General features: G+C 50.3%; 2 protein-coding genes across 2 annotated transcripts; both read left to right on the top strand.

Annotated features, from left to right (window-relative positions):
- Positions 1–5,723: 5,723 nt before the first annotated feature.
- On the top strand, positions 5,724–220,657 carry LOC125357773 (adhesion G protein-coupled receptor B3-like). Its single transcript, XM_048354692.1, has 15 exons — positions 5,724–5,925; positions 16,010–16,053; positions 112,255–112,381; positions 113,812–113,915; positions 116,502–116,604; positions 189,658–189,808; positions 192,530–192,599; positions 195,358–195,424; positions 197,817–197,902; positions 202,788–202,886; positions 203,176–203,347; positions 214,728–214,823; positions 216,234–216,273; positions 220,238–220,561; positions 220,638–220,657. Exons 4-15 carry the CDS (start codon positions 113,815–113,817, stop codon positions 220,655–220,657), a joined length of 1,329 nt encoding a protein of 442 aa, XP_048210649.1. The 5' UTR covers positions 5,724–5,925; positions 16,010–16,053; positions 112,255–112,381; positions 113,812–113,814.
- Positions 220,645–246,606, top strand: LOC125357794 (adhesion G protein-coupled receptor B3-like). Its single transcript, XM_048354716.1, has 4 exons — positions 220,645–220,884; positions 232,145–232,180; positions 241,937–242,041; positions 245,847–246,606. Exons 1-4 carry the CDS (start codon positions 220,672–220,674, stop codon positions 246,033–246,035), a joined length of 543 nt encoding a protein of 180 aa, XP_048210673.1. The 5' UTR covers positions 220,645–220,671; the 3' UTR covers positions 246,036–246,606.
- The last annotated feature ends 2,175 nt before the right edge of the window (positions 246,607–248,781 follow it).

Below are 248,781 nucleotides of genomic sequence, written 5' to 3'. Positions count from 1 at the left end.
AATTTCAATTTAACGAGACTAAAATTTCATAATATCTTGTCACTTGGCAATTTAGTTGAACTCTCTTCAATTCAATTTTAAGGTAGAAGCAACTTTATCAGCTACATTTGCATTATTTGCTCATGAGAATTTTGTACATGTAAACAAAATATTCAATGTATAATATTTCAGGTGATTGGTTTACCTCCTAGATATCTAATTGAGTTGTATGTTTCATCTTGTTCTGTAAAATAGGCCAGAACAAGCTCATCTATCCAGTTAGGGTATTTCAAGATTCATAAATCCATGTAGTCAAGGAAATTGGAAATTTATCTAGGGATACCAGCCTATTAAAAAAGAAAAAAGAAAAGACATCTAATTAGTGGTTCAGCTTTTAATCATCGAAGAGATGCTTATCATTACAGTGCACTAATAGATTAATGGGCCCCTCGTGGGCTACTTAATGAGCTCAAGGAGGAATAGCCTGGTGCACAAGTCCCCTCCCCCACCCGAGCGCACACCGGTTCAGACGTGCCCCCAGACAAATCACCAAGTTTGTCTACACGAAAGTGGGGGGATTTGACTGACACATTACTTCCAACTTCAGAAATTCTAACCGTACTACAGAGAGTTTCTACGCACTCTAGACTCAACCCCTCCGTAACGTTGGCTCTAGAATTAGCAAGCTAGCCCTGACACCCTGGTATGCTCATCATCCGAGCCACTGGGGACGCTGAGGTCTGAGGACCCCAGCCAGCCTGGGCCGACACTCCAGAGCGACTCCCAGCTCTGATGAGACAGAAGAAACCTCACGCGGTAGAGCACCAGCCCAGAGCCAAACAGCTCAAGGACAGCGCTCAAACCCTGACTTCAAAACCAGAGATGAATTTTTAAGATCAGCGTTAATATCATAAAAATATCTAGGACTAAAATTAAAGAATAAGTTGAGTTTTCTCCACCCTTTGAATAGTGCTACTTAGTTTTCAGTGTTCCAGATAGCAGCCGTCGCCAGTGTCAAGGACGGGCGAGAACTTAATCACGTCAGTCATGAAATCCATTTGGCTGTAGGATCTGCTGGCCTCGCAGGAAATCCCAGGGCACAGCCAGAGCCAGAAATGACAACTCGGGAGCCAACTGTTCACTTAGGGGAATTATAATAAATGGACGGCGTAAAGTGAAGGGACTTTTGCATAGCACACACTTTTTTTTTTTAAAGTGTCATTGCGCAGTAAGTTTGCTTATTTTTCCCTTATTAAGCGTTTAATACTCGATACACTTCTAAAGGAACTGGGTGGAAGTTGGATGTTCAGGGTGTGTTTGCTCAACACACATGTCTTGCGCACTAAAATATGCCAAGTACGATGGAGACGAGCCTACATGAATGAGCACACCGTTCTGGCCTTCGCTGGTCTTAGAACCTTCTAGAAAGAGGCGTGTGCGGACATGACGGATGCCGTGATGAAATGGTGCTCGCCGCTCCGGTGTGGCTCAAGACCAGGGCTGGCGCGCGGGCGAGGCGAGCCCACGGCTAGCGATGGTGAACGGACGCGCGCGCGTTCTCCTGGCGACATTCGGCGCGCGCTGCACTGTGGACGCGGCGGTCCCGGGCCTGTCCCCGGGCCCCAGCCGTGGCTCCCCCAGCCGTGGCTCCCCCCGCCGTGGCTCCCCCCGCCGTGGCTCCCCCCGCCGCCCTGTGGTGGGCAGGCCGTGCCCCCGGCGCACTTGCTCAGCCCGCGCAGCTCACCCACCTCCACGCTTAGGGGATTAGAACAAACGGACAGAAACGCCTGTCTACACGCTCCCCGCGGTGGCGGCCCTGCTGGCTTCATTTCTCGCAGGGACGAGGGTGTGGCAGACCTGGAGTGGAGGAGAGAGGGAATAACACGCAGCACACCTGACTTCACCTGCACAGCCTCACGGGGAACCGCCCCTGCCCGCCGCGGCCAGCGCCCCCTTGCCCCCTTGCCCCGGCTGCGTGTTTCTGGTGGTGCCAGACCTCCGTCTGCAAGTCCCCGGCGGGCAGATGCCTTTCCACGCACAGGGAGGCCCGCGGACGGCCGCGGTGACGGCGGCCCCGCGTGGCCCAACAGCCTTCCCGTTTCCTAGACGCCCTCTGATCCCTGACCCCTCTCACGCGGAGAGGGGCGCACGGGCAAGGCGCCCGAGCTCAGATCCCGGCCGAGTCCTGCGGGACCCAGCACCCACCGGGTCGGCCGGGCGGGCGGCCCGCTCACGCTTCCTGCAGCCGCGTCCCCAAGGACACACGAGCGCCGTGTCCTCCTGCCGGCCGCCTCCTGTGGTGAAGTGTGCCTCCTGGCACCACCAAGTACTTGAGGCATGGGTTTACAGTGAGTCCTGGAACGTGCAATTCCAACGCCATCGCTGCTCGGTGCTCTAGAACCCCAGGACAGCGTGATTCAGCACCATCGCTGCTCGGTGCTCTAGAACCCCAGGAAAGTGTGATTCCAGCGCCATCGCTGCTCGGTGCTCTAGAACCCAGGACAGCGTGATTCCAGCGCCATCGCTGCTCGGTGCTCTAGAACCCCAGGAAAAGTGTGATTCCAGCGCCATCGCTGCTCGGTGCTCTAGAACCCCAGGAAAGTGTGATTCCAGCGCCATCGCTGCTCGGTGCTCTAGAACCCCAGGAAAGTGTGATTCCAGCGCCATCGTCACTGGGTGGTCTAGACCCCAGGACAGTGTGATTCAGCACCATCGTCACTGGGTGGTCTAGAACCCTAGGAAAGTGTGATTCCAGCGCCAACAGTGCTCGGTGCTCTAGAACCCTAGGAAAGTGTGATTCCAGCGCCAACAGTGCTGGGTGCTCTAGAACCCCAGGACAATGTGATTCCAGCACCATCAGTGCTCGGTGCTCTAGAACCCCAGGACAGCGTGATTCCAGCGCCATCAGTGCTCGGTGCTCTAGAACCCCAGGACAGCGTGATTCCAGTGCCACCATCACTTGGTGATCTAGACCCCAGGACAGTGTGATTCCAGTGCCACCATCACTTGGTGCTCTAGAACCCCAGGAAAGTGTGATCCCAGTGCCATCAGTGCTCGGTGCTCTAGAACCCCAGGACAGCGTGATTCCAGCGCCATCGCTGCTCGGTGCTCTAGAACCCCAGGACAGTGTGATTCCAGCACCATCGCTGCTCGGTGCTCTAGAACCCCAGGACAGTGTGATTCCAGCACCATCGTCACTGGGTGGTCTAGACCCCAGGAAAGTGTGATTCCAGCACCATCAGTGCTCAGTGCTCTAGAACCCTAGGAAAGTGTGATTCCAGCGCCAACAGTGCTCGGTGCTCTAGAACCCTAGGAACGTGTGATCCAGCGCCAACAGTGCTCGGTGCTCTAGAACCCCAGGACAGCATGATTCCAGCGCCATCGCTGCTCGGTGCTCTAGAACCCCAGGAAAGTGTGATTCCAGTGCCATCAGTGCTCGGTGCTCTAGAACCCCAGGACAGCGTGATTCCAGCGCCATCGCTGCTCGGTGCTCTAGAACCCCAGGACAGTGTGATTCCAGCACCATCGCTGCTCGGTGCTCTAGAACCCCAGGAAAGTGTGATTCCAGCGCCATCGTCACTGGTGGTCTAGACCCCAGGACAGTGTGATTCCAGCACCATCGTCACTGGGTGGTCTAGACCCCAGGACAGTGTGATTCCAGCACCATCAGTGCTCAGTACTCTAGAACCCTAGGAAAGTGTGATTCCAGCGCCAACAGTGCTCGGTGCTCTAGAACCCTAGGAAAGTGTGATTCCAGCGCCAACAGTGCTGGGTGCTCTAGAACCCCAGGACAATGTGATTCCAGCACCATCAGTGCTCGGTGCTCTAGAACCCCAGGACAGCGTGATTCCAGCGCCATCAGTGCTCGGTGCTCTAGAACCCCAGGACAGCGTGATTCCAGTGCCACCATCACTTGGTGATCTAGACCCCAGGACAGTGTGATTCCAGCGCCATCGCTGCTCGGTGCTCTAGAACCCTAGGAAAGTGTGATCCAGCGCCATCGTGCTCGGTGCTCTAGAACCCCAGGACAGTGTGATTCCAGCACCATCGCTGCTTGGTAATCTAGACCCCAGGAAAGTGCAAGTCCAGTGCCATCGTCACGTGGTGCTCTAGAGCCCCCCAATTGAAGAACAGCTCAGCATTCTCTTCTCTGTGCCAAATACTATCCAAACTGCAAGAAACGTTATCATAGCATACGGGGATGCAGCCGGTGGCTCGCTGCTCTGAGAACTGAGGTTTGAAGTCAGCAGGGCAGGAAATTCATGAGATTCTTATCTCCAGCTAACCAGCAAAAAGCTAGACGTAGACCAAGGAATAAAGAACCACCTTTGAGAGAAAAACACTAAGGGACGGTGCCAATGCCCTGAGAGATGTACCATGAACCTACCACATCAGACGTGTCAGACGTGCAGTCGACAGCGTGGCGGGCACGCACGTGTGAGCGTGCCCTTCCCACACGCAGTTCCAGGCACGCGCCTGAGACCCGGAGCTCCAGTCCACACGGGAGCTGCGAGCGGCAGTTACCCCACTGTCCACGAACGCTGATCTCAGGGTCAGCCCACGCCTGCTGAACTGGAGCATAGTAAATAACTCTCTGGTGTTCCTATCATGCAGGCGTGCCTGGTTTAAAATGAAACAAAACGTATGATTCAAAACCATATCCCGAGGGAAGCCAGACGCGGGTGTCATTGCAAACAGAGTTGAGGGGTTCAGCAGGTTCCTGGAGGGGGACAGGCCGGCCCACAGCCCCAGACGGGGAGCAGTAAACTGCTTCTCATTGCGGCAGCAGCCACTGACCAGAGCAGGAAGCTATAATCGTTCACTATTTGTAAATGATGCCTTGCCAAAAAAACCAGAGTCCGAATCGTAACTGACTCTGCCTTTGGGGTCGGATCCGAATCCCCCGCACTAGCAAAGAAGGAAGAGCACACTTATCTCCTCAAGAGTGTAGGACTCTGGCCAAACCTCCTCCTTGCTAATTACTCGCATTTCAGACACGGGGGGCGGAAATCTGCCCGTGCTGGAGAAGCGGGCGTGCACGCACAGGTGTGCGTCTGCAGGTGGTCGGCCAGCATGCGGTGTGCTCGCCTTGCGGCAGGCGGCCCCGCGGTCACTGCCGCACACAGAGAGCGCGCCGAGAGGCGGCAGGGGCCGGGCCGTCTCCGCCGTGGGCAGAACCACGGCCGTCGTCCCAACTCGGCTCAGTGCCGAGTTACCTCACGTGGCTCTTTTCCCTGCCTGCGTTGCGGGATGGTAGGAGCAACTGTGTGCTCTCCGTGAGGTCCTCCTGGGCCAGATGGGCTCTGTTCACTCCACGGCTGCCTACAGGTTCAAGCGCACCATGCAGCACGCGCTTTCTGTGTATGTGCCGGTGCTGAGGCTTGAACTCAGAGCCTTGCACTCTTGCTTGGACTTTTCTGCTCAAGACCAGTGTGCTCCGTGTGAGCGACAGCTCCACGTCTGGCTTTGGGCCGGTGAAGTGGAAATAAGAGTCTCTCGGATTTCTCTGCCCTGGGGTGGCAGGCGTGAGCCACACTGCCTGGCTAGAACCCAATTACTCTTGTAGCTTCAGTAATCAGAAGCTTGTCAGAGTGCTTGCTTTTAGAAGGTTTTTCTGCACCTAGCATGGCAAAACACATGCCTTTCTTTGTCTCAAACGTTCCCGCTCTGGGTGCTTTGGTGACGGTGGCGAATGAGATGTGCGTCTGAGTGCGAGCGAGCGAGCGAGGCGGCTGCGCTTGGAGGATCTGTGCGCGTGCGGTCACCCCAGCAGGGCCTGAGCACTGTGCACGGAGTCCTCTCCGCACGGCTGCCCTCTTCTGACCGGTGTCCTCCTGTTTCAGAAACTTCACCGTCGTCAACTCCAAAGTCATCGTGGTCACCATCAGGCCGGAACCCAGAGCCACGGATTCGTTTCTGGAGATAGAGCTGGCTCACCTGGCGAACGTAAGTGCCCCCCCTCCCCGTGGCCCTCGGCCGCCCGGACAGCCACGCTAACCCGGAGGCCGGGAACGCGGGCTCTGGGCGTCCCTCCTTGGGAACGAAGTCGGCTCCGAGGAACGTGTGCGTTCCAGAGGAGCCCGCCCCCGTGCGAGAGGGCTGACCTCGGTTGACCAGGGACGGTACTGAGTGTGGGGTTCCTTTATCTGTGTGCTTGTCTTCACCAGGTGGTGTGTTTGACCCTGGTGGTTGGATAGGGTGAGAAGCCACCTTGCCCGCTGGCAGGAAGTCCGGGGAGGGGCATGCAGTCGTACAGATTATAATCGTAGTTCAAAAGGGACTCACTCGGCCCGTGCCGTCGCGCACACCTGTAATCCCAGCCATGAGGAGGCCGAGGCCTGAGGAGCCCGGCTGGAAGCCAGCCCAGGAAGACCGGTCCCTGAGGCTCACCGGCTGCTCAAGCCTGGAGCGCCACAGTTAAGGGACAGCACCCAGGCCCAGAGTTGAAGCCCCAGGACCTGTACGTGCACGTGCGTGTGCGCACAGGCACACACACACACGCCAATCATGCTTCACATGCAACTGTGTTGTGCCATTCCTTGCAAGATCTCTACCAAGTTATTTTCCCCATCGTAGCATCCAATAGTGGTTGAGTCATTTTCAGAAGAACTTAAATGCACATCCTTGGGCCTCCGGGGCGCGTCTGACTTCTGCTCTTGTAGGTTTTCTGATTTCTGAGAGAAACCAGCCTTGGTTTTTCAAGAAAATGAGCACCATCTTCCCTGGGAACCCTTCTTGCTAAGGGGCCCCAGGCTTTCGGGATGGACGCCTGTGGGCCTGTGGCTCCTTCCCGGCCTTCCTTCCCTCGCCCCGCCCAGCCGCCCAGCCTCCCAGCGGCATGCCCTCCCCTGCTGCAGAGCAGAGCCCCGCGGCGGGGGGGGGGGGGGGGTTCGCTTTAGATTTGGAATTCAGGCATGCGCCCACTATTTATGAACATATTTCTTTTGCTGCTTTCCATTGATACTCTTGAGAACGTCTGCATAGTTACCAGCATTAATGTAAAGGAGGAAGAGGTGTTAATTCCTCAGATCCAAATAGGTGCCTTTATAATTAGGCCTTTGACCCATAAGGATAGAACACATTTTGTAATATTTTAGCTGAAAATGAACTGTAACTCTTATACAGGAAATATTCCTGTAAACAAACATTTGAAAACTTTCCCAAATAAGGATGAAAACATTATTTATGATTTTAAGGACATATTACTTAGGGGGCATTGTTTGATAGGTTATAGAAGGGTAACCTCAAAAATCACAACGAAGCAAGCTTAGAGCTTTAATTCCACAATACTATTGAAAGTGAACATTTTTAGGCTTTGAGTCTAACTTTCCTCTTCTGGGAATAAATATTGCTACATGATTTTTTTTTTGTATAAAATGTTAAACCATACATGAGAAAATTACTTTCTGTAGAAGGGGAATAGAATACGTAGTCAACAAACTTCACAAAGAGACACAAGGATGCATGTAAGAACGTTGAGACAGCTGGTACTGCTGTCCTGCCTAGTCAGAGGCTGAGATCTGAGGATCAGGGTTCTAAACAGCCCAGACAGGGACTGTTTTAGATACAACATATCGTTAATACCGTATCTGCCTGCTTTGGCTATTTTCTCACATGAAAAGCATCTACTTTGCTTTCTCGAGCTCTGGATAGCAACCTGCAAATCCCGTCTTTTATTTGTCATGCGAGGGAAACAGAAGGATAGGGATTAAAAGTTAGAGGGACTCTAGGGAAAAGCCCATTAACATTTCCTAAATGAAATGTGTTCTTTCTAAAAGCTTTTAATAAACAGCATTTACAGTATGTTCAATATAATAAGGCCCTTGGGAGATCGTGGGAATGGGAAATAGAACAGCAACTCCAAACGGTATTTAGGAAGCCAAATGAAGTAAGTTTTCAGCAGCCAGGCAGTTAATGAGCACGGCAGCATTCTTGCTCGGTTTCCTTGGCACGCGGCTTCGTTTCCATGACGCGGATATCATTAGTGCTTAGGCCTAGCAGTCATTGGATTCTAAGCGATATCAAATTTGCTTTCTCCAGATAAAGAATTTTGTGTTTCATATTTGCAATGTTTTCTTTTCTTATTTGTGTGACATTTATACTTACAGCTTGTTATAGTCTACAATGTATAAACGTAATCATTTTATTGAAAATAATTACTGAAGCCTAAGTGAAACAGAGCACACATGCACGCACACGCATGTGCCCACACATACACGCACGTGCTGACGATCCCTTAGGAGACCGTTTGGGCCTACCGGGACATTTTAAGAGGATAACGTCCTCCTATTTAAAGCCAAGTTAAAAGAACAGACAGTGACTGTTTCCTCGACTTTGCAGATATATTATTTCTCTAAGTAAAATGTCATGATGTAGTCCTTCCGTTTTGAGTGGAGAGAGCGTGCACTTTGCTGGCCTGTAGTCTAACCTCGCCCTTAAAAGAAAACAGTTGTGCTTGGGCAGAGCTCTACGGCCCTATGGCAGGCCGCTGCTTCTACACTGCAAAGTCGGGCTCAGACTTGCGGACGGCTCTCAAAATGCTCATAGGCACCAAAATGTCACGAGTCTGGCCCATATATATGTATATATATACATATATATATATATTTTTTTTTACATATTACCGGGGTTAAGCTAACAAAGTAGTCAATTTGACACGTGTGTGTGTGTGTTTGTGATAAGCGAGAACAGTGGGTGTGTGTGGGGTTGGTTAGCTTTATGCCAGCAGCCCGGGCGCCCACACCCATGGGCGTTTCCATGACCATGGAAGGATTGAACAAGCCCAGCTGCGCAGCTATCATTCCCCCCAAAGGCCATTTGCATCCCTTTACGTTATCATTTTTATTTTGTTTTACTTTTAAATTTTATGTATTATTTTTTGGTGCAAGTGCTGGGGCTGGGACTGAACGCCTGCTGCTGTCTCCTGAGCCGACCTGCACTTCTGCTGTCTCGCTGGCTCACTGGAGCAGAGTCCCAGGGGCTCTTCCCCTCCAGCTGGCTTGGGACTCAGACCTCAGACGCCCGAGTCGCTGACATGACAGGCAGGTGCGAGCCTCCTGCGCGGAGCCTTTCACCCCTAAAATCTCCCCGGTCGTGGCCCGTGTGGAGGCCGTCTGTGCCCTGGTCGTTGCCCGTGTGGGGCTCCCTGTCGCCCTGGTCGTTGCCCGTGTGGAGGCCGTCTGTCGCCCTGGTCGTGGCCCGTGTGGGGCTCCCTGTCGCCCTGGTCGTGGCCCGTGTGGGGCTCCCTGTCGCCCCGGTCGTGGCCCGTGTGGGGCTCCCTGTCGCCCTGGTCGTGGCCCGTGTGGGGCTCCCTGTCGCCCTGGTCGTGGCCCGTGTGGGGCTCCCTGTCGTGCACCTGCGGACGCGTGCAGCCCCTGCAGAGCCGTGATTCGGCCACGGGGCCTCGGGAGCGGCCGCTCTGCAGCCGTGGAGACGAGGCAGGGCTGCGGGCTCCCTGCGTCTTGTTCCGTGCGGCCCTGCACTCCCAGGCCTGGGTGAGGACCCGCCTCGCGTTGCAAATTCACGCGAGCTTTTCCCATACTACATGACGGAGAGTTTCCAGAGGAGGCTTCTGAGTGATTGCCTTTTACCAGAGCAGACGCTGGCAAGTCTTCTGGCAGAGGGGGAGTAAGTGTTTTAGCTGTGGGAGCCTCGTGATCGCCACCCCAGGCCCTCCGCCCGGCTTCCTCCCCGTCAAAGCGGTGACGGACAGGTGAAGGTGTGTGTCCCGGTAAAACTGTGTTCGTGAAGGATGGCTGGCAGGCCAGGCCTTGCCACCAGCCCCGGCAGTCCCTCCGCTGTGGCAGGCAGGAGAGTAGCCATGCGGCTGCCCCCGTGTTTGTCCCTCAGAACCAGCAAACGCGTGCCGCACGTTCAAGGGGGACTCTCGTGGGACTGTCTATCAAAACCACATGCCACATATATGTGACAAGTGTGCTATGTGTTAAAAGGAAATGTGCACTGCTACTGTAGTCAAGGACTCTGATTTCAGGAAATGGTTTATCTGAATGGGCACATGATCACATGATCACATGAGCAGTTAAAATGTGGGATCCAGCCAGGCGCCCGTGGCTCACACCAGGAATCCCAGCTACTGAGGGGGCTGAGACCTGAGGGAGACCAGCCGAAGCCAAGCAGGCGTCCGAGTCCACGAGCCCCCGGCTCCCCTTCCCTGGACGGATCCCACAAATCACGAGCCCCCGGCTCCCCTTCCCTGGACGGGATCCCACAAATCACGAGCCCCGGCTCCCCTTCCCTGGACGGGATCCCACAAATCACGAGCCCCGGCTCCCCTTCCCTGGAAGGGATCCCACGAGAGCGCGCAGTCTCTGGCGTGACGGCTGCAGGGGCGGCAGGGTGAAGGGCTGGGCCGCCAAGGCACTGGCGAGGGAGGCCGGGCTGCGAGCCGGAGCTGGGGCTCGGCTCCTGTGCTAGCCAGCGGCTGCCGGCGCAGTTATCCCGGCCCCAGAGGCAGTGCAAGCTGGCCAGCCCTTCGTTCCCAGCCTGGTGAGACCCCTCGCTGCACCCGGGCCGAGCTCTCCGGGCCTTCACCCCCCGGACAGTGTCAGAGTCACATCAGCAGGAGACGGAGATCATCTACACTGAGCACCAATTATGTCTCTTAGTATCACATGTATGACAACCCTCGATTACGCTCGTCAGTGCGAGTCCATTAGAAAACGGATACCGCGCCTCCGATACAAGGACAACAGTCCTTGGGGATGTGGTGAACGGGCCCCGCGAGGAGGCATGGCCTCTCAGGGGAACGAGGGGGCCACGTTCTAGCCTTGCGAGGAGCGAGCGCGGGGGCCCGGCCTGCGGCCCGCACCATGGGACGCTGCTCCTCTGCAGACAGACGAGTCGGTGGGAATGTCCCTGGCCCGGCCTGCTCTGCTCCGCGTCAGCATAATGACCAGCAGGAGCAAGAGGAAAAGGCCTACCCCCCGTGCTGTGTGGGGTCCAGTCAGCAAGCCTCTGGGCGTGGACGTCGGAGGAGGAGAGGCCTGGCCGGGCTCTGACGTCAGAAGGCCCCTCGAGAGCCGCGGGCGCCCGGCCCTGTCAGTCCACGTCAGGAACCTACGTCAGGAAGGTGGACGTGGAGGCCGGGGCCTTCTCGAGGGACACACAGGCTTTAAAAAATCACTGCTTCTCCTGTGACAGGTACTCCTCATTATGAAGAATAAACAGTCACGCTCGCAGAGCATCCCAGGAGTTAGCAAAGCAAGCAGTGAGCACACAAGCAGCCTGGTCTGATCACGGTGGGCCTCTCTGCCCCGCCCCCCCCCCCCCCCCCCCCGCACCGCAGCAGACGCTGCAGTAAATACACACTCTCTACCCGTGTCCGCTCAAACCGCCACGGACTCCTTGAGGAGGATTTGGTGTGGACACCGTCATCTTGATAAAGCAGGGCTCTACGTTTCCTGCTTGGGAGCCTTGGCTAGCTCTGTCTTTGCCAGCTCCGTGGCTTCACTGGTTGTGAACTGATGGCAACCGCGTCCCGCACGCGTGCCCGTGTGACACACGAATGTGCCCTCAGCCCCTCTCCTCCCGCTCCAGTCCTGACCACACCGCCCCCAGAGCCGCCGCGCACCTCTCCCCGTGGACCGCGCAAGTGCGCAAGGACGGAACCGTAGGCCCTGGAACGCTGAGACTGCTCAGCCAACTTTCCAGTCAGTAGGTTTGTAGAACATCCTGGCGGAGGATGTGTTACACTTTCAGCGACTGCTTAGCCGGAAGACACAATCTGGAGAGGATTTCCTCTCTTGGAGGAAGGAGGGGCACTGGACTTGAACTCAGAGCCCTTGTGCTTGCCAGGGAGGTGCTCTGCTGTTGAGCCATGCCTCCGGCACTAGTTTTGGAATGAGGTCTTCTCCCCTGGGCTCCAGCCTCAGCCCTGGCCCTCCTCCTGCAGGTGTCTGCAGCTGAGCCCTGGCCCTCCTCCTGCAGGTGTCTGCAGCTGAGCCCTGGCCCTCCTCCTGCAGGTGTCTGCAGCTGAGCCCTGGCCCTCCTCCTGTAGGTGTCTGCAGCTTCGGGGACGAGTAGAGGCCTGAGGGCCCAGCGTGGAGTTTCCCCCTGTGGGTTCTCTGCCCAGGCTGGCCTCGGGCTGCGATCCTCCAGACCTCAGCCTTCCAAGCAGCCAGGACTGGAGGGGCGAGCCACCGTGCCCAGCAAGGGCCCCTCCTCTGACCGCCTCATGCCGTGGGTTTGCCGGGGGAATTTTACATCTCCTGGTATCTTCTTGCTCTCGCGCGCATGCCTGAGGTGTTTTTAAAATGTGTTCTTTCTCAGGTAACGCTGAAATTTTATAAACTGGATCGAACCAGTCTTTCTGCAGGCCATTCGTATTAGAAATGTTCTAGAATCTCCAGAATCAATTTGCACACTGTCATTATATGGGACAAATAACAATTTACTTTCCATAGGGGAAATAACGAAGAATAAGCTCAGCCAACTCTCATCTTGAGTGTTGGATTTTTGCATTGTTTGTCAATCTGTTTGTGGTCTTCTGGAGTGTGAAGGGAGGGGCTGAGGTTAACATACTGACTGTGCACCTGCTTATCTAAGACTTTACATAGAGGTACATGGTTTCCACCACCCAGTCCCTCCCACATCACTCTGAGAGAGAGAGAGAGGGAGGGAGAGAGAGAGAGAGAGGGAGGGAGGGAGGGAGGGAGGGAGGGAGATTCTGGAATGTTCAGTTGGAGCTGGAGAAATGTTAGTTAAGGTGAAGTCACTGCCTTTATTTGTGTCCTTAGAGTCTGATCTGCTTGTTCTGCTTGCTTTTATTTTAAGAGGACCATGCGAGTGGTAAGAAAGTTATGGTCTTTCTAGATAATAATTTATTATGCCTGGTGCTGGTGGCTCACTCCTGTAAACCCTTTAATCCTGCCTATTCTGGAGGCTGAGACCTGAGATGGAGTGAAGTAAAATCATAATAATAACATATAATAGACCACATGTAAACCTGAGTTCAAGCTCCAGTACCTGCACAAAATATTAATAATTTATTATGATATATGAGGACTAACCATCTGAACGTTTAAATAAAACCAGAAGAATGTTTTCTCCTTTTATATCTTTTGTTGTTGTTGTTTAGTTTTGCTGATCCTGGGGCTTGAATTCGAGGCCTGAACACTGTCCCTGAGCTCTTGTGCTCAAGGCTAGTATTCCACCAATTGAACCACAACGTCATTTCTTGCTTTTTAGGGGTTAGTTGGAGATAAGAGTCTCAAGATCATTCCTGCCTGGGTTCAAACTACAATCCTCAGACCTCAGCCTTCTGAGTACATAGGATTACAGGCATGAGCCACCAGTGCCCAGCTAATATTTTCATTTTAATTGACACATAATAATTATGAATATTTAAAGGATACAGAGTGATAACAATCATGGAATGATCAACTAAGATTAATTAATATGTCCATCTCCTCACATGGCTTTAGACAGGAATGAGCTTTAATGATCAATTGCATGGAATAATGACTATAGTAAAAAAAAATCATGCACTAGTGAATTACCACATTATTTCTGCCGCCTTAAGCAATAATTCTTCAAATGTGGTGTGGGAAAACATTATGACGTCTGAAATTAGCTACTGAAATGCACTTTCCCATGTGTGATGAATCTTCGCAGTCTCCCCTTTAATGGGCTTGCCAGTTGAGCAGGTCCAGAGTAAAGACCTCAAACGTCATGAAGTTGGCGAGTCTGTGGTTAAGCTAGCATGTGAATCGAACTTACTGAGAGCCAATAAACACCTCGTCAGTGTTGAGAGAGTTGGCCACCTTCACTGTAGTGGCAGTGACTTCATTATTGTGTCTTCTACTGTGATCAAATTCACTCAGATCTTTGTTCAGATTTAGCCTTTTTGGAGAATCCTTCCCATTGTACAAAACTTTCCACCATCTATTCCTCCAGCCATTAGAGTCACTGTGACGGACTTTTCCACGAGCCGGGGACTGTCTAGGGTGTAGGGTCTTTGCTTTAGGATGATTTTTCTTTATCTCTGCCCCTTCAGTGCAATGAGAATACACATTGGCGACAGGTTGGCTTCGTACTGCAGTGTCTGGAAGGGAACCTGCATGTAACAGGAGTTCCATACATCATTGTTTCCTATGCTCGGAAACTAGGGCTTGACCTCAGGCCTGGGTGCTGTCCCTTCGCTTTGTCCACTCAAGGCTAGTGTTCTCCCATTTGAGCCATGGCTCCGTGCCTGGATTTTTGGTGTCTCATTGGAGATAAAAGTCTCATGGTCTTTCCTGCCTTGGCTGGCTTTCAATTTCAGTCCTCAGCTCTCAGCCTCCTGAGTAGCTGGGATTACACGCGTGAGCCACCAGTGCCTGGTGCGATGTTCACTATATACTTTTTGCTTTAATAAAGTAGATTCCTAGATGAGGTATTTTGATTGTCTCCCTAGATCTCTCTTCTGACTTCTGTGCCCTTAGTATTTTGTCATAGTGCTTTGTATTTCAAGTATACCATGGGGAAAAGTACTTGGGAAATAATTGTGAAGGAACGCAGTAAATTCAATTGTGAATGCCATTTGGTGCTAGGAAGGATGTCCACAATACTTATTACCAGTAAGAAGGCAGAAATTTTACACAAACCAAAGGAAAAGAGAAACTCAACCTTAGAAATATACTGACCAAGTGGATGATACATCCTCTTATTAAATAAATACCCTGGATTGGTTGATGTGAAAAGAGAAGAAGTAAAATAAAATAGAAAATATACTTTGAAAATGTGAGTCAGTGAATTTTCAAAATATTTGAAATTGTCTCATTAAGAACACTTATCTCGGGTTGAGTGTTGCTATTTTGGGTAGACTCAAGACAGGTGGATTGGTTCTTTGCTTTTTTGTTTGTTTTGTCAAAAACATGTTTGGCAAGATATCTTTCCCCAAAATTTTTAAATACGTGCAGTTTTAATATTTTAAGTGCTGACTGTATTGGAATTTCCTAAATTAATCATTCTTAGCCAATCTGGCTTGTTAAGTCAGCCAGCAGCTTGCTTATAATCTGCTTGCCACTACATCTTTCTTTAGTTGTATTTTGTTGTGCTGCGGCTGGGCTTGAACTCAGTTTAGATTATTAGTAATAGCTTTTCTTTCTTTTTTTTTTTTGCAAGTTGGATGATTTCTCTATTTTTTTCCAGGAAATAAATAATATGGAGAATGTGAGAACTTGAAACTCACTGGATACCTTCAGTGGATAAGACTTTGGAAGTACAATAGAATTTGTAGATTTGTAAAGCTTTTGCATTTAAAAGCAACATCGAGTTTGTTTCAAATGACAATATGAGGCTAATGTGGTAAAATACTAGTGGCTCATGTCTGGAACCCTCACTGTTCACATCTGAGGATCACAGTTCAAAGCTAGCCTGGGCAGGAAGGGATATGAGACATTTATTTACATCCTATTAACCACCAAAAAGCCAGAAATGGAGCTGTCGCTCAAGTAGCATAGCACCAGCCTGGAGTAAAATAGCTAAGAGACAGTGCCCAGGCCCTGAGTTCAAGTCCTACTTCCAGCATACCAAAAGAAAGTCTTGCAAGTCTACCAGCTCTAGAAATGAACAGTTAAAACCAACATCTCATTCTTCTAGAAAACACTAAATATTATGTAAACCAAGGGCTCGATACAGTATGCTTCACTCTGATTTAAATACCATGGATTTTTGGTCCTCTTAAATGAAATAAGACAGCAACCCAAGTGTTAAGGAAATGCAAATTACTTGAAAATCCATCCAAATCGAGACTGAAGAGCACATGGAAGGTTCACGCCCAGTTTTCAGGGAGATGTCGGTACAGGTCATGATACTGGAAGACACGCATTGTTTTCACAGGGTTCCTGAACATGGATCAGTAAATATGACAAAGAAAATGGAAATTTGTTTTTATTTAAAAGATCAAGGTAGGATCTTCATCGCTGCTTGCGGCAAGATGGCTGCCATGGTCTACGCTTGGCGTCATCGTGGAGCTTTGGATGTGAGCAGTCAGTCGGGTGACGTCTAATCTTTCTCTGCTTCCTTCCAGGGTACCTTGAACCCCTACTGCGTGTTGTGGGACGACTCTAAAACGTAAGTGATGCGCCTTTCCTGATTTTACTTTGGACTAAGTATCCAAAGCATGCCAGGTTCTGTTGGCCTTTGCCAATGGGCAGGCGGATGATGAGAGGGCGGGGTGGGCGCTGGCCTGGGCCTCCTCTTCCTCCTCCTCCTCCTCCTCCTCCTCCTCCCCCTCCCCCTCCCCTCCTCCTCCTCCCCCTCCCCTTCCTCCTCCTCCTCCTCCTCCTCCTCCTCCCCCTCCTCTTCCTCCTCCTCCTCCTCCTCCCCCTCCTCTTCCTCCTCCTCCTCCCCCTCCTCTTCCTCCTCCTCCTCCTCCTCCTCCTCCCCCTCCTCCTCCCCCTCCCCCTCCTCCTCCCCCTCCCCCTCCTCCTCCTCCTCCTTGCAAGGGCAGCTGGGCCAGCGGGATGGGTGCATCCGTGCGTCCTGGCGCTGTGGGGCTACTCCTGGGATAGGACGGAAGTACCTGGTGTGGATTCCACCAGGATGCTGGAAACGCTCTGAATTACCCACGCCCAGCCCACCTCCACCTGTCGTCCTGGAGTGCTTGAGCTTGGCTTTGTGAATAAAACAGCAGTCTCGACCATCACTCGGCAGAAATATTTCTTGCCATGACCTTGAATCTATTGCTTTTATGGCCCTTCCAAATTGTATTGTTGTAAAAATTGGGGGATACTTACTTTTTATTCATGTATTTGATGTATTTATGTGGACAGAAGAAAATACTTCCCAGGTGCTGGCGGATCAGGCTTGTAATTCTAGCTACTCGGGGGCCCGAGATCTGAGGATTGCAGTTCAAAGCCAGTTCAGACAGGAAAGTTGACAAAATGCTTGTCTCCAGTTAACGAAACTAAACCTGCATTGAGATGAGGTTGGTGTAACATCACCCCAGAGGGAAAAAGCTAAGGAAAGTTGACCTGAGTTCAAGCCCCAGTACTGGCATGAGGAAAGAAAGGAGGAAAGAAGAAACAAAGGAAAGGAGGAAGGATCAGAGGGACAGAGGGAGGGAGGAAGGAAGAGCATTAAAAACACGAGTAATTCTTTCATGATTTTTATTGTTGTTAGTATAATTAATTGTGGTATATCTGACCAAGTTCAACTTCCTCTCCTTGGTAATTATGAGATTTTAATGCTGGAAAGGTAGAAAAAAATCCATAGGTAAGGCTTAGACATAAAATGCTATAACACTTTCTGCATGGATGGGTCGTAAACAATTAATTGAGTCAACTTTGGAAGCAATGCCACAATATTTGTGCGGCAGGAATACCGTGTTCTTGGAGATGTATATTTTCCAAGAATTTTCCCAGTGTTATTCGCTGCAGAAATGATCTGCACTTGAAGTTGATGGTGTTATTTCCCTCCTCTCAGCAAATCTAGAAGAGGGAACTTAGGGTTTATAGGAAACAAAGATCCCAGCCGTTTGCAGGGTCCTGGGGTATTGAATTACATTATTTTTTGTTCCAGAACTGGGCTATGAACTCCGGGCATGGGTGCTGTCCCTTAGCTTTTTTCCTTCAAGGCTGGTGCTCTGCCACTTGAGCCGCAGTTCCACTGACAGCTTTCTGACGGTTGATTGGAGATGAGAATCTCCTACACTTCCCAGACTCGGCTTGACTCGATCCCCGATCTTGAGATCTCAGCCGGAGTTGCTGGGTGCCTGGCTAGCTGATGCTTGCTTTGATCCATAAGCGCTTAGTGCTGCTGTCTCCTTTGTGGCTAGATGTGCTTCTGTGTTGGTCCTGGAGGGGAGGAGTCCTTGAGGTCCTTTAGGGATGCCCTTAGGTGGTATTCTACTTCCTCGGTGACCCATCGGTGCAGTGTGGGAAGCGGGACTTGACGGTGTGCAGCTCGGGGACGTGGACAGTGGGGCTGTGCTGGTATTTGGTGTGGGGCCACGAGAAGCAGGAATATAGGTGGCCCATGGTTTGAGACCCGTTAGAACGCCCTTAGACCCCTGTTTCTAGAATTTTCTGTGTATTCAATTAACTGCAGACCGAATTTAAAATGTACTTTTTGTTGCATGGTCTATGACAAATATGTAAAGATGTAAGTGAAGGTGTGGCCGTTGTTCTTAGGACAGAAACCCTGACTTGGCCTCAGACTGCCGTGCACCCCGTTTGTGCCCAGCCCCCCGGAGGAGGTAGCTCCTAAGGGAATAGCTGCTGGTTTCTTTTTATGTTGGAAGTTTAGGACATGGCTACTTTGGCTGGCACTTTGTAGACTCTTGGCAGCGCACGTGTCGGTGTAACCACAGAAGCGTAGCTGGCATCCGAGCCACCGAGACTCCACAGACCTTTTCCCTGCCCATTTTTGCCCATTGACTTCTCTAGTTAAATAAAATGATCTTGTGCTTTTTTACCCCTTAACTATATTCACAATGACAATAATAAAATTAGCAGACTTCATTAAAACATTAGTACACACGTGTGAGAACACAAGTGGGAACTTTGGTGGGAGGGGGAGGGTGGGGGGAGGAGGGGGAGGGCAGAGGGGGTGGAGGTGAAGTGCAGGGACACCGGCAGGGCCATGTCCAATTGTGGAACCCTGTGTGGATTTAAATCGTAATTGGAGGGCTGGGGATATAGCCTAGTGGCAAGAGTGCCTGCCTCGGATACACGAGGCCCTAGGTTCGAGTCCCCAGCACCACATATACAGAAAATGGCCAGAAGTGGCGCTGTGGCTCAGGTGGCAGAGTGCTAGCCTTGAGCGGGAAGACGCCAGGGACAGTGCTCAGGCCCTGAGTCCAAGGCCCAGGACTGGCCAAAAAAAAATAATAATAATAATAAATAAATAAATAAATCGTAATTGGAAAACACAGTCCACATAAACAAAAGCAAAACTCACCAACAGAATTAAATATATCCTTGTCAAAAGCCACATTACCCACATTTAAAACAGTTACTGGGTTTTCAGACTTATTGTTCATAAAAACTTTTGGTACTGTTGGTAAAACAACAATGCCATTTTAAAAGTACTCTTAAAAGTCATACAAAAGTATTTGTTACCTGTTTTATAAAAATCTGTAGACTGAAGGATTCATCAAAGCCTTGTGTTTTTTTTCTTTATTTTTCTGCCTTACAGTACATATTATTTTTTTCCCCCTACAAAACCGTGACCTTTCTTTCTTAGCTATCTTTCTTTGGGGGAAATTTTCTTCAATTGCTTAGAATACTAACAAAACTTTTTAGAATGTTTGATTTGCATTTTTACTTTTTATGGTATCAAATCTTAAGGGCTTAGTTTCCTGAAGAAATATTCTTGACTTTGTTAGCGGAGTAATGACCCCTTTTTAACAAATAGCTTACCCAAGTGCTTCTAATATTATCAACAGCCCACCAGGCCCATTAGTGAGCTGTGATTTCTGGGAACGCTGAGTAATTCCCGCAGCGTGAGCCTAGAGGACCAGCCCGGGAGGGAAGTGGTCTCCTGTGGTCTCATTGTGGCCCTGGCCTTGACCTGGCAACTCGGGTTTGGAATCCACAGCTCTGGCACTGCTCCACGCTTGATCTTCTGTTCTGGAAAATACAGTTTTAACAGAACAGCCGTGTCCTATCCTACCACTGTGAAAAGAATCACAACAAAAAAATGCAAGGCCTTCAAGTCTCCACCAAGTCCTGGTAGGCCCCCCCACCGCCCCCCGAGCCCGTGCCAGCACTGGGGCTGGACGCAGAGTCTGGGCCCCATTCTTTAGCTTTTTCCCTCGAGTCTGGTGCACTACCGCCGAAGCCACACCTCTGCTTCAGCTCTTTGCTAGTTCACTGGAGAGACGAGTCTCGAGGACAGGCGTGCCTTGGCTGGTTGTGAACCTCCTACCTCAGCCTCCTGAGAAGCTGGGGTTCCAGGTGCGGGCCGCGGTACCTGGTTACGTTTGCAGCACCTGTTGTGTGTCGCTCTGCTGGGGTCTGGGACTGCCATTGCCACCCAGCGCTCGGGAGCTGACCTGCCTTCTCCCCCGTAACGGATTAAGAGGAGGGGCAGCTACTCTGACTCCGATACTTGGAGGGGGGCCTTCGAAGGTGGTTAGGGTCCGGGAAGACCATCAGGAGGGCGCCCTATGAAAGGACACCCAGAGAGGGCGTTATAAGGAGAGGGAGAACCACCAGAGGAGCGCCGTGTCTCTGCCTCGGGAGGCCTGTGCCCCCCTCCAGACTAACCGGGGTGCCACCAGATAATGTCCACTCCACCTCGCCCTCGTCCCCACCCCCCATAAGAAGCATGGCTGCCATTGATTCCCACAGTTCCCACACGCAGACATGACACGATCGCCCACTAATTCGATCCTCAGCGGCACCTTCCCTGCTATTTAATTACCCTTCATTTCTAGACGTTCTATGTGATATATTTATGCAGGTTTATTTATTGATGTAGATCCAGTTGTGTTTATGTGCTACTTCTTTTAGCCTAGTAAACAAAGTGTTTTTCTCATCTGTGGCTGATATCTGTATTTCAGACGGCCAAGGGTCCACGTCTGTCCTTATTTTCCTTCATTCTCACTCAAAATCCTCTCCTTCCTAGTGCACTAGGTTGATGAGGCCAGGGTAAAGGCACATTTCTCCACAATGACTTACAACTTCCTTGGCTTAATGCGTGGTGATGCCGCTATAACGTGGGACCCTCGGGGCTGAACCAATTCTAGACGCTCTCTGGAGCTTTTGCCCATAGGCTACAGGTTCCTGGGACGGATGGATTACGGTCCTAAGTTTTCACGTGCGTTCCTGAAGTTCTCGTGGTACTTCAGTGGGAAAGTGGGCCTATAGGAAACTGTATTACTGAAAAGTGGAAGGCTACAATCGCACTTCACCACCGTCTCACAGAAGAGCGTGGCACAAAACGCGACTGGCTGCTCGCATCTCTCCCGGATGGGCTTCTTACTATCCTTGTGTTTCCTGCTATTGCTGTTTGATATTCCCACCTATTGTTGATGCCTAGTGTTCTTAACCAGCTTCAGATGGGTGCTCTGTCAGTCTCTCAATTCACTGACAGTGTTTCTTGAAGATCTATGATTTGTTCTGCTGCTCAAGTTCTTGGCACCTATGTCAGTGAACAGACCAAACAAGCTGCCTTGTAAGGCTTAGATAAAAGAGGTTCATGGAAAGACAGTAACAACATAGATATAATGAAATAAATTACCTAGCATGGTAAGGCATGAAATTTTAAACAGTGAACAGATCAAGATGTCAAGATTAGGAAGTGCCATCTAATTCGATTGTTTACATTCGTCCAGTCTACTTATTCCAAAATTGTATCATGCATTCCTAAAATCAGTGTTCACTTAGCATGTGTCCTACATGAGCAAATGATTACTCCAGGATTCCCCCCACGCCCCCCTCCCCCCCCCCCGCACCTTTTCTGGCCGTTGCACTAGCTGTTCCACTTGGTTCTAGAATTTTCTTCCATTCACACCTTCCTCAAAGGGTTGGGAATTCCAACCCTTTTGCTACCAAAATGTTTGCTACCAAAATGTCTTTCCTAGAGACCTTCGTTATTATCCACATTGTTCAAATGAATGGTGTCATTCTGAAAAGTGATGCATGCAAATTGAGAAACAAAAGCCAGGAGTTTTTCTAAATGAAGATAGCTAAACTCCGACCTGAACACAACACATCCTTATGTGTAAGAGGATGTTTTTAAATCAAAAAGCTATGTATGTTAAAACAAATGCTAAGGCATGAGTCTATTTTTTATTTATTGTTATTTTTTATTGTCAAAGTAATGTACAGGGGGGTTATAGTTACATAAGGCAGTGAGTACATTTCTTATCAAACTTGTTACCTCCTCCTTCGTTTTTCTCCCACCTTCCCCCCTCCCGGGTTCCCTCCCCACCCTCATCTGAGATGTTCAGTTGATGACAATACGTACAGCATATTGTCTTGTATTGCTGTTGCATTGGTTCACCTTTTTCCCTTCATCTCTCCATTTTGGCGTTCCCTTTCCCTACTTCCGATAAATGCACATCCATTGTGTATAGGTACCACATTTTCTTGATCTCATCTACTGAGGGGCATCTGGGTTGGTTCCATATTTTAGCTATGGTAAACTGTGCTGTGATAAACATAGTTGTGCTGGTAGCTTTATTGTGGTCTTGCTTTAATATTAATTTTCTATAATGATATTAAAATTAATATATTAAAACTACTTGGCTATATTCAAAGGTATTTCTAAGTCCAAAAACATAACTAAATAAGTCTTTTTTAGAGAATTCCCAATAGCAACTACTTACCATATGAATTATGATCTGAAAAGTTCCCAGTGTTTGAAATTAACACTAGTACAAGTCCTTTTTTGTTACTTAGCTGAAATATTATAAGTGGAGCTTAGCTTTCTAGTTCACTTTTGTAGTTAAAATTATGCAGCTGAAAATCAACTTCAGTTTTTAATCGGCACCATGTTTTTAAAAAGCTCCCTGTGTGATTTCTTTCAGTTCACGACTACTGTGGTAGATTCAAGGGAGATCTCAAATAGTGTAATTCCTCAGAAAGGCAAAAGTCAAAGTTCAACAAAACAAAACAGCAGGATAAGGGTGCTGGAAAGGGTTGGGATGGGGTCAAGAGGAAAGGCATGGAGGAATGAAGAGGCAAAGAGGGAAAACGCATTCAAGGACTCAGTGCATATCCTGCAAGCTTAGGAAGAGTGAGGAAGGGAAGGGCTGAGGAGGGGAGGAAGAGGATGCTGAACGGGGCAATGGATCAAGATGCATGTACTCATGACCTGCTTTGTTAAATGGCACCTCCTCGTACACCTGCTTGGAGAAGATGGAAAACAGAAGCATTGTGTGTGGCACGGGGTGGCAAGCACTACCCCAGAAAGGGTGGGTGTGGAATCCTGACGGTGTTCTCAGCAAGGAAGCTTGGGGCGTGCTCAGTGGCTCAGGGACCGGGCCAGTCCTGTACTCAGGGGAGACTCCGACAGAGAAGGGTGGCAGCTAATATCCTCGCACTCGGGTTTGAAGTCAGCACAACTCCCTTGTTCAGCTTACTTCTTGTCTGGTGCTCTACCACTTGAACCATTCCCCCAGCCAAGCCTTTGCTGGTTATTTTGGAGATGGAGTCTCATGAATTCAAAATGTGATTCTCTGGAGTCCAGCCTCCACGGTAGCTGGGATTACAGGTGTGATGATCCACTAGTGCCCTTTATTTAGGTGTCATAGCCTCAGAAGAATTTTCCAGAGTGGGAAGGATAAAACAACACAGACAAAGTAAAGGTCAGAGGTGCCGGCTGGCAGATTCCTTTCTACTAATATCAATATTCTCCTTTAAATTATTTAAAATGTAGATATGAAAAAGTAATGTTCATATGAATAATGAGATGTGAGTATAAAATTTCTTTCATAAAATTTGTTAATGCATTACTTGTAGATCCAACTTTGTGGGCTAATAAAGAGAAGCAGTAGAATAATATGCTTCATGAGTTAGGTCAAAATTGAAACCTCAGTTTGAACATTTTCCTGTGCTGATACAGTGGAGATATGTATTATCCTTAACGATTATAAATTAAGAAACAATATTTTGCAAACAATATTTGGAGTCAAGCTGATTCCTGATGGCAGATGACATTTTCTTCAAAGACTGGAATCAAAAGATGGCATGTATATGTGTGTGTGTGTGTGTGTGTGCGTGTGTGTGTGTGTATAGGGCTTTATATATATACACACATATATTTTTAATATATATATCAGCATCATCAATAAAATGGAAGTACTTTGGATATCTGCACTTAGTAAGGCATTAATGTTTTGAACATAATGGGACACCCATGATGTAAGAGAGCCTGTGTGTTTGTTTCTTGCAGACACGTCCTTAGTGTGATCTGGGGTGTGCACTGCTGATTTCTGACACTGTGTTTGGCAGGCCCTGAGCTCTCGCTGGCCTGGGACAGAGCTTTCTAAGCGAGGCTTCACTGCCAAGTCAAGGCCAAGGCACTGCTTGTAACCACACCGTCCCCCTCTGCTAAGGAGACCTGTGCTTGCTGGGTTTGTGACTCTGTAGCTGATGGTGACATCAGGGGCCTGAAATTGCTGATTTGCTTTCTTGATGGGTGACCCCATTTCCGTTCTTTCTCACAGTTATCACAGTATGTGGAACTGGGGATATATTCAGTAGTAATTGCCGAATGGAAACTGAGCGTATTAGTCAATTTTGTAACCATTTTTCATAATTGTTTTTGTCTATATTGATAAGTAGATTATATAAAGAAGAGTTATGTTTTATGCAGACATTCAAGAAGTGAAATACCATTTCAGTATGTACTTAGCACTTTTCTACCTTTGCAAAACTTAAAATTGACTTGTTCTGTTCTTTTTTTGTTATTATTTCAAAAGAGAAATAAGTTCTCTTTTTTCCACGGTAAAAGCACACAGTGATTCAGCCTTCATGGGAGGAATCTGTAATCCAGATCTTATTTTCACATTGCCTTTAAATAACACCTACACCACCCAGAGTAATTATGTGCCAGGCTGAATTTTAGCAAAGTATTCCAATAAAAGGAGGAAATTCTTTTCATAATTACTGACAAGTTCTTAATTCTTAATCACCACAGTTGGTGAAAGAAATGATTCTTAGGCACTACTATTGCAGTGTAGGGAATGAGGCTTGCTTTTGTCCTGAAATACTAGCAATGATCATTTCCTTCTAAGGACCAAAGGGTTAGTTAGTGAACATTCTTTCACACTCTAAAGAGAAATATCATGCCCTGGTATTTAAATTGCTCAGTAAATACATTTGTGGATTGATACAACTATTGGAAGGGAACAATAGTGCATTTCCCCTCTTTTTGCCTTTCTTGTGGTGCTGGGATTCGGCTCCGGGCCCTAGGTTACCAAGCCGGAGCTCTGCCTCTGACCTCTACCTCCAGTGAAGGATGCGCTGCAAGAGCATACGTAGCATGACGGCGATAAGCTTGCAGTATAATTAAATTGGTCAAAAAATAGCATGGTATATGATACTGGTTGGTTCAGCATAACATTTCACATTTCATATGCACCAAGTTGGTGTTTGGTCCTTGTATATTTAGAAGGATAAGTGTGTGTGATTGTGTGTGATGATTGTGTTTGTGTGTGTGTGTGTGTGTGTGCTAATGGTTCTGCTGGAATCAAATCTAGAACCTCATGCACACTAGACACACACTCTACCACTGAGGTGAATAAAATGAACAATGGCGTCCTCTTTGTCTGAGCTATTTCTCCCTTACTGATAATTTTCAAATGCACCATAGTCTTCTGAAGCTCCATTGTTTAGCAAAGTATTCATCAATAACCCTATCTGTCATCACAAGAGAATAAGCTCCTGCTAGTGAAAGAAATGCCAGGAAAGGCAGACTGTCTTCCTTAGGCCATTTACAGCATGTTTACTTGCTGCCCATCTTTCTTGGCCCCCACCCACCCAATCTGCACCCCGAGCAGGTGCACACGGGCTGCCCTCCCTGCACGCTCCGACTCTTCTGCACCCTGAGCAGGTGCATGCGGGCTGCCGCTCCCTGCACACTCTGACTCTTCTGCACCCCGAGCAGGTGCACGCAGGCTCCCTGCACGCTCTGACTCTTCTGCACCCCAAGCAGGTGCATGCGGGCTGCCCTCCCTGCACACTCTGACTCTTCTGCACCCCGAGCAGGTACACGCAGGCTCCCTGCACGCTCTGACTCTTCTGCACCCTGAGCAGGTGCATGCGGGCTGCCCTCCCTGCACACTCTGACTCTTCTGCACCCCGAGCAGGTACACGCAGGCTCCCTGCACGCTCTGACTCTTCTGCACCCTGAGCAGGTGCATGCGGGCTGCCCTCCCTGCACGCTCTGACTCTTCTGCACCCCGAGCAGGTACACGCAGGCTCCCTGCACGCTCTGACTCTTCTGCACCCTGAGCAGGTGCATGCGGGCTGCCGCTCCCTGCACGCTCTGACTCTTCTGCACCCTGAGCAGGTGCATGCGGGCTGCCGCTCCCTGCACGCTGTGACTCTTCTGCACCCCGAGCAGGTGCATGTGGGCTGCCCTCCCTGCACGCTCTGACTCTTCTTCATCCTGAGCAGGTGCACGCAGGCTCCCTGCACGCTCTGACTCTTCTGCATCTCGAGCAGGTGCACGCGGGCTCCCTGCATGCTCTGACTCTTCTGCACCCTGAGCAGGTGCATGCGGGCTGCCGATCCTTGCACACTCTGACTCTTCTGCACCCCGAGCAGGTGCATGCGGGCTCCCTGCACGCTCTGACTCTTCTTCATCCTGAGCAGGTGCACGCAGGCTCCCTGCACGCTCTGACTCTTCTGCATCTCGAGCAGGTGCACGCGGGCTCCCTGCATGCTCTGACTCTTCTGCACCCTGAGCAGGTGCACGCAGGCTCCCTGCACGCTCTGACTCTTCTGCACCCCAAGCAGGTGCATGCGGGCTGCCCTCCCTGCACGCTCTGACTCCTCTGCACCCCGAGCAGGTGCACGCAGGCTCCCTGCACGCTCTGACTCTTCTGCATCTCGAGCAGGTGCACGCGGGCTGCCCCTCCCTGTACGCTCTGACTCTTCTGCATCTCGAGCAGGTGCATGCGGGCTGCCGCTCCCTGCACACTCTGACTCTTCTGCACCCCGAGCAGGTGCATGCGGGCTGCCCCTCCCTGCACACTCTGACTCCTCTGCACCCCGAGCAGGTGCACGCGGGCTGCCCTCCCTGCACGCTCTGACTCTTCTGCACCCCGAGCAGGTGCACGCGGGCTGCCCTCCCTGCACACTCTGACTCTTCTGCACCCCGAGCAGGTGCATGCGGGCTGCCCCTCCCTGCACGCTCTGACTCCTCTGCACCCCGAGCAGGTGCACGCAGGCTCCCTGCACGCTCTGACTCTTCTGCACCCCGAGCAGGTGCATGCGGGCTGCCCTCCCTGCACGCTCTGACTCTTCTGCACCCTGAGCAGGTGCATGCGGGCTGCCCTCCCTGTACGCTGTGACTCTTCTGCATCTCGAGCAGGTGCACGCGGGCTCCCTGCATGCTCTGACTCTTCTGCACCCCAAGCAGGTGCATGCGGGCTGCCCCTCCCTGCACACTCTAGCTCCCTCCACACTTGGCAGTGTCTCTCAAGCTTGCTAGTGCAAGGCCTTTAACAGCACCTCCACCTTCTGCCCACAAGATACTGGTAGCAATGCCTACCCTTCAGCTGTGATGAGCAAGAGTGACTCCCAGCATTGGCAAATGTCCCCAAGGACAGAGACAAATTCAGCCCTTAGTGAGTGTAATGATTTAGGGGAACGCCTGGAAGAATGTCGGCTTCTGCCCAGCGTGGGTCTACTGTATGAAACCTCTGGGTATGTGACTACGGTGTGCTTGTTAAAATTCATCCACCAAGCTCACATTTCCAACTGGATCCAATGGACACGATGTTTGGGAAGTGTTATTCAGGTAGCCTTTCCTTGCTTTTTTTTATTTCTTCACTGCTGTTACCTGGATACAGCGTCACCAGCAAGGCAGCGTTTATGACCTTAGCTCTACCTACATTCTAAGCTCTGACTCAACATAGGGTTCTTCTCCTGTGTTTTGTGCACACAGGCACCTGTGCTTTCACAGTGTAAAATCACAGAGTTCCTCTACAGTCTGGGGCCGTGAGTGTTCCTGGGCCTCAGGGAAAGCTGCTGCGGTGGCCAGGAGCAGGTGTAGAGAGATGTCGGCGGGCAGCCATCCCTGGCCTGGATGTACCCAGTCCTTTCCCTCTTTGCCCGTGCAGAACAAGGGGTGCACGGCCCTGCGGCTGTGCCTGCACAGACCCGGTCATCTGGGCGTGGTTATGTAATGTGCTCATGCGCTCACTGACTCGGGAACATTGAGTCCCCGCAGGGTCTGGGCCCTTGGCTGGGTGTGGGGAAGCCGGGGAGGAAGGCCCTGCCAGAGTCCGTGCTCTGTTAGCAAGGGGCGAAGACCTGACCCGACAGCCAGGGAAGGCCAATCCCAAAGGGGACAGTCCTCGGCTGTCTGGAGGACATGACTCAGTACCCGCTCTTGGCACTGCTCACAGCTGCTACCACAGGGAGGTTAGTGTCACAGTGCTATGAACACAGAGCACGTATTCTTGTTACTAGCGAGATGGTACTTTCCCCTGAATTGTAACGACAGCATGGAGTTGAAGTTAGCCGTGAGTGACGTTACACGTAGCCTTCCGTGTCTTGTCCAGGGTTTAGTTTCTGCGTGCCCGTGTCCTTATTTTGGCAATGCTGGGGTTCGCGCGGCGTCTCCCCTAAGCTCTCCACCGCTTGAGCCGCTCTTCCATCCCCTCTTTGTGCTCCTGACTTTTCAGGTCGGGGCTCATGTGCTGGGCCCAGGCTTGCGTGGCCTGGCTCGTGGCTCCCGCACAAAGGGGAAGACCACCAGGCCATTCTCCTGAGCGGGGTCTCACGGACCTCGCGACGACCGTCCTGTGCCCCACCTGTGTCGCCGAGATTGCGGGCACGCGCCGTGGCTCTCGGCTCTTACTCATCGTAAATGAAAATGGTGATGGTGAAAGTCTGGGATTTGTGGAACAAAACGGGGGAAATCCCAAAAGAGAAGGTGTCTAATCGTGGAGCTGAAAATGTGTTTTGAGTGATGATCTAGAGCTTCTCCCAGCTGTCTTGGGGGGTGGCCCCACGATCTGGGCCCAGCACCCCTGTGTCTGCAGTTTTGTGGGTGACTTTGACGACTGCACTCGTCTTTCTTGTTTCTTCAGCCTTGCCCTCATTACAATCTCGTCCTCGTTGCTGGAAAAGATCCTCAATACTCTCTTAAGAATGAATGAGCTCCTCAAGCCCATGTAATGTCGTGACCACCTCTGCAGGCCCAGGGCCTCCGTCCGACTCTCACCCCTCGGGGTCCGGGGTTCCCCTTAGCCAGCCCCAGCAGCACACGGCGCTTCCCGTCACGCACACCGTGTGCTCTGGGGAGAGGGGGCCAAAGGGCTGCGGGCTTCTCCCAGGATCCGTGGCCACCAGAAGCCACAGGTCTGTGCTCCGGCCACACCGAGACTGCAGACCCCCTAGACACGGACTCGAGTTTCCCAACTGCCCCCACCTCGCATGCTCCGCACACCGCGAAGGACGCAAACAGCTCGGAAACGAGACTGGTGGATTGTGACCTACGTACGCGTACCCAGCATGCATGTGCTCAACCTGTGTGTACACGTGCAGCGCGCATGTAATCAGTACGTACGTAGCCCACAGGTGTGTGGCCACCACACACGGAGACTGCTGCATGAGGCAGCGCCTGTGCCGGGCACCGCACACACAGACGCCGATGCACAGCCCTCCCCGCCCGCCTGGGGGGGGACACAGAGGATGTCACAGCCCACGCTGGCATGGGGCGGGGGGGGTGGAGAGCAGCGCCGCCTCACCAGGGAGGTGGTGGTGGATGACCTTAAAGAGAACGAAACTCAGCCAGGTGCGGGTGGCCAGGGAGCCGAGATCTGAGGATCGTGGTTGAGAGCCAGCCTTGGCAAAACGAAGTCTGTGAGACCTTTAACCAACAAAAAAACCGGACGTGGAGGTGTGACTCAGGTGGTAGAGCACCAGCCTTGAGCAGGAAAAGCCAAGCACGGGCACACAGTTCAAGCCCCAGAATAAGTGAAGGGAGAGATAGATACAGGCGTGGATGATGGACCGATGGACGGATGGATGGACGGATGGATGGATGGATGGATGGATGGGTAGGTAGATAGATAGATACTGATGTTTTCCCAAGCCAAGAAAGTAATATCTTGCTTAAAACCATAATTTTGCCTTCTGGTTTGTGCCAAGCATTTTTCGTTATCAAACTCTTGCCTCTAGTTCTTTCTCCTCCTGTATCCTGCTTCCTCCGATGTTCATGACTGTGAGAAGTCAGTAGCAACCCCGCCAAGGGCGGTGACCCACAGAGGCTTCCAGAGGGGCCTCATGTGCCCTTTGGGGGTGACGCGGGCACCCGGAGGCTCCGTCCTCTTGCATTGTAACCGCCTCACACCTCCCCACACCACACACGTCACATTTCCAATGCAGCGTGGAAGAAAACCTCACCATGCCACACCACGTGTGCACACATACACACACACATCACATTTCCAATGCAGCGTGGAAGAAAACCTCACCATGCCACACCACACATACACACACACACACACGTCACATTTCCAATGCAGCGTGGAAGAAAACCTCACCATGCCACACCACACATACACACACACACACACGTCACATTTCCAGTGCAGCATGGAAGAAAACCTCACCATGCCACACCACACATACACACACACACACGTCACATTTCCAATGCAGCGTGGAAGAAAACCTCACCATGCCACACCATGCACACACACACGTACACACACACACATACACACAAAAGTGCACCTTGGAATGCCACTCCCCCCTACATCACATTTCCAGTGCAGTGTGGAAGTGAACTTTACTACACCATACCACACACACATAAACATACACATCATATTTCCAGTGCAGCATGGAAGATCACCTCACCATGCACACACACACACACACACACACGTACATACATACACACACACATACACACAAAAGTGAACCTGGGCATGCCACTCCCCCCTACATCACATTTCCAGTGCAGTGTGGAAGTGAACTGTACTACACCATACCACACACACATAAACATACACATCATATTTCCAGTGCAGCATGGAAGATCACCTCAGCATGCCACACCACATCACACACACACACACACCACTCACATTATACACACACATCATATACGCACCACACACACCACATATACACACCACACACATACTACACTCATCACACACGCACACACACACACACCATACATATTCTATACACACACAAGAGCTGGAATAAATTGAGAATTGAACTTCTCTGAGTTTTACTCTGAAGATGACTTCAGTGAAACAAACTCCTTGTTCAAGTATTAATTTAGGACTATGTGGAAACACACAAAAAAAGTATTCTGTGAGTGCTGAAGCCACACTATGAAATGATATACAGATTGACACTTACTATGGAGTCACAAATGGCTATCAAATTCTTACTTTGCCAAATAATAATAACACTGCATTTCCCATTCAGCCATGAAAGAGAAGTTATGTTCTATATAGAATAACTTTCAAATACACACAAAAAACGATAATATAAATGTCATAAAGCCATGGTTAAAGACACACAACACTCTTATTTTTCCCATTTTGTACCTTTTCAGTCAATTTTTTGTGAGATCCAGTTACCTTTCTGAGAAGTGTTTTGTGGCTCTCTTGGTGAACTAGAACGGCACGTGTGTGAGGGATGGTGTGTGCACTTTGGATATGGACATCCATTCTCCCCTGACATCACAGCTGGGGAATGTTTGCCCCGCGGGGCTCCGCCAGGCCTCTGGAGGTGCTTTGTGGTGAGGACAGGGCGCAGCGTCGTAGATGGGGAGATTGGGTAGAGGCGAGTAACAGGTTTGTGGGAGTGACCTGAATTCTGCTTTCCCGGTACACGGAGTCTGCTACAGCTGACCTACATCCTATGCCGGCTTCCTTCCTTGTGTCCTGACTTTGTGGTGGGGAGACAGCCACTAAGTTGTTATCAGTTAAGTCATTTCTTCCCCTCCTTCATTAGTGCAAAGTTCCTCTAAATGAAATCCCTCTAGCAGTTTCAGTAGGCAGCCTTTTATTGTACAGAATGATGACTGTTGTACCATGGCACTCTTCTTCTCTTTGTTATTATTGTAAAGGTGATATAGAGAGGAGTTACAGTTATCAAAGTCAGGAAAAGAATATATTTCTTTTTGAACAGTGTCACCTCTTTCCTCATTTTCTCCCAGTTTTTCCCTCCCCAACTCCTCTCAACCCCCCACCCCCCCTGCAAGTTGTATAGTTCATTTCTAATTTAGCGTCTGGTGAATATTGCTGCTGAATTAGTCTACCCTTTGTCCCATCATTTCTGTGCCTCTTACTCCCCCAAATCAGATAAACTTACATACAAGACAAAAGGCACAGAAATCAAAACAGTGGCATAGTAGAGCGAAAAAAAAAGCAAAACAACAAAAAAACCTCTTGTCATTTCTTGGAGTTCATTTTGATAAACATCATTTTGTGTGATCATATGCACATAGCTTTTGCTCCATTGTGATCCTCTCCTAAGAATATCCTCATTGTGTTCTCACTGTGTAAATTCATCATGTCCAAGTGCATTTCTTGTCTCTTAGCATCCAATGTACTCGTAGATTTATAGTTACATTCTAGTTACGACAAATAAGGGAAACCATGAAACTTATATTTCTTGGGGTCTGGCTTGATATAATTTTTTTCCAAGTCTTTCCATTCCATTATGAATGGGGCAATGTCATTCTTTGTGATGGAAGCATAGAATTCCATTGTGCATACGTACCACATTTTTTTTTTCTTTTTGTTTGTCATGGGGCTTGAACTCTGGGCCTGGGTGCTGTCCTGAGCTCTTCACCTCAAGGCTAGTGCAGCACCACTTCCAGTTTTCTGGTGATAAATTGGAATTAAGAATCTCACAGACTTTCCTGCCAGGTCTGGCTTTGAACTGAGATCCTCAGAGCTCAGCCTCCTAAATAGCTAGGATTACAGGTGTGAGCCACAGGCACCCATTATTTTGCTTGACCCATTTGTCCATTGAGGGTCATTTGGGTTGATTCCATATCTTGGCTATGGTAAATAATGCTGCAACGAACATGGTTGTGCTGGTAGCTTTAGTATGGCCCGGTTTGTGATGTATTGGATAAATGCCTAGGAAGGGGATTGCTGGATCATAGGGAAGCTCTGTTTAGTCTTCTGAAGAACCTCCATACTGCTTTCCAGAGTGAATGAACAAGTTTACAATCCACCAGCTGTGTAGTAGCATTTCCTTTTTCCCGCCAATTCCTGTTATTGTTGGTTTTCTTGATAATGGCAGGGCACCATTCTTGTTACTTCTAGGTGTCTATTGACTGATTTCCAGAATACACACACAGCATTTGTGTTTACAAAATGGGGACCTGATGTGGAAATAACTTTGTGCGTTTCCAGGGACAGAATTTTGGTCTTCATCACGCAGTGACATGCTCTGTGCAGGCTCAGCGCCATCTGCATTACCTCCCCCCACCCAGCCTAGTGGAAGGCAAATAGAATGCTTTCTCTTCGGGGCTTATGTCACTTTTTCAATCTTTCTATGTCAGTATTCGGGGTTCTTGTCTATTAAAAAAGGAGGCGAAGGAGAGTAATTATAAGTGTAATTAATCTCAGTGTGTAGCCCAGGCTGGCCTTCAACTCTCTATCCTCCTGCCTCTGCTTCCTGAATGCTGATATTCCAGGCTGCCTCCACACTCAGCCTTCCTTACTTTCTTGTTTTGAGAGCTTTGTTTGTTTTCACTTTATATTATGAGAAATACGCATACTATTCATTATTCACCTAGAGAATGACTTATTCAGTAATTGGATACTGAATGAAAAATCAAACCTAAAGAACATTTGTTCCAATCCATAAAATGTTCAGCAGGAAAATGGCTTCTTGAAAATGAATCTCAAAAAGTTATTTGTATTCTGAGACACAGATAACCACCAACAAATGCCATGCATTTTATGCTTCTGTTTCTTCTTTTGTACAATTGAGAAGTGTATCCGATCTAATTCAGTTGGTATCGGGCTCTTGATACTCAGAATCATAGCCAAAGAGATGGAAGTCTTCGCATCTGTGAATCCCAGCATCCAGCATGGGCGATGGAGTGTACACAGACCTATAGACTCACTTTTTTGTTTTTCACTGACTTTTTCGTAGCTTTTGGGTTTTGGGGCAGGGCGGACAGATGGAAGGGGAGTACAAGCCACGTTCTCCTTTTCACGCTTTCCTCGTACTGAGATCGCAAAGGCGCTGAGCCATCTCGGTGCCAGCCCTCGGCCTCTGAGCCGCACTCCCAGCCAGCACCCCGCCCTGTACCCAGTAGTGGGGAGGACTCTCCCCGGTGGAACAGCTGACTGTCTTCTGTATTAAACCATCTTCCTCTGGGTATGTCAGAGGGAAGACAAGCAGTCCAACTGCCTCTTGTACCACGACCTCCTTCCGTTTATTTGTTAATTTGGCATTGTTGGGTTTCCGTGTTTTGACTCAAGGTCTCCCACTCACTTGGCTGGTGCTGCACCACTTGAGACCTGCTTCCAGTCTGGCTTTCTGCGGGTGAGTGGTGGTGTCTTGTGGACTTTTCTCCCTGGGTGGCCTTGCCCTCAGATCTCTCCGTCCTGAGCAGCAAGGGGTGTGAATGTGGGCCGTGGATGTCTGACTTCCACGTGGGCGTCTCATTTCAAAGACAGTGTGCCCTGATACGGCCCCAAGAAAATCACTGCTCAGTTCCTGCCCTTGGAAGCCTGGGAATTCCATGCTCTTAAGAAAAAGTGTTGACTTAACGAGGAAGAGAGTGGGAAGTTAGAAGGCAAGGTGGGGAAGGAAAGAGGGAGGGGGAAAGAGAGACAGAGGAATGGAAGGGAGGCACGTTCTAAATACGCAAATGGTGTTTTATTCCCTGAATTGCTTCTCAGAAACAAAAGCACATAATCTGATCAGCTTTGAGTAACAACTTCTCCATGTAATCAAACATCCTTCTCTTGTAGAAAACTGCTCAAATGAATAGAATGTTAGGGTTGAGTCAAGGCAAATGTTTGTGAGTGAATATTTATTACTAGTCTTGAAAGCTTTGTCATACAATAAAATGAAATGTTGTCCAAAATTTTTCCTAAACACAATTTTATTTCATTCTTTTTCCTTCAAAATGTTATTTGGGAGAGTTGGACTACACTCAGGGCTATAAATACCATCACTAAGTCCAATAAATATCAAGCACTTGAGCACAATAGCGGGAAAAAGAGAAAGAAATCTGCAGGAGTCTCAGCAGAACTGAGAAGTTCTAATAAAACTGCTTTTACTGTCTTTTTACTTGTCATTTGTGTTCCTTGTAAATGTTAACTTCCATTTGTTTGAATTTTAGGGTGTGGTTTTGTGTGTGAATGTGTGTGCGTGAGAGAGAGAGAGAGAGAGCGAGCATGGTGCTACTTTTTAAGCTCAAGGCTGGTGCTCTACCTCGTGAGCCACGCCTCCGCGTCCAGCGTTGTGGTGGCTGAATTGGAGGCGAGTCTCCTGGGTTTGTCTGCTGGCACCTCCCTGCATCCTTAGATCTCGACTTCCTGAGCAGGCGGGATTACAGGGGGGAGCCGCCAGCCCCGGGCCCCTCGCTTGTTGGTGGGATTCATTTTTGCTTGGACCATGCTAGCTAAAGCACATTTATGTCCTGCCTTCTGTGCATAGGGCACTGCTCTGAAATGTGTTCTGTGGTAGATCATGGAGCACAGAGCCCTCCCTCACTGAATTAGTGAGAACAGGATGGCCAGGAACTCACGATGCACGGTCTCCATCAGGAAAGCATTTCGAGCCTGCCGCAGGCGACGCATCCCCGACATCTGCCGGAGTCCAAGGTGCCGAGGCTGGAGAGGCAGGGAGCCGGGGCTGGTTTCAGGGGTGCAGACTGACCAAACACAGATGCACTCCTTCACAGGCCTTGGATGGCGGAAGCGATTTAATTGTTTGGAGGCAGGAGTCTCCTGTGATGGTTTAGGCAGCAGAATAAGCAATTGTAGCCAAGCGATGGAAAATGCAAGCACTCCCAACAAAGAAGACTCCTTTTCTCTTCCCGCAGCCATGGGAAGGCAGAGAGGCGCGACCCCGCAGGGGGTGTGTCTGGTGGGCCTGCCGGTCACCCTCTCCCGGTGGTCGGCAGCCACCCACTCTCTCGTCATGGCTTCCAGTGCTGGATCCCAGGTAGCGGGAAAAACAAAAGTTTCCCGGCACCAGTGGCTCACACCTACAGTCCTAGCTACTCACGAGACTGAGCTCTGAGGACTGCAGCTCAAAGCTAGCTCGGGCAGGAGAGGCTGTGAGACCCTTTCCTCCAGTTAACACCAGGAGAGCTAGAAGTGGAGCTGTGGCTCAACTGGTAGAAGCCAGCCCTGAGCAGAAAACGCTAAGAGGCCGCGCCCAGGCTGTGCGTTCGCGTCCCAGTGCAGCACACGCAGAAAGGAAACGCGGAGGATAAGCAGTTTTCCTTACAAAATTTGAACGCACACTGACCATTTTCACTCCCAATTTAACGAATTAAAATCTTAGGACTCACCCGGTTGTAATGAAGCCTGGGCAAAGGACCCTCTGCCAAAGACTGCAGCATCCGGATGTCACGGAGGCGAGACGCTGAGTGCGTGCACCTCTGCCTCGCCAGCCTGGTCCTGCAGGCTCGCGCCGTAGGAGTACACGGGAAGATGTGCGCAGTCTGGAGCTGTGTACACACGTGCGTGCACACGCATGCCCTTCTGCAGCATCTCACAGAAATAAGACACACTAACGGAAAAACCAGGTCTGAAAAAAATGGCAACACAATTAGAATGAGTGACTCTAGTAGGGCGTATACACGTCCTTTCTCATTCTCGATCAATTCAGAAATTGTTTTCATTTAATGGACTGTACGTATTTATACAAATAACTGCATTTGTTCGTAGGCTACCTAATTTGTTACATTTTCTAGCATCAAAATGTAAGAAGTCTAAATTTATATGATGGAGGGGATTTGTCAGTTATTTCATCTCTAGGAAATTATTTATCCAAAGCCCTTTCTGAGTAGCAATGGGGGTAGTTTTTCTCATCCTGACTTTTTCTAGTAAGGTTTTATAATATCAAGTAACTGAATAACCACTACGTTAGGACTGATTTAGGCAGACATTCGGCAGGGTGCTAGGCAAGCTAGCACGGGAAGTGTCTTTTACCTGTGTGTTGAAGCACAGGTTTGCACTACCAGCTTCCTTGGGTTTTCAGAGCATATGTTCACCAAGCAAGGCAAGTCAGGTGGACACCAGGTCTGGAGTATGAACATATATGACAACACACACAGGGTTGTGTGCACACGTATACAGACATGTTAACTGAACTGTGGTGTGTGCACGGGAGGACTTCAACGCTGTGACTCTTTGGAACAACTAACTTGAAGTTAGGAAATGACTATCAGAAAGCTGCAGCTGTGCTGCTGGGGACGATGAGGCCAAGGGAAGGGAGAGGAGGAGGGAGGGAGAAAGGAGGGGAGGGAGAGGAAGAGGGTGGGGAGAGGAGGGGAGGGAGAGGATGGAGAGAGGAGGGGAGGAAGAGGAAGATGAATGGAGAGAGGAGGGGAGGGAGAGGAAGAGGATGGAGAGAAGAGGGGAGGGAGAGGAAGAGGATGGAGAGAGGAGGGGAGGGAGAGGAAGAGGATGGAGAGAGGAGGGGAGGGAGAGGAAGAGGATGGAGAGAAGAGGGGAGGGAGAGGAAGAGGATGGAGAGAGGAGGGGAGGAAGAGGAAGATGAATGGAGAGAGGAGGGGAAGGAGAATGCCGTCCTGATGCCCAGTGCACCCCTGTGCCAGTGGACCAGGGACCTTGGGCTAGCAGCGTGGGGAGGTGGGGAAAGTGATGGAGAAGGTTACATCCAGGTGTGTGGCAGTCACACGCTGAGGTGCAAGTACTTAAAGGTGACAGAAAGAGAGAAAGTGAAATGAAATGGTTCCGTAAACTGTCGGCACGTGACTCGGGGCACGCGACTGGCAAGGCCGCGGCCTGGCGTGGGGTGGACTCCTCCACCGTCCACCTGGGCCCCAGAGCAGCACGCCGCCTGTCTGTCTCTCCTCCCACGGAGCCGAGCCGACTCAGTATATGGCTGTATAAAAGTTTCAAGTAAGTGTTAATAATTAATTACGAAATTTATATTTGCTCTATCTGTAATAGAATTGCTTTTGGGGAACAATATTTTCCCCTGGAAGAGAGTATGGATACAGATCCCTGCAGGAATCTGAGATGAGCTAAGCTTTCATTTTCTTCCTATTTTATTCTATTCAGAAAGAACCAGAGCTGTCATTAAAATGAACAAATACTAGAGTTTAACATTATAGATTTCTCAAAGCTGAAATTTATTATTGATAGGGTTTGAGTCCACTGGGAACAGATAAATAGTACTCTGTTAGCTAATAACTGCCATAGGAAATTTTTGATTTACATAGAAGTTGGAAATTATTTATACTTGTACTTTATATGTTTAGCTAGGCTAAAAAGTTATTTCTGAGATAATATTGACCTACTAGGTTCTAGCAGTGATTATTAGCATGGAATTTATACATTATAAGTTATATGAAACATTAGCTAAACAGGAAAATGTTTCTTCTAGTAAATATTTATTTGGGCTTACTGTGTAAAACATATATTAGGAAACTGGAATACTCTACTGAGAAAAACAGACAATATATATTTTTTTTTTTTGGTCGGTCATGGGGCTAGGACTCTGGGCCTGGGCGCTGTCGCTGAGCTCTTCAGCTCACAGCTAGCGCTCTGCCACGTGAGCCACAGCGCCACTTCCTGTTTTCTGGTGGTTAAGTAGAGACAGGAGTCTCCCAGACTTTCCTGCCGGGCTGGCTTTGAACCCCAATCCTCAGACTCCTGAGTAGCTGGGATTACGGGTGTGAGCCACCAGCGCCCACCTTAAAACAATCTGTTGGATCCACTTTAACACAGGAGACAAAACCCATAACAAATAGGCAGGTTATGTTGAGGTAATAAGTACTTTCCAAAAACAGGAAAGAGCTGTACACTGGTGACCATGGCTGTAATCAAGCCTAGCTACTCTGGAGGCTGAGAACTAAGGGTCATGGTTCACAGCCAGCTCAGGCAGAAAATTCCGTGAGGCTCTCATCTCCAAGTAAGAGCTCTATGGCTCAAGCGGGAGAGCACCTGCCTGGAGCAAAGACGGTGCCTGAGAGCATGAGGCCCTGAGTTCCAGCCCCAGTATGGACACACACACGCACACACATATGCACGCACACACCCACATAACGGATTAGTGCTAACAGCCCTGCCAATCAGGTGTGTGCATCCAATGGGAAACGAGACAGGGCGTGGGAGGGATGCCGAGTTTGCCTCTATTTCTCATTAATAGCCTTGCAATTTCAAGAAGAAGTAATAGCTGTTACATTAAAAAATCAGTTTGTATTTGAGTTTTTCTAGGTCTTTAAAAAAGATACCAAAGATGACTGCCTATCTGATTTCAGCCCCATGGTGCTGCCTGAAAGAGTCAGCGGAAGGACTGGTTATTTGAATTTAGCGTTTTCTTCTCTTCCGTGTAAAGAGTGTGTTTTGTTGGTGAATGGAAGGTTACCTGTTTCTCTATGAATTATTTCTTCAAGTGTACACATTATGTTTCACAGCTGTTGGATCTGAGTTGTGATCACCAGGTGCGTTTGTCTTCACAAAGCAGCATGTGAGTTTTGCGCAAGTTCTCAGAGAGGTTAAAGATAATGGAGATGTGATTTGGGAGCCTCTTCCGCGGGAAAAGCCACCGTTCTTTAATTTTATAATAAGAAAAGAGATTCCAGCCACTTAAGGCAAGTCTACACAGTGGGCCAGCAGTGGCTCAGGGCTTCCAGGACAGGTGAAAAGCAACAAGGCTTCAAATTTAAGGTCACTAATGAAGCCACTGCCCAGTGTTCCAGCAATGCATATGTTTGAGGCCACTTTCAGGAGAAAGTGAGAAAGCAAAGCAGCCCTGCTGATCTTCATGATTCTGCGGTTCTGATTAAGAGACTATTACAGTCTGCATATATTAATAATTTTCCAAAATACGGGCTAATATCACTGGGCTGAGAAATTCCTAATTACCGCTTTGTACTTCTATGCTTCACCAGAGAATGAAGGAGACTGTGGAGAGAGAGAGATTAAATAGCAGGCTTAAAAATGAGTCTGCTTCCTCTTAGCTCACTTCTGTTTCACTGTTTTGGAACATTTTGTCCGCTGCCTCTGAGACTCTTTAGAAATGTTCCTCGTGTTGTTTGCCATTCCTTCCTCCGGCAAGTGTCTGCTGAGGACTTCCTGTGCGCCGGTGCCGCTGGGGTTCCGGGCGCTGGGGACTGTGAAGGCGAGAAACACAGGCTCCCGGCACAGGGCTGCGGACGCACGCTCGGCGAGGTCAGGGCAGGCAGCATGTGACCTGACCGTGGTTGGCGGTGGAGAGGGCAGGACTCTGAGAGCACAGACGGGGCGGGGGGGGTGCCATGCCACGGAGGGCAGCCAGTGGAGGAGCCGACCCGGAGGGATGTGGGGATGCAGACCTCTGCAGACAGCTCTGCGGCCCCGGGGCTCGGGGCCTGGTCTGGAGCAGCCGGGGGCGGGGGGGGGGGGGCTGCTGTCTTGCACGGCCGCTATGCTGAGAGCCCAGGGTGGAGATGTCAGGGAGGAGAGCCACGTGGAGGGCTGGGCCGGCGCTCGGAGGCTCTGGCCTTGGTCACCTGCAGCATCCCGAAGGTCTCCCTCCACTTCCCATTCGCTCAGGCGCTTCCCAGGGAACACGGCGCCCTTCCCCTACCCGGCCGGCATCGTCACCCCAGCCCTGCACCCGGCCGTGGTCCTGAGCTGGGTGCTGCCCTAGGCAGGGCTTTAACGGTCCCCAAGGCGTGACGTTTCTCATCCGCCTCCCATCTTCCACAGACGGCAGTGTGGGTGAAATGACCTCCTATAAACGGAGGTTCTCCACATGTGGCTATGAACTCTCATCTTCCTTCAGCCCAGTGGAAATTCCTCCTGTTACTTATTTTCTTTAAAAAAATTATTCATTATCTCACACATGCTAATATTTCTTTGAAGTGAACGGATGGGCTTTCTCACCCTGGCTTTTCCTATGTAATGTCCATGCATCTGTCATTTCCTACACTATATCCCGCCAGAGTTACAATTCTGTTCCTTGACTTTGGGCTACGTAGTTCATCTCAGCGTGCTTTGATTCTTCATTGCGAACATAACAGCAATACCACCCACATTGTAGGACTGTTGGGCGTTTTAAATAGAACCATGGGAAGTGGCAGATGAAGGTCTTTACCTTCAGATCACCGAGTCCATGTTTAGTTGTCATGCTGCTATTACTGGTTTTAAAAGTCAAGGAGGTCATTATTTCCTCAACAGGGAGATGTCCAAAATGAGACAGAAATGGGGAGAGGGTTGGAGGGAATGGATAAATGGCAAGGGAACAGGGGACGGTTACAGCAGAACACCCAGTGTCCACCGTGATCCAGGCAGCGGGAAGCTGAATGAGTCTGCAGAGGGGCCGGGCCGGGTGGGGGGCACTGGCAGGGAGACTCCGATCAAGGAGCCCTGGGCGCTCAGAGGGACGGATTCAATTGCAGCCCCTTCGTGCAACCTTTTCAAGTTTAGAAATAGTTAACTTAAAAAAAATGGCAAAGTTAAGGCAATTAGAGTTTCAATTTTCAAAAGTATATTCTCATTTTTAGATTTCTTTCTACTCTACAGCCTATTTTTCATCTTTGCAAAATATTATCAAATCTCCTGAGGTCACCAAAGTATCTTTGTTCCCCCCAAACGGATTCTTTCTGTTTCCTCTAGAGCCAACCATGCTATATCTATTTCCAGGCATTTTTATCTTTACTTCTGCAATAACTCATTTTTAAAAAAAATGCTTTGGATGCTCAGCTGATAACTGAGTGCACTCATGAATGAAGGATGTGGGTATTCAGCACGTAGATTGCTGTCCCTGGGGCCCTGGTGGTCCGGCCCTCCCACAGGATCTGCCCAGCCCCCATGGGTAGGAAAACTGTCCGAAGGCCTCCTTCACCTGGCAGAGGTGTCATCCAGCAGGTGTCCTCTTAGATAGGCAGGGCAGATGGTTGACAAGCTAGTCAACCTCCTTCCCTGTTTGTGCCTTTCTTTGATATCGTTTGTGGATGTCCAGGTGTCACTTAGTCTTGGACTCTGCCCAGTCCCTAAACTCACACTGGGTGTCCACTCCAGAAAGGGAAGGGCTGTTGCTGGGGGGACTGTAGCCCAGTTTCTTTTTTATACATCTGCTCTGGTCTGATTTGTGCCCACAAAACCCAACCAATAGCTGATATGCCAGAGATGGATACATGAGAAAACCCTAGCCCCTCTGCCACGTGAAAATACAGGTAAAAGGTAGGATCTGTGGACCAGACACCTAGTCCTGGTTTGTGTCTGCCTCTGAAACCGGGAGACACACATTTCTGTCCTTTGCTGTCTGGGCTGTGGTGTTTTGTTACAGAGCCTCAACCTGAGAAGACAGTCTCTAAAGCAGAGCCTGATGGCCCAGTGGCCCTCCTGAGTTTATTCCATCACCATGGAAGTTCTCCAGAGCTTCTGTGAAAACAATAACATTTACCTCCTGCTTTGAAGCCGTTTAAGCTTCCCTGGTTCCTTTTTAAGTCCATTTCTTTTTCATCCAACAGATGGTGAAAAATCCAGTTTTGGAATTACAAATCTCTTCTGCATTTGAAATTGTACTTTGTCATGATAATTTCTGAGCTGTGTTCTGTCTTTTTATGTCTAGTTTTGATCTCTGACTCCTGTTAAAATCAATCCTGTGCAGGTCAATATGACCCATAAATTATATAAAATGGTTCTTGACATACGGAGCCTTCATCGCAGATACTGTTCTTGTCAGCCATGAAAAATTTGCCTGGTGCTTTCTGCTTCACAGAAATTATCTCCTTCAGCGTCGTACTCAGGGTCTTGGCAGCTGTGTTGCTTTAAAAAGACTAAGAGGAAAATAGTCTTTTGTTAGCTACATGGTGGGATTTTTCAGAAATGAAGTTCTGAGTACCTACTGTTCTGCGAGCCTTGTTCTGCAGTTTTCATTTTCTGTGTGAACCCTGCAGAGTCCGGGCACCGTGGCGCTGTCAGGCCTCTCAAGTGCAGCGTGAACTCGGTGTTCTTGGACAACAGTAGGGCTGGTCACCGTGGACCACTCTTCCCATGGCCTTGGGATGCAGGCACTTTGTCAAAACAGACCCTTGCTTTTACTACCAAATGAGGATATGCTAGGCGACTTCTCTAACTCCCAAAGTACACATTTGGCTTCTAATCTTATTTCCCTTCCATAACTTTGGAAGTGTCACTTGAATTTTCTATGTCTTACCTTTCCTGTGACAAAAATGAACATAGGATACATTCAGTTCTGTGCATGACAGAAATGAACACCCAGCTGAATCGTGCTTCGTATTAAAACAGACAGCAGACAGCCAGGTGCCAGGGGCTCACATCTGAAATCCCAGCGACTCAGGGGGTTGAGAGCTGAGGATCACATTCAAAACCAGCCCAGGCAGATACATGTGTGATACTCTCAGATCCAATTAAGTAGCGAAAATAAAAGAGAGAGCAGGAGAGAGAAGTCAAGACGTGGCTCAAATGACACGGGCCAGCCTAGAGTAAAAAAGCTAAGAAAGAATGAGAGGCCCCGAGTTCAAGTTTCACTACCAGCATAAAAAGCCAACAACAACAAAAGCCACTAGCCTTCTTTCCTGTCTTCCTTTACTTGCAGAATATACTTTTATTTAAGTGTGATTTCATTTTTCTCAAAACTTCTCGATATTGAGAAAACCTTACTATGAAGACAGGAAAGCAGGTCCTCCACCTGCACACGTTAGCCTTTTGGCCGCCTGAGCCGGGGGCCCGGGGCCAAAACGGGGCCTGCCCTCCGCGGGAAGCCCCCGTGGAGAGCTGCCGCCTCTAGTGTGGCCTCTCCACACCCGTGTCCTCGAAGGCCTCCTCCATTCCCCACAGAAAGCGGGATTAGAACACGACGGAAAAGAAGCAAGGCGAGAAGATGAGCACACGGGCTCCCATATGGACAGAGTATGCACTCGTAGAAAACATGCGCACTCCCTTTCCAGTGAGAATGTGGGAAAGCTATTCTGAGTCCTGAAAGACGGGAGCTGGCTGGGAACTGGACTGACTGTGCCTATGTTCCACACCTAGGAGGCCCTCCTCCTCCTTCCCCCCCTCCTCCTCCTTCCCCTCCTCCTCCTTCCCCTCCTCCTCCTTCCCCCCTCCTCCTTTCTCCCCTCCTCCTTCCCCTCCTCCTCCTTCCCCCCTCCTCCTTCCTCCCCTCCTCCTTCCCCTCCTCCTCCTTCCCCTCCTCCTCCTTCCCCTCCTCCTCTTTCCCCTCCTCCTCCTTCCCCCCTCCTCCTTCCCCTCCTCCTCCTTCCCCCCCTCCTCCTTCCCCTCCTCCTCCTTCCCCCCTCCTCCTTCCCCCTCCTCCTTCCCCTCCTCCTCCTTCCCCTCCTCCTCCTTCCCCCCCTCCTCCTTCCCCCCCTCCTCCTTCCCCTCCTCCTCCTTCCCCCCCTCCTCCTTCCCCTCCTCCTCCTTCCCCCCTCCTCCTTCCCCTCCTCCTCCTTCCCCTCCTCCTCCTTCCCCCCTCCTCCTCCCCCTCCTTCTCCTTCCCCTCCTCCTCCTTCCCCCCTCCTCCTCCCCCTCCTCTTCCTCCTCCTCTTCCTCCTCCTTCAGGTCCCCCGCCTCCCAAGTCCCAGGAGTACAGGCTCGAGGCACCTCAGCTGGCAAGACCGGCTCCTTCCTGACAGCTTTCGCCCGCCTATTCATCAGAATAAGTATTGAAGGACTACCCCTGTCTTTGAAAGCTGAGTGTATTTCTGTGTCCTTGCCACATCAGTTTAATTAAAGACTCAGTTCACCAAGGCCAGAATTACAAATTTACAGCTTAAGGGTCATTTACTAAAATGCTTGGGTTTCAATGAAGAGGGTTGTTAGCTGGCCCCAGGCTCCGTGATTTGGCAAGTGTTACTCCTTATTGATCATCTAATAGGTTGCTTCTCTAACTTTAGTGTACAGGAGTTGCACACGTGTGATTCCTGGAGGTCTTTCCTTGCTTGCCCTCAGGAGGAACGTGCAGTGGATATAAGCCCCCCTCCCCCAGCCCCAGCTCTCGGGGTGGAACCCCAGCATCTCAGGGCCCGGCGCAGAGCCGAGCCATCTGTGTCTAGCCCTCTCAAACATGCCACACATAAAATCGGACGTGGACTGCTGCCATCTTCTTTTGGATCATCTTTTTCCAAAGTGTAAGTTTGGCACTGCTTAAGATCGTTTTCTCAGTGTCTTCAATGAACTTAAAGGGTCTGAGTCTCCCTTTCCTTCCAGGGATAGGAGCCCTGGCCTTGATTACAACCAGAGCCTCCCGGTGTGGGATCCCCAGGGCTGGGCCTCCCCAGGGCTGGGCCTCCCCGTGTGGGATCCCCAGGGCTGGGTCTCCCCGTGCAGGGCCTCCCCGTGCAGGGCCTCCCCGTGCAGGACCCCCAGAGCCGCAGCTCGGCCCTGTTGGAGGGCTCGTTCCCTGGCCGAGGTCTGGTTTCCCCCGCCGTCTTGCCATGTTGAGCCATCTCCTGTCCGTGGTGGCCTCCAAGCTTGATTTGGCGCAGTCTGCAGTGGAGCCCGCCGGCCTTTCCTGCCCACCGTGGGGTTCGGGGCTCCCCCGTGCGTGGTGCGTGCGCCCCTTCACACCCTGCCCGCCCTGCTGCTCCCGGGCTGGGGCACCCCCAGCCCGCCGTCCACGTTGGGGTTCCACCAGGAGCCCCCACCCCCTCCCCGCGCCTCCCGCTGGGCAGGCCGCGGCCTGGGCGAGGTGTGGGGAAGGGGCTGGGCTGCGCCCGCCGTCCGCGGGCCCAGGCCTCGTGCGCACTGCACGGAGTTGAGGGACTTTCTTGAGGAGCTGGAGTCCCCAGATGACGGGGAGAGCCGCCCAAACACGGTGGGGTGCGGAGGTGCCTCCGCGGGGCCGCTAACTCAACATCAAAATGCAACGCGCGTTCACGCCAAGCGAGGGGGCGCCGCTGCCTCGCGCTTTCTCGTTGCCGTGTGTGATCAGGGGTCGTGGGGGTCGCGCGGCCAAGCGCGGACACCGAATGGTGGACGTGAACGCAAGGGGGCGCGGGGAGAGCAGGGGGCGCGGGGAGAGCAGGGGGCCGGGGCGGGGGTGCGGCCGGGTGCGTGTCGGGGGGGTGCGGCCGGGTACGTGTCCGGGGGTGCGGCCGGGTGCGTGTCCTGGGGTGCGGCCGGGTGCGTGTCCGGGGGAGCGGCCGGGTGCGTGTCCGGGGGTGCGGCCGGGCACGTGTCCGGGGGGTGCGGCCGGGTGCGTGTCCTGGGGTGCGGCCGGGTGCGTGTCCGGGAGGGTGCGTGCGCGGAGGCCGGGATCGCGCGGGGAGCTCCGCCGGGTCCAGGAGGCCGCGCTCCCCTCCCCAGGTGACCATGACGCACGGGGCCCCGGCTCCCAGCTCCCCCTTGGCGGGCAGCTCCCCGAGGAGCGCGGCCAAGCCCTGACCCCCCGGGGGCCGGGGACGCCTGAGACTGGACAGTGCTCCCCACGATCGCGCGCGCCGCCCGCCCCCGTGCGCCCTGATGTGCGCCCAGGGCCCACGCCCGTTCCCCCGCTGCCCGGCGACCCCTGCGCATTTCCGAAGTTCCCTCCGCCCGCGCCCCCTCGCCAGCGGGGAGCCTCGGTTTCCCTCTCCCGGATTTGGGGACGGCCCTTCGGAAGGGGGGCCGCGCTGGAGACCACCCCCAAGCCCCCCGAGGTGAGGCGGCCGGGGCCAGGGAGGGGAGCCGGGGCCAGCGGCTCGCACCCGAACCCGCGGGTGCGCGGGAGGGTGGAGGCGGGAGGCCGGCAGGCGCCACCTCTCCTTCACCGGATGGAGCCGTGGCCCAGGCGGTGCAGCGCCCCGGAGCCCCGAGTCCAAACGCAAAGGAAGAAAAAGAGGGGGAGGGCAGCTAGCAAGCTGCTTCAGAAGAAGCCCAGCAGCCCTGTCCCCATAGACCAGAGCGCAGGAAAGCAGTTCCAGTGCCACTTTGGGCCTGCAACGCATCATGCCGTTATTTTGTATTCTGGAAAGATCGTATGTTCCCTCTGTGTTCTCCCAGTGGTGTGAATTTCAGTCCATTGAGCACCTCAGCTTAAACGTGACCCCATACACTCCGGCGACACACAAAGAAACAACTGCCCCAAATAATGTTTTGAAAATGCCAAATGAGGAGCGGGGTCTGGTTGTGCTAATCAGTGACCTCCTTGTTCTCCCTCGTGTTTTCTTCTGGAAGTAGCACAAGAATAAGTACTCAAAGAAAAGAAATATAGCATGCATTCTTTACTGGGTGAGAACTTTGATGCATTATACCAAGCTGCTTTATAGAAAGTGGTTTTAGATTACAATACAGCGCATAAGAAGGACCTGTAGAAACTGCTTTTTTCTAGTACTGGGTCTTTTAATTCAGCACTTCATGCTGTTCAGCTTTGCTTTCTCACAACTGGTGCTCTGCCTCTCAGCCGTACCTCCAAACTCAGCTTTTCTGAAGGGTTCAACAATCTTGAACACTTTTCTGCCAGGCTGGCTTCAAACCTCTGTCCTCAGATGGCAGCTTCTTGAGTAAATACAATTATGGGTGTGCTCCATCAATACCTGGCTATAAACTAATCCAGCATATTAGAATACTTAGGTGTCTTTAAAAACACAGTTCTCTTAATTCAGCAGAACACATGTATTGTCATACTATACAGGACAAAAGACTGTGCATGAATTAACTTCTATATGTTCTTTTACGTGCAAACAACATGACATTTAGACTTTCTATGTCATTATTTTAAAAACTCTTGTCTCGGCTCAAAAGGATCCAGCAAGGTGAGGCATATTAATTGTAAGAAATGTGTAGTCTTGCTACCTAAATGATGCCAAAGGACCAATGTCAACTTTAACTTGGAAACTTCAGCAACTTAGGTGTTTTGACTTATGGTTATCAAGCCTGCCTGAGGACTGAAGGAAGATAATATCCAGAAAAACGGGCGGTGGGGACAGTGAGGAGAACAGGACATGGGCCAGGTGTTGAGTGTGGAAAATCACGGCAGATTAGCCCCGGCAGTAACAGAGTGAGTACTACAGAGAGTAGTACTCCATGTTGGACCCCAAGCGTGCGGGCCCCCTCCCCCACCACCTCGACTCAGTCTTCACCGGGAAAGGCAGAAAACCACACAGTAAGTGGTAACTCTCGCTTTTCTCTAGCATTCTTTTCCTAATAAAAAATAGTCTCAGAAATATTTACTCTTACGTGGGTATACCTGTCACGTATGCGTATGATAGTGTGCTTATAGATGGATATAAATAAGTATGTCGGGGGGGGGGGGAGTAGGTGGGCAGATGCCAGTCATCACTGCCAACTTCCTTCTTGACAAACAAGGACACCTTTTCTTCTACACATGTGACTGGTAGCGTAGTACTTCCTTTTTCTCTTCCTTTGTAAGGTCTTTTTGAGCATCAACTGTGAACATAAATGGACACTCAGTGCGGCCCGCGTTGGGGATTGATGTGGAATGAAAGCAGTTCTCCTTGTCTCCATTCAGCCTTGTTTCACTTCAATGGTGTTTCTCTCTGGCCAGTGGATTACACTTTGGGGTATTTTTGGTGACTTTTTCCTTTGCTAAACACTCCATCAGGGCATCAAAGGAAAAAGTGATCCACGTTTCCTCTGGGTGGTTGGGTGACTAGATGGACTAGCGTACTCTGTGTAAATTTTAACAAATGCAAACAAATATGCCTAGTGACCTAAGGCAATTTCTCTCACCACAGTACTGACCCCGCTAGTTACAGGATGCTACTTGAAGTAAGAAATCACCCTTTCAGATAAAATGGTTCTAATGGAATAAATAGCTTCCTCTTCCTCCTGTGAGCGGAAAAGGAGTGAGGGAGTCTGTCAGGGTGCTCTGCCTCTAACTGTGATTCCGCAGCTCAGCCGCTGCGCCCCTCCAAGTCCTGAGCGGGTCTTCAGAAAGTGGCACCGCCCACGAGAGCCGGCGTGGCATGGCCTGAGGCAGCCCTGGGCTTCCACCCGCATTCCGTCGCCTAGGAACCTGCGATCACATGACCACAGGAAGTGGAGCAAGGGTCACCTGCCGGGGGGGGGGGGGGGGGGTGAATGAGCATTCTTTTGGGGCAGTAGCCAACCTCCGTCACCTCCACCTTACACAGCAGCGTTGTCCCCAAGACAGGAAGATGTCATGAGGGACCCTAACCATAGGCCCTTTGTGGTCAACTAGCTCGAGGTCTCCATGGTGCCCTACGTGAATTTTGCTGCCAATTTTCAGAGTTGTTGAGGCTCAGCCTCGCTGGGAATACCACCATTAAACTATACTGGTTATAGGTAAACTCAGGTACAGCCAACATCCAATTATTTACCTTAGAAATGTGCCAAAACCCGGATGAAACTGAAAACACCCCAATAAGCCCTGGCTGGTATCAGTTATCCGATGGAAGAATTCTTTTTCAGAAGAGGGAGCTGTCTCTGTGTTGGGTTTCTCAATGGCTAAAATGATTTAGCAAATACATTGAGTGCTTTTTCATTGGAGGTGCTATTTTTATTCATCTCAGAATTCAAAATTAGTGAGCTTTATAACATTAAGTTTATAAAATGCTAACCTTATGAATTATAATGAGGAATAAGAATATATCATTGCAAAGCTGCCATTAATATTGGAAGGTAGGGCTAAATGAAGAAATTCACATCATAACTTAAATGACTAAGAAAAACAAAGGTTATAAGAAGGAAAATGTTGATGTGAGAAAAATTGTTTTCTGTTCATCAAAAGACTCTAGAGGAAAATGTTGTTTGACTTTAAAGTTAACTAGTGCATGGCAGGATGCAGAGAAAGCAGTTCTTACTTTCTGAGTTTTCTCTAAGCTCAAGAATTTCTTTGATGTGTTCATTATCTTTGTTTTTACTTTGGCCAGTCCTGGGACTTGAACTCGGGACCTGAGCACTGTCCCTGTCTTCTTTGTGCTCAAGGCTAACACTCTGCCACTTGGGCCACAGCACCACTTCTGGCCTTTTCTATATATGTGGTGCTGAGGAATGGAACCCAGGGCTTCATGCATACGAGGCGAGCACTCTACCTCTAAGCCATATTCCCAGCCTCATTTATTATCTTTAAATAGTTAAAGGGGTTTCAATTCAACCTGTGAGTTTATGAATACAATGCATCTTGGTCCATGTTACCCCTTCCATCGTCCCCCCCATCTCTCCCAACCCCCCATCCCCTCCAGGAACCTGCTTGCGTGTTCACCCGTGTTCACTGAGTGTCCTGACTGTACTCACCCCCTTTCCAATCTTCATTTGCCTGCACCCCCAGCCGTGACCTTGACATGACACCTATCAGCTTCCTGGTATTCATTTGCTGAAACCGGAAGTAAGTTGTTTAAATGAGTTACAGGACTGGAATCCTCCCCTGAATAAACCATGCTGTAGTCAGTTTGTGTAGGTAGCGATAAGGTGCTGTATACAGTTTCATGTGTGGGTATAATTTAGATCTGACGCCTCCATTGTCGGGGTCTTAACCCCCCCTCCCCCCGCGCTCCCCCGACCCGCGGGAGAGATGGGGAAGGCACGCCCCGACCGGATGAGCCAAGCGAGGAGAAGGGCCGGCAGGCCGCCCGCACCCAGCCCTCCCTCACCGGAGGACAATCAGACGGCCAGGGAGTCAAGTCGCCGCAAGATCTCGTTTATTGGGGAAGTACGTGCCACTCATATAAGGCACAGGAGCCAGTGGGGCCTAAGATCGGCAGGAAGGGGAGGGGTGAGCTGTCCATCAAGGGCGGAGCCGGGGCGTCACCTCCCACAAAACCGCCTCCAGGTTAAAACCAAAGACACTGGTAGCAGCTGCGCGTTGTTGTGAGGCACCGCCATCCTAGCCACACGTGGCCCCAAGACTGAGACACAGGGCGGGGCAGCTAGTGGACGTCCAGGTGTGCCCCACACGCCATGTGAGAGAGAACATGCACCTTTTGTCTCTCTAAGCCTGACTAACTCACCCCAGTTATTTCCAGGTCCGTCCGTAATACTGTCCTTCTTTAGGAATCAAAAGAGTTGCAGAGAGAGAGAGAGAGAGAGAGAGAGAGAGGATGTCACATTTTCTGGATCCGCTCCCGATGCCGTGTAGGGTTCTCAGCTGTTCCCCTCATTTGGCTCTGGCGACTAGTACAGCAGTAGGCTTGGTGTGGGCCTCCACCATGTCCCGACTCGCCCCTTCCGGATAAATGCCCAGTGTAGAATCCGTGGACCCTCGAGGACTTCTGTGGTGAGCTCCCTTCCCTCGGGAAGCCCAGGAATTCCTATGCGCCACCTGACCGACACTGAGAAGTCACTCCTCGTGAGCTCAGGCCTCCCGGTGAGCTGCCTCTTCCTGAGCTGAGTCCTCCGTGTGCTCACGCAGGGACAGGATGGCACGGATCTTGCACGTGCCATTGCTGGGTGCACAAGGAACCCAGTGTCCTTGGGCTTAGTCAGGTCTCTCTGCCTGCTCGCCTCACCTCTCCACATCAGATTCCCGGTTACACCTGCCAGCCCAGAGCCTCCCCAGTCCGGGCGGGCCGGGCCCGGCCTCTACTGCTTCTCTCAGCTCACTACTGACCAACACACAAACGCCAGTACAGCCCACGGAAGTGGACGGTGCTCGAACCCGATCTTCAGAGCCCTGTGAGGAAGCAGCCATTAATAAAGTAAGTCTCTGGCATTCTGTACCAAGGGAGAGAGTTCATTATGAGAGATTCTTCATTGTCCTCCATATTAGATCCTTCTCTCTATTGGAGAAGACTGGATTTTGGTGCAGAAGCATTTTTATTTTTACATTATTAGTGTAATTGGGGTATTTATATATAGAAATGTGTGTACAAGGATATAATAATAACTCCTCCCTTTGAGTGCAATGTGTTGCTCACCTCTCTAAGTGCTTTACATTACTGAATTAATCCCCCTACAAACTATTCACAGATGTTCACCTTACTCCACAACTGAGAAGACAGGCATGTGGGGTTGTATGAACCACACAGACATACCCACTTAATAGGCAGGAGGCAGACTTGGGGCACGGGTCTGCTTCCAGCCTCCTCAATCTCAACTATAACTTGTTTAGTTGGAATTCAAATATGCCTTTGCTAGGACTCTCAATATTAGCTGAACAGATTGGGCTTTTTTATGTGTTGAAGGAAATTCTGGGATCCCCCTCCCTAGTGCAGCCTTGAGTTCTTTCTGCAGCTTTAGAAAAACAAATGCTCTTGCCTCCGTGCTCTTAGCCTGCGTGCTAAGGGCAGGTCACGGCCCAGAAGGGAGGCCTGGCTGAAGCATCGGCTCCAGGAACCTATCCTGAAGGGTTCTCCAAGCATCACGCCAGAAACCAGCCCTCTCCTTCAGATCTCTGCTTTTACACGTTAGCATCTGAGACGCGTGCATAGCACCCTTGAAAATGTGAAAAGACTCTAAACTTAGCAATACCATACTGATTGAGAATGTTAACATCCTTAAGCGTATATTCTGATTTCAGGAGTCTCTAATGCCTGAAATGCAGGCATAGAGCAAATGGCTCAAGTCAGCCTGGAGGTCAGAGACATGGTGTGTCTCATGCCCCCCTAGACTGGGATATAAGCTCACCCTCACACAGACATGCACAGAGAGGCCCCCGCTACGTCGGAGACCTTCACCCCACAAACTGCCTTTGCCGTCCTGAGAAGCTTCCAGCTCCCCAGCCCAATACCAGTCATGTGACCTAGGACTGTCAGATTGATCGCTGTCCATGCGGTATACCGTCTTTCCTTCCTTAGCAATGATTGCCTGTGTGGCCCTGTGCTTTGTAGGACTCAGCGCGTGACTTTTCAGGATGGTGGAGTTTGGGGTGCATTCTTCAGTAGTGCTGGGGCCACAGTACAAGCCCCCCTCGGGGAGATCTTGCCGGGATAGATTCACCTCCCCTGGTGCGGGGATGCTAAGCTTACTCCCTTATCAGTGCTCCCCTTTTCACCCTCTCCCCTGGGCGCCTGACCCGCGGGCGGCCAAGGTGGAGCGAAGGGACACGGGCAAGCCTAAGGTGCACACGGCCGAACAAGATCCCCTTTTCCTCCCTCCTTACCCACCAAGGAAGCCAGGCACAGACGGATCTCGGAGACGCTTCGGAGAGCAATCTCATTTAATCAGGAGGGGCTCACAGTAATATAGTAGTGATGAGGAGGATTGAGCATGAGCTGCGATAGGCTGGTGAGCTTGTCCATTCAAGAGCAGATCCCAAGGACCTCCCTCATGGGCTAACGTCACTTCCCATAGCACCGAGGGGAGCACACGGTGATCGCTGGCGCCAGGTGGGGGATGGTCTCAAAGCTACCCCTTCTGGTTCCGGACCCAGAAGGAGATAGGTGTGACTCACTCCCACACTGCCCCAGGGCCGGGGGAAGGGCGGCGTCTCGGGAGCGCTCTCCTCGCCCTTCCCCCTCAAGGCCAAGATGAATCCCCAACAAGATCTCATGCTCCCGCCTAAGTAGCTCAGTGACCCCGGCCCTCCCCACGAAGCACCGCGGCCGACAGCAGACGATGACACAGGTCCCAAAGGGCCATGGCAGGCCCTGACGCCAGTTCTGGAAACCGTCCTGAACGGAACCGCACAGGGAGAATGTCGGGACCCATCAGCCGAAACCACTTGGAAGTAATGGCATCCAACACGTGGAACACTTGCCAGAGTCCGCAGCAACACACATGGCAGAAAATCCTATTTCTCCCCAGCATTTGTTTTTTTTTATGGCTGGCCACAGCTCTTCGGTGTGCCCGGAGGCCGTCCGGAGGTCGGGCTTCGCCTCCCCGTCCAGGCCCACGCCCCAGTCCTGGTCTCGTCAGCGTGCCTGTAGGCCAGGTGCCCTCCGGAGGTCGGGCTTCGCCTCCCCGCCCAGGCCCACGCCCCAGTCCCGCCAGCTGCTCCTCAGCAGACCCCACCCGCTTCCTCTCTGGAAATGGAACGCTAGACCTTGGCTCTGCTTTCCAAATTTTACACTTTCCGAACTTTTGTAATCTAGGATTTTTTCTCTCAAAATAATTATCTAGAGTAACCCCCAGAAACTCACTGTGACCTTCAGGGTCCTACAAGCCCTGTCACACCTCCGTTTCCTCTCCCACCGCCACGCCGTCACCCCTGACCCTTGACCCCTGACTCCCCACTCCTGCCCCCCGTCCCTGCTGCTCTTCTCACTTGGGCAGCCTCACCTTTCCTCACCCACACCACGCACCACTGGAAATATTGGAACACTGTCTTTTTCACTAGCACTAGTGAGTTGTACAAGGAAGGTTCGCTGTGGCATGTCCATTTCTGCACACTGCAGCGAGCCTCGGTGTTCCATTTTTATGGACATACATTAAGTGTTTTGACCCGATTTATCTCCTACACCCTCTCCATTGGCTCCCCCCCGCCATTAACACTACATTCCAGATGGCAGATTTCATTTTGTTAAAATACATGTAAATTACTGAAAAGGGTCTCACTGTGGTATCTGCTACATGCACATGCCATACTTCAGTCGGGCTGCTTAAGCAGATTTGAGGTTTACACGTATGGTTGTCTGGCATCCACACAGGAGAGGAAACATACATCCTTTGTCATTCTGAGCCTGACTCACTTTACCTAGCATGATGGTTTCCAGGTCTGTACCCTTTCCTGAAAACATAATTCCACTCTTTCTTATGGCTGAATAATACACTACCGGAGATTAAGGATAAAACTAGATGTGTATGTGTCTAGATCTATGTCTACACCTGGATACCTCTATCCAAGCACTTAACTATCATTATATAGATGTAGAGGTACACAGAGCACGTTTTCTTAACTCACTTATTCATCCTAGGGCATCCGGGCTGCTTCCGAAACACTGTTGTAACAGTGTTTCGGTGCACATTGGGGGTGCGGGTGCCTCGTTCGTACCCTCACTTACATTCCTTCAGATGGGCGCCAGGAGCGTGCAGTGGACCGAAGTTCTCCGCTTAGTTTCCTGAGGCGCTGCCACCCTGACTTCCAGTGGCTGTGCGGGTTTACATCCCTTCCCCCCAACACTGGATGAGGCTTTCTGTGTCCACATCCGCCCCGGCAGCCACTCTGTGGGGTAGGATGGAATCTCAGGGTCGTCTTTTATTTGCATTTTCTTTACGGCCAGCGTGGTTGAGCGAGACTCTTAGGATTTCATTGGCCGCAGGTACTCCTTCTTTGAGAGGTATCTGTTGAGGATATTTGCCCATTTACTAATTGGATTGTTTATTCTTTCAGAGTTTGGGTTTGTAAAAAGAGGTTAGGGTTCCCTCAGTCAGGTTACCAGTACAAAGCCTGGTGATCAATGTCACCTTTTCCTTCACTCGCCCCCGCTTTCCTCCTCCCAGCGCCCCCTCAGTTTTACGCAACGCACATGGAATATAATGCGGGCAGGTGCTTCTCCTCCTGCCTCCATTTGTGGTCCACCTCTCTCCCTCCCCTCCCCGCCCATACATGTTTCACTTCCTGGTCTTCATTTTGTGGAACATTTTATGAGCTGTTCAAAAGAGTTCCCCCTATTTTTGTTGGTTGTGGGGCTTGAACTCAGGGCATGGGTGCTCTCACTGACCTTGTTTGCCACTTGGGGCCACAGCCTCCCTCTGGGTCTTAGGTGGCTAATGGACATAAATGTCTCCTGGACTTTCCTGGCTTCCCACCACAATCCTCAGATCACAGCCTCCCGAGTAGCCGGGACTCCAGGCGGAAGCCCTGGCATCCAACAAGAATTACACTTCTGGACTCCTCTCTTAAAGTACACCTCCTAGTCAGTCAGTCTGGGTCTGAAATCTTGTATAAGTTATCATGTATGTATTTTAGATCCAGCTTCCACATGTAAGAGGAAACATTTACAGCTTCTCTCTTGATAAAAAAAAAATCATTGTAAAGGTGATGTATAGAGGGTTACAGTTACGGAAGTCAGGTTATGAGAACATTTTTTAAGTGACATCCCCTCCCTTATTTTCTCTCAGTTTTCCCCTCCTTCCACTCCTCCCCGCCAGGTTGTATAGTTCACTTCCAACATAGTGTCTAGTATCACTGCTGAATTAGTTCACCATTTCTGTGCTTCCCCTTCCCCAAATCAGATAAACTTACATAGAAGACAAGGGGTACAGAAATAAAAAAAAATGATATAAGGGGGAAAAAGAACCACAAACAGTACAATTTTAAAAACCCTCTTGTTTCCACTTCTTGAAGTTCATTTCAATGAGCATCATTTTGTATGGTCATATGCACATGGCTATTGAGCCCTTGTGATCCTCTTCTAAGAATTCTCTGGTGGTCTAGTGATTAGGACTCGGTGCTCTTACTGTTTCTCTTTCTGAGCCTGACTTAATTCACTAACCTATTTTTTTCTAGGTCCATCCATTTCCCTGCAAATGACATAATATCATCCTTTCTAATAGATGAGTAAAATTCCATGATGTATAGGTATCGCACTTTCTTGATCCTCTCAGCCTGTGTAGGGCACCAGGGCTATTTCTATAACTTGGCTATTGTGAAATCATCAAAGAGCACATAGGAAATGGAAACATATTCCATGTTCACGGATAGGTAGAACAAATATTGTGAAAATGGCCATACTGACAAAAATTATCTACAAATTCCTTGTGATCATCGTCAAAATCCAATGACGTTCTTTACCAAGATATAGAAAACAAACCAAAAATTCATACGAAACAACCTAAGACCAAGAATAGCCAGAATTCTAGGCAAAAAAAGCACTGTGGGTGGTATCACAATGCCAGACCTCAAGCTCTACTACAAAGCCATAATAACAAAAAGGTTGGTATTGGCACAAAAACATACCCAAAGAGCAATGGAATACATTAGAAGATTCAGAAATAAAACTATACACTTACCGTTATCTGATATTTCATAAGGGAGCCAAAGACATACAATGGTGAAAAAATTGCCTCTTCAATAGTTGGTGCTGGGAAAACTGGGCAGCCCCATATGTCGACAACTGAAAGTGGATCCCTGCTTGTCACCGTGCACCAACATCAACTCACAGTAGATCACAGAGTTCAGCATCAGACCCCAAATATTGAAATCACTGTAAGAGAGCGTAGGAGAAACATTGGAACTTACAGATATAGGTAGAAACTTTTTGGAAAGAGTCTCGGGTGCACAAAAGATAGAATAGAGACTTGAAAATGGAATTACAGCAAAATAAAAAGTTTCTGCGCAGCTCAGGACATAGTTTCTAAACTAGAAAGACAGTCAACCAACTGGGAGAAAATCTTTTTTTTAATCATTTATTATTACTTTATTTTTTTTCTAATTTTTATTATCAAACTGATGTACAGAGAGGTTACAGTTTCATACGTTAGGCATTGGCTACATTTCTTGTACTGTTTGTTACCTTGTCCCTCATACCCCCTCCCCCTCCCCCTTTCCCTTTCCCCCCCTGAGGTGTTCAGTTCAGTTACACCAAACAGTTTTGCAAGTATTGCTTTTGTAGTTGTTTGTCTTTTTTTACCCTGTGTCTCTCAATTTTGGTATTCCCTTTCAATTTCCTACTTTTAATACCAGTATACACGATTTCCAATATACTCAGATAATATTACAGTCATAGTGTAGGTACAACCACAGGAAGGTGATACAAGAACATCATCAATAATAGAAGCTACAGATACACATGGGACGTTGAAAGTAGTTACAACTGTGATATAACAATTGTCTCCATAACATGGAGTTCATTTCACTTAGCATCATCTTATGGTTCATAAGGGTATAGCTATTGGGCCTTGTGATGCTCTGCTATGACTTGCCTAAACCTGTACTAATTATTCCCAATAAGGGAGACCATAGAGTCCATGTTTCTTTGGGTCTGGCTCACTTCACTTAGTATAATTTTTTCCAAGTCCTTCCATTTCCTTACAAATAGGACAATGTCATTCTTTCTGATAGAGGCATAAAATTCCATTGTGTATATGTACCACATTTTCCTGATCCATTCATCTACTGAGGGGCATCTGGGTTGGTTCCAGATTCTCACTATGACAAATTGTGCTGCGATGAACATTGTTGTGCTGGTGGCATTACTGTGATTTTGTTTGTGGTCTTTTGGATAGATACCCAAAAGTGGAGCTGCTGGGTCATAGGGGAGTTCTATATTTAGCTTTCTGAGGAATCTCCCTACTGCTTGCCAGAGTGGCTGAACCAGTTTACATTCCCACCAACAATGAAGTAGGGTTCTGGGAGAAAATCTTTACCAGCAATGCATCAGACAAAGGCCTGATACCCATGGAGCTCAAGAAACTAACTGCTCCCAAACCTAATAACCCAATCACTAAATGGGCAAGGTAGCTTAGGAGAGACTTCTCAGAGGAAGAGGTTAAAAATGGCAGAGAAACACATGATGAAATGCTCATCATCCCTGACAATTAAGGTAATGCAAATCAAAACAACTGAGATTCCATCTCACCCTTGTTAGATTGGCCAACATTGTGAATTCAAACAACAACAGATGATGGTGGGGATGTGGGAAAAAAGGAACCCTACTGCACTGGTGGTGGGACTATAAACTGTTACAACCACTCTGGACAGCAAACTGGAGGTTCCTCAAAAAAAAATAAAAGTTAAACATAGATTTTCCCTACCACACAGCCTTGGCGTCACTTCTGGGCATCTACCTTGAACATTGTAAGCCAGGATATGATAAAGACGCTTGCACATCCATGTTCATTGCTGCACTATTTACAACAACCAAGATGTAGAAACAGCTCAGATGCTCTACAAGAGATGAGTGAATCCAAAAAATGTGGTTACTATACAAGATGTAATTTTACACAGCCATTAGAAATAATAAACTTATATCATTTGCAGGGAAATGGTAGAACTAGAACAAATCATGCTAAGTGAGGCAAGCCAAGCTCAGAAAGACAAATGGCATATGTTGTCTCTGATATGTGGAAATTAGATCTAACCCAGTGTAGTACTGGGTTGACGAAAGAGGATACTCTTAGAAGAGAAACACAAAGAAGCAATGCCCACATGCCTCTTCATATTTATATAAATATAGATGTAATATATATGTGAAACCCAAGATATGGAAACAAGAGATCTCTCTCTTTTTTTTTAAGGTTGCTATTTTTCGGCCAGTGTCCTTCCTTTATGCATAGTGAATCTGTGTGCATATCCTCAGGAGGGTGGGGGAGGGCATAGAACTCAAGGGGAAAAGTGCAGCAGTGGAGCTCACTGGACACTGATGAAGGTGAACTATACAATTCTGGGGTGGACACTGAAGGGAAGGACGGGGAACAAAAAAAAGGAAAGGAAATATACAAATTACCTGACGTATATCATTGTAATCCCTCTGTATGTCACTTTCATAATAACAATAAAATAAAATTCTAAGAATACTTGAACAAATCTAATGCCCAGGAGAAAACCCAAAGCTGAAAAATGCAGAAAAGAATAAAACTACTAGATAAATAGAGTCCCAAAGAAGAAACAAGAAAAAATAACTAAGTATCAAAGCAACAACGAAATGACAGGAAATATGATATACCTTGATACTTTGAACTCATAAAAAAAGAGAGAAAAACCAAGAAATTCAGTATAAAAAGTGGATTTTCAATGTTCGAGTCTATTAAGAATTAAGAAGTATTCATATCAGAGAGCAACACAGTGTGGGTAAGTTAGACAAGTTAGTCAAGTTCAGTGTTACTTCCATATAGCAATGTGAGGAGTTTCAAATGAGACCCATCAGACAAAGAGCATCTGACTTCTCTCTGAAACCTTCTTCCTCTCAACATGCTCAGTATTGGAATTTGGGAGTAACTTAAATTACTTTAGAGACAGAAGAGTGAAAAGTGGGTCTTGCATAATTTTAATAAAACAAAATGAGCTCTGCTGGTGTAATAATGAAACTGACTTCTAGAGTCACACATCAAATGGCCCATTCCACACTTACTGGTCATTTATTATATATGCTTTTCCCCGTAGCTCTCTGCTTGGCCATTGTCTCTGTAATACATCAACATCTAGGTTGAGGCTCCTGATTTTCGTGTGGGTGATGACAGACCTGCGATGATAATCAATTGCAGTTGAAGATGTTAGCGGACCCCAGGTCTCTTCCTCTGAAATCCGTCTTCTATTTTTCTTCCAGAACATTTTATCTTTTGATGGTCTCTTACTACCTCATTAGACTAAGTGCGGGCTTGTGAGCGTGACTGATGAAGCCCTCCACGATCATGGCCACCTTCTTCCTTCCCCCTTCTTCCTCTCTCTGCTTTTTCATTGTGGCTCACTCTTTGTAGTTTCCCCAACACAGAACATGGAGTCACACCTTTCTTCAAGCTGCTCCACTTGCCTAGAATAGCTTTCTCCATACACACACTCTCTCTGTCTGGCAAATGTAGGTCACAGCTCCAGTTCCTAACTTTGTTTTCCCAGAGTGCTCACCATCCCCTGTACATAGCACATGATAATGAGTTCCTTTGTTATAGGCAGTCTCTCACTAGACTTCAGGACTTATAGTCCAAGACTTAGACTTGATTTCCCCAGGCCCGCCATCATGCGGGCCCTGTTCATAGCAGACACTCCTCAGGTGTGGAGCTAAGCTGCACAGCATACCTCCAGGTACACAATATCTGTCCATCCATCCACCCACCCACCCATCCATTCCTTTAAACATGTACTCCGTTCCAAATTTTTTACAGGGTTCTTGCTACTTTCTAAGGTCACAAACTCTTATAAGCAAACTGATGGGCTTGAAAGTTTTAAAATCACTCTAGCCATATCAGTTTTAAAGTCATAAACTAAACAGAGAACACTGAAAATGAATCTTGCCCACATCTGGTTATTTAAGTAGTAGTGAAATGCTTAAGAGGATTTACAACTATTCTAAAATGCAAGACCTGGTTTATTACGTTCCATTTGAGAGCTAATTCGCATACTGCCGATGACCAGATGTGAGAAATCACCTCATCTGGAAGGAGCTATCCAATCTATATAATAAGATAGAAGAAAGGAGTAAACTGAACACTTACCACGCTGGCGGAGCTTACCCTCTGGGTCCACCTCTCTGGGACATTTCCTGTTTTGTTTATGTGCTTGTTTTCATCTTACAAAATAGAAAATGACGGCAAACCTCACATGTTTTATTTGCATCTCAGAAAACCAAGGAATTTGACCTTGTATTTCCATGGATCTCAGTGAATAAGTTTTGTTCTGCACCATATATCATAAGCTCTTGATTATTACAAATGGAAGCCAGTAGTATTTTGCAGGGATTACTGGATGAAGGATTACACCAAAGCATCACACAAAGGGAATCAGCAGCAGCCAGCCCTCCCTTCTTCACAGCCAGATAGCCGACCGCTTTCTTTTGGCTCTGGGCTGACCCAGAGGCTGAGGACAAAGAGCCTCTGTCATCACGACCATGCTCAGGGGCTAGCTGGCTCTGCAAACTCGGGCATTTCACCGGCTTCCCAGGAGAGGAAGAGCACAGCTCTGTAACATAGAAATGCCTTTTATTCTTCTTGAGAGGCCTTGAGTGCATCTTCCAATGTGAAACCAACTGTGTGAGTGCTAATGGTGACATAAAATCCTTAGAAAAATTGAATCTTCTTATTGATGTGCCAATATGATGGTGTCTATAGCTATTATGTTGCATGTATTGAATGAAAGTCTAAAATAACAAAAATTAGAAAGAATTAACTTTGTTTAATATATGCTTATTCATTTAATTTAAAATTATCTCATAGCTGGGAGCAGTGGCTCAACCTCGTAAACCTAATTACTCAGGAGGCTGACATCCGAGGATTTGCGTTTCAAATTCATTCCAGACCGCAAAGCCTATGAGATTCTTTTCTCCAGCTATCCACTGAAAAGCCAGATGTGCACCCAGTTAGATTGGACAATGTCAGGAATTTGAGCAACAACTGCTATCTAGGATTCTTGGACTGTCAGTGGAAATATAAACCAGTACAGCTACCCCAGAAGATGGTTTGCAGGTTCTTCAAAAAATCAATCATAGAACTTCCCTACAACCCAGCCATACCACTCCTGGGCATCTACCCAGATCATCATAGGTCAGGATATTGTAAAGACCACGTGCACATCCATGTTCATTGTTGCACCATTCACAACGTCCAAGTTCTAGAAACAGCCCTGATGCCCTATAATAGATGAGTGGATCAATAAAATGTGGCACAGATAAACAACGGAGTTTTACACGGCCATTAGAAACAATATCATGCCATTTGCAGGGAAATGTATGGACTTAGAACAAATCATGCTAAAAGAGGTAAGCCAAGCTCAGAGAGACAAATGGTGCATGTTTTCTCTCCTATGCAGAAGCTAAACCTAACACAACTGGATATGATAACCTGTGCAGGATTCTAGACATTCACAGAGGGGATGGAGGGGGGAGTAGGGAGAGGGAGAGGAAGATAGTCAGACTAAAAAAGGATACCCTTAGGGGAGGAACTCAAAGATGAAACTCCAGAACATTTAAAATGCTATTTATTGACATGAATTTCAGGAAATGGAAAACTGGTTTTTGTTGTTGTTGTAGTTGCTGGTGGTAGTGGTGTTTATTTTTGCTTTTGTTTTTTTCTTTGTTTTCATGGGAGCAAAGAAGGGCACAGAGAGGGAAGGGGCAGGGATGAGTACTTGCAGTCATGCTATTTAGTAGACATGATATGGAAAATAAACTCTGTAACTTGTGGGCAGCAATGGAAGGGGGAAACTAGGGAAAACAGAAACGTACTCACTACTGACTTATGAAATGGTAACCCTTCTCTACAACACTTTAATAACAACAATGAAATGTCAGTTTCCTAAAAAATAGCTGAGTTGAAGATGTGGCTCGAGTGGTAGAGTACCAGCCCTATGTATAAAAGCTCAGAAACAACTCCCAGACCCGGAGTTCAAGCCCCAGGCTGGCACAAATAAATCAATTAATTGATATCATTATTTCGTTGATGAGATGGATATGCAGTCCATTCATACTGTGCCTGCTTAGTATGTATGAAATCTTGGGTTAACAACTCGGTATCACACAAAAGAAATTAATGATAATGATTGAGAGCCGATCCTCAATTAATGAAGCTCTAAAATGTAATAATTATCTTTCACAGAAATGAAAAGCTATTTTTAATAAGTTATCTTTGTTTTAGGTGTAGGCTGTATAGTGGTTTTAAAATGGACATTTTTCCCTCGTCTCAAAGTAATAAGCAAGCTCATTTCAGAGAGTAAAACTGTACCAAGAAAACAAAGCAGGACAGCGAGATAATGAGTGATGTTATCAGCGAGGCCACGTTAGTGTTTCCTGCAGAAAGCCTTTCCAGGGGCCAGGCGTGCCGTGGGCCCCAGAGGCGAGGGGAGCCTGGGAGGAGGCAGGCAGAGTGCGTGGGCTAGGGTGCGGGATGGGCCGGGGGTGCTGGGCTGGGGGTACTGGGTATCAGCTGGGGGTATTGGGCTGGGGCTATCAACTGGGGGTGCTGGACTGAGGGTATCAGCTGCGGATTCTGGGCTGGGGCTACTGGGCTGCGGGTGTCAGCCGGGGCGGGGGGTGGGGGGGAGGTTGGGCCGGGGCTATCGGGCCGGGAAGCGAGTCAGCGTGCGTCATCCTTGGGCCTCCCCGAGGAAGGTGCGGTTAGCTGGTTTGCTATCGGAACCGCTCTCATGCTGGCGGGGGACGGCAGCAGGAGGCCGGCGGGGCGGCTCCGGATCCCATGGAGGGGGCCCAGCGGGGCGCACGGGGCGGCTCCGGATCCCATGGAGGGGGCCCAGCGGGGCGCACGGGGCGGGCTCAGGATCCATGGTGGAGGCCCAGCGGGGCGCACGGGGCGGGCTCAGGATCCATGGTGGAGGCCCAGCGGGGCGCACGGGGCGGCTCCAGATCCCATGGTGGAGGCCCAGCGGGGCGCACGGGGCGGCTCCGGATCCCATGGTGGAGGCCCAGCGGGGCGCACGGGGCGGGCTCAGGATCCATGGTGGGGGCCCAGCGGGGCGCACAGGGCGGGCTCAGGATCCATGGTGGAGGCCCAGCGGGGCGCACGGGGCGGCTCCGGATCCATGGTGGAGGCCCAGCGGGGCGCACGGGGCGGCTCCGGATCCATGGTGGAGGCCCAGCGGGGCGCACGGGGCGGCTCCGGATCCATGGTGGAGGCCCAGAGGGTCGCACGGGGCGGGCTCCAGACCCCATGGAGAGGGCTAAGTGGGGCGCACAGGCCCAGCTCTGGATCACAATTTGAAGCCAGCTCAGGAAGGAAAGTCCATGAGATACTTATCTCAAATTAACCACTAAAAAGCCAAAAGTGCAGCTGTGGTGCAAAGGGTAGAACCCTAACCTTGAGCTGGAAAGCTCAGGAACAGCACCCGGGCCCTGAGTTCAAGTCCTAGTGCGAACACACACACACACACACGCAATTGAACATATAGCTCGAGCTCTCTCAGAATCAATGTATTGATCTAATTGAAGGATACTGGTGGCAATGAATTATTCTTGACTCAAATTAAGTAGGGCCTCATAAAAATAGGAATTTATTTAGAATCTGCATTATTGATAAACCTCTCATGTTGATATAAGTGTCATGAGAGGATTTCGAGGGATGAGGCGTCCTAATAGCTCACAGCATCCAGCACTGACTCAAGTTCTAACCGCGTTCTGCAGGAAGCCTTGAGGTAGCATTATTTGTGTCTTTTGATCACTCAGATCTTTCTCATACACTTCAAAGTGAACATAAGAGCCCTTTGCAGAGTGAGCTTGTCTTATCCCAACTCCACAGTGAAAAAGACAGTAATGCATTCGATAATGTCATTTGATTATAACAATTTTTCAATCTTTTTGAAGATCTAAATAAGGCAAGATTGAACCTCTAACTTTAGTTTTCTTATAGCATTATTCATCTTCTTGTCTTTCTCCCGGGTTCCAAACTCCTTCTCTCTGCTATGTCATATGAGATGAGTTTCAGGTTTCTTCAGAACACTGAGAAAGTATGGCTTTAGTCTAATGTGGAAAGTTTCAAATGTCTTTGTTTTTCCTGGACAGAACTTGAAATGCAGAACTCATAAGTACCTACGCATCAGTTCTCACTAACTCATTTCCTTGAAATTCTTTCCAGACAGTTCCTAACTTACTTGAATCCTCCTAGAGGTCTGATTAAGTAGCATTCAGAGCTCCCAAGCAAATTGAATGACCTTCCTTTTCACTCCCACTGCATTGTAACAGTGGGTTTCCTGTAGTGTAGATTAGAATTGGTTTAATACCTTATTATTAGTCGTAACGTTGATCATTTAAAAAACTGATTAAAAGCATATAATATACCAGTTACCTAGAATGTAAAAGTGAGAATCACTGAGTTTTAGCTCAATGATTCTTCTACTTAAATGACCAAGCAGGCAAACCAGGACTCATTGGTTGCGGGACATAGAAATTACAACATACTTGAACATACACATTTGTTCATTGAGTCCCAAGGACTGTGTGTGTATGTGCGCGTGCGCCCACGCGTGTGCGTATACTTGCGCCAATACTGGGGCTTTAACTCAAGAACTCACACACTGGCTTGAGATCTCTGTTCTCTGTAAATGCTATGTCACTTGGGCCATACTTCTAGTCCAGAATTTTGCTGGTTAGTTGGAAATAGGGTCTCTCAGATTTTTATGTCCAAGCTGGCTTCAAATGGCAGTCCTCCGAGTCTCAGAGTATCTAGTATTACAGGCCTGAGTCACAATGCCTGTCCATATGTATCCTCAACTGATCTCCTTGTGTTAACTATTGTGTGCACACTAGTGACTCCTGGGTTTCTATCCCTATCAATAGCTGCTTGTTTGACCTGGTTTCCGTATGGACATCTCCACCTAGGTATCTACAATCAGGCTATTAGACACCTAATAATAGACATTTAACATTCAGAACTCAAATTCCAGAAGGGCGTCTGTGAAGAAAAACCCATGAGACTCCATATATAACCACCAAAGGGGAAAAAACAGAAGCAGAGAGGTAGCTCAAGTGTTCAAGCCCAGCCTAGGGTGAACAGGCTAAGCAGAAGCACAATTCCCTGAGTTCAATCCCCATTACAGGCACCAAAAAAAAAGTAAGAATTGTATTTGTAGTTTTATCCGTTGTTGTTCCTTCCTGGCATCATCAGGCTCCTGTTCCCAGCTCCGAGGTCCCGGAAGGGAGTGTGTGCGTGTGTCAGCTGACCTCCTTCTCCATGTCACTCAGTGTGGTCCCGGCTTCCAGGGGAGCTCAGCGGGTCAGCTCCCCCCTCGGGGGTTAGGCCCCGGCTGACCGCTCACACCACGCAGGCCGCGCAGGTCATTGCTTCCATCATCGCTCAGAATCTTCACACTTACACCCAAGCATGTGGTTCTCCGTGCCAAGCCACGGATCTGCTTTCAGTGTGGGCCTTCCCAACCGGCGCGTGGCCTCAGCCCAGACCTCCTCCTCCTTCCTCAGAGTCATTTCTGAGTACCATAGGAAGCACTATTTGTGCTTTTCAGGTAGTTCCTTTTTAGGCTGTCTCGTAGCCCACTTTGTTCCGGGGTAACAGAGTTTCAAAGGCTAGGCAATGTACAAGAGCAAAGCGCTGGGCTAATGGAAGGAGCAGGAGCAATCTGGCCACTGCACCTGCTGCTCGTCGTCGCGGGGGGTGGGGGGGCTGGGGGGGAGGGGAAGGGGTGTGAGGGGAGGAAGGCGCCGCACTCACTCACAGAACAAAACCCTTCCTCCAACACTAGCGCCCCCAGCACGGGGAGGGAGGGCTCCCTCCCACCGGGGCTGTTTGGGGATCACACTTCCCGTGTGGCGTCCACCGGCTCCAGCCGTGAGAAATGCGTGGCAGCGACGCTTGCTTTGCTTTGCTCGTCTTTCCTCTGGTGCTCCGTCTGAGATACCTGAGAAGTTCCCAGTGGGCACAGCACACGTTCCTGGGCGGAACGAAGGAACGTGGACGCACCTCTGCTGAGCGAGGCTAGCGCACGGACCTGAAGTCAGCCGTTTCTGAGCCTTCTCCATGGGAACTGGCTGTGATGAGAGGGCTCGAGAGCCCCATGTGCTGGGGCCCCGGCTCCTTCGCTCCAGGTGGCAGGGCCCGCAGTCGGGCTCACGCAGGGCATGTGGTCTCGGGCAAGCTGCTTTACCTCACCGAAAGTTCCTTTCCCTGATGGTCACATGGAGAGTAACGATGTGATAGCAGGGTTGGTTAGGAAACTCTTGAAGCCACTACATAGAGAATCATTGTAATCAAGCTTGATAGGTAGTATATATTAATCAAATAGTACCTACTGCTCTCATAAGGATTATTACTAATAAATGGAATGATATGTGTAATTACCTAGCAGTTTAGGCCGCCGATACAGTGAGTGGTAGCTACCACCCCTCAGCTATGGACACAGCCGCTGAGGTGGGTGGATGGGAATTCTTAGGGATGAGCTACACAGAATGAAAGAACCAAGGTGTCTGTTTTACGAAAGAGTAGGACAAAGGTGAACTAATGTAGCAGTGATACGCACTAGACACCATGTTGGAAGTGAACTCGAGGCGGAGAGGGGTTAGAGGAAAAAAACTGGGAGAAAATGAGGGAGAGTAACACTGTTCAAAAAGAAACATACTCATTACTTAACTTACATAACTGTAACCCCTCTGCCTATCACCTTTACAATAAAAAGTACAATAAAGCGAATGTCGCCACTGGGAGGAACCTGCGGCCTTCTCCAGTGGTTTTAAGCCTTTTCCTGTGGCGTACCCAGCCTCAAGCCTGAGGTACATCCGAATTGCTTCAATGACTGGTGAAAAGCCCCGATTCCTGCATGGCCGCCCCCACCAGCTCCAGAGCTTAGGATTCCATCCTCAGGAGGTGTTCATCCAAAATATTCCAGTTACAAAGGAGTCGTCTCAACACTCACTAGCTCCAGAGGGCAGTGATTGCTAATGTGGACTCTGTGGGTGCAGTTTAGGGGCCACTTGAAGTCAGGGGGCGGGGGGGGGCCGTGTCTGAAGTCAGGGGGTGGGGGGGCCGTGTCTGACGTCGGGGGTTGGGGGGGGCCGTGTCTAACGTCGGGGGGCGGGGGGCCGTGTCTGACGTCGGGGGGTGGGGGGGCCGTGTCTGACGTCGGGGGTTGGGGGGGGCCGTGTCTGATGGCGGGGGGGCAGGGGGCCGTGTCTGACGTCGGGGGGTGGGGGGCCGTGTCTGACGTCGGGGGTGGGGGGGCCGTGTCTGATGGCGGGGGGGCAGGGGGCCGTGTCTGACGTCGGGGGGTGGGGGGCCGTGTCTGACGTCGGGGGGTGGGGGGCCGTGTCTGACGTCGGGGGGTGGGGGGGCCGTGTCTGACGTCGGGGGGTGGGGGGGCCGTGTCTGACGTTGGGGGGTGGGGGGCCGTGTCTGACGTCGGGGGGTGGGGGGCCGTGTCTGACGTCAGGGGGTGTTGTTGAGGTTGTAGCTGCAGTCGGGGTGGGGGGGCCGTGTCTGACGTGGGGGGGTGGGGGGCCGTGTCTGACGTGGGGGGGGTGGGGGGCCGTGTCTGACGTCGGGGGGTGGGGGGCCGTGTCTGACGTCGGGGGGTGGGGGGCCGTGTCTGACGTCGGGGGGTGGGGGGCCGTGTCTGACGTCGGGGGGTGGGGGGCCGTGTCTGACGTCGGGGGGTGGGGGGCCGTGTCTGACGTGGGGGGGTGGGGGGCCGTGTCTGACGTCGGGGGGTGGGGGGGGCCGTGTCTGACGTCGGGGGGTGGGGGGGCCGTGTCTGACGTCGGGGGGTGGGGGGCCGTGTCTGACGTCGGGGGGTGGGGGGGCCGTGTCTGACGTGGGGGGGTGGGGGGCCGTGTCTGACGTCGTCGGGGGGTGTTGTTGAGGTTGTAGCTGCAGTCAGGGGGTGGCGGCGGGGACTGTAGGAAACCCTTATCCCGATTCAGCCATTCAAAACCCGGAAGTGGAGATGTGGGCTCAGTTGGTAGAGAGCAAGAGAAGCCAAGCGGGAGCTTGAAGACCTGAGTTCAAGCCCCAGCATCAGCGCACACACAATTAAAAGTAACTAGGTGGCAGAAAGAGATCTAGCGTGCAGAAGCATCAAAACATGCAACTTTTGTATTAAGTAATTGATATTTTATATTTAGGAAAATCGGTATTTTTTAATAAACATTTTTAACAACACTTGAAAATGAAAGATCTGAAAACAACCTTGAAGTGACAAGGACCGTATGGAAGAGAGTTTCCTGAAGTTCAGTGCAGCCCTGTAGGTTGATCCCTAAGCACACATCTAAACGCAGAGCTTGGCTGCCCGCCCTGTGGGAAGAGATAGTGTACCTGTGCACGCACGCACGCTCACACGCCTCGCTCCCTGGTCTTCAGACTTACCCCAAATCAATAACATGGTCAGAACACACTAACTTCTAACGTGTTAGGAGAACCAACAGGAAAAGTAAGACAGAATTTTAAAAAATAAAAAATAAACAAAGGGGAAATTGTTTCAGCTGGATAAATGAGACTAACTGGATCTGATGAGTGGCGTCTGCAAGCCCGAGTCCTCAGGAGTCTGACTTGTGGGGATCCTAGTTCCAAGCCAGCCCTGGCAGACAAATCTGAGAGATTCTTATTCCCAATTAACCAGCAAAGAGCCAGAAGTAAAGCTGTGGCTCAAGCAGCAGAGCTCCAGCCTTGAGCAAAAAGAAAAAAGCCCTATTACTGGCACACACACACACGCACACCTGTGCACCTGTGCACACACACACTCAAGATAAAATTACTTTTGCAGAGTGAGCTACATGGGCACTATGTTAAGCTCTCAGGTTTGGGTGGGAATCTATGCTGTGTTTTCAGTCCACTGGAGATTCTTCCAGAAAGCTGGTGTCCAGCCCACAGAGGCCGGGAGTCTGCTTGGCCCCCTGCCCGCCCCAGTGGACGGGCTGGGGCCTCCCCCTCTGCAGCAGGTCTCAGAATGCTCGGCTATTTTGGCAGTTCGGCTTTTCCAGCTGGGATTCTGCTCCCGGGGCCTGCTTATTTGCCTGCTCTTCCCTCCCAGTTATTGATTTGGGCTGACATTTAGTCCAACATGTTATCAATTCTCTTAATCGCTGCAGAGAGGGAGCAGGGGCAGAGACGCCCCAGGCGTCACCTCTCCCGGAGACAGGTCCTCCTCCCCGGCCGCAGCTCAGGGGGAGATCATTCTTCAGCGAGGACAAATGTGAAGAAAAGGGGAGCTGGGCAGGGCACGGGAGGCTCATGCCTGCCATTCCAGGTACTGGGAAGGCGGAGCCCAGGCAGACAAATCTGTGAGACTTCAACTAACAAGCCCGCAGCCGGAAGTGGGGCTGTGACTCAAGCAGTAGAGCACCAGCCTTGACTTGAAAGCTGAGGGAGAGTGCCGTGGCCCTGAGTCCAGCCCCCAGATCAGCATGTGTGCGTGTGTGTGTGCACACACACGCACATGCACACACACCCCCGCAGGAGTGAAATGCAGTTTTAGAAATAGAAATATCAGTAAACTACTGAGACCTTCACTGTGCTAGCAGCTATGCTTGCTGAGCACCCAGAGCTTTGCGACGTGAGCACGTTATTGCTGGGCGACAAGGAAGCGGCATCGCCTTCCACCCTCCGCCGGAGAGGAAGGAGAGGAAACCCTCTCCCTGTCCTTGTGAGACGTGACGCGTGAGGAGAGGGCCTCGGAAAGGGGCCGGCCTCGGCACGCCAGGGTGCAGGCAAGACTTTCAGCAGAGCTGAAGCATGAAGGACGCGCCCAGGGTGGAGGCGCCGGGCTACCCAGGGGAGCCCCTCGGCCTTGAAGAGTGACTCCGTGACGGGAGTCTGGGTGCCGTGACACCGGCCCCCTCCCAACGCAGAGCCTCGCGGCAAATTCCTGTGCTGGTTCTCCCAGGGGTCATCAGTTCCCAGAAGATGGATGCCACTTGAATAAATTCATGAGCAACCGACGTGTAAAAACTTACAATACTTTTTAAATTTATAATCCATTCACTGAGAAGTACGTTCACACCTTGTTGTCAAATCTGTCTGAAAAGCTGCATGGTAATTACAAGATTGCCAGGAGCACACAAGATTAAAAGTTAATTTGCCAGCAAATTCCGAGTGTTTCTGAATGCCACCCACTCTTCTGGGCACTGAGGAGTATACACAACAGAATGATGGCACTGTCACAGACATTAAAGATGACCGTTGTTATGCCCTCCTCATTCCCCCATTCCACTCATTCCACTCATTCTCTCCTCATTCCACTCATTCCACTCATTCCACTCATTCTCTCCTCGTTCCACTCATTCCCCCCTCATTCCACTCATTCCCCCTTCATTCCACTCATTCCACGCATTCCCCCCTCATTCCACGCATTCCCCCCTCATTCCACTCATTCCCCCCTCATTCCACGCATTCCACTCATTCCACGCATTCCACTCATTCCACTCATTCCATGCATCCCCCCTCATTCCACGCATTCCCCCCTCATTCCACTCATTCTCCCCTCACTCCACTCATTCCCCCCTCATTCCACGCATTCCACTCATTCCACGCATTCCACTCATTCCACTCATTCCATGCATCCCCCCTCATTCCACGCATTCCCCCCTCATTCCACGCATTCCCTCCTCATTCCACACATTCCCCCCTCATTCCACACATTCCCTCCTCATTCCACGCATTCCCCCCTCATTCCACGCATTCCCCCCTCATTCCACGCATTCCCCCCTCATTCCACGCATTCCCCCTCATTCCACTCATTCCACTCATTCCCCCCTCATTCCACTCATTCCACGCATTCCCCCCTCATTCCACTCATTCCCCCCTCATTCCACTCATTCCACGCATTCCCCCCTCATTCCACGCATTCCCTCCTCATTCCACTCATTCCCCCCTCATTCCACTCATTCCCCCCTCATTCCACGCATTCCACTCATTCCACTCATTCCCCCCTCATTCCATGCATTCCCCCCTCATTCCACTCATTTTTCCTCATTCCACGCATTCTACGCATCCCTCCTCATTCCATTCATTCCCTCCTCCATACTCTCAGTGCTCTCCTTCTTCCTCTCCATTTTCAAACAGCATTTCGTGGGTTACCCACAGAATATTAAACCGAACATCTTTCTGTCTTTTCTGCTCTCTGAGTCTGTCCTTGCCTCCTTCCCCTTCCTCTCCTCAACTCTTGGTCTCCAGTTACAAGGCCAGTTATCATGTGTTCTCATCCATTTGTGGCGTGTGGAGGGGGCCAGGAGGAGGAGGTACTGGTATGTTACGGTAATGACTTAACAGTGGAATCCCAAACAGTGTTTATTCCATCTCTTTTTCTCCTATTGATGCCCTACCTTTGATTTTTTAAATCTGCCTGAAATTTGAGAATCTTTAAAAGCCAGTTTCTGGTGGCTTGCATCTGTTATTTTAGCTACTGAGGAAGCTCCGAGCTGAGGACCATGGTCCAAAACCAGGCCATACAGGAAATCTGACAGATTCTTTTCTCCAATTAACCAGCAAAAAGCCGGAATTGCAGGTGTGATAGAGTGACACCCTTGGGCAAAAAATGTTCAAGAGATAGCACCCAAGCCTTGAGTTCAAACCCCAGTATGGGAGAAAAGGAAAGGAAAGAAGAAGGGAGGAAGGGAGGGAGGGAGGGAGGGAGGAAGGACTTTTTCTTTAGTATCCTGCATTCCACGCATTCATTCTTCCGTTTGAAGAAATAATGAAAATTTTCTTTTGAAATGATTTAAAACTTTTGAAATAACTAAAAACTATTAAAGAGCAGCAAGAACAGGCTGAAGAGTTTGCTTAGTGTCGAGCCATTGGAGCAAGATGTTGGTAGGAATCTCCATAACTCCAGATACTGTAGTGGTTATTTTTAGTCACGTTAGGATTATTTTTATACCCACAGTAACATCACTGAAGCCACTACTACTTTCTAAATCAATTATCCTTAAGTTTTTGATGAATAGTCCCAATAATGCCCCTTATAAAAGAATTTAACCCAAGATCACATTTTACAGTCAGCTTTCAGTGTCTAGTGTCTGCTTTAATCGGGAAAATTTCCTCTCTTTTCTTATTTCTGTGACATTGATGGTTATATCACATTAGCTTATAAAATGTCCCTGATCAAATGTTTCCTTATGATTATATTCATATGCTGTGCTTCTTCTAGCACTGACCACCTTAAAATGATTTCATGTTCTTATTGCATCCAATTAGATAATGCATGCTTAGAATTCATACCATGATTATTGTGTTTTTCTCAGCAACTTTTAAAGAGTTTAACTGGTACATAAAAACCTAAGAATTGTACAGATATAGGGGATACCCTTTGATGTTTCAACATATGTACAAATTGCATCATTTTAACTTAGGCCAAACAAGTCTCCTCAAACATCTGTTTCTTCATGGTGAAAGCATTTGATTAACAATCTTTCTTGTAGCTTTTTTTTTTTTTTTTTTTTTTTTTTTTGCCAGTCCTGGGCCTTGGACTCAGGGCCTGAGCACCGTCCCTGGCTTCTTTTTGCTCAAGGCTAGCACTCTGCCACTTGAGCCACAGCGCCACTTCTGGCCGTTTTCTGTATATGTGGTGCTGGGGAATCGAACCCATGGCTTCATGTATGCGAGTCAAGCACTCTTGCCACTAGGCCATATCCCCAGCCCCTTTCTTGTAGCTTTCTAAGATATAAAGTGCATAGTTGTTTTCCTTCCTTTCATCTTTCCTTCTTTTTTTGTGCTGGTACTGGGGCTTGAACTCAGGGCCTCTGTCCTTTCACCTGGTCTTTTCTTTCAGTTCACTTTTCCTCTCAAGGCCGGTGTCCTACCACTTGAGCCACAAACTCCACTTCTGGCTGTTTGCCAATTAATTGGAAATAAGAATCTCACAGATTTTCCTCCCCAGGTTGGCTTTGGACCACAATCCTCAGATCTGGGCCTTTGGGGTAGCTAGGATCCTAGGCACGAGCCCCTGGGAGCAAGCTGTGTAATTGCTTTCTGTAGTCACCCTACTGGACAACGGCACCAGGAGTTCTGGTCCCTGTCTGTGATTTTGCACTCTCCCACCCCGCCCCCCGAGAGTCTCCACAGCTGTTGTAACCACTGTTCTATCCCCATCTTCCATGATGTCACATTCACTCTCGAGGTAAATGCAGCCAGGATACCTGCCTTTCTGTGTCTGACTTATTCCACTTAGCACAATGATCTCCAATTCCATCCATGTTGTTGCAAATGACCGGAACTCCATGCTTCTCCTGGCTGCGTAGCATTCAACTGCGTGTGCAAATCATGTTTTCCTCATTCACTCACTAGCAGTGGATGAGGAAAACATGTTCAGCAGGCAGAACACTTGTGTTCTTCTCATCACTCCGAAAGTATTGTGAATCATCTTGTGCAAACACCGCAGCCCTGTCTGCCCAGTACCACAACACCATTGTCCTATTTTTATTCTGAAGATTCTCTCTGCCGTTTTCTGAACAGGCTCTGCTAACTTGCCTCCAGTGGGCAGTGTGTGCGCTTTCCTTTCCTCCACACCCACGCTAGCAGGTGCCGTCCTTGGGTCAGTCTTCACAGCGTGGAGAGAGATCCCACTGAGCTCTTTCTTTGCATTTCCCCTTATGACATAGACTTTCAGCTCTCTGTATGTCTCCTTCCAAGAAATGTCTGTTTGGATCCACTGCTATGTAGCAAGCACGTAGCATTTAGGATGCACCTGCCGTGCTCAGTGCAGCTCCATACTGGTGTTGATTTGCCTCTCTTTTTCTTCGTCTACTTCTGTTACTTAACATTTATTTCCTATCTCAGTACTGTATGCTATCTCACCATGCTTCAGTTACACACTGTGGCTTCAGTTAGATGAATCAAAACCTTTAAGATTTGACCATAAAGGTAAGTGTAAATGTCTCTATAAGGACTCAGAAAGGATACTTTGTTATGGCCCTTGGTTTCCGAAGTGAGCATGTGGAGAGATTCCAGCGTGTCGAGCAAAGCGGTGCGTGGGCTTTACTCTGCAGCCTGTAAACGGAGTGGTGCGTGAGCTTTACTCTGCAGCCTGTCGTCGGGTGGGTCACAGTGTGCAGCTCGCCCTTGGACGGAGCACGGAGGGGAAGCCCCCCTTCAGGCCTCTCCTTCGGCTGTCGGCAGCGAAGTGAAGAGAAGCTGGGAGCTGGAGCTGGCAGGCGGGCCTCGGGTACACGCTGGAGTCACATTCTTCCGGGAAGTTAAGGCCTTAGGACGTGTCATCTAGTTCTGATCACCAGTCTCGAGGGGAGGCTGACAGGCAGGGAAAGCTCCGGATGTATTTCCTCTACTCCAGCCCTCGGAAGACTCCGGAATGCTGAAATGGCATGGCAATTTCACTAATACTTTACACTCCGTTGCATTGAGACACTCAGGAGTAATTTTCCAAATTTTTATAATAAGGCCAGGTATGAGACAGCTTGTCTCCTGAACCATTTCAGTTCAAGTGTGTATTGAAAATAAAGCATTTGCTAAGAAAAAGCTATACTCCGAATGGTATGGATTCTCAACAGCATATTTTTAGCATTTGTAGGAAAGTTCTTTTCCTCTGTGTCACACCAATTGTATTTCATCACCTTCAAGTGTCCTCTGGGTCCGTGCTCTTCCTCCAGCCCTGCACATTCTGTCTTTTAGTGTAAATAGACCTATCTGTCTCTGGTTTCTAACAGAAGCACTCTGCATTCTCATAGCCCCAGATACTTATTTAAACTTCTATCATAGCCTAGAGATTATTATTCAGATGGATAGCCTTTGCCCGGGAAAGAAAACATGTAGTCTGTGGAGGTATTAAGCATAAGTAATTCTCTGTCGCATAGAGGATGTTTTCTGTCGTAAAAGGCCTGGGTAAGCATGCAGATGTCGGAGAAGGGGAAACACGACTTGCAGCTGGGAAGGACTCAGGGTGAGACATTGGAGCAGGAGCCTGAGAACGGAGAGCAGGTGCGGGACTCGTCTCCGCGGCAGCACGCCAGCGCTCGCCGTGCAGGCCTCCCTCCAGGCGGCAGAATCCCAGGAGGAGAACGTGGGGAGGGCGCTACATGACGGTGACCCTTCTACGCGGTTCACAGGATACAGGAAGGGTCCCCGCCCCGGAAGGGCTGCTTCACCGTGTCCTGCCCCCCCCCCCCCCGCTGTCGCCCTCGGGGCCGGGAAATGCTTCCCAGGGGCCACAAGAAGAGTCCACCGGTGTCACTGAAGCCTCACCTCTGCCTGGCAGGGCGTGCTTATCGTGGGGACACTTGGACTTCTGCGTGCTTGGGGAAGCAGGGAGCAGACGGTGAGCTCCCAGACGCCAAGTGGCCGCCTTCTGTGAGACTCTCACGTCCAGTGCACTTTGAATTATGTTTCTAATAAAATAGCTGCGGACTAAACCTCTTTTCGCTGATAGCGCCACGTCAGGATCCGTTAGACTTACTGAAGACGGATGCCCTCAGAGAAGGGAGTGAATCCTGCGCAGAGGTGGGGGACACTGGGACAGTCCCAGGGGGGCGCAAGTCCCCTTCAGCTGGGACCCCAGGTGAAGGGGCACAAAGCAAAGCAGTTAACTGACCAGACAGAACTCAGCTTCAGATTTTAATTTGTTTTCCTCGGGCCCAACCACATGGCCAGGTGCCGCGCTTCTTTCTTAGTTTAAGATTTAAACACATGCTTATTTTTAATAGGAGCAACACTAGAAGGCAGCATAGACTTGTTAAGTGTTGTGAAGACCAGGCTGGAATGGTTTCAACTAAACATCCTTTCCCTGTCAGCACCACTCCCCTCATTCCCTGCGGTGGTAGAGCAAGTCTACAGGGCCCAGACAAGCACATCTGTGTTCTCATTAGGTTCTAAAATGCAAAGGAAAGGGGAGAGCCTTTCCATACCGAGAGCCTGCTCAATAATTCGGAAATACAGGTATAGATATGTAAATATAAACCAAGTGAATCGGAACCTCCAAGGTATTATATCAACCTTGAATCAACACTATATACTAAAATCTGCCTTTTAAGTTGATACCAGATCAAATTTAATTTCGGTCTCAAAAAATTGAGACCTGTGTTCAACATTCGTTTGAACATGTCGGTGACTTGAAAGACTCTTGTGTATAGTCAGTGTATGGAAGAACCAGTTGTTCAATATCTAGGGCACAGTATGAGATGATAGTAATAATTAAAATAGCCATTGTAGCATTTGAAATGTGGTTATTTCTTTGTTGATTTCCCTCAGTATTTTTGAAGTATCTCAGAAGCAATATAATGTGTACACTAGTACCGTGTGTTTTACAATGTGTGTGTTTGTGTGTATATGCATATATATATATACATATATATGTTTTTGTGTGTACACATATACATGTATACATATATAGGAGTGAGACTGAGGGACCATACAATCCATTTTGCTCTTAAAAGCCAGCTGCCAGTGGTTCATGCTTGTAATCCTAGCTACTCAGGAGGCTGAGATCTGAGGATCATGGTTTGAAGCCGGCCCAGGCAGGAAAGTCTAAGAGACTCATATCTCCAATTAACCACCAGAAAACCAGAAGTGGAGCTGTAGCTAGTGGTAGATCACTAGGCTGAGGGAAAAAGCTCACGGACAGCATCCAGGCCCAAGACCAGCAACAAACACGTTTGTGTGTGTGTGTGTGTGTGTGTGTGTGTGTGAGAGAGAGAGAGAGAGAGAGAGAGAGAGAGAGAGAGAGAGAGAGAGAATGGGGTGCTGGTAGCTCTTTTCTATAATCTTAGCTACTGAGGAGGCTGAGATCTGATTATGGTGGTTGAAAGCCAGCTCATTCAGGAAAGTCTCTGTGACTCTTATCTCCAGTTAGCCAGTAAAAGGCTAAAAGTAGAGGTATGACTCAAGTAGTAGAACATCAGCCTTTAGTGTAAAAAGCTGAGAAGCATGAGTGTGAGAACCTGAGTTTATTCTCCAGTTCTGGCACACACACACACACACACACACACACACACACACACGCTTTAACTGATTAAACAACAGTTTTTAAAATTAAGCTATTTACCCATAATGCTAAGTGTGCAGCCCTAATAGCAAGAGATAAGAAGTTTTCCAGCTCTGAGGCCTAGGGCAATGCCGCATCTGTTTGCATGAGTCTGTCTGTTCTGAAATCATAGCGGAACATCTGTAGGATGATAGTATCTGACAGGGCTAGCGGGCAATAACCTAAATTCGATTAGATGGTCACCGAGTGATGTTTTCTTCTTCAAAAATGAAATGCCAGGCCTCATTTATGATTGAGGTTCGAGTGGCAATGTTCCGTGTGCTGCTCTCGTTGGGTCGCTGGGGCTCCCTAGACCTCAGCCAGCGTGAAAGTGGAGGGAAGACCAGCTACACACATCCAAGGACAGTTTCTAAGGCATCGTCCAGTAAACACTAATTGTCCAGACTCTACTTTTCCATGGCATTTCCCCCCTCTACACAAGTCTGCAGGAAAGATTTGGGAGGATGGGTGGGTGTGCGGGGAAGCCTCCAGTGGGACCGGCGGCTCCGCCCTGCACAGGCCGCGTCACCGCGGGGAGCCCAGGACTTGATGCCACCCCGCACAGGCGCGGGCCTCTTTCACGGGCTTGGTTGGGGTGCTACGGCCGACAGTGTGACCACAGTCACAGCCCACGCCCATGAGCTTCACCTGCATTTCTGCCTCCTGACAAGGCCCTCGAAGGCCACGGAGTCCGGGTAGGCAGTGTCCCGGGAGCACGAGCCGGCACGTCCGCTGCCGTGGAGACCGATTTCTTCTGGAGGGAGCCAGCAGTGGGCCTTCGTGGCCATCCATGACATGCTGGGCTCTCGGCTTTCTTCGGGGCTGCACACAGCAGGCTCACCTGTGGGACCCCAGCTCTGCAGACGGCAGCCCTGACACTCCCTTCTGTCTGTGAATGCTTTCCCATCCTTAGCCCCCTCTGGGCCCCTCCACGAGGTTTCCTGTCCTTTAGAAGTGACGTTGGAACCCGTAGCATTGTGAATTTTTATCAGCGATGACACGGTCGTTGGTAGCATCAAACCGAGCCGGGAGCCCAGCCCTTCTCACTCTCACTGTACTTCCTCCTCACCACCGTCCTGTGTCTCCCTGTCACCAAGCTCAGTGACTCACACTTTCAATACCTTGCGCTTTTCCAGCCACAAAGGAATTAATTGCAAATGCCTTTTGATCTTTTCATACAAAAGGATGGTTAGGAAATTATAACCTTTATCTGAAACCTGTGAAAATTACAAACTAATATATCTTCTCTTGGCAAACACCAGAATTTTATTGGCCCTTTAATTGACATGAGCATGAAATAATAAATTTAATTTGGCGTAGTGAAATAAGAAAATGGCTCGACAACGTTAGCTTTATAAGATTCATAGTATGAGAAGTGATGCTATACCTTTGGGTTATATAACAAATGCTTTAATTTGTTATCTGTAATGTTTATTTCACGACTCTTAGCTTATCAAAAATACATACCTAATGGAGAAAACTTTGGGGTTTACAAAGTCTGAGAATAGAAGTGCATTGGAAATAAATCTTAATTCCCTGGGAAGATATTTGCTGACATCTTACTGTATATATATCAGTTAGCTTGCTATGTCTACAGATACAGTTCAGTCCCTGGCTGAGACAAATTTAGATTAAGAGAAGATAATGGGAAGACAATTAACCAAGTTAAGAAGTCATTCCAGAACAGTGAATGTGAAGGTTGGACAGCCTGGATTGGAGGAGTGAGAAGAAGGACAGGGCACTTCTAGGACAGCGTGAGTGGTGTTGCCCCACCCTCTTCTCTTCGACAGATGGGAGCTAAGAAGGAGGTGGAGAGGAGGGGGAGGATGCGGGGATAGGCAAGGTCTTGGGGATTCAGTAATCCTTAGTCTAAGTCTGTTTCCTTGTGGATTTTAGCCTATGAGTTCTCTCCATGATACATATAAAATGGTAAAATGGTTCCAAACAGAGTTTATTTTTCTATTTCAAAGTAGACAAAGTTGAGGTGTATTGGTTTCTACATGCACATAGTTTAGGTGTCTTCTAAGCTGACATCCTGCTTACACTCTTTGTCCTCCTCTTCTTTCTTCTCAACTCCTCTTCTCCCTTCTCCTCTTCTTCTCTTCATAGTCCTCTCCTTCTCTCCCTCCTCTCCCTTCTTCTCTTCCCGCTTTTTGTTCCTCCTCCCTATCTTCTGCCTCCTCCTTCTCTCTTCTTTCCTCTCTTCCTGTCCCCATCTTCCTTCCCATTTTCCTTCTCCTCTGTTTCCTCCTTCTCCTCCTTTTCTTTCCCCTCCTCTTCCCTTTCTTCCTCCTCTTCTTTTCTCCTTCTCCCGCCTCCTCCTCCTCCACCTCTTCCTCCCTTCCTCCTTCTTCCTTCTTCCCATGTGCTTGGATTGAACCCAGGGCCTTGAACCTGCCAGGTGAGCTCCCTACTACTCCACTCCATCCCCAGCTCCATTGTTTATATCTTAAGCAGTATAAAATTAATACTCTACATTGGAACACATACTCCTCCATGGGTGAAAAGAGTTTGAGAGTGGACACTGGTCCCCAGCACACTTGAGCTTTCCCTCTGCATATTTATCATGGTTTTCCATGGCAAAAGCAACATTGTCTTCCACATTCAGTCCATCGGGGGAGAGGGGAATGAAGGGAGGAGGAGAATCAAATTGACCCAGTTAATAATTCCCTAGATCCTGCTTGCATATCAGGGTCATGGTATTGATGGATATTCTCTTGCTTGCTTTTCAATATCATAAGTCCTAAATCATCAACATGAGTGACCTTAAACTTGACTTCTTTTTGCTTTTAAGTCAGGCTTACATTTCCTGTATGAGATTGGTGTGAGGGATGAGTCAATTTCTCACATGGAATGTCTTTCCACCTTTGTCCGGGCCTCTTCCATCCCCATGCCAACATCACCTCCGGGACCAGGCATGTCACTGTCTAAGTCAGCATTCCATCTTCTGCCAGCTCCCATCCTCTCCCACATCAGGACAGTGTGCCAGGAGGCAATGTCTGAGCAGATTACATAATTACACATCCCTCTCCACAAGAGCAAAGAACTGAAAATGCACAGCACAAAGTAAGAGAAACTTATTTTAGGACTTGAACTGTGAGAAACTCAGTCTGATAGGAAAAAGAAAATAGAGACAGAGCCAAGAGTTATAGCCCTAATTACTTTGTCCCTTGGCTTTGGGAGTTATTTCTCTTCCTCCTGCTGCCATTTTGTCTGTGTCCCTCATCGGAATCCACACATTCGCTTTTGGAGAGTTTCCTTTACTCACATCACAGATCTTTGTAAATAGTCGAACTAGTGAACTCCATTTTGGGGTCTTTTTTCTCCTTCTCCCTCTCTCTTCTTAATCTCTGAGGTTGCTGTAAACTCCTAAAGCAAACTAAATTTGGATGTGTTTTTTAATGTAAGTCATAGAAGAGAAATGACAAGGAATTTGGCTCAAAACCAAAGCAATAGCACATCTGGGCACAATGGCTCATACCTGTAGTAGGAGCTGCTCAGGAGGCTGAGCTCTAAGAAGAAAGATTCAAAGCCAACCTGAGCAGGAAAAGCTGAGACTCTTATCTCTAATTAACCACCCCAAATTCACAAGTTGATCTGTGGCTCAAGCAGTAGAGCACCAGACATGAGTGGAAAAACTGAGGAACAGTGTCCAGGTCTTGAGTTCAGGACTCAGCATCAGTACCACAGTCATGGAACGTTGGGTCTCCAGATAGACCAGAGCTAGGAGTGCCCAGGAAATGCCCCACATCCCTCCCCTTGGCTGGGTGCCGTGCAGCAGCTGGATGCTCTGACCTGAGCTCTGCAGGTTTCCCAGAAGACCTACAGGCTTCCGTAATGTCTCTCTCGTTCTGTCTTGATAGAGGCACAATTTAGCAACTTAACACAAAGAAAATACTCGAGTCTCTTCTCTGTCATCTTTTGCTTTTGACTGCAGGGAATGAACCTAGAAGTGAGTGGAATTGGTTTTGAGGGGCTCCTCTATTTACATTACAGATGCAAATGTAATCAAACCACATCTTGACCTTGGCAAAGGTCTTGCATTGCTCAAAAGAGAGCTCTGTTGGGATGAGGCCCTACAGTGCTTGGGTTTGAGATCATCTCTGTGAGTTCATTGATAATGTGGACCTCAGTACTTCATACCTCTCTCTCAATAGAACAAAGTTTGATAATAATAGAAGAATACAGCATTTTGTTTGGATTTTTAATTTTTTTATTAGAGTTTGAACTCAGAACCGTGCCCCTGTTAGGTAGATGTTCCCACTACTTCACTGCAGCCCTTTTTGCTCTGGTTATTTTTTAGTTGGACCCTTGCTTTTTGCCTTTGCCAGGCTGGACCTTGATCTTCCTACTTTTGCTTTCCACAGTATCCTGGATGATAGGCAAGCACCACAATTCCCATATTTTCTCTGGGAGACAGGAGTCTCACTAACTTTTATGCCTGGGCTGTCCTGGAACCATGGTCCTCCCAATCTCAGACACCTGATTATCTAGGATTACAGATGCGAGCTACCGCACTCTACACTAAGAACAAGGCTCAACTATTAGCTGCCAATATTTCTTACCTGCAGTGTGGACAAATGATTAAAGAAGTGTGCATGTGCATGTGTGTGTGTGTGTGTGTGTGTCTGTGTCTGTGTCTGTGTTTCTAGACAAACGGGAGACAGAACCATTGGCTCCACTATTTTTAATCAGGAGATGAAGAGAAAGAGTTCCTGGATGACTTAGGAATTCAAGGATGAACCACTTTACTCTTCACTGAGTTTTTGTTGAAACCATTTCAGTACTCCACATTTCCATCATGGAAATCATTGTCAAGGCTGGGAAAACTGAAATTACTACTACCAAGATTTATAACACTGGCTCATAGAGCCAGAAACAATGGAAAGCTTCCGTTTTCCAGTTAGTCTCTCACTCTTCTTCTCCAATTTTCATCTTAGCATCCTCTGAAGGAGATCATTGCTACAGAAAGAGTACACTAAGAGGATTCATATATATATATGTACATGTACGTATAGACATATATATACCTACATTATATATATATATATATATGTATACATATATATGTACAAGGCCAAACTGGAGCCCAAGAATACTGGAGTCCCTGACCTTCTCTCTGGCTTGAACCACCTCTCTAAACACCACTAAGCAAAACATCTCACTCATCACCTGCCATTTGTCTTACTGATAAAAGTTGTGAATTGCCTAGAGAATGTCAACAGACTCCTGAGAAGAAGTTGCCATTCATCTTTCGATGTTGGCAACGCACAGGTGCATAAAATCATGATAAGCTTTTGCATAAGAATCTTCCTTCCTAATTTCATGTGAATTGCAGATTTAATGAGAGGTCTGCATAATAATAACAACTCTGTCATGTCAGTCTTCATAAAATGTCTATCAGGTCACCCTTACTGTGTTGTTATTTGTCTTAGATTCTCACAACCAAGTACCACTCACGTCAGCTCCAACAACAAGTTTGTTTTCCCATTGTGCTAGAAGCCCAGGGTCCAAGTGATGGCAGGTTTGTTGTTCTGAGCGTCCTTTGTTTGCAGAGACCTCCCTTCTTGCTCAAGTGGTAGAGTGCCTGCTGGTATTGAGCACAAAAGCCAAGTAAGAACGTGATGCCCTGAACGAACACACACACACACACACACACACACACACAGATCACCACCAGTCTTTACCAGTCCGTATTTCCCGAGGGCCCCACCTTATGGCCCTAAGACTTTCATCCTCCAAAGAGAGCTACAATCTGATGCCCTGGGGGCGGGGGCTTCAGCAGGTGAGCTCAGGCAAACATATTTCCGTCGCAGTCCAGGGTCACGCATAGCTCACAGTCTCCTCGAATTGGGAGACGTGGTTGGTTGTGTAGCCATGAGGAGGCTGGATAAGTTAGTCTTTGGCAGGCTTTGTGGAGAAGGGACCTGTATCTCACCAGACTCTGAAGGTGAAGGCTTGGCCCAGAGGATTGAGGGCTGTGGAGAAGGGGAATTGCAAAAATTGTCATTGGCTAGCACGTGTATCTAATGATGAGGGTCCCTCCTTCCATGCACAGGGGACCGTGGCACAGCAGGTCAAGGAGGGCTGGGACTTCCGGGGAAACTCTGGTTCTAGGACAGGCAACCCACAAAGGGTTTGTGAAGAGGGCTAGTAAGCAGCATCAGACGCATTCTTCCCAACTAGGTGAATCGGGTTCATATCCCCTGGACTCAGAAAGCGACCTCCTCTTAATTACGAAGGTATCCAAGTTCAAATGAGATCAGTACAATGGCCCTCATCATAGAATTAGCATGCTCTTGGAATGGGGAGAGAGAGAGAGACGGGGCGAAGCCCCAGTATTTCATCTGAGCACAGAGATGACACTACTCTCCTAGATATTGGGAGAATTAGAAATAATTGTACAACATTCTGCCACAGTGTCTGTATGTGAGGTGTGTGTGTGTGTGTGTGTGTGTGTGTAAAATATGTCTTTTCCTATCTTTAATATTAACATGACACACATTGAATGTCCTGAGAGCAAGAAAAGATACAGGACAAAAGTCCTGTCAGAATATTCTACTCCAAATTGAACTTTCCCAGTCCTAGTGCCACTGGAAGGAAAGGAGGGATGGATGGCAGGAAGGAAGGAAGGAAGGAAGGAAAAGAGGGAGGGAGGAAGGAGGGATAAGGAAAGCAGCTTTTCTATCAAAGTGGTTTGCTTCCTTTCTGTTAATCTTGAGAGAATTGTTTCCTTGAAGGAACTGCTTTGGCAAGGCAGCTTGGCCCTTGTTAATTACATTTTAGTTACTTTTATTCTTTTCCTACTGTATTTTAATTAAGACATCTTGTTAGAAGCTCCTTAAATTTTAATTGCAGATGAACCTGAGCTCAAACATCTGAGCAGAGAGGTGGAGCCTACTGGGTTAGGCATAAACAAGGAGTAGCCAGCCTGCTCTGTGTGCTTGCTTGCCAGATTTTTGGTAAATGGTGCACCCTTCTGCAGAAGTACACTTTGCCTTGCTGAATTCCTTTCAAGCTGGTATCCTTATTCCTACATGACACCCCAACATCCCTAGCTATTACTAACAGAAGTAAGCAGGGAAGGAGGGAAGATGGAAGGGAGGGAAGATGGAAGGGAGGGAGGGAGGGAGGGAGGGAGGGAGGGAGGAAGGAAGGAAGGAAGGAAGGAAGGAAGGAAGGAAGGAAGGAAGGAAGGAAGGAAGGAAGGAAGGAAGGCAGGCAGGCCAGTCTCTGGGATAAATGACATGTGAGCAGAAATGCAAATGAAGTAAGTACGTGAGAACTGGGAAGTCGAGTCATTATGACAAAGGTAACTCCTGGGCCAAGGCAGGAATAAAGTCAAATAAGGAATCCAAGGAAAGGTGTGAGAGCCAAGGCCAGAGACTGGAAGGCTTTAGAGGCACGGGGAAAGAATTAGAGTTTGTTCTGAGTTCACTGGGAATCCACCAAATGAACATACCTGAGTGGAGGAAGCCCACTCATTAATTGCTCTTATATCACATTCCACAGCCCGGTCACTCTGTCTATCAAAACCAAAAAGAAGTCTGGCTAGTGCATCGAGCTCGAGGGCTGGGTCACGGGACCCAGTGACGAGAAGAGCCAAGTGGCCAAACGAGGTTTGCCTGCTGGTGCGGTGCTGGTGCTGGTGCGGTGGACGCCCCAGTGGTGCGGGCGTCAACCGCACCAGCCCGGTGAACGTGAAGCTGAAATGAGCTCCGTGGCCATGCTCAGCCACAGGACATGGTCCAGTGGGTCAGCCTGTTTGGACTGGCTAGTCACTCTGAAAACGGTTGTCATCATGTTTCCTCCCTCCTTCCCTCCCTCCCTCCCTTCTTTCCTTTCTTCCTCCCTCCCTCTCCCACTTACTGTTTCTTTCTTTCTGTCTCCCTTTCTTTTTTGGTGCTGGTACTTAGTGCTTCTTTCACTTGCTTGGTTTTTCATTCAAGCCGGCACTCTGCTATTAGAACAACAGCCCCACTTCTGGCCTTTTAGTAAGTAAGCGGAGATGAGAATCTCATGGGTTTTCCTGCCTGGGCTGGCTTTAAACCAGCCTCCTGCATAGCTACGATGACAGCCATTAGCCCCCAGGCCCAGCCTCAACTTTTCTGCATTGTTCAGAACATCCCTGCTAACGTGTCCCCGGTCAGGACCTTACATTTATGGAGGAAAAGCTTGCTTAGTGGCCAGCTGCAGGCCTTGATCAGGATACAGATGGGCTCCCTGTGGGCGACACAGTGATGATTGTAAGGACCTTCATGAGGCTGCTGTGAACGTTAAGTGAGATGACCCGTTTAAAGCGCTTCGTAGAGTGCCTAGCGTGTGGCAATGATTCAGGAAATGGGAACCAGGAACGGATAGAATTTGCTAGAATTTCCCTGGCGTCGGGCCTCCAAAGAGTGACTGCCATGGGCCTCTTTGTCAGAGCTCAGTCTGGGCTAGGCAGTGAGCGGAACACTTCCTGCTGTTCTCACTCACCCCAGGCGCTCAGGACAAAGCCTTCCTGGGAGCCACGGGAACGTTCTCAGAAACCTCACCGTGTTGCTTGGAGGACTCTTAGAATTAGAGGAAGAACTTGAGGCCGGAGCCCATGGGGAGACTTAGCCAGGGCTCCGTTTAGCGAGGGGCTCTGTGGTTCCTGGCCCTGGCTACAAAAGTGGAGAAATAAGAGCAACCCTCCTGCAAGGGTTTTTGCACGAATTCAAAGCGCTCCTGTACGTAATCTCCTTTGAAACCTGTGGGCTCTATTTAAATGTTTACTATTAAGTTTCATAGCAAGGGACCTCCTGGGAAGAAAAGAAACATAGTTTTGCCATTTGCTCTCAGAAGTAGAAATAAAATGCTTTTCCCATAAGATTGCTAGAACTTGAAGTCATTAATTTTTTTGTTTATATACACTTTTTACCAGAAATAAAGTTTAGTTTAAAAATTAGGGGAAAATCACTGAGTTGAGTTTTCTCACTTAAAATTACTAGTTCATAATTTGAAGTTGAATAAACTACAAGGGACTAGAGGTCTGGTGGCTCACATCTGTGATCCCAGCTACTCAGGAGGCTGAGATCTGAGAATCCTTGTTCAAAGCCAGCCTGGGCCGAAAAGCCCAGGAGACGATCGCCAGTTAACCATCAAACAGACAGAATTAGAAGTGGTAGAGCGCCAGCCTTGAGTGAAGAAAGCCAGGTAAGAGCCAGGCTTCAAGTTCAAACTCCAGGACTGGCATAGAAAGGAAAAGAAAGGGAAACCAAGAAGGAGAAGAACAAAGGCCTAGCGTGTGGCCTGCATTTTATAAGCACAGCTATTTTGGTGGTGGTAACTTGAAGAAAATCTCTAGATACCCTGTGCTTGACATTCGTTTGGCAAGCAGGGAGCACAGATGTGGCAGCGAGAACATTAGGGCTAATTTTATCCCATCAATCTGTTGTCATCAGCGCACAGAGAAGTGAGGCCACAGTGACAGATAGATCGCCAAAGGGACAGCCTGGCTCGGGAGAGGGGAGGCCTGCAGGCAGAAACCCTGACGAAACCCAGACAGGGTCTGTGTACCCGTCTCCATCCGTGTACCCGTCTCCGTCCGTGTACCCGTCTCCGTCCGTGTACCCGTCTCCGTCCGTGTACCTGTCTCCGTGCGTGTACCTGTCTCCATCCGTGTACCCATCTCCATCCGTGTACCCGTCTCCTTCTGTGTACCTGTCTCCATCCATGTACTTGTCTCCTTCTGTATACTTATCTCAATCAAAAAAGGAAGTTCCTACATAGAACTTTCTGCCCACGCCAGGAATGTTAGCATCTACAGAAGCATGGCCCCTGTGGCCTCACGGGAGCCACTAGGGAGTCACGGTGTAGCCCAGGGTGGTTGTCATGGTGGCTAACTGTAGATAAAACATTTCATGGACTTTCCTGCCCAGGCTGACTTCAAACCATAATCCTCAAATCTCAGCCTCCTGAATAGCTAGGATCACAGGCGCGAACCCCTAAGGCCTAGAGAAATCGCTCTTCTTTTTCAGTTCTGTAGCCATTTTAGCTCTTGAAGCCATGCCCCGTAAGCTATTGTGTGCTTTCTCTAGTTCTTCAAATGGGTCTAGGTTTCTGGGAGTGTGTGTGTGTGTGTGTGTGTGTGTGTGTGTGTGTGTGTGTGTGTACTGTGGCTTGAACTTGCCTCGTGCCCTCACTTAGCTTTGTTGCACAAGGCTGGCAGTCTACCACTTGAGCCACAGCTCCACTTTCAGATTTTTGCTGATTAGTTGGAGATAAAAAAATCTCTTGGGTTTTCCTGACTGGACTAGCTTGAAAACCAGGATCCTCAGGTCTCAGCCTCCTGAGCAGCGAGGATTACAGGTGTGAGTCACTGTGTCCTAGGGGACTTGGCTTGTGCTTCATTCTCTTATGTATATTCATTCTTTATTGACTTAAATGATCCAACGTGGGCACTCTTGCCTTCCTTCAGACCTGGGTTCTAGCCTCAGTAGCAGTCCATGGGCCATTCATTATGATCCATTCTTCAATTTTAACACTGCCTGTCCTATTGTGTCCCTCTCCTCACAATGCTTGCTGCACACAGCCTGAGCGCTACCCTTTCCATGGACAGGCTTTCCCAGCCACCTGCACAGGTATTCCTCCTTCAGTCCTACTCACAACCCTGCAGCCTAAAATTGCACACGTCAGGAATCCATCGATAGGGCCTTGCCATTAGGCTGCCACATCAAGGAAGGAGACGGAGCTCCGAGTGCTATGAACCGCACGCCGCCCCTGGGGCGATTCGCACACACTTTATCCTCCCCCCCCCGACTCTTGTTGTGATTTGCACACACTTTCTCTCTCATGCACACCTTCCAGTGCAATTCACAGCTGCTCACATTTGTTCTGCAGCATCTGTGGTTGACCTTAGCCTAGCTTGAGGACGTGTTGTCCTTGTGAATATTTATTCTAGTGAGGCTACATTTTAGTTATGAATATTGAACTATTGACAAGCAAGTTGTCCTATAAAATTGGTGTTTTAAGCTGATACTTTTGTTTCAGTATTAAGATACTAAGATTGAGCCATTTGACAAGTTGTCTATAGTATCTATGATTTGCTAAGCCTCCATCTAGCTGCCAGATAAGTGCCATATTGTCCCAAATGTCTTCTGTGTGTGTGTGTGTGTGTGTGTGTGTGTGTGTGTGTGTGTGTGTGTACCAGTGCTAGGGCTTGAACTTATGGATCCATGCTTTTGCTTAGCTTTTAAAATTTGTATTCTTTTTTTTCTGCTCAAGACTGGTATTCCACCACTTGAGCCTCATCTCTAATTGAAGCTTTTTGGTGATTAACTGAAGAGAAGAGTTTCATGGACTTTCCTGCCCAGCCTCGCTTCAAACAATGATCATTAGATCTCAGCCCCCTAAGTAGCTAGGATTACAGGTGTGAGTCACTGGCCCCTGTCAGGTCTCATAGGTTTCAATTCTACAGCATTCCAACCTACATTTCCCCTTGTATTTATTATACAGGTGAATTATAGGTGGTAGGTAGATGATAGATATAGAGATGATGGAGAAATAGATGATAGAGATATTGAGAGATAGATGATGGAGATGGTAAAGAGGTAGATGATGGATGAGTAGATAGATGATAGCTAGATAGTAGGATAGTCGATGAACATATAGAACAGATAGTATCATATAGTTAGATAGATGATAGATAGATAGATAGATAGATAGATAGATAGATAGATAGATAGATAGATTTCCAATGCTTTCCTCAGAATCATCCCACAATTTGCAGCAGCAGTATTAATAGACTTTGTCATGGGTAGAATGAACATATTCTCCTCCATACCTAAAATAACTCGGTGAAGTGCCCTAGTTGCGAAAGCACATAATATTTAGTACTAAGTTAGTCTCTTGCTGATCTCTGAAGGTTGAGTGTGTAGGTAGATGAATTTTCAGGAACACTCTCTTACAATTACTGAATTAAGAAAGATTGGCTATGGGATCCGAGGGCGTTTGAGAATCCAGGTACTTTATTGGCAGGTACTAGACGTCAAGACCTGGCTTCGACTTCCCGGGCTGAAAGGTGATAGGGTCCCCAGAGCCTGGGACCGGACGGGAGGAAGTGCGGCTTGCACCCGGGCGCCCTCAGATAAATGCTTTAGCAGGACGCCAGCCCCGCGACCTTCAGCAGCCACAGCCCGGGAATGAATGAGTCTCCCGCTGCAGGCCCGCAGCTGTGACGGCAGAAATGGCCTGACAGTTAGCACGGGACGGAGCGTCCCACGGCCACGCCGCCGGAGCTGCGCGGGGGGCCTGGTGAAGTGTGCACAGAAGGGAGGAGCGGCTCCGTGCCAGCTTGGCACACACCGTTTACAAAGGATTCTGAAGCATGTTCGAGTCACACCGGAACAACGGGTGGCTGTCATTGGATTGTTACTATCTGTAAATGGTTTTTAGCAACTCCATCCTCTTGTCAGCCATGGCCGGGCCGGCCTGGAGCGCCTGGGTGTGGGGACAGGGCCGCATGCCCTCCCCCGCCCCCCCTTCCGGGACCCCTTCCCATCTGGACTCACATTCCTGATGCTGGCACAGGCCTCGTGCTTGCTCCAACCCTTCCATGCGCGCCTTCCTCCACCAGAACCCGGGCCAGGGGAGGAGCGGCGCGGCCTCCGCCCGGCCCTCCACCCGGGACTGCGCGCCTCTGCGGTTCAGGCTCATCAGAGCCCTCCCTCTCCACTCGCGCCTCCAGCCCTGCAGCGCCGGCCTCTCTCTCCCTCTCTCTCTCTCTCTCTCACGCACCGCATATGTACCCTTGTGTAAAGCCAGCATGGCCTGGCGTGGCGCGGCCTGGTGTGGCGCGGCCTGGCGTGGCGCGGCCTGGTGTGGCACAGCCTGGCGTGGAAGGGCCTGGCGTGGAAGGGCCTGGCGTGGAAGGGCCTGGCCTGGTGCGGCCTGGCGTGGCGTGGCCTGGCATGGAAGGGCCTGGCCTGGCGTGGTGCAGCCTGGCATGGAAGGGCCTGGCGTGGCGCAGCCTGGCGTGGAAGGGCCTGGTGTGGAAGGGCCTGGCGTGGAAGGGCCTGGCATGGAAGGGCCTGGCGTGGTGCAGCCTGGCGTGGCGCAGCCTGGCGTGAAAGGGCCTGGCATGGCGCAGCCTGGCGTGGCGTGGCCTGGCATGGAAGGGCCTGGCGTGGCGCAGCCTGGCATGGAAGCGCCTGGCCTGGTGCGGCCTAGCGTGGCGTGGCCTGGCCTGGTGCGGCCTGGCGTGGAAGGGCCTGGCGTGGCGCGGCCTGGTGTGGCACGGCCTGGTGTGGTGCAGCCTGGCGTGGCTGGGCCTGGCGTGGTGTGGCCTGGCATGGAAGGGCCTGGCGTGGAAGGGCCTGGCCTGGCGTGGCCTGGCGTGGCTGGGCCTGGCGTGGCGTGGCCTGGCATGGAAGGGCCTGGCGTGGAAGGGCCTGGCCTGGTGCGGCCTGGCGTGGCTGGGCCTGGCGTGGCCGGGCCTAGTGTGGCACACACAAACTAGGACTCAAGTCATCTCAAAGACGTGGAAATCTCTCCCGTGGAACACAGCGTCTGCGTTTCAATGGCTTCACCTCCTCTCATGTATCATCGAGATATGACCCGTGGGTAAAGCTGCAATGATCCCACTCTCATTATTATTTGTTTTCTGAGTCAGCCCCGGGGCTTGAACTCAGGGCCTCAGCCTCCCAGTTCGCTTTTTCATGGAAGGCCGGCGCGCGACCACTGGAGCCATCCCTCTGCTGCTGGCATTCTGCTGGATAATTGGAGATAAGAGACTCACAGACATTCCTGCCAGGCTGGCTTTGAAAGGCGGGCCTCAGCCCTCAGCCTCTGGGGCAGCTGGGATTACAGGTGTGAGCACTGGTGCCCGGACCTTACGGCTGGTTTTAAATCCTCTTCCAGTAGCTCACATTTCTTTGGTTTCTTAGAGGGCAGTGTCTGCCTCTTCTACGGAGAAAGAAATCTCTCAGGCCCTAACAGTCTTCAAATGAAATGCAGCTAACCACTTCATTCTTTCCCACAGCGGACCTGGACTGTTAGAATGAATTCAGGTCTATAGATTTCTCTGCTTCTACTACCTTCTAGAAGGCAGTGATCATTTTCAAAACCTTCATGTGGCCTGGGAGATGATAATCTAAATCAATGCCTATTTTCCTGGTAGCTGGTGCTACTAACTTCTGACTTATTTTAATTGTTGCAATAGTCTCATTTGTTTTATCTCCCCCAAAGCCTAGGGCATACCCAACAATAGTGGGTGCCATATTTATTAAATAGGTAGGTAGTGGGATAAAAGGTCCTAGGCTAAACAATTTACTTGATTAAGAAACCGTAATGGGGCTAAATGGAGCTACTTCCTATCTCTGAAGACCACTGGCTAGGGCCATTTACATCCGAATGCCCGAATTATTGAGAAGCTTTACCTCAGGGGAGTCATCTGGAGGAGTTTAACACCTCCTGCAGGAAAGCCAACCTCAGGGTCTACTTGGGGCTCCCTCAGGGTTCCCCAGCTGCCTAGAGCCCAGAGAAAGCAAAGTACGTAAGGAAGCAAGTGCTGGGCGCGTGGCAAAACTAGACAGGAAAATGTCCAAAGCTGGAGATGGCGTGGGGAGCAGAGGAGAGGGGGTGGAAGCCCCTCCGTCCCCTGGCTTTCCTAGGGGGGGGTCTAAGAGTGAGACTTGAAGGGGCAGAATGAAGAATTTCATGGTCGGACTCTTTAAGAGTTATGTGGCTCTATGCTTTTCTCACTCTGTTCTCTTCCTCCCTCCTTCCCTCTCTTCTTTCCTTCCTTCTTTCTTTCCTTCCTCCCTCCTTCCCTCTCTTCTTTCCTTCCTTCTTTCTTTCCTTCCTTCCTCCCTCCCTCCTTCCCGTCCTCCTTTTCTCCCTCCCTCCCTTCTTCCCTTCCTCCTTTTCTCCCTCCCTCCTTTCCTCCCTCCCTCCCATCCTCCTTCCCTCCCGTCCTCTCTTCCTTCCTTCCTTCTTTTTTTTCCTGTTATTGGAGATTGAATTTACTTGGCTATTTCACTCCTGGTTGGTGCTCTGCCGCTTGAACCACAGCTCCGCCTCCAGCTGTTTTGCTGGATAATTGGAGATAATAATCTCATGAATTTTTTTCTGCCCAGGCTGGCATCAAACTACAATCCACAGATCTCAGCCTCCTGAGTAGCTATTAACCTTCTTGATAGTTATTGCTTTCGTTGTTGTTGTTTTGTTTTGTTTTGTTTTGTTTTTAAATAGGTGTGATACAGGCTGTGCAGTTTGGATCAGCATAGCTTGTGGGATATAAGACCTTCGGATACACGAGAGAAGGCCTACAGCAAATACTTCTTTGTATAGCATACTGACATCTTTGAATGAATATAACCAAACCTTATCTGACTTTGAAATAAAAGGAATAAGTGCTTTCAAACTTCACATTGCAAAACAAAAAAAAAAAAGCAGTTAGTGTTACTTTAATATAAACCTTTTACTCCATCTGGGGCGTGTGTGTAATGTATGTGTGTGTGTGTGTGTGTGTAGTGTGTGTGTGAGGGAGAGAATATGTAGGAATTATTAGTCACAGAGTTTATTCTGCCACAGAAGATGCTCACATTTTAAATAAAAGTCAAATCTTAGAGTCCACTGGTAAACATTTTCTGTTTGCAAGTTCGCATTCACAGCAGAATGTCATGCAAACTATGCAGGCGGGCAGCTTCTGTCTGGGTTTATGTACATTGATAGAACTCTCCTTCATGTGGACCCGGCCGCTCTGTAAAGAGGGAAGAGAGAAAACGCTGAATAGCGGTGGAGTCCTTTCGAACTTGTCAGGTACGACGTGAAAGGAACACTAGTTCTCAAGTGCACGAGTAAATTACTTGAAGAATGTCTGCACCCACAATCTTAAAAGAAATCATATTGAGCCAGAGATGGCAGTGCACGTATAGGGTCCCAGCCACTGAAGTGGAAGAGGCAGAAGAACCAGGAGCTTGAGCCCATCCCGGCAAAGCCAGTGAGCCCTGACACCTTCCTTATCTCAGAAGGAAAGAGAAACAGAAGGGCTGGGGCTGTTGCTCAATTGGTCTTCATGCCAGGCCAGGCCAGAGTTCACTTCTCAGTAGCCAAGTCTGAACTGCTGGTAGACAGACGGAAGACCCCAACATCAAATTCTTCCTTTTGTTGCTATTCTTCTCTGTGCTTGACTTTCCGTAGAGAGCCGGCAGGCTCCTAGAGGAGGCTTTGCTCTGTACGTGTGGTAACGAGAGGAAGGTGACTGGGTAAGGTAGCACTCCGGGGCAGGGGTGGGGGGGTGGGGGGGGGCCTGGCGGTTGCAGCCTCTAGGAAATGTGGAGCTAGTGCAGATCTGTGAGGTCATGCCAGTGGGCCAGCTGTGATGTGCTTAGCTCCTGGGTCTTCAAAGCTTCACGTAGTCACAGGATAAGGCCACTGCTGAGGGAGATGCAGTTTTCTCATATGTTAAGAGATACAGGCAGCCCGGCGCCAGCGCTCACGTCTGTAATCCTAGCCACTCAGAAGGCTGAGATCTGATGACCACTGTGTGAAGCCCGGGCAAGCAGAGAAATTCAAGAGGCTCTTACCTCTAATTAGCCAGCCAAAATTCGAAAGTGGAAGTACGACTCAAGTGACAGAGAGCCAGCCTTGAGTAAAAAAGCTAAGTAAGAGCACAAGGCCCAGAGTTCAAGCCCCAGGACTGGCAAACACACACAAAATGAAGGATGGGGGTGTAGCTCAAGTAGTAGGGTGTTTGTTTAGCATTCACAAGACCTGTATTCATTCCCCAGCACTGGGTAAAGATAGATAGTAGACAGACAGACAGACAGATGCATACATGCATACATGCATACACAGAAGCATAGATAAATAAATGATGATACATACATGTAGATGATAAATACATACACAGATATATACATATATTCAGAGATATGTAGATAATGTGTATAAATAAATGATACATAGGCATAGATAGATGGAAGATTATAGATAGATGATAGATGGCAGATAGATGATAGATAGAGATAGAGATAGATAGATAGATAGATAGATAGATAGATAGATAGATAGATAGATAGATAGATAGATAGATAATAGCCACACCTAGTAGTTCATGCCTCTATTCCCACTTAGTTGGGAGACAGAATCTGGAAGAAGACTGTACAAGGCTACCTGACAAACTAAATTTAGCAAGATCCCCCCTTCAGCAATCAAGCTAGGTGTGGCAGTGCCTTTCTGTGATCCAAATGCTTAGACAGGTAGAAGAAGCACGATTGCAGTATGAGGTGGCCCAGGCAAGAACTTGAGACCCTATCTGTAAAATAAGTAAATGCCAAAATAAAAAGGATGGGGTTATGGCTGGAGTGGTACAGCACTTGATCTCCAGGCTGAAGATCCTATATTCAAATTGAAGTACTATCAAAAAAAAATTGAATGGAGTTATGGCTCAAATGGTAGAATACTAGCCTTGGGCAAAAAGGCTGAAGGACAGCATACAGCCCCTGTGTTCAAGCTCCAGGACTGATACACACCACATCTGCACAGATACACACACATGCACACACAGTTATGGAAGCCACTTTAACTGTGACCTTATTGCTGATGATAGGAAATAGTGACAGGTGGCATTTTCTTCCCAGGGCTGTTTTCCTGGCTGAGTCCCTTTCTGTCTGTGGTCACAGTTAAACTCTTGAGACACTAGCAATACATTTAGAGACCAGGCAGGATAACACAGGCCTGTAATCCCAGCGTTTCAGAAGGCAGAGACTGGAGGAGCACTGTCTAAGGCTAGTCAAGAGGCCCTATACCAGTCACCATGCCAAAAGCAAAAGAGACTTGGGTGTGGCTCAAACACAGCCCTGGGCCCTGAGGTCAATCCTCAGTACTTCAAAAAAGAAAAAGAAAATCCATTTAATGACTTAATTGAGAGCGATTTAAACATAGATAATTTGCTTCTTTGAACACTGCAAAGTAGAAATTTGCTATCAGCAAAGTAAATTTTCTGTGCCCTTGTGAGGATAAGCAAACTTCTTAACAGTCATCGGGAAGACCCGACAGAAAACCTTCTGAGTCCTTGAAGCTGTCCTTGAGTCCTAGATCAGTAGCTACAAGGCAGAATGTCTTCATTCTAGAACATCTCAGTGTCTGGTTTTCCCTGGGGAACTGGGAAGCTTTTCTACCGACAGTTTGCGCCAGTGACAGGCACCATCTGATAACTTGTCTCCATAACATTAGTCCACCAATATGGCAGGCCAGCCTTTTGTTGTTGTTTTCGTTTTTGGTAGTATCGGGGTTTGAACTCCAGGCCTTGTGTTTGTTAGGTACTGTACAAATAAACCAAGTTCTAAACCCTTTTAGTTATTTTTCAGAGTCTTGTCTATTTTTCCATGGCCAGTCTGGCTCATTTTACCTGTTGCCCTCCAGTGGCTGGATAGAGTTGTGTGGCCAGGCCCAGCTCGCTGGCTCAAAGGGGCCTCTTCAAGCTTTTGCCCACCTCCATCTTTACCTCCAGAATAGGTGGAGTTACATGAGCCAGCTCACCTGCACAGTGGGATGGAAATTCTGCACATGAAGGTTAGGGATCATCCTTGACTGAGGTTCAGAGGGAAAGGGAACTGAAGGACAGCATGAGCACAACTGGAGGCCACAGCCATGCAGAAAATCACCTAACTCTCAGGAGGCTGAGCCTTCATTTTATGACTGAGTCAGGAACCCAGATTTGAAGTAGTAGTTGAAGCAATTCAGTATCTGAGTGTATAGATTAATGTTCTCATCTGCTTTAGAGGAAGCTTACATTTCTTGCCATAGGAAACGTGTCAGAATCACTTAAGATTATACAGTCTTTATTTATTTGTTTATTTGTGCCAGTACTGGGGCTTGAAATCAGAGCTTGGGCTCTGTCCCTTAGCTTTTCCCTTCAAGGCTAACACTCTACATGTGGAGCCATGACTCCACTTCAACCTTTTTGGGGTGATTCATTAGAGACAAGAGTCTTACACTGTCCTGCCCAGGCTAACTTTGAACCTCAGTCCTCAGATCTCTACCTCTTCAGTAGCTGTAATTACAGATGTAAGACCTCATGCCCTATTTATACGGTTTTATGAGCAGAACATTCTGTAGGATGAGTAGAACATTCCAGGCTCTGGTTGTGTGTAAGGGAAAGACACTGAGTCATAGGTCAGGTCACTTCCATGGGTTACATCCCCTGGGAGGTCTCCTGTCCTTAGCCCATGAGGTGGGCTTTTAACTAGAAGGTAAAAGCCAGCATTTTGTTCAGTGTGCCCAGCACTGATGGTGAACACCTGTGAACACAGCTACTCAGGACACTGCAATCTGAGGATCAAAATTCAAAGCCAATCCTATCAGGAAAAACTGGCACTCTAATCTCCAAATAATCAGAAAACATCAAGGCTGGCTTTACTATATCCTGGTTTATAATCTTTTTGATAAATGCAAGGAGTGGAATTTTTGGATCACAGGGTAGTTCTGTGTTTAGTTTTTTAAGGAATCACCAAACCAGGATACAGTAAAGCCACCAGTACAACCATATTCATTGCAGCACTCTATACCATAGCAAAGGTATGGAATCAGCCCAGATGCTCCTCAATGGACAAATGAGTCAAGAAAATGTGGTATATATACACAATGAAATTTTACCCAATCATTAGAAAGATATCGTACCATTTGTAAAGAAATGGAAAGACCTGGAAAAATTATGTTAAGTGAAACAAGCCAGGCCCAGAGAGTCAAAGGATACATGTTTTCTTCCTATGTGGAAGTAACAATCAGCTTATAAAAATACAGGTAAATACATTGGGGGGGGTGTACAAGTAAATACAAATCTTTAAACTGTAATATGGTAGATTCAAGGGTGATCTCAGACAGTGTAATTCCTTAGAAAGGCAAAGTCAAAGTTCAGCAAAATGAAACACCAGGAAGCTGGTGCTCGAAAGGGTTGGGGTTGGATCAGGAGGAAAAGGATAAATGAATGAAGAAGATAAGAGGGGGGAGAATGTAGTCAAGAATCTAATGTATATCCTACCAAATTAAGAAACCTGAGGTAAAGGATGGTTGAGAGTGATGGATGAGAATGTCGAAAGGGGTGACATTGACATAGTGTGTTCAAAAGCTGCTTTGCTAAATGACAACTCCTTTGTACAACTAAACGCTAATGATAAAAACAAAAATAAACCAAATGTTGGGGAGGGGGCAAGCCAGAAGCGGAGCTGTGGTTCCAGTGATATTGCATGAGCCTTGACCCAAAAAGCGAAGGGGCTTTACAGTGCCGGGGCCCTGAGTTCAAGCCCCACCACTGGCGTACACACACAAAAATCTTCAGTATTTTGATTCGGGAGTTGAACTTACCTCTAGCTTTGACTTGGTACAAACGATTTGCAGCATGGCTTTTACAGAGTGAGCTTTTACACCTTGAAATTGTAGCATTGAGATATTTGATGGGCCTTTTCAAGAATTCAAGCTGGGCAGCACAGGCTCATGCCTGTAATCCTAGCTAGTCAGGAAACTGAGATTGGAGGATCACAGTTTGAAGTCAGCCTGGGCAGCAAAGTCCATGAGACTCTTATCTGTAATTAACTAGAAAAAAAAAGTCAAGCTTTAAAAACAAAGCAAACAAACAAACAAAAAAAAACACTTGAGCTACAATTTAAGTGAGTGCTAGCCTTGAGCAAAACAGATCAGGGACAGTGCCAAGGTCCTGAGTTCAAACACCAGGATTGGCGCGTGCGAACGCACGCACGCACACACACACAAATTAGTCACATTCAGATGGACACAAAATTAATATGTGAGCTAAAAAATACATGATTTTGAAGCACTTGGCTGAAGGTGACAGATGAGTCTGTTCATATTTTAATGGAGTCCAGGTTTTCACGTGGAAACCACTTGACCTGTTTTCTACATCTTTGGTTTTTTTTTTGTTTTTTTTTTTTTTTTGGCCAGTCCTGGGCCTTGGACTCAGGGCCTGAGCACTGTCCCTGGCTTCTTCCCGCTCAAGGCTAGCACTCTGCCACTTGAGCCACAGCGCCACTTCTGGCCGTTTTCTGTATATGTGGTGCTGGGGAACCGAACCTAGGACCTCGTGTATCCGAGGCAGGCACTCTTGCCACTAGGCTATATCCCCAGCCCTCTACATCTTTGTATGTCATCACATTTTATTCAGTTGCTATAGTCACCTCCATTTCCTCTCCCCTGGTACCCAGGCCCCCAAATCACACATAATGTCTAAATGAACAAGGAAACACCCCTCTAGTCCTCAGAATTCCCGTCTGCCCTGCTCGAGGGCTGTTATTTCCTTCCAGTAGTCATTTAAACAAAGTAAATTTCCTCTGTACGCAACCATGAATGAATTCTAGTTTTGAAGTATGATTCTCAAGATTTTAAATTTCTATTTCGTGAAACTAATACTAATATCAAAACCACAGATGTGTGGCCCATCAGATTTTTAGCAAGTTAACTAAGTTTTCATCCTTAGTGATTCAGTGTCTCGTCCCAACAGAACATTATTGAGACCTCTTTTTCCAATTTGGAGTAGGAGAATAGGCGTATGCTCACGCTGTTTAACTCAGCGAAGAGTGAACTCGTAGGTAGCTGCCCAAGTGTGGCTGGGTGCGTTTACAGCTAAGCCCTCCTCTATTGATCCTCTAAAAACAAATGAGAGGGTGCAAAATATAATGGCTACAATTAGCCCAAATGCTGACGCAGTGATTATATCCCTGGTTGTTGGGATTTTTATTTTTTTTTACTATGAAATCTTAGCAATAGAAGGGCGTTGGACCTCAAAGATGGAAGTTTTACAATGATGTTAAAATGCTTTAGAAATACACCTCATAGGAATTGCTTCAACCATTTAGATTTGATTTAGAGGCATTAGGAATTGGAAAATTTCTCAAGTCTTATTATCGCTTTTCAAGATACTTAGCATAAAGTTTCAGGAGAAACTTTCATTTCATCAACCTTCGTTTGTGTGCTTAGGACTACATATTAGCTCTTTTGAATGTCTTCAACTTAATGGTTGTAGCTCAAGATGTCAGTTATAAGCCAGGTGGCAGTGGCTCTTGCCTGTCATCCTGAACCACATGGGAGGCTGAGATTGGGAGGCTCCTGCCCTGTCCAGGCAGAAGAGTCAGTGGGGCTTGGTCTGCACAGAGTGGGCCTGGGCAAGTCAGGGCATGTCCATCCCTCCAGGTGTACAACCTTCCCTCAGAAGTGACCAGCACAACAGGACCAGCTGCACGGGAAGTGTGTCTGCCCGAGGGTGCCCGGCCCTGAGCTCAAATGCTGCTCTGCACCCCAAAGTATATACCTCTATATTTGTCTGTCTATCTATCCGTCTATCTGTATATTAAGAGAGAAAAATGGTAGGTGAACGGTAGATAGACAAGAGGAAATAGATTATAGATAGATTATACATATATGGTAGATAAAAAATAGATGATAGATAGATAGGGATAAACAGGTGTTACATATCAGCTACCCTATCATTGTAACTCAGAAAAGATCATGTGTATAAATTTAGAATGAGATTACATAATACTATAGTTTCTTTTCTTTTTTTTTTTTTTGGCCAGTCCCAGGGCTTGGACTCAGGGCCTGAGCACTGTCCCTGGCTTCTTTTTGCTCAAGGCTAGCACTCTGCCACTTGAGCCACAGCACCACTTCCGGCCGTTTTCTGTATATGTGGTGCTGGGGCATTGAGCCCAGGGCTTCATGTATACGAGGCAGGCCCCCTTGCCACTAGGCCATATTCCCAGCCCCTATAGTTTCTTAATAATTAGTGAGTGATAATAAAAATGGATGTCTCGGGAAATGAAACCATTGTTAATCCACTTCAGTGCACTGTGATACCTTAAGGTATGAAGAAAAGACCTCACACAAGACAAAGCAATGTGACCACCCAAAGTCTTGGAAGTCAAGTGAACTTGAAATGTGAGTAGTCCTAAATCATATACAAATGCAGATATTCCTAGATCACATAGACATTTCTGGATCACATACAAATGCGGATGTTCCTAAATCACACATAAAGACACATGCATGTTGAAAAATATATGTAGATTTTCTTTCTTTCCTTTTTAGTTGTTGGTCATGGGGCTTGGACTCTGTCTAGGCCTGTGCACTGTCGCTGAGCTCTTCAGCTCAGGCCAGTGCACTATCACTTTGAGCCACAGCACCGCTTCTGGTTTTCTGGTGGTTAATTGGACGTAAGAGTCTCACGGACTTTCCTACCCAGGCTGGCTTTGAACCTCAATCCTCAGATCTCAGCCTCCTGAAGTAGCTAGAATTACAGGCGTGAGCCACTGGCTCCTGCCTTGTAGAGTTTCTTTTAAGACAACTATTTTCATTTGCTGGTGAGAGAAATACTTGGTTCAAGTCATGAAAGTTATCTAAGGAGAAGTATTCCTTTACTGTGAATACAAACTATAATGATCTTCTTTTATTTTCTGAATCTCAAAAATAAATCTTTTCTGGTCCTAAAGGTAATATAGTTACTTGGGATAACTAGAAAAATATAAAAACTTATAAAGGAATGACTAAAACCATATCTTTAACTCAGTACCCAAGACATTATTATTTTCAATTACATTTATACAATTAGTTATTTTTAAATATATTTCCAGTCACTTTTCTCTCTATATTTTTCTGTATGTATACACTTGAGATTGATCCTCTATAAAAATCGACTTGAGCCTTAGCCATTAGAAGCAGAAGATGAGCAAGTTGATGTGACATTAGCAAGGCCTCGTATGCACTGTGTTAGCAACTTTACAAGGGTCTAGACATATCCCAGGACTGGCAGGTAGTGTGGAAAGTGACATGCTTACATTTGCTCAGTGTTTTTTCAATAATTCTGCTTTCTGGGCTCATGCGTCTCAGCTGTTGCACATTATACCAGAGTAAAAATTGGTTAACAGCCAGATAAAAGGGGAAAAAATCTAACTAGAATGAATTACCTTGTGATTTGGGGGGTAATTGACATCCAGTGTTAAAGATAATTTAAAGTCTTTGGGGAAAAACAATAGATAAAAATGATAATAATTTAGGACCTGCCCCTGACAATACTAAAGAACAATCTAGTTATAAACAGAGGTTAAATATATTTTGTTGTTTTATTAAGCATGTCATATCTAGTAACTAATGTCTCCAAATCCATTTAAAATCTTATTTCCATATACCCATATTTTACATTGCCTCTCCTTTTTCTTCCCAATGATTTTTGTTTTGTTTAAGGGTTTAAATATTTTGAAATTTATGAGAACCAAAGTTTTTGAGTGGTATAAATGAAACTTTGTACTGAATATTCTTCTAGCCTATTGAAAGCAATCATGCCTTTCTCCTTCTCAAAAGACCTACCTTCCTTCTGCCCTTCTTTCCTTCCTTTGCTCCCTCCTTCTCTCCCTCCCCCCCTCCTTCCTTTCTCTTTTTTTTCCTTCCTTTCTTTTTTCTTTTTGGTGCTAGTTCTCGGGCTTGAACTCAGGGCCTGAGTACTGTCCTTTAGCTTTTCTGCTCAAAGCTGGTGCTTTACCACTGGAGCCACAGCTCCACCTCTGGCTTTTTTGCTGGCGATGAGAGACTGGCAGACTTTTCCGTGCACACTTGGAGGTCTCAGGCTCTCGGTTTTCATGAAAACATCTCGCCACTCTGGATCCAGTTGAAGGGCCTCCCTCTGGGCCATTCCACCTCCTGTGAGCTCCCCAGTGTTTAGCCCCTGGTGGTGCTCTAGAAGGCCGACTCCCTCTCAGTTTTCTCAAGGACTGTTCTCCAGCTACATCTTCTCACTCTCATGTTGGCTTTTGGCCAGTCACATGGGCATGAGGCCCTCCCCATCATCTTCCGGTAGAACTCCAGTCCTCCATGCTCCTTCCTTCCGGATGCCTTCTTGTACTTCACTATTTTGGCCGAGCTGTCTTCCCTGTGTGCCCCACGTTGATGGGCAGGGTGAGCAGGAGGGTGATGTGCTCCCAATTCTGCCGCCTCAGCTCCTGGCAGAGCTTTCTGTTCAGCTGACTGTCCTTTGGAAAGTCTCTATCTCTTGGCTCCATTTAGGTTTGTCAACCCCAAATAATAGCACCAAAGATAGATTGCCTGGGTTTGCATGAGCATATTTGGTGGATGGAGATGTTCAGACAACTGTCAACTCTAAGCTTTCTAGCATCCTAATGGTCCTTCATGGACACAGCTACTCTGCTTATCTCAGTCTCCCTCTAGGAAACACAGCAGCAATGTCCACCTTGGCATTTAACCGAAAGATGTACAAATACATTTCTTTTAAACAAGGTCCCACTATCTTGTCTGGGCTGGTCTTGAACTCTTGGGCTCAAATGATTCTCCCAACATAGGCTCCCAAGTAGCCGGGACTACAGGCATGTGCCCCGTATCCTACTTTAAGGTTTGTTTTTTAAGTTTTTATCTTATGTATCCACTACAGCACCTAACAGTGAGTAGACACTCGATAAATGTTAGCTGCTATTTTCATTAGTCTGATTATTACTATTTGCCTATTGAGTAATTGATGATGGCAGCTAGCATATTTTAACCTTTAATTATTAATAAATCATAGTGAAAATACTTATACATATTTATAACCCAGTAGACTGGCTTCCTTAATGTAATTCCTTCCCATATTCCTTCCGCCCTCTTAGTTCTACTGTTTAAAAAAAAAAACAAAAAAAAGATGTTACTGACAATAAACTGTTGCTACTGTTTTTGTAAGCGATGTTCAATGACCCCAAGAGTGACGTACTCTTGGTTTCAGTGTGCATTTCATGACAACAAAACAGATGCAATGCACCTGCAAGCTGAGTTCTACTGGTACCCTCAGGCTCTGAACGGCACAGCAGAAATCCCTCGTGTCCACAACAAAATCTACCACAGAGCCCGTGTCATTCGTAGTAGATGGTGGCAAAAATATTCATAAATGAGTGAGAGCATGGATGAATGAATGGGATGTGAAAATCCAGTTATCCCTATTGGGTATACATTCAACAGATATTTGTGAGACAGCCCTATACACATCAAATAGTGCTTTATACTCGGAATATGGAATGGATTTAATCATATCCACATCCTAATCATACCTACATTCTGGTAATCTAAAGACAAACAAAACACGAACTTAAGCGCATATAGAAGTATCCCTTGTATATGATACTTCAGATCTGGTTCCAGATGACAGCGACAGAGCACATGTTGCCATAAGATGAGCCACATAGTTCATTGTTCCCTTGTCTATTTAAAAGTGATGCTCACATTATATGACAGCCCATTAACTGTTCAATCATAGTATGTCTAAGGAAATGCACAACCCAAGAGCAAGTGGTTCCTACCTGTAATCCTTGCTAATCAGAAGGCTGACATCTGAGGACCATGGTTCAGAGACAGCCCAGTCAGGAGAGGGAATGAGACTCTTATCTCCAGTTCATGAGAAGTAAGACAGAAATGGACCCATGTGCCAGTGCTAGAAGACCAGCCCTTAGCCAAAAACATACAGGGCAGTGCCCGTGCTCTGAGTTCAGGACTGCGACCAGCAGAAAAATAAAATGAATGGGCCCGTCGTTACACGTGTTCATTTTAATTCCTTTTTCACTAAAAAAATTCTAAGGATACATGAGTTGCTAGAAAAATGGTGTCAATAGACTTGCTAGGTTCAGGGTTTAGTCACATGAGCAGTGCAGTGTGGAGGGTAAAGTGGAGGCCTGTCTGTGTGAGGTGTTCACGCGAGGTGTTCACGCGAGCTGTCCATGCGAGCCGTCCACGCGAGCTGTCCACGTGAGGTGTTCACGCGAGGCATCCACGTGAGCCGTCCACGTGAGCCGTCCACGCGAGGTGTCCACGCGAGGTGTTCACGCGAGCCGTCCACGTGAGCCGTCCACGCGAGCTGTCCATGCGAGCCGCCCACGCGAGGCGTCCACGTGAGGTGTTCACGCGAGCCGTCCACGTGAGCCGTCCACGCGAGCTGTCCATGCGAGCCGCCCACGCGAGCCGTCCACGTGAGCCGTCCACGCGAGCTGTCCATGCGAGCCGCCCACGCGAGGTGTCCACGTGAGGCGTCCACGCGAGCTGTCCACGCGAGCTGTCCATGCGAGCCGCCCACGCGAGGTGTCCACGTGAGGTGTCCACGCGAGCCGTCCACGCGAGTCGTCCACGCGAGGTGTCCACGCGAGCCATCCACGTGAGCCGTCCACGTGAGCTGTCCACGCGAGGTGTTCACGCGAGGTGTCCACGCGAGCCGTCCACGCGAGCCGTCCACGCGAGGTGTCCACGCGAGCCGTCCGCGCGAGGTGTCCACGTGAGGCGTCCACGTGAGGCGTCCACGTGAGGTGTCCACGTGAGGTGTCCACGTGAGGTGTCCACGCGAGGTGTCCACGCGAGGTGTTCACGCGAGGTGTTCACGTGAGGTGTCCACGCGAGCCGTCCGCGCGAGGTGTCCACGTGAGGCGTCCACGTGAGGCGTCCACGTGAGGTGTCCACGCGAGGTGTCCACGCGAGGTGTCCACGCGAGCCGTCCACGCGAGCTGTCCACGTGAGGTGTCCACATCAGGCGTCCACGCGAGGCGTCTGTGTAGAGCAAGGTCGCGGGGTGCAGGGAGTGCGAGGGTTTACCACGTGTTGTAGAAGAAGCTCTCCGGTGCCAGTGGTTTAAAGCAGCCCTCACTGGCTCGCCATTCTGTGGCTCAGCCGTTGGGCTAGTTCTGCGCGTGTGGCGTCCACCCTGGGACTGGGATTGGGCGTGGCCTGGCTCATGGCCTGGTGGTTGGAGCCAGTCGGCGTCCTCCGAGTGCCTGGCCTGGCGACTGAACATGGCGGGAGCGCATCACTGATGCACGTGGAAACCGAGACCACTTAGACCTCCTAAGAAGCCGGCACCATGTCCACCGTCCAGTGGCACCTTCCTGTCCAGCCACGGGCCTCCCCCGCAGCAGAGCAGAGACGGGGCTTCTCCGGCGTGCGTGCCTGTTGTGACCCCGACTCTGCAGGCCTCGCTCGTGTGAGAGGGACAAGCAACGGGAACAGCTTTGAAGAGCACGCGCTGCACCAATGAAATAGACCGGAAGCGAGCCATCAGGGCAGACTAACAAGGAGCTCATCCTCGTTTACAAATGAAGAATGGAAGGAAACAGAAGACCACTAAGTGAAAACGAGGGATCAACAACACTGGCACACATACAACATCTCAGGCACGTGTACAACAGCACGGGCCTGCAGAGAGCAACACGGGCATGCGTAGAAGAACATCGTACGGGCTTTGTCTTTTTCGGGGAGTTAGACCAGAAGAAAAACTGACAAATGGAACTGGAGAGTAGGGGGCCGGAATGGAAATAGTCAACCTTGGGTGGACTGGCATGGAGGGTAGAACTGACAGCATTTTCCAGATTGACTTGCAGAATCAAGACATAAAACATATGCTTAGATTCTTTGTAATCTTCCCAACCAAGTTTTCAGTTTCTCTAAAGTTTAATTTTCTGTGACCTGTTCCTCAGCTGTCGTTGAAAAGCACTTGATAAACACGTATCGACTCAGACCTCACTGCTGGAGCAGAACTAGCAGAGGGACGGACGTGCTGTCTTTCAGAGTTCATCATCAAACGAGGTTTGGACACAAAGAGCAAATAGATGCACCTATTTAGAGCGTTGACACTTTGGATTCTGTGCTTCAGGCCGAGAGAGAGGAAGTGAATTAGAACCAAGATGAAAAGGCCTGCCATTGAAATGCAAAAGGAAAAATGTCCAGTTATGTGGATATTTGTCAAGAAGACACAGTTCCCAAAAGCTCAGAGTCCCTGTGTGGCATGGAGAATGTTCCTTGTGTGAGACGTGAGATGGACTCATCCGCTAGTGCTGCGGTGTCGGTAGAAAGAGGAATCGATTGGCAGGGGCGCGTGGGGATGGGGGAGGGACAGCGCTCCTCCAGGCACAGCCACTGGTGGGGGGAGGGGGTCGCTGGACTCCACGCCCAGCACGGTGGATGGGAGAGAGGCATGCTGGGACTTCTGAGTCCCGTCCTCGCCGGTGACGTGGCTTCGCACCTTCCTAATAAGAACCGACTTCAGCTGCTGTTTACATCCTTAGGTCTGAACTTCGTAGCGCATGCTCATATCGTTTCAAAACAGTGAAAATGAGCATTGAAAGACACCCCAGGTTTGGGAATGAGAAACCTAGCTGTGCTTCTCACTCTGGCTTGCCGCGGGTCTCCAGAGCTGGCTGCACGGCACTGTCCTTTCCCGTGAGGCTTGGTGGGGACAGACCCGCAGTTCTGAACCCTGGCCACGTGTCCAGCCGCCCAGAGAACACTAGACAGCAGGGCAGTCCTGGTCAAGACCCACCCCAGGTTAATTTTTAAAGCTCCCTTGGTAATTGTAATGTATAGCAAATATCCAAAACCAATGCCCAGATCTGAAGCTACATCCCGCAAAATTGTCTAATTCTGTGATTGATTTCTTCTAACAGAGTAGTCATTGCTATGTGTAGCAATGTGGTTAGGATTTGAAGTGCAGATTTCACTCAAAGACGTTCTTCTCAAAAGTGGGACTATTTCCTCATCTGTACTTCCCAAATTTCTGTAATTTACAAGAACCAGATATACACCATTACTTGGATGTATTATATGCTTTAAAATAATATAGATTCGGGGCTGGGAATGTGGCTTCGTGGTAGAGTGCTTACCTACCAGGCATGAAGCCCTGGGTTCGATTCCTCAGCACCACATTAACAGAAAAAGCCAGAAGTGGTGCTGTGGCTCAAGTGGCAGAGTGCTAGCCTTGAGCAAAATGAAGCCAGGGACAGTGCTCAGGCCCTGCAAGTTCCAGGACTGACCAAAAAAAAAAAAAAAAGTATAGATTCACTAAATTCCTACAAATTAACCATTGCTATAATTAGGAAGTATTGTTTACATTTAGAACATATGTGAGGAAGTGTAATAGGAAACTGTAACTGAAATTTGAATAAGTGGAATCAATCTAGTAAGAGTTAATGTGAGTCTCAAAGTTTACAACTCATAGTAAATAACTTACTTATTATTAATTACAGAGAAAGGTAGCCAGTTTTATAAAAAGCATGATTGAAGTGATGTATCTACATGTATTGATTTTCCAAAAGATTAAAAGTATGGTTTCTTGGAATGGTTTTGAAATGTGTTACTATATTTGCTATAAGTTTCTTTTTATTAAACAGCTTTTATCAGAGTAAGCAAATAACTTCAATTTAGTTGTATTGTTTAAGTTTAAATGCCAGCTAGAGGATATAGATTAATGCCATATTATTTAAAGCTACAAGAAATAAGAACAACCAATACACAGACAAAAAAGAAACCACACAACTGACTAGAAAATTGGGTAAAGACTTCAAATAAAAGAGTCAACTGGAAATTACCAGATCTTATGCTCTACATTTTTACAGACTATTTGTGATATACACTTTTGGAAGCTTGGGGTAGAAAAGCTCTACTACATTCCTCCTTTGATTGTGAGCGGGAGATGGTCAGATGACTGCTAATAACCCACAAAGAATGTTCTGAACGTATGGAACTCTTACAGGCCCAGCTGTGTGAAACTTATTTTGGAAAAAGGACCATGTGTAATGCCCAGAAAGACATTATGAACAGAAAGATTTGACTTTTAGCATAATGCATGTTCCTACACAATCGTTCTGTCTGCTTCTGACACTTCCGTCTATTATTCTTGTTATATCTTTAATTTTCATACATATTTCATTGCATCTGTTTGCCTTGTTGTCAGCACCCTAGACTTACTAGTAAGAACAATTTACAGATACACTATTTATTGCAGCACTCAGAACCCTGACGCGGGAAGAGTAATGCGACTGCTGGAACAGTCCAGTGCCCCACTCCGTGGGGTGGGCGGTGAGAAGTGGGAAGCACGGCACGGGCCGCGTGTACTCCAGGGGTTGTGACAGCAGCGTTATTCATGCTAGTGATTGAAACACAAATTCACGAGAGCTCCATGTCATCACGAGGTATCAAGAGACTTGTGTGAAACAGCATAAACTGTAGCCTCAAAATGACATCATACTTCTTCAACTATTAAAGTTAACCCGTGCAAAGCTTCGGTCGTCACCCTGGTCCTCAGATCTCAGCCTCCTGAGTAGCTAGGATTACACGGGAGAGCCACTAGGGCCGGACTAGGCTGGGGAGAGGCGGGAAGGAGGCATAGTGCGAGCTCACAGAGGCTAGCCTCCTGGTTTTGTCTGGGGCAGAACTGCAGAGCAAGAGGACCTTCTTCTCTAAAGCTATCACGTAAAAGAGATGTGCATGATCTTTAGACTCAGCAACATTACACTGAGTACAGACTTCATATCAAAAGCTTAGTGCCAACCACAGTAACTTTTCTGTGGGGTATATTTACAGTGCTTTTTTGTTGTTGTTGTTAAGATCTTGAGTTGGTTTAGGGGGCGTAACTGCAGACTTGGAAAGCGCAAGTCCTGGATTCCATCCTGCAGTTACAGACAGTGCACGGGGTTGGTGAATGCCAGGCAGAAGGGATAAGGTGGATGCTGTACTTGGAAGCCTGTCAGGGTCTCTTCTGTGCATGTTCCTGCCCTGGCCTCTGATCATCTGAGATAAATGTTTGGCCTTAGCCGTTTGTCAGGAGAACATGAAAGCATGGGGTGAATGTGAGTCCTGTAATGGTGAAGCGGAACTGCAGTGGAATGCCCTGCATTTAATGGCGTCACTGATGTCAGCTTCGAAAAGAGCCGGGCACTGGTGGCTCACTGCTGTAATCCAAGATATTCAGGCGGCTGCCCTCTGAGAATCCTACTTTGAAGCCAGCCCAGGCAGGTAAATGCATGAGACTCTTATCTCCAGCTAACCAGTACAGAGCTGAAAATGGAGATGTGTCTCAAGTGATAGGGCACTAGCTTTTAGTAACAAAGGTTAGGAACAGCTCCCAGGCCCTGAGTTCTAGCCCCAGTACTGGCACAAAAGAGGAAAAGAAAGAGAAAGGTGATAGGTAGGCAGATAGGTTATGATTACCTGGTATTAAGAGAAAGAAAAGGAGCTTAAGCAATTTTGATGTGGTTACGACTTACAAGTATTTATGTAAAATTAGGTATAATTTTATGTAACTGTCCAAATATAGTGCTTTCTTTTAAAAATAAATTACAACTAAGAGTGTACTGAGTTACAAACTTTGATAGCAGCTAATCACAAGTGTTTAAAAATATCAGTAATCGCTACCAAATGGTGATAGTGTTCATTATCCTGGATGGATAATCATCAATATGACCAATGTTATCATTTGCTGGACGCTGGGGGTTCAAGCCTGTAATCCTAGCTATTCAGGAAACTTAGGTCTGAGGATCACAGTTCAAAGCCAGCCCAGGCAGGACAGCCCAGGCAGGACAGTCCCGGGGACTCCTATTCGCAGCCAAAGGCCAGAAGTGGAGCTGTGTGTGGCTCCAAGTGGAAGAGCACCCACCTTGAGTGCAGAGCAGCCGCGCTCAAGCCCCGGCACGGGCACAGGGTGGCATAGAGGCGCTCCGTGAGCTAAAGCCGAGGCTCACCCCGCGCGCCACGGAGAAGCCCCTCGCCGGAGCTCGATCCCCGCAGCTCCGGCACTCAGAGCCCTGGAAGGCAACCTGGGAACTGTCCTAACAAAGGGGTGCTTTCCGCCTGGAGCCCTGGAGTCCTCCTGAGCGGAGGGAGGCGGCGCGTGGGGGCGCCCGGCGCCCACCCCACCCGCTCCCCGTGTGCCCCCGCGCCCCCCTCCCACTCCGCGTCCCCCGCGCGCCCCCCGCACCCACCCCGCGCGCCCCCACGCGCTCCCCGTGCGCCCCCAACCCCACCCCGCGTCCCCCGCGAGCCCCCCGCACCCACCCCCGCGCGCCCCCACGCGCTCCCCGTGTGCCCCCGCGCGGCCCCCCGTGCGCCCCCAATCCCATCCCGCGTCCCCCGCGAGCCCCCCCGCACCCACCCCGCGCGCCCCCACGCGCTCCCCGTGCGCTCCCCAGTCCCACCCCGCGTCGCCTGCGAGCCCTCCGCACCCACCCCGCGCGTCCCCACGCGCTCCCCGAGCCCATCGCGCGCCCCCACGTGTCCCCTGTGCGCCCCCTCACCACCCCGCGCGCCCCCACGCGCTCCCCGTGTGCCCCTGCGCGGACCCCGTGCGCCCCCAATCCCATCCCGCGTCCCCCGCGAGCCCCCCGCACCCACCCCGCGCATCCCCACGCGCTCCCCGAGCCCATAGCGCGCCCCCACGTGTCCCCTGTGCGCCCCCCGCACCCACCCCGCGCGCCCCCACGTGTTCCCCCGTGTGCCCACGTGCGCCCCCCGTGCGCCCCCCCACTCCCACCCCGCGCGCCCCCACGTGTCCCCCGCGCGCCCCCCACGCGCCCCTACGCGCCCCCTGCAATCCCCCCCAGTGGCCCCCAAGCCCCCACGTGTCCCCCGTGCGCCCCCCGCAATCCCCCCCAGCGCCCCCCCCGCACCCCCACGTGTCCCCCACGCGCCCCCCGCGCGCCCCTACGCGCCCCCTGCAATCCCCCCCAGTGGCCCCCAAGCCCCCACGTGTCCCCCGTGCGCCCCCCGCAATCCCCCCCAGCGCCCCCCCGCACCCCCACGTGTCCCCCGCGCACCCCCCGCGCGCCCCCCGCAATCCCCCCGCGCGCCCCCACGTGTCTCCCGCGCGCCCCCGCAGTCACCCCCCGAGCGCCCCCCGCAATCCCCCGCAGCGCCCCCCCGCGCGCCCCCCGCGCGCCCCTCGCGCAGGTTGGCCGGCTGGAGAGTTTCCACGCCTGCGGGGAGGGAGGCGGCAGTTGGTGCGGTCCACCCCGAGCACGTGTGAGGAGCGCGGCGCCGATTGGTCGCGGCCCGCCGCTCTTCTCGCCTCCTCCCCTCCTGTGGAGTAGTTCGGCCGGGGGTGGCAGGTCCCCCCTCCTCCAAAAGAGACCTTGGCGGATACCATTTTTATTGTTCCGCTGGGGTGGCAGCGGCGCCGTATGTTCTAGCATTTTGCATGGCTGCGCCGGGGAGGCCGCGCCAGGCCCGCCGCCCGGCCGGTCCCGCCGCGCTGGGCCCGGGCGCTTTGTTCCGGACGCGCTCGCTGCCGGGGTTCGCGTGAGCTCGGCCCGGGGAGGCCGCGGGGCGGCGATGCCGGGGCTGCGCGGGGCGCGGCGCGGCGCGGGGACCCACCCTCCCCCGGCGCGGGCTCAGCCGTGAGGCCGGGCGCCAGCGGAGGCCGCCGCGGCCCCCCGTGTCCCGGCGAAAACCCCACCGCGGCGGATCCCGGCGGGCGCGGAGCCGCCCGGGCCTCCGAGCCCCGGTAACCTTCCAGGCGGGGAGGGAGCCGGGTGCGGGGCCGGCCGGGGCGCGGGGCGCCGAGCCGGCCCGCGCCGCGAGCGCCCGCGGGGGGCCGGGGAGCCGGCCGGGGGCCCAGGCCCCGCGCGCCCCGGCTTCAGCACCGCGGGCGCTGGACAGCTCCCCCGCCCCGCCGCGCCCGGCCCCGCCGCGCCCCGCGCCGCCGCGCCGGCTCCGCCGGGCCCGCGCGGCTTCCCGATCGCGCCCCGCGCCCCGAGCCGCGGATCCCCCCGGGCGGGCAGGGCCGCGGGCGCCGGGGCCGAGCCGCGTCCCCCTCGGGCCGGGCCCGGCCGCCCGGCGCGCTCACCGCCCGCCCCCCTCGCCCCTCTCGCCCCTCTCGCAGGAACCACTCGCCGGGAGCGTGGTCCACGCGGGGATGCAGAACCGTGCTCACGGATGCATCCCACACGAAATGCTTGTGTGATCGTCTCTCCACCTTCGCCATTTTGGCTCAGCAACCTAGAGAAATAGTGAGTAACAAAGGGAAGCCGGGCTCGCACCGGCCCGGCCCGGCCCGGCCCGGGGGCGATGGGCAGGGCTTGCGGGGCGGCCTCGCCGCGGGCCCCGCGCCTCCGCGGCGGCCGGAGCTCCGGGGTGGTGGGCGGGGGGGGGGGTACGTGTTCCACTCCCCCTCCCCCCCAATCCCCCTCGATTCTACGCCTTCCAACTTGGCATTTCTGCAGTCTGGGTGTTCAGACGTGCTCCCGTCACGTTACCGAAAGGCTGCGAAGTTTCGGATACAAAATACTGGCCAGCTTCACCTCGATTTCCAGCCGGGAAGGCTGCTGGGGGAATGGGGAGAACAGTGTCAGTGCGGAAGGAGGACCCCGGACCCGGCCCGCGCGTCCGCGCTGGCTCTCCGCACTGGGTATCCTTGGAGACAGAGGCATATTTTTAAATCAATTGAAGTTTGCATGGAAGCACGGCTGTCTGGAGTATGTAGGTTTTGCAGCAGGAGTTTCTGCAAGAGACAGCTGTCTCAAAGAGATGATGGTTTGCCACATGCATTGTGAGAAAATATTACAAGAACTGAAATGCTGAAGAGAGGATTTTTCCCACAAATGTGACTTTCTGCCTCCATTTGGCCCAAACGAGCTCCTTATTCTTTCTTGTTTTGATGGCAAAATACCTATTTTGATATCCCTATCTAAGCCTTTTAGGACATATTTAATCTTAAAGCCTATCCCTTCAAAATTCCAGTATAAGAACTGGAAAAACACAAATTTCACTAGTACATGTCATGTGAGTGTCTAAGAAAAGGAACTTTGGGGTTGGTTTAAGTGCTTTTAAAGATGTTAGACTTAGTTTTCAAGGTCATGTTTTGAGAGACTGATATTGGCATTGTGGAAGTTACCTCCACAAATAATAAATTAAATATGAAAGTCTTAATTTATGCCATTGTATTTCCTACAGAATCTTTTGAGGCCAAGTAAGCAAAATGTATTGTGAGAATGTTGGGCTTAGAACAAACTTGTCAAAAGTCAGAAAGTTTGAGAATTTTTTAACATCCACATACAAGGTTTGGATAATATATGCCTTGTTAAATGAACACATCAAGATAAATTTTTGCCAAGAATCAAATTGTGAAACATCTTTACTTAGCTGAAGAGAAATAAATGTTGCTTTGGATTTCAGCTAAAAGAAAAGCAGAGGAATGCTGACCAAGTTGGAGTGTTTATTTTAGAGAGCTCTCCCCAAGCCGTGAATCATAAACCAAGGGCTGTAGACTCAGAAGGGGGCGTGAGAGGAGAGAGCTCCAGGATGGTGAATGGGTTTGTCCATGGATTAGTATCTGCTCACTTATAACAACTACTGAGGCCATTTCGAATGAGACCTAAAAGTCATTTAAATTCAATTCAAAACATGGTGTTCTTCCTTTTTTGTTCTGTTTAATTCACAGATCATGGAATCCTCTGGCACACCCTCAGTGACCCTCATAGTGGGCAGTGGCCTTTCCTGCTTGGCCCTGATCACCCTGGCCGTGGTCTACGCAGCGTTATGGAGGTAGGTGACTGAGGTGGACCTCGTGCACAGCTGCTCATGGAACACCTGGAATGTGATGACCTCACAGGTTTTTCCAAAACCTGTAACACAGTTGCTGTGGTCTTACTCTTCCCTATGTATTTGTTTATGGTAAACGTAAATAAACACACAGCATTCACACACACTTGTATTCCGAGCTCACATGACAGAACGGTAGCCTTCAACAAGTTGCTTTTACCTGTAGGCGTGGGGTATGTCTTTGGCTTCTGTTAATCTCAGTGGCCATTGAGTCTAAGAGTACAATTAGTCTCTCCCTCATAGAAACATGGCCTCCAGTCCTAAATTCTCAAATTCTGCATTACAGCACTGACAGTTGACACTGAGCTAGGCAAGCTCTCTTGGTTGTTTACAGTAAATTAGATTTCACAGATTTGTTAAAAAGAAGCCACAGAGCACACAAAACTGATGAAAACTATTAGATTGTTTTGTGGTTCTACATTATTTGGAATAGCATCCTTTCTAGAGCATGTGAAAATACAATAGTTTTCCAAGTGATTTCTTTATACTTAGGTCTCTGAGGTTTATAATGTCTAGGCTACTCATATATTGGTAATGAAGGTATAACTGTTAGGTCCAAACTTTCCAATATATCTTACATATTAAATGTTAAGCATTTTATATCCATGTTGATTATTTAAAGTGGTCTAACAATGCAGGTATTATTTTAGTACATGGATAATTGATTTTATTCCGAATGTTTTCATTATTAATTTTCCAAAAGTTGATGTTCCTATCTGAACAATCTGCCAGTCTGTGTCTTATTTAATAATGTTAAATTCAGTTAAGAATTTCTAAATGAGTTATTAATTTTTAATATTAAAAAATAATTGTTCTTTATTATGAGATTTTCCTCTTTGGGGGGCAGGAATTATCAATGATGTTTAAAATGTCCAAGTTATTAAGAGTTTCCATGTCTTATACCAAAGAACCCAAGACCCCAGTGCTGTGTGCGCACATTTTGGCTCATTTGCACAGGAGTGTCTCAGAAGTCTGGCATTCCCGGGCAGTGTTTGGTAGGGTCACACTGACCCGAGAGCTGGCCAAAGCTAGTCCTCCTTGGGTTTCTTTTGTGAAGAGAGAAAATTTTATTTTATATTTATAAAATCTTTTCAGGGGCTGGGGATATGGCCTAGTGGCAAGAGTGCTTGCCTTGTATACATGAGGCCCTGGGTTCGATTCCCCAGCACCACATATACAGAAAATGGCCAGAAGTGGCGCTGTGGCTCAAGTGGCAGAGTGCTAGCCTTGAGCAAAAAGAAGCCAGGGATGGTGCTCAGGCCCTGAGTCCAAGGCCCAGGACTGGCCAAAAAAAAAAATAAATAAAGTAAATAAATAAATTAAATTAAATCTTTTCAGTATTTTGACATCATATATGTTTTAAAAAATCTCTTTTTTTGGGGGGGAGAGTGCTTTCATCTCTGGACTTTCTGATGGAATGGAAAACTTCTGCCTAGATACTTTTCAATGACAGCATGGAATAGAGAAAGAATGGGAGAAAAAGATGGAGAGAGAGAGAGAGAGAGAGAGAGAGAGAGAGAGAGAGAGAGAGAGAGAAGCTTTGATTCACTGATTTTTCCAAAAGTAACTCCAGACCCTTGACTCGACCATCCAGCATTATCCAGGAAGCCCACATCTGTGGTGGGATGTGATTCAGTGTTCTAATACAAACTGAACGGCTGAACACAGCAAGTACAAGGTTTTCTTTTAGTTACTGTCACTTAGTGATTTACTACAAGGGGACTCAAGCATCACTCTGCCAGGGTAAACAGCTGGTAGAGTGTTGGATTCTGAAGTTTTCTCTATCAATGTACAGCTTGCCCTGGTGCACTTGAAAATTGTACAGTAGAGTGCTGAGGTACTTGTTCATTAGAGTAAAATGTGGAGGACGCCAACAAGGTGTCAACTTCTCTCTCTCTCTCTCTCTCTCTCTCTCTCTCTCTCTCTCTCTCTCTCTGTGTGTGTGTGTGTGTGTGTGTGTGTGTGTGTTTCTGAGTTTCTCTTTGTGTTAACAGGTTTTCAGTCATTTCCTGGCCTCATGAAAATTCTTGAGTAGTTTATAATGTTTACAGTACCACAAAAGTAATGACATTCTCCTCATGCACAAAAGTGTGAGACCTCAGAATCTGTGTGGAGTTTTACTTTCTGGTTCTCAGAGTTCTATTGGTCAATGCATATGATAATCGTAAATCTCATTTATACATGAATTTATATGTGTGTGCATATATATATGCATGTATATAATCACACTCATTGATATATTTCCAAAAAGTGTTATATTTCTAATAAAAAGAACTTATCATGATCAGGTGTTTAATAGGCTCTGTCAGAAATGAAATGCCATATTACAATCTAGTCTAATTGCTACGTACAATTTAGCTTAAAAACCTCTTGTCATGCACTAGAAAACTGGGTACCTAAGAAATATATTTATGAAAACGGAATTTTCCCTAGTCTTACTCCTGTAAACTCTTGTTCAGATAACCTCCACCAGTTACACAGCGCAGAGTTTTTCAACTGAAATGAGACTCTCTTCCTCTTTCTGGCTAGGTATATACGCTCTGAGAGGTCCATAATTCTGATTAACTTCTGCCTGTCTATCATCTCATCTAACATCCTCATACTGGTTGGACAGACTCAGACACATAATAAGGTAGGACTGGAAATGACTCTCGTTCTTTGCGCATTTATCTTTTGGCATGCATTTGACTATTGGTAACATTAATTTTTATGCTAGATAACTTCTGATGAGATTATTTTTAATTCCTTCATCAATTTCTGAACAAAGGTATTGTCTACTCTAGTCCAGAGGTGATCTTTCTTTGGCTTAATATCTTGTACATTAGAGATGCAAAAATACATGTCACACGTTTGCTGAAAGCTCTATGAGTTCAAAGCTGCGAGGCTACAAAAGCATGTGTTTTGATTTGTTAGCCTGATTGAAATAGGAGTCGATTGTAATCAGATGCAGTGTTTGAGTTTTGGTCCAATGTGTTAACAATCTGATTCCTAACTGATAGCTGTATGGACTTATATCATTGCTTTGGAACTCTACCTCCTTATAAATACAAGCGGTGATCAAAAGAAGGGTCACCTGGAAGCTACCTTAGATTTAATAAGTACTGCTTATAACTTTTCCTTAACTAAAAATATTTTGATACTTAGCCAACATTAAGTTATTGAACCACGATGTCACTTTTTAGCCGAATATAAAACTGTTTTTCTTGTTTATATGTGTGGACAATTACATGTGAGTTGAATGGACATGGTTGTTTTTCTTTCGTTTTTTGCCAGAAATGACTCTCTACTGAACTATTTTTGGAAATGCATTCCAAGAAACCCTTAGTAAAATGTCAGAACCACTGAAAGGGGTTCTGTTAAAACCACTTGGAAACGTGCTTTTCATTAGTCATGCCTTCTCGTTCTTCGGCTCTTCCTTTTTTTCAGACGTTAAAGGCAACAATTAAACATTTTCTTCATTACCTTTTATTTAAGAAAACAAACACACTGTTTGGTAGGTCCGTGGGTATAAGAGGATCTGAAGGACGTGTGTAGGTCCAGGACCACAGACAGGCCCCTCAGTTGCTGTCAGAACTCAGGATCCAGGGCAGCTTAGGTGCCTCTCTGAGTGACTGGATGAATGTTGCTCTGTTTGAATCTCATGGCCTAGACCAGGGAAGGGCCCAAGGGGAAGGCCTCTAACTCTGAAAGACAAAACGAGACCAACAACCCAATCAAGAATCTTGGAGAAGCAAAAAAGCACTTCCATTTTCTTGAATGCTTAAAAAAAAAAAAAGAATCCTTCTTGCATCTTTTGTTTATAAAGAAGTAAGAACTATACTGAGTCATTAAAACATAATACAAGTCCACTTCATGAACATTTGATATAACTTTTTAAAGGAAATACACAGCAAAACGAACAACAGAAGAGAAAGAAAAACCAAATGTGCCAGAGATGCCAGTTGTTTTGGGGAGGAGCTGTGGTAGGAAGTACCCAGCAACTGGCAAGTGAGAAGGAGAAGGAAAGGGAAGGAGGAGGAAGTGAGGGAGAAGAGAGGCAGTGGAGAGGAGAGGCTCAGTCCTGAGGGAGATCTTGCCACCTCCTCCTTCCATTGTTCGGATCACACTGTGGCTTGTTTGGTTAGTGCATGGCCTCCGTGTTTAGTGGATTTTCCTGTAACTTAAGAATTACATGCATGAACCAGAGAACAAACGGAACCAGAGTCAGCTTGAGTTCTTGCTTTAAGAGTTTCTCCTGCAAAATCCTTCCCAGTTATACCTCTCATTGCTGTGGAGGTTTCAAGATATCCAGTAGGAAATACATTTGAAAATTGTCTTATGCGGTATAATATAGTTTGGTTTTGGGTTTTTTTTTTTTTGCCATTTCTGAGTCAACTAGTGTAGTGGACTTCTCTACATGCTGTACTGCACATTAGAATATCTAAATAGCTGTCCCAAAGAAATACAATGAAAGACACAAATATAATCTTGTGTGTAATTTACATTGTTAGTGGCTACGTTGAAGAAAATAAGGGAAATGTTTTTTTACTGTATTAAATTCAATATGTCTGTTATATTGCCACTTCAACATATAATTAACATGAACATTACTAATATTTTACCATCTTAGTTAAATTTGGCACATATTTTGTACAAATCATACAGTTTGTTTGGACTGGCCACACTTCAAGTAGGTGGTGGCTGCCTGTGGCTAGTGCCTATGTACGTAGTATGTGTGCCTATGGGGTAGCAAGTTTTAGAGACTGGACGTTTCTCAGAGAATCACATTCTACTTAGCCACTTCAGCCTTTGTAGGTTGTCTTCTTTTTCATGAGAATTTTTTTTTGATGCCTTCAAATAGTATGAATATCAAAAGCAAAGACAAGATTAGATGAGTGTTATTTGCTTGTACTTTCTGGTTTTAAGAGATGGCTGGTACCTGCTTACGAGAGAGAGATGGGGTGGGGGGCAGGTAGGGGGGCCTGGCTTGGCTTCTCTGGTCACAGAACAGTCTCCCTGCACTTGAGAATGCAGCAGATCTGCTCCAGGGGGACTAGGCTGGGTTTTGCTGGTGATTGATGCTTTGGGCTGGGTGGGGAGGCAGGAGGTGGTGGTGATTATGCAGTTTCCTTGTATCCTGAATTAGTTTCGTATTATTAGTTCTGCATGGATGTTTCTGAAATCTTAGGGCCATTCACATTAGAGTGACTAAGAGATAAAAATAGAAAAATAACCCTGGAATTTTATTTAATTCACTCTCAGCAGTATCAAGTTTTCTAGAGGGAATAATTTTATTCTTTTCTTGCATGTTTTGGATTGAATTGAACTTGATTTTAAATGGTTTGGCTTATGAAAATCGATACCTGCTTTACAATATTTTGAATTAATAATTTTCAAATAAAGGAAAAATGTATACCATCCATGTGAAAATGATCGGTGTAAACTCCAAGAACGTCCTTTTTGAAAGGTGAAACTGATGGCCCGGAGGTGGCAGTGTGGACAGGATTGTGTGGGGGACTCGCTGGCTCTCCTGGGGCTGCGGCACGTTTCGAGTGGGGCTTTGGGGCTCCCCGTCGGGAGCGCGGAGAGACTTGAGAGAGGCTCTTGATGAACCAATGGCTTGGGGCTGCGTCTGAGAGTTGTACACGTGCCAGTGAGTCCTGCGTGTGTGCGGGGAGCCCCTCCTGCCCCCCTGCCGTCTTTCCTGAATGACTTGTGGAAATGTAGCTCAGACGACTGTCTCTCGGCTGAGGACGCCACTCGCTTTCCAACGGAGACAGAAACAAGCCACAAAAGCCCATTATTCAAATTAAAGGTGCGCAGGTCACCGGACTAGAGATTCACTCACGATCCCTTTTCTTAGCCTTCCCACGTCCCTTCCCCTCTTTCAAAAATAATTGTTAACAAATTCCATTATTTTGTTTTCACGCATGCCTACAGAATGCTTTTGCCACCTTTACCCCCTACCCTGCCACCTTCCTCTCTCACACTGGTCTACACACCCAACAGCACCTGTTTCACATTCGTGTGTGTGCGTGCTCGTGCATGCTGGGACTCAGGGCCTGGGCACTATTCTTTAGCTTCTTTGCACAAGGCTGGAACTCTATCACTTGAATCCAAACTCCACTTCCTACAATTGGGTGGTTAATTGGAAATAAGAATCTCATGGATTTTCCTACCCAGCTGACTTTGAACCAGGACCAGGACCGTTAGGTCCCAGTATCCTGATTGGCTAGAATAACAAGTGTGAGCCACCAGACCTAGACTCCACATAGGAGAAAGAACATGTGATATTTTTCTTTCTCAATCTAGCTTACTTTACTGCACATAATTGTCTTCCTAGTTACATCCATTTTCATTATAGCTCAGTAATACCCCCATGGTGTCTGTACACCATGCTTCCTTTATCTGTTCATTGCCTGATTTTCAGCGGGCTAGTTGCACTGCAAGGCCACTGTGGGTAGTACTGCTGAGCTCCTGGTGTGGAGGCATCTGGGTGATGAGCTGACTACCCTCCGTAAGGTGTGTGCTGGGAGTGGAATAGCACAGTCACATGGAAGTGTGTTATTTCCGTGCCGGTCCTGGGGCTTGACTCACGGCCTGGACTCTGTCCCTGAGCCTTTTGGTTCATGACTAGCATTCTTTCCACTTGAGTCACAGCTTCAGTTCCAACTTTTTGGTGGCTAATTGGAAATAAGTCTCATGGACTTTCCTGACCAGGCTGTCTTCGAACCACAATTCTCAGATCTCGGGCTCCTGAGTAGCTGGGATTACAGACATGAGCCACTAACACCAGCTTGTGGGACTTTATAACATGATGCAGTTTCATTTGTCATCTCCTATTTTTTGCTGAGCCATTAGTGTTTCATTTTATATAAACATTGTAAATGCCTATCTCTTAAAGGGTTCTCCTGTATTTTCTTGGTTCCAACATTTCAAGTCTTTGATTTATTTTGAAGGAATTTTTGTTCAGGATGAGAGAGAGGAGTCTAGTTCTGTTTATGTACTTGTGGATGCCCACTTTCCCCAGATGAGAAACTGTTTTCTGTATGAAAGGGGTTGTTGGTGCCCTGTCAGAGCCAGCGGCCACGAGCTGTGTGGGTCTTCCTGGGTCTCCTGTCCCACAGGTCTGGGTGTCCGTCTAGGACATGGTGCTGCTCTGTGGCAGGGCACCAATTCAGGTGCCACAATGGCATCCGCAAGGCTATTTCTGCTCAGGATTGCTCTGGCCATTCAGGTTGGCCTTTAGGGTTTCTTTTCCTCGGAATGATATTACCTACAGGTTTATCTTTCATCATGGATCTGAGTTTTATTGAACGCTTTCTCTGCATGTCTTGAGACAAACATGTGATTTTTGCCCTTGATTCTGTTTATATGCTGTGTTACAGTTCATTGGCCTTTGTCTGCTAAAGTGTTCTTGGGATAAAGTCAAGGTCATGGTGTATGACTTCTTTTTAATGTGTTGTTGAATTCAGTTTGTGTCTTTCTCTTCGTTATTATCATCAAGCAGTTGTACAAGGGGTTTTAATGTAACACATCCATTTTGTTGATAAGTATTTTATTGAGAATTTTTGTGTCTGTGTTCATCAAGAAAATTGGAAACTTATTGTTGTTGTGTGATTGTGTCCTTACATAGTTGTGGCACCAGGGTGACTCGGCCCTGACTGTTCTGTCTTGTGGGATGGTTGGAGGAGTGTTGATGCAAAATCTTCTCTAAAGAACTGGGCAAGGCCCCTGGGGCTTCCTAGCCTGGAGCTCTTTGCCCCTACTTGGATTTAACTTCCTGGCCTACACCTGTTTCCATGGTGTGTGGCCTCTTATTCAACCGTTAGGCCATACACATCTGGAAATATATCCGTTTCTTCTATAAGAAACGTTTCTTTCTGTATGTCCGTTTCTTTCTATAAGAATTTGAGTTTTCAGAGTATTCTCATTGACATTTGTTGTCGTACCCCCATCTTCATTCCTAATTCCATTAATTTGGGTCTTTTTCCTCTTTTTATTTGTAAGTTTAACAATTTGTCTATCTTGTTTATCTTTACAAAAGATCAATCTTTTGTTTCATTGATTCTTTGATTGTTCCAAAATGTCTCCATTAACTTATGGCCTGATCTCTATTAATTATTTCAATCTATTGTCCTTGGGTTTGGAGTTTTTTTGTTGTTGTTGTTTCTCTAAGAGTTTTAGGTGACTTGTTAGGTTATTTATTTGAAATTTCTCTTATTTTTTAATATAGGTACTTCATACCTATAAAACTTTCCTGTTAGCACTGCCTTTGCTATGTCTCAAAGGTTCTGAAAAGTTATGTTTTCAGTTTTCTTTGATCCTAGGATTTTTTCTTTATTTTCAACAACTCACTAGTCTTTCAAAAGTGAACTATTCGGTAGTCATATATTTGATTGCTTTCTGTAGTTTCTCTTGTTGATGTCTACCTTGTTGTGGTCTGATAAAATATAAGAAGATGGTTCAGTACTTTTCTATTTGCTAAGTCTTGGTGTATGTGCTAAAATATTATCTGGTTTGGAGAAAGTTCTGGAAGAATGTGTATTCTGGAGCTGTCAGGTAGAGCACTCTGTAGATGTGTGATAAATCCATTTGATCCACAGTATCATTTAATTCTGAAGTTTCTTTCTTATTGTTGGGGTCGTGTTTGGATGAGGTTCTATTGGTGAGAATGGGGGTTAAAGTCACCCACTATTGTTGTGTGAGGCTCTCTTTGAGCTTTTATGTATTTGTTTTGTGTAAGCAAGCCCACTTTTGGTTCCTTCATGTCTGCAATTGTCATGTCTTCTTATGGATTTTCCATTTATCAGTGTGAGGTGACCTTTGTCTCTTCTGACTAACTTTGTTTTGAAATCTGCCTTGTTTTCTATGCATGCAGCTGCTCCTGACTGCCTTCAAGCCTTGTCTGCTTGGAAATGCTTTCCATCCTTCCCCTTTAAGCTGGTGTTTGTCTTTGTCATTAGGGTGCATTTCTATAGGCAAAACATGGTCAGGCCTTGTTTGAGTTAGTTTACCAGTTGGGAGCGATTGCAGAGCGGATGTCGTGATTGGAGGGTATGTGGAAATCCTGACACTTTCTTGTTTTTGTAGTTTCATCACTCTCTGCCTTGCCGCTCGACTTGTCTGGTGTGATTTGATTTTTCGGATATTTTAAAATCGAGCCATTGGTTAGTGGTTTACTGAAAGGCTTACTGTTGAGTTATCTGCGGTGTTGTGGCAGTGTTTAGGAGCCATTTCCCAGCCATGGCCCAGGTACATAACTCCGGAGTCACAAATTTACCAAGGCAAAACCAAACCAGAACTTTGTAAAGAAAATTCGCAACATCATCCACAGCTCAGCTACCCATTCCATTGTATGTGAAGTACGCTAGCAAGGTTAAAAAAATGCTATCGGTGTAAGATTTAAACATGAAGTCATAAAAAATAAGAGAAGGCAGGAGAAAGGAAGCAAGAAGGTGACGGGGAGGGCTGAAGAACTGTAGCTGAAGAAAAGGAGAGTGTGCACGAACACAGCTTACGTATTGTAGAGAAAGATGTGTTATAATCAGAGACCATGCAAAAAAAGAGAAATTAAGAGTACTGCCGAGTAGAAGGAGGCGCCAGTAGACGTTAGAGCGTGGAAGGAGGCAACGCGACTTCTGTCTGTGGAGAAGCCTGCGTGCTGGCCAGCAGGCCAGGCGGGGCTGGTGGTCCTCCCGGGTCCTCCTGGGTCCTCCTGCTTCCAGTCCCCCACCGGCCAGTGCTCGCGCTGGCGCTGCCTGGCCCTGCCGTCTGGGTGCAGCCTGTGTGTGCTGCCCCGCGGGCCCGGGGCCACGGGCCACGACAGTGGGCACGGAGGCCACGCAGGGCCTGCGGAGTCGCTGGGGCTCCGGGGTTGGGCCGTTGGCTGGGGTTCCGGAGGACGTGGAGTCGTGGGGCAGGGGAAGCAGCAGGTGGGGTAGGGGAGGAGCCTCCGGCCCTGAGTCGGGGAGCACTGCGTGGGGAGCACCTGGCCGGGCCCCCCCAGGCCACAGGGAAACAGCACCAGCTGAGGGGTGGTGGAGGGCATGTCTGTGCCTGCCTCCCCCTCCGAGGTGGGGTTTCCTTTACAGAGCCCGTGTCTGTCTGTCTGTCTGTCTCACACACACACAGACACACACAAGCACACACCATGCACGCATGTATATACACGTGCACACACGCTGGTTACATCACTGCCCTTCTCCGGACCGCCTCTCCTCATCCCCCTTTGCGGAAAGTCTGTGTCACATAAGAACCCTGGTTGGCCGCTGGTTTTGGGGTGCAGCCGGTGCACCCTTTCCCAGGCCCACCCTGCCCAGGCTGCAGAGAAACCGCGGGCCCAGGCCAGGCCTGCCAGCCTCCCTCAGCCTGGGGCAGACGCTCGCTCCCGTGGTGCAGGGTGGGGGGTCTTGTTTCGGGGACTCTGCGAGGCTTCGTCCTGCACCCCTCTGTGGCTCTGGTAGGAGACACTGTGGGCGCTGCCCTTCACGTGGCCAGGGCGGGGCCTGCCGGCTGGACGGAGCGGCGGGCAGGGCGCGGCTCTCTCGTGGCGGGGCCTGGGCATGGGTGGGGCACCCAGAGGGCAGGCCGGGTCTCTGGGCAGCCAGGACGCTTCCTGTGCGCTCCCTGGCAGTCCTGCTGCTCACCGCTCAATTTCGTCCCCGCCCCTGGCTGTTTTCTCTCATTGGTGCCCACACCCCGGTCCTAACTTGCCAGACGTTCCTGTAGCTTTGGTCTCCGCTCTCCTCCCTGAGGGCTCCGCTGTGGGGTGCAGGGGACTGCGGGGGGCGTGGACGCTGCCTGTGGCTTGCACACACACACCCCAGATTCTTCTTGATGCTGGTATTTTGCAGAAAGCAAGAATGATTTCAGACACAAAATCAGAAAATAGGCTTTCTGTCACAAGAATATATGTATGTTTCGTCCCAAAAACTTTATATTAAAGATTCCATAGCACACATTTTAACTGATGAAAGCCGGATTTGAAGATTCTGTCTCTCTGTCTTTGTCTCTTCCTCTTTCCCTTCCTCCTCCTCCTCCTCCTCCTCCTCCTCCTCCTCCTCCTCCTCCTCCTCCTCCTCCTCCTCCTCCTCCTCCTCCTCTTCCTCCTCCTCCTCCTCCTCCTCCTCCTCTTCCTCCTCCTCCTCCTCCTCCTCCTCCTTTTCCTCCTCCTCTTCCTCCTCCTCCTCCTCCTCCTCCTTCTTTTCCTCCCACTTTCAACTTTCGTTAGATAATGGTGGCCACCAAGACATTTTAAAGTGCTGAGATGGTAGCTTCTCCAGTGGTGTAGCTTTCATTCTACAATCTTACTGTCAGGTTATAATGAACCCAAATCTAAATCCAAATATAATCACAAATGCCAATACTTATTTTGTTTTAATTCTTTAAGTTCAAAAACTAGGTCTTTGTCCTTTCCCGCTTTGACCACATCCTGCATGTCAAGTCCAGTGGAAGTGGAGAAGTAACAACATTCCAGAAGTAAGAGCCTGTGACCTAGTCAGCAGCACTTGCTCAGACATTTTTATCAGGTCCTGAATGCAGAGTGGCTGGGCACAGGGATGTTGGCCTGATCTGTAAGAGGCTCGGGGCGGGGACCCAGGGCTGTGGGCTCTGGCCTGCGCGTGAGCCTCGGGCTCATGTTCAGTGGTGTCAGCCAGTGCACATCCTCTTTTCCTGTAAGGAAACCACAAGGAAACAATCCATCATAATTGTACATCACCGGCTCAGAATAAACAACCAAACGCTCACATTCAGTTTCAGAGGGAGTGAGGTGGTGACTGGGGACAGATAGATGCAGTAGCTTCCTCTGAAGTGTGCGCCCTCCTCCCCCAAAACAAAATGCTGGCTAGGAGTCCTATCTGGAGCATTCTTGAATTAAAAGCTACACCAACTATGTGTGTATATTCATATCGAAACCACTGAAGTATTATTATTATTATTATTATTATTATTATTATTATTATTATTATTATTATTTGCCAGTCCTGGGCCTTGGACTCAGGGCCTGAGCACTGTCCCTGGCTTCTTTTTGCTCAAGGCTAGCACTCTGCCACTTGAGCCACAGCGCCACTTCTGACCATTTTCTGTATATGTGGTGCTGGGGAATCGAACCCAGGGCTTCATGTATACGAGGCGAGCACTGTACCACTAGGTCCTATTCCCAGCCCTGAAACCACTTAAGGACTATAGAACAAATTCCAGGCAATTCAACATGTACAAAAGATTAATATTTTGACCAAGGGAAATGGAAAAGGGCAAACTTGACTCCCCTTCAGCCTCCAGAGCCAGCTGGAGAGCAGGTAGAGGAAGCCTCTCTGTCAGACCTCCTCATCACAGTCTCTGGGGACATTTTCTCTCGTGAGTTCTTTGTGGATACAGAAGCGACTTATGTAAGGTGCTTTCTCTTTTATTTCCATCTTGCAAAAGACATAGAAAAGCTCAGCCATGGAGTGCTCTGAAGCATCCTCTCCTCACCATTGTCTTGATTCAGTCTTGTACTTTTAATTTTTTTTTAAATAAAGCCATTTCCTGTTCTGTAGTTTATAAAGAGATAATCAAAATGGAGTAAAGTAAGCCGGGTGCTGTTGGCTCACGCCTGTAATCCTAGCTACTCAGGAGGCTGAGATCTGAGGATCATGGTTTGAAGCCAGCCAGGGCAGGAAAAGTCCACGAGACTCTCATCTCCAATCAACTACTCAGAAAAGCCCAGAAAGGCAGCTGTGGCTCAAGCGGTAGAGCGCTAGCCTTCGGCAGAAGCAGCTCAGGGACAGCACCCAGGCCCTGAGTTCAAGCCCCAGAACTGGCAAAGGAAAGAAAGAAAGCAAGACCAAATTAGAAGTGTTTAGTCATTCTATGGAAGAGGCTTCTTTTATTTTTAATCAGAAATGAGTTTGTTAACATAAAATCCTAGATTTGAATGCCCTTCACAGGGTGGGGCACCCACTATTTCACATAGCTCTTCTGTGTCTTGCTTGTGCAGCAGCTGTAGCTTCTTCACACCTGCTTGTCTGTGACTGCAAAGTGTTTACAGTCCTGAGAATGGACATTAAACACGTGCTGCCCAGCACCCCACTCGGGCCCTCCGATGCCCTCTGAGGCAGAGGACACTGACCGCCGTGCTCTGCCGGCCGGTGGCAGGCCCCCGCCGGGGGTGGCTGGACCTCGCAGAGCGCCTGAGCACCTGCCTCTGCCACCTCGCCCGGCCGTGTGACCTGGGACATCCACCCGGCCTCTCCAGGCCTGAGCTTCTAGTCACAGGTCCAAGAGATGGCGCCCGTGAGGCTTTATGGTTAAATGAGGCCATGTGGAACTTGACCCAGAGCCCGTGGTGGGAAAGCTCGCAGTAGGCCTCAGCCGTGGTCCTGGTGGAGATGAGGCTCTGCCGTACGTATGCCTGGCTTGCGTTTCTCTTCTGAGTTCAGGGTTTCCTCGCACTCAGCTTCCTACTTTCCATCGTGTGGCTCACAACAGGACAGAATTTCTAAGAATGGGATGCCATGTCTGTGGTGCGAAGCCAGTTACGTACTTGAGAATCTAGAGAGTTCATCTCCTTATCTTGTGCTCCTCACTCAGTGAGTGCTCAGGCAGCTCTGTGTGAGTGTTGTCGATCATCTCCACACAAGTATTGTCAGTCATCTCAGTGTGGGTGTGGTCAGTCATCACCATATGGGTGTGGTCAGTCATCTCAGTGTGAGTGTTGCCAGTCGCCTCTTTGTGAGTGTTGTTGATCAACTCCATACAAGTGTTGCCAGTCATCTCGGTGTGTGTGGTCAGTCATCTCAGTGTGTGTGTGGTCAGTCATCTCAGTGTGTGTGTGGTCAGTCATCTCAGTGTGAGTGTTGTCAGTCATCTCAGTGTGTGTGTTGTCAGTCATCACCATGTGAGTGTACGCGATCATCTCCATACAAGTGTTGTCAGTCATCACCATGTGAGTGTTGCCAGTCATCTCAGTGTGTGTGTTGTCAGTTGTCTCTTTGTGAGTGTTGCCAGTCATCTCCATACAAGTGTTGCCAGTCATCTCAGTGTGTGTGTTGTCAGTTGTCTCTTTGTGAGTGTTGTCAGTCATCTCGGTGTGTGTGTTGTCAGTCATCTCGGTGTGTGTGTTGTCAGTCATCTCGGTGTGTGTGTTGCCAGTCATCTCAGTGTGAGTGTTGTCAGTCATCTCGGTGTGTGTGTTGTCAGTCATCTCAGTGTGTGTGTTGTCAGTTGTCTCTTTGTGTGTGTTGTCAGTCATCTCAGTGTGTGTGTTGTCAGTTGTCTCTTTGTGAGTGTTGTCAGTCATCTCGGTGTGTGTGTTGCCAGTCATCTCAGTGTGAGTGTTGTCAGTCATCTCAGTGTGTGTGTTGTCAGTTGTCTCTTTGTGAGTGTTGTCAGTCATCTCGGTGTGTGTGTGGTCAGTCATCTCAGTGTGTGTGTTGTCAGTCATCACCATGTGAGTGTACGCGATCATCTCCATACAAGTGTTGTCAGTCATCTCGGTGTGCGTTGTGCCCACTGAGCGCTCATTTCTCCCACCCCCAGCTCTTCCTCCTGTCACCTGCTCATCTTGACCACCACGGCTTCGGCTGTCCTCAGAACCTCATTCCTCTGGAGCTCAGGGCTCACATCCCAGTCACGGCATGGCAGCTGCAGAAGTGATTTTCAAGCTCTCAGCAGACATAAGCAGGGGACGGATTTTAACCCACAGACATCTTTACTCACTGCTTTCCTTGAACGATCTGTTGGAGCTCAGGAACAGATTCGGCTTGGAATAGTTCTTCTGCTCATTAAGCTTGGGAGGCACTGGCGTTCCACACAGCCATCTGACCTCCCGATCTCGCACGCTCTGAGTTCTATTCTATCATAGCCACAACAGCAAGCTGTGTATAGTTGATCAAGATCAACCTTCCGTTCCAGGCTGTTCTTCATCTCAGAGAAGTGTTTCTCCATCACATCGTCAACTATTTGACTTCTCTGTTCCCTCTCTCACAAGCTACCTAGCTGTCTCATCTGCCCGTGGACATTCCTGCTCAGTCCTCCCTCCCTCTGGAGACCCTCCTCTGTCAGTTTATTCCTGCTCTGAGACCCCTGACTACCAGTGAATTTCTGCTGTGGTACTCCGTTACCAGCTTCCACCTAGGCCAGACTTCAGTTCTATTCATTCTTAAATTCATTGCCAGCCAGGCACTGGCAGCTCACACCTATAACCCTAGCTACTCAGGAGGCTGAGATCTGAGGACTGTGCTTCTAAGCCAGCCCAGGCAGAAAAGTCTGGGAGACTCTTATCTCCAATGAACCACCAAAAAGCCAGGAGTGGAGATGTTGATCAAGTGGTAGAGTATCTAGCCTTGAGGAAAAAGCTCAGGGACAGTGCCCAGGCCTAGAGTCCATGCCCATGGAATGGAAAAAGTACAAAACAAAAACATTGCCAGTATATAGATTCAATACAGTAAAAATATAATAAGTGATTATTGGGTGAATAAGTAAGTGAATTTATGCTTGAGTCTGTCAATCAGGCCTATAAAGCTAATATCCACAAGTAGTTCTAGAGAGGATTAGGGTCTCCCATTCTAGAAAATATCTCAGCAACATGACTAGAAAGGTCTGTTTTCTGGCCTTTTGTAAGCTTGAACTGGTCCCTGGCATGCTATCCTGGTGATCTCATTCTGCATTTTCACTACAGAGACCCTGAAACCTAGCGAATGTCTTTTTATAAGTCATGTTAATCATTTTCATAACACTAAAAAGAAACAGGCTTAGTTATAATTCTCTCCTAGAAGGCATCTCTTGCCAATAATGGCCCAGATGTGTGTTTATTATCTCTCACGTATCTGTGTGATTCTAAAGGGTGAAGCGAAAGCCTCTTATTTAGAGTTATTAAAATCTAATCTGTTTGCTTGCAATGATGTTTGTAGAAAGGATTTAAATGTCGGGCTTACATGTGATTCATTTGAGGCCATTTTGAGGCTTCTCGGTGCTTCCACTCCTGTTCTTGTGGATTCCTCAAACTTTATCAAGCCCAGAGCAGAGGGCTGGTGAGTGTCTTCCTTTCTAGAAGCTGACGGTCGTGCAGCTCTTTTGTCTGTGGATATGGGGTTAACGAAGTGAGAGATTTCAGATACCCCACAGAATCCCCACAGGGGGATGTCAGATACCCCACTGTAACTTCAAGGGTCAATTATGCATTTCCAGACTCCTGTCTTAAGAGCCAAAGACCACATTATTGCAGCTAGCTTTTAAATGAGAATAAATGATCAATAGAAAGGATGGGGGAAAGAGAGCAGAAGATGGGAGCGGAGCTATGTGACAGTAAGGATTGCTAAATGCTGGGGACCCAGAAGCCCAGATAACCCAGGAGATAAAGGGCCAGCACGGAGACCCAGTGGAGCTCCCAATTCCAGCTCCAGAGTCAGGAGGAACTCCAGAGAGGCGCCGGTGGGAGGTGAAGCACAGGCCTCACCGTGTGCAGCAGTTGCTCCAAAGTGAGCCAGGGCCTTGTGTCGCCATCTTCCCATTCGTCCTCAGGAATTGCACAAGATGTCTCTCAGGCAATGTAAAGAAACCCTTTACTTGGACAGTCCCATTTCCACATCTCTTTTCTCTATTTTAGACTTGGCATTCATAACTACTCAGTTGATTAGCTTAATGGTCTTTCTGTGTATGTGCATCCGTATTGGGGCCTGCATGCTGTCCCTTAGCTCCAAGGCTAACCCTCTGCCACTTGAGCCACGGCTCCACTTCTGGCTTTTTGGTGGTTATGTGGGGTTAGAGTCTCATGGACTTTTCTGCCCAGGCTGGCGTCAAACTCAGAGCTCAGCCTCCAGAGCAGCTAGGACGACAGGTGTGAGCCACTGGTGCCTCGCTTTATCATTACGTTCTTCATTCTGGTGCGCGTCTCCAGCCTTTGTTTACAATCAATTCATGCTCTGGAGCACTGTGAGCAAGATCTGAAATGTACAGAAAAACCAAACACCTGATTCTGTCATTCCCCTGCCATAAACTCTACAGGAACATACAAAGGCCAGGGAGAACAAGTCCACGTGCCGAGCAGCCCGTAATCACTGCAGCCTCTGGGGCGGAAGGTGACTTTGTGGGAAATAAAAAAAAGACATCCTAATGGGAATAAGAGTTAGAAAAATAGTCTCTCCCTACAGACTGGACCAGAATTTGCGGCCCGGTAATAGGAGCTGGATTTCATTTCCAATTTCCTTCTCCCTGCCAAAGACCCCGTCTCCTCTTTTCTCACGCCTTCTCCTTTCGCCCTGTGCCGCTGCCTTGGCCTTCACTGTTCCCGTTGAGTCTCCATCCGGAGGAGGTGGCGCGTGCAGATGATCTCTGGGAAGCCTCCTCGGCAGCCCCTCTGTCCCACCGTGCATGGCTGACAGCGTTACATTTAGCGCGAATCTCGTCTTTCCACCATTAGTTGTTCACTGATCCACTTTGACCTCTGTGTTTCTCAAGAGAGTGGTTTTTCTGCTTCTTTCTTGAAAACCATTAATTCTGCTGTTTGCTTTCTGCGTGGTATGGAATCAGTAGTGCTGCATGACGAGCATGCAGGCCAAACGTCTCCGGGTTGTGCTGGAGCGTCGCCTGTGGGTTCAGATCCGCTGAGTGCTCTCCTGACCTTAACATCGTGAAGATCTGCCTCTCACCAAGCAAGCCGGCCCAAGTACAAGGTGAGGTGAGCGCGCTTAGTTTCGTCGATAGCGCGAACACTCTGAGTTTTGCTGAGAGGCAGGGTGTCGGCGAGGGAAGCTGAGGAGCTGGAGGAGCCGGGGGTCTGGCGTGGGCCTGGCGGTCCTGACGTGGGCATTCGAGATGCTTCCTCAGAAGGGGTCTCCCCGCATCCACAGCCCCAGGGAAACCAAGGCTCTGTGGCAGTAGGACCTGAAGGCAAGTCCTGTCCCCACTTACAGCCCGCTCACTGCGAATTTCTAACACTCCAGTGTATCGATGGGCTACGTGGAAACGTAGAAAGAGAATTGAGTACGCAGGTTTTCTCACAGAGACAAAAGCTAAAGGCCACTGAGCTAAGACTATAACAGGCTTGCTTTTTAATGTGTGGTGCTAGGGATTGAACTAAGAGCCCGGAGCAGGCTCGCCATGGGCTCTGTCGCTGAGCACACCCTCGCGCCTGTGCTCCGATGGGGAGCACGGAGGAGCACTGGTCATCACTGCTCCGATGGGGAGCACGGAGGAGCACTGGTCATCCCTGTGCTCCGATGGGGAGCACGGAGGAGCACTGGTCATCCCTGTGCTCCGATGGGGAGCACGGAGGAGCACTGGTCATCCCTGTGCTCCGATGGGGAGCACGGAGGAGCACTGGTCATCCCTGTGCTCCAATGGGGAGCACGGAGGAGCACTGGTCATCACTGCTCCGATGGGGAGCACGGAGGAGCACTGGTCATCACTGCTCTGATGGGGAGCACGGAGGAGCACTGGTCATCACTGCTCCGATGGGGAGCACGGAGGAGCACTGGTCATCACTGCTCTGATGGGGAGCACGGAGGAGCACTGGTCATCGCTGCTCTGATGGGGAGCACGGAGGAGCACTGGTCATCGCTGCTCTGATGGGGAGCACGGAGGAGCACTGGTCATCGCTGCTCTGATGGGGAGCACGGAGGAGCACTGGTCATCGCTGCTCTGATGGGGAGCACGGAGGAGCACTGGTCATTCCTGTGCTCTGATGGGGAGCACAGAGGAGCACTGATCATCCCTGTGCTCTGATGGGGAGCACGGAGGAGCACTGGTCATCCCTGTGCTCCGATGGGGAGCACAGAGGAGCACTGATCATCCCTGTGCTCTGATGGGGAGCACGGAGGAGCACTGGTCATCACTGCTCTGATGGGGAGCACGGAGGAGCACTGGTCATCCCTGTGCTCTGATGGGGAGCACGGAGGAGCACTGGTCATCCCTGTGCTCTGATGGGGAGCACGGAGGAGCACTGGTCATCACTGCTCTGATGGGGAGCACGGAGGAGCACTGGTCATCCCTGTGCTCTGATGGGGAGCACGGAGGAGCACTGGTCATCCCTGCGCTCCGATGGGAAGCACGGAGGAGCACTGGTCATCACTGCTCTGATGGGGAGCACGGAGGAGCACTGGTCATCCCTGTGCTCCGATGGGGAGCACAGAGGAGCGCTGGTCATCACTGGAGACCACCATGGCAAACCTTGTCTCAGTAGGAGATTCAAATGCTCTGAAGAGCCTGGGCGGGGCGGGGGGGGGGGTGTCTCGGGGGGGAGGGGGGAGGGGGCAGAACTTTCCCGGGACACTGCCGAAGCTGTCTGTGAGTCGGGCAGGCCTTTGGGATAACAGACCCAAGGGCAAACCTTCCGGGCTTCAGGGCTGGTCCGTCTGGGTGCAATCTCCCCTCTGCGGCAGGGGGGCCTGAGGACGCCCTGGGCAGAGGAGGGGGCCCTGGCTGGAGTGGGTGGGGCCGGCGTGGACCCCAGCCCCTGTCCGCCAGGCTTTGCAGTTGTGAGATTTCTAGAAGCTCCCGTGTAGGAACGCGGGGAAGAACTACAATGCACACTGAGGAGAGCTTATTTTCAGGCAGATGCTTTTATGTAAAAATGACCTCCAGCCCCGAAATAGCCACTCGAGGCTTAGCCTGCAGAGCTCCGGCCGACGTTCAAAGGCTTCCGCAGAGATTAGAGGGGGCAAAGCACTTCGAATCATTTTTCTCGGGAACAAGAACTAAACACAAAATTTCTTTACTTATTATGACTACTGGTTGCCAATATATAAAAATACAAAATAGAACACGAATTAAATCACTCACAACCAAATAGGGCCTTTTATAAATTGGAGAAGCTAAAAGTAGATAACACCCAGCACAAGAGACCACAAAAGTAGCTGCCTTTGTAGACGAAAACTTCTTAAATAGAGCACCAAACGCTAAGGCCTGTATTAGGGGAAAAAAATCCATCAGAGAACTTTAGGCAGAGAATTAACATCTGAAACAAAGAAATAGGGAGAACAGAGTAGCTAATCCCTCTTAAATTGAGTCCCTTTCTACCTATACCTCCTCCCCCCACTAACTTCAATATTGTTGTACATACAGGGTGTGAAGCGTTTGTACAGCAAACCTTAGAACTGAAGACCAAACACCAAGAAAAATTAAAAGCATATTTGAATAGTGTCTTTCCTCTCTTCTTTTGTGATAAGTAGTCATTTAATTTTAAATCTGGGTCCTTGAAGAAAGGTAGGCATATGGCTGAGGGAATCTAGGTCTTAAAGATGAAATTCAAGAAGTATGAAATTCAGCATGAGTGATTGTAACATTTATAGTTATTCTAGACTGCTAGTGGACGGAATCAAAGGTTGAGGTTTCAACTGTGATATAAAGGAGACATGATTTGCTTTAACAGTAGAAATATCAATAGAATTTTAATTCATGCTAAGGGCCTGTGTGCATGTTCTATGTCAAACTATAAAACACTTATGTTTTATACATTTCTACAAATATGCCTTTGATGGGTGAGGCAAGAACAAATACACATAGCTAACAGGGTTTTGAAAGAATATGATTTATATCTACTTAATGTTTCCATTGGAAATTAAATTGGCTTTTAAAGTGGTTTCCTCATGCATAGAGTGGTGTTTCTGCTTCTACAAAATACAAAATAGTTCTTGTTGTTTAGAATTTTTTCATATAGGTATCTGACATTGTGTCTGTGTGTGCGCGCGCGTGCTGAGTTTTGTTTTCTTTCTGTTAGAAATAAGAGAGTATTTCCCTTTAGGAAGTTATGTTTCCCAGCCTGAAACATAAAGGGAGAAGTCATCCCGTATGGAGGGGGGGGGGAGCGCACCCTTCCTGGCGGGAAGGAGGGTGATGCGTACCCATCCTCTTCTGCTGCCTGCCCCTGGTGACTCCCTCCGTGAGTCAGGAGCCTGGCGGGACCTGGGGCTGGCCGGGCAGTCCTGGCCGGGGCTCTCACTGGGACTTGAGAGGTCTCCAGCCCCGGATCCTGGAAGGACTGCGGGAAGCGTCTGTGATTCCCGGAGGAAGGGTGGAGCCCTCCGCGGGCTCTGCCTCACTGTCGGTTCATTCCCCGCTCTCCAGTCTCCTAAGGACTTAAGAATGCCCCATGGAGTGGGACACGGGTCAGACCAGACTCTAGGCCCCGGCCTCAGACGCCCCGGTCCTGCGCTCCTCCCGTGCCCTTCCCCGGGCCCTGGCTGCTGGCTCTCCCTCCACTGGGAGGCCGCTTGTGTCGTGATGTGTGTGAGCAGGGCAGGGGGGAGCCCCATCCCAGTCCCGGCCGGCTGTGTGTGCGTGAGCAAGCCACGGGGTCGGGGTGTGTGTATGAGCAAGCCACAGGGTCTGGGTGTGTGTGCATGAGCAAGCCACGGGGTCTGGGTGTGTGTGCATGAGCAAGCCACGGGGTCTGGGTGTGTGTGCACTAGCAGAGCGCCTCCACGGGGTCTGGGTGTGTGTGCACTAGCAGAGCTCCTCCACCGGGCCGGGGTGTGTGTGCACTAGCAGAGCTCCTCCACGGGGTCTGGGTGTGTGTGCACTAGCAGAGCTCCTCCACCGGGCCGGGGAGTGTGTGCACTAGCAGGGTGTGTGTGCACTAGCAGGGCTCCTCCACGGGGCCGGGGTGTGTGTGTGCACTAGCAGAGCGCCTCCACGGGGTTGGGTGTTTCCATGCCGCATTAGTGAGTACCGTGCCCTGGAACCACGCCACGCCTTCCACGGTCCTCCCCATCCCTCCCCACCCCGCCCGCCCACGGTCCTCCCCATCCCTCCCCACCCCGCCCGCTCTCTCCAGTGACCTAGGTCTGTTTCCACGCGTGCACCGAGTATTTTGTGACTCCCTAAGAAACCTCAGCCACTCCTCCAGGTCATGGGGACGTGACTCTCTATTGTCTCTGGTGACCTTGACTTTTCGTATGAGCTTTGATGAAAATTTATTCCCAGGGAGGTTTGAAGGTGATAGGTGGTTGAGTTGGGGCTCATTTGTTCCATGCAGGTGATAGGTGGTTGAGTTGGGGCTCATTTGTTCCATGCAGGTGATAGGTGGTTGAGTTGGGGCTCATTTTGTTCCATGCAGGTGATAGGTGGTTGAGTTGGGGCTCATTTGTTCCATGCAGGTGATAGGTGGTTGAGTTGGGGCTCATTTTGTTCCATGCAGGTGTAACCCTGGAACCATATTCTGACAGGACTTTCCTTTCTCCTCGAATCCTTTTGCTACCTTCCTTCCACCAAACACCTGTATGTGTGCATCTATTTCTGGGTGCTACTTTATTGATTATATGTCTATTCTTACATCAATCCTGTAGCCTTTATTCCTTTCTGTAGTTTTATATGAAGCCTGGGAGTCAGACAGCTTTGTTCTAGTAAATTCATGAATTTCAATATTGTTTTGTCTAATCTAGATCTTCAGTCTAGATTTATCTAATCCAGGTCCTTTGAGTATCCTAGCAAAGTGTACAATATCAGGTATGCTGGGGTTTTACTGTCTGAATCTTGAGCTTCACTTAGACACCTGTTAATTAATTGTATTAATTATTACTAATTCTATTAATTATTATCATTCATGTAGTGACAATGATTGGCTTCATAAAACAGAGCCCTGACTAGATTTTTTAAAGGCTACTTATTCTATATGAGACTACTTATAAACTACTCAGCATTTAATAAATATCTGAAACAGGTATTCTTTTGTGCATTAATTCAAACATGAGGAACATCATTATTCAAGAGGTAAATGTTATTAAGAAAACCCAGTCCTTTCACTAAGGAGATAATAACATGTTTCTCCACCCCACCCCTGAGAAGGATCCACAGGTCCATGGTCATTTCTCTTTTTCCCTGTGAGGTTGTTTCGGTAATTCAGAAACATGAATGCATAGTGTAGCTCTTTTGATAGTGTATTTTTTTCCTTTACTTTATATATTGTCAAGAAAATATGGTGTGTTTCTTTGATGGCCATTTAAGCCCAATGTTGTAAACCTGATAATTATGTCCCTGATTTTCCCTTCTCGAATGCCATTCCTCAATCAATTGAAAATGATCTGCTTCCTGGTTGTATTTGCTTCCCACTGAACTTACAGCAACCTTTGCATCTGGCTTCCTTACCTAGAAGGTTGTACCTTTTGAAGTAAACATAATACGGTCCACCTATTTCCACTGCTAGAAAACAGTGCAAACTCAATGGAAAATAAATGACAAAAAACCCAGCATCCCATGGATGGGGGAAAAAGTTAATGGTTGTCCATTTTGGCTGTTGATTATACTCAAGATTTACTTGACTTGCCCACATTCGTGTCTCAAATGGGACAAGAGTGAATTTGCACGAGGAGTGTATTTGCACGCATACTCTCCTGGTCTTGTCATTTCTTGTCATTTCTTTCCATGAGAGAAGAGCTTACCAAGGCATATCGAGGGAAACCAGGTTTCTCTGAGAACCAGGGAGGCCAGCTCGTCAGCCTGTGCACGATGCTTGCTGGAAGACCTAGTTGAGCAAGTGTGCTTGGTATCCTGCCCTGGAGAAGGCTGGAGTATATTTGTGCACACTCCCCCCTGTCAGGACTGTCCTGGTAGCCAGGCTTCCACAGCCCATTTTCTGGGAAGAGGGGATATGAATAAAATCTCTGCAACCAGCAGTGCTAGGAAGAAAATGCCTAAGTTTGCTTCCTTCTCAGAAATGGAGAAATATTCGCAGAAGAGAAATGGAGAAATATTCGCAGAAGAGATTTTAGAAAATCACCACTGCTCCTGCTGGCAGGGAGAATTCCCAGTACAGTAAAGGAATTCCTCTAAATTAGAAGGAACTGAAAACAGTGTTGATGGAGAAGTGCTGATTTTTCTGTCTGTCCTAGGGCTTGAACTCAGGGCCTGGGCACTGTCCCTGCTCTTCTGCTCAAGGCTAGCATTCTACCACTTGAGCCACAGCGCCACTTCTTCTCTTCCGGTGGTTAGCTGGAAATAAGAATCTCACAGACTTTCCTGTCTGGACTGGGCTTTGAACTGCAACCCTCAGGTCTCAGCCTCCTAAGTAGCTAAGATTACAGGCATGAGCCACCAGTGCCCAGCTATGATTTTTATACTTGTAAAATAGTACCCTGCCTGCCATGATTATTACAATTTCTTGGAACTTGGAGTCCAGTTAATTTTGGTGTTCTTTTCCATAGAACACAAACAGAGACTTGTCAAATTAAGAAGTATCTGGGAAGAGTGGCAGCAACCAAGATCGGCTGTTCATATAAATTGACATGGTGAATTGAAGCCCCTTGGCTCAACTCTTTAAAAATAACAAAAGTAAATGCATAATTTTAAAAAATAAACAAAAATCATAAATATACATAATAAATAATAGGAGCTATCTCGTCCTCCATCTTGATGTGCATTGAAACGAACACTTGGGAACTGTCCTGATTCTCAAAGCACTAGGTAAAGTAAAAATGATCAAGACTTTATAGAAACGAAGTGTCTTTATATACAGAGTGTGAGGGGCCACAGACGTTGTTCTAAAGGCTCTGTGACATACAGTTCACAGCCTCACGTAATGGGGCAAAGGTTGTGACGTGAAAGACACGAGAAAGGGAAATGTACCCAAGCAGCGTGCCTGCGTCACGGAGCACACGTGGACAGAGGGCTCCTTACAGGTGTCACGTGAGCAGAGCCCGGGGCCACCCCCAGGGATTCAGTCCTCCCTCCTCCCACTCCCTCCAGATGCTGCGGTGCCTCCAAGCATGGCTGGGAAGGCTGACAACGCTCCACGGGAGATTTTTATTATTTTCATGACTAGTTTTATTTATTTATGTATTATTAATAGGGATTCCACTGCTGATGCCTATCATACAAACAGAAAGATGGGTAAAAAATAGAAGGCCGGCAGGAAGCTGGGGTCTCAGCCTGTGATCCCAGCTACTCAAGATGCTGAGACCTAAGCCACCATTCGAAGCCACCTGTGCAGCGAAGTTCATGAGACTCTTAGCTCCAATTAACCAGCCAAAAGCAGGTGGTGGAGCTGTGGCGCAAGTGGCAGAGCACCAATCTAGAGTGAGAAAGTCAAGTGAGAATTTGAAGCCCTAAGGTCAAGCTCTGCCACCAGCACTAAATAGATGATAGATGGATGGATGGATAGATGGGTAGATGACAGATGGATGCCTGGGTGGATGGATGGACAGATGATTGATGGCTGGCTGGATGCATGCACGCATGCATGGCTGGCTGTGGTTTGCCCGTCAGCACTTCCCCTTGGCTTGTCTGTCCCAGGTAATCCCCTTGCCTGGCCTCATGGCATGTGGCATGAGGATGAGAACACAACGCAGCACACATGTTCGGAGCACTAGTACTGAACTCTCAAAGCCAGAGACGCCCTGTCATTTCACACTCGCTAACTACTGAAGTGTCAATGAACCGAAGTGCTCAGTTCTAAAGCTGGCCAACCTTGTCGTGGTTGAATCTGTCATTCCTCCCACCTGTTTTGCTTCAGTGTGTTCTGTGCTGTGTTCAAGAACGCAGTTGTTTTAGCCTCCGGTCGTCCCTTCCGTGTGGCGGTGGCGCGGGTTCTAACTTGAGAGCCTGGCCTTCGCTAGGCTGGTGCGTGGCACCACTGCGCCTTCCTACGTGGCACCTGATGCTCACCGGCCTTTGGCTGTGCGATGTCTTCCCTTTAGTTTTCTGTGCTGCTACTGGGCCTTGAACTCAGGGCCTGAGCACTGTCCCTGAGCTGTTTTGCTCAAGGCTAGTGCTCTACCCCTTGAGCCACAGCTCTACTTCGGATTTTTTGGTGGTTAATTGGAGATTGAGTCTCATGGACTTTCCTGCCCCTGCTGGCTTTGAACTGACCTCAGATCTCAGCCTCCTGAGGAGCTAGGATTGCAGGCGTGAGCCTTTTCACTGGTGATTTTTGGGGGAGGTTCTCACTCCCTGCCCAGGTGCGAGCCTGTGCCCAGATCCACCTGCTTCAGGTGTCCTGGGAGGCAGCACAGGCCGGTGCCTCCAGCTTTCCCTTGGGCGGAGGAGTCCCACAGACCCCACTACAGGGGCTGGGCTGGCAGGAGACACTGCCACCCCCGTCTCCTCCCAGCCCAGCCATGCCAGCATCATCCACAGACCCCACTACACGGGCTGGGCTGGCAGGAGACGCTGCCACCCCCGTCTCCTCCCAGCCCAGCCATGCCAGCATCGTCCACAGACCCCACTACACGGGCTGGGCTGGCAGGAGACACTGCCACCCCCGTCTCCTCCCTGTCTCCTCCCAGCCCAGCCACACCAGCATCGTCCACAGACCCCACTACACGGGCTGGGCTGGCAGGAGACACTGCCACCCCCGTCTCCTCCCCGTCTCCTCCCAGCCCAGCCAAGTCAGCATCGTGGCAGGCACAAGCCCTGTGCCCAGATGTGGGCTGAGAAGGGATTCCTCTCACCTTTCTGTGAAGAATGGCCTCAAACTCGTATCCTCCCAACTCCCAAGTAGCTAGGATGACGGATGTGTGCCATCAGCACCTGACTTGCTGCAGAATAAGCAGGATGAAGGCAGAGATATGGTAAAAGTCAGGATTACAAATTGTAACATATTTCCCTTTTTAATCCATAGCAGACCAACCTGGCTAAATAGAGAATTGGGTGAAGTTATTTTCTATGTTTGATTTAGTAAAGGCATATGCTTTCATACAGTTTATGCGGATTTAGTGTCTTGTGACCCAGAGACCAAAAATTCCAGACACATCTGTACTGTATTTTCTATTATAAGTGCAAATACTGTTTTTTGAGCCATCCAAGGAAATAAGATGGTATTTTTCTTTCACAGCAGAAATCAGTGTACAGTATGGACTTTTTAAATATTGGGACCTCTTTCTAGATGTGGTGTGAAAGTTAACTTGTCATAGCAAAGTCTTTGTCAGCCATGTCCCAATGGCTCACACCTGTAATCCCGGCTGCTCCGGAGTCTGAGATCTGAGGATAATGACTCCAATGTAGCCTGGGCAGGAGCCCATGAGACTCCTATCTCCAGTGAGCCCCCAAGAGCTCTAAGTGGAACTATGGCTTAAATGATAGAGCTCTAGCCTTCAGCAAAAAAGCTCAAAGGTTCAAGAGTCTAAGATCAAGCACCAGCAGTGGCATGCATACACACACACACACACACACACACACCTCTCTTTCAAATCCTAACCTGGTCTCCAGTTACATGTAGACTTAGACTTGCACACAAGGCATTTACCTGTCTCAAAAGCAGTGTTCTTTGTGGTAGGTGGAAGCCTGGGTGTAAATAGTTACTGAAGCCTCAGTGCCTACCAAGCCACGGCCTCTGTGTGTGCACGTGCATGTGGGGGGGGGGGTGGAAACCTTTCATTTCCTTACAGTTCTTCCAAGGCCTTAGGGTTCTTACCTCACATAACATAATCTTCATTTCTCCCCACACTGTCATTGAAATTTCCACAAACCCTCTAGGTTACAGCCTGTTTTATGCACATGTTCTTTCCTGGTCCTGATGTTAGAGTACACATTCACCCTTGCCTCATGAGTTTGCAACAATTCAGTAATGGTACAAAAGATAAGAATTATTATTGTACATCAACTCCAGTCTAATAAGTATTTAGGGCATTATCTCTCTTCAAATGAGCCAAATCTGCCCTCAGTCTCTCCCAAAGAATCTTCCAAATGCTAATTGTCAGTAAATATGCAAAAAAAAAATTGAATCTAAAGTCAGAGCAATTTATTTGCTTTGGAGTGTTTTTGCCCTCATCCTCACATTGTTGCACAATGGGCTTTTGCATTTGAATAATTAGATGCAGTTGTGCTACTGAATACCTAATTGTCATCAGGAAAAAAAAATACCTTGGCTAGGAAAATGCCCACAGCAAGGCTAATCCACAGCCGTGGCCTCCCGCGGGCGAGCTGGGCAGCGGGGCCTCTGGCAGTCAGGACGGATGGAGTTTGGGGGCCTCAGGTTCAGCTCCCAGTGGGTTTGCAGTGCAGGTTCCTCTGGAGGCGATGCTCCTGGCGGGTGGAGAGCCAGGCATGCTGGAGGCCGAGGCCGCGGACCTGTGCGCAGACCCCGCGCGCACTGGCAGCACCGACTCCGGCTCTGGGTTCCCCTCATCCCGGGAAGGAGCAGACGCTGCCTTAAAACATTTCTGGTGGTTTTCGTCGCCTCTCTTTTCCGTGGGGCTCTTTAAAGAGCTCTGTCAACCTAGAAAGCCACGCGGATAACATGTTCCCGTGGACTTGAGCCCACGCGTGGCCGTTCTGCTTCGGAAGCGCTGCCGGCGGCCGTGCTGCGGGAAGGAAAGCCAGACGAGCATGTCTGCACTGTGAGAAAAAGGAATGTCAACAGCCCAAGTTCACCACCACCAGGGCTGGGAAACCAAAGGCTGGCGGAGGATTCTGCACACACGTTGTGTGGTGGAGAGTTCTGCACATGCATTGTGTGCTGGAGGGCTGCACGCGCGTTGCATGGTGGAGAGTTCTGCACATGCATTGTGTGCTGGAGGACTCTGCACACGCATTGCATGGTGGAGAATTCTGCACATGCATTGTGTGCTGGAGGACTCTGCACGTGCGTTGCATGGTGGAGAGTTCTGCACATGCAACTTTTTCTTTAATAATAAAACAGTCGGCGATGCTTTGCGAGCTGGTGTGGGTTCCGTTTGTAGTTGGAGAGCCGCGAGGATGGACAGGGATAAGCTCTTACAATCAGCCTCGGCCTGGCCTACATCTTACATACGTAGTTTTGTGTAACCTAAGGTCTCATCAAGGCACATGCAGCCACCCCTGTACGTCGCACACCTTGGGGGTCGGAGGTCCAACCCGCTGGCCACGCGCTGGAAGCTGGCTTGCACCACACACCATGCTTGCAGGACTGAGATCCCGGCCTAGACGCGAGACCGGCCGGGCGCGGTGGCTCCCGCCGGAGCGGGGCAGCTCGCGGGACGGATCTCCACGTCACCGCAGGGGCAGGCAGGGGCCCTGGGACTCGACGTGACGCCAGGGCCGGGACGGCGCCCAGGCCCCGGGCTCGAGCCCCGCCCGCCACCCACAACGCGCCAACACAGACCCCGGCTCTTCCTCGCTGCCTGCGCCGCCGGGGCTCGCGCTCCTCCTCGAAGCCACCCCCTGGGCACCGGGAACCCGACGCGGAGGAGACCAGTAGGCGGACAGGAAGAGGGGTGGGGGCGTGGCCGGAAGCAGATGGGGGCGGCCCTGCGGTGGGTGTGGCCGGAGGGGGCGTGGCCGGAAACGGGGGGCGGCCCTGCGGTGGGTGTGGCCGGAGGGGGCGTGGCCGGAAGCAGGCGGGGCGGGGCCAGCGGCCGGCCAGGGGCCAGTCCCTCGTCCCAGGGCCTCCCCGCCGCCGGGTGGCCTGGGTCGCCGGTCCCCGCCGGGGCCCGGGCGGTGGCCGGCCACCCTCAGCACCGCTGTGTCCCGCAGGCCCGGCCCCTCCCCGGTGACCTCTCCGTGTTCCCCACCACGCGGCGCACAGGGACCCTCACGCCCTCGCGGCGCACAGGGCGGGCGCTTCCGAGGCTTCCCCCAGAGGGCGGCTCTGCAGCCGCTGAGCTGGCGAGGCCCGAGAAGGCCGCGAAGGCGACGTCCCCGGGAAGCGCGGGCCGCCTGGGGTGACCTGCAGGGGCGCGGCTTCCGTGGCGTGGCGCTCGCACCAGCGTGCCGTCCCGTGGGCGAAGGCCTCGCTGCGGCGCGGCGGCCCTGGGGAACGCGGACGCCGCTCTCGGGGCCGCGCTTCGGCCTTGTCCTGGGCCCCGCGGGAGCGTGCGTGCGTGCGCGGCGGCCCTGGGGAACGCGGACGCCGCTCTCGGGGCCGCGCTTCGGCCTTGTCCTGGGCCCCGCGGGAGCGTGCGCGAGTGCGCGTGCGCGTGCGTGCGTGAGCGTGCGCGCGTTCCCGCCCGTCCCACAGCGACCGGAGCCCGCGCACTGAGCTCCCTTCCGCATTCTCAGGTGCACGTGGCCTCGACTGGCCGAACCCTCGAGCCTCCCCACCCGCCGTCCTGTACACACACCCCGAGGCCTCGCCGCCTGCCTTAGGGTGCGGCGCGCCGGGGGCGGAAGCCCGAGTCCGTGCGGGGAGCCCTGTCCGCCGTCGGCCTTCCCGCCCCTCCGTCCCCGCGGCCTCCTGCACTAGGACTCACCGGGGACGCGGGCCGGGACCGGGGCTCCCACCCGGGGACCCAGGAGCCGACTGACCGAGACCCGAGCCGGGCTGGAGGGGCTTGAGCGCACCCCCCGTCCCCCCCGGCAGCAAGCTGGAGTGGACGGGGGGCCCAGGCCGAGCGGTGGAAGGCAGAGCCCTTCCCAATCCAGAACGTTCCACCCGGTAGCCGCCCTCAGCCCGGGCCCCCCGGGCGCCTCCGCCGCCTCCCCGCCGCTTCCCCCCGACCTTGTGCCACAGCAGCAAGCCGAGCCCTGGGCTCGACGAGGACTTAGCTTCACCCGCTGTGCGTGGGAAACGAGGCCCGAATGAGAGAACCTGTGTGAACCCAACTGAAAACCTCAAGCCCGGGCTCTGCCCGAGCGCCCTCGAGTCTGGAGGCCGCTGGTTGGCCTTAGAAATAGAGATTGCTCCAGGCCCCTGTGCCTGTCTCCCCATCCCCCCAAAGTCGTGTCCGCATTCCGGGGAGCTCATTTCCCGCTGCAGCCCGGGGCGGGCCGAGGACGGCCACACCCCGCCCTTCCCTCCGCCGGCCTGGGGGGCCGGGGCTCCCCGCTGCCCGCCAAGCCCCTCCTGCAAGGCTCAACCCCGCGGAAGACCGCAGGAGCGGCTCCAGGGACTTGAAGCTGAGGTGGAACAGGAGCAGTGCTCGTCATCCCAGTACTCAGGACGCTGAGACTGGAGGGTCAGGGTTCGAAGCTAACCCGGATAGAAATGTCCGTGACGGTCTCATCTCCAGTTTACCAGCAAAAAGCCACAAGTAGAAGCGTGATTCATGTGGTAGAGCTGCTGGCCTAGCAAAAAGAGCCAAGCGTGAGCTTGGGTCCCCGGGCTCAAGAGAGATGAACAGGACGAGGAGGAAGAGGAGGAACCTGTTTCAGCTTCTTAAAGTTTCATGTTTGTTTGTTGAAAGGGTTTTTGTGTTATTTTATTATGTGTTTCTGATTGATCATTTCAAAAAAGAAAGTACAAGGGAAATAGGGTTCATAGCTTCCATATTTTCTCAGTAACTTGGAAGTAATGAGTAGGTAGTTCTGTGTGCTTTCAGAGGACTCGGATAGTTTGACTCGACCATCTCTTCTTGATAGTATAATACATTAGCAAAGTCTGAGCGTGTTTGTTATTTTAGCTCAAAGGAGCTGATGTTGGTTGTAAAATGCTTATGTGGAAATTTGTGACATTGGGAGAAAGTAGCCCAAAAATTTCTGGAAGCTTAAGATATTAAATTAAGTAAAAAGGAAGGGAGGACGGAAGATTGATTCTCTTTTGAGACCCAGTACACACTACTGTCTTTATGGCACAAAAATGTAATCTCAGTTTAGGAAAGACTTATGCAGAAAAAGACATGGAAGTGTGTGTTTGAATTTGTTAGGGTATAATCTGTTCACCAGTTTCAATATTATATTTAATCTTTTTCTTACTAGACTGTTTTGGGGAATCACATACAGTGTGCATGTATACATATATGTATAGAGATGTAAGCAATATAATTAGACATATCAAAACATTTGGCTTATGCAGAAGCCACCTGAATTTCAAAAACATTGCTGTTTTAAAGCAAACTGCATTAATTTATGTTCCATTGAGTTTCTGAGGAGACGTAGAGAAAGCAGCGTTTGCACGGGCTTGGGGCTCTTGTCCCCTCTGTGCAGCAAACTTTTCTGTACTGTTGGCATCTGTCATCTTAACAACTGCAAACTCTTCTGTTCTGAAAGTCATGACATGAAGGTATCCGTGTTACTGTTTTGTGTATAGGGTACTGGGGCTTGAACTCGGGGCCTCTCATTCTTGGCTTGGCTTTTCTGCTCAAAGCTGGTGCTCTACCTTTTGAGGCACACCTTCAACTCCAGCTTTTGAATGGGTTGTTTGCACTTTCCTGCCCAGGCTGGCTCCGATCCTTGACGCTCAGATCTCAGCCTCCTGACTAGGTAGGGTTACAGGCGTGAGCCCCCATCCCTCAGCTCAATGCGACTATTTTTTTATAATGTCCATCTTACCAGTAAATAAGTTCTGATTAACTGTAACTGTGTACTCTTGTATACTGTAAGATATTTGAGACTGGAGATTATATTGACTTCTGAAATATATTAAATTCAAAATTATTTTTATTCACAGTTGGTAAAAATTACAGATTTAAAGTTTCCTTTTTATTTTTTAACTGACACGGAAAATTCATTTTGAATATTGTGTGGTTGTATTATTTTCCTGCATTATAAGTTGTGTGAAAACAGCAATCTGATGATAAGGGTGTCAACTTGTAGCACAGTGCCTGTGAGCTTTCGTGCTGTGCGGGTGGCAGGGATGGAGCCCTTGTTTACAGGGAGCCTGTGACTGAGCTGAGTCCTGGGGAGCCTGGCGGGTGGTCGGAGGGGCCTCCTACGTTAAGCAGTCCTGACACCCATCCCTTTGGATTTACTGCCGTCCCTTTCAGACCTCTCTGAGCAAGCTCAGCTTTGACACCATGACCTCGCTCTCACTTAAGGCAGCCAGAGGGAAGGAAGAGGTGCTTTCTTTGGGCTCCCCGGCCTGGCCACACCCTGGCCTGCTGCCGGCGCCCTTCTCCCCTCATGCTCAGCAGGCATGAGAGCCTCTGGATGGCGTCTTCATAGAGATTTTCTGAGCAGTCGATACCGTGGTGTACCGTTCCTCCTCTGTCCCTCACAGTAGAGAGGCCTGGGATCCGTCCCGTGGCTTTTCCACTCGAGGCTGGTGCTCTATCAAGTCACCCACAGTTCTCCTTCTGCCTCTCTGCTGATTAACCCCGGTATATAAGAGTCTCATGGGCTTTCCTGCCCTGGCTGGCTTAGCACTTCCAGTCTCAGCCTGCTGAGGAGCTCGGACGGGCGGCGGGAGGCACTGGGGCCCCGCTCACCTCGACCACCAATCCCGTTCTTCCCCGGCACCCTTCCTGAGTGCTGACTTCCTCCAACATCAAGGACAGCACCACCTTAAAGCAGGTTATTTCATTTCCTCTCAGTCTGGAAACTACAAACGTGCCGTTTCCAGCCCCAAATGTAGGAGCTGAATTTCAATTGGTGATTGTAGAGGAATGTTCTTGCTACTCCTGTTCAGCATGAATCTGGATGCAGACTTCCTTGCATGCAGGTGTGCCTTCCTTGATAGTTCATTTGCAGAAGATAAACATATAAGAAGTCTTGATCATTTAAAAATAAGCTTAATGTAAAAACCTCTTCTTAAATTCAAGTTTGTGCTGTACTTGGAAGTAATCCGATATGTACATTTTAATAAAGTAATCCGATATGTACATTTTAATAAAGTAGTTTACACTTCTCGTTTTGCATTCAAGATTAGCTACATTTCAAGTGGTTTTCCTTAATCAGAATTTGAATTGCTTGAATATGTCATCTATCAAATAATATACACATTTGTCTAGTGAGTATGAAGCCCGGGTACTTCTGCTATGAAATCACGCCATTTCAAATTAAAAAGAAGTGCCCGAGTGTTGTTCTCACCAAAGCAGCCATTTGACAGCGTCAGGCGATTTTGTAGGTAAAGATGGAAAGGTGGACCTGGACATAAAACTTCTGTGACTACAGGGCGCCTTTCAGTGTGTCTGTCAGACTTCTGGCGGTTTAAGCTTATCAAATTGGATTTCCTGTTTTAATATCTTCCTTTTAAAATTTAAAAACCAATTAAATTCAGACGCGACATCACCTTTCACTGTCCTGCAGATAGTAAGCGCGGCCCTTTTGCTCATCTTCTGTGAAGGCTGTGAACGCGAGGGTTTGCGAGGGGCTGGGGGGGCACTGGGCGGTCCTGTGCCCCCTTCCTACCTGGCCACCTGGCGTCCTGGGCGTCGCTGGGCACCGTCCCGGAGGTCTGAGGGCTAATCACAGGTGGAGAGCCAGGGCCTGCCTTCCCCAGCCGCGGAGTCTCCTCAAAGATGGCGGTAGAGCACCAGCCCTCCCATGGGGAGGTCTGTGACAAAATGGCAGATAGTTCGGTGAATTGATCGTAAATGAGCATGCTGGATCTTCCACAGAGTGATCCTTGGGGCTTGGAAAACCTCCTCCTCCTCCTGCTCCTCCCCCTCCTCCTCCTCCTCCTGCTCCTCCCCCTCCTCCTCCTCCTCCTCCTGCTTCTCCCCCTCCTCCTCCTCCTCCTCCCCATCCCCCTCCCCTCCTCCTCCTCCCTCCTCCCCCCTCCCCATCCCCATCCCCCTTCCCCTCCCCCTCCTCCTTTCCAGGACTGGGGTTTGAACTCAGGGACTCTGGCTCTGCTCTTGCTCAGCACTCTCCTTCGTCGCGGTGCTCTACCATTTGAACCTTGCCTCCTACAAGGCAGTTCAGTAGTTAATTGGAGACAGAGGCTCACACTTTTCTGCTCAGACTGCAACCTTGGACTGCAGTCCTTCAGGAAGTCTGCCTCCTGGACAGCTAGGATTACTGGCGCCAGCCATTGGGCCCCCCTTCCTCTTGCCTTTTTCAAGCCACCTGATTTGGCCAGTGTCTCTCGCCGAGTTTAGAATGGTGTTGGAAGAGCAGAGTTGTGGATATGGCTTAAACAAGTCATCAGTGCTTGAACAACAAGATGTAGCAACCTATAGGATGTCATCTTGAGAAAAGAAAATAAGGCTGTGTGTTTCTTTAAAGCATTTGTAAGAATAATTCAATTATTCTTTTAAGGAGAATAGAGATAATTGCATCCACTTTATTGAGGAGGAAATTAAAGCTTGTCAAGCTCCCTAAGCTGGTTAAGTGAGGCAATCAAACGTGGGGTCTTTTTTAGTGAGAAGCTGAGGCCTAAACCGCGTTGTGAACCCCAGGAAGGGAAGCAGCCAGAGCCGGGTTCTGCTCGCCCAGACTGCGGCTCAGAAGGTGTTTCCTCCCGGCGAAGGTGAACCCCGCAGGCTAAACCGGTCCTGTGCAATTTATCAGGGAAAGAACTGCGGGCGGGCAGAGCAGTGTTCTCACCGGTTCTAAGCCAGGTGAGGGAGGTGCTCTTCAAACACGTGCACCGTTGGTTACCTTGGGGAAGCCCTAGTTGTGCCATGAATGGAAGAACACTCGTAGACCACTCCCTGCCAAACCAGGAGGCAAAACTGTGAGAATGCTCACTAAACTGCAGTGCCAGGTGGCAGTGTCCACGTCTGTAATCCTAGCTTCCCAGGAGGCTGAGATCCGAGGGTCCCGATTCGAATCCAGCTTGGCTAGGAAGCACCCTGAGGTCCAACTAACTAGCAAACACTCAAGTGGAAGCGAGCAGCCTTGAGTGAGAAAGCCAAGGACAGCGCCCAGGCCCCGGGTTCAAGTCCCAGTACTGGCATAGCACCCATGTAGAAATAAATGAGAAGAGACTCCCCAAATCAACGAGGATGAAACTGACCTTCCCCGCAGCCCAGGATCAGAGGCGATGGAAAGATTCCCCTCCCTGTGCTCCCCAGTCCAAGCTGCACTTTAAAATGTCTGGGAAGTAAAAAAGAAATCAATGTTTGCTGTGCTTGTACACAAACCTTTCACCTCCGGGAAAACTCGATGCATTCAAAGCCAAACCAATTTTGTGAGTTTTACCCTCAGCCCTCAGGTCACAAACAGCTTCACATTTTTACCTCTTGCAAAGTCCAAACCAGAAACAAAGGCCTTGAGAGCTCATTACCAAGGCAGTGGCTGGGGTGAGAAAGTACTAAGAAGAGGGCACTCTTTCAGACAGGCCTGTGTCCCTCCCACCCTCCCTCCCTTCCATCTTCTTTCTTCCTTATACCTTCATTCCTTCTCCCTTCCTTCCTACTTGAGTCCTCCCTTTATTCCTACTTTTCTCTTTCCTTCACCCACCCTCCCTATGTTCCCCCCTCTCCCTTCTCCTTCTTTCCTTCCTTCCTTTCTTCCTTTACTCCCTCCCTCCCTTCTTTCTGCCCTCTCCCCTTCCTTTCTCGTCAGCTCCCTCCATTTCTTCCTCTCCAGTTCTTTCTGTCCTTCCTTGCCAAAATAGCAAGGTAAATCCAGCTGGGAAGAAAAGCAGAGCTGCCGCCCCAGGGAGCACAGTGGCCCTGGCAGCAGGGGCCCCTCGCCTCCTCCAGCCGCCTTCGGAGGTGAGGGCTGGGGGGGCCCGGAAGGCTGCTGCTGTCTGCGCTCTGCCCCTGCCGGCCACGCCCTGCGTGAACGGTGGACTCGGTGGGCACTGAGCACCGAGGGAATCGCTTCCTCACCCAGGGGAAGTAGGAAAGGGAGTTGTTGGGATAGCCTGAGTCTTCCAAGGTAACCTTCTAGGCCTCTGATGTATTTTCCAGGCCTGCGATGTAGGGTTGGGGGGTCTGGCCCCCCGAGACTGCCTATAGGGACAGGCCGGCTCCTCATGCAAAGCTTCGAGGGTCATCATCACTGCCATCTCTACTTTAACTGAAATTATTTAGAGAGAACTGTTTGCCAGTCCAAGGTTCACATTTGTTTAGCAAGTGAAAGGAAGAACAAGACGTTTTACTGTGGCAGCCACTTTAATTCTCATAGTCCGGGGAGTCCAGTTACACCCGCTATAAAGGCATTATCCAAGCTTGCTTCGTTGGGGGGCCCAGTCACTGAAGTTAATTATAAATTGTATTCATACTATAACATGATTCCGCGTGGATATTAATAACTATGACACAGGCACAGGTACAACAAATGTGCTTACCTTTTCCTACAAATACATACAATAGCTTGTTCCCATACTTTATTTTAGTTTTTGTATTTATTTGCTTTATTTATTCCCCCTGACTTTTATTATTGTTATCTTTAAATAGTTGTATGGTGGGATCTCAGTTCGACGCGTCCGTGTAGGACTCCAGTGTGTCCCGTTCTCCACCCTCTCCACCGCCGCCTCCCTCCCTCCTCTTTACATGTGTGCACTCAGAATTCCTCCCTCGCTCCCATTTTACATGTGTATTCTGGTTAAGAGGCCCCTACAATAAAGATAAGAATCCCATGTCAGATAATGCCCCGATACCACGCACACTGGAAACTCCTGCAGTGTGGTCCCGGCCACTCCGGAGGCGGAGGCAGAAGGCTGACGAACCCGAGGCCAGCCCGCAGAGTTAGTGGGGGCCTAGCTCAAAAACAAAAAGCAAGCTAAAGGGCTGGGGTGCATCTCAAGAGGCAGAGCACTCTCCTGGCCTGTGTCAGGGCCTGGGTTCCGTTCCCAGTACCACTAGAAAAAAAAAAACAACACCCGAGATCAGATGGGATCCTAAAATTTTCAGCACGAAAATACTTAGCCGGGCACTGGTGGCTCACGCCTGTCATCCTAGCTACTCCGGAGGCTGAGATCCGAGGATGGCAGTTCAAAGCCAGCCCAGTTAGAAAATCCGTGACTCTTACCTCCAATTAACCACCAGAAAACTAGAAGTGGCATTGTGGCTGAAAATCATAGAGTGCTGGCCTTGAGCTGAAGAGCTCAGGGACAGCACCCAGGCCTAGAGTTCAAGCCCTACCACCAACAAGAAAAGTAAAAAAGAAGGAAGAAAGGATATACTTATTTATGTTATAAGGAACTTGAATATTTTTAAATTAATAATTCCTCTTGAATTCTTTCTGAAGGAAAGAAGAATCCATGGGAATAAGAAAACCTTCATATTCAACACACTTGCTATCAGACTCAGTTTCACATCACCAAAACCACTTTCATTGCTACAGTCCTCATGCTGTCTAAGCAGTTATTGTAGGGTTTTTGCATAATAGTAAATATTAAAATCTTGCATCATAAACACTGGACCACACGTATATAGTAGTGAATCGTTTTGAGTTAGGAGGAAGCTTTCTGGGAATTCTACAGCATCTGACACTGGTCCCCTTGCTATGAGCTAGGACAGGAGAATGAGACTATCAGGAAGACAGAAACTAGAATCATGTAAATGACAATCACTAATAATACCACCGAGTATCTAGATCTAAAAAGAAGCACCGGAGAAGGAGAAATCAAAATAAGCAGTCTTATGAATTCAGACACTGGCTGGGGGACATTCCAATGAGTTTTGAAAAAGAAACACATCACTGAAATGTGCGTCGCTCCCAATCTCCATCAACCCACAGTCCAGAAGAGGAAGACACCCAGAGAAGGGGGCGGGAAGGGCGTCTGTGCAAGAGAGACGTGTTCTCACGAGTCGTACCAGCGGTGGTATGTGTGTCTTTTCAATAAATATGTCTAAGAATCTAGGAAGCACTCTGGTTCAAGCCCCTCCTCTCCGGGGCACAGAGAGGGCTGCCCCCCGGCTTTCACCAGCCTCCGGGGGCAGAGGGCGGGAGCTCGGCTCCCCACCTGCCTCCCAGCTCTCCTCTGAGCCCCTGCGGGCCCTCGGAATCTTCTGGATCCCAGCAAAGGATGTCTGGGAACCACACACTGGAGATACAGTCATCTGTCCCTGCTTCATGAGACATTCCCACCGCTGCTCCCATGAGTCCAGCCCGCCTCCCCACCTTGCACACACACACAAACACACACACAGCTGGGCCCTGGAAACGTGGGTGGCCAGCTTGCATCGAGTGAGCACCACGGGTCTGGGGTGCGGCCACTCCTGGGGGAGCTCACGGGGCCGCCCCTGCCCGAGAGCCCAGGGCCTTCCTGTCGCACTGCAGTCTGCTAGGAGGAGGCGTCACTGTGGGACAGGGTCAGCAGAGGCCAGGAAGCCAAGCCGTGGGCACCTGACCTGGCTCTGCGACATGGCACCGTTTAGTCCCTGCTAATGTAGTGTCACGGGAGGAGGAGGAGGGTCAGCCCGTGGTCTGATTGTAAGTGTGAGACAACACACTTACAAATGAATTGCTCAGAAAATCACCTGGCAGGCAGTAAGGAGTTGACGACTGTTGGCTACTGTCGGCACCTTGATTTCACTACTGCATTAAATACCCTGAACTGGTAGCTTGCACTATTACCAGGGCGGAGCTCTGTCTGGACACGGTGTGGCAGAGCTGCACACCCGCCTTTGCACGTAAGGGGCTCTTGTCTCCCTTCACACGGTGTGCACAGCTCCAGAGGGCAGAGCAGATATTTCTTCAAAGAGTAGGGTGTTCAGATACAAGATTCATGACTACCTTGATAGCACCCCTCACCTGTAATTCCAGCTACCCGAGAGACTGAGATCTCAGCCAGCCAAGGCAGGAAATGGAGCTGTGGCTCAAGTGATGGAGTACTGGCCTTGAGTAGAAAAGCCCAGTGAGGGTGTGAGGCCCTGAGTTCAAGGCCCAGTACTGGCACAGCTGAACGCCTTCCTCTCTCGGCACGGCCCCCACGGGCTGCCTTTCACATTTCCTAGAAATCAGTTTTCATCTGCTAACAAAGGAATTCACACTTGCGATCAGTTCCGTTCTGAGCCGGGAGTAAACCCTTGGCTGCCACGCCTTCTTCCTCCCGTGGAGCCCTGAGGACGGCTCAGCAGGGGAGGTCTTGGTGGAGGGAGCGCGCCTGAGCTCCTGGGGTGCACACTCGTGTGTATCGGTGAGGAACGTGTCCACTAGAGCCAGGGAGGCGCTAGAATCCCCTCGCCTGGTGGATCTCTCTGCCTGCGTTGTCTGTAGCGCTGTGCTTTCTCCTCACCTCCCCCTGGAGTTCATGGCAGCACTGGGATGGATGGGAAGCGTGATTCCAGCACACTTTGTATTCACCCTGGGGCTGCGGACGGGACCACGAGGAGAACGTCCAGTCCTTGTCCACCGCGAGGGCGGCAGCGTGGCCTGGCGGGGAGACCCAGGCGGCGGGCGCCTTGCTGCCCGGCCCGCGCCCCCCGCCCCGCCCCGCCCGCGCCCCCTGCCCCGCCCGCGCTCCGTGCCCCGCGCGGTCCCGGGGCCGCCTCTGACAAGCGGGAGTGGACTGTCCACTGCGCCCTCCTGTCCACGCGGCACAGCCAGGGCGCCGCCTCCCCCGGGCCTGCGCCCTCAGCGCGGCACCCAGGGCCCCGCCGCAGCCGGCCCAGGCGGGGCTCGGGCTCCCGTGCCCGGGGGCGCTCGGCCTGTCCTGTCTCCGCGTGAAGCCTCCAGCAGGAGCAAGCGCCCCAGAGGAAGAAGGCCCCCCGCGGCCGCCCCGCCTCCAGGGTGCTGATGGGGGGAGGTGGCCGCCCCCGGAGAGCTGCGGGCACGGGGGGGGGGGGGGGCGGGCACGGGGGGGCGGGCAGGGGAGGGCAGAGGGGGCAGAGGGGGGCCAGCGGGGCGGGCACGGGGGGGCGGGCACGGGGGACACGGGGGGGGGCGGGCACGGGAGGGCAGAGGGGGGCACGGGGAGGGCGGGGCACAGCAGGCGGGCACAGGGGGGCACAGGAGGGCGGGCACAGGGGGGCGGGCAGGACGCACCGTCGTCAGGCACCCTCATTCCTGGGCCTCACGCGGGCGCTCTCCCCCGCTCCACACAGGGAACTGAGGATCCAGAGCGGGCGCTCAGCCCTGTGGCACACTCAGCAGTGTGACACACTCGCTACTGTAGCACACTCAGCACCACACACAGCACTGTGGCACACTCAGCAGTGTGACACACTCAGCACCACACACTCACCACTGTGGCACACTCAGCACCACACACTCAGCACTGTGGCACACTCAGCAGTGTGACACACTCAGCACTGTGGCACACTCAGCACTGTGACACACTCAGCACCACACACACTGTGGCACACTCAGCACCACACAGTCAGCACTGTGACACACTCAGCACCGCACACTCACCACTGTGGCACACTCAGCACCACACAGTCAGCACTGTGACACACTCAGCACCGCACACTCACCACTGTGGCACACTCACCACTGTGACACACTCACCACTGTGGCACACTCAGCACCACACACTCACCACTGTGGCACACTCAGCACCACACAGTCAGCACTGTGACACACTCAGCACCGCACACTCACCACTGTGGCACACTCAGCACTGTGACACACTCACCACTGTGGCACACTCAGCACCACACACTCACCACTGTGGCACACTCAGCACTGTGACACACTCAGCACCACACACCACTGTGGCACACTCAGCACCACAGAGTCAGCACTGTGACACACTCAGCACCGCACACTCACCACTGTGACACACTCAGCACCACACACTCACCACTGTGGCACACTCAGCACTGTGACACACTCAGCACCACACACTCACCACTGTGGCACACTCAGCACTGTGGCACACTCAGCACCACACAGTCAGCACTGTGGCACACTCAGCACCACACACTCACCACTGTGGCACACTCAGCACTGTGACACACTCAGCACTGTGACACACTCAGCACCACACACTCACCACTGTGCACACTCAGCACTGTGGCACACTCCGCAGTGTGACACACTCACTACTGTAGCACACTCAGCACTCGTGGTCAGGCACTGGGTCTCCCGAGCTCGCGGGCGGCGTCGGGTCCCTGGGCCCCTCGCGTCCCTGGGCCCCTCGCGTCCCTGGGTCTCCTCGCGTCTGTCCTTGACGAACGTCCAGCCTGTCCTTCCAGGGGGAACGGCAGGGCTCCCGTCGATGGCCCAGGCCCCGTCTCTTCTGCTCTCTGTTAGCGCTGTCTTGAGTAGCTGCACGGAGGGACTCCGACTCCACGTGCAAGCGTGTGAGTGTGTCAGTGCGTCGTCCTCGGTGTCGCCCTCTGTCCCCCCGTCTCTCCGGGCCCCTCCTCGGCTCCCTGGTTCCGGTTCCACACGTGTGTGCAGAGGGCTAGCACTGCGTTCACTCGCCACCTTCCCGTGTCCACTGCTCTTCCACCCCACAGACTCCGAGTTCCCGCTTTCTGGTAAAGTTGGCTGTTCAGCGGAGCCCAGCCCTGGAATCCCGGTTGGCCCTGGGCCTGCCCCTCTATTGCTGTAGCGGTACACTGGGAATAGTACGATTGCTGGTAAATCTCCCTCACACCTGCTGTAAAGATTAAATAAATTAGTAGAAATTACATAAATTATTACATAACTTAATTAACTTATATAGAAATTAACTAATTACATAAAGCACTCCAAAGAGTGACTACTGAGCAGCAGGTACAATTCACGGATTTGCTTTTTTTTTTTAAATTGGTCATGGGGCTTGAACTCGGGGCCTGGGTGCTATTCCTGAGCTCTTTTGCTCCAGGTTAGCGCTCTACCACTGGAACCACAGGGCCACTTCCAGTTTTCTGTATTTAATTGGAGCTAAGAGTCTCTTGGACTTTGCTGCCCGGGCTGGCTTTGAACTGCAATCCTCAGATCTCAGCCTCCTGAGTAGCTAGGATCACAGGAGTGAGCCCCCTGGAGCGGGAAATGGTTTTCCACAGGCTTTCGTAGTCCCAAGGCCCTGCACAATGCCTGCCATATTGTTTCCATTTCTAAGTTGGTTCTCAACCACAAAGCTGTCCATTGACTCCGAGCAGCAAATACCTGAGGCTGGCTCCAATGGCAAAATGAAGTTGTATCTTCCGGTAATCAGGGAAAGGAGAGGAGAACAGATAAGAAACATAATGAACAAAGGAAAACAAGCCCTAAGTTCTCTGTAACAAAATCCCCTTCCTCTCAGACCCATGCCCTAGCAGCCAGTCGTTCAGAATCTTCCCTGAAAGCCAGCAGCACTCTGGGTACTTAGTGTAAACGTTCAGGCAGAGGGACTGAGCTAGCGGAGTGCCCAGCTGCCCACCAGCCTGGCGGCGTGTCACGAGGCCGCAGGCCCGAAGGGCCCTGTCTGCGAGCTGGGGCGCGCACCTGCCCAGGCACGTGTCTGCCGCCTCAGTGCCTCTCTCTCTGCGGCCAGGTGTGTTCAGAAATCAGAGCAGACTCAGCTGCTCCGCCTGCGGCGGGGGGGGGGGGGGGGGCTGGGGGGGGTGTAATGCCCACAGGCTCCCTGGCTCCCAGGATTTTGAGGCTGTCTCCAGACACAAAGAATTCAGACATTCATAGGAAATGAGCACTTGGGCTCACTTCCTAGGAAACGCTCAGGAGGATACATGGGAAACTAGGAGAGCTACTGGGATGGTGAGGGAGATGCCACCGGGCGATGGCAAACGCAGGGCCTGCGCGCTCAGGTCAGCGGGGAGCGGCTGGGTCAGCCTCCTCCCCAGAGGGACACCCGGCGAGGCCCCCGAGCAAGGGCTGCGCTCAGGATGAGCGTGCAAACGCACCCTCTGCCTTGGAGAAGACGGGACGCGAGCGTGGGGCTCATCCCCAGAGCTCAGTGCTGAGGGCAGCGTGGTCAAAGCACAGGATGCCAGGCTCCACACACAGAGGCCATAATAAATGCCCTAGCCAGTGGGTAGCCGCAAGTTTATAGAAAGTAATTTTTTTTAAAGAAAATAGAGGCAAAATCAATGCAAGCACAGAAGAGTCTGAGTCACTTTTGTGAAATGGGAAGTGAAATACATCTGGCTGCTCTAGCTGTGTAAGATGAATACAGGATTTGATTTTTCTGAAAAAGATAGCTCAATTTTACAATGTACACAGAGCTTACATTAGGTCATAATTCAGTTTCTTCCTTCATACAGGGTAAGTGAAAAATAAATAAGACTAAACAGATTAATAATTGAAGTGACGGATACTAAAGGAGTGCTCCACAGTTTGCAGAACTCCCAGCACGTCTGGCCTTTAAAACAGGACTGGATTAGGTACTATTAAAAAAAAATACAGAACCAAGTCAGGGGCTGGTGGCCGGTGCCTGGAAGCCTAGCCACTCAGAAGCCTGAGAACTGAAGACCCTGATTTGAAGTCCACACAGGAAGACAAATCAGAGAGGCTCTTAAATTAACCAGCGAAATGTCAGACGAGAAGGCGTAGCTCAAGTGGTAGAGCACCAGCCTTGAGCAAAAATGCCTAGCAAGAGCACAAAGCCCTTAGTCCAAGTCCCAGAACTCTCTCTCACACACGCACACACACACACACACACACACACACACACACAGTATTGGCAGGGTGGGAAGACATACTGCAAGCAGACTGATGAAAAGACGGACTGATGAGGGGCAGAGGGACCCAGGGGCGGGGAGGGTAAGGCAAAGGCAGCAACTGTGAGCAGTTTAGCTGTGGCTGCAAGCTAAGGATGTTCCACGAAATGAAGGCGAATCATTGGAAATCTAAGAGATTGCCAGGGGAACTGGGATTGAGGCTTGATGACAGCCCCAGCAAGACTATCCATGAATTAACACTAAGTAGCTGCCAGAAGCCAGAAGTGGAGGCATGGCTCGGGTCATAGAGTGCCCACTTCAAAGTGAAAGATAAGGGACAGGCCCCAGGCCCCGAGATTAATCCACAACATGGGCACAAAATAATTAATGTATTTTTTAAAGAGAGGAAAAGCGGAGTATTGGAAGCGGATGCCTGTAATCCCAGCTGCTCAGGGGGCTGAGCCCTGAAGATCACAGTTCAAAGCCAGCCTGTGGCTGGAAAATCCACGAGACTCTTATCTTCCAATGAACCACCAAAAAGCTGGAAATAGAGCTGTGGCTCAAGTGGTCGAGTGCCAACCTCGAGCAAAAAAGCTAAGGGACAGTGTCCAGGTCCTGGGTTCAAGCCCCAGGCCCTGGCAGGACTACAGAACAAAACAAAGACAAACATGCTGCTTGCCATCTGGCTCAAAGGCCTTCCGCAGCGCCGTGACTATGGAGAGAGTTCCAGCGCCGTCTTTGCCCTCAGGAACATTCTCCCCAGTCAAGTGGGGTGCAGCTTCCTCCCCCGAAGCAGTCGCTGTGCGTGAGGAGAGCGTCTGTGCCGTGAACTGAGACGGCAGGCACACACGCGTCTCGGCAGAGGGGTCTCGTGTGGGTCCCCCACGCCGTGCAGCCGCGGGACAGGGTGAGTCTTCCCTGAAGAGACTGGGCAGGGACTCCTGGGCCTGTGGGCCCGGCACTTGGTGTTCTGTGCTGTCGCAGAGCCGGGAATCCGTTCTGGGCTTGCACAGTAGAACGGAATCAATCCCTTTATCCAGCTTTCCTCTGACTCCAGTGGGCAAGGAAAATAATCGATCCCTGCTGTGCTCCTGGTAAAGGTCAGAGCACAGAATCTGCTTCTGTGGGCTCCGCTCCCCCTTCGCGGCTCTGACGCTGGAACTCCACGCAGACGCGGGCCGCAGCATTCAGACCCTAAAGCCAGGCCAGGCACTGAGGAAGACTCCACAGGCTCTACAAGAAAACTGGGCCCGGAGCCCTAGACATTGGTGTTCAACATCTGGACCTTGATGGGAATGTTCCTAAGAGGAAGGGGAAGGCACCTGGGACTTCTCTTCCCATCGCGGGTCTGGTGCTCAGAAATAGCCTGAGTTGATTTTTAAGAACTGAGCCAATTCACTGGCATCCGATTAAAGATCCTTCTCAAAATGGATTCAAGGGGTTCATGCCTGCAATCCCAGCTACTCAGGAGACTGAGCTCTGAGAATCAAGGTTTTAAGCCAGCCTGGCAGGAAAGTCCATGAGTCTCAAAAAGCCAAACATGAAACTGTGGCTTAAATGTAACAGCACCATCCTTCAGTGAAAAGATGGGGGATGGCAACCAGGCCCTGTGTTTAAGCTCCCAGAGTAGCGCACGCACGCGTGCACAGACACACACAGAGTACTCACTAGTATATAGCCAGTATTTTTGTTCTCCAACTTATTCCTCTTTTTTTTTTTGCTCAGGGCCTGAGCACTGTCCCTGGCTTCTTTTTGCTCAAGGCTAGCACTCGACCACTTGAGCCACAGCGCCCCTTCCGGCTTTTTCTATATATGTGGTGCTGAGGAATCCAACCCAGGGCTTCATGTATAGGAGGCAAGCGCTCTACCACTAGGCCATATTCCCAATCCATTCCTCTTCATTAAAGACATAAAGGTGTAAGAAAAATATCAGGGAGGATTCAAAAGTTTGAGATAAAATTACTTTGGAAGTAAAAAATTTGGATTCAACAAGAAATTGCCTACAGCTAGGCATGAAACCAAAATGATTAAAGTTAACAGAAAAAACAAAACAGAAAAAAAGTAACAGCCTTGGGGGTGAATAAGATGGTCAGAGTGCTTGGAAATGTACAAGTCTTACTTTGGGTTTGTCCAAGTGCATGGAAGTCTAAATAATCCCAATCCACAAGGACTGACGGCTCAGAGCCAGGTCCCATGACCAAGAGTCGGCAGACAACTCTGGGGAAAAGGAGCAGATACATGCATACAATGAACAGTGAGGGGAGTATGTGTGCGCGTGTGTGCGTGTGTGTGTTGGTTCAGGGCCTTGGACTCATGGTCTGGGCTCTGTCCTTTAGCTTTTTCACTAAGGCCGAGGCTCTACGACTTGAGCCACAGCTCTGCTTCCAGCTTTTTGCTTATTAATTGGACATCAGAGTCTCAGAGACGTTCCTGCCTGAACGGGCTTTCCACCTTAGTCCTCAGATCTCAGCCTCCCAAGCAGCTGGGATTGCAGGCATGAGCCACGGCGCCGGCCTTTCATTTGCTTTTGCGTACTCCTTTGCTGCCTTTGTATCTACTTCCTCCCCATCACTTCTGGACTCTGACTCTGAGGACCAGTGTGAGGAGTGGCAGGGGGGGGGGGGAGGTACTTCCTTCTCAAGTATCAGATCAGGAGGGTGTGCACGCCAGACTTCCTTCTCAAGTATCAGATCAGGAGGGTGTGCACGCCAGACTTCCCAGGTGTGGGAGACGAGACTGGCAGCGGGGGCTGTCTGCAGTTCGGGAGGCATCCCCCAATCCCTGGAGCCAAGGAGAGCACACAGCTGCAGCTACAGACCCCTAAGCCAGTGGGAACACAGTGTGCTGAGGCTTTATAAAACTCAACATTTGCATTTAAATTTTTAAAAAAGAAATCCATGTGTGTTTAGTATATAGAGGGTTCTCTTCAGGATATTATGTGTATAAAGTACAGTCTTACAGTCACCGTGTTACGTCACCGAGGAGCCAGTGTAACTCTTGGTTTGGGAGTGGACCACTATAAGGAAATAGAACGGGAGCCAGGAGCTCAGCCCTGTAATTCTAGCCACTCACAAGGCTGAGATCTGAGAACTGCAGTTCAAAGCCAGCCCAAGCAGGAAACTCTGTGAGACTTCCATTCCATTTAACCAGCAAAAAGCTAGAAGGGGAGGTGTGGCTCAAATAGTAAAACATTAACCTTGAGCAAAAGAGCTGAGCTAGAATGCAAGGACCTGAGTTCAAGTTCCAGTACCAACACCGATGGAGAGGGTAGGAGGAGAGAGGGAGGGAGGGAGGGAGGGAGGGAGGGAGGGAGGGATGAGAAGGGACTTCTTGTGATGTGGCTCCTCAGAGATGATCTCCATGGACAGCCCAGCCTTCTCCCACGGGGTCTGCCATGGGTGGGCTGTAAACCAGGCCCGTAGAAGGAGATAAAGCCCAAGTCCTGGCTGTCAAAGCCCCAGGGCCCTACTTTGGCCTTTAAATCAATTAGTGTAACCCCAGGAGAGCCAGAGCCGGAGCACAGTGCCAGAGAGACACGAGAGGAAGACGGTGGGTGACAGAAGGGGAGTGTGTAAGAGAGCTGAAGAACCGGGGGAGGAAGAGGAAAAGCGCGTCTTCCCCTTGGTGCCACCGTGTGCCGCTCACGAAGAGCAGGTTTTTATCCATTTATTCGTTTATTTGGAGCGTGTGCCCTGTGGCTCTGCCCCAGGCCCTTGGTTTCGGCCCTGGTCAGCGCTCTTCTGCGCACGGAGCTCGTTCAGGACCGAGGCTTTGGGTCCTTGCTGACCCAGTGGTGCTGTCGGTCCTCACAGGCAGCACCCGGCGTCTGCACCTGACCGGAGCCCTTCCTGGAGGGAAACAGGGACCGTGGCGCGGCGGGCACTGGGCGGAGGCGGGGCGTCCGGAGGCGGGGAGCTCGCCCGCTGGGCGCTGCCAGGCGGAGAAGTGGGGCGCAATCCTGGGCTGGGCGGTACTGGGCCTGGGCTGGGCGGGGCTGGGCGGTACTGGGCCTGGGCTGGACAGTACTGGGGCTGGGCCTGGGGCGGGGCTGGGCGGTACTGGGCCTGGGCTGGACAGTACTGGGGCTGGGCCTGGGGCGGGGCTGGGCGGTACTGGTCCTGGGCCTGGGCTGGGCGGTACTGGGCCTGGGCCGGGGCTGGGCGGGGCTGGTCCTGGGCCTGGGCTGGGCGGTACTGGGCCAGGGGCGGGGCTGGGCGGTACTGGGCCTGGGCCGGGGCTGGGCGGGGCTGGGCCTGGGCCTGGGCTGGGCGGTACTGGGCCAGGGCTGGGCAGTACTGGGCAGGGCCAGGGTGGGGCTGGGCCGAGCAGGGACGGATGGGGCGGGGCCAGAGGCCACTGAGTGTTTCTACTCAGGTCTTTCTGGTACTGCTTCACACTGAATCCAATTCTAAACCGTGTGTGTGCGTGTCTGTGTGTGTGTGAGTGTGCGTGCGTGAGTGTACGCGCGTGTGCACGAGTGTGCGTGCGTGAGTTCGCGCGCGCCCTGTGTGCCTGTGTGTGCGCGCGTGTCTCTGTACGTGCATGTGATCGTGTGTTTGCAGGGTGGTCCTGGAGGTTTGAAGTCCGGGCCTGAGCTCTGCCCCTTCGCCTTCGTGTCCGGGGCTGGTACTCCACCGCTGGAGCCGCAGCTCCTCTTTCGTCTTTGTGGTGGTTTACTGTAGATGAGAGCCTCACACACTTTCTTGCTTGGGCGGGATTTGAACTGTAATCCTCAGTTTTCAGCCTCCTGAGCAGTTAGATTTATAGGCGCGAGCCATCTGTGTTTAGGAGATGGAGATGCATCTCTGAAGGCTCGCCATCGCTTCCATGTTTCCTGGATTAATGCTTCTACAGCTTTGGAGGAGAGGTTGCTGGCATGCTTTCTGGAGGGTGTGTGGGAGCTGTCCGTCACTTGGGTCGCTCTGGCCCCTGGTTGCTGTGCGGCAGGTGTGGGGTTTCTGGACACATGGATCCCGTTGCTTCTGGTAACCTGCCCACTACTGGGATGGCTGACCCTGTGGTAGCTCTGTGTTTAGCTTCTTCGGGAGTCCCTGCACCATTTCTATAAAGGCCTCAGCATCTTCTGCTCGCTTGGACATTATACAAGCCTTCTTTTTCCCATATGTGCTCCAGTATTCATTTTGTTTTTTTTTCCCCAATTTTGATAACAGTTTTTCTCAGGATGCAGTAAACTCTCCTCCTTGTGGTGCTCATTTGCATTTCCCTAATTGCTAGTGAGACTGGGAATTTTTTTCATCGGTTAGTTGGCCATTCCTATTCTTCTTTTGAGAAATGTCTGTCGGGTCTTTTGTGCATTTTCTAATTGCGGTATTTGTTTCCTCGGAGTTGAATCGGGCTGCCCGGGACGGAATGCATTGGTTCCTGTATTGATTTTGTAGCTCCCACCCCTCCTCTGCGGCCTCCTCTCCAGCCCAGCAAACCACATGGCTTGCTCGTTGCTTGGCAACCATGTCTCTAGCCTTGGCATGCGCTGGGGCTGGGCTGGGAGGGAGGATGGGGAGTCAGCTTCTCAGTCACCTGTTTCCTCCCTGTGGCCATGGCCACCCTTCCCCCACCCTGCTTCTCACCTGGCAGCTCCCAGCAAGCCTGGGCCCTCCACAAGGCCCCCAGCTAGGCTTTGGGCGCACCCGGCCTTGGCAGGTCCAAGGACAGGGCCACCAACAGCAGCTCAGTATCAACAGGTGGCAAACGAAATACAGTGACAGCCGTCTCCATTCCACACTTTGACAAGTACACCTTCATGAGGACATGATCGTTTAGATTACTTCCTGGGAATCCAAAGACAAGCCCTCCCATTGTCTCTCTCAGGTCAGCAGGAAGGGGCGGGTCCTGTGGGACTCGATCCCGCCCCTCTCCCAGTGCTCTGCTCCCATAGCTCTGGGAGTGTGTGCACAGGGCCTCCTGCCCCTCCTCACGATGGCGCTGAGTGTGTGCACAGGGCCTCCTGCCCCTCCTCACGATGGCCCTGAGTGTGTGCACAGGGCCTCCTGCCCCTCCTCACGATGGCCCTGAGTGTGTGCACAGGGCCTCCTGCCCCTCCTCACGATGGCGATGGCCCTGAGTGTGTGCACAGGGCCTCCTGCCCCTCCTCACGATGGCGCTGAGTGTGTGCACAGGGCCTCCTGCCCCTCCTCACGATGGCGCTGAGTGTGTGCACACGGCCTCCTGCCCCTCCTCACGATGGTGCTGAGTGTGTGCACAGGGCCTCCTGCCCCTCCTCACGATGGCGCTGAGTGTGTGCACAGGGCCTCCTGCCCCTCCTCACGATGGCGATGGCCCTGAGTGTGTGCACAGGGCCTCCTGCCCCTCCTCACGATGGCGCTGAGTGTGTGCACAGGGCCTCCTGCCCCTCCTCACGATGGCCCTGAGTGTGTGCACAGGGCCTCCTGCCCCTCCTCACGATGGCGCTGAGTGTGTGCACAGGGCCTCCTGCCCCTCCTCACGATGGCGCTGAGTGTGTGCACAGGGCCTCCTGCCCCTCCTCACGATGGTGCTGAGTGTGTGCACAGGGCCTCCTGCCCCTCCTCACGATGGTGCTGAGTGTGTGCACAGGGCCTCCTGCCCCCCGGCCCCTCCCATGAACGGCCTGCTCTCCGCCGCCTCCTGGCTCTGTGCATCCTCCTGCCAAGGGGAAGGCAGGCTTCACCAAAGGTCCTGTTGGGGCCTTTACCAGACTTCATTCGCCCGAGGGAAACCTGGCCAGGGAGGGACAGACGGGTCCACACGTGAGGCCCGTGATGCCCCTCGGGCCTGACGGAGAGCAGGCCGCACGGGGGCAGAGTGCCGCCTTTAAATGAGGTCTTGCCTCAGGGGTGACCACCACGCCCATTCTGAGGACACTCGTGCGGGCATCTTCCTATTTCTACCCTCCTGTTCTGTTACTGCCCTTATCGTCCCAACTTGTTTCACACCTTTAACAAAGTCTTTGCAGTAATCTTGCTCTTCTTGAAATATCTAGAGACATTTCTATATTCCTAACTGTATCCTGATTTAGGTAGCGTGCTTAAAATCCCTTAAGTAAGCCACCAGATCGTGGCTGTGTTCCCTGTGGGTTGCAGGTGGCATTCATCTAAACTAAAGAGAGCAGGTCCCACGGAACGACAGATTCCGAGGAAGGAGTGTTTCCTGACAGCCAGAATCTTTCGCTCGCACGTGCACAGCGGCATGTCGTTTTCCCAGGGCGTCGTATGGTTAGCTGCACCTCCATTTGCGTATGTGGAGTTAGGAGGTAAACAGGACCAGATGGGGACAAGCCAACGTGAAGCACTGCGGCATGCCGGGCAGAGAGGCGACAGCGATCAGCCGGGCCGGCTCCTCCCTAGTTTAGAGGCTGGGGCTCTCCTGGCGGCCCACCCACCCCGTCTCTCCCTCACAGTCATTCTGCCGGGGCCGCGCCGCCTGCTCCCAAAATAAGACCTCCACATATGGCGCTTACATCAGCCGGGCCGGGAAGGAGGCGCGTCGGGGAGGAGGCGCGTCGGGGAGGAGGCGCGTCGGGAAGGAGGCGCGTCGGGGAGGAGGGGGGCCGCTGCCTGCCCGGCTCACGTAAGTGCCCACCCCTCGCCCGGGGCGCTGCGTTTCCTGGAAGGCACCAGAACTTGACGTCCATTGGATCTGCAGCCTGCGCTGCCTCAACATAAGATCAGCATCTCCAGTGACAAAACGTACACTTCTCCGCGTCCCCGCCCCGTGTCGCCGCGGCCCGCTTCCCGTGGGTGGCGTGCCCAGGGGGAGGCCGGGAGGTCTCGCGTGTGGCCGCGTCTGCCGCTGGCACCCGGGACCTGGCCACGGCAGCCGCAGGGAGGAGAGGGCAGCCGCCCACTCCCGGGTCCTGATGGGAGGCGGCCTGCGCCCCCCGCCGGCTCCGGGGTCGGGGTCCAGGGACTGAGCCCCAGAGCAACACGGGGAAGGACACGGTGGAGTTTCGCGTGGCTAGTCGTTAAGGGCCCCTGCGTTTTTATTGGGATTTCTAGAAGGAGCCCAGGCCAGCCCCGTGGCGGCTGGGCTGGATTGGGGAACCCGCCTGCCTTTGGGGAGGAATGGGGAGGCTCTGGCACCCAGGGTGGCCGTCGCCAACTCCTTCTCCTGGGTGGTGGGTGCCTAGAGAACAGGTCGGCAACGTGGTTCTCTCACTTCACACCTGACTGCCGAAGGATGAAGAGCGCAGACGGAGGGCCATGAACGCCCAGAGAAATCTGGGCTGCCCAGAAACAAGCGCCGGGAGCCGGCACGGCCGAGGGGGCAGAGGCGACTGGGCCTACGCCTGCCTCCCGGAGGAGACCACACGGCCGAGGGGGCAGAGGCGACTGGGCCTACGCCTGCCTTCCGGAGGAGACCACCGTCCCTCCGCAAGCACCAGAGGAAAAGACATGGCCCCCGGCCCCAGCACGCACGCGTGAGCCACTGAAGATGGGCCACCGTCTACTTCTACTCTGGAGTGTGCATGCTCACACATATAAACGTGCACACACACACACACATGCCCCAGTACTAGGGCTTGAACTCACGGCCAGGGCGCTGTCCAGGACATTATTTGACCCAAGGCTGGCCTTCTACCCCTTCAACCACAGCTCCACTTTTGGCTTTTCTGTGTTTAAATGGAAATGAGAGCCTCGTGGACTCTCCTGACAAGGCTGGATTTGCTCTATGATCCTCAGACCTCAGCCTCCTGAGTAGTTAGTGGTTAGTTACAGGCATGGTTAGTAGTTAGTTACAGCCACTTGCAGTGTGAGCCATTCTTAACAAACTCAAAGAAAAGTCCGTAACTGGCAAACCACATAACCAACCACAACGTACTGGAGGTGTGATCAGTTGTTGGTTCTTTCCCAGTGTTGCTACAGCTCCATCATTCACACGAGTCTGCACTGGCACACACACACACATACACACACAGCATGCACACATGAGTCTGCACTAAAGCACATGCAGCATACACCCAGGAGTTTGCCCTGGTGCACACAGAGCGCACATCCGCAAGCCTGGAATTCTTGGGACATCTTGGGGTCCCTCTGAGAATCTCCCTGTCGGATGGGCGTGTGGCATCGTGCTAGGGTTTGTAAAATGATCCAAGTGGGAACCCAGTTATTCTCTTCACATGGAGAAATTTTCAGATAATGTGGGAGTGGGGTTGCATGAGCACTGGAACTGCACTTGAACTCAGAACCTTGTGCTCTAGTTTGGCTATTTCTCTCAAGGCTGGGGCTCTACCACTTGAGCCATAGCTCCACTTCCAGCTTTCTGGTGGTTATTTGGAGATAAGAGTCTCACAGACTTTTCTGCCTGGGCTGGATTTGAACCGCAATCCTCAGATTTCAACCTCGTGAATAGCAAGGATAACAGATATGAGCCACCTTGCCTGGCTGGATTATGTGTCTGTTTGCTGTCATCTCTTGTAATGGAAAATGACTCAAGCTAAAAGACACTGTCATAATTTTTAGACATGTATAGGACTCTAATTATTCTTTTTTTTTTTTTTTGGCCAGTCTTGGGCCTTGGACTCAGGGCCTGAGCACTGTCCCTGGCTTCTTTTTGCTCAAGGCTAGCACTCGGCCACTTGAGCCACAGCGCCGCTTCTGGCCGTTTTCTGTATATGTGGTGCTGGGGAATCAAACTAGGGCCTCGTGTATCCGAGGCAGGCACTCTTGCCACTAGGCTATATCCCCAGCCCTCTAATTATTCTTAAGGCATAAACTCATAGTAACACTTGAAAAATGTTACAAATGACCCAAAATGTATATTGCCTTACTGCGGACATTTAAGCAAAACAAATACATTGTGCTATTTGTGTCTTGCATTATAAACATTTGGTTAAATGTCCTTGTTAAGTAAGAACATTAACATCCAAAGGCATCGAAGTTGTCTTTGTTTAGTAGCTGTAATCAGCCTGGTGGGGAGAATCGAATCACACCACAAGTTTCTCAGAAATAAACACAAAGGTTAATTGGGGTCAGTGCCTGTTATCAAGCAGACTAAGTGGTGTTTGAGTCTCTTGATTTTTTTTGTTAACTCACTTGATTTATCCAATGTCTCTCCATCTCCTAAGATACCTTTTGGGCCATAGCAATGTTTTTCATGTGTTCATATGAATTGATCCCTTCCTTAGAAATAATCAGAGCCCTACGCAGGCCAGACAGTTGTGAGCCAGCCTTTCTGCTGAAGTCATGTTCTAGCACGGGCGGCGATGAATCTCGCGCCCCGGAAGTGCTCCGTGCCCGCTTAGGTGCCTTTCTGCTGAAGTCATGTTCTAGCACGGGCGGCGATGAATCTCGTGCCCTGGAAGTGCTCCATGCCCGCTTAGGTGTGCACTCGCGCCTGAGCTCTGTGCAGGGATGGCCACTCGAGTGACCAAAGTCCTCCTCCTCCTCCTTCTCCTCCTTCTCCTCCTCCTCCTCCTCCTTCTCCTCCTCCTCCTCCTCCCCCTCCTCCCCCTCCTCCTCCTCCTCCCCCTCCTCCTCCTCCTCCTCCTCCTCCTCCCCCTCCCCCTCCTCCTCCTCCTCCTCCCCCTCCTCCTCCTCCCCCTCCTCCTCCTCCCCCTCCCCCTCCTCCTCCTCCTCCTCCTCCTCCTCCTCCTCCCCCTCGTCCTCCTCCCCCTCCTCCTCCTCCTTCTCCTCCTCCTCCCCCTCGTCCTCCTCCCCCTCCTCCTCCTCCTTCTCCTCCTCCTCCTCCTCCTTCTCCTCCCCCTCCTCCTCCCCCTCCTCCTCCCCCTCCTTCTCCTCCCCCTCCTCCTCCTCCCCCTCCTCCTCCCCCTCCTCCTCCTCCTCCTCGTTCTCCTCCTCCTCCTCGTCCTTCTCACTTAAAATCCCTCTACTTTGATGTTCTCCTCATGCCATTCCACCGAGGGTGACAGGGACCAGGACACCGCCCAGCAGTCTCCTGGCTCCTTAGATCTCCCGGAGGAATTAAGATGGACTCGCTGCCTGACCGTGTTATCAATTGCTTCATGATGAGCTCTCAGTGGCAATAGTCACTATTGTATTCTCAGCAATGGCCAGTCTCGCTGGGGTGAGGAGGAATCTCAGTGTTGTGTCCTGTATGGCCAGCAATGTTGTGCATTGGATGTTGTGTTTGTCGGCCATTCTTCTGTCTTCTGAGAGATCTTTTTAGCTCCTTTGCCCACTTATTAATTGGGTTACCGGCCTGAGGTCATTTAGTTTCTTGAGCAACTTACATCTTCTCGATATTAGGCCCTGTCAGACTTGTGGAGTGAAAACCCCTTTGTACAACTTTGGAAAGATAAGGATAGTGGGAACAGGTAATAAGAATACCAAGGAAGTAGCATGAAAACCTGCCCATAGTATCGACCGGACTGTGTGACGTTTTCCAGGCGCCGATCTCCTCGGATGCTGCCTGGCGGGAGGCGTGCGTGCCTCTTGCTGGCCTGTCCCCCCTCCCCTACCCTCCCGCCCCCCGCCCTCCCCACTCCCACCTCCCCACCCCCCGCCCTCCCCACCCCCACCTCCCGCCATGGCTCCTACTGATGCCCTGTGAAGTTTCCCAGGCTGGCGGGAGGCGTGCGTGCCCCTTGCTGGCCTGTCCCCCCTCCCCCCGCCCTCCCCCCCTCCCCCGCCATGGCTCCTACTGATGCCGTGTGAAGTTTCCCGGGCTGGGGCGTGCGTGCCCCTTGTTGGCCTGCACAGCAGGGCCCGGGGTTCTGCCTGGGAGCTGAGAGCGGAGGTCAGGGTGGCTCCCGACTCAGGAAGCCACAGCAGGAACGCCGTACCCGCCGCAGCTGGGGCGCCCCCCCCCCCCGTCGGCCATGTCCTGCCGCTGTCACTCCAGGAGAGCGGGGGCAGCACCCCTCCACACACCATGACCCCGCTTCCTCCGTTGAGGCAAGCCCACCTGTCACCTTGGTAACCGCAGTGCAGAGCTGGAGGGCTGGGTGTCTTCAGGAAGCCTGAAAGGAGAAGAAAGCGGATTCTCCCGGAACCGTGGCACGCGCCCTATGAAAAGGCCTCCCCTGGCTGTGTTAGTTACCCCGAGCTACGCAGGTGTCCGCCCGGGCCGTCTGCAGTCAGGTGACCACGCGGGGGCCTCGGGCAGTGTGGCAACTCCCAGCGGAGATGCTGCCCATGTCTTGGCAACGGGAGGCAGAGGGCGCGCAGAGGGCCGGGGCCCCCACTCACCCCGAGCCTGCCCTCTCTCCACGGGGCAGTTCCACCGCCACTCACCTCCACTGCCGCCCCCTGCGAATCCACCAGAAGCCTCGCTCACCCAGGCGCAGGGCCCTCTGGCCCCAGTTCCTTCCCCAAAGCCAGAACGCCTCCTGGCCATTTCCTATCCCAAACACAGCAAGCCCTGACGAAGCGCTTAGAAATGGACATCCACAAAGCAGCTGCATACACGAACCACAGACAGAAAATCCGGTTCTGTTTGTGAGGTCTGTTTTAAAGTAAGAAAAATGCACTTGAAATGGGCTTTTCTAAAATTACATATGTAATATATATGTATATTATGTACAGATATATAAACATGTACCTATCTACATAAATATACCCATATACAGACATATATATAGGTCCATCAATGTCCATATACAGATAAACTCTGTGTACAGATGTAGATGTAGGAATGCATAGACATACTTATGTATGTACATAAATATCTTTTGCTACTTGTTTATTTGTTCTTCTCACACAGTAATACAAAGAACCAGGCCTTCCAAAGGCAGGGCTCACGCATGGAATTCCTTGTTACCAACTACTAAGTGTCCTTACCTTGTGGCGTGGTCTCCCGGGGTGTCCGTGGCCTCCCGGGGAATCCCTGGCCGCTCCCCATTCTGGGGTCACTTGGAGGGTCACAGGAGACACAGTCAGGGGTCCCTGCAGGAGGGAGCCCTGGCCAGGCTCAGAACGGCAATGGCGAGGAAGGTGAGTGACCTTAGCAATGAAGCACAGCCGTGCTCCCGCTCAACACCAGGGCTCTTCCAGGCTCGGGACAGCTAGGGACGGCACTGGAGAGGCTGGCTGGGGGGTCAGGCCATTGTGTTTGTGGCATGTTGGCCTCCTGTGCGCACGACCTGTGAGCAAGCACGCTCCTGACCGAGCGGCCACTCGAGGCCCTTGAGATTTCTCCCTGGCCGGCAGATCTGTGTCCCAAAGGTGCAGTGGTCACAGTCTGCACGCCCAGAATTCGTCTAAAAGCAGGTGCTCTCAGAGGAGACCCAGGGCTTAGTCGGGAGGAAGTCTGCCTGACTTTCTGCAAGCTGAGTCTCGTAAAAACCTTCTGTTCATGGAAGGTCTAGAAAAGCGTCGTGGGTCTTTATTATCTTAGAGCTTGAAGTTAAGGTTTAGTTTGTTCTAAAATAGGATCCCACTGCCTGCTCCGCGGTGCTCCCTCCTGTGAGGAGTTATCACCTTTCCTGCCTGGGCCCACCTGCCCCAGTCCCGTCCGTCTTTGGTGGTTTCTGTTTGCCAATCGTCTTATTCCAAGAAAGAATTTCAACTGAGACATAACTTTAAATAAGGAGGAGTTTATTTAATCATTTTCTAATTCCTGAGTGGAATAACATCGTCACTATTCTTGGTTTATGACTGAAAAATAAAACAAATGTGTGTGTGTCTGTGTGTGTGTCAGCGTGTGTGTGTGTCAGCGTGTGTGTGTGTCAGCGTGTGTGTGTCAGCGTGTGTGTGTCAGCTTGTGTGTGTCAGCGTGTGTGTGTCAGCATGTGTGTGTCAGCGTGTGTGTGTCAGCGTGTGTGTCAGCTTGTGTGTGTGTCTGTGTGTCAGTGTGTGTGTCAGCGTGTGTGTGTCAGCGTGTGTGTCAGCTTGTGTGTGTGTCTGTGTGTCAGTGTGTGTGTCAGCGTGTGTGTGTCAGCGTGTGTGTGGCAGCGTGTGTGGCAGCGTGTGTGTGTGTCTGTCAGTGTGTGTGTCAGTGTGTGTGTCAGCGTGTGTGTGTGTCAGCGTGTGTGTGTGTCAGCGTGTGTGTGTGTCAGCGTGTGTGTCGCATGTGTGTCTGTCAGCGTGTGTGTGTCTGTGTGTGTCAGCGTGTGTGTGTCAGCGTGTGTGTCAGCGTGTGTGTGTGTCAGCGTGTGTGTCAGCGTGTGTGTGTCAGCGTGTGTGTCAGCATGTGTGTCTGTCAGCGTGTGTGTGTCTGTGTGTGTCAGCGTGTGTGTGCGTCAGCGTGTGTGTGGCAGCGTGTGTGTGTGTCTGTCAGCGTGTGTGTGTCAGTGTGTCTGTCTGTCAGCGTGTGTGTGTCAGTGTGTGTGTCAGCGTGTGTGTGTCAGCGTGTGTGTGTCAGCGTGTGTGTCTGTCAGCGTGTGTGTGTCTGTGTGTGTCAGCGTGTGTGTGTGTCAGTGTGTGTGTGTCAGCGCGTGTGTGTGTGCAGGCACATGCATTCATGCACACCAGTACCAGGGTTTGGACTCAGGATCTGAACACTTGCCCTTGGCTTTTCTGGCGCTCTACCCCCCTGAACCTCACCTCTACCTCTGCCTTCTTGGTGCTCAGCTCTCATAGACTTTTCTACCTTGGTTTGCTTCAAAGCACCATCCTCGGATCTCAGCCTCCTGAGCCGCTGGCAGCACAAGCGTTCAGCTTACAGTAATTGGTTTTAGAAGCACGCCGTCAACTTACCTACAAGACGGAGGGTACAGAAGAGGGGAAGGGGAAGCACGGAAACAGTGGGACAAAGGGTAAACCAATTCGGCAGTGAACCCCACTAGACACGATGTTGGGAATGGACTATACAACTTTGGTGGAGGGGGTTGGGAGGGGGAAAGACTGGGAGAGAAAGAGAAAGGAGGTTACACTGCTGAAAAAGGAAGTGTACTCACGACCTGAGTATGGAACGGTAACCCCTCTGTATGTCACCTTGACAATAACATTGCGAACTAATAATGGGAGTCAGTAGCTGCCGTGGTTGTCTCTCAGACCTCAGAAGTTCTGGCTACGGGAACAAGTTCTCCCCAGCAGCGGCGTGCTGGCATCATGGAAGCCCATGGCTGCACCTAGTATCTTTGCACACAGGGTCTAGTTTTAAATCAGGACAACTGCCATCGTCTTGTGTAGCCTTGAAAGGGGTTAGCATTTCTCACAGGTAGAGTAACGTGTGGCTTCTTCTCTTTATGAATCGGCTCAATTTAGAGCCGCTCAGCTCCACACAGTCCCACAGAGAGAGCAGGTGGGTGTGGTGTTTGGTGGCCCTTCCGCCGGGGAGGGGCCTGGCCGGCGCTCTGCTTGGATCTGCTTTGGTTTACCGGGCTCTGTTTTCCTCGGACATCCTCTCTCTTTGGAAAGCTTTCTGGATCTTCTTGCTGTGGTGATTGCTGTTAGAAAGGGCAGCCTGCTTCACCTTTCCTCATGAATGCTCGTGGTCTTGACTTGAGGGGTAGTGTGGACCCTCGAGGGCCAGCGTCCTGCCGCTTCCAGGCATCGATTGGCACAGCCCGGAACGCCTGGGAGGCAGGGGGCCTGTGCTGAGAGCACGGAGCTCACTGCGTCTTCCTCTGTGCCAGTCTCCAATCTGTGTAAGTGGATGCAGCTTCCTGGCAAGTTGTAAGTTAAGTGTAAAATGGACTATCAAATTCTAGAAGCAGTGTTCTACAACATGAGATTAGGACTGTATTTCTTCTAAGCAGTTTTTTCCGCCTTAGCAAATGTGTAAATCATACTTCAAGGCCCAGGGTAACTGCCCCAGCTCCCGCCATCATGAAAACATTCCAGTCACAGAATCCTCCTGGAAATGACCGTCATTATTGTGTGTGCCAGAACTGGGGCTTGAACTAATAGGACCTCAGACTCTTACATTGTTTTTCCACTCAAGACTGGCACTGTACCACTTGAGCCACCTCTCCCTCCAGACTTTTGCAAGACGATCACAGGCATGAGTCCCACAGACTTTTTCTGTCTGCACTGGCTTTGAACTGCAGCGCTCGCGTCTCCACCTCCCAAGGGGCGAGATTTGCAGGCAGGAGCCACCGCACCCTGGCATCTTTGAAATTATGAAGAGCAGGGTTTTATTTTCTCTTCAAGTATGTCTGAATAAAGCCTCCGTGTGTCACTGGACACAAAAGAGAGAAACAAAATTTTCCCCCTTGGAAGCTTTAATCAATGAAATAAGAATAGAAATAGGCATTTCCAAGAGACAATGTGATGGATGGTGCAAGCAAGGTAATTTTGTACTCACAGGAGGAAAGAAAAGGTGTTGTGTTATTCTGAGCCGCAATCATTATTTGCCGTAACCAAGCATTAATCGGCCTCCCAGAAGCCCACAGGGGAGATTTCATGCATCGCCGCTGTAATTGAGAACTGGGTGTGAATTATAATCTGATTTCTCTTAGAAAGCACTCTTGGTGGATTTCGGCTGAGCTGAATAGGAAGGTACGCAGGTACTTGAAGATGATTCACACAGTGTTAGTGTGATTGAGAGGATCAGATACCTTCTGAAGCACAGGACCTAGAAGCTCCTTCTCTTGTTCCTCCTCCAGCACCAGTGTGGATGTGTGAGGGGAAATGCAAGGCGAGGTGGGCGGGGGGAGAGGTGAAGGGTAAGAGCAGCTCTCACCTCCCCTCAGTGAGGAAAATGCATCACAGCCGCCCAGTGCAGGGGCCTCTCCACCCCGCTTCTCCACCCCTGCCCTCCAGCCCGAGCATGGCCTCTCCCCCTCTCTCCTCTCGCTCTCTCTTTGCCTCTCTCTCTCTCTCTCTCTCTCTCTCTCTCTCTCTCTCTCTGACTTTTATGCATGTGGGTAAAAGCAGAAGGCAGTGTCAGAGCTTATCCTCATGACTCTAAGATGTATAATTTAGAGTTGTGATAAAAGAATAGAAGACTATACAAGACTATACTTAACAATATTTTGTAAGATCTATTTTGGACTTAATGGTCTTTGCTTCTCTCCTCTTGTTGACACTTTATTTTGTGGTTTGGTTTCAAATAAAAATTTAAAGTATTTTAAGAAGACATAGTGTTTCCATAAGCATAATAAGCCCTATTGAAGCTGAATAATAAACTTAATAATAAAGCTTTAATTTAGCTCAGAACTTTTGTGATCTAGTTCTCACCATTTTCCTTCCTTTTTCCTCCCTTCCTCCCTCTGTCCCTCCCTCCTCCTTTCCTTCCTTCCTTCCTTCCTTCCTTCCTTCCTTCCTTCCTTCCTTCCTTCCTTCCTTCCTCCCTCCTTCCTTCCTTCCTCCCTTCCTTCCTCCCTCCCTTCCTTCTTTCCTTTCTCCCTCCTTCTCTCCATCCCTCCTTCCGTTTCTTCCTTCTGTTTTCTGGGGAGCCATTACTGTAACTTGAACTCAAGGCGTTGCTTATTTGTTTTTGTTTTTTTTTTATTCACCCAAATCTGGCTTACTACCACTTGAGCGACACCTCCAGTTCTGACTTGCTGGTTACTTGGAGAGAAGAGTCTGTCAGATGCGTCTGCCTGGGCTGGCTTTGGACAGTGGTTCACAGACCTCAGCCTTCTAAGTCGCTGGGATTACAGGTGGTAGCCACCACCTCTACGTCTCACCACTTCCAAATAGATTTCCAGATTTCTCATGTTCTGAAAACCAAGTGAGATGATATTTGATGCCTTCTCCCAATCAACCTTTATCTAATTCCCTTTAAAACCTAGACTTAGAAGTGAGCTGAAGTCAGGTTTTGCCAGTCTGTATTGACAAACGAAATGACATCATTTTAATAATCTATATTATAGAAAACACCACCTATGTAAATTCAGAATCAAAAGTGTCCCTGCATTCTTGCATTTAATCAATCTGATAATTCTTTATAAATATATTTATGTTATAATTGTGGACATTTTCATACTTACATAATTTTCTATCTTTATGTTTTTACATAAAACATTTATAACATTAGAAATCAAAATCTTTTTCTTTTCTGATTTTCATAGCGGGTCTCAGTGTGTCCTTTGACCCTGAGTTTCTCAATGACAAAACCTCTTAAAAGACAAGGATTTTCTCAGCTGAGCGATTCTTTCACATGAAATGCCTGTCCTCTAAGCAGGCACCTGTACTCGTGGCTTTTCAGAGTCACCGCCTGGAAGCTGCTTGTGTTTGCCCCGTCTAGCAGCGCAGCGCTGTGACCAGCGCCAGCTTCCCCACACGGAACCCAGCCTCGCAGGGCTCTGTGCGTTCGAGATAATGGTGGATGAAAAGGATAACAAGGGCCTTCAACCTCACTTCAGAATAATGGGTGTGGTGCTGTGTCCTTCTCGCATTTCCCGGCCAGTAGATTTATTTCTTTATTTGTTCCTAGAAAAGCAGCATGAATTGAATCCACAGAGCTGATTTTTGTGGGTGGGTGTGCATGTGAACTGGAGCTTGAACTCAGGGCCTAGGTGATGTCCCTGAGCGTCTCTGGTCAAGGCTGGGGCTACACCACTTGAGCCACAGCTCCACTTCTGGCTTTCTTGGTGGTGAATTGGAGATCAGAGTCTCATGGACGGTACTGCCTGGGCTGGCTTCAAACCCTGATCTTCAGACCTCCCGAGTGGTTAGTTCCAGGGGTGAGACATGGCGCCTGGCACACAGTTGAGTTATTTTTGCTTCTATCAGAGCTATAAGGGCAAGTCACAGTCAAAGTGGTCAGGAGTGGAGGTGTGTGCGTGTGTGTGTGTGTGCGTGTGTGTAGAGTTGGCCCTCAGGGTCAGGGGTGGAGCTGTGTGTGTGTGTGTGTGCGTGTGTGTGATGTCCCTCAGGGTCAGGGGTGGAGCTGTGTGTGTGTGTGTGTGTGTGCGTGTGTGTGATGTCCCTCAGGGTCAGGGGTGGAGCTGTGTGTGTGTGTGTGTGTGCGTGTGTGATGTCCCTCAGGGTCAGGGGTGGAGCTGTGTGTGTGTGTGTGTGTGTGCGTGTGTGTGATGTCCCTCAGGGTCAGGGGTGGAGCTGTGTGTGTGTGTGTGTGTGTGTGATGTCCCTCAGGTCAGGGGTGGAGCTGCGTGTGTGTGTGTGTGTGTGCGCGTGTGTGTAGAGTTGGCCCTCAGGGTCAGGGGTGGAGCTGTGTGTGTGTGTGTGTGCGTGTGTGTGCGTGTGTAGAGTTGCCCTCAGGGTCAGGGGTGGAGCTATGTGTGCGTGTGTGTGTGTGTGCGTGTGTGATGTCCCTCAGGGTCAGGGGTGGAGCTGTGTGTGTGTGTGCGTGTGTGTGTGTGATGGCCCTCAGGGTCAGGGGTGGAGCTGTGTGTGTGTGTGTGTGTGATGGCCCTCAGGGTCAGGGGTGGAGCTGTGTGTGTGCGTGTGTGTGTGTGCGTGTGTTTGATGTCCCCTCAGGGTCAGAGGTGGAGCTGTGTGTGTGTGTGTGTGTGTGTGTGTGATGGCCCTCAGGGTCAGGGGTGGAGTTGTGTGTGTGTGTGTGTGCGTGTGTGTAGAGTTGCCCTCAGGGTCAGGGGTGGAGCTGTGTGTGTGTGTGTGCACGTGTGTGTGATGTCCCTCAGGGTCAGGGGTGGAGCTGTGTGTGTGTGTGTGTGCACGTGTGTAGAGTTGGCCCTCAGGGTCAGGGGGTGGAACTGTGTGTGCGTGTGTGTGTGTGTGCACGTGTGTAGAGTTGGCCCTCAGGTCAGGGGTGGAGCTGTGTGTGTGTGTGTGTGTGCGTGTGTGTGATGTCCCTCAGGGTCAGGGGTGGAGCTGTGTGTGTGTGTGTGCGTGTGTAGAGTTGCTCGCAGGGTCAGGGGTGGAGCTGTGTGTGTGTGTGTGCGTGTGTGTGATGTCCCTCAGGGTCAGGGGTGGAGCTGTGTGTGTGTGTGTGTGTGTGTGATGTCCCTCAGGTCAGGGGTGGAGCTGCGTGTGTGTGTGTGTGCGCGCGTGTGTGTAGAGTTGGCCCTCAGGGTCAGGGGTGGAGCTGTGTGTGCGTGTGTGTGCGTGTGTGCGTGTGTAGAGTTGCCCTCAGGGTCAGGGGTGGAGCTGTGTGTGCGTGTGTGTGTGTGTGCGTGTGTGTGATGTCCCTCAGGGTCAGGGGTGGAGCTGTGTGTGTGTGTGCGTGTGTGTGTGTGATGGCCCTCAGGGTCAGGGGTGGAGCTGTGTGTGTGTGTGTGTGTGCGTGTGTGTGATGGCCCTCAGGGTCAGGGGTGGAGCTGTGTGTGTGTGTGTGTGTGCGTGTGTGTAGAGTTGCCCTCAGGGTCAGGGGTGGAGCTGTGTGTGTGTGTGTGTGTGTGCATGTGTGTGTGTGATGTCCCTCAGGGTCAGGGGTGGAGCTGTGTGTGTGTGTGTGTGTGTGTGTGCACGTGTGTAGAGTTGGCCCTCAGGGTCAGGGGTGGAGCTGCGTGTGTGCGTGTGTGTGTGTGTGCACGTGTGTAGAGTTGCCCGCAGGGTCAGGGGTGGAGCTGTGTGTGTGTGTGTGTGCACGTGTGTGTGATGGCCCTCAGGGTCGGGGTGGAGCTGTGTGTGTGTGATGTCCCGCAGGGTCAGGGGTGGAGCTGTGTGTGTGCGTGTGCACGTGTGTAGAGTTGGCCCTCAGGGTCAGGGGTGGAGCTGCGTGTCTGGCCGTGGCCCTTGGCATCGGGAGTGCAGGCGTGGGGGGACACACCCTCCTCCCTGCTTGGTGCCAGCACCCCTACACAGTGCTCCCTCTTTTGCTTAACGATAAACCACGGACGCCCAGAAAGGCCCGGCCTCCCCCGCGGCCTCCGCGGTGTTTTTTTCCCCTGGGCTCCGGCGGGCGTGGTGTTGGCTTCCGTGACCGCGTGTGTGCGGGTGTGTGTGTTACAGCAACTACAGAGAGTAGGGTGTGGGGGGCGCAGGTGAGCCCGAGCCCTCGGGGGCTTCTCCACGCACGGGGTGTGCCCAGCTCTCTGTGGGGCGCCCTGTGTTCATGGAGCCCGGGGTTCCTCTCCTCGGGGTCAGCTGTGGTGTCCAGGGAGCCCCGACAGACGCTGCCCCGTGCTGGGGGTCCGCACGACCAGACACAGGCCAGAAACCGCGCATCTCTCTGTGCCTGTCACGACTGGACGGTAAGGGTTCAGAACGTCGCACTTTGTAAATCTGTCTTCTTACAGAGAAATGATAGAACCCGGTGTGGCGCCACGTTAGCCGAGTCAGCGTTCTTTACAGCACACACTGCCTGTGAACAGGAGGCCGGGCCGCCCCTCACTGGCTGCCCTGGACTGCCTGGAAGTTTCCAGGCTGCCCCGGGTCCTCTGTGAAAATGTTCGTTTCAGTAATGATGGGAAATTAAGGTTCAGGTCCCACTCGGTGCTTGAGAGATTACTTTTCCCATCGTCTTTTAACATGGGGGGGGCAGGTGGCTTCAAATACGCTTGCTTTGCCAGATCAAAACAGTGTATGCATCGGACTCAGCTCCATGTGTGAGCATATTATTAACAACTGTTACTTCTTGAACACTAGGCAAGAAATTGCGTAGTAACCAGTCCAAAGCTCCTTCTATTCCTCATCTCGTTTTATCCTCACAATAATTCCTTTTATTCCTGTCGGAACTGTCATATTCCAAATAGTGCGTCTGTATACACATACGCTCGTGTTACCCGACCCTTTGCCGTCCTGCCTTAGCGCTTCCCCCTCCATCACGTTCCACGCGGAGACAAGGTAGACTTTCTGGCCTGCCCAGCATTCCATTGTTGCTGCCTTGTACCTGCCTTATTCCATGCAGATAGCAATAGATGTCTAACTTATTTGTTACAAACAGATCAGTGAATGAAGCTATCAGTTTCTCTAATTGTTCTCAAAGAACGATTGCTTTACATAAGTAAAACCTTATTATGTCTAAAGTTGCTAAAATGTTGTTGGAACTTCAAATCTTAATTTATCAATATATTCTGCAATGAAAGTGTAGTATACAGGCTAGGGTTAGGGTTGATGCTTTTTAGTGTTTCTGAATATTCTCATAAAATTGGATATTTCGTGTTTCTAACAAATTCACACTCCCCTGCATTTTGTATTCCATGGGCATTGTTGTGTACCTCTTCAAAATACATGCTATCTTTTGACTTTTAAATACTTATAAAACAGGCATGTAATCTGTACTGCCTTTAAAATGTAGATACTTTGATTTCACTGTTAAGAATAGAACAAGCATTATATTCTGTTTGTTTTGAAATTTGAATTCTTGAATACCTACCCAAAGAAAGCAGTAACTAATTACTTTTCACACTCTAGGAATGAATCCCATCACTGTAAAATAAAACATTTTCAAAAGGAGAATTAATGAATCATTAAGGTTTTGGGGGAGAAGTAGTAAAATGAACAATTCTAACAATCTTAAAGATATTTAAAGCAAGACTACAGTGGCAGTGTTGCCTGTAATGCCAGCACTTGGAAGGATAAAGTTTAAAGCTAGCCAGGAATATAGAGGGAGACATTATCTCAAAAAAAAGGGGGGGGGGAGAAAAGGAGGGAGGGAGGGAGGGCGAGGAGGAGCGAGGAAGGAAGAAAAGAAGCCTAGGCAAACAGCATTAGAAATGGAGGAAATAATCTCCTTTAAAAGTTCATCCTTCTAGTTTTTCATCCTTCTAGTTTTCTCAATGACTCCTTACACTGTGAAAAATCATCTTGGTTTCATAGAGCTGTCTTATTTTTGACACTCCATGGCCTGCTCCCTTTCTCAATATGAGTGCTTCCTCTTCCTCTGTCTTAATGGTTTTTCCAATATTAATAGTGTGATGTCTGAGTTTGCCTATTAGAAGGAGCTTAATATAGCTCATTTTTTGTTCCCCATCTTCCTCTCTCATTAAGCTTGAGGAATATCTCAAAAATATGTTACAGAAGTGAGATTAATTACAGAAGTGAGATCTACTATGAAAGTTTTGGGCTTTCAAGCAGTGAATTGAAATCATTTATATTTATTGTGATTTCTTTTTTGATGTCTATGCCGGTACCAGGGCCTGAAATCAGGGCCTGGAGCTCTTGCTTGGCTTTTTCACTTGAAGCTAGCCTTGAACCCCTCTTGAACCTCTTGAACCCCACAGTCTTTTTGCTGGTTAAACAGCGGTAACATTTGCTTGGATTTGATTGCCTGGCTGACTCTGAACCTAGATTCTCAGAGCTTAGCTGCTTGAGTAGCTGGGTTTACGGGCATGAGCCATTAGCACCCAGGCCTTATTGTGATTCCTGATTACTTGAAATTATTTTCCTTTACTTTTTAAAAAATTGCCCAGCTTTTTAAAAACCAGTCCCGGGGCTTGGACTCAGGGCCTGGGCACTGTCCCTGAGCCTCTTTGTGCTCAAGGCTAGTATTCTACCACTTGAGCCACAGCGCCACGTTGGCTTTTTCTGGGTAGTTTATAAGAGTCGCATGGACTTCCCTGCCTCCGCCGGCTTCAAATCTCAGCCTCCTGAATAGCTAGGAATGCAGGCGTGAGCCGCCGGGCCCACCGCAGCTTTCCCTTGCGTGGTCTGCTCAAACACTTCAGTTCTGTTTTCCTTCTACTGCCTCACTCATCTATAATTTGTGTTTACTTTACGGTTACCTTAACGTGGTTTACAGAAATGTTCCCCGTCCTTTCCTACCACGGATACGGCCAAGAATAGAGGAAGACTGCCCTGCCCTTTCCTGACCTGCGCGGGCCTTCTTCCACTCATCTTCCTCCCTCACAGACACGATGTTGAGTTATAGCCCAGTTGGGTATGTTTGGAAAATTACGTGAAATAAAGGTTTACTTAGATGTCCCCTATTTTATTTCTTCTTTTATGTCATTCCTTCTTGCAAGAGTTCTTCTTATTAATGCTTTAGAGTCAGGCATTCTTTTTCAGAGAGAATCACAAGTAATAAACTTCAAAGTTCCTTTCAGTTCTAAAAATATATTTGTGCCTCTCACTTGGATAATAGGCTGGGTGTAGAAGTCTAACTTCAAAGTTACTTTCCTTTAGAATATAGAAGATAGTTTTCCATTGCCTTCTTGTATCCTGGGTTGTTCACAAGTCAGATTCTTATTTCTTTGTAAGTAATGTTTCTTTTCATTCTGACAGCTTTTTTAAGACTTTTCTCTTTATTCTAGATGTTCACAAATTTTATCAAAATGTATTTAGAAGTGAGTGTATTTCATCCTTAATCTATCTTTTGGCTGAGAGAATGTTTTTTAAGTTTTGAGAACTTTTCCCATAATAATCTTTAAACGCTGTCTTTCCTTTCGTTTCTCTATTTCTTATTTCTGGACATTTTTTAAAAGCACATTTTCAGGCTTTAGTGTTACCCATCTGTTACGAGGCGAGCACTCTACCACTAGGCCATATTCCCAGCCCCAAAATCTATGAGACTTTTTTTTTTTTTGCCAGTCCTGGGCCTTGGACTCAGGGCCTGAGCACTGTCCCTGGCTTCTATTTGCTCAAGGCTAACACTCTGCCACTTGAGCCACAGCGCCACTTCTGGCTTTTTCTGTGTATGTGGTGCTGAGGAACCCAACCCAGGGCTTCATGTATACTAGGCGAGCACTTCACCACTAGGCCATATCCCCAGCACTACCCATCTGTTATATCCTCCCTCTTCCCATGGCCTTTCTGCTCCACATATCTGGCTTCGGCTGTGGTGTGTGTTTTCCGTTTGCACTTACCTGGTTTCTCACAGAATCTAGCTCATCAAATTTTAACTTTCTTTCTTTATGTCAGTTGTGTTAGGGATGTTTTTCCCTAAAATAAAGTCTCTAGGGATCTGGGGACGCGCATAGAGGAGGCCTAGCCTGAGCTCAGTTTCCCCACTGGTGGTGGTCAAGGACTCCCGTCGGCGGTGACGCAGCTGAGGGCGGATTGGGCTGGGCCACGGGCACGGCAGAAGCGATGTGATGAGTCTGTAGGAAGCAGCATGATGACATGCTGTTCCGGCGCCCTCGCCCTGGGAATCGGTGCGGAGAGCAGGCAGGATGCAGACCCCTGCTTCTCAGTGAACGCCCGGTGGTTGAGCCGCTGAAGAGTGGTTGAGATAAAAAGGCTGTCGTAGAAGCGTCTCAGAGTTTGAAGTCTGCAAATGGAAAAGCCTGGTACACAGGGTCTTCACGGGAATTTCATCTTTGAGGTGGCTGAGGCTGGATGCAAGTAGTGTGGAAGATGAAGAATTTGAGTAGCATGGAATCTCCTGGCTGGGCACGCATGACTCGCCCCTGTGATCCTAGCTCATCAGGAGGCTGAGATCTGAGGACGGCCATTCAGAGCCAGCCCCTGGCAGAATACACTAGGAAACTCGTACCTCGACGTAACCATTGAAAAGAGAACGGGAAGCGAAGCTGTGGCTCAAGTAGTAAAACACCAGCATTGAGCCAGAAAGCCAACGGAGAGTGCGACACCCAGAGTTCAAGTCCCAGTACACGCACATGCGTGTGCACACACACATGCACATACACATGCACACACACACACACATACACACACCGCACAGGTATACACACGCACACATACACTCATTGGTTATCGGTTGTGTTTTAAAGACTGGGTAACTGTAACTTAACAAGTGTAATTTATTGGTAGAAAAGACATGTATTTAATTTTTTTATTATTAAGTAGTTGTACAAAGGGGTTACAGTTCCATACAGCTATGAGCACAAAGCTTCTTGATCACTGTTAACCCTCCCTTGGTTCTCCCCCCCTCCCCCCTTCCCTGCCCCCAGGCTTTTACATGATGTGCAATGAATGTACCGACCGTGTTTGGTCATTTCTCCCTCCATTCCTGTGCCCCTGCTCCTGTGCCCCTCCCCCCCAACATATTTCAGCTTCCTGGTTTTCCTTCTGTCTAGCAGTTCTTTCTTGTTGGGTTGGAGTTAGATTCATCCCCTCTGTACACCATGCTTCAGTCAGCTTGTGGTGTGTAAATGCATTGAGCACTATATCTTATCTGTTATCATGCATGTTTGTATTTAATATCTAGATTGCACACATGAGCAGAAACGTGCCATTTGTCTCTTTGGGCCTGGCTTATTTTACTTAACTTGATTTGTTTCTAGGCCCATCCATTTCCTTGAAAATGACAATATGTTATTTTTTCCTGATGAGTAAAACTCAACTGTGAATAGGTACCTAGTTTTGTTTTTGTTTTTGTTTTTTTTATCCACTGATCTATTGTAGGCGTCTGGGCTGTTTCCACACTTGGCTATTGTGTATAGAGTGGTAGTGAACATAGGTGTGCTGCTGATGTTCTGGGTAGCTGGCCAGGAGTGGTACAGCTGGGTTGTAGGGAAGCTCTATGTTTAGTTTTTGAGGAACCTCCAGACTGCTGTCCAGAGTGGTTGTAATAGTTTACATGCCCCGCCCCCCGGAAGTGCAGTGAAGTTCCTCCCCCCGACCCCAGCATTTGTTGTTCAAATTCTTGGTGTTGGTCACTCTAACTGGGGTGAAATGGAATCTCAGGGTTGTTTTGATTTGCACTTCCTTTGTGGCCCAGGATGATTAGCATTTCCGCCTATGTTTATTGGCTATTCGTACTCTCCTTAACTCCTTTGCCCACTTATTAATTGGCTTATTAATTTTGGTGGAGGTTTAGTTTCTTGAGCTCTTTGTATGTTCTGGATATTAGGCACTGGTTGGATGTACATTCTGTAAAAACCTTCTCCCAACCTATAGGCTGTCTTTCTAGTTTAGTAACGAGGTTTTGCTGTGCAGAAACTTTGTATTTTGACATAATCACATTTGTCATCTCTCGCCCATTTGTTGTGCCCCTGGGACTCTTCAAAAAGTTCCTGCCTATGCCTATAAGTTCAGATGTTTTGCCTACTCCTCTTGCAGTAGTTTCAATGTTTCAGGTCTGATGTCCAAGTCTTTGATCCACTTTGAGTTGATATTGATGCATGGTGACAAATGGATCCACTTTTAGCTTTCTACATATGGCTATCCAGTTTTCCCAACAGTGCTTACTGAAGATGCTGTCTTTGGCCCACCATACATTTTGGTTCCTTGCCAATATCGGATACCTATAAGTATGGGGCTTTATTTTTGTTTTTGTTTTTGTTTTTAAATATTATTTTTGGGTCTTGTAGCCTGTTCCATTGATTTTATGCCAACACCAAACTGCTTTTGTTATTATAGCTCTGTAGTGGAACTTAAAGTCTAGGAATGTGATACCACCAGAAGTGCTTTTTTTTTTTTTTTTTGCCTAAAATTGCTTTGGCTCTTCTAAGTCTTTTGTTGTTCCATATGAATATGAACTCTTGGGTTGTGTTCTCTATCTTGGTGAAGAAAGTCATTGGGATTTTGATGGAGATTTACATTAAATTTGCAGGTTATTTTAGTCCATATGGCCATTTTCACAATATTAATTCTGCCAATCCATGGGCAAAGGAGGTCTTTCCACTTCCTGATGTCTCTTTCATTTTCTTTCTTTTAATAGTTTCCTCCATAGAGGTCTTTTGCTTCCTTGGTTAGGTTTATTTCTAAATACTTCTTTTTAGGCTATTGCAAATGGAGTTGTTTTCCTGATTCCTTCTCTGTGTATGTATACAATGTATGCATTGTTGGTATACAGAAAAATTACTGGTTTCTGAGTTAATTTTGTATTCTACTTTGCCAAAATTATTGACCCCCTCTAGAGGCTTGGGGGTGGACTCCCTGGGTCCTTTAGGAGTAAGATTGCACCATCTGCATATAGGGATAGTTTGACTCTTTTTTTCCCTATCTGTATCCCTTTTATGTCTTTCTCTTGCCTTATTGCTCTGCCTATGAGTGCCAATATTATATCAAAAAGGAGGGAGAGAGCAACCATCCTTGTCTTGTTGACTTTAGAGGAAATGGTTTAATTTTTCAGCATTTAGCACGATGTTGGCTGTAAGTCTGTTGCACACAGCCTTTGTTATATTGAGGAATGTTCCTTCCAGCCTAGCTTCTCCAGAGCTTTTGTTTTGTTTTGTTTTTGTTGCCAGTCCTGGGCCTTGGACTCAGGGCCTGAGCACTGTCCCTGGCTTCTTTTTGCTCAAGGCTAGCACTCTGCCACTTGAGCCACAGCGCCACTTCTGGCCGTTTTCTATATATGTGGTGCTGGGGAATCGAACCCAGGGCTTCATGTATACGAGGCAGGCACTCTTGCCACTAGGCCATATCCCCAGCCCACTTCTCCAGAGTTTTTAATCACAGATAGTGAATTTTTTGAAGACCTTTTCTGCATCTATTGAGATGATCATGTGATTCTTGTCATTGGCTCTGTTAATGTTATGTATTGCATTTATTGATTTATGTATATTGTCCAGCCTTGCATCTCTGGAATTAAACTGACCAAGGTGTGTTTTATCATGTCAGATGTGTGATTTTTGTACCTTTTCTTCATATAAAAATGTATCCAAATGTAGTTTGCTACATTTGAGCTATGTGCTGCTCCTATGAAGTTGCTTTTATGACTTTAGGCTCCTGGTATCACGTGCACACATCACTGGACCACATGCACACATCACTGGACCACATACACACATGGCTGGACCACATGCACACATCGCTGGATGGTGTACACATTGCTGCACCATATACACACCGCTGGACCATACACACACATGGCTGGACCGTGTACACATTGCTGCACCACATACACACAGCACTGGACCGTATGCACACATCGCTGGACCACATGCACACATCGCTGGACCGTGTACACATTGCTGCAAACCACATACACACATCGCTGCACCACATACACACATCGCTGCACCACATGCACACATGGCTGGACCACATGCACACATGGCTGGACCACATGCACACATGGCTGGACCACACACACACATCACTGGACCACATGCACACATCGCTGGACTGCATGCACACATCGCTGGACCACATACACACATGGATGGACCACATGCACACATCACTGGACCACACACACACATGGCTGGACCGTGTACACATTGCTGCACCACATACACACATCACTGGACCGCATGCACACATCGCTGGACCGCATGCACACATGGCTGGACCACATGCACACATCGCTGGACGGTGTACACATTGCTGCACCACATACACACATCACTGGACCACATGCACACATCTCTGGACTGCATGCACACATTGCTGGACTGTGTACACATTGCTGCACCACATACACACATCGCTGGACTGCATACACACAGCTGGACTGCATGCACTATTTGCTGCACCGTGTACACATTGCTGCACCGCATACACATATCACTAGACCATGAACGCATCACTGGACCATGTACCCATCACTGCACCATGTACCACATGCACACATCGCTGGACTGTGCACACATTGCAGCACTGTGCACACATCACTACACCATGTGCACCTAGCACTACATCACATGCACACATCACTACACTGTGTACACACATCACTGCACCGTGTGCACACATTGCTACGCCATATGCACACAGCACTACTACACTGTGCGCACATCGCTACGCCATGTGTACACACTGTTGTTCTGTGTGCACACATCCCTGCACCACGTGCACAGACCCCTTTGACCAGGGCAGTCCACACGTGACTTGGAGCACACTCAGCACACAGGAGGACGGTGTAGCATCATTGCCCGCAGATGTAGGCCACACTTGGGCAGTAATACTGCATCCTCAGCCCAGCCGTGGCTGTGTGGTCCAGAGAGACATGAAGCATAGAAACAAATGTCAGCAGCTCCACTTCGCCTCTCCTTCTGTTTGTGTTAGTGCTGAAGTGAGACCATGTGGGGCCTGCGATTAGAGCAGCACAGGGAGAGAACATTGCATTTTCTTCATTTAGAGATGTAGTCCTCCATTATCTCTTATAGGGTCCAATGTTTTAGGGAGTGACATTTCCACATTCACACAGTCTCTTTATTGATCATTTAAAAATGGAGGCTTGGCTGTGCTAGTGCCTGCGCATGAGAAAAATACTGGTGGAAGGAGGTGACATGTGAATTAAAAAGGGTAGCTTTTTAATTTAAAAAACTGTAAAAAGTTTATTAAAAAGTGTAACTTTTTAATATCTTCAGATAGTGACCTAGAAAGATTATCTTTCAAGTTCAGATTGGGATGAAGGTGGGAACATGGCCTTCGTATGGGAAAATTAGTCCTAATGCCTCAGGCTATGGAACAGTCCTAAGCCAGGCACCTGGGGCTCATGCCTGTAATGAAGCTACTCAGGACACTTACAACTGGGGATCACAGTTCAAAGCCAGCCTGGACAGAAAAAAAACAATCCCAGAGACTCTTACCTTCAATTAAGCAGCCAAAAGCAAGAAGTAGGCCTGTGGCTGAAGGGGTAAAGCTCCAGCCTTAAGTGGAGAAAGCAAAAAACCTGAGGGAGAACCCAAGGCCCTTAGTTCAAGCTCCAGTCCCAGGAGAAGAGGAAAGGGGGGAGTGCAAAGGGAAAGGGGAGGGAGAGGGGAGGGAAGAAGGGGAGAAGGTTGGTAAAGCTCTTGCAGTGCACAGAGTGAGCAGGGAAGGTATGAGGGAGAGTGTGTAAGAAACCCATGACTTCCCACACTGGTGTTTGGTTCTCATTCCTATAAGCCTGAACTTGAGTACTAAGTACGTAATAAGAAACCAGAAAGCCCGACTCACAGCAGGCTGTGATCACGGTGACCAGAGCCGGGAGTGCTTGCTGTGTCTGAGCTCCGTGCTCTGTGTTGCCTGTCACCAGGGAAACGGCCTGGAGGTCATGCATGTTCTCCTGGTGGATCAGGAGAATTGAAAAGCTAATCAACATCTGGTGAACTTTGATAATGTAAGTCCTGTCGCCCCCAAAGAAAAAACTCAAATAGAATTCGACTTCAGCATTGAATTGAGTTGGAGGTGTGAATAATTTCATTAAGTTGCATTTTAATAACTTTTGTAATTCTACTCTCTTTGACTATTTTTTAATTCAGTTGGGAAAGCCTCAAAGAAAATCCAATTTTCCCTTCTTGATTTAATTGTATTTATTATCTTGAAGTAGGACAAAGGGGTTTCAACTCAACAGGTCGGTGTCTGAGTACAAGGCGTCCTGATGGATGCCACCCCTTCCTGTGCCCATGCTGTTCAACCCCACCCAGTCCCTCCAGTGACCAGTCCCATCGGCATGTGTGTATGCAGTCTTAGGACCGCATTTGCCCCCTTCCTCTGCCTACTTTCAATCTCTGGGAAGAACGTGACCCACAGACAGTGGGGAGATGAGTTCTGTTACTAATTCTGGTTAGCAGAGACTTGAATTCCACCCAGATCCACAACAGGAATTATGCCGAGTGGCACCTGAGCAAGCCATTCTCTCGGGAGCTGCTGATTCCTGAGGGCAGAGCACAGCTAATCGCCATGGCGTTCAGAATGATTAAGGCGCAAGACGAAAAATACCTATGGAATCATGGCTGTGTGCTGGCAGTGACTTGATTAGCTTTTCAAAATTACTTGATTAGGACATAGTATGCAATGTGATAACATCAAAGCACGGAATTAAATACTTTAAGATACGTATCTTGTATCTATTCTAGGCTATCAGCCAAACCTCATTTTGTACATTGCTGTTACATCTTAAATATCGCCCACATATAAAAAGCAAAGTACTTTTTATATTTTAAAGGCTGTTGTACTTCCAAAGGGAATCTTAACATCAACTCAGTTGAAACAACAAAGAAGGCTTTGAGGATAGAAAGCAAAGATAAAGACTGTAGCCAAAACAATGACACAAGGAATCTATAACTTAAACTAATCCAAAGACAGGACCATCCCCATAATTATATTTCAAGAAAAACCTTCGAATAAAGCAGTAATTTTAATCTCTCTGGTGTTTAAGTTCTAGGTTCTCCTCAGAAAGAACTTAAGACCTATTTTTGTCTGTGGTACACATTATATTCAGCATCAAAGCTGCAGGAGGGGAGGGCTAGGAAGGGGAGGGGAGGGCTGAGGGAGGGGAGGGGAAGGCGGGGGCTCTTGGGAAGAGCGCACCTGGGGTCCAGCCCGGGCCTGGCAGGCATCTTCTTTTTGTCCCCACAGAGCATCTGCACGACCACGACCGCATTTCTCCACTTCTTCTTTCTGGCGTCCTTCTGCTGGGTGTTGACCGAGGCTTGGCAGTCGTACATGGCTGTAACTGGGAAAATCAGGACGCGGTTGATCAGGAAACGTTTTCTGTGCCTTGGATGGGGTAAGCACGGTCACACACTCAGGCTCTCCAGAAAATTCCTCGAGCTCACCTACCACTGCAAACCCGAGGGGAGCCATTCACCCCGGCCACTCTGTGTCCACTCTGATGGGGGAGATGATCGATAGGATATATCTACCACCTCTATGTCGACTTCTCCGTCTATAATCTGTCACCTACTTCTCTATCTACCCGTCTGTCTATCTAGATGGCATGTAAGGATGCGCACGCATGTATCCATCTGCCGTCTATCTGCCTGCTGTCCACGGTGTATGTCTGTCATCTAGGTATCCACTGCTGACCTGCCTATATATCTATATAACTCTGTCATCCATCACCTGTCATCATCAATATCTGTTCATGCCCCTACACGCACGCACACACACACGCACGCACACGCGCACACACGCACACAGACGCACACGCACACGCGCGTGTAGGTGGTATAGACAGGACATGACCGGATCCTGCTGGCTGCACGCGCGGAGTCAGCCTCTCGGTGCAGAGGGGCCCACGCGTGTGCACGTGGGCGTGTCCGATGGGTGGGTGTGTCCACGCAGGGGCGTGGCCGCCGCGGGCCGCGTGCGCGGGGCTCGGGTGGGGAGGCCCGGCTGAGGCCGACGGCGAGGGCGAGGGCGCCGTGGGGCCCGGCTGAGGCCGATGGTGATGGCGAGGGCGCCGTGGGGCCCGGCTGAGGCCGACGGCGAGGGCGAGGGCGCCGTGGGGCCCGGCTGAGGCCGACGGCGAGGGCGAGGGCGCCGTGGGGCCCGGCTGAGGCCGACGGCGAGGGCGAGGGCGCCGTGGGGCCCGGCTGAGGCCGACGGCGACGGCGAGGGCGCCGTGGGGCCCGGCTGAGGCCGACGGCGAGGGCGAGGGCGCCGTGGGGCCCGGCTGAGGCCGACGGCGACGGCGAGGGCGCCGTGGGCCCGGCTGAGGCCGACGGCGAGGGCGAGGGCGCCGTGGGGCCCGGCTGAGGCCGACGGCGATGGCGAGGGCGCCGTGGGCCCGGCTGAGGCCGATGGCGAGGGCGCCGTGGGGCCCGGCTGAGGCCGACGGCGAGGGCGAGGGCGCCGTGGGGCCCGGCTGAGGCCGATGGCGACGGCGAGGGCGCCGTGGGCCCGGCTGAGGCCGACGGCGAGGGCGAGGGCGCCGTGGGGCCCGGCTGAGGCCGACGGCGAGGGCGAGGGCGCCGTGGGGCCCGGCTGAGGCCGACGGCGAGGGCGAGGGCGCCGTGGGGCCCGGCTGAGGACGACGGCGAGGGCGAGGGCGCCGTGGGCCCGGCTGAGGACGATGGCGAGGGCGCCGTGGGCCCGGCTGAGGCCGACGGCGAGGGCGAGGGCGCCGTGGGCCCGGCTGAGGACGACGGCGAGGGCGCCGTGGGGCCCGGCTGAGGCCGATGGCGAGGGCGAGGGCGCCGTGGGGCCCGGCTGAGGACGACGGCGAGGGCGAGGGCGCCGTGGGGCCCGGCTGAGGACGACGGCGAGGGCGAGGGCGCCGTGGGGCCCGGCTGAGGCCGATGGCGAGGGCGAGGGCGCCGTGGGGCCCGGCTGAGGCCGATGGCGAGGGCGCCGTGGGGCCCGGCTGAGGCCGATGGCGAGGGCGAGGGCGCCGTGGGGCCCGGCTGAGGCCGATGGCGAGGGCGCCGTGGGGCCCGGCTGAGGACGACGGCGAGGGCGAGGGCGCCGTGGGGCCCGGCTGAGGCCGATGGCGAGGGCGAAGGCGCCGTGGGGCCCGGCTGAGGCCGACGGCGAGGGCGAGGGCGCCGTGGGCCCGGCTGAGGCCGACGGCGAGGGCGAGGGCGCCGTGGGGCCCGGCTGAGGACGACGGCGAGGGCGCCGTGGGGCCCGGCTGAGGCCGACGGCGACGGCGAGGGCGCCGTGGGGCCCGGCTGAGGCCGACGGCGAGGGCGAGGGCGCCGTGGGGCCCGGCTGAGGCCGACGGCGAGGGCGAGGGCGCCGTGGGGCCCGGCTGAGGACGACGGCGAGGGCGAGGGCGCCGTGGGCCCGGCTGAGGCCGACGGCGAGGGCGAGGGCGCCGTGGGGCCCGGCTGAGGACGACGGCGAGGGCGCCGTGGGGCCCGGCTGAGGCCGACGGCGAGGGCGAGGGCGCCGTGGGGCCCGGCTGAGGCCGACGGCGAGGGCGAGGGCGCCGTGGGCCCGGCTGAGGCCGACGGCGAGGGCGAGGGCGCCGTGGGCCCGGCTGAGGCCGACGGCGAGGGCGAGGGCGCCGTGGGGCCCGGCTGAGGACGACGGCGAGGGCGCCGTGGGGCCCGGCTGAGGCCGACGGCGAGGGCGAGGGCGCCGTGGGGCCCGGCTGAGGCCGACGGCGAGGGCGAGGGCGCCGTGGGGCCCGGCTGAGGACGACGGCGAGGGCGAGGGCGCCGTGGGCCCGGCTGAGGCCGACGGCGAGGGCGAGGGCGCCGTGGGGCCCGGCTGAGGACGACGGCGAGGGCGCCGTGGGGCCCGGCTGAGGCCGATGGCGAGGGCGAGGGCGCCGTGGGGCCCGGCTGAGGCCGACGGCGAGGGCGAGGGCGCCGTGGGGCCCGGCTGAGGACGACGGCGAGGGCGCCGTGGGGCCCGGCTGAGGCCGACGGCGAGGGCGCCGTGGGGCCCGGCTGAGGCCGATGGCGATGGCGAGGGCGCCGTGGGCCCGGGCCGCGTGGACCGCCCCACGCAGGCCTCGCGGGTGCGGAGCCCGCGCCCACCCGCCTTGCTCTTCCCGCAGGGCTGCCGGCGCTGGTGGTGGCCACGTCCGTCGGCTTCACCAGGACCAAGGGGTACGGCACCGACCACTAGTAAGTTCCCGCCGGCCGCGGACGCGCGGGACCCAGGATCCGCCGGGCCCAGTCCTGCCCCGGCCCCGCCCCGCTCCACCCCGCTCCGCCCCGGCCCCACCCCTCCCGCCCTGCCCCGCCCCGCCCCCGCCCCCGCCCCGCCCCGCTCCACCCCCGCTCCGCCCTGCCCCCGCTCCGCTCCGCCCCCGCTCCGCTCCGCCCTGCCCACACCCCGCTCCGCCCCCGCTCCGCCCTGCCCACGCCCCCACCCCGCTCCGCCCCCGCTCCGCCCTGCCCACGCCCCCACCCCGCTCCGCTCCGCCCCCGCTCCGCCCTGCCCACGCCCCCACCCCGCTCCGCTCCGCCCCCGCTCCGCCCTGCCCACGCCCCGCCCCGCTCCGCTCCGCCCCCGCTCCGCCCTGCCCACGCCCCCACCCCGCTCCGCTCCGCCCCCGCTCCGCCCTGCCCACGCCCCCCACCCCGCTCCGCTCCGCCCCCGCTCCGCCCTGCCCACGCCCCGCCCCGCTCCGCCCCCGCTCCGCCCTGCCCACGCCCCCACCCCGCTCCGCCCCCGCTCCGCCCTGCCCACACCCCGCTCCGCTCCGCCCCCGCTCCGCCCTGCCCACGCCCCGCTCCGCTCCGCCCCCGCTCCGCCCTGCCCACGCCCCCACCCCGCTCCGCCCCCGCTCCGCCCTGCCCCGCCCCCACCCCGCTCCGCCCTGCCCCGCACCCGCCTCACCCCTGCAATCCTAGCTACTCAAGAGACTGAGACCTGAGGATCCCGGTTTGAAGCCGGCCTGGGAAAGCGCTTCATTCCAGTTAACCAGCGAAAAGCTTATGTAGAACTTGGCTCAGGTGGTAGACTGCTAGTTTGAACAAAAAGGCCCAGCAAGAGTCCCATTCCCGGCACAGAATCTATACATAGGTGATAGGTAGATGATGGATGGATGAATGGATGGATGGATGATAGCTAGATAGATAGATAGGCGATAGGTGGATAGATAGATGATAGATGGATACGTACATAGGGGATTGAGAGATGTAATCTGATTCCATCTAAGAAGTTGTGTGGATTATGGAAGGAATTAAAAAAGAAAAGTGGGTGGGCCTAGGAGCATGTCACACAGATACAAAACTGATTAATTGCATGAGAATTTATACCAGCACATGCACAGACATCAAAAAAATGCAGGAGAAATTTTAGTGACATCCTCACAGCCAACAAAATCAGGTTTCTGGCAGACCAAGATCTTTGGCTCTGCATTTTGTTTAAAAAAAACACTCAGTTGTCTGTCCTAAAGTAGGAGAACCAGTTTTATCTGTCTGTCGCTTTGGCAAAGGCAGTACCAAAATGCAGAATGCACACGTATTTATGAATGAATGCATAGATGGGTGTTTTGTATGCACATGTATGACCTATATACTAAAGTTCTGATTGAGTTTATTTTACATAGAGAAGCACTCGCCCTCTTACTGTGTGGATGAGTGAGTCCGGTACTGCCTTTGTCCCCCACTTGGGCAGCTCGTGGTTGACAAGCCTGAGGTCTCTGTGGCTGCCTGTACTTAGGAAGGCGGCTCAGGGAAGACGGCAGAGAGCCCAACAGGCGCATAGGCTGTGAGCTTGAAAAGCAAGCAAAACCATCTTTCATGCTCCCCCCAAACTCGGTGGATTGCACCAGGCGGGTCCCCCACACTGCAAAAGAATCATTGCTGTAACCCAAGGAACTACGGGCCGTCCCGCCCTGCCAACGGACTTCTCCCACGAGGAACTCCTTGACACCAACAGCCGAACTGATTTCTGTTCACAGCTTATCACTAGGGACTTTTCCTCCCTGTCTTGGACACAGCAAGATGAGGAGTTAAAAAGCAGTAGATGCGACTGGCTCTTGCTCCTAATCCTAGCTACTCAGGAGGCTGAGGTTGGAGGATCGTAGTTCAAAGCCAGCTGGGTAGGAAAGTCCACATGATTCTCATCTCTAACAAGCAAAAGCCAGAAGTAGAGCAATGACTCGAGTGGCAGAGCATCTGTTTTGCGTGAAAAAGCTCAAGAACAGCCATCGGCCCTGAGTTCAAGCCCCAGGACTGGCGCACACACACACACACACACACACACATACACAAGCATGCATGTGTGTGAAAAAGCAACCAAATGTGAACTATCCATACACTGCAGTGACATATTTTAAATTAGTGTCTCCCAATGCCTCCATAGCCTCAAGGGAAAGCAGGCACAGAGCACAATAAGCCTCTTCAAACTCATTCTTGTTCTGAAGAGTCTTTCAGAGAAGCCATATCAAACAGCACAGTTAGCATTTCAGTGATAAAACTACCTTTAAAATGAGATAAATACCAAGGTTTCACTACAAAAGTAATTTGTCCTTTCCACTGCTATATAGTAAAAGGTATTCTTTAATGAAAGGGTCATGATGCTTGTCACTTATGTAATGCTTTATTAATATTAGCGTTGACATTGTTTGCGTGTGTGTGTGTGTGTGCGCGCGCGCGTGACAGTACTGGGACTTATTGGAGATGAGTGTCCAGGATTTGTCTGGATCCTCAGATGTCTTGAGGAGCTAGGATGGCAGGCATGAGTCATAGGCCCCCCGCTTCAGGGAGAGCTTGATTTCTCGATCACTCTGGCACTTGGGTTTCTTACTCAAATGTGCCTATGTACCCCCACGGAGTGTGCACCCCAGCGTGGCCTGAGCGGCGAGCTGGGGCTCCGGCGACCTCCCGCTCGGCACTAACTCCTGTCAGTTTTTCTCTGATGCGATTCCAGCTGCTGGTTGTCTCTGGAGGGAGGCCTGCTGTACGCCTTCGTGGGGCCCGCGGCCGCTGTCGTCCTGGTAAGCTCTGACTTCTTGTGCAAGAGTGGCAATTAGGATAAAGTGTTTGCTGTGTACAAATTTTAAAGTTCAATGAACTATTCATTTAATTTGAAGAGCAATTGTTTTTCCACCTTCTTCTCTAAAGTAGCCATATTTTGAGTACTGAAAAAGAATCAACTTGGGAGTGTAGTGTTTTTTACAGTGAGTTCAGAAGAAACGTTGAGTCCATTTCAACCAACTCCTCCTTGTCAGTGTGTGAATCGTCATCTTTCGTCACGACCCCACCTTTGTTCTGCTCTGGGGCAAGGCGAGTGTTACAGAGAGGAGGTCCTGCCAGCAGTGCCCTCCCAGGTGGCGGATCACCGGTCACCTGTCCCTCGGGGGGGGGGGGTGAGGGGGCGGGGGGAGGACAGGATGGGTCGCCCGCCTCCAGATGGGAAGCCATAACATAGCCCTTACATTGTAAGGTGAGGGTAGCATTCAAATTGTCCTACTAATCTGCCATTCTCTCCCTCCCTCCCCTTCTCTTTCTGGGTCTCTTCCTCCCTCCTGTCTCTCCTCCCCTCCCTTCCATTGGCCCCTTCCTGCCCTCATCCTGTGCCCGGCCTTCCCTCTCTCAGCCTCCTTCCTTCTCCCTCTGCCTTCTCCTTCCCTGAGTTAATGAATTATACACCTGTCCTGCCTAGCCAACTTCTGAAGAATTGAGGAAGGAAAAGATTGGTCTGAATTAACTGCAAAGATTCCTATCACCTTGTGATTAGACTTCCAACTGGAAAATTACCTTCTGGCTTCTTGAACAATTCATCCAAAAACTTGGAAACTAGTGACATTTGTCCTAATAACTGTGATATTTGAGCCTCCTCCTTTAACGCTTGCCAGGGCTCCAAAGTTGTCCGTAATTCCTCAGGAAAGAAAACACATGAGAGAAAAAGAGCAAAGGGGAAGCCAAGCTCTACTGAATGTTTGCCTAGACCTTGAGTCATGTCTCTAACATACTAGGTTCATATATGGAGAGAGAGAGAGAGAGAGAGAGAGAGAGAGAGAGAGAGAGAAAGAGAGATTAGTGATTGGTCAGGAAACTATAGACTGACTAGTGACTCATCAGGAATGAATGGTGACTTGGCAGGAATTATAGGCAGAGACCCCTCCTTGTTCTGCTTCAAAGAATGCATGGCACGGTGCTGCTTCCCCAGCCAAGCAGCGCAGGTGCGCACGGGACACCTGCCTGGGCAGAGGAGGCGGGGTGGCCCCGGATCTCTCTCTCCTAGCTGCAGAGGAGGGGGGGGGGTGGCCCCGGATCTCTCTCTCCTAGCTGCAGAGGAGGGGGGGGGTGGCCCCGGATCTCTCTCTCCTGCCTGGGCAGAGGAGGCGGGGTGGCCCCGGATCTCTCTCTCCTGCCTGGGCAGAGGAGGCGGGGTGGCCCCGGATCTCTCTCTCTCCTAGCTGCAGAGGAGGCGGGGTGGCCCCAGATCTCTCTCTCTCCTGCCTGGGCAGAGGAGGCGGGGTGGCCCCAGATCTCTCTCTCTCCTGCCTGGGCAGAGGAGGCAGGGTGGCCCCAGATCTCTCTCTCTCCTGCCTGGGCAGAGGAGGCGGGGTGGCCCCAGATCTCTCTCTCTCCTGCCTGGGCAGAGGAGGCGGGGTGGCCCCAGATCTCTCTCTCTCCTGCCTGGGCAGAGGAGGCGGGGTGGCCCCAGATCTCTCTCTCCTACCTGCAGAGGAGGCGGGGTGGCCCCAGATCTCTTTGCCCAGAGCCCATGAAGGCTGGGTCAGGAGCTGGGAGAGAAAGAAGCCACAGCACCGGGGTCTGCTCCGCCGCCCACCAGCCCAGTCCTCCTGTAACTCGGTCGGGTCCTTGGCAGGCTCCAGAGCCGTGGGGACCCAGCGGCTCACGCCTGTGATCCTAGCCACTCCAGAGGCTGAGCTCTGAGGATCCAGGTTCAAAGTCATCAGGAACACCTGGGAGACTCTTATCTCTAATTAACCATAAAAAAAAAAACAAGACGTGGAGCTGTGGCTTAAGTGGTGCAGTTCCAGCCTTGAGCAAAAACTCAAAGCAAGAGTGCCCAGGCCACAAGTCCAAGCCCCATTACTGAAACACACACATACATGAATTCGCCCACATGCATATGCAAATGTGCACACACGCACAAACACAAACACATGTATACACAGGCACATGCACACACATATACATTCAGACCTGTCCACACACACACACACACACACACACACAGAGTCAGGTGGTGGAAAGGTAATCTCCTGCTGTTATGCACCTGTAACCTCTCTGGGCAGTGCTTCCTTGACTCTGGGCCTCTGGGCAGTGTTAAAGGCGTAAAAGCACGCTCTGAAGATGGGAGGACCTGGCGCTGAGCACTGGTACTGAAAGGTCAACTCTGTTTCTGTTTGACAGGTCAACATGGTGATTGGCATCTTGGTATTTAATAAACTTGTCTCCAGAGATGGAATCCTGGATAAAAAGCTCAAGCACCGAGCCGGGTAAGCTACTCCTGGTGGATTTTGAATGTTCTCTGTCAGTGAATTCCCTAATTCAGATCCAGACCAGCCTCAGGTGCTAACTGCCTTGAAGGTCATTTGGGGCAGGTTATGGACCTGCTGGGTTCTGCCATTCAAAGGTTCCCGTGCACTATTCATGAGTAGCACAACAAAAAGTTGAGAACCTGCATTTTGTGTGTGTGGTGTGATTGTAAGTTAAGAAGACTGAACACTAACGCTAGACTTAAAGCAGTTGTCCTTAAGTTCTAAAACCTTCCAACTTTTGCTCACAATGTCAGTGTGAAGCAGGACTTACCTGAGACAGAGGATTCTAAGCAGGGTGAGAAGACTACATTTGTAATTCATTACATATACCAGAAAAAGTCCTTTCTTGAGAGTCACTTATCAAACACTATTCTTCTTATATATTTGTATTGTTTTATTTGTGAAATTTTGACAATAATTTGGATAGAACAGTTATTTCTAATTTTACTTGCAACAATTATTCTTCATTTTACTTGCAACACAAAATTTAGAGAAGCATCTACCTTAATTTTCTCGTTACTAAGATTTCACCATGCCTAAGGGCTTCTTAACAATTCATAAGCAAATACATAGGTGGCAGCATTTTAAATTACTTCATCATAAAACTGCATGAACCACATGACTTACGGAATTGTGACCCCTATGCACAACTACTTAATAATAGCAAGAAAGATAATAATATTAAAAAGCACACAACTTCATGGGCCATCAATTGAATATTAATACTTTTGATTTCCCCTCTGTCTTTTCTTCTAAAAAGCTATCTCCTTTCTCTTAAACTGTACCTTAAATCAACACTCACCCCTGTAATTGACCTCTTTTTTGTAATATTTAATTATGATCCTAGTTGATCACTTACTAGAAGTCCCTTTGGTGTTCAGTCTTTATACAGGGTAAGATAAACTCGGCATCTCTTTCCCTGGTAAAAGACTAAATTGAATGCCTCAGTCTAAAAATGAGAGGTCATTCCTGTCAAACAGTAGCGCTGTAAGGGTTCAATTCTCGGGGCCTCTTCCTCCCAGGGGTCGGTCACTTCTGCAGGCTCCGGTTTGGTGTTCACCACGGCCTAGTTTCCTCGGCGCCCTCACACCGCAGGCCTCGTGCGGCCCGGCTCGCGGAGCCCTCGGGGGAGAGGATGGGCGGCGCGGTGGCCAGAGGGCTTGCAGGGGAGCTGGGCGCTCACACCTGCTGGCGGTCGGCTCTGTGGATGTTTGGAACCCAGTGCCCAGTGCCCGGCAAGGGGCATCCTGGAAGGTGGACGGCTGGAGAGGAAGTCCTCCCCGCTCCGCGTGCCCCATTCGTCGGGTGGGACGCACCAGGCGCGGAGAGCGGGCCGGGCGCGGGGACGGCGTGCTGGCCTCCGGCTCGCTCGGCGCCCCTCCGCCGGCGGCGGCTGCTCCACGGGGGGCTGCCCACCCTGGTGATCCCGTCACGAGGGGCAGGGCTGGCTCCGCGGCTCGAGGCCAGCCCCGGCACAAGCCAAGCGAGAGCCCATCCCTACCGCAGGTGGCCACGACGGCCCAGGCCCGGGCCCTGCTGGGAGGGGGAGGAAGGCGGGTGGCGGCACAGGACAGGCCCGGGAGGGCCGGAGGCGCGGCTCCGGCCAGCTCCAGCCCCGGGACCCCGCCGTGAGCACAGAGTCCACGCGGGGACCGCAGTACGGGGCCGTGCCCTGCGCCGCGGGCACCCCGCCCATTCCCGGGTGCCCGTCAGCCCACGCCGCTGCCGGTGAACGGAGCAGAGGCAACGGCGCCACCGCGCTGCCGCGGCGTTCAGCCTCTCCCACCCTCGCGCTCCCACGGCAACGGTGTTCTAATCCGCGCTGCCGCGGCGTTCAGCCGCTCCCACCCTCGCGCTCCCACGGCAGCTGTGTTCTAATCCGCGCTGCCGCGGCGTTCAGCCGCTCCCACCCTCGCGCTCCGACGGCAGCTGTGTTCTAATCCGCGCTGCCGCGGCGTTCAGCCGCTCCCACCCTCGCGCTCCCACGGCAACGGTGTTCTAATCCGCGCTGCCGCGGCGTTCAGCCTCTCCCACCCTCGCGCTCCGACGGCAACGGTGTTCTAATCCGCGCTGCCGCGGCGTTCAGCCTCTCCCACCCTCGCGCTCCGACGGCAACGGTGTTCTAATCCGCGCTGCCGCGGCGTTCAGCCTCTCCCACCCTCGCGCTCCCACGGCAACGGTGTTCTAATCCGCGCCACTCTGGAAGCGTTCTTACAAGTCCTCCAAGGTTCACTGGCGAACCCGCGTGCGCGGTGGGCTCCAAGGCCACGCGCGGGGTGGATGGGCTGCCAGCCGCGGGAGACAAGCCGAGCCTGTGGCTGTCCAGAGGCCCGCGGGCCAGCACCCAAGGGCCAGCACCCAAGGGCCAGTACCCAAGGGCCAGTACCCAAGGGCCAGCACCCAAGGGCCAGCACCCAAGGGCCAGCACCCAAGGGCCAGTACCCAAGGGCCAGCACCCAAGGGCCAGAACCCAAGGGCCAGTACCCAAGGGCCAGCACCCAAGGGCCAGAACCCAAGGGCCAGTACCCAAGGGCCAGTACCCAAGGGTCAGTACCCAAGGGCCAGCACTCAAGGGCCAGTACCCAAGGGACCGGCCTGGCATGAGATGTGAGCACCCATAAGTGTGGACTGGAATGTGTTAGCACAACTTGTAAGACGCTAGACATGTTTGAAGCTAATTAAATATTTATTAAGAAGGAATGATTGCTTAATAAATAATGTAATCGCTTGACAAGTTTTCTAATACCCAAACCGAATTGGATTCTTTCCTAATGTATAACCAAGGGAGGATTTATTGGAAAGGACAACGTAGCACACAATACTATGACAACTAGAAGGAATTAAAGAAAACAAAGTAGGTTACTTTATTATTATTAGATTTTTTTTTTCTCTTTTTGCTGGTACTGAGATGGAACTCAGGGCTTCAGGCTCTCATTGGTCTTTTTCAGAAACTGGAGCACTAGCTCTTGAGCCACGCCTCCAGTTCTGGCTCTTGACTGGCTAGCTGGGGAAAACAGTCTCAAGTACTTTTCTTCCCAGGCTGACTTCAAACTGCAGTCCTCTGATCTCACCTGGCTTAATATTGTAGGTGCAAGCCCCAGTGTCTGGCTGTAGTCTTTTTTCCCTAGTCCTGGGGCTTAAACTCAGGGCCTGGGCACCATCCCTGAGCTCTTTTCTGAAGGCTGGTGCTCTACCACTTGAGCCACAGCTCTGCTTGCGGCTTATTGGAGATAAGGGTTTTGTGGACTTTCATATCCTGGCTGGCTTCAAACCATCCTCAGATCTCAGCTCCTGAGTAACTGGGATTACAGGCGCACACCCCTGGCACCACAACCGACAGCGATTTTATTTCAGAGCCCAGAGGCAAAATAGCCTTAAGTTGAGCAATAACCACATTCATATTCAGGCCATAAACATCAAACATCCCATCCTCTAAGCTGAAGAACACAGTGGTAATGGAAACATACCTTTTAAATATTACGTTGATCAAATTTGAGAATAAAGGAAGTTAAGTGCACAGCTTGATCCTTAGACTAGTCTAGGCAGCTTTAAGGCGGCCAGGGGCCTTGGCCTGTAAGGACCGGACCAGCCTCTGGGTGCTAGTCTCGGTACTCCTCTGGGCGTGTGCACACCACACAGCTGGCTACGTGATTTTGCTTCTAAACTGTAATAAATGACATCCAAATTGTTGGAATATGAAATTACCTACAAAAGTCTCCTAGCCCAAAAGAGATCACTTCAGAGCTTTAAGGTTAAAATCTATGACACATGTTCAGAAAGAATATTTTTAACTTAATCAGTGTGTTAATATATTCTCTTGATGCAGAAAATTATTGCTTTATTTTTTTTGTCAGTCCTGGGGCTTGAATTCTGGGCCTGAGCACTGTACCTGACTTCGTTTTGCTCAAGGATAGCACTCTGCCAACTTGAGCCATAGCACCACTTCTGGCTTTTTCTATATATATGGTGCTGAGAAATCGAACCTAGGGCTTAATGTATGCTAGGCAAACACTCTACCAGTAGGCCATATTCCCAGCCCCTTGCTTTTCATATAATCAATTAATAGTGCATCAAATTTCATTTGCCCCTATATTCAGATCATCCCAAAATATGGATGGTAATTGATACTAAAAGAAATTTCAAAGTATGAATCTATTGAGATAAAATCGACATCTTTCACAGTTGAAATCTTTATAGAGATGATAGATTGATTGATTGACAGATAGATAGATACAGATAGATGATAGATCAATAGATAAGTGGATAGATAGATCTATAGATCCGTAGATAGATATACACAGATAGATAGCTAAACAGATAGGTGATTGAGAGGTAGATGATTGATAGATAGATGATAGATAGATAGATAGAGATAGATGATAGATTATAGGATATAGATGAGAGAGACACTAGATACTAGGCATAGATAACCATGTATATATAATGTATACGTACCAGGATGGCCTTCTACAAGAAATTTGCATTTTCAGAAGATTTTCACTGGTAAATGTGCCTCCTGCAAATGAGAAGTCCTCCAGGAGTAGCTACAAGAGTGTGAAGGAAGGACTTTCTCTGTGTATCTACACATGCCTTGCTTGTGTTTAGCTCAGTGTATTGGGAAATTCTGAACTGCAGACATAGGGACGTTTATGATGTAAGTGATAGAAAATTGCCTTGCATGCAATAAATTCAACATTGGTGCATCTTGACAGCAGTCTAGCTCATTCATCCCCCAGGGATAAACGGTGTGCATTAAGTCGTCTTGGAAAGCTAACTTGGAGCAGCAAGTTTTTCCAGTGACAACTCAGTACTCTGTTCTCTGTGGTGTTGTGTTTGCTTGCAGTCAGATGAGCGAGCCTCACAGCGGTTTGACGCTCAGATGTGCCAAGTGTGGAGTCGTTTCAACCACAGCTCTGTCGGCCACCACCGCCAGCAATGCCATGTCAGTCTCTCCTTCACATCTCCCTGTTGCAAATCTTGACAGTGCATGTGAGAAAATGCTGCTAAGCACAACCTTTGCTGATGCTTGACGGGTTATCGCTGCCTGTTGCCTGTGTAACTGTTGTGGGACAGTCTATAAAACCAGAACGGGTGAAATGCAAGACTGCTGTCTGTGGGTTTCTAAGGAAGTAGTCCTGACGCCCCATCCCAGAATGCTTTGCAGGGGAAGAGCTGGTGCGGGCGTGGGCCGTGGCCGCAGCCTCGTGACTCGGCCTCGTGTCTCTCCGCAGGGCCTCTCTGTGGAGCTCCTGCGTGGTGCTGCCCCTCCTGGCTCTGACGTGGATGTCCGCTGTCCTGGCCATGACGGATAAGCGCTCCATACTGTTCCAGATCCTCTTTGCCGTGTTTGATTCTTTGCAAGGCTTTGTCATCGTCATGGTCCACTGCATTCTTCGGAGAGAAGTAAGAATCCTTTTCGTTTTATTTCATTTTTATTACAGAAGTGGCACAGGGGGGCTCCAACCCAGTATTTCGGCTCCTGAGTGCAGTGTGTTCTGACGGCTGTCCCCCTTCCCCCGTCCTCCCACGCCTCTCCCAGACCGTCGGCGCTCTCCCTGGGCAGCTGCCCCCCTCCATTTGTCTGATCACCCCGAAGCCTCACTCCCTGCCCACAAAACATGTTAGCGCAACGAGTGATAGGAGAGCCGTCTGTGGGGACTTTTAAGCTTGCTCTTCTGGTCTTGATCATTCCATCCCTCCGTCTGTAATATTTTGCTCTTCTAGTCGTTCATGTTTTGGTAATATTTTTAATATTCTGAACTTCTTTGCTGACCTTCTCCACTAACAATTTGCTCAACGCTGAAAGCTGAAGTGGAGCTGTAAGGCTTCCCTTGGGAGGGTGCTTGCACTCTGAGAAATGACAGAGTAGGGGAAATGAGCTCCTCTCAGGCAATCTATAGCCAGAGGTCCCACGATCAGGAGGACAGACGCAGAGAAGCTGCGTGTGCCGAGGCCTGCCGGTGGGAAGAGACACAGAGCGCGTCTGCAAAGCACCGTCCATTAGCATGACACAAGACTTCTTACCTCTTCCCTGACCTAGATTTCCATAAAGTGCATAACCCCATCCCTCCTAGGAGCTGATTCCATCTAAACTAGACAAGGTTGAGGATCAATAAATACTTATTTTGTCCCTATGATAAATATTATAATTACATAATTGTCTATAATTAGTATAATGAAGATTAACCTTTTTATGCCAGTACTAGGGCTTGAACCCAGGGACTGGACACCGTCCCTTGGCTTTTTCACTCAAGCTTGGCGTTCTACCACTTGAGTCACACCTCTACTTCCCGTGTTTTGCTCGTTAATTGGAGTAGAGTGCCCGTGACCTTCTGCCTGGCCCGGCTGTGGACGCCCACCCTCAGACCTCAGCCTCCTGAGTACCCCCAGCCCTTGGCTTAGAGTGAATGGTTTCTGTTGAAGTTCTGTGCTCATCAAATATGGAAATAAAAGTCACCCGTGGGGCATGATGGGCGCTGCTGTCCCTGAGAACAGGGTCTGCGCCCCCCTCCGCTGGCGTGTAAGCTCCCTGTGGGTGGTGAGGACCCCTCCCCCCATCTCCTGGGGGACATGCCTGAACCTCGATTCTATGGAAGAAACTCCGCCCTACCCCTCATACCGGCAGAAGGAGTAAGGCGTGTCCTTACCGGACGGCTCTAAGCTGAAGTGGGATGCCGGAATCCCTTCCTCGGCCCCCCATAATGTGTCAGGAACCGCAGGACAAAGGTAACGGGGAGACGGCTGGATGGTTGGATGAGTCTCAAAGGATTTAATTGGGAGGGGGGTTTATATAGCGGTAATGGCGGGAAAGGGAAGGACTTGGGCCATTGGCTAAGCCGAGCTGCCCATCAGGTGATGTCATGAAACTTCCTCTGTGGGCTGGACAACCCTATCATGGTGGCACGCACGTGTTCGCCCCCCAGGGGCGGGGGGCTTCTTTTCCGGTTGAGGCCGGAAGGTGGGAGGGGCTCACTGTTACACTGTCCCAGGGCTGGGGGAAGGGCAGCGTCTCGCTCTTGGTGCCCTTCCCCCATCAAGGCCAAAACTGAGTCCCCAGCAGACCCCACCGCCAAGCCTCGCGGGGTCAGGCCCTGGGCCCTCACCCGATCGGACAGGATGCCGGCGGGTTGCAGGCTCAAGTTGTTGGGGGTCAAGTACTGCTTTCTAATCACTGAAAATCGCTGTTTACGAGGTTAATGAGTCATTCAGCATCTACTCTGGAGACAAGTGCCACCTGAAGTACAGGCGGACAGAGTACCATGCTAGTGCTGTCGAGAGCATGGTCCTCTCTGTTGTTGTGTGTCATCCAGCTTGTTTGAGAAGTTTGTTCTGATGTGAACATGGCCAGGAGAAATGCGCATGCAAACCCACCGCACACAGCCCTTAGAAGGTGCACGAAGGCACTCGAAGAGTTGAACCTATTTACTAGATGGGAGAAACTTCCCACACTGTGTCAGTCAGGTGAAGAAGTCAACACTAAAGCTACTGGTGTAGGGCTGTGCTAGAATGAAAACCAGACAAAATACATGTAAGTGACTCCATCTTGTAATGGAGGGAGTTCTCCCTTGACAAAACCTGAGGTAGGAGCTGGGTGCCACCGCCTCGCGCCTATGACCCTCGCTGCTCAGGAGGCTGAGATCTGAGGATCAAGCTTTAATGCCAGTCTAGGCAGAAAAATCCAAGAGATTCTCCACGCCAATTAGCCGCCTCACTCTTCACTCCCCACCCCCACCAGAAGACAAAGCAGAAGCGGAGCTATGGCTCAAGTGGTAAAGTGCCAGCCTTGAGGATAAAGGCTAAAGATACTGCCCAGGTCCTGAGTTCAAGCCCCACCACCAGCGTGGACATGTGCCCACACACGTACACACGTACACACAGACAGACTCACACAGACAGACAGACACACACACACACACACACATTGACATTTTACAACTGCCAAACCTAACTATTCCTTCATCACAAATCTCTGCTAAGAATATCAGCATTAAAATCTTCTAAGTATCACATTCTCTTTTTTCCTCCGAAGCATTAAAAGATAAAATGAATTGAGTGATAACAGGTTATATCCTTTTCCAACTGTAACTGTATTCTGCATTAACATTCTCAATATCACGAATTGTCGTGAACGAAAGCATTTCTTTTAGACACCCAAGACGTAAGTCTTGACTCCTTTTTTCTCTTTTGTTTCTTCTTTCTTTTTGTCTTGAGCCGATACAGGGCCTTGAACTCAGAAACTTGCGGTTTGCTGGGCTTTTGTCTCAAGGCTGGTACCCCACCACTTGAGCCACAGCTCTGCTTCTGACATAAGGCTTTTTTGATTGGCCCTTGAGGGTGGGCTCCCCAGACGTTGTGTGGCATGCTGACGGAGGGCTCTTGTGGGTGCTGACACCCAGGAGTAGACAGGGCGCCTGGTGCTTAGCTCAGGTTCTGGGTTGTTGTCACCTCAGATAGGAGACTTCTTAACCTCAGGGTTTATCACGCAGGCTTTGAATGGCAGATATTTTGATGGCTAGTTATCATAGTCTTGCTGCTTACACTTGGCACAAAAATCCTTGCTTTCCTCCTGAATTTTTCTGTAGTTGGTAATTAGATGTTTAACTGTCAAAAACATGAACTAAGGACAATGAAGCCAAATCATGGAATAAGTTCTTCTGCTAAATGTTTCCTGCATTAATAAGAATAACAAGATGGGTATTGTCTCCGTTACATTCTCCGTGATTTCTTCAAATTAAATCATTTCATAACTCCTAATTAATAACAAGGTGCCCTAATATTCTTAAGTTCTAAAACTTAAACAAACATCAAATATCTTTTGTAAGCATTGCTGTAATGCGTGGATTTCAGAGGTCGAGCCAGTCTCCTTCAGGGTTTTGGAGAGGACTGTCCCTAAAAACAAAGGAACACAGGAGTTGTGTTTCAGAGAGTTCCAGATGCAAGGTGCCCGGGATTGGGAGCAAGCTTCCCAGTCTGCATTGGCTGTCACGCGTAACGTTGACATCCATCGCGGGAAGCGCCGACAGAAGCCGCCTGGTCCTCTGAGCCTGCGGGGTATGGGGTAGGAGTCACTGCAAATAGCAGCCGCAGAAGGGATCCCGAGTCAAACAGAACAGATGAGGCCAAAGTGCAACCTGCTAGGAGCCACAGGAGATTCCAGGAATACAATCTGATCTCAGAGGGTTCTTCACTTTATGATATTTTCTTGTGGACAATTCCTATGGATTATTCATTCTCAAAACTACAGAGGTAATGTAAGTTTCTTATTGAGTCAGAGATGCTGGACCTACATACATATTTCCTCCCTCCCTCCCTCCCTCCCTTCCTTTCTACTTTTCCTCTTTTTGTGCCAGTACTGGCGCTTGACCTCAGGACTGGGCCTTGTACTCTAGCTTGGCTTTCTCCTCTCAAAGCTGGTGCTCTACCAGTTGAGCCACACCTCCACTACTGGATTTTTACTGGTGAGTTTGAGACAAGAATTTCACTTGTTTATCCACCCAGGCTGTCTCCCAACCTTGATCCTCAGATCTGAGTGGCTAGGATTTATTTTTGTTTCTATGTTTATCTTCATTTTATTTTTGAACTAGGGTATATTTACAGCACAACGGGGTTTTATTTAGACATTTCCTTACATGAGGCCTGTCTACTTTGAGCAAGTTCACCTGAATTTTTTAAACCACTAGCATGATTTTGCCCTACTTAGTCATAAATGTTCCAATATGAATTTTAAAAGGCTTACTCAGACCTCCATCTGTCACCTTTCTGCGGTGGAGGTTGGGACACAGCCTCGAAGTTAAAGGGGAAAAGAGAGATTGTAATGTAATTGTGATATTTGGAAGTGGTGTTATTTGTGGAGGATTATTTGTTTTAAATGCTTTTTTAATGAGTCCAGTCTTTAAATAAAAATATTTTCTAATATGGAAAGAAGAGAGAAAGGATCACCCTGATACTGCCAACACAGTTATATTCCCATTACTTTAAAAAATTGAATAGTTGCATAACTGTTTTGATCGCCAGACCTGGTACCTTAATATTTAAATTTCACAAAATTTGTGTTGTTGAAATAGGTTCTTTTTCTGGAATATTTTTCACCAATTGACTGGCTATAGTAAATAATTGTGATACAAAGGAAAAAAATGGAAAGAGAAAACCACAATTTATGAAAATGTAGACATTTGATTCATCATAACACATTCCTTTCAGCAACGAAATGCAGATCTTAGAAGCCAGCACATAGAATAGCTAACAATGTAAGAGCTATGACTTCAATTGTCCATGTTTCCTGCATTTATCCATTATTGTTGATTAAACTTCATTGGGATTAAGCAGCTAATCAGACACTGTATTTACTATTCTCAACATTGCTATGGAAATGCAGCCAGACAGAGTCATGGAACCCTTGAAACAGTTCCTGTTGCTAGGAGACCACTTTCCCAGGGCTGGCACGTTCTTTGCAGGCTGTCTCTGGTTGCATGTGACTCAGAGACAATCCTACAGCTTGATGTCAGAGGGGGAAATAACAAGACTGCAGTGCAAACTAAGCTACAGGTGAAAGGGAAAGGAAGGTGCCTGACCTGGGTCTGTGTGCCCACCCATCCCATCGCTGTGTCCCTGTGGAGTACACTGGCACCACGAACCACGCAGGCTCTCTGCTCTCTCCTGAGCACCAGCACACGGCCTCCTCCTCATCCAAACGCAGGGAGTGATTGTACAGCAAAATGCTTAAGACCAATGCCAACTGTTCTCAGTCCCATCCCTCCCTCTCCCCGGTCCCTCGCTCCCTTCCTCCCTCCATCCCTCCCTCTCCCCCGTCCCTCGCTCCCTTCCTCCCTCCATCCCTCCCTCTCCCCTGTCCCTCGCTCCCTTCCTCCCTCCACCTTGGCGGAAGAGCAACTTTCCCTTTGATGTTGTTCCTGTCCTAAAGAATACAGGAAGAGAGCCAGGCACTGGGCCTCACACCTGTAATCCCAGCTACCCAGGATGCTGAGATGTGAGGATGGGTGGTTCCGAGTCAACCAACACAAAAAACTTCATGACACCCTTCTCTCCAGTTAACCAGTCAAAAGCCAGAGGTGGAGCTATGGCTCAAGTGGTAGAGCATCAGCCTTGAGAGAAAAAGCTGGGGTCAAGCTCCAGTACCAGCCCTCCTCCCCCAAAAAGGGAGGGAGGGAGGGAGGGAGGGAGGGAGGGGCGGGCATAATACATGGACAGAAGCTGACAAGCATCCCTCCGTGAACCTATGAAACAAGCATGCCATCTAATCTAAAACCAATATTCTGAGTCACTTGAAACATGAAACGAAGACAAGGGCAGTACTTGTTAAATAAGTCAATGGCAAGTTGTCAGAATCCTCGTGGCTGGAGACAGAGCATGCCATCGGGTTTAAGCAGATCGCCCGGACTGAGGCTGGACACAGAGAAGGCAATCGGGCAGGTCGTCGGGGGCCCGGGAGGTGCAGGGCCACCCGCACGCCCTCCACGCCCAGGCCCAGCCCTTCCTTGAAGAGCCTGTGAGGGGGGAGGCCAGGGCGTGACCGGAAAGGGGCCGAGATGGCTTCGGCGATGGAGGAGGTGGAAGTTCCTGGTCTCTGCACGGGAGCCGCGGGCAGATACTAGGGCGCTCACTATGTCTTTGCAGTACTTTATTATTGTTATTATTTATAATACCACATTGCTGCATGGAGAGAAGACGGCACGGGGTTCCGGGCAGTGTGGACAAGGGTGTCTGGGATCCTGCTGCTTAGAGCAACCCTGGTACTGAGGAGCAGCAGCCCCGGGTGCAGAGAGGGGCCAAGCTGGGGAGACCGAGGCCCCGCGCGGTCTCTTTGCACAGCAGAGAGTGGTCCAGAGACACGGAGCTCACTAGCGCCTTCATCTTTCTCAGGACACACTGAGAGGCCTTTGTGGTTCTGCTTGTGGTTAGGACAGGGTGCTCCCTGGCGTGGCAGGCACCTGGAGCGGTCAGCCCAAACCTGCTTTGGCTTCAGATCCGGGATGAGGGCACTTGGGCGGCCTGGGCCTGGCCACGCAGCCGTGCTGGGCCGCGACCCCTGGCCACGCAGGGACGCTGTGCCGTGTGCCTGGCCACATGGGAACACTGTGCCGTGACCCCTGGCCACGCAGGGACGCCGTGCCGTGACCCCTGGCCACGCAGGGACGCCGTGCCGTGACCCCTGGCCACGCACGGACGCCGTGCCGTGACCCCTGGCCACATGGGAACACCGTGCCGTTTCCCCCTGGCCACGCAGGGACGCCATGCCGTGACCCCTGGCCACGCAGGGACGCCGTGCCGTGACCCCTGGCCACGCAGGGACGCCGTGCCGTGTGCCTGGCCACATGGGAACACCGTGCCGTTTCCCCTGGGCCACGCAGGGACGCCGTGCCGTGACCCCTGGCCACGCAGGGACGCCGTGCCGTGACCCCTGGCCACGCAGGGACGCCGTGCTTTGTCCTGTGCCTTCTCCCCACACCCCAGTCTTGCCTGTGTTTCCGGGCAGGAGTGATGTACACGCCACCCTCTCCGGAGGCCCCGGTAGATGGTAATTCCAGTCACACGGGGACGTTTGCATCTCCCAACCTTCATGCTAGCCTCTCCAGTCAGCAAAAGCTTGGACCCATGAACCGCGTGGCCTCGGGGACAGGTCAGACACAGAGCTGTGTCGGGGCTGGACAGCCCAGGCTGCCCACAGGGGTCCCCCTGCGGCTTCTGCCGGGGTCACACACACGGTCCCCCACTCGGGGCGCCCCAGGCTGCAGCCTGTGAAGAGAAGGTGTTCCTGAACCCAGACCGGGGGTGGGGGCGTCTCATCGCGCTCTCCTTCCAGGAAGTTAGGGAAGTTAGGGTCTTGTGGGACTGCTTCCCTGGCTCCTGGACACTCACCGAGCTCCGGGCAAGCGACACAAGAACATAGATCCCGGTGCTTCCTCCTCCTTGCAGTTTCCTCTCCATCATGAAAGGCAGGAAGCACGGCCACTTGCTTTCTGGCCGGTAAGAAGCATCCTTCCATTCCTGCACCCGAGCGCATTTCCTGTGGCCGCAGCTGTTGGGGAGGACGCAGCGGGAGGCCTGGGAGTGAGGCCCAGGCTCGGGGCGTAGCTCTGGTCCCTGCTCTGCCCCGTGGCAGGCCCGGAGCCAGGGCGGCAGCTCTGAGCGGAAGGGGAAGAGCCGCCAGCAAAGCCCCCGCCACGCGGTCCTGCGGCCCGCACAGCCGCACGGCCTTCCTTCAGACTTGCATGCTAAAGCAGTGTGAGGACGCACTGCTTCAAGCTGGGTGTGAAACATCACCCCAAGAAGCTTCAGTGCCCCTAACGTGACACACAAGGGCAGTTAAGGAGCGGAGGCACGGTGGCTGTCACGATTACGTGGCCACCTTTGCGTGGCGGGGCTTTCTGTAAAGGACTGCGATCAGAGACGACATTGATACTTTGTGTATAGAAAGGATCAAGCATCATCCTAATTCCTCCTACCATGAGAAAAATCAAGTCATAATGTCAAGTGATTTGTGTATGTCAGCTGAATTGCATTTCATTCACTCAATAATTTAAAAGAGCAGAGCCATTTGCTCAGGAATAATATTACATGGAAGGCTCCCACAAACCGCCCCCCCACACACACCTGGGGAGGAAGTGACCTCAGACAGTACAAAGACTAAAGCTTCATAAATACATAAAGCCCCACAACAGCTGGGGAACAGTAGTTACTGAGTAGGAGACAGTAATTTACCTGAAGATTAAACAAATATTGCTAAACAGTCATAATAACAAGGAAAGAACAAAATGTGTTTTCTTGGCTGACAATGATCCTCTCAAAGAATTCAGGAAGAGTAGTTTAAGGCAAAACTATCTTGTGGAGGTAGAGATTGGGGCTGAGCTGCCCGGGAGCTAAATCCAGAGCCCGTTTTCCAACTGTGCAGCTCTGTCCTGTGAGCTTTGTCTAAGCGGCAGAACTGCCAAACAGGGCTTCACGTTGTCCCTGGCAGTCTCTAAATCTGGCACGGAATCTCACAGCGACTCCACGCCCACTGCACTCGAGAGAGGAGCAGAGAAACTCTCGCCTTGTTGTGGGTGCGAAACATTCACGCCTCCTCATACGGAGGGGAGACAGGGGCAAGAAGCGCCCCGGCACACGTCTGCACCCCGACCTCCATCCTCCCACCTGACCCAAGATTGACAGCTTCTCAGGAGACTGGATCAGCCCCACTGGAGACAGCCGGAACAGCTTTGGTAGCGCTTGGCTTGTTAAGAGACAAACTTTGTGACTTCCTTGTGTCGCCACGATCCATTCTGTTCCTCACCATTTTCTTTATTTCACAACCTGCATCCCATTTCCTACTTAAGGAAGGCATTCCTGCATCTGTTTCTGGCTGCCTCTCAGAAACCTAGATATCTTTGTGCCATAATTAAGGCTGCACAATTAATTTCTCCGAAGAAGCTTATTTAATGATTGTAGCTACTGGTCTTAAGTAAGTTCTTTTAAACATTGTTTTCATAGAAATTCAGTTACAATGATTACACCTACTACATTCTCCATAAAAAAATCAAAGACTGTTACTACCAAATCCTATCAATATCATTATTTGCACAAAGTGCTAGAACAAAGGTAAGACTTTTCTTTACTTTCTAGACAGTTCATGATTCAACAAATTAATAGAAGGGGTAACACCAATCCACACGCATCTTACTCATAAATTCACGTGTTGAATTGTACAACTACTTAGGGATAAGTAACAGAAAACAATATTTTAAAAGAGAGTAATAAAAAATAGGAAAGCAAATTCAGTGTTTCCCAGGTATGGCCTCACCATGTGGTTGATGTGGAGCTGTGTGTGAGACCCAGTCTGGATATTTTCCCCGAGGGTGTCTGATGGATGGCCTCCGCACTTTTAATATATTTTAAATCAAAAAGAAGTAATCAAGTGAAATCTCTTCCATGAATCCTTCTGACCTAGAGTGATCAATGGCACTAAAGGTGTTACAGAATCTAGGGCTTCATTTGTGGCATTTGTAATATCCCTAAAATGACCTGACTTTACTGGGGAATTTTGATGCTTTCTGCTTTTTACTTTTTCGGGCGATACTGACAATTCATAGAGCTAACATCATTGTTGAAAGGCCTACACACAGTGTTATACTTGGGAGTGTAGTGATTGACAATATGACGTGTGTGTGTGTTAGGTGTGCTGTGTGTTGTGTGTTTACATGTGCTGGTGTTGTATGTTTGATGAGCTTGGGTGTGTGTGTGTGTGTGTGTGTGTGTGTGTGTAGATATGTGTGGCATGCATTGTGTATGTTTCCTAAAAGGTATTTCTTTCAAAGCACTAGTGATTTTTTTAACTAAAAAATTTTTATCGTCAAGATGATGTATGGAGGGGGTTAGTTATATACCTAAGGTAGTGAATACATATACATTTCTTGTCATACTTGTTACCCCCTTCCTCATTTTTCTCCCTCTTTCCCTCTCCTCAACCCCCCCTTGCTTTCTTTGTTTAAAAAAAAAAATCTTCCCCTTGATGAATGAACATTGTCAATCTAGTCAACAATGCTTATGACCTCTATGATTTTAACAATAAAACAGTTCCTTCCAGATTAAGTGATATTTAAGAGAAAAATATCTACAAATTGCTTTTCTATATTTCATTGTTAGTCAAAAATACCCTTTCACAACTTGGCTCTGAAGGACTGGAAATAGAATATGGTTAGTGAGGGCCAGTTAAATTTATACTTAATATTTTCTCAATGTTTCCTATTTTATAAATGCTAATATTTAAAAATCAATTTGAAAGAAATCCTCATGTGACAAGATCTCTGAAGGCAATGATTCTGTAGTATTTTTGTCTTCTTTTATAAATTATGCTTTTTAAACAATTGCCTTAGGATACTAACAGAAAATTAGCAATTACCTGTTTTTCCAACACTGGCTCTTAGTGGTTTCTCCAATTCAAATTTCTACAACACAGAAAAAGTGGTGCTATGGCAAACAGAAGACTCATCACCAATTTTCTATTATTAATGTGTTCGTTTCTAGGCAGTGACTTCTTAGTCTAGGGGAAAGGAGCTTGAAATCCTTTGCGGTGGAAGAACCTGGCTCATCAGGTTGTAACTTCTTAGGCGTACGTGCCCTGTTCCTCGGGGAAAATGATCAGCTGCCTTGCGCGGGGGCTCTGCTGTCTAGTGACCGCACTTAAATAAAAGGAATGAGAGACGACCCTGCTGCGTTCCAGCAGACAGCTCCTCCTTTGGGGAGGAGATCCCAGGTTCAGAAATGCTAGACGTGCTAGGAGCTGCTGGCTCAGGCCCGGGATCCTAGCCGCTCAGGAGGCCGAGATCTGAGGATTCAGAAAAGTCCACGAGACCCTTACCCCCACTAACCAACAAAACCCTGCGAGTGGAGCTGTGGCCCACGTGGAACACCACCAGCCTTGAGGCAAAACGCCCAGCAAGAGAGCCAGGCCCTGAGTTCAAGACCTGGTACTGGCACGTGCACATGGGTGTGCCCGTGTGTGCACACACACACGCACACTAGTAATGCTAGAAGTCCCAAGTCCCACAGCCGTCATGGCGGGGCTGCCAGGTTAGAGTTGCGGTGGGCCGACACGGGGGGCCATCACGGAGCGGACTGACCTGCGGGAGTCCCCAGCCTGGGGTGAGGGTCCTCGCACAAGCTCCGGGTGCACTGGGGGGGGGGGGGGAGCCGCTCCGCGCGTGGCGGCGGCGTCGATGGCCGGTGTCGCCGTAGCTCATCGTCATCAAGAGCGAGGGAAATGAACAGTTCCATTCCCTCGCTGCAGGTTCAGGACGCGTTCAGATGTCGACTGCGAAACTGCCAGGACCCGATCAACGCAGATTCTTCAAGCTCTTTCCCGAACGGGCATGCTCAGATCATGGTGAGCTTTTATTCTCCCGCTGATTGTTCATTACATGGGGATTTCTGAAGATAATTTCTCCAGCCCTCTCGTTGTAAACAGTATTGGAATCTCACACTGGATGGGGGGATCGGTGGGAGGGGCACAACTGTAGTCATCGGTTAAGGTATTGGATTGAAACCCCTTTGGACAGCTACTTAAAAGTAATAAAAATGAAAAGTCTCAGGATTAAAACCCCATGAAATCGCACCTTGAGTGGCTTCTGCCTGAGTTCCTGACCAGGCGTGGTCCTCAGGACCAGCCGAGCGTGGGGTGGCGTTGGGTGTGGCCCTCTCCCCTGCCTGGTGGGGTGCGGGCTTGGTGTCCAGTGCCGCGTGGGGCAGGCGCCCCCCCCCCCCCAGCTCGGAATCAGGGGCGGTGGCTTGAGCCCACACCCGGCCTCCACGCGGCGGCCTCCTCCGAGGAGCCCCACCCAGGCCAGTGACCCGACCTCTGAGCAGCGGGACCTCCTGGCTCCACCGTGCTCCCAGCACCAGGCTGGCTGGCCTCCCAAGCCCTCACGGGCGCTGAGCCGGGAGAGGGAGGCATGGCCAGGCAGGGCTGACGTGCAGCGGGAGGGGGAGGGGTTCCGAGTGCCTGGCGTGGGTGCGACGGGGGGGGGGGGGGCGGGGGAGCACGGCCGCGCTTAGGGGGGGAGGAGGAGGAGGCAGCGATGGAGGGTCGCGAGGAAGGCCCGCCGTGTGCGTGCGCCGTCGTGCTGGAGAGAACCACACACGACTCGGTGACGCCCGTGAAAACGAGAGAAGAGCACAGGAAGGATCCAAAAAGAGACTAAGAAGAACTGTATAGTATATCTGCGAGATTATGAATGGTTTGGTTTACCAAGCATAAAAATAGCTGATGTATTAGTGACTGAGTCACGAGAAGGAAAAATCAACTGACCCCACTGAGCCTGAAACATTTGTCTTATTCTAGGGAAAATCAAGCACTAGGGAAGTCACGAGGGTTTAACCAAGCTATGTTACAAGACAGTCCACTAGAAACTACATGTCCAAACCCAGTGCTCAAAAGTAAGAAGGAAAAAGACACTGGCCAAGGGTGACCATAACAGTACACATTCCAGTCGCCCCTGGAGTTTAGGCGAGTCTTTAAAAACTCGATCCTTTTCTCTAGGGCAGGTTCCAGAGAGTGCTAGCTGTTGCTTTGCCTGATTAACATTGCTTGCCATGTTTCCATGGACTGTGTTCAACACTTCATCTCTAGGAAATACCCTAAAGGAACCGATTTTTCTTTGAAAGACCTTTTCGGTACAAAACAGTAAACCCATCCAGCCTAGTGCGATATCTGTTAGCCAGATCGTTTAATAGGCCAAAGGCATTTCGCATCTTCATTAAGTGATGATTATGTGCTTTGTCATATTTTTTGTTACAGACAGACTTTGAAAAGGATGTTGACATTGCTTGTCGATCAGGTAAGAACATTGGCGACTCAAAAACAAGCATGAAGCATGTGAGATCATGAACTCTGAAGGAAATAGGACGGCGTGTGCCTCCCACGTTCCCCTGTGTGAAATGGAAGCACAGCAGTGGCAGGGTTGCAGGTAGAAGAGGAGCCGGCCGCGGGAAGAACCGGTGGGAGGGCCCAGGGCAGCGGCGAGGCGTGAGTGCACACTCGAGGCTTCTGACCCTCCTCGGAATGCACGGGCGTGCACGCCCCGGCGGTCGGCCTCTCTGTACCACGGTTCCGTCATGAATGGAGAGGGACTCGTGTGAGGATGATGCTCTGGGTGTGCTTGTGTGTGTGTGTGTGTGTGCATACACACGCTTGCATTTGTGCTCGCGTGTGCCAGCGTGTGCGTGTGTGCCTATGTGTGTAATGGGGGAGAGATCACGCCCCCGGCTCTGGGTGTCGAGGGGCCCCTGGCCCTGCGGAGCTCCTCCAGCTGCTGAGGAACCCTTTTTAAAGGAGCCTCGTTCTTCTGTTTCTTCATGGGTTCCCCTGGCCGCCGCCGCCTCCTGGGGCCTCCTCGTCCGCAGGCCAGCAACCACCCAGCACAGAGCACACGTGCCTGTCTTCCCCGGGAACCGGCCCCGTTTCTTTGTTCTTCTCCACCAGCGGGGCCCCCGCAGCAGCTCTGGCTGGCCAGTCACCCTAAGCACGCTGCGCGTGGGACCCTGGATAGCCAGCACCCATCTCCCCGGGCTCCAGATTCACAGCCCTGCCCGCTGTCCAGAAGCCCTGAGGATTTTCTTGAGAGGCGCTGTCAGTAGGTCCCCACTCTGAGATGATCTAAAAGTCAGGCTTCGTGCATGGATTTCTTTGCATTTGTCTCCTTTGTCATTACTCGTTTGTTTCAGGTCAGTCATGAAGAATCTGTCATCATCTTTGCCTTAACCACGAATGTGTAAGAGACTAGTCTTATATTCCTACTCCTGAATTCCATCAAAATGCTCTACTTAGAGTGTGTTATATCATAGTGACCAACAGTTAGGATTTGAGGACAGGTATCAGATTGAAAAATCCAACAGAATATAACCAACATGCAGTCTCAGGAGGGCCTCCAGCCTGGGAATTTCATTCTTTGGGAATTTGATACAATGTTTCCCTCTTGCTCCACTTCCTTCCTGCAATCTTTTTTTCAGAATTCATCAGATCTGGTGCCACTTCCCACATGTCTGGTTTAGTAGAGGATTTGCTTCATCGATGTCCAAAGGTGTGAACTATTTGGAATGATCCGGTGTGGTTCAGGTCCTGCCTTCCACCCCCGGGGCCTTTCCTAGCCGTCCTGGACAGGGTAGCGGCAGGGAGCAGACGCTTCCTCGTTTCCCCAACAGTGGTTGTCATGTGTGGTCCCAGATCAGCTGCGGTGAGGACTCCCCTGAACATGTGAGAAATACAAAACGCGAAGTCCTACCCCAGACCTGCTAGGTCAGAGACTGTGGGGCTGGAATACAGTCATGGAAATGTAGTTCAGGTCGACAAGTTCCCAGTCAAGTTCAGGCGCTTCCCTGGGCAGCAATCTCGTCTGTCAGGCCTCACCGTCTTCTTCTCCCCAGACTTCGCTGGGCTCTGGTTTAGCTTCCCTCAGAGGCCGCTGCCACTGCCTTAGTAGAAGATAGATTTTCCTCGCCATTTCTGATCAATACCCTTTGCAGCTGAACTCATGGGGAGCTTTTCTCTTGTTCTTTCTAGGTTTCTCAAGAGATATCCATCCATGTGTAAATACGTTAAAATTTAAAGTCTCAATGCATGGACACAGAACAATCTTTTTTTGCTGAAACTTGCTTCCACAGATGCTAGAATATACCAGCCATGGTGCTAAGTGTTCAGATGCCTTGGTTGGGTTGAGTTTTTAGTTATATTTTGCTCTTCACAACTTGATTAATTTCTCTTAAAAGTCCTACTTCAACACTGTATTTCCTTGAGTAGGTGGTATGGGTGTGTTTGTGTGGTGTGTTCAAATTTTGGATGCATTTTAAGCAAATCTTAAGAGCGTGGGCATGTTCAGTATTTGGTAAATGTAGGGACTGTCAGTCACTACGGCTGCATTGCTGGTTTAACGTGTTCATGGTAAGATCATACTGCCCTTGCGCAAAACTAATATGACTTGTATAAATTCAGATTATAATGTCAATATCCAATACAAAGACTTCCTTTATACTAATATTTTAATAAGAATATAAAAGTACCTATACTTCCCCAATGCAATAAAATGAGTTCTCATCATTTAAATTTTTCGTTCTTTAAATTTTTTAGTCTTTAAATACTACTCCTATAATTTTTTGATCAATTTCTGTATAAAGTTAAGGACTGAAAATACTCTTTCCTTTATTTAGAGATTCTTTTGAACATTTTTAACTTACAATATCAATTAACACTTTTTGCTTCTTAATGTTTTCTTATATAATGATTTCTGGAAATCACAATTAATTAATGATCTAGTATGATTGTGAGAGGTTTCGAGATAACTTTGTTTTGGAGACAGAATCATACCATGTTGTCCAGGCTGGCTTGAATTCATAATCCTCCTGCCTCAGCCTCTCCATGCAGGAATTACACAATTGTACTACATGCCAGGCTTGGAAGTGACTTTGTAAAGCTTAGTCTTTCTGTAGTTTTATACATACTGAAACACAAAACAACTCAGCCACATTGTGGTTGTGCAAATAGACTTAACACGGTTTTGCAATGTAAAGCTACAACTAGCCGCGACCTCTCTAACGATAGCCGCTATGTTTCAAAATACTTTTAAATGTCCTTTTAAGAAGAAAATATTCCCGGTGTATCTTTTGAACTCTGAGTTAGTCCATACTAAGTATGATTCTGTATGAGGACTAGATTGCAATTGGTAAAATTGAGTATATCTGAAATTTGTACTGCTCTCGTAAGCCAAGTACTTGACGGGATTGTGTGTGCTGTCCGTAGTGGAGTACTTCTTCAGAACTTCATGTTACGCCCTCAAAACCCTGGCTTTCCCATGGGGAAGCACACCTCTGCCTCAGCTCCTTTTCATACAGAGGCAAAGGGGAGGGGGCAAAAAGGAACTCTGAAACGCATCTTAGTAAATGACTCTGAACTCTTCAGGTGATTTGTATGCTTTAGTTGGGTGTAGGTACATTTTATTTTGTTCCCTGTTATTCTTTAAGTGATCATGTGCTGTTTTTTCTTCACGCTCACTTATCCGGCTTACAGAATGGGGTTTTCAGAAGCTGGTGTGTTGTTCTGCTTTGCTTGTTTTGTTTTGTTTCTGTTTAAGCTCAGTTGACAATTCTACCTCCCCTAAGGGCCTTCGAGACCATGGATTGATCTCATTTAAAAGAATAATCTTCCTCTACATTTAAAGGAGTGTGCTAAATACTTTTGAATCCTTTACCTACCTGGACCCTAGGAAGCTACATGATAAAAGCTCATCCGTGTCCTAATTAATCTTCTATAGACATAATTTTGGGGATTTCTAACTCAGTGTGATGAAGTTAGAATTGATTACCACTCTCAAGAAGTGGTGTGGTTGTGGTTTATTTTTGGCCAGTCCTGGGCTTGAACTCGGGGCCTGAGCACCGTCCCCGGCTTCCGTTTGCTCACGGGTGACGCTCTGTCACTTGGGCCACAGCGCCACTTCCAGGTTTTTCTGCGTGTGCGGTGCCGAGGACTTGAACCCAGGGCTGCGCGTCCGCTGGACAAGCCCTCTGCCGCTACGCCGCGCCCCCAGCCCCCCGGGAATGCCTTAGAGGAAGAGGCCCTGAAAGGGGCCGGGGGGGGGGGGGGGGGGGGGGAGACAGAGGCCTCGGGCCGCTCTGTGCGCACGCGCGCGCACGCACGCACGCGCGGACGCACGCGCGCACGCGGCCCCGCCGCCCGCCCCCTGACGCGCGTGCGCTGTCCGCTCTCCGCCGCCCGCCCCCTGACGCGCGTGCGCTGTCCGCTCTCGCCCGCAGTGCTGCACAAGGACCTGGGGCCCTGCCGCGCCGCCACCATCACGGGGACGCTGTCCCGCATCTCCCTCAACGACGACGAGGAGGAGGACAAGGGCGCCCACCCCGAGGGGCTGAGCTACTCCACCCTGCCGGGCGGCGTCCTGTCCAAGGTGGTGCTGCCGCCGCCCGCCGCCCTGCACCGGCCCGGGCCCCTGAGCGAGCTGCGCGGCGCCTGCCTGGAGGAGAGCGGCGAGCTGCGCCGGACCGTGTACCTGTGCGCCGACGAGGACCTGGGGCGCCCGCCCGACCGGAGGGTGGACGGCGACTACCTCGTGGTGCCCCGCGGCCCCGCGAGCGCCGCGCCCCCCGCGCCCGACGAGGGCCCGCGCGGCCGGGGCGCCGAGCCGCTGCCGCACGAGAGGCTGCTGCACTACCCCGTGAGCCCCGACTTCGGCATGGCGCCCCCGGTCATGGACCAGTTCGGCGTGGGCCTGGACCCGCTGACCCCCCCCCTCCTGGACCAGCACCTGGCCCCCCGGGAGCCCCTGCAGAGCGTGGCCTTCGAGCCCCGCGCGGCCGTGAAGCACTTCATGGCGGCGGAGCTGGAGGAGGGCGCGGGGCTGGCGCGGAGCGAGACGGGCTCCACCATCTCCCTGAGCTCCCTCGAGGTGAGTGAGCGCTGGGTCCGCCGGGGCTCGGCCGGTGCCCCCCGCGACCCGGAGGCCGAGGGCCGAGGGTCCGGGTGTCCTCCCCCCCGCGTGATGGCGCCCCATCACGGGGCGCGCTTCCCCACAGAGGCCGCCTCCGGTAACCACCCGGGTCCACGTCTGCATTTGCCGACAGCACGCGTGCTGCAGGTTCTCCGAGGTGCAGGGTAGACGCGCGCTTCTGCACCGAGGAAGCATTTTCTTGCCAGTGGCCGGTGGCTCAGGCCGGTGATACTAACACCTCGGGAGGCTGAGATCTGAGGACCCGGCCTCAAAGCCAGCCTGGGCGGGAAAGTCCATGAGACGCTTATCTCCAAGAAACCAGCAAAAAGCCAGAAACGGGGCTGTGACTCAAGTGGTAGAGCACCGGCCTTGAGCCAGACAGCCAAGGGAGAGGGCACGCCCTGAGTTCAAGCCTTAGGACGAGCACAGAAACAAAAACAAAAATCAGCACGTTTCTCTGAGTTCCACCATCACACCGACTAAGCTACATTGTTAGGTCAGTGTTTCACTCTTGAAAGATGAGTACTAGGATTTGGGGCCTTAAACTGTGAGCTCTCTGAAAGGGTGGGATTTGAGCAGGACTCTGAGAGCCGGCCACATAGACTGGACCTCCCATGAGCAAAAACGTGGACTGGGTGCTGTCCTGGCATAGAGAGTAGCCAGCCGCTGCCACTTATTGTAATAGAGTTAAGCACTGGGCTGGGAATATGGCCTAGTGGTAGAGCGCTTGCCTTGTATACATGAAGCCCTGGGTTCAATTCCTCAGCACCACATATATAGAAAAGGCCAGAAGTAGTGCTGTGGCTCAAGTGGTAGAGCAAAAAGAAGCCAGGGACAGTGCTGAGGCCCTGAGTTCAAGGCCCAGGACTGGCAAAAAAAAAAAAAAATAGAGTTAAGCGATTCTGAACCAAGGTGCGCCCCGTCGTCTTTCCTAAGCCTCGTATCCTGTTGCTCCCATGTGTGATTTTCCATCCTCCAGCAGCCTTGCTGCAAACTGGCCACTGGCGGATGTGCGCAGGGCACAGTGCCTTGTGTGCGTTCCTCTCCACGCACTGCCGTGTGCATGTCAGGACACCACCGCCCCAGAGCTGCGCGGCGAAAGGCCGGCAAAGCCTGGGCAGCCCCCGTCGGAACCGTGCGGGCCGTGTGCGCTCTGCGGTCTGCAGCCCCGGGCCAGGGGTTCCGAGACATGGTGAGAAGGGTCGTTTCGTTGGTTGGTTGTTTTCCAGTCAGATTTTTTGTCAGGTGTTGTATAGAGGGGTTATAGTTACGTACATAAGGGGTGGTTTTAAGGCCATTCTCTGCGGAATTGAGAAAACCCGCAGCGCCGTAGGAACAGGACTGCTGTGTAGAAGGCGCTGGCCTTCTGGAACAACCTCTAACACAATGGGGTTCTGAGCAGAGCCAGATCAGAGTGGCCACACTTCTTCCCCGCCAGGTGCAAAGATGCACGGTCACCGCTGCCCTATCCAAGGCCCAGCAGGAAGGAGAAGTTTAAAGAACAGAATGCCAAAGATGTGAGCTGGCCGTGGGCAGAGGATTCTGGAAAGACGAGCATCCGGAGCCGGGAGCCGGGGTCTCCTGGGGTCTCCTTGCACCCTTGGCTCTCCCCACTCCTGTCTGGGCACCGTCCTGCCTGCCCGGTGGGCATTGACAGTTCCGTGAGGGTCTGCCCGGGACCCCCTTCAGAGCAGGAATGCAAGCCCTCCTTCCCCCTTCCCCCCCCCCCCCCGCTCTTTCCCTATGTGGCCTACACAGTTTTAAATCTCCCTCTGAATCATTTCCAGAACCAAAGTGCAGACAGAGCTGAATTCCACTCCCGAGTGCTGGAACTTGCGGGCAGAAGCGTAGCGTCCTTTTGGATTTGTTATGCTAGTGAAAAATACAGCAGGCCTACAACAACAATGCCCCCATTAGCGTAAACTAAACCAAGTGTTCATACAAAAGTCTAAGAGCTTTTGTGAGAATTTTGAATGAGCGTGCATATAATGACACAAAATCAGAAGAACTTGTGGGCAAGTGCTGGCGGCTCGTGCCTGTAACCCTAGCCACTCACGAGGCTGAGACCTGAGGATCGCCAGACAGAAAAGTCCATGGGATTGATCTCTAATTCACCACCAGAAGCCAGAAGGAGCTGTGGCTCAAATGGTGGGGTGCCAGCCTTCAGTTACGTCTAATAGACAGTGGCCAGGTCCTAAGCTCAAGCCCCAGTTCTGTCACAAAAGACCTAAAGAACACGTTGTAATGACCATATGAGAATTTTCCACAGAGTGTTTTTTTTTTAATGGTGATAAAGAGATTTGAAAAATATTGCATTAAAATGCTTCAGTTGCTGTAGAATTGTACGTGCAAAGCCTTGTTGAGCTTGATATTGTACAGCCTGAATAGCAGAAAGCATTTGTTCTTCTGATACTTTCTTCAAATCTATTCTTACTATTAATATAAGATCATATATAATGATGATTTTGTCAAAAGCTTACACATTAAAAAGGAAGAAAATCGGGGCTGGGAGTGTCGCTTAGCGGTAGAGTGCTTGCCTAGGATGAATGAAGCCCTGGGTTCAATTGCTTAGCACCACATATGTAGAAAAAGCCGAGAGTTGTGCTGTGACTCAAGTGGTGGAGTGCTAGCCTTGAGCAAAAAGAAGCCAGGGACAGTGCCCAGGCCCTGAGTTCAAGCCCTAGGACTGGCAAAAAAAAAAAGGAAGGAAGGAAGGAAGGAAGGAAGGAAGGAAGGAAGGAAGGAAGGAAGGGAGAGAAAGAAATTCAGGATTAAGAGTAAAATCTCATTTTTGTTCTCTAAAAGGATATAATAGTTGTGTTTACAGTGACCATTTTAGCAAAGAGAATTTGTAGATGGGGGGGGAATAATAAAAATTAGTATTTATATATAGTGTCTTTCATTAACATGAATTAATTCCTCTTCCCTACCTCCATGTGGCCAGTTACAGAACTCGAGCCTGGCAGCAGTCTTTCCGCTATCTAGAGGAGACAGGGAGGCTGCCCTAAGTGGGGAGGAGCCTTCCGTGTTCCTTCCTGTCTCTTGCTAGGCCCTGGCCGGGGCCGTGGAGGGGCACTGCCTGTTCCTCTCCCCGCAGGCAGTGTCCCTGCAGAGCTGTGCCGGCGAGGGGTGTGCCGATGCTGCTGGATCGCCATGGCCAGGGCCCAGGAAGAGAACAGTGATGCGCAGAACCCTGCCCAGGGGTCTGCGGAGCAGGGAGGCCGGCGGGTCAGCCGGGCAGGGCAGTCTGAAGCTGGAGGTTGGTGGTGGTGCAGATGCCACGAGACCCAAGCCGTAGAACAGTGGGCCTGTGGCTCCTGCGGGTGAGCGCGCCGGAACCCACAGGAGACCCCTGGGCCACCCTGGGGCGCCCCGGCCACCGTTGCCCTGCCAGCAGAGCACAGGCCCCGGTGTGCATGCCATCGATTCCAGAATCTGCCTCCGTGGGTGTGGGCGAGAAAACAGAAAGGGGCGAATGCACAGAATTCAGCGTGGGTGAGCTTTGTCCACACCAGGGGGGAAACGCAGTGTTGAGTTAGAATAAGGGGGCCCAGGCGGTGTGAGGGGCGAGTGGCTGCCAACGCTCAGTCAAGTTCGTGGGAGGGAACACAGCGGCTGCTCCCCAAGAGAAGCGGGGCTCCAGCCCCCGGTTGCCGCGGGTGAAATGTCTAACCACACTCCTGGGCAGGAAGGCAGATCCAGATCTTTCTCCAGGCCCGTTATTTTTGCTTCTCGTTTCCTCGGGCACCTCACCATGCGGCCGGCAGCCATTCCTCCAGTGACCTCGGGGAAGCCATCTGGAGAAGGGTGGAGGTCCACGGCAATCGCCGGGGTGTCGGCGCAGGAGAGTGCTCCATAAGCGCCTCTGCCCTCCATGTCCTCTGTCGGTTTTGCTTAATGTGAAGAAGAATGAAATTATTTTCAGCCCTTTAGCCATCACCTTCAATTAACGCGCATGTCGATGTGGGAACGTGCCCGGAGGGGACCAAGGAGGTGTCCTGGGCACGAGGCCTTGAAATCCAGGTTTGATGTTGGATGGCAGTGCCCTTCATTTAGCTGCTGAAATAGTTATAGCCAGTTGCATATATATATATATATATATATATATATATATATATATATATAGCCGGTTACTCGCCTGTCTGGAGCCTGTTTGGCTCCTGGGATAGGTTGCTTCAGATTGGGTCCATGGGACGTAGTGCTGGGGGGGGGGGGTGCAGAGGAAGCAGGCGTTCCCTTCCCCCCCTCAACCGCAGGGCCCAAGGGGCCGCCGCTCCTTGGGCCAGGCCACCGCCTCACACCGATTGCCCCACTGCCAGCAGATGCCCTCTCCTACCGCGGGGCAGTTCTCCAATGTTAATACACTAAAGGAGTCTCTTCTTGAGATTCTTGCTTTAAATTTTTCATGAACAAAAAAAAAACAAACATGGTAACAATGGATAGTTAGACTGAAAATTGAAGAGCTATCAGTTAGATAAAGATTGACAAAAATTGGCTTATGAAAACAGGAACCTGAACTGGGAATGGTGGTTCATGCCTGTGGTTCCAGCTATGTACTTGAGAGGCATAGATGGGAGAAACACAAGACCCGACTGGAAAATAACAGAAATATTTTACTTCATGATGGGGGCGTGACTCAAGTGGCAAGGTGCCTGCCTAACAGGCACGAGCTTAAGCCCTGTTCCAGGCAGGAGAAAACCATGTCTTCCTACTTGAGCTGTCCTCACTACCATGCACAAACGTACTCTCCTCTGAAAAGGTTCTCAGAAAGTCTTCCGCAGCTTATAAGTGGACGGGGCTACACTCGGCTGAACTTTCATACAATACCCTTCCCCTCGACCGAATTAATGAGTATTTGTGTGGTCAATCTTATTTTGTGTGTGTACCAGTACTGGGCTTGAATTCAGAGCCCGACACTGTCCCTGAGTTTAGTTCATTCAAGACTGGTGCTCTACCACTTGGGCCTCATGAACTTTCCAGACCAGGTTAGATTGAACCAAGATTCTTGATTTGCTATCAAAGCTTTCTCCTCCTGAGTGACTCCCTCACTGCCCCACAACAGAAACTTCCAGTAAGGCCCTGTTGCCATTCCTCCGTCAGTGACCTGCGGTGAACCTTCCTGTGGCTTGTCCAGCCCCATTCCCACTGACACAAACAATGAAGTCTTCCCTTTACGAAATCACTCATTGCTTGGCAGGAGTCAGACATGGGGCCAGGGGTCACTGGGTGTTCCCAGTGCAGTCACTGGGAGTAAGCACTCTGCTTACTCCCATTCACATCATCCCAAAGGACACCATTCTGGGTCTAGTGCTAAGTGTGGCTTTCTGTGAACTGTCATGACCACTCGCCCATCCATCCCATGAACTGTCATAATCACTCACCTGTCCATTCCGTGAACTGTCATGACCACTTACCTGTCCATCCCGTGACCTGTCATAATCACTCACCTGTCCATCCCGTGAACTGTCATGACCACTCGCCTGTCCATCCCGTGAACTGTCATGACCACTCGCCCGTCCATCCTGTGACCTGTCATGACCACTCATCCGTCCATCCCGTGACCTGTCATAATCACTCACCTGTCCATTCCGTGAACTGTCATGACCACTCACCCGTCCATCCGTGAACTGTCATGACCACTCACCCGTCCATCCCATGAACTGTCATGACCACTCACCCGTCCATCCCGTGAACTGTCATGACCACTCACCCGTCCATCCCGTGAACTGTCATGACCACTCACCCGTCCATCCCGTGAACTGTCATGACCACTCACCCGTCCGTTCCGTGAACTGTCATGACCACTCACCCATCCATCCAATGACTTGTCATGACTGCTTACCTGTCCATCCTGTGACCTGTTAGAATCACTCACCTGTCCATCCCGTGAACTGTCATGACTGCTTACCTGTCCATCCTGTGAACTGTCATGACCACTCGCCTGTCCATCCCATGAACTGTCATGACTGCTTACCTGTCCATCCTGTGAACTGTCATGACCACTCTCCCATCCATCCCGTGAACTGTCATGACCACTCACCCTCACGTGTCCATCCCGTGAACTGTCATGACCACTCACCTGTCCATCCCATGAACTGTCATGACCGCTCACCTGTCCATCCTGTGAACTGTCATGACCACTCACCTGTCCATCCCGTGAACTGTCATGACCACTCACCCGTCCATCCCATGAATTGTCATGACCACTCACCCGTCCATCCCGTGAACTGTCATGACCACTCGCCTGTCCATCCTGTGAACTGTCATGATCATTCACCTGTCCATCCTGTGAACTGTCATGACCACTCATCCATCCTGTGACCTGTCATAATCACTCACCTGTCCATCCCGTGAACTGTCATGACTGCTTACCTGTCCATCCTGTGAATTGTCATGACCACTCGCCTGTCCATCCTGTGACCTGTCATGATCACTCACCCGTCGATCCTGTGAACTGTCATGACCACTCACCCGTCCATCCCATGAACTGTCATGACTGCTTACCTGTACATCCCGTGAACTGTCATGACCACTTACCCATCCATCCCGTGAATTGTCATAACCACTCACCTGTCCATCCCCTGAACTGTCATTAGAAATAAAGGGAAATGAAGTTGAGAAAGAGTGAGGCTGGTGGAGCTGGAGGGTAAGGAGATGCTTCAGGCAGAAGAGACAGCAGAGGAAGGAGCTTGGTTCATCCTGTTTACATTGCAAGACTCGTGTCACTGAGGAGGAGAGAGAAGAGCCAGACCCCAGCTCTGGTAGAGACAGCGGGAACCAGTGAGGACTGAAGAGAGAGATGGCCGTCATAGCTCCCCACCCAGGCTCCAGCCGGCTAGCCCTGCCGGCCACTCATCCCTGACCTGGGTGTGTGGAGAGCCAAGGACGAAGGCACAGTAGCTACAAACAGGGCTGGGTAGATGGCTGGGGACAGTTTGGACTCTTGATGAAATGAAAAGACATAAACTGTAAAGGAAACATGGACAGAAGTGCAGGCTACTAGCTACGCCCGTGTGATGAATCTGAGAGACAGAACAGAACAGAATAGAATGGAAGGAAACGGAACAAACTAGAATAGAACAGAATGGAAGAGAGAAAAACCGTAGCCTCAAGTAGAGTAGAAGAGAGCATGAGTTTGTGGATGGCATCTGGAGGACAGGGACAGGGAAAGTATGGAAGATGCGGGGCAACTCCTAAGCTTTAGGTCTAGCCAGATAGGCAGCCAACCCTTGCCTTTAAAATAGTTATCTTTAGTTATACAACGGGGCTTCAATTCAACACATCTGTTTATGGGTACAGTGCGTCCCCATCAGTGTCAGCCCCTTCATAGCTCTTCCTCATCTCTCCCAACCCCACCCACTCTCTCAGTACACCTGTTTCCATTCCCATGTCATGCTCATACACTGAGAATCCTAACTACATCCGCCCTCCCTTCCCCCTCCATTTCTTTTCTCCCCCTTGACCTCACTCCACCCCAGAACACGTTCCAGCGTCCTGTTATTCACTCTGTTAGACAGTTAATTGTTCAGAGGAGTTTCAGCATTGGAATCCCCTCCTGCACGTCGCACACTTGAGTTAGTACATGGTGTACATATGCAGGTGACCCTGAATGCTTACAGACGTGTTTATGCTTCAGACCTAATTCCCATGTCTGAAAGAAAACATGCATCTTTTGTCCCCTTACACCTGACTTACTTCACTTCAGGTAAGAGTTTCCATGTCCTTCTGTTTCTTTGCAAATGATATCATTCTTTCTGATGGATGAATAAAATTCCACTTTACAGACACACACACACACACACACACACACGTCTGTGTCACATTTTCTGGGTGCATTCATCCATTGTATGGCATCTGGGCTGTTCCCATAACTTGGCTGTTGTAAATAGTGCAGCAGTGAACATGGGTGTGCAAGTGTCTTCACATGCTGCCTTGTCCATGAGTGTGGGGTGGATCTCAGCGTCCCCACGTTTAGGAAGACAGACATGAGTAGGAGCTGCAAAACACAGACTTGAAAATGAGCTTTCGTGAACGAAAGCGGGGGGAAGAGGAGCAAAGCGGAGAGGACCAGCGCTTTAATGAAGAGCTGGTTAGCTTTGAAGGCTCGGAGAGTCCAACAAGCTGAGAATGAAAAACTTGACCTTGGTGTTTGACCAGATGGAGCTCATTAGAAGCCTTTGACAAGAAGAATTTTAATGGAGTGTTGAGAGCAGAGAATACAAATTGAATGAGTTCTCAGTGGGAAATTAGGAAAAGGAGGCAGCATAGAAAAACATCATCTGCTGTGGCAAAAAGAAAATTGTATTTGAGAAATTAGGTGCATGGGGTAGAAGGATTTATTTTCTATTACCTTTAGGTATCTTTAGGGATTTCAATTCAACATTTCAGTTGAGGAATATACCACATCTTGACGGAGGTTCCCCTCTCCATTGTTCTCCCATCTCTCCCAACCCCTCCCTCCCCCCATTACCTGGCTCTTTGTTCACGGGTGTGCTCTGAACATTGTGACTGCGTTCTTCCCCTTCCTCTCCCCACTCCTCTGTCCTCTCCTTAATCCCCAAGCCTTCTAGAAAAACATGTGTCAGCTACCAGCGTTCATTTTGCTAAGCTGAGGAGAATTCACATCTTCAGAAAACACTTGAGCTGCACCATGACCTAGGGCGCGTCTCTGCGCAGCACTTCTTCAGCGATCGGCTGGTCAGGAGAAGCTGTTGGGCTTGGCCACGCTTCTAGCTGCTTCTCATTTAAGCACAGGGCCCAGTGTGCTTTACACCCTAAGAAGACACTGGAGAAGTGTGCAGATCACACACGCTTCCCACACCCGTGTGGGCTGGAGGGGCTCGGCCAAGCTGGGAACAGCACTGGGCTTTCTAGCTCTTCTCTGCAGCCGTTTCCCTGTGTGTAGCCCTCGCCTTCCTGAGGTAAACTCGACTTTACAACAGGAAAAGCACATCTAGAGAAGTCCACTGCTGCTCACAAAGCATCTCATGGTAGACGATTTTCAAGCTGCTTTATTCAGCATAGACTTTCTGTGGAATACCTATCACACGCATACTTCATCCTCTTCAAAACACCATTGACGTGTCAACGTTCATCTTGAATTAGGCCACAAAGGCACCTCAGCCCTGTCTGGGCCACTGAGCAGAGCTGGAGAACAGGCTGGACACGGGGGCCTGCCTTTAACCTCAGCTCTTTGCTTGCAGCCTTGGGGACCTGCCTTTAATCTCTGCTCTTTGCTTGCAGCCTTGGAGGACCTGCCTTTAACCTCAGCTCTTTGCTTGCAGCCTTGGGGACCTGTCCTGAGTCTCGGCTGTTTGCAGCCTTGGTGGAGGACTGGGTTTCTGGAACTCAGGGTTACTTTCCCTCACCATGACCCGAGGACGGTGTTCTCTGCAGGTGTCCCACAGAGCAGAGCGTTCGGACACCAAAGCACGCTGTCAGCCAGGAGCAGAGAAGAGTGGGTGTACGGAGACAGGAAGGCAGGGAACACACGCTTAGTCCCCACACTGCACTTATGAGGTGCTCGTTGTGCTTTTGCCCGGCCACAGCTCTCCTGACTGAGTGTGTACATGTGCACACACACACACAATTCCTCTGTTCACCCCAGGCTCTCCTGACAGCGCATACACATGTGCACGCACACACTTATACACACTTCCTTTGTTCACTTCAGGCTCTCCTGACTGGGCACATGCACACACAGACACTTCCTCTATTCATCGCGGGTTCTCCTAACTGAATGTGCGCGCGCGCGCGCACACACACACACACACTTCCTGTGTTCACCCCAGGCTCTTCTGACTGAGCCCGCGCATGTGTGCATGCACACACACACATATCCTCTGTTCACCCCTGGGTCTCATCCTTCAAAGATCACCCCTTCTACTAGACCCTACGTCCTAGTTTAAGAGAAAACTGAGTGTTGGTGGCTCACACCTGTAATCCGAGCTACTCTGGAGGCTGAGATCAGAAGAGTGCACTGCGAAACCAGCCTGGAAAGCCTCAGGAAACAGTGAGACTCTTACCTCCAGTTAACCATCAAAACGCCAGAAATAGAGCTGTGGCTCAAGTGGTCGAGCACCAGCCAGGAGCAAATAGAGCTGAATGATCGTGCCTAGACCCTGAGTTCAAGCTCCAGTACAGGTGCGCGCGCGCACACACACACACACACACACACACACACGAAAAAAAGATTGTAAGTTTTGAGATGTGAACCAGAGAAAAAATAACTACCTAGTATATATGTTCCAACTGCCTGAAGATTACTTGTTCTTAATATTTATTAATTCTCCCTGTTTCATCGTCACTTCATCCACCAAAATGAAGCCTTTCTGAAAGTCTGTGTTAGGAATTTGTTTTGTTGCCTTTGCCTCGGGATGCCTTTGTACACATTTCCTGACATGTGTCTCTCTGCAAGAACTCGACGGCCGCCTGCCACTCTTGCCAGAAACACCTCCTCTGCTCACAGCATGGATAGGATCACATTTATTTATAACTAGATTCCAAAACTTCAACCAATTTTGAGCCATAGAGGAAGACGATAAGACATTTTGCTGGGGTGTAGACTATTTATTTGCTTGACTGAGTTAGAATAATACTCCAGCTCCCGAGGTGAGCAAAGAAGGCTCTTCCCCTGGAGGAAGACAGCCCACTTCCACGAGCTGTGGGCGTCCTGCGTGATGTGAGCGATAGAAAGCCGCATGGCATCGGTAGCGGAGACGTCTCAAGCCGGGTTTGAGCTTAGCTTGTAGGAGGCAGAGGCCTTGCATTGGAGGCCAGCCTAGGCTACAGAGCAAAGGTCAGCCTGGCCTGAGGCCTAACTAAGGCCTCAGCTAAAATATTGAATATTGGTTAGTGGAAGCTCCAGCAGTAGCTAGACAAAGAAGAACTGAACCCAAGAGTGGTTTTGCTCCTGTAGAACTAAAGTCTCATTCCCGACTGAAATTCATGTGTGAATTTTCCTGGGAAGCATTTCCCCTAACTGGAAATTCTGTTATAAATTTGAGACAAAAATACTGTGAATTATACTCAAAATTCAAAGGAGGTTCAAGGTGAAAATGAAATAATGCAGGCTGGATATTTTAAAATCATGAAAAATTTCTAATGCGAAAGAAATGTGTACAAAGATTATCTTTATTAAAATTACTATTTCCATTTTATATAAATGACTAAATATAACTTTATTGATTTCCTCTTTTTCTTTAAAATAAAAAAACAGAGAAGAAAATCCCGGTATTCGGACCTTGACTTTGAGGTAAGTCTATGGATTCATTACCATTTCAATCATTTGATTCAAAGTTACTTGTATGATTATTTGATCAGAATTTTACTACTTAAAGAGAACATAAAATGATAAATAGAAGTTCAAAGACCAAAACTGATATGTAACTCCTTAAACAAATCATTCTGTGCAGCTTATGTAGGTATCCTATAAAGCCAAGCTTTTGAATTCGCTTTTGTATAGATAGTTGTAGAAAAAAACTAAAATTCTGATTACTCTAAAGTGACTACTGAACTGCTGTTTTCTGGACAAATAAGAAGTCGTGTTAGAAATGCTCTCACTAGTAGCAATGGCAGAATTTGAACTGGCTCGTCCCGGGTGCGGGAAAGAGGGATCTGGGATCTGGGTCTCCTTCCTTTCCCACGGAAAGACTGCGCTGTTGGCCTCTCCTCGCTGTGTGCCCGCACCCCCACCCGGGGCGGGGTGCAGACAGCCTCCGTCCTGATACCCGTTGTTAAGATTCTCTATGCTATTGCTATCTAAGGTGTTTTGTTTTGTTTTTTGGTCTAGCAGTCTCCTTCTGAGTTTAGTAAATGTCTTTTCACAGATGTAAGCAAGATAAAGAATTTCACCTCCCAGTTTACATCAGATTCACATTCATGATGGAATATTAAAGCTGGAATCTACCAAAAGCATCTCATTCCAGCAGCTTGTGCTAAGCATAAAATTAATGATGTTTAAGCATCATGTAAAATGCACTCATGTCCTGATAATTGGATATGATTCATAGCCTGCTGACATAATGGGATATAATGTATTATAGACTTCTCGAGCATATTATACATAGAACTCAGTACTCCTCCCTGACAGCAGGAAATCACAGACGCCTCCTGACCATGAGAACCTGAGCCACTCACTTGTGTTTATGATGCCTGTACTCATTCTACACATGAAAATGCAGCTATTTTCACATTGCTAGCCCTTTGCAGAGCAGAGCTGATATTATTTTTTCCTGTTTATTATTTTCCGTTATTATTAGCTGACAGTCATTATGCAGGGTAGATTTAATTGTTAATTTCTGCATGTGTCTGCACTGTACACTCAAACGCCTCTGTCACACTTTCTGTCCTCTTCCCCCAAATCTCTTCCTTAAGTAGCCAAAACGGAGCAACTGTGCATGTGTGTGCATGTGTGTGTACACATGTATGTGCATACATGAGCATGCACAGACAGTGCAGCCTCTTACCTTGGGTTACTGAAGTATTTGGGAGTGTGCACACACACACATGCATATAGTTGTGAAAGGAAGAAATTAACCCCTAGGCCATCGGTGGCAAGACTGAGCACACACCTAGATCTACAAAGGCGGCCGAGAGCCAGCCAGCAGCATGGAAGCCCAGCTCTGGGGGGCAGTTGCACACTGCACTGGCACATCAGAGATGCACTTCTTGTTCTCCTTCACTCTCCATGGCAACTGCGAACGCTTCCGCCAGTGGATACGTCTGCTGCTGCCTGGCAGGCTTCACGGAGCACCAGCGTCCTCACAGAAATGCCTGCTCATATTGCAGGAGAGTTTAAACACAAGAGGTCCTTTCCTCCAGCTCCTTCATCAGAATCCCTGTAGGCGTCTGGACTTGGATGGAGCTGGAGAAGGAGCGCTGAGACTTGACCTCTGCTTCACCAACTCCTTGTGCAACTGCGGGGTTGGCGCTTGTCTCCTCCTACACAGCACCCGCACAGCACCGCCACCCAGCAACGATCAAGACGAGTCGGGGTGCGGTGGCTGGGCCCTGAGGACTGGTCGGGGTGCAGTGGGCGGGCCCTGAAGACTAGTAGGGGTGCGGTGAGCGGTCCCTGAGGACTAGTCGGGGTGCGGTGGGTGGGCCCTGAGGACTAGTCAGGGTGTGGTGGGCGGGCCCTGAGGACTAGTCGGGTGACGTCTTGGGTGGTCCCTGACTGTTGTCTACACCAAGGCTGGATGCGCCGAGCTTAGGTTGAGATCCCTGCCCCACCGGACAAGCATGTAGACCCCGTGCCCCTGAGGGCCGTCTCGCGGAATCTGCAGGCTCCCTCCCTTCCTGCTTTACACCCAGCGCCGCAGCCCCCCAAAATCATGTTTCAACTCATGTCCATGAATCCTGCATGCCAGCTCACGTGACACTGCGGGCGCCTCTCACATGGCCCAGGTGACGGCAGGCCTTGTACACGGACCGCGGAAGGTAAACCCATGAGTATGGCTCACACCAGCTAAGCCAAGCTGATGTCTGAGGACAGTGGTTTGAAGCCTGCGAGATGCTTTTCTCCAGTTCACCAGCAAAAAGCTAGAAATGGAGGGTGGCTCAAGTGGCAAAGCACCAGCATTGAGTGAAAAAGCCAAATGCCAGTGGGAGGCCCTGAGTTCAAACCCCAGTACCTGTACGTGCTCAACTAATAAACAAATGATAAATGAAGCGAAACCGTCGAGATACCTTGTTCCACCTAGGAATCGCCCATCTGCGTGCACATGCTAGCCAGGAGGCGCATGGCAGGGGAGTGGCCCCGGGCCCTGTCCAGAGCCGTCTCCAGCGGGAGACCACAGAGAAGGGGACGCCTTGCGAGGCACAGGCACCGCCGTTGCCCCTGCTCAATGCTGTTCCATTTGTTCAAGGTGCTTAGCAAGCAAGTACTAAGTACCTGCTTAGTGTCAAACTGCGTGCTAAGTGTCCCAGATGCACAGATCAGTCACTCGCTGCCCATGAGGCTCTCAGAGACTGGATGGAAAGGCTTGTTCTGGAAAGATCCTTGAGGTGCTGCGTGGTGGGGCCGCTGTCTCGTCTCGTCCCACCTTGTGTGCTCACTGCCTCTCCAGTTCACTCCTGGCTCTCTTCTCCCTCTCTGTCTAACCCGGTGGTTACGAAGGCGATCTGTGTGAACCTGGGGCCCGGCTGCCATGTGCGAAGAGCACGGGCCTGGACTTGGACAGCACCTGGTGTGGGAACGGCCCCCGCCAGCTCATCCCTCCGGCCAGGAGGTGGAGAAGAAGGCTCCGGCCTCTCCATGCTGTGGGTACTAAGAAATAAAACAATAGCTTCTGTTCCTCCTGTGGATTTTACCTGCGTGGTCCATGATACCTGCTTTGCTTTCCATCCTTCTGAAAGCCTTCCAAAGAACCCAGCAAGGCGAGGTCGCCCCCAGAAACCAGGACAAAGGAAGACGGGTGCCAGGCTCCAGATTCACAACCTGACACAGACAGAGTGAAATCTCCACACAATTGTGTCCAGGAAATGGCTGCCCCAAGTTTCTGAAGGTTCTAGAACAGTAGTCAGGACACATCAAGCAAGACAATAAACATGGGGTGCTGCCCCGGACCTCCTTCCTCCCAGTGTCTGAGGGCCAGGAAGGCCCTCATGCCTGCCAGCCTTCCCTCCTGTGCCACAGGCCTGGGCCTCTCCAGTTCCCAAAGTGTGCACTGAGGAACACTCAGCTCCACACCACGGGAACAGGACAGCGACGGGAGCCCAGCGAGGCCTGCTCCTCAGGAACCCCCTTCCACGCCCACCGCACTCACGAGGACACACGCACACTCACGAGCACACATCCCACGCCCCTGGCTCATTCACAAGCACACTTCCCACGCCCCCAGCTTTGGCCCCCTTGGAGGGGTCCACACACAGATTCTCACCCACTGAGCCAGGCAGCTCCACCCACCCAGGGCAGTGACAAAAGACGCGTGTAGTGTTCTCCAAGCACTATAGGACACAGACCTGAATTCTGCAGGTACTGCCAATGCAAACCACTTTTTGTTTTACTAGAAAATGCTCCTGGGGTAGGCTTTTGAACAAACAACAGTTTTAAACCTTGGTTCTAAACTGAGATTTTCACAGATGCCAATTTGGAAAGCATGACATTTAACTCGCAAAGGTAAGGAAACAAAGTTAGACTGATAAACACTGAGTTCAGTGTTGTTCCAAAACGCATCAATGAAATGGACCTGTAAGGTCTGTAAGCATGAACACATCTGATTCAGGAGGCAAGGCCACCAAAGGAAAATCATGTGGAAAAACCCTCAATATTAGTGGGAACTAGCACTATGAGTATCCCAGAATAGTGCTTGCTAGGCTAGAAATCCCCCTGGTTTGCTTTGTTCCCCTGGAGGAGCACTTCCTCCTCGTGGAGAGGGAAGCAGTCAAGGAGCACTTCCTCTTCCTGGAGAGGGCAGCAGTCAAGGAGCACTTCCTCGTGGAGAGGGCAGCAGTCGAGGAGCACTTCGTCTTCCTGGAGAGGGAAGCAGTTGGGGAGCACTTCCTCTTCCTGGAGAGGGAAGCAGTCGAGGAGCACTTCCTCTTCCTGGAGAGGGAAGCAGTTGAGGAGCACTTCCTCTTCCTGGAGAAGGAAGCAGTCATGGAGCACTTCCTCTTCCTGGAGAGGGAAGCAGTCGAGGAGCACTTCCTCCTCGTGGAGAGGGCAGCAGTCGAGGAGCACTTCCTCTTCCTGGAGAGGGAAGCAGTCATGGAGCACTTCCTCTTCCTGGAGAGGGAAGCAGTTGAGGAGCACTTCCGCTTCCTGGAGAGGGAAGCAGTCAAGGAGCACTTCCTCTTCGTGGAGAGGGAAGCAGTCGAGAGCACTTCCTCTTCCTGGAGAGGGAAGCAGTTGAGGAGCACTTCCTCTTATCCTGGAGAGGGAAGCAGTCGAGAGCACTTCCTCTTCCTGGAGAGGGAAGCAGTTGAGGAGCACTTCCTCTTCCTGGAGAGGGAAGCAGTCGAGAGCACTTCCTCTTCCTGGAGAGGGAAGCAGTTGAGGAGCACTTCCTCTTTCTGGAGAGGGAAGCAGTCATGGAGCACTTCCTCTTCCTGGAGAGGGAAGCAGTTGAGGAGCACTTCCTCCTCGTGGAGAGGGCAGCAGTCGAGGAGCACTTCCTCTTCCTGGAGAGGGAAGCAGTTGAGCACTTCCGCTTCCTGGAGAGGGAAGCAGTTGAGGAGCACTTCCTCTTCCTGGAGAGGGAAACAGTTGAGCACTTCCTCTTCCTGGAGAGGGAAGCAGTCGGGGAGCACTTCCGCTTCCTGGAGAGGGAAGCAGTTGAGGAGCACTTCCTCTTCCTGGAGAGGGAATCAGTTGAGGAGCACTTCCTCTTACTGGAGAGGGAAGCAGTCATGGAGCACTTCCTCTTTGTGGAGAGGGAAGCAGTTGAGGAGCACTTCCTCTTCCTGGAGAGGGAAGCAGTCATGGAGCACTTCCTCTTCCTGGAGAGGGAAGCAGTCATGGAGCACTTCCTCTTCCTGGAGAGGGAAGCAGTCGAGCACTTCCTCTTTCTGGAGAGGGAAGCAGGTGAGAGCACTTCCTCTTCCTGGAGAGGGAAGCAGTCATGGAGCACTTCCTCTTCCTGGAGAGGGAAGCAGTCAAGGAGCACTCCTCTTTGTGGAGAGGGAAGCAGGTGAGAGCACTTCCTCTTCCTGGAGAGGGAAGCAGTCATGGAGCACTTCCTCTTCCTGGAGAGGGAAGCAGCCATCCCTGGAGGCTCAGCAGCCACATGGGACAGGAGAGCAGCCAGGGCGGCTCCGTGCACCCATCGCCGGGCTGACTTCTGGAAGAGCCCAGATGGCAGTTCCGATTGAGCATGGCTGCCAGGCAGGTAGACACGTACTCAGTGAATGTTTCTGAGAAGGAAGAATGGCTGCCAGGCAGGAGGACACGAACTCAGTGAATGTTTCTGAGGAGGAAGAGGCCGGCGTCAAACTTTTCACTTGCTCTCATATTCATTTCAGTGCAGCTTTCATGAACCTGTGTGAAATATTTGAAAAGGTTTGCTGGTTATAAAGCACTGGCAGCCACCATGAATTTATATCTTCCTCATGTAATTTTTTTTTTTTTACTATATCCTAACAATCGGCCAAATAAAATCCCCCAGTTCAGAATCGAGTGCTGCTGTTTGGTCATAATATGGTCATAAGGGCTCCCTGAGCCCCTGGCTCTTCTTTCCCATCAGACGTATCTGACTGTGGCTTTATCTGGTCGAGGCGTTTGATGGCAAGCCACATGAAGTGACCTGGACAAATGAAGGAGAACTTTGTGGAAGTCTCATCCATGGAACAGCAGGAAATCTGGCTACATGGGAGGGGCCTGGGCCTCAGCACGGCCAGGACCCTTGCACGAGATGAAGGATACTTGCAGATGCCTGGAGGGAAACCACACCTTAGCCTTCCGTACCCAGACCAGGGCTGTGCTCCGCATCGGATCCCTCAAAGAAGAGCATGCGTCCCATGTTTGGAAGGAAACAAGCTCCTGGGAGAGAAGGAGGCAGACACAGGATTGAAATTGGAATTCTCTGGACTATAGGAAAGGAGAGAATAGGCTAGATCATGGGAGTAACAAGAATTTTTCAGTGTAGACGTGAGTGGGTAAAAATGCGGGCAACACCTCATTGGCAGTCTTCTGCTTTCAAAGTTCCACTGTTAGCGCCAATCCCATGTTGTCTTCATCCCAGTACTGAATGCTGTTGTCTTCATGAGACTAGAAGCTGAAGGCCGGAGGCCAGGGCACAGTTGCATGGGCTTGTCCCTTTACCTAAGTGCCCAGCACACAGAGCTCTCATATACACGAGGGAAATGTCTGCAGAGAGATGACACCCTGCTGCCCACAGAGGAAAGAATTTGGTGCCAACCACCACAGTGCCAGGACTTAGCCATGAGAGGAGGAGGGAGGTCCCACCCGCAGCTCCCCTCTGTTCTATTAACTGCCACTCAGAACACACGGAGTTGGCATCTCAGGTCACCTTGGATGGATGCTTCACACCCCCAAGAGCAGAACATCTCGGTCCATATTGCCAGTCACATAATGCCACAGTCTCCACTGGAATGCTTGTGCACATCTCCTTCCTCTCAAACTCCATCGACAAGCCTCAGCAAGGTTCTGGTCACTGGGGGCCCTCTGCCTCTTACACCTCTGCCTCCTCTCCTCCGCACACCTGCACCTCTGTCTCCTGTCCTCCGCACACCTGCACCTCTGCCTCCTGTCCTCCGCACACCTGCACCTGTCTCCTCTCCTCCGCACACCTGCACCTCTGTCTCCTGTCCTCCGCACACCTGCACCTCTGCCTCCTGTCCTCCGCACACCTGCACCTCTGCCTCCTGTCCTCTGCATCTTACACCTCTGCCTCCTGTCCTCTGCATCTTACACCTCTGCCTCCTGTCCTCCGCACACCTGCACCTCTGCCTCCTGTCCTCTGCACACCTGCACCTCTGCCTCCTGTCCTCCGCACACCTGCACCTGTCTCCTGTCCTCCGCACACCTGCACCTCTGTCTCCTGTCCTCCACACACCTGCACCTGTCTCCTGTCCTCCGCACACCTGCACCTCTGCCTCCTGTCCTCCGCACAGCTGCACCTCTGTCTCCTGTCCTCTGCACACCTGCACCTCTGCCTCCTGTCCTCCGCACACCTGCACCTCTGTCTCCTGTCCTCCGCATCTTACACCTCTGCCTCCTGTCCTCTGCATCTTACACCTCTGCCTCCTGTCCTCTGCATCTTACACCTCTGCCTCCTGTCCTCTGCACACCTGCACCTCTGCCTCCTGTCCTCCGCACACCTGCACCTCTGTCTCCTGTCCTCTGCACACCTGCCTCCCTTCCTCTACATTCTGTTCCTCTATCTCATTTCCTCACTTTAGACCCTGGACTTCATCACTTGTTCAGAGGATCAAGCACAGAAATTCATTATTGCAAATAACTTAAAATGTGCACTAGAGGAAAGTAGGTGGTAATAACCTAGATGTCTGTGCATCAAATTGGGGAATTAAAGTTAGTGGGAAAATAGGCCTTTGGGTATGTTACACATTGAATTTACCTTCCCATTTTGCACTTATTTGCCCACTTCCGCCCTCAAAGAATTTTGCTGTGCCAGAATCTGTCTAGAAAAAAAATGAGGTATTACTAGTCTTCTCCTGGAGATGTGATTGTTCTTTGAAAACAAACCTTAACTCTCAAAAATATTTCCTAATGAAAAGAATGGAGCTAGGCACTAGTGGCTCTCACCTGTCGTCTTAGCTACACAGGAGTCTGAGACAGGAGGGTCAAGGTTTGAAGCCACCCCAGGCCTGAAAATCTGTGAGACTCTTCTCTCCAACCACAAAAGGCCATGGGTAAAGGTGTGGCTCAAGTGGTAGAGCACCAGCCTTCAGCATAAAAGCATAGTGAGAGCTCGGGGACATGTTTCAAGCCCCAGTACTGACTCAAATACAAAAGAATTGCCCAAATATTAAAAACACAGCCAAGGTGTCAGTACAAGATGCCAGGGCAAGCCCAGTTTGCTGCTTGTGAGCACACGCTTACAAACACTTTAAAATCTTGCAGAAACATGAAAGCATGATCTTGGACAATCACCAAAATATGGATTTCTAATTTTTAAAAATCAAAATTGAGAAGGACATTTTGACATGACAAATTATGTGTCATGGTCTTTTATAAATGTTCTGGAATAGGAAAGAGATTCTGATTAGCTAGCTCAAGGTCATCTTTATTCATGATGAGTTAATGAGGGATGGGTGTAAGTAGGGATGAAGAGTATCTGTGTATGTATGTCTGTGTGCTTTGAGAAGGTCATCGGCCACACGTGACACTTTGAACACTTACTGTTAAGATTTTATGCTATCTCACAAACGGCCATGAGGCCGGGGCCAGTGGCTCACACCTGTCATCCAAGAAGGCTGAGATCTGGAGAATCATGGCTCCAAGTCACTTCACCTCCAGTTAATCAGGACAAAGCTGGCTGGAGCATCAGCCAGCCACGACAGCCAAGCCCATGCCAGGCCCTGAGCTCCAAACTACAAGTCACATTTTCTTTCTGTAAAAGTCACTCTTCACATGGGACGTGCAAGGGCTTCGGGTCTCCATCTATTTCACACTCGAGCTTTGAGTCAGACGTGATGGCAGTGCCTGCGATTTTCCCCCGCCCACTTTGGTGCAGCTAGCTAGGATTGTAGTGTTTACAGGCATAAAACATCAAAAAGGGCAAACATCAAGGACTCAGGTGCTTTGCAAGTCCAAAATTTAAACATTTGAAAAGTATTATTACCGTTTTTATAAAGCAGATTTAACTTTTGAGTGATGGAAATCCTATACCAGAAAGACTGCTACATTTTTAATATACCTACAAGACAACTTGATAATATTGGTAATCTTATGAATACAGATGGCTCATGCCTGTCATCCTAGCTACTGAGGAAGCTGAGATCTGAGGATCATGATTTAAAGTCAAGAGTGCAGGAAAGTCCATTAGAGTCCTAGCTCTAATTAACCATGACATTGTACCTTGAGTGAAAAGGCCAAGCAGCAGGGAAAGGAATGGACAGAATGGGGGGAAATGATGGACGGGGTGATTGATGAAGAAGCACTGTAGCCCTCGCTACTCAGGCTGAGGTTGGAGGCTCAGAGCCAGCACTGGCAGGAAAGGCCATGGGAGTTACTTACAGCTAACCAGCAAAATACTGGAAAAGAAGCTGTGGCCCAAGTTGGTAGAATGCTAGCCGTGAGCAAAAAAAGTTCAGGAATAGCACCCAGGGCTCTGAGTTCAATCCCCATACCAAAAATATTTAATTTAATTTAAAAAAGGGAAAGAAAGTTAAATCTTCCTTTTTCTTTGAAGATGTTCTAAATAGGAAATGAAGATCTAGTGCCCATCAATTCCATCATGGTGCCTTTGGGACCCCTGCTTCCTGTCAGCCTCCGCGCCTCTTGCTATTCAAGCAGGCATATTACAGAACTTTTTCCTTGATATAGAAGTCGAATCAGGGACCAGAGCCACACTGTTCTCTCTTGCAGAAGGTCATGCACACGAGGAAGAGGCACATGGAGCTGTTCCAGGAGCTCAATCAGAAATTCCAGACTCTGGACAGATTCCGGGATATACCAAATACAAGCAGTATGGTGAGTTCCCCCCTCCCACCAGGCTGGTTCTGCACCCTGCCCCCTCAGGATGCAGAAGAACAAGCAGCCCTCAAAGGGCGCCTCAGAAAGGTTAGCGGGAGACAGAAGTAGAATCCTCTAAGCAGGTGATCCACATTTTAAATGCCCCCAATTTTAATTAGAATTAGTTACATACCAAAAGTATGTTGGCTTCTGCTGGCCATTTTATCATGAGTTAAAGGTCAGTCAACTCAAATGTCAGAATGGTTGGTGCTTTTTCCATTTTTATTTGAACGCCTGCTACCTTAAAGCCATCCGGCGTAATTGTGCTCCAGATATCAAGTAGTCTGAAGCCGGGCTGGCAGGCGTTTTGCCTCCAGGAAACTGTTTGCCATGAGCTGGCTGGGGAGCGAGTGGTCCTCACCTCTCACAGGGCGGGTGTGGGCCGTGGGCTGCGGCCATCTCCCTCCCTCCACCCCCACCCCTCCCCCCTGCCGATGGGATTCTATCCAACAGCGACCCTGTGAGATCCTGTGATCATGGTGCAGCACGATCATAGCTTAGACGTCCTCGGCCTCAGTTCCTCCCTAAGAGCTCGGGAGTGAGATCCAGAGACCCACATTGGAGAGGATGGCACGGCCCGAGTGATTGAGTCCCCAGCCAGTCACAGGATACCCCTTCCTTTTTCTAAGTAGAGAATGGTAATAAGATGGACTCCTCAGTCCTGGGATGTCTTCAGAAGCCAGCCCCACTTCTCGACTGCAGCACCCCGGCGAGAGGCAGACCGGGCGGGCCACCCTCAGCCACCAGCAACCGGCACCAGAGCCAGGCTGGGCCTATGCTGGGTGCTATGGGCTGGGTGCTCCTGGGCTATGGAGCAGACAGGTGACAGGTAGCTAGGTAGCTAGGTAGGTAGATAATTAGATAGAGATAGATGATAGAGATGATATTGATAGATGGTAGAGATAGATATGATATTGATAGATGATAGATATAAATGATATTGGTAGAAGATAGAGATAGACAGACACGTAAGTACCTACATACATACAAACATACATACGAGTAGAAAGATGATAGATAAGAAGAAATGGTAGAGATAGAGATCGATGGGAGTAGAGATTGATCAATTGATCAGTGATAGATACAGATATGTTACCTATACTATGTATCTATAATCTCTCTGCGTGTATATTTCTCCAAGTGCATGCTATCCCATCATGCCTAAATCTTGTCATTCTTCCACCGGTGTGTGATGGTCGTAGCCCCAGCTTACTGATTAGTGCTGTTTATGAAAAGCTAAAGAACCCACTGGCTAGCTCTCCATTTGTGCTGAACTCTTAGCTGAGTCTGTGCAGCCGGTGTGTCTCTGGGTGTATTTTTCTCCTCAGAACAGGAGCTGCAGCAATGCGTCATCGAGTCCCAGCAGGCGTACGCTCTCTCCATGGCTCTCTCTCATCTCTGAATGTGAGGCCATCCAATTTCAGCCCACAGACGAATGAGAATTACACCACTGAGATCAGGCCTAAACACATTAACTCCTCTTTCAGAATATTGAAAGCCAACTTTGAAATAAATAGAAGAAACTTCATTTGTTAAAGAAAAAAGAAGAATGTGTTTACCACTCTGAAAGCCTTACAAACCACACGTGGCTGGTGGCGCCTAGGACTGGCCCACCCCTCACAATCCACTGATGGAATCATTAACAGCACACACATCTGTGTCCCCATTTCCTGTCGACCAGAATAGTCTGCTAATTGCACCACATCTCTGCAGCAGCCTGCCCTTTCTGGAAGAGATTTATAAATATTTACCATTTGGAAAGTTAGGAGTGGCAAAGACAGCATTGCTGTCCCTGCTCAATTATTACATTAAATATCCGAGAACAGAAAACAAAAGGAGTTTTTCATTCAGTTTTGATTAATATTAAATACATGAGTGAGTTCGTTATTCTAATTCAGTGACATAATTTGTGCCAGCACATCACTATTGAGAAATTTCATAATTAGGCAGAGTAAGATGTTTCTGAAGAATCTGGAGATGCGTTTCTCCCAGAGGGGAGGGTGTGCTCTTTGGAGCACAGGGCCTGTCACCCCCAAGGACAGAGATGGCGGAGAGTCACAGAAGTTAGGGACTCAAAGGGAAGCCAAACAGCAGTTATTCCATTCTCCCTTTCTAGGTAGGAAAGCATTTTCGGCACATGACACGAGGAAAGGCATGTTCACCTGAGATCTGAAGAATAGGCCCCCTGAGGCTCAGTCCTGACCCCCTCCGGGGCGGTCGGCACCCATTCCACCTCGTGACCAGCAGACACGCCGGTGCCTTTCCTTTCTGCCTTCCTTTTTCCTTGCATTTTTCTTTTTCTTTTTGGAGACCAGGGTCTCAATATATGGACAGAGGTGGCTTTGAGCTAACCATGAAACCCAAACTGTCCTCAGAGAGAGTGGGCAGCCCACATACCCCACGACCCAGGCAGGATGTGGGGGGCAGGCCAGGCCAAGCAGGCTTTGGGTGACCAAATCCTCACCATTCGTCTCTCTCTGTTCCTACTGACACATCCACATTCACAGTGGTAGAAGCTCATGTGTGCTGGCTTATGTAAATTTGTAATTGCCACACTCAGTCTAATTGCTTCTCCTCCATTCTGTACTTGAGCTCAGAACCCAGCTAACTAAACTCAGAAATGTGTGCTGATTCTGACCAAGTCCTCCTACCAGATTCCAGCCCCCAAGAAGGCTTCTTGGCCTACACTGTGCCACCCACCAAACCCCTGCGGGCTGTTCTGGTGCCGGGTGCGCTAGTGCTCCTGCGTGACTGCTCCTGTGTTTAGTGTTTGCTCCTCAGGTGCACTCGGCTAAGAAAGCCACACCCCGTCACAAGCTCGTGGGCTGCCCCTCCGCACACCCACCTCACAGAAAGAGGAGGGGTTTGTGGGTACCACCAACTGACTGATCGCCACCTCCATCCCCACCCCCGCGAGGACCTGGGCCAGAGGTTCTTCACCACACACAGCCAGAAATCTCTGCTCTAAGGGGCAACCTTGGGGCATGGGAACCATGTTTCTCCTGGGAGTCCTGCATGTGCCCAAGGAAGGAACAAGAAAGACCACCTGTGCTGCACATAGTAGCATATGCCTACAATCCTAGCTATATGGGAGGGAGAAACAGAGGATCACAGTCCCAGGACTCCCCGGGCAGGAGTGGGAGAGCCTGTCCTGAAAAGTAAACTGAGAACTGGCATCGTGGCTCAAGTGATGGAGCACTTGCCTCGTAGGCAAAAGACCCGGGGTCTGAATCCCAGTAGCACAAAATAAAAAGAAAGCCATCCTGATAGACAATTTATTACCCACTTCTCAAAAGTTGAATAGAAGCTGGGCACTGGAGTCTCATGCCTATAATTCCAGCCACCCTGGATGCTGAGATCTGAGAATGACAGTTCAAAGCCAGCCCGGGCAGAAAAAGCTCGGTGACACTTATTTTTAATCAACCAGCAAAAAGCTAGAAGAGGAGCTGTGGCTCAAGAGACAGAGCACCAGCCTTGAGCACAAACGATCAGGGACAGGGACAGTGCCCAGCTCCTCTGAGTTCAAGCCCCAGGACAGGTAAAAAGCAACAGCAATGAAAATCATCCATGTTGCCTCTGCCTCACTGTTTGCTCCCTAGAACTCTCATAGGATGCGTTAGGAAAGTGGTCACTTGTTTGTTCAATGGAAGGCAAGTCCAGGCCAAACTGTGCTTGCAGGCGGCCACGACCCCCCTTCTCATTCCCTCACCTAGGTCCCGGCTGCTGGCCTCCGTGGGGATGACTCCCTGTCCTTTCCCCACAGGAGACCCCAGTGCCCAGCAAGAGCCCGTGGGACACGTTCCAGGCCCCCAGCGAGTACCAGCACTACACCACCCTCAACGTCCTGGACACGGAGACCAAGGACACCCTGGAGCTGAGGCCTGCCGAGTGGGAGAAGTGTCTGAGCCTGCCTCTGGACGTGCAGGAGGGGGACTTCCAGACCGAGGTGTGACCGGGCAGCCGGGCCGAGCTGGACACGACGGTGCCTCGCCATGGTGACCACCGAGGCCTCGCGCGGGGCCGTCAGGACGTCCGCGTCGGACGTCAGCGCTGGCCCTGGGCGCGCACCTCGCCGTCGGGAGACGCCCTGGTGTACAGTCCGACCCCTTGTTGTGCGTGCGTGGAATGGATTCGTAAGGTGATGGATCTCTATAGATAAACCTCACGCAACAACTCGTGTTGTAACCGCTTCATGTGGTTTAGTTTTCCAGAAAACTTCTCCATGAAGCACAATGTATATATTTATGCAGTTTTTAAAGTTTATAACAGTCTGTTTGGCCATTACTACACTTTTTACTTTATAATATAAAAAAGCAAAGTTTTGTCATTAAATGAATGTTTGTTGAGCTACATTCTTCATTGCTTTAAATGCAATAAAGTAATAATCTCACTTTTATATGAATAATATATTTCACATCTTTATTATCGCAGTTTTCTCTAGAGAGCTCTGAGTAATTCTCTCTACTGCAGCTGTGTATAAAATATTTAAAATGTTGTATGGTGTAAATAAACTTTTGTCTACATATCAGTTTTTTAGTGCATTTTATTTCAGATGTGTTCAACATGAATTCACATATTTATAAGGTAAGGTTTGGTCTTTTATCCAACACAGAAACTGAAAATGCATTTGTGGTTTTGGTAACAGTTGTGCATCTCTCAAGGTGAGACCTTGCACATGTAATCATGGGTTTTGGCTTGCATCTGGGTCCTCTCCCCCAGTGCCTCTGGGTGTGGGGCTGGGGGTCTCTTGCTTGAATATGGTGGGGTTCTCTGCTCTATGGCCGTAAGAAAACCTAGAGGAAAGAGTAAGTCACCCTGCAGAAATGAAGGCAGGAAATGGGTTCCGTCACTAAGGTCACCATTTGTATCACGGAAGGAACTGCTCCCACCACAGTTCCCTCTGGTCCTTGATTAGATAAAAGACTTTACTCAGGACTGGAAGAACTTGCTTGTCCAGTGCCTAGCAGTCAGACCAGAGGCCAGGGCTCGGGCAAGCTGGGCGGAGCCACAGCGCCCTCCTGGCCCCCCGCTGGCTGGATGCTGGGTCCTGGGAAGAGGCCTGCAGTTTCCAGGGCCCTCTGATGACTAGAGATTGTGTTGGTTCAGTGGCAGGCAGATAAAGGGGTGGAGGGAAGATGGGGCCCTCAGAGTTCCTGGGTTGCTTCTGTATTTAGTGCATGGTGAGACCCGAGCTGCATGGTCTTTAGCGCTCAGCCTGAGGCCTAAGTGACCCGGCTTCTGTGCGACTCCCCAGGATGAGGGAGAGGCCAAGACGAGATGAGCCTCCAGGCCTGGCCTCCCCTCTGCAGACAGGGTGCGGACTCCTTCCGCACCCTGAGAACCTTCTCACTGTCAACATGTTCAAAGCCTACTTTTAATCAGGTTTTTAAGGCCATGTGCAGGGTTCCCCTTTCCAAATTGTAAAATCTCACTGGAAGAAAACAGATATCAGATGCCAGTGGCTCACACCTGTAATCCTAGCTACTCAGGAGGCTGAGTTCTGATGATCTGAGTTCAAGCCCAGGCAGGAAAGTCCATGAGGCTCTAATCTCCACCAAAGCGGCAAAAAGCTACATTTCCAAGTCTTTCCATTTCCTTGCGAATGGGGCAATGTCATTTTTTCTGATGAAGGCATAAAATTCCATTGTGTATATATACCACATTTTCTTGATGCATTCATCTACTGAGGGGCTATTTTAGCTGTCGTTGATTGTGCTGCATTGAGTATGGTTGTGTTGGTAGCTTTAGTATGGGCTTGTTTGTGATCTTTTGGGTAAATGCCAAAAAGTGGGGTTGCTGGGTCATAGGGGAGCTCTATGTTAAGTCTTTTGAGGAACCTCCATACTGCTTTCCAAAGTGGTTGAACAAATTCACACTCCCACCAACAGTGTATAGCAATCCCTTTTGACCACATTCCCACCAGCATCTGTTGTTATTACTTTTTTTGATAATGACCATTCTAATTGGGCTGAAGGTGGAATCTCAATGTTGTTTTGATTTGCATCTATTTCTATGGCCAGTGAGGTTGAGCATTTCTTCATGTATCTGTTGGCCATTCTTATTTCCTCTTCAGAGAAGTCTCTAAGTCTTTAGCCTACTTACTAATGGGACAGTTGTTTCTTTGAGTATTTGTTTTGTGGAGACTTAATTTTTTGAGTTCCAAGTATGTATGGCCAGTGAAGATCTTCTCCCAGTCTGAGGGCTATTTATCTTGCTAGCTATATCCTTTGCTATGCAGAAGCTCTACAGTTTTATGCAATGCAATTATGAGTTGTTGTGTTTCTGTGTCTTTATTAAGAAAGTTTCGACCTGTGCCAAGGAGTCCTAGTGTTTCTCCTATTCCTTTCTGTAATATTTTTAGGGTATTTTTAGGCTCTTACCTCAAGGTCTTTGATACATTTGGAATTGATTCTGGTGCAGAGTGATAAATAAGGATCTAACTTTAGTTTTCTACAGGTGTCTAACCAATTCTGCCACCACCATTTGTTGAAGAGGATGTATTTCTTCTACCCTGTGTTTTTTTTCCTCCCTTATTAAAGATTAGGTGGTCATAGGTCTGCAGGTTCATTTCTGGGTCTTTAGTTCTATTCAATTGGTCCTCAGCCCTGTTCTTGTGCCAGTGCCAAGCTGTTTTTATTACTATAGCTGTGTAATAGTGTTTGAAGTTTGGTATTGATATTCCTCCAGCACTGTTCTTC

This window comes from Perognathus longimembris, chromosome 9 (assembly GCF_023159225.1).
Source record: "Perognathus longimembris pacificus isolate PPM17 chromosome 9, ASM2315922v1, whole genome shotgun sequence".
Lineage (NCBI taxonomy): Eukaryota > Metazoa > Chordata > Mammalia > Rodentia > Heteromyidae > Perognathus > Perognathus longimembris.
Note: the sequence above shows the minus strand (reverse complement) of the source record. Positions and strands in the feature narration are given on the sequence as shown.

What these genes read in the sequence shown, in the direction of transcription:
- LOC125357794 (XM_048354716.1), top strand. Translation starts at nt 220,672, where the DNA reads ATGGCGCCCCCGGTCATGGACCAGTTCGGCGTGGGCCTGGACCCGCTG. An exon ending in ATTCGGACCTTGACTTTGAG is followed by an intron (nt 232,181 to 241,936) that starts GTAAGTCTATGG and finishes TCTCTCTTGCAG; the next exon opens with AAGGTCATGCACACGAGGAA. An exon ending in TACCAAATACAAGCAGTATG is followed by an intron (nt 242,042 to 245,846) that starts GTGAGTTCCCCC and finishes CTTTCCCCACAG; the next exon opens with GAGACCCCAGTGCCCAGCAA.
- LOC125357773 (XM_048354692.1), top strand. Translation starts at nt 113,815, where the DNA reads ATGGAATCCTCTGGCACACCCTCAGTGACCCTCATAGTGGGCAGTGGC. An exon ending in ACTGCATTCTTCGGAGAGAA is followed by an intron (nt 203,348 to 214,727) that starts GTAAGAATCCTT and finishes CCCTCGCTGCAG; the next exon opens with GTTCAGGACGCGTTCAGATG. An exon ending in CTACCTCGTGGTGCCCCGCG is followed by an intron (nt 220,562 to 220,637) that starts GCCCCGCGAGCG and finishes GCCGCACGAGAG; the next exon opens with GCTGCTGCACTACCCCGTGA.